The following is a 288,358-nucleotide window of genomic DNA, read 5'->3' on the forward strand; positions in this document are numbered from 1 at the left end:
ATATATACATGTGTATGTATGCTGGCAGGTATCCCATGCTGGCATCTTATTATATTGTGCTACTGCTACTACATGTATTATGCTTACCTAAATTGGTCAACATCATAATGATAATCCAATTAAAACACAATAATGAATTCCTTTAGCTGATCTTAACTACCGTAATCCTTTTCTGCATACGGAAAACACAGACATGTATGTATGGGTGTTGCTAAAACGTGGAACGGAAAACGGAACGGAATGGAAAATATCATCACGTTTATCCCTTAAAAAGGGTATAGACTGGCCAGAAACGATTTACTTTGTATCTTTTATTTATATCTAATGAATGATTATCAACATGTTGCTATCTTATTAATATTCATATGAATGTCTATCAATTATAGCATTGTATTCATTCGGCTTTAGTTGAGTACGAAACGGAAAAATCAAATGTATACGAATTGTGAAACATTAACATAATTAAACGAGCAAATTAGCTATAACTTTTTACTTATTTCTCTTATATGGTATTGCTGGCATATTAGCGTAACGTACGCAGTTAGTGAAAGCGTTTTATGCGTGTTTTGAGTATTTTTATATTATTTTCAAATATGATGTACATGTATATACTTACATCAAAATTGAATTTTCGGTGTTCTAGACGATCTTTTATCATACAGACGATACAGTATCATTGAGATGGAAGAAAAAAACTGTAGGACTGACGACATTAAAAAATTAAAATACAGTAAACATTAAAATACCCGGTAATTTGTGAAACTAGTAATTTATGAAACTAGTATTTTTAGCAATGCAATTTTGTTTACGTTTGCATTACAAAGCATGCAGTTGTTTATTCCAGCAGCTATATACATATGATCCGAATAGAGAGCTCTAGACGTTGCCTGGTTTGATTTTCCGATTATATATTGGGACTATAGTCTGTCGATCCCAAAATATTCATGCAGCACATTTGGACGATTTATAATGGAAAATGTTGACATCTTTTCTCCATTTGGAAGTCACTCAGAAGACCTTGCACAATTTTTCAACACCATCATCCGGGTCTGTTAAAATGCAAAACCCCGTAGACTTCTTTATTTTTAGCCGTGTATTTATACCAGCTGATAAGCTAGAGAGGACGTTTTAAAGAAAGAATAATGAGAATGTTTAATGCTTCTAAAAGAGAATCGCTTGAACCGAGGTATATATAAATATACAGCAAAAAGTGAATCGAGGATATTTTGGGACATAATATAGTGGTCAATGCATGTACTGTTAATTTTGAGGAAATAAATATTCTTGAATGAATAATCTAATATTGCTAATCTTTCAAAAAAAATTAAAAAGGTACATAAAGTATATCGTTTTAGCATACTTAACAAATCTATGAGGTAAATAACATTAGATAAGATTTTCCGTTTTCCTTCCGTTCCGTTTTCCGTTCCGCGTTTTAGCAACACCCATGTATGTATACACGTGAACCCATCTAATCGAAGAGCTGGGTAAAACTAGTACCCGCTAATGAGACATGCAAACCTGTGTTGTGTACGTAACTTCAGACAAAGATCAGTCATTTGTAACATGCATGTATTTTTATGACCTATTCTTCAAATCCACTTGCACTATTTTATTAGGTAAATAACAGCTTTAAGGTGGTGCAGGACACCTGCATATTGTGATGTACATGTATACTTCCTATTGAGATAAACAATAAAGTATGTTGACTATTGATTAAATATTTACCCCCCAAATAATGTTACTTATTAACATTGAAGCGCAATGGGTTAGAGCGTTTACATGTCTGTAAGAGCATTGGGGTCCAAGGTGTATTTTTGGTAATTTACGAATTTTCATGGGGAGGGGGGGTCTGGACCCCTCACTCCCACCCCTTCTCTAAATCTGTGCACACGATGATGTTCATGTAGGCACACAGAAGCAAATCTAAAACCGGCAACCGCCACGGGGAGGGGGCATAATTTAATTTTTAATTTTGTTTGTAATAATTATATAGACCATTATACTTCCTATGACATAAAATGTTAAGATTATTGATTAACTGAAAATTCACTGCAAACAGTTCTACCCCAAATTGCACATAAATTGCTGCTCATTTCACGATGTGTATTATCATATGGGCAGGGATCTCATCCTTCAGTTATGAAAATTATAATTTTTAAATGTATTACCGGAGTTTGCATGTAGCCTTCATTTTTAATTAAACTGGTATAAAACAGTGTTATTTAGGGGCAAACACATGGTGCGGGTATTACTGTCTAATGACAGCATCTAGTTTTGTGTTGAATTCAAAATAGAAAAATTAGTTTGAGTTGACTTTTTTCCCAAATCTTATAAAAAAAACCCTATCTGTCAGTTTGTATGAAATGTTTGATATTAAAAACTAAAATATATAAACAATTTTCACTAAATAACTGTTTGGATAATCTCTCTCCATTACCTATATTTTATTTTGGTGCAGATTATCCTTCCGTATTACGAACAGCTCTCGATGGGAAGTTTGACTCTCTGGGTTTGAGAGAAATGGAGGAGGATTTAATAAAAACTTTTAGTGACAAGAGTCTGAGCTCCACTTGGAGAGAAGGGACCATAAAATCCTCCTTCAATTATCTGCTTTTGGATTCTCGCGTCACCCAGGATCTACCAAACAGAGCGGATAATTTAGGTAACATTTTCAAGCATAAATTGACAACTTTAGATAGATTTGCAGACTTTCTATTTGTGGTATTTTTTTAAGTATTAATTTTAATTGAACTTCTTTGAAATATGAAACATTGATATGTATGTGAATAATTTTTCAGGGGAATTGGAAACATTTCAAAAATTTATCGGAGCGATTTTTTACATTGGTAAAGGGAAAAGGGCAAGACCCTATTCTCATCTCTTTGAAGCTTTAAATCACAAGCAAGGCAAGGTAATTACCAAGAAATTCTTGCTTTTTTATTTGATTTGTATACAAGCACAGTATTGATGTAAGAGATTTTCAAAATGATCACATATATTAAGCAAGAGATCAGTGAGGCGAATGGGTGTCTGAGTAAAGCACAACTCTACAAAGGATCAAAGTATTGGCAATTCATATAAAAACTACCGGTACTTTAACTGGTTCATTTATGGGAAGACATGCTTTTCTAAAGCAAAATTCACAGAGTGATCAAGCATTAAGTTAAAGGGTTGCTGTTACAGTATTTATAAATTTGATGATGTCACATTTCATATAAATAGGGTGGATGTTTTTTTGGCTATGAGAGAAAGCAAGTTAGATAAATGATATACCCTGTAAAGTTATATTTTGTACTGTTATCCTATTCTCTTGACACAATCTTGAATCAATAGGCGAGAAATCTTTTAAGGCATTGCTGCAATTGTCTACATAATGAATGAATTCTGTCTTAAGGATACATGTATCACTGATTAAATATTTGCAAAATTAGACAACATTTGTTTGTCTTTTTAAGTCAATTTGCTAAATACATGTACATTCACATATTACAATTTATCAATAACTTGATATGCCAGCAATCAATTGTTAATGCATGACAGACAAAATACAATAAAAAGGATTTTAGGAATAGGCCATTAAAGAAAAGTAATTGTAGACAATATGTATAAATTTATGTTTTTTTTTTAAAGGCAGGAAAAAAAGTGCAGCATATTATTGATATATGGAAGGATGGGTATGGAGTTGTCTCCCTTCATTGCTTCCAGAGTGTGATCCCAGTGGAGGCTTACACACGAGAAGCCTGTATGGTTGACGCCATTGGTAAATGATCTTGTACCCTCAGTTATTTGGCATTATTTGAGATACATTTAAGCTTACATAAAAGACATTTTCTGATTTGAAATTAAACTTGCCAAATAGATTTGGCAAAACACAAACAGTTCCTGCTTTTTTCTGTTGTGTGAATAACAGTAATAAGTCATTTTAATTCCTTAATGCCAAAATTTCACCATATGTTACAAAGTACCAGTTGGGAGGGTTTTAATTTCACACTTAAGGAAAATTGTACATTAATATGACAAAGAACCTCTTCAGAGTGTTAAAGAAAAAATAACTTTCACGATGGGTTAATTTTGTGATAAAAATATGGTAAATTACAAACGAAGTGAAATTAAACCCAAACTTAGGTATTTAATATTTAAAACAAGATTCCTACTTGCAGTAAATAGATTTTTTTAATTGATACTTGGTTTTCAGGAATAATACTAACTCTTTACTTTTAAATATTGTAGGTTTGCATAGATTAACCAATATCAAAAGAGGGGATGTTTATGGGCCAGCCACTTCATGGCAGATGAAGGATCGCCAAAGGTTTGGTGTTTATCTTCTGAAAAAGGCACTCCAAATATTTCTTGGGGAGGGAGAAAGACAGATATCTCCTGCAGACATCAAAAGATAGGAGTGATCTTTTAAATGGACGTGTTATTGGCTTGAAGAATGTGACGTTTTAAGATTTATGTTGAAAAGTGTGATGTGAATTATCAAATTGTTCAGAGGCAGCTACATGTACTTAAATTTTTTGTTAACAATTCTATTGAAGGTCAATTATAGTCTCAACAAATTATTTTGCCATTTTATATGTACATAAATATCAAATTGCGAATGGCAAACGTTCAATTTTATTACATACAATTTGCAACTGTCAGAAAATGAAACCAAGATTTTAAAATCTGTGATTTCTGGAAAACTTATGTGGATATCATAAATTCCTTACTTTTAATTAAAAATTAACTACTGTAACAGTATTACTGGAACAGCTAAAGTAGGGATTACAGATGTTAGCTGTAACCAGTTTCTCATTTGAAGAGATGGTATATTTCTGCTTTAAAGGTATTAATAGTTTTGTTGTGAAAAAAACCCTGAATTGTCAGTACATTTTAAGACAGTTTTATTTTACAGCCTTAGGATTTAAAACTAAACTGTTTCAAATGATTTGTAACTAGAAATTGATGTCAAAATTGAATCCAGTTAAGGTAGCTCTTTGCTGTATTCTTGGAGGAATTTGGTCAGTGCTTGTTTAATATTATTACTGTTTTATTTAACAAACTTTGTAACTTATATTTAGAATGAATCTCAAGGACAAAATTGCAGCATCTTGTAAGGAAAATTGTTGTAAAAAGTGCTTACTTGTCAGAATAATTGCAAAAAATAATATACAATAGTTAAAATTTTACATTTTGTAACAAGGAATCAGGTTCAGTATTTCATGCCATTCCCAATAACTGTTATAAGTTCAATCTATTGGCAGATACAAATACCCGGTAATATTGTAGCCTTTTTCATATAATAATGTAGATAACTATACCAACATTTGTCTTTTTTATTGCATTGTTTCATCAATATTTGTTGATTATATTATTTTCATAGATTTTGTTGAGTTTTGTTGAGTTGATCCATGAAATAAAAGATTAATTGAAGTGTACTTTCTGATGACACCTTGAAGCGATATTGTTCATTGACCACAAATTTACGTATTCTTGAAATTGTGATTTTCATTAAGTCCATGAAAATTGATGCCCGCGAATATTGATGAAACCAAAGTACCATCAATAAAATATGTTTCAATCTGCAAAAAAGAGATATCCTGTTTTCTAACTTCTTTTTTCATCTATAAAGGATTTCTGATATTGGATATCAATAGTGTTTAAATTGACCATTTGGTCAAAATAATGTACATTTATGTTTTCTTCTTTTCTCTGATGATTCAGGACAGTTTTACATTCCATTTGGTGTACATTTTAGACACAAATTTTTAACAGCTATTAATCTTACAATGTAATTAGGATTTAGCAAGTAAGATGAATTGTATGTTGGTTGTTGATTGTGGAATAAACTATGCAAGTCTTCTTTTCTAAACAGTATTAACAGTATGTGCTGACTATAGTACATCTTTGTCCATTGCTTTAAATGTATGTATGTTGGTTGCTGTACATTTTCATGTACCTGTCAGTGTTGTGGCTTTTGTTGCTTTGTCTTTCAATTAATGTTGTTTTATTTCTGTTTACAATTTTTGTTTTATTCTATAACTGTGTTTTAAAGTGTAAGAAGTTTACTTTTGTTTTATCATTTTGTTATAGATTTGTATCAAATCTAAACTTAGATATATGTGTTTTGAATTAAATACAGTATTTCAGAACTTTGTTTACTCCTTTTCTAACCTTAATAAAAAAAGTCTATAAAGTGATCCAATTTCAAAAGTTACCTTGTCTAAGTAGTCTATTGCCATTACTTTTATGTCATGAAATATACTGTTAGTTTGCATTTTAGTTACTGAATATTTTCAAGACATCCCCCCTTTTATGAAAAGGATTTTTTCAAAGGCATCGTGTAACTTTCTCCATAGCTGAGTGGATAAAGTGTCAGGCTTGTGATCTGTACATCCAGAGTTCGAATCATGCAGGGGCTTTTGTTGTTATTCACTATATTGAATTTTTAGATATTCATTTTTATCCCCAAACTGAAAAATTTTCACTTATTTGACATGTGCACAGTTTATTTATCATTATCATTATCTTTCATAATCAATTTTATACTGTTAATTAGAGAGACTTTCTCCAGGTGAATTATTCCATTGTAAGGTGATGCCTTGTCTTTGTGAACTCTCTTATTTTTGATAACATATGGGTAATTTTACTATCAATAAAAGGATTTCATTCAATAATGATGATGATATTAAGTACAGTCTATGATTGAGAACAAGAATCTAAAATGTTAGGTTTATTTTACAGATTTTATCTAAGGAACGTACCCATTATAAATCTATATCTACATACTGTATTTTTTGTTATATTGCTGATGTTTTAATTTGGCAGTCAATACTGAACTATCACAATTAACTATGCTTAACATAAGCTTTGACTATTTGTAAAGGAAACAAAATTAAAGTCAATCTTAATTCACATCTGCCTACACTACCCACTCTACAAACACTTTAAGTGTCAATTATTTTTATCATACACCCGAAACTAAGAGGCCCAGGAGCCAGATTGCTCAACTGAGCAACTACAGCCATAACCTCAGTCAAAACAGTTTTAGGGTATCAAATACAAAATATCTGGACAATTTAGTAGGGCTTGTATAAAAAGATATTCAAAATTCTCACATCATATTCTTATGTTGAATATTAAGCCTCTTATGATTCAGCTTTTGATTAAAAAAAAGAAGATTAAATTTTTTTTTCTCCAATTATTGCTTTGTAAAATTTGACCCAACCTACCTCCAGTAATCGTGATTTGAACAAACTCGAATCTTCACTAACTGAGGATGCTTCCACACAAGTTTCAGCTTTTCTGGCCAAATGGTGTCGAGATATTGAAATATTTTTTCCTATTAGTGCCTATGTAAGAATTTGATCCCCTAGGGTCCCTACGTACCACACTGGATCATGATTTAAATAAATTAAATATACACTACTTAAGGATGTTTCCAATTAAGTTTCAGATGTTCTGAATAAATGGTTTTAGAGAAATATTTTTGAAGATTTTTAATAATATCAAATTATCTCCCCTTAAAAATGGGCTTTATCCTTTATTTTATCAAAATGATAATTCCGACAGAGGACGCCTGATCTTTCAGCTCAGATGAGCTACAGACTTAGATGAACCCGTCGCTTACAATAACTTATACGTTGGAAATGATTGCTAGGGGTATCACATAGTTTCCTCCCACATTGCTGAAGAAAGCTCAACAGCAATCCTTTCATAATTAATTCTATAATGACAATAATATTAAGTTAATATCCTTCAACTACATGTTGTTATCATTGCAAACATTCAATTATAGAGTATCTTTCTGGTCGGCCCTAAAATTTTAGGTCTTATGTAAGATGATCACTAATCAACATTTTTTTAGCATCAAGTCTCATAGCAGGAATAAAATTCATTGTCTTTAAGGAATGAATTTACCCCTCACTTAATGATTTGTCATTTGAAGCAAACTACTATCTTATTTGATAAATCTTGTAAAATATTGTACCTGCTTAATATAATACGTTTTTAGAACTTTAGGATTTTTATGATTACTCAAATACATTATGGTAAATAAACATTTTAACAAAACTTTTTCTTCACAAGTTTTAATTAGAATGAATATATGAAGCTATAAAAAGAAACGAAAGAGGAGAAATTCAATAATTCTTTCAATAATTGTACACATAAATGCCTTTACGCGAAGTTATCAATTTTGTATAAATCAAAGATACAAGTTATTTAGCACACTAAATCTGGTCCTATGGTTTCACACAGTGCTGGTTCCTGGCTGGTCATCTAAACCAATCCGAGGCTTTGGACTGGAAGTCTTATTATCAGAACCGTTCAGCTCTATCAACTCCTCCTTATTTTCCTGTTGCATCTCATAATCCGATGTACTCTCACCAGTAAAAACCAGCTGGACATCTGGCGACATGGACGATTTCTGTGGATGAACTTTGTTGTGGCGGGACACCACCAATCCCTCAGATCTAGGACTCAGAGGTTTCTTCAATGGGTCAGTTGGAGTGATGACAGATGTTGCTTCATCTAAAATCCCTGGGACTGAGTCAGCCCACTTTTTGTTGCTCGGATTGACGTCATAATCAATAGGATGGACTTTGCTTGGTTTCTTGATTTCAGGAGTATTTGCTCTTGATGGCTTCATTAGGTCTGGTTTATTAACTGCTGGCAATACAGGGCTCTGGAATACAGGTTTGGCGGGGCCCATCTTCTTGTCCAGTTTTTGTTGCAGCTGATGCCTTGCCTTTTCTTTCTTTGTTTTCTTGGCAGCAGTTGAGGGTTGTTTCTTTGGTTTGTCTTCCCTGTTTTGACTTGCTTGTTTCCCTATGAAAGAACCTTGCACTGGTATGAGGGGATTGAAGTTGGATTTCAGGTGGTATTTGTTCACATTTTGTTCTTGTTCCACCCAACTGGGCCCAGCAGCCTGTAACAGGGAAAATATTATTTCAAAACAATTTACATTTGGTAAATTTACAACTGGTAGTGGACTGGATGCCCCAGCAGAGAGAAGAATTAGTAGGCAGACATTAAGACATCCTAAAATTGTAAAAATATTTTTTTCTGTCAAACAAGTGTCTAAGGGCACTTTCCATTAACGTTGCCTCCCCTGTGAAGTAATCGGAAAACGGAGACATTAATGGAATAGTTGGCAACCTCACAATGCTCCAACGAGGACGATAGCAGCTTATCTTGAAATTTGGTCCAGAAATTTAGGCTATTTAGCAGTTATATTGTATTTCAATGTAGTATGATGAATTGGATTTTGAGATATGCCGGGTTTTTGTAGAATATGATAACCTTGAAGCCATATTTTTCCTATTATATACTAGTAACTGGCAATGGTAAAATGTGTTGCCACAATTGCAAACCATCAACGGGCGTTCCAGCAATCGGCAACACCAGTAAATCAAGAAATGATGGTTTAATGGAAAGCACCCTAAGGCTGAATTAATTAATATAAAAAATAGAACTAATCACCGAAAACAGTACCTTAGAATCCTCTAATTCAATTTCAGGACCTTGTGAAATCATGTCTTCAGAAACCTGAAATTTTTAAACATCTTTGTTACATGAAGTTCAATAATTAAAATTCAGGGGAATACAGGTAATGTACATGTAACTAATCATAGAAGTTTGTACCTCAGAATCATCCAATTCAATTACAGGACCTTCAGAAATCATTTCTTTGAAAACCTGGAAAGTTTAAAAAAAATTAACATTAGTGTTACAAAACTTATTTCAAATCATCTTTAAAATTTTTTGTTCATAATTTTCAAACTGTTTTTATGAACTAGAATGATGTTACTTCATACCTGATCTTCTTGATTTTCTTTATCCTCTGAATATTAGAATTAAGAAAATACTTTAATAATATTTTATAACAATATCATTAATGAGGTAATGTTAGAAACACACTGGACACAGATAGGAATCTGAAACCTGAATCTATACTTACAATATATTACAATAGTTCATGTGATTACATCTGAAAACTTCAGTTGATGCACCTACCTTCATTTGACTTGTTTAAGCTGACTTGGGAGGCTAGAGTTGATTGCGAGCCAAGGAGTCTGCAAAGAAAACATACACTTGCATGATATATACAAACTTTGTGACTTAAAAATTGCTATTAAAGATCGTAAGCAGCTACCATATTTGTTGCAGAAAGTATGAAATGCACTGCCATTTAATACATATATTTGTACTCACGCTTTTTCATATGGTTCTTTTCTACAACAAAAAGAAATGAAAAAAAAATGATCAAATTATATATAGTATATATTTACAATATGTAAATATTATCTTAGGGTTTGCTAAACATTTATTTTGAACTTTCAACGAAAAGACTTCATTTGTTAATGACTGCAAATTACTCCTTGCACACCATTCAATTTTATCTCAAATCTTTCTATTTTTAGAATATATTGATCTACTGAAGAAGCTCTTTACAAAAATATATATGTTTTTTTAAATTTTAAAGCTAGAATTTTTAAATTTTTTCTTACCTGTATAACAGTTTATGATTTAACACATCATATCTTAAAAATCGAAGGTAAATATAATGCCTAATTTATTGACCACCCAGACTCCTTGAGAAAACAACACACAAATCATTCTTGTTATACTTTAATAACGTGGCTATATCTTATGGGAGTAAACCATTTTTTATCATCATTCATACTTTCATAGTCTTTTTGTGACTCCCAAGATTTTGTTTCGCCAACACATTATCTGACAATGAACCAATGACACCATACACAATATGTCCATATCTATCAAAGGCTTTTAATGAATTATAAAATAAATGCTGGTTTACCTTTTCTTAATCTTATTCACAACCGCAAAAACAATGAGAGCCACAACTGCTACCACCACCAACACCGCGATCAGAGCCACCATCCAGGGAAGGAGCTCACAGTTAGGCTGGTCCTGAGGGCAGGCACAGCGATAGTGGTTGATTTCATTGTAGCAGATCAGGGGTGCCATACAGGGATCACTTAGACATTCATTTATTTCCTCAATACAGTGTTTCCCTTGATAGCCTCCTTTACATTTACAGGCATAGTAGGCATCAAAGCTGTGTGTTCTGTGGGTGTCATAGCAAGGATAGATACCTGTGGCTGTTAAATTTGATACAACTTATAATTAGTAATAAGTAGTAAATTGCTAACAAGATTAACTGATACAATTTCAACTCAGCTATTTGATAAATGTACTTGAGATTTATATATAAGTCAAATACAATATCAAATCCACCAGATTTACCTGAGCATTTTCCTCCATTGTGACAAGGAGATTCCATAATTCCAAACTTGATAGTCACTGGCAAAGAAGTCCCATTCTTACTATCCATAAAGTATAGCTTTGCCGTGAAATTTCCAAATATGTTTACAGGTTGTGAGAACTCGATGACATAACTCAACCATGACAGCTGTTTTGCAGGATGCGGCAGAACTTGGGTAAAGTTATTTACACAAGAAAGATCATCCTGAAAAAAGGACAGTCTAATTAAAAGACAATAACTTTTTTTAACAATATGTTGGATAATACTGGTACAGTTAATCTATTTGTATTTCAATGCCTTATAAAGTTTTTATATGGTTTTGATAACCAATTGTTATGATACAATTTCTACAAACCTGACCACAGTCTCTGAAAAGTGAGGGAATTCCTCTGTCTTTATTTGATAAAGTCAGGTTCGCTACTGATGTCGCAGACAATTTGAAATACAAAGAGTCTGTCCCTTCCACATCATAGGCCCCAAGAATCGCTGTCCAAGGATTACTCCATGACTCAACATTGAAGTCATTTTTAGCTTCCAGCAAAACCTGGAATAGACCATGTGGCTTTGCAAAATCCTCTAAATTGGATATCAAATGATTATGAAACAAATAGTATGTTTAACGTAAACCAATGCCCCTTCTATCAATGAATAAATATGATAATGCAAGAGAGCGTGTATAATTTGCTGAAAAACCTCCAAAAACAATAATTGACCAGTATTCCCTATAAAGTATATCAAATAAGCCCGAATGATACTGTCATGCAGTGAGACATACAGTGATGGGTTCTGTGGGATCATCGTGCAGTATTGACTGCCCATTGTGGAAGAGGAAGATGAGAGGGGGGTCGTTGACAGGTTCTATGTTGACTGTGATCACATCAGTTGCGTTGGCAGGAGGAATATCTGGGTCTCTCTGCTCCTCATACATAGTGATATTAATATACTCTACTCCCGAGCAATCCTGACATGGAGTGTAGATCAAACTGAAGGCAAAAAGAAACAAGAGGCCCATGGGCCACATCGCTCACCTGAGGAACAACAGGTATGATAAAGTCAGCTTAATGGAGTCATAATACAATCTGGACAATGTACATTAATACATGTAGATCCTGTATAAATAAAATCCATTTTTCCCCCTTGGAACTCGGATAGCCCTGATTGCTGCCAATATTTACAAGAGCAGACTTTAATCACCGCTCCTGCACATATATAGGGACTCAACGTTACGCAGGCAGGGATGACCACACACCTACGCAACTCAACAGGTACCAACGTTAATGCAAGCAGAGATAACGCAAGCAGGGATGACCGCACACTTGCGCCAACAGCTCAACCTAACGCAGGCGCCGCAATCACCACCAATGCAATCAGGTATGACCGCACACTTGTATTAATGCGATACAGGGCAGAAATGACCACACATTCTGTATCGTTGGTTAGAAAAACACGAAGATTAGATAGACCAGGGATGTTAACACCCTCAATCTCTCCGTACCTGTTCAAGTTTAACCCCAAACAGTCGCTCGATACAAAGCAATAGACACTGTCCCTATATATGTGCCGGCCTAAAATAATTCATAGTATCTAAAAATTGGAAATCAAAAATAAACAAACTAATCCAGCCTAACCCAAAACTACTTATGCAAAACAACTTATATACATTGAATATTTATTATTGTATAAAAATAATCATCACAATAATTGGTTAACAGTGGATGCATTAATTAAAATAATCAAGAATCAATAAATCAAGGGCAATAACCCAAAACAGTAATACAAAAAGATTCTAATGAAAAAATAGCTGCCTGCTTCAATTTTATAGTCATATCACATGTTGAGTATTGCAGTTCTCAAAAAGATCCTTTACAATTGTTTATATATGGGATATTTTGCTACATCAAACTCTGAACCTTCTTGTGAGGCCGAAGAATTGTCCTGGAGCCAAAGTCTTAACAATTATAAAGAATCATCTTGCTGATTAGTTTCTGAGAAGAAGATTTTTAAAGATTTACTCTTTATTCCTATGTAAAACTTTAACACCCCCCCCCATATGTGGCCTCACCCTACCCCCAGGGGTCATGATTTTCACAACTTTGAATCTACACTACCTGAAGATACTTCCCACAAGTTTCAGCTTTCCTGGCTGATTAGTTTCTGAGAAGAAGATTTTTAAAGATTTACTCTATATATTCCTATGTAAAATTTTAACACCCCCCCCCAATGTGGCCTCACCCTACCCCTAGGGATCATGATTTTTACAACTTTGAATCTACACTACCTGAGGATGCTTCCACACAAGTTTCAGCTTTCCTGGCTGATTAGTTTCTGAGAAGAAGATTTTTAAAGATTTACTCTATATATTCCTTTGTAAAACTTCGACACTCCATTGTGGCCCCAACCTAACCCCAGGGGTCATGATTTTCACAACTTTGAATCTACACTACCTGAGGATGCTTCCACACAAGTTTCAGCTTTCCTGGCTGATTAGTTTCTGAGAAGAAGATTTTAAAACATTTACTCTATATATTCCTATGTAAAACTTCGACCCCCCACTGTAGCCCCACCCTACCCCTGGGGGTCATGATTTTCACAACTTTGAATCTACACTACCTGAGGATGCTTCCACACAAGTTTCAGCTTTCCTGGCTGATTAGTTTCTGAGAAGAAGATTTTTCAAGATTTACTCTATATATTCCTATGTAAAACTTTGACCCCCCCATTGTGGCCCCAACCTAACCCCAGGGGTCATGATTTTCACAACTTTGAATCTACACTACCTGAGGATGCTTCCACACAAGTTTCAGCTTTCCTGGCTGATTAGTTTCTGAGAAGAAGATTTTTAAAGATTTACTCTTTATATTCCTATGTAAAACTTCGACCCCCCATTGTGGCCCCACCCTACACCCGGGGGTCATGATTTTCACAACTTTGAATCTACACTACCTGACGATGCTTCCACACAAGTTTCAGCTTTCCTGGCTGTTTAGTTTCTGAGAAGAAGATTTTTAAACATTTACTCTATATATTCCTATGTAAAACTTCGACCCCCGTTTGTGGCCCCACCCTACCCCTGGGGGTCATGATTTTCACAACTTTGAATCTACACTACCTGAGGATGCTTCCACACAAGTTTCAGCTTTCCTGGCTGTTTAGTTTCTGAGAAGAAGATTTTTAAAGATTTACTCTATATATTCCTTTGTAAAACTTCGACCCCCCATTGTGGCCCCACCCTACCCCCGGGGGTCATGAATTTCACAACTTTGAATCTACACTACCTGAGGATGCTTCCACACAAGTTTCAGCTTTCCTGGCTTTCTGGTTCTTGAGAAGAAGATTTTTGAAAATTTCTCGAAATTTTTCATTAAATTCTAATTATCTCCCCTTGAAAACGGGTGTGACCCTTAATGTTCACAACTTTGAATCCCCTTTGCCTAAGGATGATTTGTGCCAAGTTTGGTTGAAATTGGCCTAGTAGTTCTTGAGAAGATGTTGAAAATGTGAAAAGTTTACGGACAGACGGACGGACGGACAGACGGACGGACAGACGGACGGACGGACGGACAGACGGACGACAGACAAAATGTGATCAGAATAGCTCACTTGAGCTTTCAGCTCAGGTGAGCTAAAAAAGAAAAGAAATAATTTGCTGAATGTAAACATTTTTCCAAAACAGTAAAATTTTCATTTTTTTTGTACAAAAAGTCTTGAATTGGGGCTACTTTTTGACTTAAAGGTACTTATTTTATGTTTGATACCAATGCATTTTTCAACATATATCTTTCCGACATTCCTGCCATCAGCACTGGGTAATGGAATTTAAACCAGTTGTAATTTTTGCACAATGAGATTAAATGAAACTTGCTAGTTCATGTGTTAATCATTATGTACTGTCGACATAGCACTTCAAACTAAGGAAAAAATGTCATAGAACAGATACGGTGTATGATATATTGTACATCATTATATTTTCAAGTTGAACAATGAAATCTGATTGGTTAAGATGCAGTTCATAATCTGTTCTATTAGCTTCAGCGTTAACAACACACTTGGCAACGGGTAACACAACAAATTGTTACATGCGCGTAAATTATGCACAAACGGTTAGCCATAGAGTTCACGTCAGCTAGCAGTAAAGTTTTCTTTAAAAAGTCATGTAAGACATTCATTATAATAAAATAAATAGTGCCTATTTGGGAGGGTAATAATTGAAATTAACACCCCTTGACAACCATTGTCAAGACAATGGTTTTCTGGGGGATGTCAATTTTAACTCTTACTCTTACAAACAGGCACTATTTATATAATTTCACATAATATTCTTGTCAAAAATAAGACTTATCATGCTTATGTGTCTACTCCCAATAAAAACTTACGATCCATTTGCTGACAAGGTAGCTTCACCTAGGTAGTAAGTTTTGTCAGCAAGTTTGAAAAGAATGGTGTCACCTTCTTCATCTGTTGCTGCCAATTGATACTTAAGTATTCCTATAAGGCAAAATTCAAGATCATTTTATCAATAACAAACCTTCAATGGAGTTTAACATAAAATACAGCATATACCTCAGTGTGCAATACAAAATTTCTCATATTATGAGAAAAATTCCTGCCAACCTGAGTCTTCTAGAATATGGACCTCTTTTTGACTGGTCAGTCGAGGAGGAGAGTTGTAAATGGATGCAGCTGTGTCTGCTAGAATAAACATTGTCTCCTTGCTGAAGTAAGATATTTCATGGCTGACAGATCTTCTCTTGCGTGATTCAGTGGACTTGGCTTCCATCTTATATGTACTGCATACCTTAAAGGTAAAGCCAAAAAATCAATCATTGCCAAAAATGAATTCACCTTATATTCTTATTCCCTTCATAGTCCTCATTATGCACATGTAATTCAATAAAAACATCGTATCTATTTCAAAGATACAAAATGTTGAAACCTTAAAACAGTCATGTTATTGATAATAACCAACAATACCATAAATTGTGATACAATAAAATAGTATTAAAGAGTAACACATAAGAAACCAGAAATACCTTAACTATCATTGTCTGTGAGACCGGATCATACACTTCTTGCTCCTCTGCACCCAGATGGGTACAGGTTTTGCTACTAATATCCCAATACTGCATATCTGGTGATAAATGTAAACATACATGTACGCTGCATAAAAATAAATTATCTACCATAACAAACAAAAGAATAAACCTTGAACACTAACTAGAATTCCAGTGAAGTAAGGTAGTCCTGTTTCCTGATGTCACTTTCCCTACAGTATCTGGGTAGGATATAGTAAGAGGGCCTGGTAGTTCAACATTTCCAAGAGGAACCAAGGAGAAAGAAAAGCCATTGCCATAGAACCTACAATACAGAGTTCGCAGGGATGTTTACAGTACATTGTGGTACACATGTTTACGAATGTATCAGTTTATACAATTTGATCTGGATTGTTAGTTGTACATATACTATAAGCACTTGCCTTCTATACAGAAGTCTTTGGACCATGTCCATTGATGTTGCTGGGTCTTGTATGTAGGGTACAAAGTTAGTGGAGGCATCAGAGCTGTAGGTGGCTGTCAAATCTGACTGTGTCAGCTTGGTCACAATTATTGACTGTCCATCTTCTAGACCTGTCACACACACAAAAATTGACAACAGCTTAGCAATATAGGTTAAGGAAAGTCAATAAAAATTGCAAGCAATTTTTTTTAATACATTTATCATATTGATATCTGTTTTTATAATATACACGGTCTCCACGTGTCATCAGATAACCAATTATTCTCATCCAAATTAACAGAAGGTTGGAAATATAATGATACGATTATTTTCCTGTGCCATCTTTATTTTCCTTACCACTAGGAGTTGTAATGTCCAATTCAGCAGCCGACCTTTTTCTTGTAGACAAAGCAAGCTTCTCTTTGATGGCTGTTCCATTTGTGGAGGTGGCTACCACAGATTGGCTATTAGTAATGACAACCACACCAAGACTCTTGTTGGTACATAACATTGCCTCATTGCACAAACGCATGGTCACAAACATTTGTTTGCCTACGGGCATTTTAAAGCCTTCACCTTTTGATGAATTGTCATGCATGGGATTCAGTTCTGATAATTTTCTCACTTCATTCCCATTAATCCACAGGGCTCCGTTTTTGATGGATGCAGAACCAGACATATTGTAGCCAACCCAAGTGCAAGGTAAGATGTCATCTGTGTTTTCTTCAGATCCAATACAGAGATCTAATACACAAAGTGGTATGAAATTAAGCTCAAGTCATTTCTAGACAGACATCTTTTAAATAAACCGCTGACAGTGCAACGATACAAGCGCTTAAATATGCACACAAACAAGGACATGTAAACATGCATGTTTGCACCCCTAAAATGTTACAGGAGGATGACTCTATACTGATCAATAACAAGCTGTAGGTACTTGTAACTGTTTACCATATCTATTGACTGAAGGGTCATCTGACTTTGTAAAGGTGAATCCTATAGTAGTGGGGTCATGTTGCTGCTTGGAATCCTTAGGGAATACCTCTTCAGTAAAGGGAATTGTTCCTGGAAGAGTGTTGTTTACTGAATCTACCTCTGGAGGTATTAACTTGACTACCACACCTACAAAAAAATATATTGACACTTTTGAATAACATCCTCTTGGAAACTATTCATCGGTTGTTTCCTGCAAGTAAACTTAACAAAATGTAAAAATACGAGAATTAACCTTTGGTGTCAGTGTATGTTGTTGTATGGCCTGCACCATTTGTACAGGTAATTGTTGTGTAATAAGTTTGGTCATGCTCCAGTATTCCTCCTAATTGGTCATTTATTCCGATCACATTCTGTCCTGTGGAAGTGAAATTCTGAATGTCAGTTGATCCTGGTGTTGTTCCAATGGCCCATGTGTATTCCTAACAGAACAAAAACTTTTTTATAGTACTAAATGTTTAACAGTTAATTAAAATTCAATTAGAGAAAAGCTGAATTTTAAATCCTTAATTTGAGAGAAGCGCACGAACTTACCACGATTCCGCTTTCTAGGTCATCACATTTCCAAACACATTTAATTGTGTCATTTGATTTCTGGTACTTAACAGGAGTGCTTTCCCCTTGTCCTACATCAAAATAGAAATCCCCTCCCATGATATCCATGTCGAATTCTGGAACAGTATCATCCACATAAAATCCGTTGGATGCAGCAACTGTAGAGTCACCTGATCCTGTTGTAGCTCTCACTAAATAAAACCATTTATCAAAACATTTTTATTGATAAATTGTGATTAGATAAGAAAAAAGTAATATGTTACAAAGGTAGCATAAAATAAAACAGAACTAAAATTTTTCTGCAATCGAATAACGATGTACCTATCATGTAATATGTAATAATCTCCTCTGATGGATGTCCTGTCTCATTATAGATTGTTCTCTTGGAGGGTAGGGTGATATTGGTTAGTGCAAAGATCTTCTGGACCGTGACTGTGGCACTGCAGTTGGTATCACAGCCATAGTGGGAACACACTCCATAACAAGGAATGCATGGGTGATCAATCTAAAATATGGGGAAAATAATTTTTTAGCATGAACGCATTCCAAGTTTGCAGTCAATCAAATAAAGATCGTTTCAAACGTAAAACTCACTGGTGTAAAGTCCACTGCATCCGGTGCAGAGGGAGATGTTCCTACAGCTGCCTCATACAGCATGATAGGATTGGAGTAAGCAATGAACTGTGGACCAGACCTACACAGTGAGCCTACAGCAGGAGGCATCTCCAAGCCAGACAGAGAGGCTCGGGCCGACCACACACTGTATTTGTCCTCATGTACTGGGATCTGATTATGCCTCTTATAGATGTGGAAAAACAACAGCGCATTGGTGGACATTTGTGGAACATCACAGATCTCACTGATGAAATCATCCTCAACAGTAACCAGCATACACCATTTTGTCTGCAAGTGAAAACAAAATCTATCAACTATCAGTATCTATCAATGAAAACATGATTCAGATAGAAGATCATAAGACTAAAAATGAAATTTCCCAATACCATGTAGATTGTAGGTCATTTTTTTTATAGATTTTTGGCAATCATATAATATGAAGCGCATGATTACATGCATAAAAATAAGAAATACAATTGCGGAAATAAACTCACCTGGTATACAGTATAGGGATTCAAAAGTAATGTCTTAGAACAATAAACAAACTCACAGATGTAGAATCTTCATTTTTCACCGCAAATTCAATCTTGTAGTTGTGAAAATCTTTGCTTGGATTAATCTTGATTTCCGCCATTAGCTTACTCATCCTCCTTGTGTTATTAAAATATCGACACCAAGACACTACAAAGGCACTCTCATTGGTTTGAGCGTTGGCTAAAATTGAATTTTTTGTAAAATGTACATATATTTAAAACCAATTCTTTCCTCTCAATATGCTGAGAAATTGCTCAAAACCAGAATAGAAAAGAAAGAATACCTGAATAGATTTGTATTCCACAGGAATCATAAGCCACGCTCTGAATGGTCTCGGGCTTGTCAATAACACTGGTGCCCTGTTCATCCACCACATCATAGGGAGGGTATGTGCTGTTAACTGGGGCCTGCGTGGTTGTGGTGGTTGTGGTGAAAGTCTCATTTAAAAAGTAGCCCTTGTTTTGTAGATAACTTGGGCAATCACAACCTTCACATGTCTATAACATCAAAATTTCAAAATTCAGTGAATTTCTCTACATGATGAATATTTGAAATTCGTTGAAATATTTTGAACACACATTTTAAAGCATTATTAAATGAATTGAAATAAAAAAATCAGATAAACTTATCACCATGCCCCTTTATAAAAGGTTTTTCAAACATTCATTTATGTGCAAAGGGTTCACATCAGTTGAACATAATAGTTTGACAGTCAGGTTTTCCACGTTCCAAATTTAAAGCAAATATTTTAAACTCCTCTAATGATGCATATTTTTAATAAGAGGTAATTTTCTGAAATTATATACAGTAAAACACGCTTATAACGAAGTCCCAGGGACGGGCAATTTAACTTCGTTATAAGCGTAATTCGTTATATCCGTCAAGTTTACAACATGAAATAGAGACTTGGGGAATGAAATTCACTGCGCTGTAAGCGTCAATTCATTATAAGCGTGTTCGCTATAACCGTGTTTTACTGTACTGTGGATTCATTTAAATTCGTGGGGAACAATTTCGGTAGATGGTTGGTTTTTTTTTTTGCTTATTTGTGGGGATGTAAATTCGTGGATACGTCTGTTTTAAGTTTCGGTTAGTAAATTCGTGGGGTAGGGCTCCTCAGGAATACCACGAAACCTGAGCCACCACGAATTCTAATGATTCCACAGTATTAAGGTACTTCACTACACCGAGACATACTTTTTAAGACACTACGTCACAAGATGGTGATTTAAATGTTTTGTTAAACTGTTTGTATCAATCGATTCAGATGTATATCGTCATAGCTCAGTGGTTAAAGTATCAGGCATGTGAACCGCAGGTCATGAGTTCGAATCCACCTGGGGCTTTTGTTTATGTTTACTGAATGAAATTTTTGAAAATATCATTTTTTAACTAAAATTGTACATTTTTTCGCCTATTTGACATATATACTTCTTATCCATCATGCTTTCTATCATAATCAAGTAATTTTCTGCTGATTTGAGAAACTTTTTCAAGGTGTAGTGAGGCACCTTAAACAAATATACCGTTATTGTCTGACTTACTGCTGGAATAGGATTGGTAAAACAGCAAACACAGTTCTCAAATTCTTTTTCCACTTCATATTTGTAAGTAGCAATGCCATTTTCAGGACCGTCCCAGAATAAAATTTCTGTCACAGCCTCTCCATCTTTATTGGCTGCTTTTAATCTTAACTAGAACATAAATTATTATAATCATCATAAACATGAACAAGTCGCCAACACAATACAACATTGTACAGGTATCAACATACAGAATACTGAAAATTCCTTATTTTTCACGAGTACTTTACTCAATGATTCTGGTATTTTGTATCAAATCGCGAGAATTTAAAATTGTGAGTATCATTTTTTGAGTGTTATAATTTTGTATAGTTAAAACATGTCTGAAAATTAAAAGCAAGATTTTAAAATCTTCGAGTGTTGGTCGTCACGATTTTACACTGATATTAATCCCTCCCGTTTAATTAGAAATCAACAGAATTGCATAGATAAAGGATAGTCTAATCCATCACATCAAGTTTTAATCATCAAGAGAAATTAAACTATTTTCCAAAGGATTTGCATACATTTCACTCTATATTTAAGATATAATTTATGTGCTTCAAATTTTTAAGCCTGCTTTTATACCTTGTAAACACCTCCATTGAATAGTTCTGCTTTTCGATACATAGCGCCAGCTCCCATAATGTCCTGGTTAGTTGCATCTTTGGTAAGTACCAGCTTGACATCGATTTTGTCTTCAATTGCTGCGGGTATGACATATTTCTCGTCATACTTGACTCTCCAGAATTCCCCCTCAGAATCTAGCATTCCAAGTCTGTTGAGGGTTCTCCACTGGGGGTCTTTGATGGGCACAATCTGATTAGGACACGTGTCAGCTTGAAGAGTAGGGTTTGGGAAATGTAAAAATGTACCTAAAATAGATCAAAATAAAAGAAAATGAAAACTCTGTTACCTGTGAATAGTACATTCTATTGTTTTGTGGTACAATGTATCTATTGTACATGTATATATTTATATGATTTTTTAATTCATAACACAGAAAATTAAAATCATCTAAGCAGGTTTACAGTAAACCATTTTATAGATAAAGTTGACTTGTAATTGATCAAACTGAATAAAATAATAATAATATATATATATTTTTTGCCATTACCTTGGACTTGATGTGGGTCACCAAACCACAAGACATCTTCCTGGAAGTCAGTTCCATCAACCACTACACCAGGAACAGGTTTAGTATCATCAATTAGGAATGGTGAAGACCGCACAATAATTGAACCCCCAGCACAATTTGTTACCCGCAGTTTGACAAAATATGGAACATTTTTCTGCATGTAAAAAAGGACATGATTTACATCAATTTATATCAACTGAAATGTCCAGACATGAATGCTTTTGGGTGGTAATTTTCATACATTTTTTTTTTTTTAACAATTTTTATACCTCTAAAATTTGATCCACAAACTGATAGAAGGAGTAGTTGCTGGAGAGTTTTATCCAGTCATTAACCAATGTTGTTTCGCTTCCTTCAAGACAGGATTCGTTTTTCCACAGAGATATTTCGTAGGAAGAAACACCAGACTCTGGGTCTGTAAAGCCCTCCCAGCTCACATTGACACTGCTGTTGTCCGTTGAATACGAAACAGGCTGCAAAAGGATCAACAATACATGTATGTTTGCCTACAGAACTGTGGATAGCAAGTTGCTTCTCAGGTGAATCCTCCATCTAAAACACTCTAGTAAATTATTTAAACCTACCATACTGTACCAAGGACCTGTCTTGATTTGGCCCTGCTTGGGATCTGTGACATCAACCAAGAATTCTGTGTATGTCATTGCACACTCACCAGATTTGTCTGTACCTGAATTTGAAATGAAACACGAAATAATCAAAAAAATTATTATGCATTTCAGATGCTATTCACATTTTAGAATCCAGTTTATCAAAATTAATGCTTCCTTACCAATAACCCACACATAGTATGTTTCTCCTTGCTCGAGCTTTAGTCCAGTCAGTTTTGTATAGGTATTTTTGCCTTGATTAGATACATCCAGAACAGAAAACAGATTTCTCCTGTCTTCATCACTCATACCATTACCAGCAACCTTATTTTCAGAAAAAGTATGATTAGACTGAGTTTAATTCAAGTATTCCTTAATTATGCCTTGTATGTTTTTTCTAGTTTATTTGGGGTGAGATGGAAATAATTATAATTGTTAATTCAATTTTAAAAATATCATTTATGTATATATAAATGAAAATGTGTATTTTTCTTGAATAAAAAAGTGCAAATTTTCTCATTTTAAATCAAACCCGATGACAGCTTGGCCATTTTTTAAATTTTTATTTCTGTAATTTCTTTGACCATTTGAAACCTTTTGGGTGTATTACAATTTATAATTTAGATACTGGTATTTGGAAATCAAATTTTTTTTACCAAAATATTTTCAGCTCCATATTTACAATGCACTAAATAACCACTTCAAAATCATCTTGTAATTTTGAAACAGACTCTTGAATCTTTTAACTAAGTTTCTGACTTTCCCCTCAAAAAAAAAAAAGGAAAAAGACAATCACAGTTAGACAGAATAAATGTGATTATTAACTGCCAAAATTCAGGGGTTGAAAATTAAGCATGGTAAAAATTATGAGTTAGCGGAATTTCATATTTTTTCCCGAATTTCTGGATGTTCTAAATGTCAATAATTAGTAAATATGTGCAAAAAAAGGTAGAGAAAAAACAAAATAAAAGGAGAAATGCGTACATATACCCCCCCCCCCCCCCCAAAAAAAAAAACCCCGAACATAATTTATAAACGATGCAAGTATTTTGAAGTTAACAATTTCTTTTTTTGACTAACTTTGCCCCATTAAAATGATGACATAGATAACTTACATATTCTTTACAGCTTGTATGATTTGCCTCAGTGTTATTAGAGACTGCAACATAGTACATGAGAATGTCCAGCCTGGATGTGAAACCTTCATACTGTACTTCTAGTTCTGAGAGAGAGTTCACACATGACCCTGGGCTGGTGATATTTCCAGCTGAAATATTACATTGTAATTTCCGAATAAAAATAGAAACGTTTCCTTATAAAATCCTATAAATGCTAGATTAAAGTTCTTAATCAACAATTAAAAATGATTCCACTGTATTTCAGACTCGAATACCTGCGACTCCACCATCATATCCCACATAGAACCCATTGGAGGTGACCAATGTTTTGGAGAAGGATTTGCTGATGGCATAGACAGAGAAATAATAAACAGCGACTCCTGGGGTTAGGTCCAGATCATAGAATGTGACAGAGGTGTTTGTTCCCACGTTGGTATATGGAACAACATTGTCTCTAGTTTTGTTGAAGCGCCTGTCAGTACCCAGAGCTACTAAGTAATAGGCCACCTGCTGACTCCTGTCCTGGGCTGCTATCTGATCCTTGTCTACCTGGAGTCCGGGGTTACCTGTTTGCATGGAAATTCAAACAATTATAATTAGTGCACTCAGATTCAAGGACCTATAATTGGAACATGCTTAAGTTTTTTTCTCTCACATACTGAAATAACTAGGTTCTTACAATTGTTTGAAAAAAAATCATAAAAGATACAATTGCATGATGAGGGATTGCTCAAAAACCTGTCTCCAGACTTTTAAATACCGGTACTCACCACTCTCAACATCTACTTGCACAATTGCATTGGGAGGCAGACCAAACCCATTCCAATTGGCATAGACTCTGGTTTTAGAGGATAAATAATTTAGGTCATATCCTTCAATGTCTCCATCATACACTTTACCAGGAAGAAGGGGAGTATTCTCAATGGTAACTCCAGTTGATCGTAGTGTATACTGGTATCCAATTGCATTTGTGATTCTCACATAATTTATATATGTCTCTTTGTTTTTCATTTGAAGGCCATCAATCAGTCCTGATGTTTTCACTACAAAAAATTTAACTTTATCTGTAAGTCATGTATGCAGGAATCATAAATCAGTTAAAATTATACAAAAAACAAGCTTGAATTACTCTCTACCTACTTTAATTTATAAACTACATACGAGTTCAAGGCATTTATACAATACATTTAATTCTTACATCCCATATCCAAGAAACTGGATATTTCCAGTCCATCCAATCTACGAATTGCCCACTCATACTTAACAGCCGGACAAGGATCTCCTGATACATCCCAACTGGTTTGTATAGTCGAAGGGTCAGTTTGGTAATCTCTGGATGAAAAAAAGTTTAGAAAATCAATTTTTGCTCCGTGTTTTATGCTAAAAGTTTTAATTTCCCCATTAAATGTTTATTCACTTGCATGGATTACATAAAAGAAAGAGTTCATAAAACATTTACACATCAATGTGTTCCCCATTGACCATGTCAATGACTCCGATATGTGACAGAGGTGGTCTCCCTTGACTAAGGTAAGATATGTATACACCATTTGTAGTTGACACGCTGGACAAACCTGCACCATTGACTCCCTTCACTGATACAAACACCTGAAAGATCAACATGTCATTTTACATTATATTTTCTGGCGAGAACAATATCAATTTTAATATTTTTGGATACTTTATTTATGCTTGAGGTGAGATTTTATTGATAAAGACTGACTTGTCTATATCCATCCAAGTTTAGCCGTGAGACTGTATGATGTTTACTGCTGGCAGGAACGCTGTAGAAGGCTCTAATCTGACCCCCTCCTGGAGATGTTCCAACAGCAATCTGATATCTGACAGTAATCAAAAGTTTGGGTTAAACAAAAGAATTTGTTTATCTGTTTGATTATGATCATTTTTTCATAAAGATTATTCATGTTCATGTATCTAAATGTATTATACATACTCTACAATCTGAGATTCTGGATCAGTGAATGGAATCCATGTCACAGACAGGGAAGTGAGTGACTCTGTACAGACAGCATCGAGAGTTTGGCACTCTGAAACATGATGTTAATATGTTTCTTGTAATATCAACGATAACCTTATGAATTTGATTCATCATATAGCTATGCAGTGAAAGAACCAACCTTCCTCTGTTGCACATATCTTGGCATTCATGGACACAGTATTGTCAGTACTAGAGGCATCAATCCTGTACACTGAGCTGAGGTCAACAACCATGCCTGCCTTAGGAGGTGTCAGATCTACACCCACTGCACCAGAGAAAGCATTGCTGGTCATGTCAACAGTGTTGATGGCAGTCACTGTCACATAATACTCCTCTCCATGGTCCATCTTCTTCCAGGCATCTAAAAAACAGATTCTAGTTGTTTTTAATTTTTTCTTTCTATAAATTACTGAGCTTAAATTTTTCTTTTACAGGCTGCCAATATAAAATCACATATAAATTTACCTTTAAGTGTAAATGTTTGAATATTTCCTGGAACAATGCCACCAGAGAAAACAGAGTCATCTCCCTTGGAAGTGCCCATCATAATGTGGAACTCTTTGATGGGCGATTCTGTGTCCACAAACCCAGTCCAAGTACATATGATTGGTACTGATTGCTGTCAGAATAGAATGATAACTATGAGGAAAACAATCTATCCTAGAGCAAAATTATTCATAAAGAAATCACTCAGTGTCTCTACCTGGATATATGATGGACAGGTTACATTTCCAGTTTTTGGTGGTGTTTTGTCAATGACTATTGTCCCTGTTGCTTTTTGAGTCACTAGTCCAACAGAGTTTTCTGCCCACACACTTATAATGTTGGGTTTCCCTGTATGTACATTCAATGATGTTATAAAAAAAAAATGTATTGTAAAAGCAGATCATATTATATATACTTATTTAAATATTACTTTTTTTGTTGATAACATTTATCAATAAAATTCAAATCTAGCGGAATCTTCATACCACTTAATGTTAGTATTTTTGAAACAAAAAAAATTAAATCCCCATGAAATCATATAAAATCATGAATGACACACTATATACATCCTTAAAAAATCACAACATACATAATTTGTTTAATTAAATAGACAAACATTTTTTGGGGATATTGAAAAATCTTAAATTTATGATACTACAGTACAGTAGCCTTATTGAATGTCATTACCTAAGACATCTGGTTCCACTTCATTGTTGCCTAGGTAGCTGGACAAAGTGGTTGAAATGTCCACCTCTTTCCTCTCACTTAGATTATCAGAGAATGGGAATGTTCCAACAGCATACCAAGCTCTGATCACTGCAGACTCTGAATCATTATAATGCCACATAGCCGAGAGAGCATCCTCAGTTGATTCATACACTAAACTGTCATCCGATATGTCCATCTCTTGTGCTGATTTTCCTGACAATCTGGCAGAAATGATTTATACATTGTACATACAGAAATCGAAAAGATATTTTACTATTATAAGGGTGGGCACTAACTAAAAATATCAAAAGAGCAGATATTAAAACCAATCAAAATCACCTGTCTATTTCAATAGTTGGAGAGGTTTGGTCTATTGTAAACCCATCGGAACTTGTCTGTAGTACATTTCCATTATTAGTAATTCCCCTCACAGTTGTGTAGTAGGTTCTTTCAGGTTTCAGAGGCAAATTAAGCTGAGCATATCCGGAACTTGTCAATCCTAAAAATAAGTTGGATTAACAAAAGGGTTTGGAATTGTGTGGAAGATTGGCATACTTAAAAGTTTCACATGGTAGATGAATGCAAAATTTGGAGTCATTACCTTTTCCAGCTGGATCCAGTTCCTCCAGATGAATGATATTGGCCTCTGTGAATGATAAGACATCCTCTCCATTTGGCTGTGTCCCTACGGCCATTTCAAACTGCATGACTCCATGCATGGTACTCTCAAATCCTGTAAACTGCATTGTGACTGTAGAAGTGTCCAGCTGGTAGTCTGTGTCTGACATAAAGTCTACAAGGGCTTTTTCACTGACAATCTTATCAATATTATCAGCACCATCCACTACCAATCCTGTTGATAGTAACAAGCATATTGTAAAACATGAAAGGATGGGAGGGGAAATAATTTACCTAAAAAGGGCCACTCATTTTTCTGTTAGTTATTTATTAGTTCTTGCAGATTATTTATTCAATTATGACACATTTTAGCAATAACTTGGCTTTTCTTGAATATTTGCTCTTTTCATTATTACCATGAGATCTTACTCGTTAAAGAACGACAGGCTAAAACAATTAGCATGCCCTAATGAGGTTTTCATGGAGACTTCCCATTCAGATAAATATAACAAATAAAACAAAAAATCATCCTACAAAAATCAACTCCCTAAAGTAGTTTTAATCCTTTGATTCATACTGCATCCACACATTGACGATATTGAATTGCTGTCAATGTTATTTTTACATGAATTGTAATTAAATTCAATACATAACAAATCATCTTTTCTATGCAAGAATTCAATAAAAGTAAATGATCTCACTCATACATTCATTAAACTAGGTTTTCTAAACTCACCAGCTTTGTCCTCCTCCATGACCATGATTGGTGTGGAAACACTAGGAGACTGACTGACAAGACCAGCTCCATTTTCAGCTTTCAGTGACAGGTAATAGACTGGCGTTTTAGAGGTTTGGTTGGTAACTTCTAAATTAAACCCTGTGATATACTGGGCACTCTCTGTTCCAACAGCTTTCCATGCCAAAACATCAGCAGTTCCTGAAATAGGATTAAAACTATTGCATCCTGAGGATATATTTTAGCAGCAAACTTTGAATAACTCTTGATTAATCGAAAGTATACAGTTATTGACTGCGTATGAAAACAACATTTGTCCATGGTCAGAATCGAAATTGTTAGACTAACTGAAATTAACATTTTTTGTGGGACATTTTGTTACTAAGAACAATGTGGAAGAATATTTTTAAGGGTTTAACAAAAACTGTTGCCTTACACGTTATTCTTTTCATTTCTAAAATTTATATGAAATCAAACACATGTTTAATAAGATGATGAAAAAAGTAAATATTTCATTAATATTATGACCAGTGTTACTCTAAAGTTCTTAATGGCTGTCTTCATTATCTGGTTTATTCAGAACCAGTCTTTTGACTTTCCCCCAATTAATAAAGTATAGATAATATTATAGATATTCAATAATGTACATACCTGGGGACGTTCCTACAGCCACCATGTAACCAGTAACACCCGACTCATGGTCCTGACAGAGCCAGGAGGCTTGAATGCCCTTCTTGTCAGACATCCACACATAACCATCCACTTTGTGTTCTTTGCCTGTTCCAGTCACTCCAACTCTTAACCACATTATCTAAATAATGATGAAATAAATGTTATAGCATCATTGACAAAATTAACTCAAACTAAAGCATTTATTAATAAATGCCTTATATGGGTATGACTAGAGATAGTTAATGCTGTCATATTTGATACAAAACAATTGATATTAAAATAAATTTTCTAGTCGTTATTTGCCGAAACAAAACTTACAAGTGGTGGCGATGTGTCAATGACAACTCCATTAGTCTCAAAAGCAGCCAAGAATCCTGCATGATTAACAGCCCCTACCCTCATGCTGTACCTAGCCCCTTCCTGGAGAGAGAGTCCTGTCCATGTGTAGCTGATCATAGAATTGCTGGTAAGGTTTAGCCAATGATTTTTAATAGCTGAAAGATATTAAGCGATTTTGATGTCACGTAAAGCCCTTGTTCACAATAACGATGTTTGATCAGATCCCACAAGCAAATACAAAATGTAATATAGGATGTTGTATATCAAAATTCTGTTAACAGTTAAAACTGCATTCTCCTATTTTCAACTGTATCAGTCATCTTCAGCATGAATAAAACATAACATAAAATGCATTAAAGTTGCTTTCCAGAAAGATACTTTACATTTAGCTAGTTTCAATTTAAATTTGAATGAAATGATTAAGTAATCTATAAATGTATTGATTAGAAGAGCCTCATATTTCAAAAACCAACCTGGATATTTCTGTCTTCTAGTGCCACCAGCAACTTCATAAATCTGAACTTTAAAGTGATCTACACCAGATTCTTTATCTGAGTATTTGAAGCTGACTGACAATTGGTCTGTAGCAGACTGAAGAAAAAATTGAACAATTTTGAATCATTATGAATTTTTAAAAATCACATACCAGTATTTACAAACCGAAGCACCATAATACCAAACGGATATTATACCTTTGAAAATTATCATTTAATAAACAGCTTACTTGAAATTCCTGATCCTTTGGCTGTAGACCATCCCTTAGGTAATGGAGATATGGAGGTGTGATGTCAACAACAAAGCTGTTGGTGTTGTTGATAATGGAGTTGAGAGCTTGGTTGGTGGTCCTTAAAGATGTATGGATTCTATCTCCGTGACTGTGGTGGAATTTTAACCATTTAACACCAATGGCTGTGCTTGGGAATGGGGTCCAGTCTAGAATGGCCTCAAAATCAAAGGTCATGTTTCTGGAAGTACATATTTATTTACATTTATATATACATGTAGCTTCACACAATATATACATGGGAATTATCTTTATTCTGTCTATGTTTGATGTGGTGAGTATGAATGAAAATCAACTCACTTGGCCCTGTACACTTTTACATCATAATGACTGATGTTTGACTCTGGGTCATAGTAATTCCTCCACTGAAGCTCCACCTTAGCCTGGCTTGTTGTAAACTGTAGGTCAGTAAAGTCATATGCAGATCCATCCACCACTTCTCCTGCCACTGGTTCAGTCAGGTCAACCAAAACTGTACATAAGTACACAAATATGTTACACAATTGTAAATTGAAATCTAAAATACTGGAAATTTTTACAGTAGACAATATTTTAAAATGGACAACTACTGGCGTGTGACCAGTTCTCGTCAATTACCACTTCTTGACAGTTCATTGTTAAGTCATATTTCGTATGTAAGTTTATGTGTTGATAAATTGACGTCACAATGCACTGGCGAGGAATGGTCCTTGGCAAGAATTAGTCGTATTCCAGTTATATATAATGCATACCTCCATCAGATACCAAGGAAACATTGAGCTGCTTGTGGGCACCATTGAATGCATACACTTTGGAGAAGTACTTTTGGTTGTGTATTAGATATTTGTCTGGTTCTAGTTCTACACAGGCATAGTGTGTTTTACTTGAGAACCGTGTCAAATTGGCCACATCTGTTGTATTAGGGGATGACCCCACACTAACCATGTACATAGCGATGCCTGATTGAGGGTCATAGAAGCCCTCCCAGTTACTGCAGATCTGCAAGAAATTTTAAAAATCGAGAATTCATCTTTTTGATGCAAGGTTTTGTACATTCTTACATGTACATATGGCTTGCAAATTTCTAAATCTGATTTTAAATTACTAAATAAATACAAATGCTATTGCACCTTGTCTGGATACATGGTATACTCTAGATCAACTTTAAAAATTTCTCCGTCATTCACTCTGCCAGACACTGGAGGAGATCTGTCTACTATGATAGGAGAATCAGCTATTCCAATTGTTCTTAGATCAACTGAAAATTGAAATATATTACAATACACAGTATGGTACCAGGTGTTAAATTTTTTAATACAGTGTTGATGTATTGGAATACAATGCTTGAAATCACATGTAATCTTTTGTATAAATTACTGGCTTTTAATGGTAAGGACTTTGTTAGTTGTTAAAAAATGAGTCTAGACATTATGTATCATACTTATCATAAATTGATTAAAATGAGTTTAATTCAATCAAAAAAGTGTATAAATAACCAGCACTTTAAACAAATTTTATTCATAAAAAATCATTACATATTTGTTTTTGCAAACTATTGCATGTTTTTTGTGTGCATAAATGGATGTTGGTAAATTTCAAATACTCATTACCATATTGTATTCTACATGGATAATGATTTGTGATTTTTTCAGAGAGAGAGAGAGAGAGAGAGAGAGAGAGAGAGAGAGAGAGAGAATTTTATGTGCAATACATATACATTGATCCATACCATTGTTGACAGCTTTGATTTTGATCCATACAGGGACTCCTTCTGTAAGTTTCTTCAGCATGGTGATGTTTGGATTAAAATCAATGGTGGTCCACATCATTTCATCACAATCCCTTCTTGTTCTTCCAAGACAGAGATCATTTCTAATCAGCCCTGAATCTGGATCCCTGTAATTTATTATGTTAATACATAAATACAATCATATACAAGTATAATCATTTGGTTAATTTATTACACATCTATTTTACCATCTCAACATCACCACAAAATACATACGATGAATTATGTGCCATGCTTAAATTGAATTGGTCTTCCTCATATCTAATGTTGTAAATTTCATAAACAAATGGAGGAGTGTTATCAACAATGTATGGAGTGGAGTGACAGAAACTAGTGGCTAGTGGACCTCCATATTCCACCTTGTTAATGGCTCGGACAGTGATGAAATAAGGCCCATCTGAAATTTGAAAAACTCTTTTCATTTATGGACGGCATACATGGTATATAAAATTTCAATTGTGGAAATGACAATCATGTACAAATATTATTTCAAGAGTAGCTATTTTTTAGCTAGAGAAAACTTTTAATGCAATTTTATTTTAGTTTTATTTTAATTAAGTAAACTAAAAAAATCCCTATCTAATAATGATTTTATAGTTATTGAATACCTGGCAGCACAGTGTAAGGGGGCTCCAATGGGGTCATCATAACACTATTTGTCCACTGGGACTCGTCAAATAGATGAGCGTGAGGATCATGGTGGGCCTTGATTTTTTCTTCACAAATCTTTTCTCCAGCTGTTACAGAATATCCCAGCAAGCCTGTTTCATTGTCATAGATTCCATCCCAGTTGGCTGTCAAGCAAGTTTTAAAACCCATATTTATCGAAACCTCTCTTTAAACATATATGCATATACAAGAAATACAGTTATATTCTAGATGTCAACATGTAAATTGGAGCCTTATGTTTTACCAGATATATATCTGTTGGCCCTAGTGTACTTCAAATCGGTTTTAAATTCATGTCCATTGTAGACAGTTTCTGATCCTTGTCCATCAATGATGACCCTATGGTTTTTCCTAGAGTGATCTACCCCAACACAATGTCTCTCCCAGTCTTTTCTTTCATTGGGAATGATATCCAGACAAGGTGATACCTCCATTATGTCACTGGTTATGTTTATTTGGTCTGGCATAATACAAAAATCAAAATAAGTGGAACAATATATAAAATGACATATTGTTAAAATTGCACACTAAGTACCAGGGGTAAAATCGATTGGCCTAACTAAATATCACTAAATTTCACGATCATTTTAATACCAACAGTTACCTAACAAAGATGTTAAAAAACACCACTTTAAATATATGTACATGCTTCATTTGGCTGTAAAAATATTCTTGCCAATAGAATTGTAAATAATTCTGTAATCACGTATATTCAAACAATATAAAATACTATATATATATAATATAATATTAATATAAATTTTAAAAATGTAAGATTGGATTGATTTTCCCACCTCGCATCTATTTATACTTACACATGGTTGGGTCAGGAGGTGTGAAGTCTGTAATGATGGTATTAGATGACAAAATGTTTTGAAATCCCAATGAGTTTCTCACTTTCACATTAAAGAAGAAAATCTTGTTATGGAGTAGTTTTAGACCCTTGAATTCAAATCCTCTGTTTGATCCGACACCAAGTTTTTCAAAATGAGTGAAAAGGCCATCCTACAAATGAAGAAACACATATTTTTCATTTCTTATAACAATTGTACACCAAATATATCTTAATTAAGTCAAGCCAACTTATTTACCTTAGACAATTTAAAATCATGTCCTTCTATTGCTTCCAGTAGCTCGCACTGACTACTACCAAAGTCATAGTTAAAGCTGAGGCACTTGGTGACAGGCATCTTGTTGCAGTAAGCAGCACACTGTCCCGGTGTAGATATTTCATCATACTTCTTAATCAAAATCCCTCTGCCTGTCAAGCGACCCGGTTTTCCAGATGAAAACACTTTCATCACATTTTCATTAAATGGATCATCACCTAAAATACACAAAATTAAAATTAATGATTTTTAAATGCACAAATTAAATTTCTCCAAGAAAAAGCTGAAAGAAATGTTGAAATGATTCCTTTTCAAGATTGTAAGAAAATAAACTAAAAACAATAAATATTTTATCGATTGTATGTAGTAATAATTATTACAAACCAACGTCATAATTGACAGTGTTTGCTGCTACACTGGTTTTGGTCCATCGAACAATTTGTTCCCCCCAAACATCTTTACCATATCCCACAGCCACAAATACTTCCTCTATGGGTGAGTCTTCATACACAGTCACTAATCCTTTCAACTCTCGGGAATTACTGGTTGATCTAAAGGCCTCCGACATCCTTCCCCCAGGAACAGTCATGTCAAATGTCTCTAACTTACAGGTAGCAGGCACACTCACACCAGCCTCATTGGCCACATGTACGGTATAGAACAATGGAACTCCAGAGGGACTGAGAACCTTATATGGAATCACATGCAATTACTGAAAAAAATCCTAACATTTTCTGAAGAATCTAATAAGGGCATGAATGAAATATACTAAAATTTTTATTGTGCACTAACCTCTGTTAAGGCAGTTGAAAATCCTCCTAATTCCTTCTTGTGGACAACATCTGAGCCTCCAGGAAAGGTTCCTACATCCAATTTTAAGATCACGTTACTGCGGTCATCCTCGGCATCTAGCCTCAGTCTGAACTCTGGCTCTGTATAATCACGTCCTGGGGACTGAACAACATCACAGACTCCTCCTATTCCTTGGGGCTGATTTTGCGTTCCTCTTGGCTATAAAATAAAATATAAACATGTTTTACTTAACAATCAAAACGGCACTTCTGTTTCATGAAGTTACTATTGTATGTTCTTAATGTTCAATTACCGGAATAATCTTAGGTGGTGTATTATCTTCCTCTGGTTTGTGAGAGTCTATCAGCTTTTTTTTAATTGTTGGTGCCTCATAATGCCAAATTTTCTTTTCAAAAAGAACTTTCTTTATAGTCACAAAGAAAAGATCGACTTCAAGTGTCACTTGTGCATACAAAGCAAGCTTAATTGGAGTAAGTCTCAAGTACATCTGCAAACTAAAGTAAAAATAGAAACAGATTTTGTGAATCATATTTGATTGTTAAGGTTATTTTCAAATAGAAAATGATTTTAATTTACTTTGTAACTTACTTGACATCTAATGGAAATTTGTTGAAAGTAATTTCTGCAGTAGTAGGGAATCCTGTGTCCATAATCTGGCCAACTAGTTTCAATTTTCCATACAAAAGAAAACCAATACCCATCTCGCCATATGCAGACACACCGCCATAGGGTTCTACTTTGACATAACCCTTCATTTCCATGATTTTAGCACCAACTGTAAACCTCACACCATAGTATGCATCAGAACCAAACCCTAAAAGGGCCATAAAGATACTGAATGAAATGCAGCGCTTTATCATATAAAATGACATGAACAACCGGTACATTCAAAATTATTCAACAGAAAAAACTGTAGTTTAAACTATGATATCTTTTCACTATCAAATAAATCGATCTTACTCGATTTGTTAACAGCAAATACCTCTGAACTGAGGCAAAATAGTAGATTCTTACCGAAAGTCATGGGTACAATTCCACCAATTAAGAAAAATTTATTCAAATGGAAAAAATTGATTGTTTGTCTTGGCAAACTGAAATCTCCTTCTAATTTAAAATCAAAGCTCTTAAATATGTTGGCTCCTTTTGTCAATACACTGTCCAAGAACTCGGAGTACTGGAAGAATAAAAGCAAAAATATTCAGTTGTTGCTAGATAAGTAATGTGTTGAAGAACATGAAGTTAAATGTACTTAAATGGTGGACAATTAATAATAATATCTCCTTTTTGAATCTTTTCAGTTTTGGTTGTGTCAATCGATATTTCAGAAAGTAGAAGTAGTTTAGCTCATCAAAGACAAAAAATGTACAGTAAAAACATACTAATGCTTTTGCTAGGTCAGCAATATTTTTCATGAGTTCAGCGACTTTAACAGGGTCAATGTTTTTCAGATCTAGTAATGACTCCAGGTCTCCGATTGTCATACAAGCCAGTTTCTTTCCAAGTAGCCTTGTGCCTTCTTTTGACAGACCATTTCCAACTACAAAAGCTTGCTTTACTCTGCCAACAATTTCAGATGCTGCCGAACCCAACATGTCACCTATTGCATCACCTATAATTAAAAAGTAAAATAAAGAATACAGCAAATTTTTTTAGTAAGGAACACAGTGAAATCTCGGATATAAGTTTTGTGGAGTCCCAACTATGTTAAAAATTTGTAGAGTTATAACGAACTCAGTCATAAAATAATTACAAATATAGCAAATTGACTTGGAATTCTGTAGATGAGAAAAAGAAAGAAATTTATTTATCTCTCAACAGGTTACTTTTTTTGTTTTGTTTTAAAAACTAACAATATCAACCGGCATAATTGTTTGGACAAATGTATTCCATTTAAAGCCTTCTTATTACAATTCCATTATTTTAGGTTTCGAAATAAGGTATTTTCGTTTCATGCCTCTATGAGTATACATGGTTAACCAATGGATCCCCCACCTTCTGCCATCAGTTTGTGTTATAAATAATTTACTTATGTGTTTGAATGCATAGTTTACCTTTTATAATATTCTGCTATACATATTATATATGTTGCAGTTGGTTTTAACCTATGTTTCTTACAGTTACAGTATTTTGATTATTGTTCTACTTGAATTATTGGTATGTACTAGAGATGATGTACATCAATGTTTATATGTTTTGATCAGGATATAATCATATTCTGATCAATATAATTTCAACACATTTGTGAGTTTGTTTGATGTGTAGGTAAGAGAATGAGGAGGCATAAAACATGTTTATGGAGAAGTCGTCACTATTCCTATCTTTACAAATTTGTTACATTGGTCATTAGAACTTCACTACAAGCGAGTTTTGACTGTACATTTAGGGTGATGATCTATTGAATGAATATAAATTTTAAAAAACATTGGGTCTTTTCGGGTATCTTAGTAATTAAGAAGGAATATAATAATAAGCCATTAATTAAAAGAAAAAAACCCCCAAAACAACTACCAAAAAATCCCCCAAAAAACAAAAAATAAAAGCAAAATCACTTAATGCTTAATTTACGCATTGATAGTATTCATTTCTACAAAAATTGTTAAAAATAAGTCGTTTAGGTTAAAGTTAACAAATTAAAAAAAAAATCAATTTTCCCCAAAATTGAATCATCAATCATCATACCTCCTTGCACAGTTACTGTAGTAGAAACTTCTCCAGCTGTATTAATGGTGAATGGATTGCTTGCTCCTAGGGCTTTGATGGCAGATTTCATTCCAGTTTTCACATCATTTCTGTCAAGTACCATACTCGCCAAGTTCTTAAGTTTTATTTCCTCCTGTAAACAATACCAATTTGAAATTTTCAGAAAACATTTGACTGAAAATTGTCGTAAGAGAACAAAAGATGTAAATGAAACACCATTCTCCAAATTATGACAGATTTTCATGCCAATAAAGAGTATCTGTTATAAGACCCCTTAATTAATTCTTAATAAATTTACCCTTTACGTAGACTAAATTTTTTTTTTTTAAAATATAGATGAGACTAAAGTTGCAGAATAAGAAAAATATTGTTAAATGCAACATATTAACATCTATATCTAATAAAATTGCTAAAATACTGCTTTACACACAACAATATATACATCTATTAACCTATATTTCACTCACATCATGGATCTGCACCATCTTCATAAATCTATCAATCTGTTCATTTGAGGCCTTTGTTTCTATTAGTGTTCTCAATCCATCTTTAAACCTTGTTGGATCAAGTCTGCAATTAAATTTTGAAATATGCAATATACTCCAAGTATTCCTATTATACAATGTATTATTATCTAACACACTAACTGCTCTTTGATAATGAAAAAGTACTCTATGTAAGATATTGATAAAATGGAGAACATTCCCTCATCAATATCTTACTGGTTAATGTCTATCATTCTCTTTTTACGTCTTCTAGATGTTCTACTTGGACAAGTGGTTGGTTTATGAATTCTGGAGCTGGAATCAAGTAGAGTATATTCCTCCATCCCATTTTCATTTGTTATTACGCCACCCACCATCAACTTGACCAAAACAGTGTAGCTTTGAAGATTATTTACTGTAGTGTAATTCAGCTGCAAACTTGGTGGATTCCCAACACTCTCTGAATACTCAATATCTAAAAAAATATACGACAGAAAAAAGCCTATTTTCACCAGCATTTAGCAGTTGGATACATAGAATAATTACCAGAATTTAGCATATGTTCTGAAGAAGTTTATACAACAATAAAATGTATCGATCTTACTGTCACTTAGTGAAGCTAATGATTTAACAATTTTCTTGGATTCGACGTGAAATTCTAGGTCTGTACAATCTAGTCTCAGTCTGAAGTTTACACTTCTGTTTCCCAAATAAAAAGCATTGTCAATGCAGCATTCGATTCCATCACAACCGGAAAGCAATGAACAGTGTTTTTTGGCATCGACAGGAACACCAACAACAGTATTGGGAGCACATGCTATGAAACAATATAGAAAAAACAATCTCTTTAATTTATAAACTCACAAAAGAATGTCCATTTGCAAAGGCAATAACTGTCTTAAATATCTTCATAAATAATAAAAGAAGTAGGATAAAATCTTTGATGTGTTTATTTACTATTGGATGTTGGATGAACACATTGGGTTTCCTTCCAAAAGTCATAGCTCACACCTGTCAAAGAGAAACATTGACAACTGAAAATACATTAAAAATTTTCTGAATAGAAAAAGGATGTCTAAATTACTTAAATATCTCCACAAATTCATCCAATAAACATTTACCTTGGAATGGCATGTTTTCATTCGAAGCATTACATTTTTGGTAGTGAAGAGGAAGGTCTTTAAAATCTAGCATAATTTCACAGTGCCCTTTCTTAAAACAAAGTTTCACTCCACCATCAACTTTAAACTTCTTCATTGGGCCAACAGGGGTAACATGATAGCTGAAATCAAAACATTTCAATCAAAAGAAGTAAAAAATAAACATCGTGTAGATTAACCAAGTTATGTTTTAATAACAGTTCGTAAACTGATAAAGTAAAACACTCCACTTACCCCCATCTGACAACTCCATGAATGCTTATTTCATCCTTTTTACCTATATTTTAACAATAAAGTAAAAGTTAAAAGTACATGTATACAAACAATTCTTTTTATCAGCTGAAATGTCTGGTGATAAAATATACCCCAATCTCGATTGAAAAGACTATATGAGGCCCTCAAGTTGTCTATAGCTCCGTCCATGTTGTAGCTACAGGTGTCAATATGAAGTTCCACCTGAGTGTGTCTCTGGACTGGTTGTATGTAAACACAACACTCAACTCGATCACATGATGATGGCACATGACAACGGACTTTGTCTGTGTTATTGATGCTGGTTAGTGTGTCATTAGGGAACATTGTGCACTCTGAATTTGAAAGATAAAAGTATTCATATTTACAAATATTTCCATATACATGAACATTTCTATGTTGAATAAGACCCACCCATTTTGGCCCCTCTCTAGTTTACAACATATATAACCTGAAAATTCTTTATGCTAGTTTGCTTTCATATAATTTTACAGTAGATGCTGGTCTTTTTCTTTCAAATGGAAGATTTTTAAAAATATTTGTACATTTTGATGTTGAAATTAGATTCCCCCTCCATGACCTTTGTGACCATGCACTGACAACTTTCTAACCATAAAATTAATAAACTTGATTTTTTTCAAGCTACTTTAGTTTACTTTAATATAAAAACACTTTCAGTCTCTTTCTTAAACACATCTTTTCTACATAAATTTCTCCCCATCGTGTGGTCCTCACTTGTTTGAGTTTAGGGCTTCCGGTTTGACCTTTGAACACTAAAGTTCTTATCAACTTCCAAATTATACCTTTTCATTTCTTTATTGTGTGCATCTCTTTCTAGTGTCTGACTTATACAGGTCACGAAAAAAGCAGACTTAAATACTTGATGCAAAAATCTTCATATATCTTACAACTTTACTTATTTACGGATGTGAACAGAACAAACAATATGCGTAAATATTTTACATGAAAAACAATGTCCATACCATTCAAAGAAAAAACCCATTAGAAATGAAAATATGTAAATGCTATCGATAAAAAGAAATACATGTAGCATTAATTTAAAGAGAATAGAATAATATGAAAATAAATTAAAAAACCCCCACAAAAAACATACCGTTGTTCCATCCATTAAAATCCACTGCTCCATACTTTGCATCTAATAAAGTGCACTTTTCTGGCTCTGACAAGAAATGGTCTAGTCCCAGTTGTAGCAGCAGTTCACTGGCTTGTGGGGGTCGTATGTTTTCTATGTGGTCAATGGAGTGGGACACCATCCAATCAACTAGAGAGAAATCTGCAAAAAAAAGAGGAAAAAAATTGATGTCACTCATTATCCTGTATTAGATTCATTTATTGATATCACTATATTAGACAGATTATATGAATTATAAAATATGTTTACTGGAGTTCAAATAATCATTTTCATATCGGCAGTCCTTCATTGAAAATGTTGTTTGATTGAAAATAACAAAACTTTGATCGCACTCCATTTCTTCATAACAAGCTGACACTTTCAGGTCAAAGAGGTATTGTCTGTTACGGGGATCCTTGGTAATTTTATACCTATAAAAAAATTATTTAATTAATCATACAATACAATCAAATTACTGCAGACGTGGTCATTATGACAAGTTGAAAATTTGACGATATTCATGAAAAGAGAATTGTTAATTTTGACAATAAATATTCAATTGTATCAATTGTAATTGGAAAGCAAATTAAAGAAAAAGTCAAGATGTATCTCTCTCTCTATCACACTGTGGCCATGTTGGGTGTGTTCTTTTAACTATGTAAATGAGAAACCATTGTTGACACATAACATACCATACAATAACACAGATTTGGCATTAAAGCAATCACGTTCTAGGTCTACATCTTTGAAAACGTTAACATTGAAAACGGCTATCGGGCAACTCCTCGAAAACATCATGAAATCTGACGGTAGTTTGAGTAAAATCATTTATTCGCTCACAAGATGTTTGATTTTTAGAAATTTTTCCTGATATTAAACATACTAATAATTAAGTCATTTGCTCCATTGCATTTTTATTTCACTGAACTAGATCAATTGCCAGAGGTGCAAAGAAGGTCAAGCATGTGATTATTAAGGTAAGCCAGAAAAATGAAAATGTTATAACGATTGTTTCTGGTATTGCACATTCATTTTAATTATCTTACATTCAAATGTGTCGCCAAGTACAACGAGATACAATACCTTCAGTATTATCATTTTAACAAAATATGATATCATTGTTGCTGAAATATGAAGTAATTTTGCTGTTGAATAGGAAGGGTAAATTGTATTTGCGATGTATAAAATGATTAGATGACTGAGAAGCGGAAATTTTAACGAGAAAATTGTCAATATAATCGGAATTTGTCAAAATTAAAACGTTTACAGTAGTAGGAATGTTAATATCTGAATAAAGTTGCCCTAACTTTTCACTTATATCACTTCCACATAAAAAGGATTTTATTTTTTGAGGGCCAAACCCTTTTGTATATTACTTTAAGAGAATGAAAAGGACATTTGGTCTGCTATTTTGCTGTCTAATTTTTGTCACTTGCCATCAACAGTATAAATTACTGTAGATGGCAAGTCAATCTGTGAGCCAAAGCTCAAAAGTGATACCCCCTGCCCATTAAAAAGACAATGTCGTCATTTAACACGAACTTGATGTATAATTGGTAGAAAAATGAATCCCACCACATGGCATACCTAAACAAAAAGTGCATTAAAATTTCAAGCATCTGCGATTTATAGTTGCTTAGAAAAATGTGACAGAAATTTGCTATGGACAAGGAAATTAAATTAGTATACCCTCTCCCAGAAGGTTTAATTATAATGGAATGGAATGTACATTTTAATACAAAACCAGTTACTTCGTTGACTTTAAATTGCTTACCTGACCTCAAAAATACCCTTCAACGAAAAAAGGTCTTCTCTGTCTGTTAACAAAAGCAGTTTAAATCATTAATTTTGTAATATTCATTAATGAATTAAAACAAATTAAATAGCGTATTTTTTATTGTTTAATTCTGTTCAAATATGTTATTTACCACACCAAAATTATTCAATATATGCATTAACTCACCATAGACAAAGTTGTGCAGGTATATAATTATTGGCATTCGTTCTATAGTCATTTTCAAGAAATTAGAGCACTCATTGAACTCTGCTGTTACTTGAAGAGCTCTGTTGTTCAGTTTCGAGATCTCCAAGCAGCAGGACACAGCACTGCATGATGCAGGATTGTAACAAGAAATTCCATCTGGTAGGACTGGCAAGCTTGAACTCATTGTGCACTCTATACAAATTGCAAGTGACTTATAGCAACCAAAATTAATCTTATGTTGAATACAAAATTACTGTCATTAGACTTTATATTGAGTTACGTTTATACAGTACCTGAGATCCATCCATTTATTGGTAAACTGCCATTGTAAAAGGAGTCTGATCTATTACAAGGCTCGTCATTAAACATGTTTGCAATTCCCCGTTCTTCAAGCAGCATATGTTCCAAATAGACTGGCAAAGGACTTGTTGTTCCATTGATTCCCTTTGACTCCAACCATGTTTTCAGGGAAAATCCTATCATAGTCACGTAATTTTAAAATTAACAAGAGGCCCATAGGCCACATCACTCACCTGAGGAACAAAAGGTATGATAAAATCAGCTTAATTGAGTAATAATACAAACTATCTGGAAAATGTAGTATAATACATGTAGATCCTATATAAATAAAAATACGTCCCCCCTGGATATTCTTATTTTTATCATTAGTGATTTTATAGTCAAATCACATGTTGAGCACTGCAGTTCTAAAAAAGATCCTAAACGATTGTTTATATATTAGATATAAACCTTCATCAAACTCTGAACCCCTTGTGCGGCCCAAGAATCGTCATGGGGCTAAAGTAATAATAATTTAAAAGAATCAGCAATATGTCAAAATGATTGCATATAAGTGAAGATGTAAAATGACATTTCAGCTTTTGTGAATATTTAAAATGTTTTCCTTTGTAAAATTGGATCCCCAATATGGCCCCACCCTATTACTTAACATTTTGATTTGAACACATTTGAATCTACACTACCTGAGGTTGCTTTCACTACATTTAAAGCTTTTCTAGGGATATGGTTTTCAGAAAAAAAAATTAAAGATTTTTTTCATTTATTCCTATATGAATTTTTGCCCCCCTCCAACGTTGTGACCCCGTCATACCCCTGGGGGTCCTAATTTGAGCAAACTTGAATCTACCCTACCAAAGGATACTTAGACACAACTTTTAGCTTTCCTGGCTGATTAGTTTCTGAGAAGAATATTTTTAAAGATTAACTCTATATATTCTTATGTAAAAAATCGATCCCCATTGAGCCCCCATTCTACTCGCTGGGGTCATGATTTTCACAACTTTGAATCTACATTACCTGAGGATGCTTCTACACAAGTTTCAGCCTATATGGCCAATTGGTTTCTGAGAGGAAGATTTTAAAGATTTATTCTATATATCCCTATGTAAAAAATTTGATCCCTAACTGTTGCCCTACCCTACCTTTGGGGACCATAATTTTCACAACTCAGTATCTACACTACCTGAGAATGCTTCCACACAAATTTAAGCTTTCCAGGCTGATTAGTTTCTCAGAAGATTTTTAAAGATTTACTCTTTATATTCTTTTGTAATATTCGACCACCCATAGTGGCCCAACCCTACCCCCGGGGATTATGATTTTCACAACTTTGAATTTGCAGTATCTGAGAATGCTTCCATTCAAGTGTCAGCTTTCCTGGCCACATGGTTCTTGAAAAGAAGATTTTTGAAAAGTTCTCAAAATTTTCAATAGTACCTAATTATCTGTACTTGAAAAAGGGCGTTGTCCTTAATTTTCACAACTTTGAATCCCCTTTGCCTAAGAATGCTTTGTGCCAAGTTTGAATGAAATTGGCTTAGTGGTTCTGGAGAAGATTCTGAAAATGTGAAAAGTCGACAGACAGACGGACAGACGGACGACAGACAAAATGTGATCAGAATAGCTCACTTGAGCTTTCAGCTCATACTCTAAAATGGCTGCAGCAGATTTTTTTTTATGAATGATCATGGCAACTAATATGGCCCTTAGAAGGCTTTATTAGACAGAGAGTAATGACCTTGAAGGTTTTGCGACCAGTCACAATCAGCTTTTGGTAGAGTTGCATGTTCCAGTACAGGAACACTGATCTCACAGCTCCCTCCGCTTTCAAAGCACACACTGACATCCAGGTCTATCAAGTATTTCTTCTGATAGGGAAGATCATAAAGCTCCAAACTTAAAAAATTATTGGAACTCGAAATTACACAATATCTACATCATACATCACGCATTTTTTTTTCTCAATGAAAACCATATATTCAATTTATTCTACCCTCTTTTAAAAAGATATGCATGTTCATATATTATAATAATACCATATTTAGAAGACATACATACTCTATTCTCAGCATGCCAACAAGACTAAACTTATGGACTCTGCCTAAAAGGATAAACAATCAAAGTAATAGAAGTACTTGATTTAATTTAGATGGATATTTTGGCATTTTAATAGTCAGAATTTCACTTACCAAATTCAAAAGAAAGCAAGTCAACTTCAATGTTGATTCTCTCCAGACTGACAGTCATTTTCTGAGAGCATGGGTCCAGTTTTATCTGGACACTCAGTGATCTACTAATAGTATCCACACTAATACAACAGTTGAGTAGATTGCAGGAGTAGTCAAGGTAACAAACCACAGGATCAGAGGTCAGGTTACTTAGATGAGAAACACCTAGACAAACTGAGGAAAAAAAGAGTCGTTCTGGATTATTTGTGACACCTTCTAGAATTATAACTCATACAGTTTAAGGATAATGAATTCTATAGACACTTACAACTATTCCAACCATCCTTTAGGTGTGAGTATATTTCATTGGAAGAAGAGCAAGATTCAGCCATCAGATAACGAGAAGCTTTTATTTCTCTCATGAGTTTGGTAGATTGATATTTGCTCAATGGAGGATCGAAGTCATTGTTTTTCATCCAAGCAGATCCAGAAAAATCTAAAAAAAAAAAAATAACATAAAAATGTTTATTTATATTCAAATAAGTAAGTAACTTTTATCTTCACATGAAATTTACATTCTTATAATTCCGTTTAATTGACCAAGCAGAAATATATTACTGGTATTCATAAACCCTTCGTTCCAATCACATGGCTGTTTTGGCAGCAGGACATTGTCAAATATAGTATGGTTGGCTTCACAAAAGTTACTTTCTGTACAGACACTTAGCTTCACAGTTGCTAGATAAACTTTTTCTTCTGGTAAATCTCGAATGTTGTATCTGTAAATGTTTTATGAATACACGTGTATTACTTTGCCACCTTAAAAAGGAAATATTCATAAGTTATAAATCAAACCAAAAAAAAAACCAGTGGCACATACATAATTTTCAAAATCCCAGCCAAAGAAAACACACCATCATGTCCTGAAATGCAAATTTGAACATCTGTATCAATTTCTGCAATTACTGGACCAGCTTATCTATAATCAAAGTACTGAAGTATTGAAAGCTCTTTTGGTCTGTCTTTATGCATATTGTGTAGTAAAGAAAATTCTCTCTCTCTCTCTCTCTCTCTCTCTCTCTCTCTCTCTCTCTCTTGCTTTTAATGTCGGCAAAGTAAGCGGCTATAAACCAAAAAAATCTGTCTGTCTAGTAGAAAAAAAATCAACAGTTGCTGCCTTGAATTTTGCAACAAGCGTTAAATATTCAATCCCCATTTCTTCAACGCGCAGCAAAGTAGTTCATGGAAATTCATGCGCATTGTTTGTGTCCAAAATGCATAGTCTTGTTTTTAAAACACGTTGTTAATAAGAAAACTAAACAAGAAAGACACTTTTTTCAATATTAAAAAACAACAACAAAATACCAACACTTGACAAAACGCGGCTCTTTGTGTAACTATTTGGTATAGCGGACGCTTTTAGTATGACGCTGTTTGGTTTTTTGTGCTATTTATAGTAACATTTGCGATTTGCCTGCCTACAGCCAGGACTCTGCTTTCAGCAGAGCCCGGCTAAAAACTGTGATCACATTTCCGCATTTTTATACACATGATCACAGAAATATTTCATAAACCAATACTTACCAAATGTATAGTGATCAAGTGACTTGTTAAATGTAAACTTTTCAATGCCAATAGTGAACAGATAATTGCAGGGATCTACAGAGAGATAAGCACTGAAGGACATGTTGAGGTCTGGGACATTGACACAGCAGTGAAATCCTGTACAAAGTGATGGAAGATAACAGGAAACCAGTGTGGCTGATCTGGCATCTAGAGTACGATTCATCAAATCCACATCCAACTGACACACTGAAAAAGTGTTATAAAATGTGCACATGTTGGTAAAACGTATCTTAACTAAAGGTTCATTATTAAAAAACAAAACTTAATCTAAAGCCATCAGGGACGGACAATTACCGAATTTTAGGTCTGCTATCAAAGAAGATGTGATAATTAGCATAAAAAGGCACAATCTCATTGATACTTATAGTAAACCACTTACTTTGTGATAAATAATAAGAGCTTAATGTGCTGTTGAGAACTCCTTCTGTAGAGTTTGTATAGTTCTGGCCAATCAAACTTTGGTCAAAGAACATGCCAACACCTCTCTTACATGGAATTGGATTCATATATTGTGCAATGTCCAAATATTCCAATAATAAATTTTTTGCCCATTCAGGAAACTGTACCAATGTTGGAACTTTTTCATCACTTTTCCATTTTGATAATGAAAAGCCTATAATTCCATAATCAAAAAACAATTAAAAATATTGAAAAACTTATTAAGGCAAAAATAATTCATCACTGACTAAAATTTATGCAAAGATTAAAAATGTACCTGTATTAACATCCCAAGGACATCTTCGTTTTGGCAGTAAAGTATTTTCGAAAATAGAAATCCTCCTTATACAGTCTTCATGCGCTTCAAAGCACAGACTGAGATTCATGTTGACAAGAAAAAACCGTTCTCCTTGGAAATTGTCTACTATGAAGCTATAAACATACGAGAATTAAAGAGATTTTCATTTGCCTTCATGAAATATTGTGAACTTTACACAGATAATTGTACAAATGATTGTGAATTATAACATTAACCCTATTGCAAAAGTTGTATACTGTGGTCTCATTAATACTCAAGGGTATCAATTTTCGTGGATAAAGTGAAAATCACAGTTTCAAGGATACGTAAATTTGTGGCCAATGACCATATCAATACAAAAAGTTAATAGAAATTGCATTTCAATGAATACTTAATTTCGACGATCATCTTAATAACGAAATACACGAAAATTGGTATTTAACAAATATTGATGAAACCACAGTACTACATGTATGCATATACATATTATCTTACTCTATTCTTACTACTCCAGCAAGCCAGTGCCTTTCTTTCTGACCTACAAAGAAAAGAGAAAAAATTACAACAATTAATATGTATTATATGAAAACTAAGCAAATCAATTATTGAAAATGTTTGCTGTACCCCATCTATAATGAGCAAGTGAAATATTCCTGTTGAATTTTCCTATACCAACTTGGAGTTCAGAAGTACAGGGATCTATGGTAAGGAAGATTTTTACATTTCTAGTCAGGTATTCTACCCCAACACAACACTCTATAGATGTGCAGTCCTCCTGAAGGTGACATACTGCTCCAGATATGTTTGGTTTAATCACCATCTTTGCACAAGCTGCAAATGTATTTAAAAAAATCAAGTCTTTGACTATTATGATGATTTTGGGTATCGAGACAAGGTAAAATTGAATAAATTTTAAACCTTTATCAGGGCACAAAAGCCCAAATTCATATATAGTCTCAGCAAGTCTTACATGATGTCCAGCCATTAACTGCATTTGAAGATTGACTACATGACTGGGAGAGTAAATACTGTGATATTGAAAGTTCATCCATCAGTTGAGACACTTTGTAGTCAGTCTGCATCAGGTCTGACACATTCCCAATACTATTATTTGCTAACCAGGTGGTCAGAGAGAAGTCTATAAAACAGAAGACAAAAATACATAAATCAATAATGGTTATGTTAAAAAAATTGTTCCATAACAATGCTAGTAGTTCTCAAAATGGCAAAGATAAATACACCTTTAATTAATAGAAAATGTCACTATACAAATTTGTTTTCCCTTGGACTGAAATGTCACACTTTCATTGGTTTAAACATAGCACGTGGTTGCCTCATATATCTCTATATTTGTTCTGTGAGGAATTATATTAGGCAATATGGCCGTCATTGGCCGACGCTTCGCTTACTCATTTCGACATTTCATAGTATTTAATACATAAACCGCATGCCCTAAGTTTTTAAAGTATTTGGAGTAGTTGCCCTTTAAAATTCTTTAAAATTAGAGTAGTTGCCCTTAGAATATTTACGTCACATTGTTTTGTCTAGAGCAGAACAAAATGGCAGCGACGAAATTTGCTCAAATCTCTGCAGAGAAAGGGAGAAAACATTTAAAATTGAAAAGCAACAAAACATTGTAAGTAAACATGAGTGAATCAAAGATTTTTAAAGAGTATTTGAAAGGTGAGATTGAGATGGAAAATTTTGAAGAGTTTAAATGAGTTAACTTGGACGAGATGTAGGAATATTGTACATGGCTTTACGTAGATCATCGCTATTTGTGAATAAATATGTCGCTTGATAGTCCTCGGGGAAAACAAAACACTTATTATGTTAGTTCCTGACTCACTACAGAAAATATATTGGGTTGATCCATCTCATAGACGGCTCGGCTCCGCCGCGCCATCTATGAGATAGATCAACACAATATATTTCCTTAGTGAGTCAGTAACTAACCTAATAAGTAATAATATTGGTATCTTTGCATTTCGTAGATAAATATTTACATTAAGTGTATACTTCCCCTTATGTTTGCATTGGAAATCTGGGACGTTCAATTTTCTATAAATACACTCTGCTAATCCATGCGCCATGAACACAGATAAAAACGTCATTACATGTTTTGGGTATATTTATTTTTGTAAGATTAAATGAAACTTTCAATCTTACATAACCAATTTGATATGTACTTTTGAAAAACTATTGTCTAGAGCAAAACAAATATATAATATATATAATATATATCTACTCCTTAGTAAAAAAGTTTTTTTATCCGCAAAGTTTCTGGCACATATTTTTTTGTCGCAAAAGCTAACAAAATAATATGTTAATATGGCTGTTCCATGTATGTTTCATATCCCTGACTAAGAGCACATTTAATGGCTTTAGAGCGGCGATACACAAATTTCATATAAATAGACATCAGTATGAAAATATAAATATAAGCATCGAATGCTTATTTTTGGATGTAAGCTAACACGCGATATGATAATTTGTCTGCACCACTTGGTTTGTCATAGGACCGACGACATTCAAAAATAAGCATTCAATGCTTAAAACAATCATTTTTCACTGTTGATTTTAATTATTATTTGCAAAGTGTACAAAAACGAAGCAATATTGCTTACTAGGGTCAACAAAACTTTGATTCCATGTGCACAATCCTTTTGGAAAAACTGCCCTGTTCAGAATTGTGTATGTGGTACCAGTGTCACACTGTGGTGGTCTTGTTTCGTAGCAGTCCATAGCTTCTAGTGACACCAAGTAAGATCTATCTTCAAACAAGTCTTCAATGGTGTATCTGAAAGTCACCATACAGTGAGTGCACTTGTATATTATATACGTTCTTCCGTGGTTAAAATAATTGCAACAATTCCTGCTGGACTAAAGGGGCCCTTCTTTAGCCAGATGATCTGCAAATTTACCAGTATCTAATATCCCTTACGATTTTTAAAGCGCTAACCATAGCGCTTTATTGTCGTTAGACTTCTACTTCAGGTGCATCGAATAACTGCCTCCTATGAGCAGAGGTTTACATAATTTAAACTGGTTAGGGAACCAGTTTTAGGAGTTTGTGCACATAACTGCACGGGCTAATGTGAATCTAATGTACGGGCTATTGTGAATTTAATGTACGGGGCTTACATACATCACTGCATGGGCGTCCACGCAATGATGCGGAAATATATAGTGCGTGTACAAAAGCTGAAATGTTACATACATGTACATATATCTGTTATATACATACTGAAGCTGAGCTATCGCTTTTCAGTACTATCAGTACTTTGATTTCCTCAAGATTTTACCTTCATGCTCCCTGTACAATACCCTTTCATGTAACCACATATATGTGAAATTAATATATAGTCATTAGTCATAACCACCCCCCTCCAGCAGCTTACCTGACTCTATATATTCCAAGCAAACTGAACTCCTCAGGTTCTCCTAGAAAGAAACACCCAATTCATATAAAAACTTCAAATTGAAATATTTCATCAAATTGAAATATCATACTTAAATAATAAATACCCAATCTTAAATCATGTAGTGCCTTTGTATAAAACACTTTTTCGATCTGAATAAAAAGGCTCTGGGAACAGTAGTCTATGCTGAAATGTACTTGATAATTTCTTCTTAACTCTGGAGATTTGACACAGCACTGCACACCATTACAAGTTGAGAGCATGACACATTTAACATCAGCATGCAGGTTAGGCAAATTCATGATCATTCCACAACCTAAGGAATGAAAGTTAGTTAATATTTATCAATAATTTGTACTTTGTAATTAAGAAAGTCAGAAAAATTGTCTTCTTCAAAAACACATTCGTTACCACTGGTCCATCCATTGGCAGCTGTAGTTGAATAGATACCAACAGATGTATTACACATTGGGTTATCTGTATAGCCAGCCAGGCCTGTTTCATCCATAAGTTGCAACAAATATTCATCTGGAATACTTAGTTTAGCAGTTGGAAGATGTCGATCCACTTTCCATGAAAACAGTGAGAATCCTTAAAAATAAATAGATTAAGTTTATTTAAAATCAAGTTGATTAAAGTCTCCTTTAAAGAGGGTGAACTCCTAATTTTATATATAGTAAAATCAATAATCCAATAGAAAAATGGATGCCCACAAAATATGCACCTTTGATATTGTAATCCATTGACCATTCACAGACATCTTTTGGTATCAAGGAATCTTTAAAGAGGACGTAGAGCACTGTGTCATTTCTACTGGACTCATAACTGTGGCTGATGTTCATGTTCAACAAGTATTTTCTATCATTGAAGAAGTTCACCAAAGAAAAGCTGTTGAAATAAAAAATTAAAACAAAAGCATAATAAATATTACCACAAATTTATTATCAGACGAAGTCTTTTTTTCATATACTAGTACATTTATTCACAAATTTAAGATCTATGTAAAAAATTACCTCAATTCATATATCCCATAGAAATCCATTTTCACCACTTCACCTAATAAATTGAGCATACATCATAATTGTGTTTGAAGAGATTGAAATTAAGCTTTAAATAAAAATATAATTCAATGAAATATACAGTCAGATATATATATATATATATATATATATATATATATATATATATATATATATATATATATATATATATATATCCAAATCACAAAAGTATTTTCTCAGTGTCCGGTAAAAATAAAATAAAAGAAAAAAAGCAACACTAACTGCAAAACAAATTATGTTTTGCAGTTAGTGTTGCTTTTTTTCTTTTATTATATATATATATATATATATATATATATATATATATATATATATATATATATATATATATATGAATGAATGACATACCCCATGTAAAATTGAGGAGACTGATGTTGAATTGCAGTTTTTCTATCTCCAACTTCAAGGTGAATTTACAAGGATCAATTTTGACTACCGTTTCTATGTTTCGTTTGAGTACTTTGTCTTCCACACAGCAAGAGGTGGTTGTACAAGTGTCAGACAAATAACAGTTGATGAGGTCTGAGTCTGTGAACTGACTGATCCCAGACACCTTTCCACATTCTGAATAAAAAATCATATTTCTTTATCATTTCAGTTTAATTTCGGATTGAAACAAAGTAGGTTTATATTTTCATTAACATTAGATATAAAAACACACCATCCTTCCAAAAATTCCTGTGGGGAAAATAGTTTCCTGCTTGTCTATGACAGGAATCTTTAAGATATTCGGGAATATCAAGAACTTCTTGCAGTAAAACAATGTCTGAGGCTTTCATCTCTGACTCTGTTATTTGGTTTTCTGCTTTCCATGTTGACAGTGAAAAATCTGCCATTATAAAATAAGATTCAAAATTAGTGAGTTGTACCCAGTATATTTGTTTGACGTACCTGCTAATTCATATGTATTTGCAGATTATAAGGAATATGTTTACGTCTTGCTATCAAAAATACTGTTTGAAAGGTTTCCTTTTGGTTGAGGAATAGCATACTTTTTTGTACAAAACCAGTAATCAAGCTGCAAGGTTTCTTTGGCAACAGAGAATTTTTTAACACCACAGTCTCTAACACACAGGGACCAGAGGATTCCAAACACAGACTGATATTTAGGCTCATTTGGTACTTCCGATCAACTTTCAGGTCATACACTTTATACCTTTAAAAGATATCAAACTTACACTATTTATCTTTAAAAATAAGTATACACTGTACTGTTCATCCACCAAATCAAATTTTTCAATTTGATAATATTTCAAGACAAGCAATAGCTGTTATGATTACATTTTCAAAACTATCATTTTCTATGTATAATTTGCTGGCATATAGTCGCATTGATTGCATTTTCATTAGGAAAAATGTGTTTTTAAGTGTAATTTTAAAAATAATTGAAAACTCACTGCATCCGAACAACATTGTTGAGGAAGAAACTGTGCTCTTTTCCTAAAACATTATATGCCGTCATTTATAAGAATATTCAAAATATAAATGAACTTACATACAGTATCAAAATCATTGATTTTATTGAAATAATTTTTACATGTATATTCATATAAAATCAGCTCTAATTTATAAATCCAAGGAGTTTTATTCTCACCAAATGTGAAGTCATAGAGTGAGATTTGATGAGCAAAGTTTTCAATCTCCAACAAAATCCTCTGGTTACAGGGATCTAGTTCTAGGAGCACGCTGATTGACCTGTTGAGTGGAGTGTGTGATGTCACACAGCATTTGACTGATGTACAGGTGGCAGGGATGTGACAAAGCAGGTCTGTGGGTAGATGTCTGGTCAGCACTGGTAGAGGACAGTCTGTAAAGTGAAGCAACACAACATTAGAACATGATACACACCACTGCACTCTCTGTCTTTCTCGTTCATATATTTAATCTAAATCTGGTTAAGCATGATTTTTCACACATTTTTGGTAAGAACATATTAGCAGTGATTAATTTTCATTTGTAATAAGTCTTGTTGCCTAGAGAAAAGAGAACACTGGTTAGTGAGAATACTTAAACATCCATCAGCAGCTTTTCCTCCTAATGTTTTAAATATCTATTGTATACATCTTTTGGTTCACAGTACAAACCTGCACTGAGCTACTTAAAACATCTTTTCAACAATATAAAATATTGTAAAATTTCATGTAAATAACAATTAAACATGTACTGTAGATTAAAACAGAGCTCCAGCTGAAAACTTGCCTTTTGTCCATCCGTGTGTATTATTTTGGTAAATGATATCAGTTTCCCTACATTGTTCCCCTTTCATATACTGTGCTATTCCCAAATCTTCAAGAAGTTCTAACTGACCATATTCTGGTAATGGCAACACTGATGAAAAACTGTGATCAGCTAACCAGCCAGACATTGAAAAACCTACAAAACAAAACAAAAAATCCAAAAGATATGAATATCAAACTAGGTATTGAGTTCCCTACATTGTTAATTTAAAATTTAAATGTTATGGATTGTAATGATCAGAAATTGTATAAATTTGAAGTAACTTACTTGGGATGACAAAGTCTGTACTCTTGAAGTCACAGACAGGTTTCGGAAACATAGTGTTTTGAACAATGTTTTCAGTTAGGGTACAATTGTCTGGTTCATAGCACACACTTATATTGACACTCATCATATAATGTGAGTCACTGACCAAGTCAAAGATGATGTAACTAAAAGAAAATTTACTCATTAGTACCACATATTACACATACACATCAATGATGGTAATAGAAAAAATATATTATGTATTTTTACCTAATTCTGTAGACTCCTTGAAGACTGAAATGCTTTTCTTCACCTTTAAATGTGTTTACATAGATTATATAATTACTTGTAATTATAATTCTCGAAAAAATAAATAAATATAGTTTTCAACTTTAATAATTTATGTTTTAATATCAAGAATTATAAAAATATCAAAATGTTTTATTACCAAATGTAAAGTCCAAGAGAAATGATTGTTGTTTTCTGTTCTCTATGCCTACTGAAAATTTTAAATGACAAGAATCTACACCAATGAACCAGCTGAATGTTGTATCCATTTCAGGATCTTCGGTACAACAGTTGATAGAGGCACAGCTGGCACCCACATAGCAGTAGGTCTTCTTCTTCATGTTGTAAGGTAGACTGCGTATTCTACATGCTAGAAATTCAAAAAGCACTTTAATGAGTAAATAAAATTGCAGAATGATCTTGTACATTTTATAAACAATAAGGTTTTATGGTATGTTCTAACTTGCAACTTCTTTTAAATAGGATCAGTGCACAATAGCTATAAATTGAGAAAAAATCTGTCACCATTGTGTTGATTCCAGCCATTGTATGTGGGCCAGTATGGGGAAACATTTCTTCTACACTTAGATGACTTGAGATATCCAGGCAGTTTTAAGGAGTCTTCTACTTTACCCTTCATATAGTTAGGTAAATTGGCACCATAACTGTAACTGTTGTTAATTTTCCATGATAAAAGGGAAAAACCTATTAAAAAAGGAATAGTTTAAAAATGTATCTGTGAAAGCTTAAACAAATTAGTCAGATATTTAACTCTTTCATTTATTTCCACATTCATAGTTATTTAGAGCGTGTAAAAAGCAACAATAATATTTGAATTGTCGACTGCATATATTAAGACATCTTCTGTGTAACATTAGGTGGTGTTGGCAACATAAAAATTCTCATTGTTCAGTTTGAAATAAGTGAAAAATCTCAAGACGGGGGTAAATATCATAAAATCGACCAACAATTATATAGCTATGATTAAATATAAAAATATGTTATCAAACCTGGTGGCAATAGCTGATCAAACTGGCATTTTCTTTTGGACACAAGGCTGTTGGCAAGTATTGTCTGATTAGCAATTTCACATGCTTTCGAACTCTCTGTACACAAGCTTACATTTACATTTAACACATATTTGTGTTCATGTTGGAGATTTTTTACATCAAAACTACAAGGAAATGTAACCAAAGTTAGAATATGATGACAACAATAATCATAATCTCAATCATGGAGAAAAAAAGTTTTTAAAATCTAGAACTTACTCCATGCGTACAACTCCTTGTAACCATACACTTTTTGTCATGGCTTAATGAAGAAAAAAATATCAAGTTGAAAATATATGAAACATTTGCAACTAAGCAATTTTTCATAGGCATTGTAAAATTTAACATACTCATGCAAATTTTGGATTTGCTATACATACATGTTGACAGCAATTTGTCTGTTTCAAGAGAGATTTCCTCAAATTTCCATTTATCAATTCCAAGCACTATTTTTGATGTGCAAGGGTCAATTTCTAGGTATGTATGGAAGCTTCTCCCCAAAACTGAGCTTGATATACAACACTCTACTCCTGAACAATAACTAGGAATATTGCAGGTAAAAGAGCTGGGGAGGATTGGCAATGCAAGGTTGTCTAAGCATTCTGAACAAAAAATCATCACATGAGCATACAATCATATATACGTATCTTAAAAACTTCACTGTAATTCAAAACATTTGAGAACTTTGTAAATTTCCTTTTTTTAAACTTGCCTGATGTCCAACCAGTGCTGTTTCCATGAACCCAAGATGTGTTACAGTCTGTATCCTTAAACTTTGACAGCTGTAAAACTTCCATTAGATCCTGCAGAGCACTTCCTGTCAGTGGAGTAGTGTTAGGATATCCATTTTCTGACAGCCAGGTACTGGTAGAGAACCCTTAAAACAAATCATACACATTTACAACACCTTGATTTATGGAATAACATATTTAATGATTATGTAATACTAGTTGAATATTTGTATGCAATTGTTTAAAAATATAACAGACATTAAGTCAAGAAAGGTAAAACCTGGCAGTAAAAGAACATATTACATCAATATGTTTGTAGCAATATATTAATTTCAAACAATACATCAAAAGAAATCTTACATGCATAATATACACATCACTTATACATGTATATCAACAAACTACACAGATTTTTTTCAATTTTACACACTCTGTGAACAATTGTCTCTTACCAGGTATTGTTTCTTCTGCTTTCCAGTTGCAGTAAGGTTGGGATCTGGACTTTGGTAATCTTGTATTCGAGAGAACTGTGTATTGTTCACAGTGTAAGGAACTCTCCCAGCAGGAGAGGACGGAGAAGCTGACTAGGTACATGTTGGCATTACTCAGGTCCTCAATTGTATATCTGTAGAAAACAGTTTGGGAAGGATATAAATATAACAAAATGAAAGAAAAAGTGAGCAAGCTCACATACGCCATGCTCCCATATTATTGGCAATCCTATAATGAAAGACAGAGTATGCAATAAACACACAAAATGATTTTATTTTAAAAGGGACATAACTCAATAAAAAATAATGACATCAAGACTTCCTGCACATCTATACTTCTGTCTTTATAAAACAACAACAAAATTTTAAATTCGAAAATGCAAAAATTCCCATAAAATTGTAAAATCGGAATTTTCTGGTACATATATGTAATATGCACATCCTAAATACCTACAAAGTTTAAACAAAATTCAGTCCAACAGTTTAAGGTACTTCACTACACCGAGACTTATACTTTTAAGACACTACGTCACAAGATGGCGATTTAAATGCTTTGTTAAACTGTTTGTATCAATCGTTTCAGGTGTTTATCGTCATAGCTTAGTGGTTAACGTATCAGGCTTAGGAACCGCAGGTAATGAGTTCGAATCCACCTGGGGTTTTTGTTTATGTTTACTGGATGAAATTTTTGAAAACATCATGTTTTATCTAAAATTGCACATTTTTTCGCCTATTTGACATATATACTTCTTATCCACCATGCTTTCTATCATAATCAAGTAATTTTCTGCTGATTTGAGAAACTATTTCACGGTGTAGTGAGGCACCTTAAGAGGAGCCGCGTTTACTAAACACAGGACAGAAGGACTGACACACTGACACAATGACTGACTGACGGACGGGTCAAAAACATATCCTTCGCACTTGCTGTGTGATGTATCTCTATGGAAATGGAGTACAAAATATAAATCCAAATTTATTTTCAATGATGTACATCATATTTACCTGAGATGATATATTCCACTCATAGTAAGCATTTCTTCCTTTCCTATGAAGAAATTTATTCAATTAAGAAAAGTAATGAATAGCATTTTAAATATTATTTTCTGGATTTCTAAAGATTTTTCAAAATACAAATACATGTATACAAATGTACTTTATAAAGTGAACGTATACTGTTTAAATCAAACAAATATTTAGTTCTACTTTGAAACTGAAAAATAACAGTCAAAGAACACACCCTTACCCCAGTTAGTGTATGCACTTGGCTGTATTTCTCTGACAAACTTGTCTATGCCTATCCTTATTTTGTCTTGACAGTAGTTTAGACTGAAGTGAATGGTCACATGTTTCAGCAAAGGTTCAGAATACAAACAGCACACCACATCCGAACAGGAGTCTCCCAGATTACAGGTGATAGCTCCTCGAATAACAGGAACATTGTTTGGGAGGGATACTGGGCAATCTTTTCAAAACAGAAAATAACAGAAATCATTCTAATTCTTTAAATTCCTGAATAAAATTCTCGGAAAAACTGTAAAATGTAGTGGTAAGTTGCATTTTTAAAAATCAAAACTAAAAAATGTATTTTTATAGATGCATATAAAACCCACCATTAGTCCATCCAGCTGAGGGGGAATTAAACACTCCTGATGACCTGTCACATACTTGTGAGGAGTTATACAAATATCCATGCATTCCCAATTCTTCCTCTAGTCTAGCTATGCTATAGTCTTCCATGACTGTGTACTTGTTTTTTGTTTTCCATGAATTAATTGTGAAATCTAAAAGAAAATTGAAAACAAGTCATCAAATGAGCAACGTATAGCCATTGTATTTTGTAGTGCACATATTTAGTTTTCTATAATATTCATTTCCAAATAACACCAGAGCTGAAAAAAGATATTTCTTCCTGCTTACTCTTTATTTCTGTTCCTATATTCCACTCACAGCTAGGTTTTGGTATAAGCGTATCATCAAGTACAGACACCTCTTCACAAGGCAGCCCATTCTCCATACAAACCATAAACTTTAGACTAATTCGCAAAGATTCTGCTCCTGGGAGGTCTACTATCTTAAACCTAAAATATTTCCAATAACATCATTAAATTAAGCTTGTCCATCAGAATACTACACAACTGTTATATCGAACACATGTCATTGGTAAAATTAAATGTTATCTTAGCATACCTGTTATAAATTAAATTTTTTATTTAATTGATCTATGTAAAAAAGAAACTGCAATTTAAATAATTTTCTTTCCCATAGTGCAGTAATGATAATTGGATTGATGTAAAGGCACAACATTCACCCTTAGTTATAAAAGGTATAAAAGGAATCATTATTTCCTCATTTCTCTATACCTTAGTCTATAGATTCCCTTCATCCAGTAGTCCTGCCACTCATTGAACTTAAAGTCATACATGGTGGTTGGCTGTACAACAAATCTATCAATCCCATATTGAATTGTCCATCGACATGAGTCAATTGATAAATAAAACTGGAGTGACTGTGGTTTTAGTTTGGTTACATCCATACAGCAGTTAATACTGGTACAACTGGATGTCATGTGGCAGGTTACATAGGAAGGTAATGATTTTAGTCCTGGGTTCAATGTTGAGGGACATTCTGAATCGGGATGTATACAAAACTTAATTAATACATAGAATAATATCTGACCATGTTAACCTTAAGGTGGTATGGGACATCTGTCGATATTATGTGGATTAAAGTACTATATAATTGAAAAACTTTCACCAGTTTAGAATTTTCAAATTTTACATAATTTAACCAAAAAGTAGCTTTTAAAAATATTTGAAAAGGTAGAAATTGGAAAACCCCCAGCGGGATTCGAACTCATGACTTACAGGTTCGTAGTAAACCCTCTAACCCACTGCGCTACGGAGTTAGGTGACCATTTTTGGAAAGAAACTACTTATATAATTACACTTTATTTTATTGTTTATTTCGATAAACAATACGTCATAACATGGAAGTGTCCCATACCACTTTAAGTCATGTTTAAAGAATGTTTTTCTTCTCAAGCATAAGTGGCTGCACTGAACTTTATAATCACCATTTTTCCATCCATTCAATGTAGGCAGGTAATGAGCATCTGATCTATTACAGGAAGGATGCAATATGTAGCTGGAAACACCCAGATAGTCGTTCAAATAAACAAAGTCTTTTTCAGTCAATTTGTTGGGAACGAGGCCATTTTCTCTAGTGTACTTTGACAAGGAGAATCCTTAAAAAAGATTTTTAAAAATTTAGTAATCTTAATGATACCTTATTTCTTATATCTTGTGATTCAGCACAAGTCTGTTAGTTTGACCACATAGAAAAAGTAGTGACCTACAATAGTACATTATTCATGCGCTACTTTGACCTCTTGACCCATAATGATTTTATGCAGGAATAACAGCGGATTGCGCAAACACTGTTATATACGAGAAAACATTTGCAAGTGTAAATATTTTTTTAACACTATCTACAAAAACATATACAGTATACAGCTGTACCTGGTTTTTCAAAGGAAAGCCTTCCTGTGCATTTTCTTTTTGTAATCATTGTATTTTGGAATACATCTGCTATAAACTGACAGGGTTTGTACCTCTCCCAACACAAGGATACTTTAAGGTCCATTAGAAACATACTTTCAGCTAAGAGGTCATAGACTTTGTAACTGAAATTAGAATGTGAAATTCAATAATCTCTTTCTTTCTCTATCTCTCTCTTGATAAGTTAAAACAAAACATACATGTAGTATACTTCAAAGATCATTTAAAGAAACAAAATAAATCTGTTTACAACATGTATCAAAAGCCAAATATCAATGATTAAAAAAATCGATTAGACTGTTAAAAAACCCATCATGAAATCGTGGAAATTCTTCAAAATGTACTTTCAAAATGTAACTTGAAAAAACCCTATATCAGGTATATCAATATCAGTCATAAATTTACATCGAGCAAAAATAAGTGGGATAAAAGTGAAAATATATCAATCAACTCACTCGATGCGTATTAATCCAAACAGGTAGTATTTCTGTTCTTCACCTTATGGAACAGATAGATCAACTTAAATCAAAGGTGTACTTAGTTTTGTTAATCTGACGATATGATCGATTTATTAAAACTGTATTTATACATTGACTCATTAGAAACTGTGACTTTCATCTACTTGTACTTGAATGAGTAATGTCATAATTTTCATAGTTTGATAAATTGTAAAGCAGATTCAACAAAACTTTTACTCAATATTTTGATTTAAAAACCCCCATCAAAGATATCAATCATACATTTGATAACATAATATATATTTTCTTTTTAAGTATTTCTTCTCTCATACCCCATGATAAATCTGTAAAAGGTATGATTGCTTGTAGATTTTCCACTCCTAAACTAAGTGTCCTGGTACAAGGATCGATATCCATGTTGACTTGGAATGTGGAGTTTGTTAATTCTGCTTCTACACAGCAAGTTACTTTGTTACAGTTAGTGTCCAGTTCACAGAACAGAGGGAAGGAGGACAAGGCAGACACATTGCTTTTGTCGACACACTCTGAAAATTAAGTAAAGTGCAAAAGAAAGTAAGAAGTTTGTTCAGTGACATCTAAGATGCAATCATAAACTTCTAAGTCCCCCTTTACATACACATGTACATATGTAAATATCCTTGTATGTTTCCAATAATTATAAAAAAAAAAGACAATACCATTGTTCCAGCCTGTAACATCAGCCGAGGATCTGATGGCTCCACATACTGAGTCAGACTTAAGGTAAGGCCTCACAGAGAGGCTCTCCAGGAGTTCATCGGACAGGAAACTTGGTAAAACTTTCATTTCTGTCGTTGATTTTTCATTCAACCATTGAGTAGTAGAAAAATCTGAATGACAAAAAGTATTCACAAATTTCTAATTTCCAAAATCATAATCACATTTACAAGTAACTGTATTCAGTGTTTCAAACTGCATTGCTTTTACCTTTAATTGAGAAAAGTTTATCCCAAGTTTTCTGAGACTTTGGCACGATGACATTATTGAGAATGGATATATTTACTACACATGGCCCTCCATCATCAAAACAAGCTTCAGCAGACATTGAGAGATCCAGAACATTCCCATCAATCAGGTCATTTACAACGTATCTAGTATAGACATATTTAATAACAAACAATTTTACAAGGTATACCAAATACAGTAATCACTTATGTTCATTGACAAAAAATACTTCTTTACATCCAAATCATCACTCACAAATATGCCATGCCATTTATGACAGGTTGGCAGTTTTTTAAAATCATCCCTATGAAATCAACTATGGCAAGAAATAAATAAAAATTACATGCCACTAACTTATGAATTTGTACCAAGATTTCTATAGAATCACCTGATTTTAAAAACGCCACCCAAACTCATGATGTATTCTTTTCCTGATACAAATCCACTAAAGTAATGCTTGCGATACATCTTCTCGACATGCACTCTTATCTTCTTATATGAATAATCAATGTTTATTCCAACTTCAAAAGTCCTGTTCAACAAGGGTATATTAACACAACATGTAATGTCTGCACAAGTTGATGATACAGTACAGAGAGCATCATTTCTGACTTTGTTAAGGGACTGCTGAACATCTAGAGGACAATCTGTAACAAAAATATCAAAACCATTTATATACTTTATCAGCAAGGCATATAATGCATATACAATTCCATTAGCCATATTTTCCAGCAATTTTTAATCTTTCAGGGTTGTTTTTAATAGTCACATGTATTCCATTTGGTGGCAGCATCAGCATAAGCAGAACCAGTTGGCGAGCAGGTTGGATAGAGCATGAAGGCAGCCACACTGAGGTGGGATAACAAGTTGTCCACGGCGCCACTCTCCATTGGTGTAATTACTGTCAGTCCTTCGCTTGTTTGCCAGTCATTCAGTGAAAAACCTGCATTAGTTGGCAATTATTTTTCTTTATAAACTTGCTAGAGCTATTTTGGCAAATTCGTATATTCTAATCATAAACTGTTAGCAAACGTTTATGTTAAAAATGTTACAATACCATTTGCTTAGCAATTTTCAACAATGGCAATCCTTTTTTTAATTATGTATAACTGAAAATTGATTTATGTTGAAGACAACATATAAATTTACCAGGAATTGTGAATGGAGCATCCCATTTGCAAACTTTCTTTGGAAGATAATAGTTCTTCAGTACGTCTACAGAGACATTACAGTTAGGAACCTGCAGAGCCTCCAAGCAAACATCTAGTCTCAAATTCATTATGAAATGCCCATCTGTGTACATATCAAATGCCTGGAACCTGTAGATTGTAAATAAATATATAATATATTGTAAACTTTTACTTATATTCCATAACAAAACATTTCACTTGCTGACTTACGTCATTCTGACGACACCAAAGAGCCAAACTTCTTCTTCTTGTCCCCATTCATACTCAAACAAGTTCTTTGAGAAGCTCAGTTGATCAATGCTCACCACCATTTGGAATGTACATGGATCTATCTCTAGCTTGGTGGAGAAGGTCGAGCTGATGGCAGGAACATCTACACAGCAGTGGATGCCAGAACAAGAACTGAGGAAGTGACAGGTGACCGGCTTACCTGACAAGGAGGGTAAAGGCTCCAACAACGTTTCATTGCAATCTGTAATGAACAAATCATACAGTGAAATATAAAAACAATCTCACGACCAAAATCCCACACAAAAGATCTTTCTATATTTTGCAAATATACAGAGAGAAAAAGTAAAAGGAAACATTTGAACATCTCTATTTCAATTGATCTTAAAAATAAGAAGGAAATTCAGTATTACATGTGCAAAGAGACGTATATATACTATACATATAACACATATTTCAATATCAGAGAAAAATCGCAATAAAAACTTTTTTCTCATAATATGTCACACATATGCGATCTTGACAATATGCTTTTTTTTTTTAAATGAATGTACTTTGCCAGTAATAGTTCCATTTTACTACAACAGTCTTTCAAAAGATCTGCTTTACCATTTTTCCAGTTGTCAGTGGCACCAATGAATGGATATTTTGAACTGCTACACCTCTGGTTGCCCTTGAACACAAACTGTGCCAAACCAAGATCTTGCATGAGCTGTGCAAGGTTATTTTCTGTCAACCCAGCAGTTGATATTCTCTTTCCAAGTCTCCAGATATGGTAAGAAAATTCTGTAAAAAAAAACCCAAAACCAAGTGCATTAATTAAGCTTTTCATTGATGTTTTGTAAGACTGTAATCACCAGATATGATAAGCTTAAGCAAATGTTTATGTAAACATACTATCATCCAGGAAATCAGTGGTCCAATCACATGGCTTTTTGGGAAGTTTAGTGTTTGTAAAGATTGGAATATCGACCATACACGTTTTAGCTGATTCAAAGCAAATCTGCAAGTTCAGATTTACCAAGAATTTACGTTCACTGGAAAGGTCATCGATGGTAAATCTGAAATAAAAATGTATTTTAAAAATTATGCATCACTCTAACTATACATGCATATTACATAAATTATATATTTTTAAAAAATCAGTTTGTCTGGTTTTTCCAATTAACCTTATATTTACTGACACAAATATCTAAATGAATGGAAATATCAAATTACCTTAGTCTCACAACTCCATTTACAACTATAGTTTGTTCTTCTCCAAATGAGTATGTGTGCAAACTCACATTGACAGAGAACTTCTCAAAGCCTACACTGAGTTTGTAATTACAGTGGTCCAGTATTAGCCAGGAGTTGATTGAGCGTCCCAGTAGAGCCAAATCAGAACAGCATCTCACTCCAGTACAAAATTCAAACAGGTGGCAAGTTGTGTTAGAGGCAATGGAGCTCAGGGACACATACTGATCACAGCCTACAAACAGGAAAATATGTCATACAAATTTGTCAATGCAAAGAAATATATTTTTTTGAATTTGAAATTTCATGTAATGCCATAAATAAAACTACACTTAATAAGGCATGAACCTTTGGTCATCTTGTGGTGTTCATGAAAAATGTACAAACCATTATTCCAGCCACTTTTACTGGGGTGGAAGGGTACTGTTTTCCTGTCACAGCTGGATTCTTCCATGTACTGAATGATGTCAAGGTCATGCAGCAATTCAGACACAGCATAGGATGGAAGCACAGTATCAATATTGTAACCTTTATTGTCCAACCAAATCTCTAGGGAGAAATCTTTAAAAAAAAAATGAAAAATTGATAGAAGACTGTTTCAATCTTCACAGTAATTGTGATTACAATACAATCAGAAAAATTAATATTAATTCACAAACCTTTTTTAACAAAATCCCTGGTCCAGTTACAAGTAGGCTTAGTAAGCTTATTTTCTTTAAGAACTTGAATATTTATTTCGCACGGTCCAGATGTCTCGAAACAGACTGTTAAATTAAGGTTCATACCGTAGGCAGTCACCAAGTCAGTTATCAAGTAGCTGGAATTATAAAGTATACGAATACAACATACAGAATGTGCTTCTACAATTACAAGTTTGAATTTTTCGAAGGGGTAGTTATATTATATTGGTAAAAATGTTCCATATAAAAAAAACCATAACTATATTTTGAATGTAATGCTTCTAAAATGTTCCCTTAAAAGAAAAAAAGCACTAGGCAGGTAATATTATAATTTGTGCACTCAGTCTCAGAAAGTATATGCCCATTAGCAAGAAGGCAAGGGGGAAATAAAAGTTCTCTGTGAAAACATGTGAAATTATTGATGAATGTCGAACTGTATTTTATGCAAATCGAAGATCAATATTTTTCAGTAAATGCATATAAAACATGTATCAATAGGCGTTTACGCTGGATTACAAAGGAGTCTCCCTGTATAATTTAAAACAATACGTTTTTGTATATTAATCTTCCCGTTTTACATATAAAAAGTTACCTTGTTTCTGAAAATATTTTTCATAATTCCTTAAAATACATACACGCATACCTAGCATTTTGATATCTAAATTGAAATTTGACTCACTCCATGTTAATCATTCCAAACAAAGAGACATGCTTCATCTCTCCAAACGTATATCCCAGAAGTTTGTGACTCCACTGGTACTTCTCTATGCCAACATTTATTTTACCATTACAAGCATCGATGTCAATAAAGGCATCCAGGTTTGTGTTGAGGACTTCTGGGTGCAGACAGCAATGAACACTGCTACATGTCCTAGATATTGCACATCTTGTGTGTGTCCCTAATGTGCTCAACCCTTTTGTTTCTTTCTCACATTCTATAAAATTATAAATTACCAGTATGACTCAAAAATAGGAAGTTTTGCATTAGCACAAAGTTTAAGAATTTTGGTTACCATGATTCCATCCTGAAGCATTGACTTCTTTGAATGGGAATTTCTTCCAGTCACATTTTTCTGATGTTGTCAGGAGATAGGGACCTACTCCAAGATCTTGGAACAGTTGTTTCACATAGTGAATGTCCATAGATGATCCCACACTAAGTCCATGTGTAGATTTCCATGTTTTCAAAGAAAATGCTACCAAAAGAATTGGGTAAGTATAATAAACAAAAACATATCAACATTCATTGAAAAAAATACACTCAACTTCATGGCATCATGCCAAATGAAGACAATAAATCGGGAAGAATATATCATGATTTTTGCAAAAACATATTTATAATTCAGGAAAATTAATTTAGTGTATATGCAAAAAGCAATTATGAAAATAATTTTTTGAATATACATTTAGTTGTGTATTTTATTTAAGCTTCATAATGTCTGAAGATATAATAATAAATATACATGTAAATGCATCTTACCTTTGTCTCTGAAGTCTTGATTTCGGTTGCACACTTCTTTAGGAAGAATTGTATTGACAAACACAGGTATAATGGAATGACAAGGCTGTCCTGATTCCAGACACACACTCATGTTCATATTCACCAAATATTCTCCACCTTCACCATTGTACACAAGGTCTGTTATTATAAAGCTGTTAGGAAAAATGAATTAATAGACAATTATACAGCTGACAAAATAGCAGCTTAGTGTTTTTTGTAAGACTTTTGGTTTCATTTTCAAATTGATTTTTAAATATACATGTTAATCAAAGTTTATATCATAGTAATTCTGTTGCACTATTTTGCATCCTGAAACAATATCATGGTATTGTAGAACACTAATTTGGAACTTTAAAAATTGTATCATGGAATTGTACACTATTGTTTATTGTACTAAGCAGACAGAAAAAAATTACTCTATCTCAATGAATCCAAACAGATCAAACTTCTCCAGGTCCCCGTATCTGTAATTGTGCAGACTCCTGTTAAACTTGAGATTTTCTACGCCCACTCTGAGCTGATGGTCACAGGCACTAACTTCAATAAAGGCCTCCACAGACAGGCCTACACTGGGTACATCCATACAGCACCGAACTCCAGTACACGTCTTGTAAAGGACACAAGTGGCCAGATCTTTGTCAATGGTTGGTCTCTTGATAATGTCATCAAAATGACAATCTACCAAATTAATAAAATTAAGGAAGTTTACCTACATGAATAGTCAGAATGATTTAATTCATTTGCAACTTTTAAACTTCTTTTCATGTTAAAAACTGCTTTTATTGACAAATAATTTATCAATAGCATACTTTCAAGTTACAGTCGACAGAGACACATGTTTACAGTATCACACAAACCCGAGTTCCATCCATTAAAAGAGTTCCTGTAGATTCCCTTGTCTTTGTCACAGGACGGCACCTTTATGTATTTAGATATACCTAATGCTTCCAAAAGTTTAGGTAAATACAGACCATTTAATGATTCAGATGTTGGTATAGTTATGTTGTTGGCATTCAACCAAGATGCAAAAGAGAAACCTTGAAGATGAAGTCAAACATATACATGAACTTAGAAAGAGCAAATTCAGGTGACATGTCTTCCTTTGTGTTGGTATTTTAATAGTTATGTTATTTCATATTACAATTCATCAGCAATGTAAGTTTATACACCAATGCAAATTACAAATACCTGGGTTTGAGAATCCTGTGTACCATGCACACACTGGTTTAGTGACGAGATAATTCTGTAGTATTTTGTTTCTTATCTCACAGGATGGAGAGTCGCTGAAGCATACGGTCAGCGTAACATCCAACAGGTATTGCCTTTGTCCATTCAAATCTTTTATGAGATATCTATACCATAAAAATGTTATACATTAAATAAATAACATTAATAACTTTACTTTTATCATCAGACTCTAAAAGAAAGGAATCATTGTTTATCATCAAAAGCAAGCTTTTAATACATTACTCAATAGAGAAAACTTGGTCTATGCTGAATTTCTGAGGAACTCCGAATTTGAAATTGATAAGAGACAGTTCAAACTTGAACTTTTCAATCTCCACGTTCAAGGAAAGAGCACACGCATCCACACTGATTCGGTAGTTCAAAGTTCTCCCAACAATTGCCATGTCTGTACAACACTGGATGTCAGTACAAGATGAAGACACTCGACAGTTGGTGTTATTGGCCAGAGTAGTCAAAAATGGAGATATATTCTCTGTACAGCTGGTGTCTATATTTATCAAGGAAATACCTTTAAATAATTTTTTTTAGTTCTTGCATGTACAAAGAATTGAATACAAAATTTAGATACTAATTTTAGACTGTGCAAAAAATATTGGATACAGTATGCAGAGAACATCTTAAATATAAAAGTAAATTCTGTAATAACCTTACTTTTCTGATGTAAGACATGCTGTCTTGGAGAGTAGCTTTACCTGTTTGTTTCACTCATAAAAATAAATTTTAAAAGCCAATCTTCATACCAATTTCAAATCCTGATGACGTTGCCGAATAGTCACTTCTATTACAGGGTATACTGAGGAAGAATCCTTTCACTCCAAGAGTCTCTAGTAACTGTTCTGAGAATAGTGCTGGTAAAGTACTAACTGAAGCTGAAATTCCTTTATTCTTGAGGAAGCTTGTGAAGTCAAATCCTATAACAAACAAGTTGATAAAGTTTGACAAAGTTATCAAAATTATGGGTAGAGTATAAAAAACAAAAAACATAAATTTTCAGAAGAATAAAAACCAAAGTGTTTGTTTTATCTTAAGTAAGTGCTGATATTGAAGACTTAAAGAGTTATTAATATTATGGGTTGAGTATAAAAAATAAAAAAAAAATAGATTTTCAGAAGAATGATAACCAAATTATTTGTTTTATCTTAAATTAGTGCTGATATTGAAGACTTAAAATTGACCAACCAGGTATGGCAAAAGACTGGTTTTTAAAATCACAATCCAAAGTAGGAATTCTGGTATTTATCATGATGGGAAAATTCAGCATGCAGTCTCCATTAGTTTCAAAACAGGCACTAAAGTTGACACTTAACAGGTAAGCCTTCTCTGATGTGATATATTCAACTTTATATCTGCAGGTTAATTCGAGGAAAGTTTGTATTAGGCATCATATATTTCAACAACTCAACAACTTAATAAGCTGAAAACTAGATATCATGTATCTGCCTGGGTTGTTATTTTTTGCAATAATGTACTTTTTGCTTCTTTCATGATAATTTCATATCGCAAATACCAAGTATAAAATATACAAAAATTGTATCTGTATTATTTGTTATTTGAGAGATACTTTTTAAATCGCAAAATAACTGACACAAATTAAAACAAATGCATCAGAAGATGAAAACCATGACAATAACGACGACAGACAATAAACACATTTTGATCTGAAAAGCTCTTTTGAGCTTTGGCTCAGGTGAGCTAAAAAGTAAATCTTTTCCATTTTTGCAAAGTTTGCCACATGTGAAATAAAAGATAGATATATGGTATGCACTTCATACTCATAAGATGAAGATATAGGCTAAATAATCATTACTGAGAGAGTTGTCAAGTTTCAGCTTATTTCACATGCAAGCTAGATGTACTTACTCTACAGTGAAGACATTCTGTATCGACTGTCGTTGCCATTTGGAAAACTCAAATTCTGTGAGAAGGAACTCTATTTCTAATTTCTCTAATTTGATAAAGACTTTCCCTCTGCACCTGTCTACATTAGCTTCAGTTTGGACAGATGTTTTCAGCAAGTGGAGATCTGTGCAGCATTTCACAGAGGAGCAGGTACTAGATAGTTTACAAGATGTGTGAGCTGGTAGGGCTGGAACTGTGATACTTTCCTTGCACTCTAAATTGAAACACAAACATGTAGGATCTTTCTTTTCTTTAAGTGTGTCTATCCAACAGTGTTAATTTAAAAAAAAGCAACTTTCTAACCTTTGACATTCCAGTTCTGAATTCCTGAAGAAAGATCTTCTCTTTCACACATAGGGTCATTAAGATAACTGGATAGCTTTAGTTCTGACTTTAAAAGGTCAATTGCCCACTGCTGTAGAACTGGGCCATCAATTTTATCCTTCATCCAATTACTCAGAGAGAAACCTTTCATCAATTAAGCAGGGAAAATTGTAAGCTTTACTTATAAGTCACAAAGTACATTTTATTTCATATAAATGCATAGTTATTCACAATAGAAAGTGAAAGAGGTACATTGGTATATACCGGTAAAGCCAATGACTTTCAATCTTTTACCATTACATACATGTGTTACATTTAAGTTTTAAAATTCAGAGAATTTAAAACTATCTAAGATAACTTTTTTTCTTTTTAAAGTTGTTTTATAAATCCAGAAATATTTTGATAAGTTCTTCGCAAGTAGACAATACCTGGAATTGGAAGTTGTCCCAATTGTAGCTGACAGAGGGGTTTAGGTAATCTTAGTCCAGTCACAGCTGCAATATCTTGTTCACAATTTTGTCCTTTTGTATAACACAATTTAATTCTCAGATCAAGAACAAATTCACCACTCAGTTCCAACTCATCTATCATGTACCTAAAATATTATTTGTTGAAAGTTTATATTACATAAAACACCTTACTTTCATTTAAAGATAATGTAACTAATCAGCATTTTAAAAAATAGTCCTATGCGAGAATGTAATGCAACTCACTCTAATTCCAGCACTCCAAACAGTTTTGCAACTTCCTTTGTTCCCATTGTATAATCAAAGAGTGACATAGTAAAGGTAAATTTTTCCAGGGTAATAAGTATCTTTTCATCACAGGGATTGATTTCTATGGAGAATTGGTATGATGTTCCAGATATATGGTCCTGTAAACAACAGGTGATCCCCGTGCAGTTTGAGCTTATGTGACAATTCAAATTTTTGCTTACAGGGCTTGGTGGAGACACTGCACAATCTGTAATAGAAATAATCAAATTCATTTAAAAAATTAAACTAGCTTTTATTAAAAAAAAAAGAAAATTTCAAAATAAATTTCATATATTAAACAGAATGATATACAGTAACCAAACATTGTTATAGCATAATAGGTTCAACACTCCTCTGTTCAGATACTGAATATACAAATTTAAATATTTCAAAATTAAATCTAAATCATAAGTGAAATTAATGCAACAGAACAGTCACATAAATCACCTTAACAACAATTCTATAATGAATTTTACTCTGTGAGATTAACCTTCCTAAACAGAGGGTCAATGGACCTTTAAACATAATGGTAATGTATTAAACTATCATGCCAACCTAAATTGTTCTTTGTAGGTGCTGATCTTGAACAACCTACACCAACATAATCTTCTATGCCAATCTCCCTCCAAAGGAACTTGGTCTCTTCTGGGGTCAGAGTAGAGCCAAAGTTATTGAGAGCTTGCCAAGATGTCAGGTTAAAACCTAATAAATGCAAACAAACAAAAAGGTACTGGTGGATACTGGTTAATTTATCACAAATGACATGATAATTTTGTTACCAGCTCATTTATCATAAACAGGAGTATTTGTTAAAAGGAACAGATATAAATTTACTTGGATTAATGAAATCAAGCTTCATGCTGCATGGTTTCTTTGGAAGTAGAGTGTTTCGGAAAATTGCAATTGTGTACACACAGGCCGTTGGGTCTGATGATTCCAAACATACGCTCAAGTTCATGTTTAACAAATATTTTCTTTTTATAACCAAATTCTGGATGTTAAAACTGCAAATAAAAAAATCAGATATTTTTCAAAATCTGGTCATTTCATATCACTAGTTATCATATTTTTGTAAACTTTTACCTGGTATGATGAAAAAATAAAACTTGTTCACAATATAAATGGTTTTCTAACAAACACAAAAAAGCATTTCATATTACAAAAAAAGCATTATTCTTTGAGTTGAAGGCAAACATAATCTTACTCTATTCTAATAGCTCCCTGCAATGTAAAATGATCTGTTGTTCCAAAGTCATAGTCCATCAAAGTTAGATTGTACTGCATATTTTCTATATTGAGACTCATGATTGCTTCACAAGGATCCAGCAAGACTTGAATGTTGATAGTCCGTCTGCCCAAAAATCCGATTTCTGCACAACAGTCTATTCCTGTACACGACTTGGGTAACTGACAGACGACGGAACTAGGCAGGGGTAAGGGAGTCAATGCATCTAGACACTCTGTGGTAAATTCAAGGTGTTAAAAAATTAGTTCAAAATGTTTTAATTAAATTTTCAAAATGAAGGTAATGTTTCAAGGAAATATTTTGAATGAGTTGGAAAATGAAAGCATTGCCACAAACCACTTTTCCATCCATTGGTATTAGGATTGTACAATGTACTTCGTATGTCACACTGATCAGCTGTTTTAAGGAAATCCTGCATTCCCAATACTGAGTATAAAGCGGAGGCATCTGCTGTTGAGAGCACTGATCCAATGCTTAAACCTCTGTCCAACAACCAGGAGTTTCCAGAGAAATCTGGGAGCAGATAAAATAATTAAAACATTTATTTGGTGAAAAAGAATCGTCAATATAATTGTATAATTATATTGATAATTTTTGTTACGAATGTTATAAATTCTTTAATTTAAAATAAAAAAAAACATCAGAGAATGAAAAATTTCGAACTTTAGAGGAATTCACGACATAAAATGATGAATATAAATATACCATTTGGAAAGCCAGTACCCCATTCACACAAAGACTTGGGGAGTTTGAAGTTTGTAAGCAATTCAAGAGAATCTAAGATACATGGCCCAACTCCATAACAGATCCCAAGGCTAGCAGAAATTTTATAGGCTTTTTCTGCAGGAATTTCATCGATTTTAAACCTAAACACAAATTAAAAATTAATCATAAATGATTATAAAAAAAACCAAGTCTATGTATTAGATATAATACCTACCTTAACAAATTGATCATATAATTGATAACAAAAAACTTCATAATTCAATTTTATTACTAACAAAATCACAAAGTTTGTCACTATGAAATTGTTTGTCAAACAAAGACACTGATATGTTTAATGATCAATTATAATATTTAATATATACTTACTCAAATTGGATTACACTCATCAAGTATCGTTTTTCAGTGACTCCTGTTAACATGAAATCACTCATTATTAACATGAACAGTTTGACAATTGCATAGTCATCTTTAATTAGGAATATTCCCATTTTCTATATGCTGAATTTACAATCTTGAAACAAATAAGGGGAATTACCAAAGGAATAGTCATGAAGTTTTATTTGAATTTTCAGTTGTTCTACTTGGAAAGTCATGATATGGTTGCAGTCATCAAGTTCTACTCCTACAGTGAAATGTCTCCTTAATACTTTGTTTTCCTCGATACAGCAGGTAATTCCCGTACAGAAAGAGGGAACATTGCATCTGACAAAGGACGACAAGACAGGTAGAGTTGTGTTCAAATCCTTTTTACAATCTACAAAAAAAGGTAAAAGAAAAGAAAAATACAACAGAACAATTGTACATTCAGATGTATGAATGTATAAATAGTATGTGTCAAATTTGTAAGACAATTTTAACTTAAGGTACTGTAATCTGTAAACATACCATTTTTCCATCCCATACTGTTGGCTGGGCTAAATGTCTCTGATGTAAAAGAACAGGGATTGGTACTGAGATAAGAACTAATGCCAAGTTCATTCAACAGTGTGTTTTTGTTGACAAGGGAAAGAACTGACTCTGGATTAATTCCTTGATTATTGTACCAGGTATTCAAATCAAAATCTGGAAAAATGAATAAAAATAATAATGGTATATTTTGTATGGTAATAAACATGGTACCATTAAGATATGCTCGACAGTCTTGCATCGTGAAATAGTCTTACTTGGTGTGGAGAATCCAGCAGTCCAGTCACAGATTGATTTTGGCAGCAATGAGTTTTTGAATATATCAATGTTGACCAAACACTTAGAATCATCTGATGCTTCAAAACAAGCTTTCAAGGTCATAGAAACCTTGAATTGCCTCTCTACTGCCAAATCTTCAATTATGTAACTATAAAAAGATATTCTTATATTGAGTACTTTACATAAAGTGTATTTTGTTGTTCCTGTGCTAGAGAAATTTCAAAATTAAAGTCTATACAAAAGTTGTATGTATAAGCAGATCATTATCTTAATTTCAATAAACCAAGTCCTTTGATTCTCAACAAATATTTTTAATTAGGATGAAAAAATCAACATGAAAAAAGCAACTCATTACAATTTTTGTTTAATTTACACAATAACTGTTCTCACCACAGTGTAAACAGAAGGTATTTCCCCCACATCTCTTGATCTTTTTTTACAGCATGTGGTCAAGTTTATTAAATAAGACCATTGATAACATGAAAGTTGCCAAAATACCTACCATGATGTGCATGAAACATTATGTACACCTGATTGATTTGATACACATACTGTATATATAGGGTTTTCCCCATCCTATTTTACACTTGCAAAAGGTTTCGCCACTTTCGCCAAAGAAGGTGAAAGGGGAAAAAATAAAATGGGGGAGAATATTTCCATGAATATAGTAAATATGAATAATAAATAGCGTAATTGTAAAGAGTAGAGTGATGAAAATATTACACACGAAGAAACAAAAAAAAATTATATATCACAACCAGGACATGGCCTAAACTACTATCACAATTATTTCACATACTGTTTTGGTATAAAGCTCAACAACGAAATTACTCACTCGATTCGTATCACGCTGTTCAAATAGAATGAATTTTTTGTTCCTGAAAGAAAAGAAATTGTTTAGTACAATACAACATGGTAATTCTAAAGAATAAAACCCTTTAAAATTAAAATTAAAATCTGTACAAAAAACAAACACTTTATAAAATAAAACATGAGGTAGAAACGTAATCCAATGCAAACAAATACCAAAGGTCACATCCTTGAGGCTTAGATTAAATGACAGCTTCTCAATACCAACATCCAACCAATAATTGCAAGCATCCAGTGTGAGGTAAGCTTCAAATGATGTTTTCATGAATCTGATATCCACACAACAGCTTACTGAGGTACACGTGTCCTTTACCAAGCATGTGACTGAATCAGAGATTGGTGCCATTTCAACTTCCATCTGACAGTCTACAATAGAAACTAAGCCAATTACATTTTTTATTGCAAAAAGATAAACATCAATAATCTTATCAATTGTCACTTAATTCATATCTTGTAATCAGTAATGTTAACATAAAATTAACTTTACAAAATGAAGAAAAAGTATCTCTTCACCTTTCTTCCATCCATTATCAGAGGGGCTGTAGACTGGTCCAGATCGTTGACAAGGGACCTCCTGCTTGTACTTTGCAATACCCAATTGTTCAAGTAATTTTGCAGCATTCAGTTTGGAGAGTTGGGATCCGATAGCAGCACCAACACTGTTGTACCAATTTGTCAGGGAGAAATCTGATTGGAAAATTATAGTGCTCATTTCTGTACTCTAGATTTAAGTACATTATTTATAAAAACCTAATGATTTAGCATAAATAGAAATCATAATAAAGAATAAAGCAAACAACTTATGTGCCCTGTAGACGTTAAAAAAACCCCGAAATTCACATCTTTCATAATAGCAATTTTTAAATTTCCGATTTAAACAGAAAAATTAAATTTACATAAATCATCATACCTAATCATACAGTCACCTAGTATTTAGAATACAAACATTTACCGTAACGGTTATAATTTTCATTTAATGCTTCAATTATCTTTGCCGTTAATCATAAGTCATATTTAAATATAGAGTGAATTCGAATGTTGCAGAAACAACAAATTATGAAAAACAAATACAGTTAACATAACCTACTATATCAGATTATGTATTTTTGCTACAATGCTTTACCTTTAGGTTGAATGAAGCAACAAAAAATCATTCAATTGTTCAAGTAAATTCCTCAGGTTTTCTCCATAACTTAGTTAAATATTGTTATTCTTTTATCATTTTAAACTAATAGATTGTAAAAAACTATCGTGCCATCCAACCTGGTATAGTAAAGTTAAGGTTCCAGTTACATCCCGGCTTAGGTAATATATGTTTATCAAATAATGTTGACTCATAGAGACAAATGTTATCTTCCAAGCAGATCTTGATCTTTGCTGTTAATTCCAGGTTACTTCTATCAACATCATCTATCTTATATCTAAATAATAAAAACATAGTGTTAAAAGCAAGATGCCAATGGGTCACATCACTTACCTTAGCAAAACGTAAGGTTTGTATCCTTTTCTGAATTTAGGAAATATAGTATTTGGAAATTTCTTGACAAACTATTTAGAATCTACACATGTTTTGAACAAATTAAATATATACTATTTCAGAATGTTTTTATATTACTTTCTTAACATATTTGAGCATTGTAAGTTCTTTTAAAAGACAATTTTTAAAATATTTTTGTTCTTTTAATATTTTTCTATGTTGTTCTTTTCATTCTTCCAGGGATACCTTTTTTGATCTGGAGGCCACTGCTTGAATAATTTCCACCCATTTTTGACCCATTTTATAGACTTACAAGTAGGGTCAAATGATCAATAGATAAGAATTTACTCTATACAAGGAAGCTTAGTATTGGTATCGCTGGAACAGGGTTCTAGAAATAATTTTAAAAAAATCCTTTTTCACAATTCTCCGTGTTTGGTGGTACCCTTCATTTTATCAATTTAGAGTTCTTTTTACTGGTTCTAGAGAGGAAGTTAACCAGTTTACAGATAGATTAACAAACAATGGTACAGATGGACCAATAGCGATAAAAAAAAGCTCACAAAAAGTTTTGGTTCAAGTGAACTTAAAAATCTAAAATATTTCGATTGAGAGCACCGGGTTGTCCTTTACTTACTGTATCTGGATAATATCCATTAGGCTGAATTCGTCTTTAACACCTGTCACATAAATATTTACTGTATGCAATATCTGTATCTAAAGTGTACATTTTCATATATGAAAAAAATAATTCAATTAAATTTCAATAGTCATTTAAGTACTTAAATACAGAGGTTCTCATGCACTTTCCATTCTATTTCAAGATGCTCGTTAGTCCTTTTAAAATCTCATTATGAAAACTAAGTATATGTACTAGTTATTGGACAAATTATATCCATACCATACTGATAGGAGAACAGTGTTCTTTCGTAGACAAGAGTTTCTACTCCTACTCTTAGTGTCTGCATACAGAAGTCCAGATCAAGGAAGAAGTAAATTGTCTGTTGTAGAGGGTCATGTAAATCCAGACAGCACTCGACACCCGTACAATGACTCATGAGGTGACAACTGATTGGTAGGACGTCCGATATTTCTGTCATGTTACCAACATCCAGGGGACAATCTGCAAAAACAGTTTACATTCCAATGCTTTTCAAATGCATTCTGAATTTATGTTAATATTTATCATAAGCTACCTTCCTTTATTCAAACAACAAAGCTTTATTCTCATTACAATTCACTGACCTATTCTCCATCTATTTTGGTTTAGGGTCTGTGGATAATACTCTGCTGATTTCCTGTTACACTGCTGTTCCTTTGGCAGGAGGAAGTTGGTTATTCCTAGTTTTTCTTTTAACATGGAGAGATAAGTGTTGGATAAAAGAGAACCAGGAGTCAGGGACATGTTGCTGTACCACCCAGAGAGAGAAAATCCTGTACAATACAGTACAAAAACAGAAAAATGTACACAAAACAGTTACGTTAGGTTTGCTGATAGTTTATTTAATTGACTCAGTGGTTATCATTTTGAAAATAGATATCAATAAAAACACACCAGAATAATTGAATGACCAGTCACATCCAATCTTTGGCAAATACAAGTTTTTGGCAATGTCATAAGAAATCAAGCAAGGCTTTCCATGTTCCAGACAAACCTCTACTTTCATGTTAACGAGGTATTTGACTTCAAGCTCTTCAATTGTGTATCTGTTAATAACATCAAATGAAAGCATGAGTTTTTAAGATACTAACAGATTACAAGTAGCAATGTGCTTTGGATGCAGAACTAAATAGTTTTGCTCAGGAATGAAATAATCTTACTCTATTCTAACTACATCTTTCATCCAGAAACTGTTTGTTGCTCCTACAGAAAAAATATTATATGTATTACTATATATCATTGTGTAACAATAAAAAAAATTCAACATAGAAAAGATAATGATTATAAATTTGATGATCACACAAATAATATTTGGCAATATGGATTTTAAGGATAACTACCATATGAGTAATTCAGAAGACTGATCCTGGTCCTATACTCTTCAATCCCTAATTCCAAAGTTTTGTAGCAAGGGTCTAAGTCAATAAAGGCTTCAAAGTTTCTTCCAATACTTGACACAGCAAGACAGCAACGAATTTCTGTACATTTTGAAGAGATTGAGCACAGAATGGGCAATGCCAACAAACTTGTTTTCTGATAGGTGGAAGACTTGGAACAATCTACAATGGTTATTAAGTATAAATAAATAAAACTCCAAGCGAAACTGATCTATATTTCATTTAATTATAAATAATCAACTAAATAATAAGGTAATATTGCAATTACATGTACATGTGGTATAGACATTTGTATAAAATGGTATAAAATAGTATACATCTAAAATCAATTTAAACAACTACAGGCCTTTATTCTTTTTCCCAAGTTAAGCCATACCATCATTCCATCCTTGTATGGTGCTATTTCCATTCTGGATACTACACTGAATTTTCTTCAGGTAACCAGCAATGCCAAGGTACTCCATCAACTGGTCTGTGGCAAATGTTGTCAACTTGTCAGAGGTCAAACCCATTGAACTTTTCCAGCCATCAAGTGAAAAATCTGTAAGTTGAAAAGGAAATTTCACTTCTGCAGGTGATACATAAAAAAGAAATTTTATTTAAAAAATCATTTCCATATAATATTAACTTGTAAAGCTTGCTGTAAAGTCACAAATGTTCTTAGGAAGCCGTTGTTGATGGAATACAGGAATATCAAGCAGACACTGAGATTCTGAATCAAAGCAGACACTGAACTTCAGATCTATTAAATATTGATTCTCTGCTGTAAGATCCCATATCTTAAATCTGCAAAAAAGAGGATGCACATAAAAGATTTTAATAAAATATCCTAGCAAGGATAACATATGCAAAAGGTTAAGTGTTTACATACTTCATTCTGACAACATTGACCAATCTGACATCCTTTTCAATTCCAAACTCAAACTCTTTCAAGTAAATTTGAAACTGGAATTTATCGATTCCAAACTTCATTTGTAGATTGCAAGGGTCTATGTCAAGGTATACATGGAAATTGTGATGAATTGGAGCTGCTTCTATGCAACAGTCAACTCCTGTGCATGATCCTGCTATTGCACATCTCATACTGGATGGAAGTGAAGGTAAGAATCCAATGCCTTTGGGACAAGCTTCAATAAAAAAAAACAATACAAAAAGAGTCCTTTACCACATGAAATATTAATAACTACTGTATTTTTTTAAACCAAGAAATATTTTTCACTCTGCAAAAATATCATATAAACTGTTCATACTGTCTTTGATTCCATTGATGTTCGGGTTGTACTTCTGGTTTGAGAGAGAACATGGAGGATTGTTTAGATACTGTGGCAATCCTAGAGACTCTTTGAGTTCATCTAGCACCAGTCCTTTTATCTGATCGAATGCTGTCAATGCGTTTTCCTTCATGAAATTTCCCAGAGTAAACTCTAAAAATATGATTTAAATGAAACATGTATTTTTAAGATGAGATGTATTAAGTACCAACCATCAAAATTTTTCCGGTATGACATGCCTTTATACATGATATGCATATTGAATTTCATATATTCTTAGAAACACGTCACAATACCAAATTTCAGTTTGCTGAAGAGTACATTTCATATGAAATTTGTTTTTGATAAAAACTCTATATTTACCAGGGTTCATGAAACCATTGCCCCAACGACATATTTGCTTGGAAAGTTTGGCTTGATCAAGAATGTTGACATTGATCAGACAATCCCCTCCATCCTCAAGGCAAACAGCAAGGTCTACTGTCACTACATACACACCCTCACCAACATAGTCCCATATTGTGTATCTAAATACAATTTTTTTAAACTAATTATGAGAATGTCTTAGGTAGCTTAGAATGTTTGAAGATGAATATAAAACAGAGTCTGAAAAACAATTACTGTAAATGATAATATAGTTACCCGAATTTGATAACTCCTCTGATAACTATTTCTTTTCTCACCCCTGAAATTCAATTTTAAAAATGTTAAATAATTTCACGAGAAAGACATATCTGTACTTATTTAACATACTTGACCATTCACCATCCATGTGTGTATATATATATATATAGAAAACTTAAATGAATAAAAACACAAAGTCCGAGTAAAACATAAGCGCTTTCATTTTCATCTTCAGATGTTTTACAACTAACCAAGGTAACGCCGTTATTGTGACGTCATAATAACGTTAGCAAAGTCTCTGGTGTTGACGTCACAATTTTGGCGTATTTTTAAGCATATAACACATATCAATGAAATAAAAACAATGTAATTTAACACAAACATTGAAATGGTACACGGATGTTATAATAAACTGTTCAATTTAGGTTTATATATTCTTATAAAATGTTTTTCTTTTTCTCGTCTTTCAGAAGTATTACACTCGCACATTTTATAAAAAGGGAAAACAGTAAAAGATTTCTTTCCACATACGTCCAGATGTTCACTGAGTTTTATTTTACGATATTCCGGTGAATTAATATGTTGTTTGTGTATCCGGATTCGTTCCCGTAATGCATTTCCTGTTTCACCAATATAAAGTTCTCCACAACTAGAACATGTGATAACATAAATTAAATTTCTGGTTTGGCATGACATGTTATTGTTGATAGTGAACTCTTTTCCACTAAAGTTAAATTTTTGTCCTGTTTTGATATATGGGCAGGTACCACACCGCGGATCTTGGCATTTGGTTACTTTGTAATCTGTTTTTTCTGTGAAATTTGACTTGGTGAGAATTCTTCTTAGATTCTTTGGTTGTCTTTTACTGTTAATAAACTTCTGTTTTTCAAATATTTTAGAAAAGGTTTCATCCGTCTTCAAGACAGAGGTTACATCAACTGAAGCAGTTCCTGATGAAACGAAATTATCCAGAAAAAATTATCGATGACGCCATTGAGAAATGTAAAAAATTAGATAGAAAAGATTTACTTAATCCCATTCAACGGAACAAAACTCAATGCATAATCCCATTAGTAACAACATATAACCCAAGAAATCCAAACGTTACAAGTACAGTCAAACATCTTAACGAAGTCTTGAAGACGGATGAAACCTTTTCTAAAATATTTGAAAAACAGAAGTTTATTAACAGTAAAAGACAACCAAAGAATCTAAGAAGAATTCTCACCAAGTCAAATTTCACAGAAAAAACAGATTACAAAGTAACCAAATGCCAAGATCCGCGGTGTGGTACCTGCCCATATATCAAAACAGGACAAAAATTTAACTTTAGTGGAAAAGAGTTCACTATCAACAATAACATGTCATGCCAAACCAGAAATTTAATTTATGTTATCACATGTTCTAGTTGTGGAGAACTTTATATTGGTGAAACAGGAAATGCATTACGGGAACGAATCCGGATACACAAACAACATATTAATTCACCGGAATATCGTAAAATAAAACTCAGTGAACATCTGGACGTATGTGGAAAGAAATCTTTTACTGTTTTCCCTTTTTATAAAATGTGCGAGTGTAATACTTCTGAAAGACGAGAAAAAGAAAAACATTTTATAAGAATATATAAACCTAAATTGAACAGTTTATTATAACATCCGTGTACCATTTCAATGTTTGTGTTAAATTACATTGTTTTTATTTCATTGATATGTGTTATATGCTTAAAAATACGCCAAAATTGTGACGTCAACACCAGAGACTTTGCTAACGTTATTATGACGTCACAATAACGGCGTTACCTTGGTTAGTTGTAAAACATCTGAAGATGAAAATGAAAGCGCTTATGTTTTACTCGGACTTTGTGTTTTTATTCATTTAAGTTTTCTATATCTTATCCGACCACTGTGAATTTTTTCTGGATTTACCTATATATATATATATATATATATATATATATATATATATATATATATATATATATATATATTTACCAAACTCAAACATCTGTAGGGAAAGGGTTTCTGTTAGTTTCTCAATCCCGAATGTGATCTTCTGGTTACAGAAATCTATGTCTAGCACTACTTCAAAGGTCCTGCCTAGTTTTCCCACTTCTACACAACAGCTGACAGCTGTACATGACTCTTTGATGTTGCAGGCTGTCGTTCCTCTAATTTTAAACAATGACAGCTTTGTTGGGCACTCTACAAAGTGCATAAAAATTCATTATCATTGTAAAATGATTTTACCATTATCATTTGATTCCTGGTGTTTAACATCAACTGCATCACAAAATATTAGAGAACAAATCAAGTAAAACCGTAACCTTAGAAAACATAAAACGAACCTGATGACCATCCATTTTCTTGAAGCTGGTTAATGCTGTATGGTGGTTCTGATCGGGAACAAGACTTCTCTTTTATGAAGGAATCAATACCAAGAAGCTTAAACAAGGAATCAGACAAAGCTGTGGAGAGGCTTCCTTCTAGTGACAGTCCTTGCTCACTCATCCAGTTAGAAAGAGAAAATCCTAGTCAAAATAATACCCACACTTAATAGTAATACCTCAGAAATTGCAATTATTATTAAAAAAAACATTAGCAAGCACAAAATATATGCAACTCTGCCACATGCAATCAAAGCTTTGATGTATGTGTACATTTTGATAGCCAACACATTACCTTTAGATGAAAAATCCATTTTGAGGTCACAATTCAGAATAGGAATGAGAACTTCTTTGAATATTGGGACATCAAGCTCACATTTATTAGGCTCCAAACATACAGAAATGCCAAGATCAAGAACATACTTCCGGGAGACCTCTAATTGGCTTGCCTTGAATCTAATTTATCAAATATATCAAGAAGTAATAATCTTATGCATTATTAAAAACAAAAAGAAGCAACATTAAAATGTTCATCATGTCATGTCATGTGCAATACATTTTGTACTTACTTGATGAATATTATATTTACAATGTCTGTTTTGACTTCTTTGCCTGCAAAGAATTTGAAAAATTGAGGAACTGATACAATGATGATACAATAATTGAGAGCGCACTGCAAATGCCTGAAAACTCACAGTCATGTATAAACAAGAGGCCCATGGGCCACATCGCTCACCTGAGGAACAATGGGTATGATAAAATCAGCTTAATGAAGTCATAATACAAACAATCTGGACAATGTACAATAATACATGTAGATCCTGTAAAAATAAAATCCATTTTCCCCCCTGGATATTCTTATGTTTATGATTATTAGTCCCTTTTCTAACAGGATGATTTTATAGTCATATCACATGTTGAGTATTGCAGTCCTCAAAAAGATCCTTTACAATTGTTTATATATGGGATATTAAGCTACATCAAACTCTGAACCTTCTTGTGAGGCCGAAGAATTGTCCTGGAGCCAAAGTCTTAACAATTATAAAGAATCATCTGGCTGATTAGTTTCTGAGAAGAAGATTTTTAAAGATTTACTCTATATATTCCTTTGTAAAACTTTAACATCCCCCCCCCAATGTGGCCTCACCCTACCCCAAGGGATCATGATTTTCACAACTTTGAATCTACACTACCTGAGGATACTTCAACACAAGTTTCAGCTTTCCTGGCTGTTTAGTTTCTGAGAAGAAGATTTTTACAGATTTACTCTATATATTCCTATGTACAACTTCGACCCCCCATTGTGCCTCACCCTACCCCGAGGGATCATGAATTTCACAACTTTGAATCTACACTGCCTGAGGATGCTTCCACAAGAGTTTCAGCTTTCCTGGCTGATTAGTTTCTGAGAAGAAGATTTTCAAAGATTTACTCTATATATTCCTATGTAAAACTTCGACCCCCTATTGTGGCCCCACCCTACCCCTGGGGGTCATGAGTTTCACAACTTTGAATCTACACTACCTGAGGATGCTTCCACACAAGTTTCAGCTTTCCTGGCTGATTAGTTTCTGAGAAGAAGATTTTCAAAGATTTACTCTATATTTCTATGTAAAACTTTAACACCCCCCCCCCAATGTGGCCTCACCCTACCCCCAGGGATCATGATTTTCACAACGTTGAATCTGCACTACATGAGGATGCTTCCACATAAGTTTCAGCTTTCCTGGCTGATTAGTTTCTGAGAAGAAGATTTTTAAAGATTTACTCTATATATTCCTATGTAAAACTTCGACCACCCCATTGTGGCCCCACCCTACCCCCGGGGGTCATGATTTTCACAACTTTGAATCTACACTGCCTGAGGATGCTTCCACACAAGTTTCAGCTTTCCTGGCTTTCTGGTTCTGGAGAAGAAGATTTTTGAAAATTTCTCGAAATTTTTCATTAATTTCTAATTATCTCCCCTTGAAAACGAGTGTGGCCCTTAATTTTCACAACTTTGAATCCCCTTTGCCTAAGGATGATTTGTGCCAAGTTTGGTTGAAATTGGCCCAGTAGTTCTTGAGAAGATGTTGAAAATGTGAAAAGTTTACGGACAGACGGACAGACAGACAGACAGACGGACGACAGACAAAATGTGATCAGAATAGCTCACTTGAGCTTTCAGCTCAGGTGAGCTAAAAATGTGATATTTACCCCAAAAGGTGTTGAAGTCGAGAAGTCCATATGAGAATGTTTTCTTCTCGATGCCACCAGAGATGACATAATTACACCTGTCAAAGTGCAGGAAGAAGTGAAGTCTAAGGTTCAAAAGACTGAAGTCCACACAACAATCAATTCTGGTACAGTTATGTGTCAGAGCACACTTTACATTGTGGAATGGAATTGTTGGTGGCACAACCCAATTTAATGGACACTCTAAAATGTAAATATTTATTAAATTTTAAACGGCGTAATTTGCAAACTCACATGTAGATTATCAGTAAAGAAAGCAGATTTCATTCCAGTATTCATTTTTACCATTTTTCCATCCATTCACACTTGGGGAATACAAGTCATCATTTATATAGCAGGGTCTGTCCTGAAGAAATTTGTCCACACCTAGCTGTTGGATCAGCATTGTCTTGGCGCTGTCCTTTAAGTCCTCCAGTGAGGGTATCCCCATATTCTCCAACCAATTTGACATTGAAAAATCTATGATAAAAAATTACAGTAATTAGAGGTACACTGGACAAAAATATACTGGTGTATGAGTCCTGGAATAAAAACAAAAAAAAATTGGGCAAGTTTTAGAGAGCATCTGTGGACCAAAAATATAAGCATTTCTTGAACTGACTTTTTTTTTTATGCCAAAACAGTTGTTAAGATGGTATGGAACACCAGTCGATTAATGGATAAAAAGCATACTTTCACCCATTTCAAATTTTACAATATTTGACCATAGAACATGTTTTTAAAATTTTGGAAAGGTAAAAATCATAGACCCGACAGGATTCAAACTCATACAAATTCGTAATTAGCACTCTAATCCATTGTGCTACACTGTTAGGCAACAATTTTGGCAAAGAAAGCAATTCTAAAATCATACTTAATTTTATTTTTTATTTCGAAGGCAAGGACGTTACAATAACATTCATAGGCGATGTCCTCCGAAAAGTCCGCAAAAATTATTGTAACACAGCCCTTTCCTGGACATCTGAAGGCAGAAGAAAGGAAGGAAGACCCAAAATCATGGAAAAGAACAGTCGAGAGAGAGAGGGAAGTGGACGGAGATCCTGGACTGAGGGGGAGTTGCGGCTGCAGATAAAAGTAGATGGAGACGTTCTGTTGATGCCTTAAGTGTCACGAAGCGGATATTAATTTTTCAATATTTGAAAAAAAGTGTTCACATTGATTTTCATCAAAATTAGTATGAAGAGATTCAAATGAAACAAAGCTTATGTGATGAAATGCTGCTAGAACTTTGAAAAAATATCAATGACTGAATTACCTCAGTGATCAAGCTATTGAGTATAAAGAGAGCAATAAAATGTTTCCATCCAAAGATTCTCTAACTAATAACCTTTTGCTCAACAAATTGCTGAAGAGTTGACACCAATGAATCACTTTCATATTAAAAAAAAAATATTAAATCTTCAATTTAGGTCTACAGCTCAGTTCTAAGCGATTAGAGGTAACATTGTTCTGTACTTGATTAAAAGTTTTGCATACAAAACAACATGAAAAACCTCGTTATTATTGCTTTTTTATCTTTTGACAACAGTCTTGGTAATTTTGTTTTACATAAACAAGTCAGTTCAAGAAATGTGTACAAGATGGCTGGACATTAAATTATATTGGTCTCAAATCATTAACAAACTTACTGAAATCTCCTGTTATAAGTGCCCTTATAGAGGGTAGCTTTGTGTTGGTAAGCACTGGAATATTTATGGAACATTTGCCTCCATCCAAACACACCATTGCACGAGCATTAAAGACATATACATTTTCATCTGTTATTGGTTTAATGCTAAATCTGAAATTTTTTTTTTATTGAAAACAAATCATATAAAATGCAGCATTCCATAAAAAAAATCAATATTCAATTTCCAGAAAAAGCCCCCTTAAAACATTTTGATAGCCTTTATTCTTTTAAATACAAAATACATTTTACACTCAAATCCACATATATTTGATCTGCTTACAAGTACATGTAATATTGATGTCCAGATTCACAAAATCATGATGAGAATCAAAAATTCAAATACAACGAGGAAACACTTACGCAAATTTGATTAAACCTTCTGCGACAGAAACTATAATTTCATCTCCCCAAACGTAGTCAATTAATTTCATCTTTTTCTGCATGTTTTCAAAACCGAAACTGAGTTCCAATTTGTCCAGATCCAGATTCAGATACAGATGTAATCCCAGACCTAGACCTGGGATCTCAGCACAACACTCTATTCCAGTACAGTAGTCAGGGATATAGCAGGACATTGGATCAGGAATCTTGGATGGCAAAAATGCTATGGTTTTGGGACACGCTGAAGAAAAGAAATTATTTCTTCATGCAAGTTTAGGTTTCAAATGTCATCTTCCTTATTGCTTATTAAATTTTAGAACAAATTCATCTTTCTACGTATACATAATGAGGAATTAATTCAAATGTGTGGAAGGTCAATTTTTTCACTTGTTGGAATTTTTTTCTGTAATTTATTATGCATGTACTAATGCATAAATGTACATCTTAATATATAGATAAAGCCATTTCTGATTTTTAAAAAGTGCACTTATAATTTTTAAACTATAATTCTGATAACTGTAAGATGTTAAAATATTGAACTAAACATCAATTGCTAGCTGCTGCTTAGTTTTTAATAATTGGCTCTTTAAAAATGTAAAATAAAGCTTTTTTCTATCGCATTAATTGGAAAGTCAAGGATATAGAATCAACAATTATGAGTCTTACTATTGTGCATTCCCTCCACAGATGGACTGTAGGGTGATCGTGTTCTATCGCATTTAGTTTTCTGGAAGAAATTTGTCAGGTTCAGTTCTTCCAGCAGTAACATTTTTGCTCCTTCTCCCAATTGCTCTCCAATGTCCAAGGCTTTATCTTTCAACCATTCATTGATAGAAAAGTCTGAAATAATATGATGAACAATGTGAACAGAAGATGACAATGAATTTACATTTAATCAAATAAAAATAAATATATCTAAATAAGTAGTTCCTTTTTAATCAGATTAAATCTTTTATTTCATTTGTTGCCTTCCACAATTAATCGGTTCGTAATCTCACTGATTACTAAAAGCACTTATTTGTTCATGGGGTTGAGGAGATAGAATTAAAAAGTACATCTATGAATATGATTGTACTGTGTGTGTATCTATTTTGAAGTCATACTTTTGAAGTTGACTAGTGCTCTTTGATCACAGATAGGAACTTCTTGATTGTGAAGTAAATGCAACCCTTCATCACTTGGAATGCAATACTTCTTTCCATCTATAGGTAAGCAAATCATCACTTTTACATCCACAATAAAACCTTTGTTTTCCTCCATTTGGTCTATATTGTATCTAAAGAGAAGAACATTTTCGACTTAAAAACTTCAAAAATCCAGACAAGCATAATTATCAAAAATAGCAATATGCATTTCTCAATTTATAATTACTTACATGATTTCAATAGGTGCTGGATTCCCTGAGCCAAGTGTAAGGACTTTTTGCTTGCCTGTATGATTACCAATGATGATAAAATGCATTTAATTATTTTTTAACCAAACAATAGTCTTCAAAGCAATGTGAAGCTTTATTGTCATTATTCCACAGTCATGTAAATGCTTCTAACTAGTCAATAGATTCAATGGGACACTTACCAAATTCGTACTGCAGCAGACGTGTCTTCAACAAAGTACGCGTTCCAAATCCTATATCAATGGCAAAATCACAAGGGTCAATTTTAAACCAGAAAGGAATATTCTTGGTAATTCTGATATTTCCCAAGGGAATTGTAAATGTTAAATCTAAGCTGCAGTCAATTCCCCAACAATTTGGTGGCTGCACACATTTAACCATGTGTCGAATGGCTGCAGGCAGATACTTGTGGAAGTCAAAAGAAATTGGGCAATCTATAAATGAAATTCAACATAAATTTAAAAAAAATGGTATTTGATTCCATTGCATAAACGGTAACTCAAGTTCATTTTGATTACTAGAATAAAATTATTTGTTCATTAAGAAGTAATACTCATGAAATATCACATGATAAAAAAAATAAACTCAATAGGTTTGAGCTGCTAAAATGAGGTCTTAACCCAACTTACTAGAAGGCCCTGGTGGTAACTGCACCGGTCCAGATTTAAATACCATCTGAAATACAATACTTTTATGTAAAACATGCCTATGTTGATAACAAAATTTAAACTAGAACTGTCCTTGATGGTCTAATGCCCAAAAGCCAAACACTATTACTATAGGGGGAATAACTCATTTTTTTAAAATTTAAAATATGAACTTTGAGATTCCTGTTTTCAAAGTTTGCAATAGAAATAAATAACCCGCCTGTAATTGGTCAGAAATATAAAAATTAGCGTATTTGATCCATGATGGTCTCCTTTGGATTTTTACTATTCTGATAGTAAAGTGACCTTGACCTTGGTCAATGACCACGGATCAAGTAACAACACACTATCAGTCATTAGGCAATCAGGCACATGTATTAAACTCTGATATGTCTTCTTTTAAAAGTTACAGAACAAACATGAATTAAGAATATAAAAGACAGAGTGACAAATTGATATGGTGATTCCACTCTCCCTCCCCTTCAAAAGAAAATTAAGTAGCTTTTTTTAAGATTGTATGGTATAAAACATAAACAAAGAAATAACCAAGATAAGCAGATAAACAGACTAAAATTAATGCCCTAGCTCTTTTCGATATTCAACAAGACATAAATGACATTTAGAAAATTACCTAGACTGTCTAATCTCTTAATGTATAGTTCTCATTCAAACATTTAAAACGAGGGGTTGTTATATTATTTGAAGGTAAACATCCTCAATTATGCCAGTTGAAAGATGACTATTATACATGGGTTTTTTTTCAACATTGATGAAACATGGTTTATTATTTTAGATTGTAAACCTCAATTAAACTAACAATAAACAAAAATATACAATATTTAATTTCAGCTTACGTCCAGGTCAAATTTTTTCAACACCAATTCAAAGGCTTCCTCTGTCATCTTTCCTCCAATGGTTTGAAGCAGACCACTGAAAGTTCCTCCACCTTCAAACAGATATTTGTGTGTTGAATTCTTAAAATAATATCAATTCTTGCTTACTGAATATTATTGTATTTCTTTTATATTCTTTATAATACCTGGAAGAACAAACTCTCCACACAAAGGAATGGGTATTTTGATATTCTGCAAGAAGTACTCATCCAAGAAGCAATCTCCTGGACATATTTTCAGCCCAAAACTCAATATGAATACACCTTCTTCAACATTCCGATCAATTTTATACCTAGTAATAAAAGTATTTTGAATGAAAAATCAAGTATTACATGGTAACCCTTATAGTTTAACGTGGCCTTTCTTCAATTATTTTCTTTTATTTCCTCTAACTCCGCAATGTAAAGATTTCCACTACATACACCAGGCTTGGGGTAATGCTCAATGTAATGGTAATGCATTGCAATGCATTACATGTTTTCAAAGTAATGCTAGTAATGTGTAATGCCTCAAAATTAGCATTACAAGTAATGCTAATGTAATGCATTACTTTCCAAAATCTAGTGTAATGCTGGCATTACATGGCATTACTTTGCATTACTATGCATATTTTATGCATGTTCACTTTAAAAAATGTGATGAATAAATGAATAGTTGAAATTGAATTTGATTAAATTTATTTTTAAAGAAGAAAGAAATAATTCTAATTAAGAAAAAAATGTTTTAATTGTACATGTTTTATTAAAAAAGGTTTTTTAAAATTCATTTTTGAATTGTTTATATTACTAAAGATAACAGCACAATTTCATAACATTTTTAAGAGTGTTGTTATTAAGAGTTTTTAATCATTTAAACAATTTACTCCAATTAGTTTGCACTTCAATAAGAAATGTGTCAACAAAACACTATGCCCCCAGGATAATCTAAGTATCAAAACAATCTATTGTTATAAGAAGTGCTAAACACCCCAATCCCCTTCCATTCGCTATGTCACAATAGAATAGGAGACAGACATGCACCTTTAAAAGCAAAATGAATGCACTGTCCATCCATGATGAAAATCAATATCACTTCCAATATTATAACCCATTTGAAAATAATCTTACTTATTTTCTCTCTCTTTCTCTCTGTCTCTCTGTCTCTCTCTCTCTCTCTTGTATATTAATTACACTGTACACTACAGCCAACGCGGATCCTGTATTTTCCCGCGACACCGTGATGGTGTTTTAATCCTTTCCGCGATACACCGTCGCGGTATTGTCATCACGGTGATCGCGGGGCCACGATTTTACCGCGATGGTGTAAGACACCGTAACAGGCGTGTTATCTGTATTAGGGATTAAAGTAAGAAGGAGAAAGCAAGCGCTGTTTTAATTATTGTTCGAATTTAGAAATAAAAATTATTAGAAGAAAAATTCATTATTTTCTTTGAATTGATTTTAACAAAAACTTCTAGAAAACTATTGCTGCATGTATTTTGTTAATGTTGTTCAAGAGTTCCAATCATAGCAATGTATTACGCAAATCATGCATATACGTGTACTTGAAAATTAGTATTATTAGGGCCCCGCAAGGATTTGCGGGTGCCCTATAGTAATCACTCTGTCCGTCCGTCCTTCTGTCCGTCCGTCCGTCTGTCACTCTTCCGTCCACAAATTTTCTGTTGTTTTCTAATAACTTTTTTTATGGTAGCCCAATCAAGATCAAATTTGGTATGGTAGTTCAGTAGAGAGAAATACATCTTTTGATGCTAAGTGTGGTTCTCTATGTCTTTTGGTTTGGAGCTGGGGTGGTGGGGTAGATTCCTTAACTATGAATAAGAATGAATGGGCAAAGAGAGATAACTTCTGAGAATGTTACCAATGTATACTTGGAAGGCTGTGCAATATTTGTCCTTTGGGATTAATTAACCTTCCACAGGAAGAAAATCCTAAGCTTTATCTTTATCTGTCACATTGAGATTAATTACTGCACTGCCTGTGTCTGCAAAGGAACTTTGTTTTGAAGTTAAGGTCAATTTTGAATGATGTGTAGTATTGTGTACATTCTTTGAAATATGGATTTAAAATATAATATTCATACTTTATTTTGGTTAAAATACCGTACACAATGATTTATGATAATTTTATTGAATTCTAAAATCAAGATATATATTAAGATGTCCTTTTTCACTATTTTATTTTTTAATTATTTATTTTATTTTTTCTGCCTTAATGCTGTTAATTTTAACAGGTAATCAGATAATAACCACATTCTGTCATTTCTGAAAAAAAAATCTTATTGTAAATTTAGAAGAAAAGGATGAGAGAGCAGAACAATAACCCCCTGGGATTAATTATCTTGCCTGCTGCAGAAAATTTAGAGGCTTATCTCTATCTGTCATATGAAGATTAATGAACACCTTTGTATGCAACTGATGTTTGTTTTGAAGTTGAGGTCAACCCTGGGTGATACAATGTATTTGCATTCACTGAAGGCTTGCATTTTATAAAACACCTGTTCAAATCTTTTTTAAATTCACATTTAATTTAGTTTTTTTTTTATAAGACATGAGGTTATCCCTGTTTTATGCAGATACAAGGTTACCATTTAGAGTTTTTGGACATTCAGGAATTATCTTGAAATTTTAAAAATACAGTTGTTACTTATAATTTTCAATTTTTTTTTTAAATGTAATCAAATTAAACTCTCATTCCATGAGCTGCACCCTTATATTTTTACCCCTCAGTTTAACACTTGAATTGATGAATGAAAATTATGAGATCCTATATATTGCAGTTCTTTACATCTTATGCCGAGCATTTATTTTTCATCATTGTTAATATAAAGAGGATGGATTCAAAGTTTTTTTCACTTCTCTATATTAATTGTCATAGCGGGGCCCTTCCTGACTGGTCAGTTTTCTAGTTTTTTGCATATGATGAGTTGAAAATATGCCACAGATTTAAAGAAGACAAATATTCCGCGATGTACTATTATAAGGTTGCTAACGTAGACATCAATTCAACTTGTATGTTTTCCCCTCAATCTTACTCTTATTTAACTCATTAAATACTTTCCGGCCTCTTTCTCTCTCTCTCTCTCTCTCTCTCATTTTAAATTAATCAGATTATATGTACATTTAGGACGATCGGTGTTAATTATAGTCTAGGCAACGGTATGGTCAATCATGGAACAATTATCACCTTGCAGGACAAGTGTCACCTGAAGAAAATCCCGTAACACGGGTCCCGCGTCTAATGCCTTGAGCCATTTAAATGACAAAGTAGGTGTTAAAATTAGGTGACGCTTGCATATACCGGCCACTTCGGGGTATTGAGGGTAAAAAAACAACAGATTATGAATAACGGGACTGCAGTTTGACTTCCAGGGATCCAGGGTTTTGAGAGATCAAGAGAGTAGATTTACTTGGTAATATAAGGGGGTGGAGGATATGGACCGGAGACACACTTCGAGCAAGATAATGCTTAATTCAGACAGGTACATTGACAATCAGTCATCCCTGTGTTTACGGGTGTGTGTAACTGTAACATATCACTTCCTGACCATGACAGCACCCGTGCTCTAACCACGTGCCGTGAAGAATTTCATTGAATGCTGAGGATCTCCCTCCCCCCTCTCTCTCTCTCTCTCTCTCACTTCAAATAACTAATATTTTATGTGAACTGCTAAAGTAGTACATGTAGCCGTAACGGCATTCTGATTGAAATGCACATAATAGCACATGCTTTCGTAATGGGCGTTTTAAGAAATATCATACCATGGACGTATATATAAAAGCCCCTGATCATACGCGCCTTCTATCTTTACTGCATGAAGATAAAATAATGCCTGATTCAGACAGGTATATAGAAAATCACAAGTACGGCACAATTTATAGAAAAGCTATCCCTGTGTTTACGGGTATCCCTGTGTTTACGGGTGTGTATAACTATTACATAACACTTCCTGTCTGTGACAGCACCCGTGCTCTGACCACGTGCCGTGAGAAATCTTATCGAATATTGAGACAACTCTCTCTCTCTCTGTCTCTCTCTCTCTCCTAAATCAAAATATATAAAGTTCTAAGGAAATTGAAAATTAAAACTTTCTAAATTTTAACATGGCTAGAGAAATAAATAATATACCACATATTGCATAAAGAAGTTTCTTTTAAACTTACATGCAAATATGCACACAAACACACATCTTTGTTCATATGTTTCCCATTTGATTCATTCAAACAATCACATTTTTACCATTTTAAAAAGTACAAATACTAGATGTGTATATAAAATTTACTTTAGCTGTGTTCTCAATTACTCTCTCTATTCCTGATTAACCCTGATTATAGTCTGTTCGTTAATTGTATTTCAATTGAGTACAAAGTATATCATTAAAAGGTAATTTTATGGATGTATTTTGTAAACACTGTGTTATGAATACGCAGAATAATTTCCTTAAATTTAGATTGGAAAACAAATGTCCATTTGTTTGAAATTAAATTATTCTATCAAGAACATTTTGTTGTTTGAAAGAACGGACTATATACTTCTATTTAGCTGACCCCAAGTCATACTAATTGCTGCAGGTCACCCACCCTGACGGCAACCACCAAAATACTATACACACATACTGTATACGTAATGTTACGCAATTCACCTTCCTCTGTTGGTCAACTGACACTGCGAAATGTTAACATGTGAAGGATACCCCAGAATAAATAATCATTCTTATTTTTAAATTTCTGGTTTTGAACGACAAACATAAATATTGGGCGACCCACTGAACATCATACCTTTTTGTTAAATCAGATAGGAAAGTCAATTTTTAAATACACACAATTTTAACATTAACATTTTCGTAAACTGATTGAACTTTTTTTTTTTTTTAAACGTTTGATAAACAAGTTATACAACTTATATTGATATCTTTTGTTGGCACGGATGTAAGCGCGAGGGGATCACTTTAAAACATGTTATATCTACATGTATTTTGTTATTCATTAAATAAGTTCTTTGAATGTATTTAAGAGAAATGACCAAGTGCAAGGTATGTTTTAAAGGTAAGAATTAAATATGAAAGATTGTAAATGAAACGCTAATTAGTATCCCTTTCTCGAGGCGAAATAAGATATTTTTGTGAAGCGTTTATTACCGGGTATATAATTATCAATCAAATTCATTGATAACCAAGAATTGTCAGCAATGAATGTGCCAAGATTAATTTATATGTAACACCATCAAGTATACAAAATAGTATACGAAATTCTGTATTAGCATAATTACACGTTCCTTTTATTTCTCCCACTTTTTCAAATAATAATAAATTGTAACAATCAACTCTATATATAAAATAAAGGCATATGAATCAATATTCATTAATTCTCTCAATAATATTTCCCGTATGAGAAGAAATTGGGGGAGGTAACTCGCATTAAAAACATGACTAGATTTCACCTGGGACTGTTTTCACACTACCGCGATGGTGTGGTCAAGGTGAGAAGCTGTACCACGAGGATGCGCGGTTTTACCTGAGTTACCTGTGCTAAACCGCGATCAATTTCACACCACGAGGACTCGCGGTAAATGCGCAAACCGCGTTTCCATAGTGTACATTAGTTTGGACTGGTATGAAATACAAGTTTTATGTATTTAATCTATTATTGCACTTAATATATCCTAAGATAAAGATCGTCAAACAGTATTTTCCAGCCCAAGCTTTGACTGCTCCTGCATAACATTTATTTAGTATAGCCTGGAAGATGGATGCATTTAAAAGATGAACCCTTTGAAACTTCAACCATAAGTGCAACAGCAATCTTTTGTCTTAAAGTGTCCTCCGTAAAAAGCAATACGATTAAAATATATTAAGAAATATAACTGGGGAAAATCATCTGTTTATAAATTAATAAAATTAAGTGTCCAAAATTATACAGATTTGTGTAATCTGGGGATATATCTATATTTAGCTTTTAAAAACCGCAACATTATTTCATAAATTGTTTTTTGTTACGCATGTTATCCTGTGTCTCTATTTCATATCTGATATTGTATCATGCCAAATGTATATAAATATCATTTTACTTATGTAATATGTTGTTCATATAGCCACAATATGATTATATATTGAGCAAATAAAGAATGACTCTATTTTATTCATTGAATTTGAACCAGATACTGAGCATGAAGCTGTGGATATGTTAAAGAGTGTTGTATATTTGAAACATTTGCAAAAACTCTTTATTAGCTTTACTTTAAAAAAAAAAGTAATGGTAATGGTAATGCATTACTTTACTCATGTAATGGTAATGTAATGCATTACTTCAAGAAAATCAAGTAATGGTAATGGTAATTTAATGCCCAAATTCATGAAGTAATGGTAATGTAATGCATTACTTTGCAATGTAAATCGCCCCAAGCCTGACATACACTATAATTCCAAACTTACTTTTTTACGTTAAATGATATTTTTTCTATTTAAGGAATGAATTTAATTTTGACGTATGTTATACGATATAACATAACTTGGGACAGTTTACGCTATTTTATAAACCGCGAAATTCATTCCTTATAATTTAATATTTAAAACAAATCTAACTCTCCGTACCATTTTCATGCTTTTGTTTTAACCGTAAACGACATTTTGAACTACCCGCGCAGTAGTACAACATCCTTAGTAACAAGTGACCCAGATTAGAACGAAGCGAGGGGTGGCGGCCATATTTGAATTTGGTGTTTGGACGCTGGTTCGCGTCTTCACAGTTTAGTTCTCAAAGTTAAAGGTACAGTTGTCAAAAGTTGAATTAGACATCAAGTGTGAAAGTGTGGAGATTGCAGGGGCAGGCCTCTTGGGGTCCTTGATGAGCTGCTGCATGCGTCAAATTCATGTTAGGAGATCGACTCGGATATTAGGAGCGGTGTGTGAAATGCCCGAGCATGCTGAAAATGGATTGTTTGTACTTTGTCGCTTTACAGTAAGTACATGTACACCAAGAGTTTCGCTCATTTGTTTTCTCTGAGCCATCCAGATTGTAACTGTTAACAGAGGATTCATGTTTACAGTCATGATTTATATACCGACATCGATTATTTAACCTGTTAACAGTCTATAGTAATTAGGGGGGAACTAGCTCAATCAGATGGAAATCTGCTCGCCAAATGATTTTACGAAAAGAGGCATCAGAAGATTAAAACCAGGCCAAAATACCACCATAAACCTAGATAGCGTAAAAGTAGAGCGCTCTTAAAAGAGAGATTTGGGTGCAATTCCCATTCTGGGTTAAAATTTGGTGTTTTTACTATGATATAAAATTTACTGATATTTGTTTATTCATCCTTTTCATACCTTGAAAAAGATTCAACTCCCCCTCAAGTTTTGTGCTCCTTTTCGTAAAAATTCAATTCAATCCATTTGTGAGATATTTTCAAAATCATTTTTTATTTTTTCAATTTGGAAAGATTGAAGCATATTTTTTTTTTAATTTATAGTATGCAAATGAAAAGAGATAAACTTGGTCATATTCTATTTATTTACTATTATATACACATGCATGCAATTGTACATGTAAGGTTTACATGTAAAAAAAAAAAGTATTTCCGGATAGATGTTGTCAAGTGGGTGTGTCCCCATACCAAGGTATGTTATAAAATATAATATCCCTCCATCTGTATCAGCCAATGAAATGAGGCGTTACAACCAAAATTAAATTATTTGGATATATAGTTTCAATCGAAAATATGTACAATGACTTCATTAATTAAGGAGTCTCGACAGAGAATGTTTCAATCAAACGATTTCCTTAAATTTTTTTCAGTGAAAGGTCAGACATTTTCTATAGGATTATATAGAGAAAATGGGTTATCATTTTCAATTTCATATGTAAAAAAAACAAAAACAAGATATTCTTTTAATTTTCAGCGTATAACGTATAAGTAAACTTTTTGCCAATTAAAACGAAATTGAACAGATAGTTTTTATGCTATCCGCCCTCATATTTTGGTCCTATAAACGTGTCTTGCCAGTTATTTTACATATAGAGTTGTATAGGATTTTAGATAAATTTGTAATAGATAAAGAATACCTTTCTTCCTCTCACACGGAAAATGAAATGATCGCGCAAATTTTTTTTCTCGTAAATTAAAAGTTCATTTTTAAATTGACTCTGCAATAAAGAATGCACGACGTTTGTTTTTGGCAATTGTTACTTCACATAGGCGTCGGAACCGGGGGGGGGGGGGGGCTAGGGGGGGCTTAGCCCCCCCACCTTTTTTGGCAAAGTTATACCTAACCATTAGAAACATAGCATGATAGAGGGTTCAGCCCCCCCACTTTTTTTCGCAGGAAAGATTATCGTACCTAAGTAACCTTGAAAGATTGAGAAGTTAGATTCAGAAGCATACTAGCCCCCCCCCCCCCCCCCCCCCCCCCCGGATTAGGAATTTCATGATTTTGGGGAAAAAAAATTTGGGTAAGTATTTTTTTTTGTTGGAAGTATAGGCATACCCCCCCCCCCCCCCCCCGGATTAGGATTTCCATGAATTTCGGAATTACTTTTTTCTCAATATTTCTGAGGATTAGTCTAGCCCCCCCACTTTCAATTTGCTTCCGACGCCTATGCTTCAAAGTCTCAACTGACCTCATCGTAAGACGTGAATAACCTCGTGAATGACCTATGACGTGAATAAAGTCGATTTTGAAGAAGCAGTGGAATGATTAAAATAAATCTTAACATTATCCTTAGGATTCATTTTATTAAAAATATTTTTTTATGATTAGTAATTTATTTTAAATAAAAACGTTACATGATAACCTATATATCTAATCATTTTACTCTGTAATTGCGTTTTACTATAGTTTTGCGCATTACCACAGGGCGCGAAATTTCAAACCCGCGACCGACATTAATAGGCATTTTATTGCATTTTGGATGTTATCCAAACATTATTTTATAAATATTCTTAACTTCAAAAATAGCCTGGTACTTGACCCTGAATTTTTTGGGGCATCAACAGGTTTAAATGCAAAAAAGGAAGAATTTATTTACATGTATTAATTAAGGTCAAGATCTAGCAAATGATTCCAGAGTGTATTTTTGGTGCTAGAACCATTATTACGTCATAATTGATTTTAAGAATCTTTTCCCCGTACTTTACGGCTTTAAAGGAATAATGTAGACAATTTCTTGACATTCTGTGTTAAATCATGGGAAAAGTAATCCCGGTACATATATTGAATTTGACATCGTTTTAAAGAGAATGTCAAGAGCTTGTTTAATTCCGTTTTTTGGGGAGACTGTAAGCCTTGTAGATATATTTTATTTGTCCAAAATGGACAAAACTCCGAAAATTATTCCTCTATTCCTTCATATTTCATTGAAAATGACAGTTTAAAACGCGATTGATTTTTCATTGTGTTTACCAATCATTTTTAGCCCCGGAACACCCTGTCTAACAAAGCTAATGTTATGAAGCATCATCGAAAGAATTCATATCTTAAATTTTATAAACCTGTAACCACTTTTCATTTACTAGATCTCGACCTTAAGAAAAATTATCTAAAACTGAGGAACGTTGGGAGTGTTCTTAAAGATAAAATTTTGTTTGCATTTTTCTATTACTGTTTTTATAACTGCGGGCATATTGATTGATTATATATAAGGAGAGGACTAATATAGGCAACGCTCGTGTCAAATCCAGTTATGTTTTTTATGATGAAATATTAAACTAAATACTGATAAACACATAATGTATAATGCGAAGATTCAAGGATAAATGCTTAATATCATTGACATTTTTTTTGTTATGAACAATCCATTTTATTAATCACAGTACTTCATATTTTTCCTATTCGAACAAGTGGCTCATGAGCCAAATTTCTCATCTAAAAACAATGTCAAACAATAGAGCTACTGACACATCCCTTCTGATTTGAGGTTAAATTTCTTCAAAACAACTTCCATTCATTTTTTATTAAAGTTTCTTCAGAAGATTTTATTCTATTCAATCATTTCTTTGCAAAAGTTCTTTATATTTGAACCATGGTTTACGGTTAACAAAAAGACATTTAAGATTTTCAGTCAGAGCTAAGTTTATGGTTTATTATGTAAAAAAAAACATACATGTGCCTATATTATGCGCACAAATTAACAAAAATTACTTACTTCACAATAACATGATGTGAAATTTCTGCAGTTTCATCTTTTCCTAGAATACAGCCAGAAGCAAATAAATAAAGAAATAAATTATGAACACTTAATACTCAAGGAGATTACTGCTCATAAAAGCAACATACATACCGGTTCTTCTGTCATTACTATAAATCTTTTCAAATACAATATGCATAGCTTGATTGGATCAAGGAGTTATGTATCTTTGATATGAGCTTTTTTTTCCTGATTAGTGTAAAGTTTGGAGATCCAAATCATTTTTTTTCAAATATATATATTAATAGATAGATAGAATAAATCAACCAATATTAAATCCAGTGACTCAGTAGATAAAGTCAAAGTATTATTCTTAACAACTTCAAGAACAAGCATGTAATGTACACTCATTTCAACCACATAATCATCAAACAGAGTTCAACACTCAATTCAAACATACCCCATTCATAGCTGAGAAGCACTTTAGTGTATGAATAGCCTTCAAATGCAACATGGAAAACAAAGCTACAGGGATCTAATTCAATGTAAGCCCGTAACGTCTTGGTGTAGGTCTGTCCTAAAAGTGGTACGGTGATATCTGCCCAGGCATCCAGTCTCATACAGTCATCTTGTATAGCATAATACAAGATCTTTCCAAGTTCTCCCCCAATCTGATGCAGTGATAAATTTTTCCCAAGTAGTGTGCATGCTGAAAACAATGTTTGTAAGAATTACGAGTGCTGTTCGGAAATTATTGAGACATTTGCTCTAATTCCTTGAAAATAATAGTTAAACCCTTGAACTAGTACACCAAGACAAAATTTTAAAAGAGTATAAAAATTGTCTTGTCCAAAGCATCATTTGATCATCTCTAGTGAGCTGACAGACTTGCTTGTGTCCAATGACCCGGAGCAACCGCAAACTTATCGCAACGTCATTTTAAAGCGTCCTGTTACGCCTATACTTTATTTTAGTATCAACTTTAGGTCTACAGACACTTTGTAAGTAGAATTTTTAAGTTTTTAATTCGCCGAGTGTATGCGTGTATGTCTGCGCCGGGTACCCCAATGATTGACTAGTTTATGTACCATAAAAAACAAAATACTTAATATTTTTAAATATTACTTTATTAAATTATTAATTTCGGTTTGATCAATGTAAATGCCAATTTTCACTAATATCCGTAACTTACGAAAGGAAAATATTTGTGTTGTCTCAATAGTTTCCGAACAACTCACGTATACTGACATTAATTATGCAATTTAACGACCCTAAAAATACCTAATGAAAAAAATACATTGTACATACATAGGTCACTTTGCAGTAATCTAGAATTGAGAGTAGCTCGGTCTCCAGTCTGAGGTAAGTTTCTGGACATTAGAGCAGCCTTTATTTGTCCATCTGTCATTTTCTCTGGTCTAGGAGACGGTTCACTATCAAGCAGTATTTCCTAAATAACATTTTAAATGTAGAATATATACGCAAGCAGATGTTTGAAAAAGCAAGTGCGTCTGGAACTTAAAATATTTAAAGAAATTAATGAAAGAAATTAAATTCTGATTGAATTCCTTACCTTGGGAATATTCAGCAGCTTAAGAAATTCATTTATGAGTTCAGAAACGACTAATTTAGTGAGAGCTTTTCCTTGCTCTTTTATTCTTTTGACGAATGCTTCTTTATCAAACAACTTTGAAAAATCCACTGTAATAGTTTTGAGAAATATAGAGATAATGTAAAACCATAAGTACACAATTAACAAAAGTACAAATAACCGGTTTTGTTTAAGTAAGCTCACATAATTTTTTGTTCTATATTAGTACTTGATGGAAAAATATAAAATAATGCTACAAAATAGGCTCTGGTTCAACGATTGACACAATATAATATTTAATAATTGCATGACCACTTTTGAACCTTTACTTGCCACATACTGGTAGTTATATTCTTAGGTCAACCAGAAATGAAAGTATATGTATTACAATAGTTTGTAGAAAAGAAAGATTAAATTGTTCAAAACACCTCATCATTAATGATGTGATACCATCATATTAAATTTTTACGTTACATCAATGTTACTCGATCCTCTTTAAAGTAAAAGGACAGCTACACTGTATTTAAACTGACTGAACAAATATAAAAATATAAGTGGACGATTTTTAAACAAAAACTTCAATGCAGCAATATTAACTACCAGTAGACTAAATGTGAACCATTTGCTTAATAAAAACAGGAATCTTTGATTTAAATGTTAAAACTTTTTTCGCATGGTTCCATTCATATTGTCTACATCACCATATACATGTACATATATCTAGTAAAAAGTAAGTTCTTACATTTTGGCCAAATGATAGATCCATCAGGTTTACATGTGGGAATTGGAAGGATAGCATTGTCTAACAAATTTACAAAAAGAACACAGTCACTCATGTCTTCCTGACTACAAAATCCCACACCAAATGTTGCCAGTGTTGCCTCTTCTCCTTTAATGATACTGTATCTGTTGATGATAAAATTTTATAATGTGATGATTCTAACTTTCAGGTTCTATATATGTTATAAGTTCATCTGAAAGTACTGATGAAATCCTACCAAAGTCGAATAGTATATCACAAGATATTTCATTTTGTGATTTATTTCTCAGTTACTTACTTAACAACTACTTCTATGCCACCCATGAGGTCAATCTTAATTCCAGTTTTCAGCTCGTTTTCAAAACCTAGAAGAAAAACGTATTTAGTCCTAATTGAAATTTACTTTTTCATTCAGAGAATGGACTTGAAAAATTCATATCTGTTAAAAAAATTAAACTGACCATCGAAATTCAGACTGCCTGTGATCTTGATTGTGTAGTTGTACTTGTCGAATGCCATAACAAACTGCATTGGATTAGCACAAGGGTCAAGTCTAGCCCAAAACTTGAAGACTTTCAGAAACATTGCAAGTTTTACGTTAATGCAGCACTCCACTCCTAAGCAGTAGCTGTCAAATGTGCAGTAAATATTCCTTGGCATAGTAAAGGACATCAGAGGACAGCCTGCATTGAAGTACATTTCATAAGAAATGCAAAACACAATATTGTGTAACAGATGAAGTTAAGTTTTAGAAAAGATAATACATATGTAATACTACAAAATTTAACACTCTTGGACCACAGTCTATTTACATACTTTGTTCAAGCTCCAAAAGTCTTGCAAGCATTTCTTCTCTAGAGCCTGAAGCATCTTTTCCTCTTTCTATCAGTTCATTCATAAGCTGGTCTTCAGTCATCTCATGAGGGCTAACACACGGTTTGTTCTCTATAAGTTCCTACAAAGATTTTTTTTATAACATTGTTGTAATTACTTGATTTGAAGAAAATTTGAAGAAAATATAATTTCAAATAGAAATATTAAGTGATATATAAATTCAGATTCTAGCTGTACATGTACATAAGAACAAATATAATTATTTGATAATTATATAATAAATTATGGCGCAACATATTCATACCTTAATGGTTATCATCACTTTGGCCATTGCCTTTTTACTTTTGTCCATTCCAAGCTTATCCAAAAACTCAATAATTGTGCCAAACTTAAGTCGCCGGATGTTGAACTTTTGCAAAAATTTGTCAGCTGCTTTCAATAGTTTTGCAAAAAATCCTAGAAAAAATTCTTTCATCAGATTTTTATCTAGGTCTACCCTTCATCGTAAAAGTTAAATACAACAGGCATGCAATAAGTTTTAGCAAATCAATGTTATTGTTACTCTATTACTACTGACCTTTTTTTTCATTGGATGGAGCAACTGTTGTAGTAGTAGTAACTGGCTTGTTGTTCCCTACTAAGGCTGGACACATATCCTCTTGATCATCAATACCAAAGATGTCAGAATTTGGAGGTTGTGTTTGAACAGCATTGAACGTACTGTCTTGATCGTCTGTCAAAATATATCTTACCTTAAAGCTTTAATTCTTTTATAGAGGCTTGAATTGAATTATGTTAAATATGCACAAATGTAAACGATTTGACATGAATTTTAACAAAACAATCACATAATAAATATTTATAATTGTAAGAACCTTTAATATCGTCACTGAAGTCTGGGTCAAAAGAAGAAGGTAGCTCTGGTATTTCAGCAGCGAAATCCGTATTTTCCAGTTTAGGGTCATTATTTTCTGGTTGCTGACCACCTAACCCAACAATAAATCCTGCAGCGATTGTTTGATCCTAATACAATAAGACAAAAATGTTGATGTTGTAAAATGAAGCTAATAAAACACAACAGTAACATTCATGTAATGTGTAACCTTACGTGTGCAAATAATATTATCAAATAAACTACATGGAAACATGAAGACCTTGCTATATCTTAAAATAAACTTTTCCTAGAGAAAAAGAACTTTATTGTCACAAATATTTCTTGAAATCCCCAAAACTCTCGATAAAAATATTGAAGATGGCTAAACTGCATATTTATAATAACTGTCCCGTTTATCATTGGTAAAGTGCAAAAGAAAATAGCTCCAAATAAAAGTTTGTTTACAACGATGTTAAAGTCAAAAATAAAAACAAACGTGCTTAAAATATCTGTTCTTTGAAGAGAACTTTAATATCAAATACTTTTAATTATTATAAACTTTGCTATTTCACTAAATATCCTGGGGGTATTTTGTGCGATATTTGATTTTTTTTTTCACGTTTATCATCAATTTTTATTTCAAAACGAAAGGAAATACATAAAATATATTATATTATACAAAACTGGAAAAAATAAACATGATAAGCACAGATTACCAAAATGTCCACTCAATTCGCAATATGCAAATAACCACTTTTAATTGTTAGTAATTTTGTATTTATTTTCATCAGTGAAGAAACCATCCACACGAGTTATTCACGATAAAGTTTCCAAGTACATACCATTAGTACCAATTTGTAATCATCACATTCCTGCTTCCATTCAGGCATTGTTACAAGTTCAAATTCTAGATACTTTGTAGGGTCTATATAATCATCATCTTTATGAAAAGCGAGGTGTATGTGATTTTTACATATTGAATGCTTGGAGGTTCCAAGTTTTTGACCAGCCTGAAACTGAAATTAAACAGCATCTGTGTATGATGATACTTTTAATCATAAAAACATGAACTGCACAAATGATGAATTTAACAATACATATATCGTTATAGAAACTGATTCATGTTTATCAACATTATAGAAATCGATAACGTATATTCATTCTTACAGATCGTGGTTCCTCTTCTTCTATATTACTATTTGCCTCAATATTGGTGATGTATATGATGGTTCCCTTTAGCGAGCCTCCTTGTACAACCAATTTTACTGTGTCACTATCCTCTTTTGTGACTTCTCCGGCAAAAGGAGCAACAATCTATAATTGTTTGCATAACATTTAAAATGATGTAATGAAAATAATGTAAGGATACTATAAATACAAGTAGCAAATTTCTGAAGTTCGTTAATGAATAAAATGTGCACCTTTTTTTATCATTCTACAAGTACTATCGTGAACTGCGTTTTTTGTCAGTATTTGGACATCCTGAATTGTTGTATAGTATTTTGGCCTGCTTCTTTTTTTTTAAATGATAAAATCTTAAGAAACTGCAACTTTTAAACGAAGTAAAAATACATTAGATTACACATGATTTTGGCAAAATTAAATCTTCCTTTTGAATCATGTAGGCAGTTTTGATTTTGGCAGGAATACAAACTTATTAAGATTAACACTTTTTGTAGATGAAGATTAGTGAATTCAATCTGTTGTAATCATCAGAACAAATCTAATTAGTAAATATAAACGATTGTCAGCTAAGCAACAACAAAGTTATACAAAAGTATAAAGATAATACGGTTTTTTTTACATTAAGCATTATAATTTCACTAATGAACTAATTTACATGTACATGTACGTGCAGATCTCTGACTTTACCTGATTAAAATCAAGTTTTTGAATACAAAACCATTATAGAGTTAATGGATCAATAAATGTGGTTTGCTGTTCAACTTTTTTATAGCAGAAAAAATCGGTTCACACTAATGCTTCAAGTTGGAAAAACTTTTAATCAGAACCCACCAATAAACTATTTTCAAATTTTGATAAAGAAAGTTTTAAAAAATGAAATTGTGTAAAAAAATAATACAAAAATATTAATTTAAAAAATAAAACAAGAGGCCCACAAATAATATACCTACATTTAAAACTGTAAATATAAAAAAAACCTGCAACGTCATCACCAAAATCGTAAACTATAGAGGTGTGGTTTGTTTACATGAAAAATGGAACTGGGTCTTACAATCTGAGGTCGGTAAGCATGTAAGAGCGAAAGTCTGCAGCAATTAAGCAAAGCGTCATAATTGGTAAATACTGTTTGGTGAAATTTTATATTTAATGTTTTTACAGAGTGAGTTACGAAATAAGGTTTATCACTGATCATTCAAAAATTAAGAAGGTTTGCGCCGTAATTTGCAAGTTTTGTGTAGGTCTATGTTTATTGTCACATGCAAACCTTTAAAAGTAAGCGTGCCATAATTAGATTAAAGTTTTCTGTTAATTCAATGTCAGTATCTGTTGTGAATTCTTTGAAAATAATACTGCCACAAATAAAATTGATGCGTTAAAAATATTTGAATTCACTTTGCTGAAAAAATGTAAGTAGGAAACCGTTTCATGTTTAAAACATCTATGTACGAGACAGTGTATGTGACAAACGCTCGACGGTTTTTGAGACGAGGCGTACGATACCAGTTTCGGGCGTTCATGGTTCAAGATACATTGTACCAGGAAACTTTTCTCGCCCGAACATCGGCTTAAATTTGACTTAGGCTTTACATAAAATAATATCGTCACTCAACGCATAGCTGTACCGGCCATACTGAATACTTTCAAGTGAGATCGGCGATAAAACCATAAAGACGAGAAAAAGACACTGAACACAATTTTGTACCGTTTTTCCACTTTCTATAAGTATATCCACCCCGACATGTTTATAGTCTGTGTGTCCACTTCCAAGACGTGAAGGATATTCTCCACTTCCACTACACTGGTCATCTTTCTCTCGTCGTCTAACAGGGAAATCACCATGTGCTCTTGTTCCGAAAAGGGAATCTATAATTCCCCTTGCTGTTTCATATCTAAATATAAACATACATAGAGATAGTAAATTTTTAAAATGCATTTACGAATTATCATGATAATAAAACAAGAGGCCCATGGGCCACATCGCTAACTGAACAGCAGTTCACTGTATCACTAAAGTTTTTTTAAAAACTATTTTCCCAATATAACTCAAACATTGAACCCATATATATCATTGAAACATTGAACCCCTCTTGGGACCCCATTATTAGTTTAGGGTAACAATGTAACAATTTAAACAGTTTTAAATGTACTCTTTCTAAGAATGTTTGCATAGTAATTGTAGCATTGTAGTTCTTGAAGAGAACATTATTAAACATTTTCGCATATTTCAATGTAAAAGTTTGAACCCCTCTTGGGATCCCAAGTATTAGTCTTGGTGTCGCGATTTCAACAATTTATGATCTACATTATTTGAGGATTCTTGCATAGTAATGTCACAAATTGTAGCATTGTAGTTGATAAGAAGATTTTTCCCCTATAAATTTCTATGTCATACTTTAAACCCCTTTTTGGGCCCCGGTATTAGTCCGGTGGTCACTATTTTTACAATTTAAAATCTTCATTATTCGAGTATGTTTCCATAGTTATTTCAAAAACTGTAGCATTGTAGTTCCTGAGAAGAAGATTTTTAAACATTTCTATATTCTCAAATCAGATGAAGAACTGGCTCACGTTTAATTAAAATTCAAGTTTATTAATAACAATAGGCAACAAAAGAACCTAAAGAGGATACTGTGTTCATTTATAATCAAGAAATTTATAAACACCGTTACTAAATGTATAAGAAGCGACGTTTTAATATCTTTTAGGGTCTTCTCTTACATCAAAAATCAATATTTGATATTAAACAAGAGGCCCAGGGGCCACATCGCTCACCTGAGCAAAAATTGCCTTAATTCTGATCAAATTAGCATTACAGTATCAAAATATCTTGACAACTGAGTACAGTAGATCTTGCTAAAAAAAATTGAAAATCTGCCAATTTTTATCAACCTCTTATTTTTTGGTAAATACCAAGCCCCTTTTGTTGTTATACCTGTAAGAAGATTTGTCTCTATTCCTATATACCCCCCCCTCCCCCCATTTCATGGCCCCATTTTTCTCTTGGGAATCATGGTTTCATCAGACTTAAATCTGCATAACCTTTGCTTTCACACTAAGTACTGAGTTTTGAACCGAACACTTTCCCAGAATAGTTTTAAAGATTTTCTCTTCATATTCCTATGTAAAAATTCAAACCGCCATCACGGTCCCGCCCTACCACTAGGGGCTGTGATTTTGCAAACTTGAATTTACACTACCCGAGGATGCCTCTACACAAGTTTAAACCCTTTCTGGCCAAAAATTCTTTAAAAAGAAGATTTTTAAAGATTTTCTCTATATATTCCTAAGTAAAAGTTCATCCCCCATTGTGGCCTCACCCTACCCCTGGACTATTATTTAAACAAACTTGAATCTATACGATCTGGGGATGCTTCCACTCAAATTTGGGCTTTCCTGGCCTAATAATTTTGAGAAGAAGACTTTTAAAGATTTTCTCTATCTATAAAAATTCATCCCCCATTGTGACCCCGCCCTACCCCCAGGGACCATGATTTGAACAAACTTGAATCTACACTTCCTAAGGATGGTTACATGCCAATTTGAGATTTCTTTGCCAAATATTTTTGAGAAGAAGATTTTAAAAAGATTTTCTCAATATATTCCTATGTAAAACTTGATCTCCCAATTGTGGCCCCACCCTACCCCTGGGGATCATGATTTGAACAAACTTGAATCTACACTACCTGAGGATGCTTTCATTTCAATTTGAACTTTTCTGGCCTAATAGTTTTTGAGAAGATTTTTAAAGATTTTCTCTATATATTCTTATGTAAAACATGATCCCCCTATTGTGGCCCCACCCTACCCCCGGGAACCATGATTTGAACAAACTTGAATCTACACTATCTGAGGATGCTTCCACTCAAATTTGAGCTTTCCTGGCCTAATAGTTTTTGAGAAGACTTTGGCTCAGGTGAGCTAAAAAAGGTTAAGTTTACAATGCAATAAGTTGTTAAAGTCGGTTTCTGGAAGAAGAGACTTTGAACATTTTCTTAATAAAATTGAATTTTTTTTTAGTTTTTTAATCTTTAGTTTTTAAGATCTGTGTACAAACATAGAATTGTGAGCAAATCTCTGTATCTTGCTTATAATTCGAAGCTTAACACTCAAATATGGTTAGTAAATAGAAATTGTAAACAATTATATAAAACACAAGAAACATGCACTATAACAAATAAAGAACACAATTTATTTTTTCGAAATGAATCATATATACATGTATACATGTACATGTATATACCTACATATTTCCGACAGCGATATCAAACTCTATTTAAACTGAATAAACTCGAGAAAATGCCGAGCATCTCAACAATACCTATTGCATTAATATACCATTACGCAAAATATAATGCCGAATTACCGATAGAATGAATTGTATTTCAGTACTTTTTTTGATACATCAGATTTTGCTTAATTTGCGCAGGTAAACAGTTAACTGTTTGATTTACCGAAGTCTCTGTTTGATTTGATACGTAAAAATCACGAAATACAGACGATAGTTCCCAGGTTACAAAGCATAAATAATGAAAACGAAACGAAAATCAGAACAAGCTAACACCAACGTCATGTGTGAAAACTGTCAACGCATTGAAATATTTAGCCTCAATTTACTTCACAAAATCGGCACAAATACATTTTGCATGTTTCAAAACTCTCCCTTCATTCGCGAACTGTTGCACAACAAGCAAATTCATCATAGTCAGATCGACCCTTTTTCGTATAATGTCATGGCTGCTTTAAACAAAGAACCTCGTTTTAGATGTATGGAATACGAGTCTTGGTAAAATGGGTACGCAAACCTGGGCCGTGGCAAAATAAAAGCCGGGGCAGATCGGCAATCGTCAATTCCAAATACGCATTATTTTGCAGCAATATTTACAGCAAATACAAATATACTGGTCCATCAAATATCCTGAAATTTTAATGAGATTGGCAGATTAATAACTGCCAATCTTTTGTTTTGCCCAGGCCAAGTCTTGTCTACCCATTTTACCGAAAGCCGAATCCGAAGCTATTAAACTGATTGAAACACGCCTTTCCTTTATTATTATTTTCGTAATAACTCAGATTTGAAACATAATTAGACCTTAATTTTTGCAATTTATATTTTCCTTCCCATAAGGATAATTTATGCTAAACAACGTTGAATTGGAATCAGTAGTTCTTGAGAAGAAGATTTTTTAAAATGCAACCCCCCTTTTTTTTTTTACAGTTTTAAGGTTTTCTCCGCTTTGAATACAGATCTGACTTTTATTTCTGCAATTTATATTCGCCCTCCCATAAGGATGCTTTGTGCCAAATTTGGTTGAAATTGGATAAGCGGTTTTAGAGAAGAAGTTCAAAATGTAAAAAGTTTACAGACGGACAGACAGACGGACAGACGGACGGACGGACGGACGGACGACGGACAAAAAGTGATCAGAATAGCTCACTTGAGCTTTCAGCTCAGGTGAGCTAAAAACTTGAATCATTGATCTTAAAAAAAGTCATTCTTAATATAAAAAAATTATTTCTGATATCCGAAAATCTTTTTTTGATACACAAATTCGAATTATTGATATCAAAGAAAGATTTTCTGATATAAAGAATAAAGTTGATTTTTCGATTTCGATTTTTTTTATATTAGAAAATAAGACATACATAAAATAACTATAAACTTAATAAATGCACCCTGTCATGCAACTTTCGTACTGCGTTAATTATTGTATTTGAAACCTGTAGATACATTTTAAGAATGATAAAGTATGTCTAACTTTAAACCTTATTTCATTTTGGCAAGTTCGTCCACATATACAATCCTTTTTTTTCGAGTTGCTGTGAATATTTAGACAATCCTAAAAAAATGATGGGTTGCTTAATATATAGGAACTATAGAGGCTTAGTAATTCAATGCATAAGACCAGACATATTAAGAGCATTTATTTAATTCTTACATTAAATAAATATTTAAATTAAAATCAACAAAAATTGTAATGCACAAATTGGACTCTGTAGTTAAGTAATTAAATTTTTGGTTGAGGGAGCATTCATTAAATATTTGAAAGTTGTTAGCCATTTTATTTTAATTTCTGCTATTAAAATATTTAAATTTTGATATCCAAAAATCAGTTTGAATTTCTTATTAAAAAAAATCATTTTTGATACCAAAACAGAAATTTCTGATATAAGAAAAAAATTGATATCAGAAAATCAATGTTTAAATAACATGAAATGGATTATATTTTTTAAAAATTATTTTTGAGGTATTTTCTGATATCAGAAAATGATTTTTTGATATCAAAGATTCGAATTTGATATCAAAAAATCATTTTCTGATATCAAAAAATACCTTAAAAATTAAAAAAAATATAATGCAGCACTTGCCCGTTATTAATGCAAGGTATCTCTATTTTGGGGGGAAAACAATTCAAGATAAATTTGGATATGGCATGTTATTTCAAAAAATTAATATAAACTATTGTATGTGATGGTTGCAACTTGTTTTATATCGGCGAAACAGGGACTACAGTACAGGCAACGCGGATCCCGTATTGGCCCGCGTTACCGTCACGGTATTTTTATCGTTCCCGCGATACACCATCGCGGTTTTTGATCGCTGTATGGATTGCGACCGTGACGACACCGCGGTTTGTTCCCGTTTTGCACACATTTGAAAATTATGTATCGAAAAAATGTGTGCGAAACGGGAATTTGACCAGGTGAGATAATTGCTTAATTGCTATAGTCTATATCACAGTTCCTGTGAGGGCTATTGACAATGAAATAAATAAAACATATGTACTCCCAACTGATATTTACATCTATTTTATGTTACAATATGAATTGCATAAAAGCACATTTACATAACAATTGACCTGCATGTTTTTGAATTTAATTTCAAACATTCCTACAGTAATTTAGTCATGAACAATTTCATTAATATATTTAAACAAGAAAGATTATTGCAAACATGTTGTATATGAAATGCTTTCACGGAGTACCCCATCATCTTCACAACGTCTTGACCTGAGTGGAAATTTAAGACTAAAAATATCATTATCTTTATTTTATCAAATGAAAAAAAAATGATGATAGTTATTAGTTGTTAGACCTAAAACCCAACAAAATATCTGAATTCTTCTTGTTTTATCGTAAAGGCTCTGATGAATGAATGATAAAACACAGGTAAAAATCCAGGTAAAATCTTTGACTGAAAGCTAACTATAATTGCTATCACAACACAAATCACACCTATTGTTCTATATCCAATTATCAAATGTGTGCAAAACGGGAACACACCGACACCGCGACGGTGTGATTTACCGTTATTCCTGCTGCTGCTTGTTGTTGTTACTTTACCTGTACTGTACATTACAGGCAATGCAGGTCGCGTAAATCCACGTCAAATATGCCACTTCAGATTTAAGCATAACAGCTGCATTGTAAATAAATTGTGGTCCATATTATTATAAAGTTAATAAATTATATTTATAAAATAGAATTTCATGAAATCGGAAACTACTTTCGAATTACAACATAACATGATTATTATCTATTTTGTGATGTGTAAATAAGAACACATATCTTTGTATTTGACGTGCTTATTTCGGTTATTATTTCTATAAGTTGATAATCCTGTTTTTATAACAATCTTAAAATTAAATATTTTCATTAGATGAACTCGTATCAATGCAGAGCAATTTCATTTTCTCGTGACACGCATAGCGCCGTAAACTGTCAATACATGTCTATGTTTTAAATTGAGAAATGAACAAATGTCGGGAATCAACTAACAAATCTATTTTTCCATTCAATAATGAAATTATCATTCATATAATTGAGTTGGTGCTGCGTTAAAGCACATGGAATATAACGTGTTATCAGTATGCGTTTCCTGTGTATACATATAAAGTTTAAGTCACGATCATTTTCTGTGTATACATGTAGTGATTAACAAACTCAGGGTAGAAAACGACATGCCCTTGAGGGTTTTCACACCTATTCAAGACAAAAGAAAAATTCTATATCGCGTACGGCTTCGTCTAATTGCACAACACCTTACAGGAGAGAGAGAGAGAGAGAGAGAGAGAGAGAGAGAGAGAGAGAGAGAGAGGGGCGCGTTTAGGCGTAATTTAACGTACACTGATGTGAAATATACTAAATATATCCAATACTAAATATTCATAAAATTAGTATTCTAAAAAGAATATGGTACACTGTGATTAAATCCATCATGCAATTTCAGATTTGAGTCCACGTGCTGCACCTGTCAATCAAATCAGCCCGCTAGCTCTACCACGTGTTTCCTCCATGATAAAGTTTCGTTCTATTAGTTTTATTTTTAATCAAGAAAATTAGAAGTACGTTTAACAGTTAAGTTTATTTTACAATGTTCGTGGTGCATGATATGCTGTGTTTGGAAAGTTTAATTCGTTGTGTTTTTTCTCTATCTCTCATTTAGTTTATAATGGAGGTTTTTTACGGGAAGGAACATCTTCAACACGTTTATCGGTTATATAACGCAGTAAAATGATTCAATTATTTGATATAACTATTAGTAAACTTGTTTGATATGCATGTAGAATTCTTCTTGGTCAATCGTTACACAGATTATCTACCGGCCTCATTCCTGTGTATTCTGTGCGTTCAAGCGTAGAGTGATTTCCTGTCAATGCGACGGTTTCACACCTTTGTGTAAAACAATTAGGACTAAAGTCAAATGAAGTTAACTTCGATAGTCAAAAAGCGGTGGGGGGATGGGGGTAAGGTTACGATAACAGGAAACGGGTTTACATATTTGTAGTAGCTTTCAATAAAATTACATGTACATGCACACATAAAATGATATCAATACATTTACTGAAATGTTTAAATGTTTTTTTATCGGCATGAAATATCAGCAGCAAATCTTTCAAAACATTTTCTTAATTTCTTTGAAATGTGTAAGAACATAAGAACGGTTTAACAAAATTTCCTTCTAAAAAAAAAACAATATCTAGTTATTCTGTTAAAAGAGAGAGAGAGAGAGTTAGAGAGAGAGAGAGAGGGGCTCGGTCGCGACCTCCGTCACGGCGGGTAGCTGGTACACCATCACGACACCAAGACATGGGATACCCACAATATCTTTCGATTACATAATTTTATGCAACTCTGGGTATCTCTAAGGCTCCTTACTCTCTACTTGTTATAATTCAGTTCAGAGAGATACACGTTAATTTGATTTTTCGCATTACAATGAGGCGTATTCGAAGGTGGCAAAGAAGTTGATGAGAAAGGAGAGGCTGGTAGACACTCGGTCATACATGTACCTAAAGTAACGTAACACAAATTCACTAAAACATGAATTCACAAAAAATGTTCTTTACACGTAGAAGACCTTGTAAGAAATGAACGGAACGTGCTAAAAATACCGGGTTGGTAATTTTATAGGAAGCCCTAATTTTTAATCACTTGCTCATCATTAGTTGACACGCATGGACTTCAACAACAAACAATACAAATGTAGGCGGACCAATTAATTGTTAAGAAAACACAATCACACTGCGTACACATTTATAATTTTATTTGCAATTAAATCATTTCATGATAATTTTTAATTTAACGACCTTTTTAAAATATGATAATGGATTCGAAAATATTTTATTTGCAATTGCTCCACAAGAATTAAATTAAATACTTTTATAGTTTATTTAATAGCTATGAAATAAAAAAAAATAGTAAAAAAGACTCCAAGTATTTCGATTATAATCTCTGTCAAAATCTGGTTAAATATCGTCATTAAATATAAGGAATCATGCAATTTATTTGTCATTCGGGGAGATAACTCCCGCTTGTATACGATACTTTTCCATCGATAAATTTACCATGGCGGGGACAGGTAGATGATGAGTTTACCGTGATGGGAACGCGGTATACCTGTCTCACCTGGCCGATCACCTCGATGTGTTTATACCGTGACGGGGCGCGGGAAGCACGGGATCCGCGTTGCCTGTACTGTATATTAAGAGCAAGATTTCGTGTGCATACACGTCATATTAGAGACCCAAAAAATCGTAAAATAAAACTCAGTGAGCACATTGATTTATGTGGGCAATTCAAAGTATAACTGTCCTTTTTATTAACTTTTTATAGAAAATGCAACAGAAAGAAAAAAATATGTATTTTATTCAAATAGCCTCAACAGACTGCTCTTATTTAACTTTACATACTTACATTTGCAAATAAGCTTACGTATATGAACCTATAGAAAAGCGAAATTGTTCAATTCTGTGTGAACTTTTTAATGACTTCACAATATTTACCGCAAGCGCTTATCGCTAGCATTATTGTAAACATTAAAAGCACAGTTATTTTAATAATTTTAAGCGATTTTCCTTTTCCAAATCTCAATATAAGTAAAATGTAAATATACAGCAATGTAAACACGTTCATCTGGATAAGAACATTGTTGGTATGTGATCAAATCTTCTGAGAAGACCTTTATGCTTCACAGGATTTGACCAAATGACCGACAAAGTTCATATTCCGGTGAAAATTTTAAAATGGTAAGATGTTTACCGGTACATAAACTTGGTAAGTACGTGATCAAATCATCTGAGACGCGAGATTGTTAACATTAAAAACACGATTAACTTTATCATTCTCAAAGATTTATCTTTCTCATACATAAATATAAGTAATAAACAGCAATATTAAAAAGATCATATAGTAATATCATATAGCTATGAATTTCAATACATTCTATTTTGACTGTTCTTTTTAATTTCCCTTTTGAAAACGATGTAACTCTTCATTTCAATTAAGGTTAGATCTAGAGAATGAAATGTACCTACAGGTTTATGAAATGAAAGATATATATTCTTTCATTGATGCTTCATACACTGTAACAATATCTCTGTTTTATTGGATGTACATGTATATCGGTTCAATGGGGCATGGTCACGATTTTGGTTAAATTTATTCTATTTTTCTGTTTATATTGTTTACAATGCTTTAGCAATGCATTTTTATTGATCATTCCAAATATGAGTGTCAGTCATAGAGATATAAGCAAGATACAGAGCTTACAATTAATTGTTATGTTAATAAGGCTCGTTCCTTCTTTTTGCTTAAATTGGTTCAATATACCGGTAAAAAATCTTCTTTAAGCTGACTTCTTCGTTTTGAATATAAATGAACAATTCTTAGCGTTTATCACTTTCATTTTACATGCATGTCTAAACCTGGAATTTTCTTATCAACATTCAAAATGTAAACAAAAACTTTGTTTTCCCAAAGAATAATTGTGAGTTCTATATCTCGTTTATAACTCGACTACCGACACTCAAACTTTTGTTGACTTTTAAAGATTTCTTACTGAAGAATTGTTAACTTTTACAAGTTTTTATTTGTAGTCCATGAGCCACATCGCTCACATGAAAAACGTTAACAGTTCATTGTATCATTTTAATTAAGTTTTATAATATTTTCCAAATTTATTTCAAAGTTATACATTGAACCCCTCATAGGGCCCCATTATTAGTCTAGGATCACAATTTCAACAATTTAGACTCTACCTTATTTAAGAATGCTTACATAGCAATTGTAGCATTGTAGTTCTTGAGAATAAGATTTTAAAACATTTTTTCTATATATTTCTATGTAAAACTTTGAACATCTCTTGAGTTCCCAATGCAAGTATTAGTCCGTGGTTTACAATTTCAGCCATTCAAAATCTCCATTCCTTGAGAATGATGGCATAGCAATCTCAAAAGTTGTAGAATTGTAGTTCTTAAGAATATATTTCTAAAATTTACTTTAAATTTTTTCTAGCACCGTATGTTAAATTTTGAACCACTCTTGGGCCCAAGTATTAGTTCAGGGGTCACAGTTTGAACAATTTATAATATACATTATTTTAAGGGTACATGTAATTTTGCACTATTTCAGAAAATTCAACTGAAAACTCGATTGTACATGCCCCATTTACAATCACACTTACCCTTCTTTTAAGATATCATAGGCATCTTTAACAGACTTGATTATGTTGAAGACCTTTCCATATCTGTTAATAAATGTATCTGCCATTCCAATTAAACCACTAAACGGCTCCATTAGCTCTTTTTCAATTGTTTCTAATAAATTCACTGCCTCTTGTTTCATGCTTTGCTGAAAAAAATGTATGATGCATAAAATAAATATTTTATATTCTATTAACAAAAATAACAAGATTGATGATTTGTTAAAAGTGTAATAAATACAGTTGAGAATTTTCCCTTTGAGAACTTCTTCACAGCATCTTCTCCCTCTTCCAACTTTTCATGAACCCACTTTTGACCAGCTGTCTTCATACTATGAAATGCTTTGGTTGCTAAGTCAGTGTACTCAGATATAAGAGCTGCCACGTCAAACCAATACGGCTTGTCATCTGTTTAATGTAAAAAAATCAAATAAATATTTCATATAAAAACAAATTGCTGCACCAGCAGTAAGCTTTTATTATTTAATATTTACCAACAGAAATAAGTTATCAAAGTAACTCAAGGGATCTACGAATTGCATATTTTACTGTACCTGTATGGTCATATTTATCAAATACACACCCTAATAATACACGTACGCCTGAACCTCAAACCCGTGTCAATTTCACAATTTAAGGAGAGGACATCACAGACATGTTAACAATAAATTTTGTCAATATCCAATAACTATGAAAGTAAAGATAATATTAATTTTTATACATTTTTACTACAATGTATGTGTCCATATTGGCCCTATCCAAGACCCAGAGGTCTTGAAATTTACAAATTATGTAAATGGCTTCGCAGACATCACAATCATGCATCTAGATTTCCTTAAATATATATTGGAGTTAAAGTAGTCCGAGTATCGCACTACGTCATAATACGGATTTTACAATATTGGTTCGACTTTTACAAAGCGTTTTAGATACCCGGTATTGATTTTGCTCTACATTGCTGTTGTAAACAATGGAAATAATAAGCAATTAGAACGGTAATACATGTATTCTATGAGAGATAGAAATGATTAATGTTGAGAAACTCGATTCTGTTAAAGTTAAATGAAAAACGAAGTTTCTGATTAACCAGGATCTCAGGTATGCTTATATCTTCTTTGTTTTGATGCCCCCCCCCCGAAATTTTCTTTTTCTTTTACTAAAACCGGTTTAAATTTAGAGACAGAAGCTATTTCGAATTTAATCATTCGTCAATTAATTAATGTTTAAATGATATCTAACATTGTTGACAGATCTAGGCAGAAAACTGTAGCAAAATGTGATTTTTACGGATTTTTTTCGTCAGGGTCTACTTGGTTTAGAGCTTATAGCGTGAAAAGTAATCCGTCAACATATAATTTATTTTACCAAATCTTTTTTCTAAGATGTCAATCTATAGAATAAACACCATATATTTAAGTTTGAGTCCATAAAATAGTAAAAAAAATACCAAACGCGATACTAGCATTGCATTTTTTGTATTCTATTTTGATACATCAGGTCCATAAAGCGTACTTACTTACAAAAATTTGCGCAAAATTATTGATGAGATATGGCTTAAATAAATATTTATACTCTATTTTGTATGTTCAGTTCTAATATTCCCAAAATTGGTAATTATTTTTAGGAAAAACGGACGTCTGGCAAATTTCATAATTGTCAATAATTTTTGCAAGGGGGTACACCCGCCTGAGAGGTGATAACAAACAAACTAGCACGTAAACATGCATATTTTCTTTTGTATATGTATTGCTAGAATGTATATTTATCATTTAAAGCTAAGCTTTTAATGATTGAGCCCATTTAGTGCCGAGTATAGGACTACCTTAAAAAGGATATTTTCTAAGATATAATTTAGATTTAATGATATTTCATTCAGATTTAGTATTTAGTAAGATTTCAGAGCTTGACCCCCTGACTAAGGGGCAATTAATTTCGCAATTCGGGTAGAGATTTGGATAGAGAATTTATATTTTAAACATTATTTTGCTGTTTGTTTTTCCAAAATGTATATGGCAGAAGAGAGGGTATTTAACATTTTTAAATGCATGTTGACTAAATGGCCCAATTGACCCGCGCCTAAACTAACAAAGACCAAATACAATAGATCACATGAGTTGATATATACTTTCAATAATTAAGCACAATGCGATATATATTCGCTAAATACCATTTCTTAACAAAAAAAACCCGTTTTTTAAAACGCTAATTTCATATAATTCAATTCTAAGAAATTCATGGCCGCCTCGAATGAATGAGTGAGCCATACTTTTCTCTTTGGCTTAATGCATCGTTTAAAATTCCCGGATCAATGACGCATAAGCGACATTTTAGTACAATGTATTTTACCATGGAAATATGCAATACTTTCAAATATACTGCTAATGCTTTGTTGCATGCGCATTTTTATTGTGATATGCCAATATAAAAACACTATGCCTAGGAGCAACATTGCTCACCTGAGTCACATTGACCAACATTCTAATTACTTTGGAATCATCATTGTTAGCACGTTACCAATGTTCAAGGCTTTCGTTGGTCACCATTTTCTTATAAATTTACATCCCCACACATATTTTAATTTGTAAAAAATTTGACCCTCATGGTGGCTCAACCCTACCCCTGGGATCGTGATTTAAACAACTTTGAATATATACACCACCTGATGATGCTTCCACACACGTTTCAGGTTTCCTGACTGAATACTTTCAGAGAAGCTTTTTTAAAAAAAGATTTACGCTATATTTTACTATTTAAAAATTCGACCCCCATTGGGGCCCCACCCTACTCTCGAGGGTCATGATTTTCACAACTTTGAGTTTACACTATCGGAGGATTCTTCCACACAAGTGTTTGCTTTCCTGGCCAATTGGTTTCTGAGAAGATTTGTGAAAAGTTTTAAAAATATTTTAATAATTAATAATTATCTCCCCTTGAAAAAAGTGTATTCCTTAATGTTCACAACTTTGCATCTCCTTTTCTTAAGGACGCTTTGTACCAAATTGGTTGAAATTGGCCGAATGGTTTTTAAGACGATGTTGAAAATGTGAAAAGTTTACAGACAGACAAAATGTGACCAGAAAAGCTCACTTAAGGACGCTGGATCTTGTGATCAAAAGTCTTTAATTTTTTTCTAAAGTATTTTTTTAAAAACATACACACATATCTTAACCAATATCCAAAACAAGATTTTGGGGTCTATATGCTCCTTCCGGTGCTACAATGTATTTAATATGACCTTTATGCACTGAAAGTGCAAATTGCACATAAATCACTTTTCCATCTGAAATTTTTTATCGGAATAAACCATGGCATCAAACAAAAATCTATACTATTTTAAAAAAAAATAAAATCAAAGAAGATAGGGGGGGGGGGATAAGATAGCGCAAATGCCCATTTAGTTTAGTCGTAAAATTCAATTTTGAATTTATTTTTTTCAATTGAATCTATTCAAATATATTTTAATTCAAGCTTGCAAAGCACAATTCCTTACTATATTCAGTTTTTAATATATTTAACAAAAGATAAGAAAAAAATATTGCCTTAAATTTCTGTGGTATCGAACCCATAACATAATAACCCTAGATGTATAAGGTTATGTCGGGTGCTCTAAGCACTGAGCCATTTCGGACACAACAGAGTAGCGTGTTTTATATACTATGTGTTACTTTGGCCTTGAATTTACGGACTTGTATTATTTTTTAAAACGTTGAATTGTTGGGATACACAAATATATTTCTAATGTATAGTGGGTCAACCTTCCTCGTTTTTGTTGATTGAAATCGGTTTGTTTTCCATTAGACCTTATTTAGGCTATGAGAAAAATATGGAGCACAGACCCACTCTATATAAGAAAATGCATTGAAGTTCAAAAAATGACACTATTTGCAGGTTTTGATACGCATACGCCTGTTTGAGTCAACACATTCCCGGTATTGAACATACAAGTTAAATCATTGAATGTTAAATATATATTGTTTTAAATGATATTTTAAGAAATACCAGATTGATTTGATATTTTAATTTTTCAGTATCTTGTCCGACAGTGCATGAGCATTTTACACGCCTTATCCACCCATCTTCTTAACATAAGAAAAACATTTGCAATCTCTTTACCTTATTCATATTTTGACCTTTTTGCACTGATAAAATGCTATTCTTAGTAATTAGTGATTCAAAATGCAATAAAATTATTTAAAAGTCTCAACCTTTTTCTCAAATGATAATAGATTTGTCAGAAAAATCTTAAAAGGTAAGAAAATAAAACCAGCGCTTATCATCACCGCAATTAAAGGGGTTACTTAAAGAGAAGCTAGCTGGCTAGCTAGCTTTGTTTTATCTCTCATACGTTGTCTTAAAGCATCAGTGCTTGCGAAACTGAAGAAAAAAAATTATGGGTCTATGATGTAAACTTTGATATGGCATGAAATAAGCTAATTTTAGGCAAGAATTGGAGTTAATTTTTTCTTGACTTTTATGAAATATCAGTTTAATATGTTAATATATGTCAACATAAATATTAAAATATCGTTAAAATATGTGTTCCAAAACATCATGACAATATCCCAAATGCACAAACTATCTGTAATAAATATGTAATTTTCCCTTAACTATTTTATTCAATATAGTTTATTTGGCATTGCAAAAATTTTAATATACAAGTAGAATTAATATATGATGCATAATACAAGGCTAGAGGTGACACAAAATGGCTACCAACCCCCCTCCCCCGAGGAACGAACCGCTTTAACCTTTCGGCTCAGGTGAGCTACAAAGACTTTTGCATTCTGCGTTATTACATTTCTCATTCATCTCAATGTAGTAGGTTCCAACACAAGATGTAGGTAAATTCAATATAGTTTATCACATATTGTGTTGTTTTATGTCGCAACAATTCTACATTGATTGTATTGACATTACTGTTGCATATAGTAAACAAAACGAACCTCTTAGAAAGAAACAAGCATCTTGAATTTTGTCTTTCTGCTCAAGGACGATTTTCACTGCTTGATAAATCCTAATAAAAGAACATATTATATTGTTTCAGAAATACTGAAAACTTTATGTGGCAATGATAATTTTGTTGACCCTCTTTAACATAAAAATCATACAAACATACTTGAAAATACTTCCTCCAATTTTCAACAATGCTTCTTTGGGGTTTTTCAATAGTATTTTAAAGCCGTCAATAATATCTTTCACTGCATCAAACACTGCTTTTCCTTGTTGTGGAATGACAACTTTTATAGTTTGCTCAATTTCCTGTTAAAGATTATGAAAACCACACAAAAAATTAAAGAATTGCTTCATTTGGTACTTAAGGAAAGAGTCTTTTCTGGTTTTCGACTTTTCAAACGTAAATTTGATTAATTGTTCATTAAATCAAGATGAGAAGAAATTAAAATAATGTATGTTTCTTTCTTTTGGCATAGACAAAGTAATCAATGTTTAGAATCTAACGAGGACTATATCTTTGGCGGAATATTGGCGAAGGAAAATATCACAGGTTTCGCAATTTAGAATTGCTGCAGATTAATGAGTCTGTTTTAGCATTTTAAAAACAATATCATTAATGTTTGATTTTTTACTAATGTGAACTAATACTTATCTTTCAGAATATGTTTTCAAAATGTGATTTGCCTATCAAATTACATTTTTATAAGCTTTTTAAAGCGCCCATTCTATACATTGATTTGTGTGGAAAAAATTACTAAAAAAAAGTTTTTTTCTCTTATTAAATGGTCAATATATTAGCTCTTCTGTCAATTTCAATCTTTATATAAAGTCTTCATAATACGTAAAAATAAAAAATATATTAATATTGGAACCACAAAAAAATAATCAAAATTCTTCTAAATTTAAGAAAATTAGAGGCATTGCGGGCTAAGCAATATCAATTTTAGTATAAAAATTTATTACAATTTAGTAGTAAAAGCTGATAGACATTCTGATATTCTATCATTTCATTGAAGAATAGAATCTTTAAATCTTAAATCAAAGGCCTGAAGGGCCACAATGGCGTCGAGTTAAAGTTAATTTGAAGAGTAAAAACCTAAATCATTTTTTTAACAAGTGAAAAGCTGTCAATGTAACAGCAAACCGGGTTTTCTTTTTATATGCGAACTGTATCCATAATCCATGTCAACCCATATCCAGTAAAATGGTATGCAATATTTTGCTAAAAAAGACTTAGTTCAAAAGCTGGTATTTTTTTCAGAAATAATCAGAAATAAAAATCCTAGAAATATGCACACCTCTAATACATGTACAATTAATCTGCAAAAGAACAACTTCCTATCTTGAAAACTGTAGGAGGACTTATCCGTACAATGAGGTAACCCTATATGCAATATTTTGCTAAAAATTGACTAACTTCAAAGCTGGTATTTTTGTCACAAATTATCAGTAATCAAAATCCTAGTACTATGCACACCTTGATTAATGTATAATTGATCTGCAAAAGAAAAACTTCTTATCTTGAAAACTGTAGGAGAAGTTATCCGAACATTGAGGGTACACTATATGCAATATTTTGCCAAAAATTGACTAAATTCAAAAGCTGGTATTTTTTTCATAAATTATCAGTAACCAAAATCCTAGCACTATGCACACCTCTGATATAAGTATAACTGATCTGCCAAAGAAAAATTTCCTATCTTGAGAACTGTAGGAGGAGTTATCCGTACAATGAGGGTACCCTATATGCAATATTTTGCCAAAACATAACTAAGTTGAAAAGCTGGTATTTTTTTCATAAATTATCAAAAATCAAAATCCTAGCAATATGCATACCTCTGATATATGTTTAATTGATCTGCAAAAGAACAACTTTCTATCTTGAAAACTGTAGGAGGACTTATCCGTACAATGAGGGTACCCTATATGCAGTATTGTGACAAAAATGACAAAGTTCAAAAGCTGGTGTTTTTTTCATAAATTATCAGTAATCAATTTTCACTTAATACAAAAAAATACATTAGTCAACTTTAAAAAAAAAATAGAAAATGTTTTTATCACATAACTAATAAAATTACAATTCATTACAAATTTGCTCACCTAATTCTTAAAAAGTTTTGAATTTCAATTGAAAATTTAAGTTTATAGAAATATTTTAGAAGTTAATAATTGTTTAGATTTTTTTTCTCTATTCATATGGAAATAAATATTAAAATTCTGATTGTGTTTAATTCTATATATTGTATACTGCTGATAACCACTCTGTCTCTTATTATCAATTTCATCTAAAATTCACAAGGGTCCAAATGACACGGGCCGAAAAGATCAGGGGTAGATAAAAGAAAGCACCAATTCACGTTGTTTGCAAAGTGAAAGTAGTTCACTAGTTGGTTTAAAATAACTTTTGGTTGTAGATGTACTTATCGCTCGATTAGGAAGTTTTGTTTCTACAAGATCAAACATTTGTGCATTGTCAATTTTCGATATGGATACAAAATAATCTTTTTTGCAGGCTGGTACATTTCATAACAAAATTGAGTATGTAAGCCCAGCTATCGCATGTGTCTCGGTGCTAGTGTATTCATCCGCTGAAACCGAAACATATTGTTTTCAATCAAATGTGAACAATTTTAAAGACGGCAACCATTTCGAATCTGCAGACTTGTTTTGTTGACGTACAGTTCTGCTCGAAATTGAAGTATGTCATCTATTTTTCTTCAAACACATACGGAAACTTTGCACTCATTTGAGTTGTTTGGCTCCTAAAAATGTTGGCAACTTCCGGACGTACGATCCCTAGATGGCCATAAAAAATGTCTACATAACTGCAAAGAGCTACATTTATTTTTATCATCCTGAAAGTTGAGGAAAATGGTAGTGACCCTGACCTGACTTTATGCGAAAACAAAAAGGTCAAATTTTATTAAACTGATAGAATCATTGGGTAATATGATATGTTTGACTGTGTCGAAATTTCATGAATTTCTTATTATAAGAAGTATGTTTGATAACGAGAAGACTCCTTCCTTAACGAGGCCGAGTACAGAACGAGTACGCACGCTTTCGCGCAGCGTTTCATTTGTATTGTGACGTCATCTTTTTGCTTGGTTGACGCCATGGCGTGATAGTTTCAACTGCAGACATTCAGCGAAATTTGTTGAAAATGGCTCGTTTAATGCGTAAAATTAATGTTATATTGTGGAATAAACATAACTGTCTCGAAGTATAAGCAATATTTGGGCTCGGGTCGAAAACGTGAAGAGGGTTCAGCAGGCCTAACCCTCTGTCACGTTTTCTTAACTCGCCTAAATATAGCTGAATTCATATATTTCAAGACAGTAACCATGTATTTTATATTAATGACCCTTAATATGTGATGTTATATATTCTTTTATTACTTAAATATGTCTGAATGCTTTAATAATGCTATAAAGATCACCCTTTCCGCCTTTGTCAAATAAAAAAATTGCCATTATCTGACAAACCTGGGAAATTGGGCATACAAAAATGAACTTTGATAAGACCCCTGGAACAAACCAGGAGGTAAAAGGTTTTTTTTATTTGACCATTTGATGTCTTTTAGCAATAACTTTAATATGTAGAACAGAAAAAGAAATCCCTAGGGCAGAAGTTTAAAAAAATGTGCAAAATTGATACATTTCAAGCGTAATCCCATAGGGTCCTATGTTAAAGATTAACAAACTTTGAGATGACCCCCTAAACAAACGGTGTGGTAAATGTCTTATTTTTTAATCTTAAAATAATAATTATATCAGTAGAAATTCAGGTAAAAAATTTCATTAAAAAATCTAGGGCAGAACTAATTAGACCCGGCCTCGTTAAAATACACACTGGAATAAAGTACATAGAATATTGCTTTCAGAGAAGACATTTGAATATAAACCATTCACATTTCTGACCTTTTCTTTCGAACAACTAGTTCACATTTAACTTGGTAAAATTATCATTTTGAGAAGAGAATTGTAAATTGATAAAAAAAAAGAGAGTTAAATAGCCTTTCCAAAAGGAAAATATCACACAATATTGAAAATAGGGTACATGTCTTTAAAAATCTTCTTATCAAGTACCACTGTACCAGAAATGACAATATTTACAGCAGGGTTTGCATTATAAGGACTCTTGAAGAACTGAGCTTTACTGATAATTTTGCCTGATTATCTCACTTCCAGAATCACAATAAGAAACAAGAGGTCTAGAGGCCACATTGCTCACCTGATCAACAATAGTAACAATTTTACTGGTCAAATCTGCTGCAAGCTATCAAATGAAAATATCTGAACGAATTGAGTTGATCTTCTTTAGAAAGATTTTTTAATTATTCCAAATCTAAACATCAAGCTACTTTTTGGTCTGAAATTTTTAGACCCTCTATTGTAACAGAACAAGTTATAACAATAGTTTAAGCTTTTTTGAGCACATGGTTTTTTTTAAAGAATATTTTAAAAACCGTCTTCAAAACATGATTTGAACAACCTTAAATATCAGAGGTATATCTTACCTGAGGAGGCTTTTACAAAACTGACCAAATGGTCTTGATTACTCATCCCCCCCCCCCCCCCCCCATCAAAATTTGAACAAACTTAAACCTACCCTTCTTTAGGATGCCTCCATGCATGTACTTTTCTGGAAAATAGTATGTGATAAAAAATATATTTTTATTGCAGTAGCAAAACACGTATTGTAAATGTAGAAGCAAGTCTTGTCTCATCCAATATTTTGATGAATCTTCTTAATCTCCCAATCGAATGTGACTCGTTTCAATTTAACAAACTTGAATCCTCTTCACTTAAAGTTGCTTTGTTTTGTTGAAATAGGGCTGATATTTTTGGGGTAGAAGTTATGTGAAAATGTGAAAAGTTTACACATGGACAATGAGACGGATGCTCGACAAGTAATCAGAAAAGCTCACTCAAGCTTTCAGCTTTGGTAAGCTAAAACCTGACAGGCTCAACAAATATGCGATACCATTGACTTTAAGATTTATACAAAAAAAAAAACCAGCATGACCTTAAATATTAAGTAGGGGTCCGGAAGAAAAATCATATCCTTCCATGTTGACATTGATTTGCAAACTTTTTAATCAATTTTAAAGTTGACAACATATTTATAAACTTATCAAAATTCAATAGCTTGTATATTCTGAAAAATATCTTTCTATAAATATTATAAAATTGCTTAGGTTTGACAATTTCTGTATGTATATATAGTCTCCATTACTATGCAAGGAATGCCTCTGCAACAACTTTAATGGTATTTTGATATCTTTTACAACCATGTGCACATTTATAGCATGAAAATTGGTGACAAGCCATGTCGGAAGTCCTATATAAAATTTTGGTTTTTAAATAAAAATGATCTGAAAACACATTTCTAATTGTTGCTGCAGTCACAGCCAAGAGACATGTAGAATATACCACTTAAAACTGACATTACATAATATTCATTCTGTCAATGTTAATGTGATCAAACAGCCACCAAGTGGACAGAGCTAATAAAATATGTATAATGACTTGTGATACTAGTTTTTAAATTTAAAGAAGAAAAGTTACTTTTGGTAAATTGGCCTACTTTGTTAGCATTTCAAAGACCTGGACTTAAAGTCAGCTGCTATTTTTACAACATATTTTCTCTTTTCATTTTACATACATGAACAAATCCCATGACGTCGGTTTTGATGTCATTAAACAACTTGGTTACACGATGGACAAAGTTTATCACAGGCTGAAACTCTGCTGGTAAGTCTGCTGGATCAAAGCTCCCAATTTTTTTCATGGCAGATGATGTAATATTTCTCAGGTTCAATACCTTTTAAAAAAAAAGATCATTGCATCATCAATTATAAACAAAATTAAACTTTCAATATTTACATTAAGTGTAAATTCCCCCTTATGTTTGTACTGTAAACCTGAGACTTTCAATCTCCTATAAAAACATTTAAGCGCATGAACGCAAATACAAAGGTCATCACACGTTTTTAATATATTTTTTATTGTAAGATAAAATGAAACGTGCAAACTTACATGTTACCAATTTGATATGAACTGATGAAAAACATAATCGTTAAATCATGTCTATTCGTTTATACATTGTAAAAAAGGTTTTTCTCTACAAAGTTTCTGGCACTTTATTTTTAGTCGGAAAAAAACCTAAATAAAATGTTAATATGGCCCGCTGTTCCATGCATGTTTTATATTCCAGACTAAGAGCGTTCATTATGGCTTTAAAGCGACGACGCACATAATTTTTAGCATATCGTCGGTCCTATAACACACCAGGCTGTGCAGACAAATTATCATACTGCGCTAACACCCGATAATAAATTTGTCTGACGCCCCGGTGTGTTATAGGACCGACAAAATCCAAAATAAGAATTATATGCTAAAATGAAATTATAAAATTATTTCTTTTCAAGATTATTAAAAGGAACATTTTTTACTTTCATGATCAATTACAATTGGAAGCGTGATCAAATCCAATAAGGCTCGAAAGGCTTAAAGATACATGTAGATTTGATACCGTACCGACCATTATTGATTTTTTTTTTCAAAACCAAAGAATTATTCTTTCTTACTTACATGTATATTTGACCTTTTATTCAATTCTTGTACGTAAAATCTTGTACTGATATTTTTATCACGAAAACCCTGCCCGTGCCCAAAAAGCGTTATACTATTTTACACAAATATATTTTTCAAGTGACGAAGTAATGCAAAGCATTGACAAAGGACGCTGATGGTCTACATTTTAGCTACATTTATATGTCAATGATGAAATTATCAAAATATAGAACCAAAATTTGATTTGTTTACGTATCAGCGACAAAGACTATAAAAAAATTAATGTCAAGAAATCAAACACAAAAAAAAACAACTATCAGATCACAAACATCTGCTTTTTTAAAAGTACCTTTTGAGGTAAAGAAGAAATAGCTTTAATGAGCTCATCTATCACATCCTTAATGTTTAGTTTTCCTGAAATGATGTCCTTAAAGAGCTGAACTCCTTCCTTAATTCCCTCACTGATCTCCTTTAATTTTTTCGAGAAATTAGCTGCCAACTTAATCATTTTCTTCATGTCGTTTCCCTGAAATTGAATATTTCAAATCACTTTAAGAACTTTGTTTACTAAGGGTTTGAGTTCTCAAATTTGGATTGTTATAAAGTTAAATATTATACGTAAAATTTGTTGTAAACACAAAAAGTATTAATGAAATGAATTATTATTGATAAAACAATCAATATTTTTACTATATTATGGAATAAGGCTTAAACAAAATTAGGGTCCTAGCAAAACAGCGGAAATTCGGACTAATTTTTTTTTGAAATTCTGTTTTTCACTGAAATATCTTTGGCGGTACAAGGATATTATAAGTTAAGATTTTATTTGTTAGTCAACATAATTTTGCATATTTTCTGTTGGTTTTATCTCACTATTTCATTAAAGTAAACGTTTGGAACACACTACAAAAATATTGAAAAATGCTTAAAAACTATAAAAGTCACCATACCTCAAAGTGTTTAACATTGGACTTATATAAATTTATGCCAGCAGAATAAGGGCAATATAATTAGTTTGATATCATAAATGTTTTAGTATCATCATAATTTAATTTTTGTTAAATTGAATTAAAAATTGGTATGGATTTGAAAACTGATAGAGGAAATTTGAACTACAATATTTATGAAACTTTTCAATTAAACTTGAATGTTTTTTATCTATTTAGTGTCACTGTCATTCATAAAATGTATCTCATTTTCAAAAGGGTTCAGCCATTTGTATTAATTTTACAATTAAGAAAATCTGTCATATTGTAAAATATTAGGGATTTTTCTTGAATTTTCCAAAAATGTTTAATGACCATTAACTAAAAAATCAGGTCATTGACCTACTTTTTGAAATTGAAAAATAACACCACAATAAAATGTCTATTACAAGTAAAGATAGTTTTTCATTATCATGAGTGTTATTTAATTTTTCATTCTGAGTAAACGTAATCCTTAACGAGGCCGAGTACAGAACGAGTACGCACGCTTTCGCGCAGCGTTTCATTTGTATTGTGACGTCATCTTTTTGCTTTGTTGACGCCATGGCGTGGTAGTTTCAACTGTAGATATTCAGCGAAATTTGTTGAAAATAGCTCGTTTGATGCGTAAAATTGATATTACATTGTGAAATACACATAAATGTCTCGAAGTATAAGCTATATTTGGGCTCGGGTTGAAAACGTGAAGAGGGTTCAGCAAGCCTAGCCCTCTGTAACGTTTTCTTAACCCGCCTAAATATAGCTTAATTCATATATTTCAAGACAGTAACCAAGTATTTTATATTAATGACCCTTAATATGTGATGTTATATATTTATTTATTACTTAAATGACTCTGAATGTTTTAATGATACTATAAAGATCACCATTTCCGTCTTTGTCAAATAAAAAATAGCCATTTTCTGGCAAACTGGGAAATTGGGCATACAAAAAACAACTTTTATAAGACCCCTGGAACAAACCAGGCGGTTAAAGGGCTTTTTTATTTGACTATTTGTTGCCTTTAAGCAATAACTTTAATATGTAGAACAGAAAAAGAAATCCCTAGGGCAGAAGATTATAAAAAATGTAAGAAATGTGCAAAATTGATATATTTCAAGCAAAATCCCATAGGGTCCTATGTTAAAAATTAACAAACTTTGAGACGACCCCTTGAACAAACGGTGTGGTAAATGTCTTTTTTTTTTTTTATCATATAATAATAATTTTATCAGTAGAATTTCATGTAAAAAATTTCATTAAATCAAAGGCCGGAACGGCCACAAAGGCGTCGAGCTGACATTTTCTTTTATATGTATTTATAAAATGATATCAATAATTTGAATTTTTGTACTATTAGTCGTTTATCAAATAATGAATATTAGAATAAAAAAAGTAAATGAATTATGTTTTGTGTGCTTTAAAAACAAAAATCAGTATATTTCCTTATAAATTAGGTTCTGATGCGTTTATAATACAATAACTCATTATGGTTACAAAAAATCAAAGAAATTTCAAAGTTCAAAAATAAATTATATTTTCTTTCTGCTTTAAACAGTCTTTGAACAATTTTGGTTCATAATTTAAATACATTTACAGTGTGTCCCTAATTATAATAATAAAACATACTTTTTTTATATATTTCATTTCCCGTTTGAATCAAGATTACCTATGGTATGGTTGTTTACAAACAAATCCAAAACACGTGCTATTTAAAATGCTCGACCAAACCGACTGCATTATAGTGTATATTTATTGCAACAAAATCACTAGATACGTTTATCGCTTATATTCATTTTGGATGCCGTGCCCGATAACAAATAAATTTACATATCAAATTTTATTTCTATCGGGCACGGTCTCCAATTAAAATAAAAGCAATAATCACAAATAATATTTAGTGAATGTTTACACCTTATTGTATTCATTCGCCATTCTTGATTAGGCAAATTTATACTCATGCAATGAGTTGTCAATAACCAGGGAGGCAAAGTTGGATTTTTTGTACACAATGTAGTTAAATAAATGGAATAAAAATCTTGTAATACGTTTAATACTTTAAGGAACTTGTTTCCTGTGCGCATTTAAAAGGTGGTTGCCAATCCAGACGATCGCTATAAGGCTGCCGGGCATTAGCTCGACGCCTTAAAAATCTAGGGCAGAAAAAATTAGACCCGGCCTCGTTAAACACAAAATACACATGATTTGAATTTGAGTTTATGCTTTTATGTTTGATTTATCCATGGTATATCATAGTCCAGTCAATCTAGCTAAAAATAATATCCCAACCTCAAAGTAATTACAACAAAAGGTTTCTTTGCATAGTTCGGATCTACTGACATATCCTATTGATAATATGAAAAATCGACAGAAGTTCATTGGCTACTTTTTCCGCATTTTGGGGTTAAAGTGTTGGTTTTTGCATTGAAATGGCTGAAAACTGGAAAAGTTCATCCTTTTGACAAAAAATAGTTAAAAAAAGCTAAAATATATGATTATATCTATGGGTATTTATTATTAAGGTGGAATGTCCCTCTGATAAGAGAGATAACTTCTGTAGAAAATAATATCACTTTGTTTCTGTTAACTCACAATCACTAAGGCATGTTACAACAAGGGAGGTGGTGATGGGTCCCAAATTATGTTGGAAAGCGATACACTTATTTAAATTCAAATATAGATAAAGAAAATTTGAACGGAACGAACTGAACCCCAGGGTTCTTTTGAAGCAGGGGGCAAAAAATTAAAGAAAACTTTTACAAAATACTACAAGAAACGTATCATAATAATAAAGTATTTATGAGGCAATATCTACATGGCTATTCCTCTCCCTTTATCCCCCTCTCTATCCCCCCCACCCCCACCCCCACGATGGATTATTTTTTTAAAAATATAACTAAATTTTATGTACTAGTTCAGTGCATGTACAGTACATGTTTGATGTTTCAGACCAGAGAATATTTTTATTCCTCTATTTATAGTTCGTTCACAGTTCTGAATGAATTATAATTGGGAAAAATGTGACCAAGACAATTACAAATTCTAGTTATAATCGTTTGAAACTTTTACATTTAAAATGTTTAAAATTGAATAAGGCTTTTCTATTCTGAGTGAGCAGATATGGGAAAACAAAATTGAAAAAAACAAAAACAAACCAATATCATTTGATTCCAGACAATATATCCCTATATTGAGATCATACCAATTACTGGAAGATTATTCACATGATCTCCTTTTTGTGTTAAAACAAAATGCTCTGGTTTACATTTTTAGGATTCTTAAATATATGGATCCATTTACTATTATCTTATCCAAATTTAAAAACGGAAAACCTTTTCTGAAAATTTAGAAACTGTGGCAATTTACCATGCACTGTATGTTAAACATGCTTGTAAAACCTTCAATTGTCTATGATAAAGAAAGATAACTCTTGCTGATTGAAGCAATTTTTGTTGCAAACCTATACAACAATGTGCTATTCTGAACTAAAATGCAGCGCTTCAATATGTTTTGTAATATGAATTGAAAATGTATATAACTATATATTATTTTCATATACATTTCATATTTTTAATTTTATGCTGCGATGGTAAAGTTTAGCTTATTGTGATCACTATGTCTAGTTTTCTTCATATCATGATTAGAAACATTATCAATTTTTGAAAAATCTAGCAGCGCTTCATCACTTCAACTTTGTTTCATATGAATCGGTTGATATTGACTTTGATGAAAATCAATATGAATTTGTTTTAAAAAATATATGGCAAAATCAATAGCAGAGGGATATTACACCTTAAAGATACAGTACTTTTAAAACACCATTTTCAAAAATTAGGCTAAAAACTGCACTATTGTGATAAAATAGATAAAAACTGGAAATGAGTCATTTTTTATAGTCAGAAAAAACAAAGTCGATTTGAAAAAACAAAACTTTTTAGACAGTACATTACATCAGAATACAATGATATTCTTTACGTTTGTGTAAACATCTGAATATTGGGATAAATCCTTTTCTTAAAGAAAGAATGAGAAAAACTAAAATAAAAGAATGTCATTATTGCATCATTATTAAAATGCACTATTAAAAAACCCTCTATATATAAAAAATTAATATTGTATCACTTATCCATTGAAAGAAAAGAACCATATGGGGCTTTTTTTTTAAAGAAACAGTATCAAATCGGCAAATTAATAAATGAAAGGCTGCTTTGAAAAAAAAAATATGCAAAAATTTGCTTCAGATTCTTACAGTGTGTTATTTGACGCAATGTTTTATTTGACACAATGTGTAACGTTCTTAATTCCTTCATTGGAAAATGTGATATTCTATATTAATTTACAAAGGCATGCAAATTCAATCATTCTCTAAGCTAATATGTTTTATGTACAGTGCTACGGTTGTGGCGAACGAACCAAGAATTACACATACATTGCACCATTTTCAACGTAGTGTTATTTTGACAGTTATCAATATCATACATGTAACATCAAATAATATTTGAGAGAGAGAGAGAGAGAGAGAGAGAGAGAGAGAGAGATATTTTAAATTAAATTCCTGAGAAGGCGTCAAAAGAGTGAAGGAATTCACTGTAAGCAGAGAGAAAGTGTGTGTACATATCAAATGTTGTCATTGCTGATCATTTATTCATGAATTCCACACTATAAACATACACGTACCTACATTACTACTCCCGAGTCTTTTATTTCATTGAAATGCTTATCAATACTGTCAAAACTAGTTATATCAAACACAAATTCATCTGCTACATGGCGGTTATTTCCCTTTTGTGAACTCTTTTCCTTTAGGTGGCTCTAACGTTATGTAAATTTAATATATATTATACGCAAATTCGAAATCAATTTTAAGAGAAAAAAAACTAGCCGATCAATTTTTGTCGATGTTAAATATGTTGTTAAAGTAAAAACATAATTCAAATTCCAAAAAAATTTCTTTTGTTGCAATTAGTTTCACGTTAAACTTGAATTTGACTAGACTATATATATGTTGCATATCAGGTATAAGGTTGCTTTTGGAAGTTGATTTTAATCCACTTTCCTACGCAGTTACTCTGGCAAACCGGAAGTAAAACAGTGTTTGAACCTAAGCACAAATCATCAACGCTGACAAAACGTGTACTTGAAAATAATCGATAAATTCGATTTAGTGTAAATAGAAGCAATGTATTTCAAGGAAATTTATTTAGAAGTACATTAACAATAGTAAGATTTTAAATGGTACGAACAATTTAGATATTTTTGTAGTCGTGTGTATTCATACGCCAGAATTCGATTTCTACTGTGCCGTTTTGAATCAAGCACAGACTATCCAATCTAATGATAGAACCAGTACTGACGTAGACTACATCTTATTATCAATTGTTTGTTAAAAATTGCTTTGATACACTTCAAGAAAATATTTTGATTACCGTCAAATATATAACAAATGATAGATTTTAATGGCGTTAATTCTATCTTTGAATGTTACACAACGTGATTTATGTGACGTTTGCCGTTTTTCTAAAAAAAAAACCCGAGAATTCATACTGGAAAAAGAAATATGCTAATTTTTTAAATATAGCTAGAAAAATACTTGCCATGCGAAAAGAAAAACCCCGAGAATTCATATTAGATAAGATTGTGCTAATCAATCAAATAGAACTAAGAAACTACTTGACATGCGAAATAACATATCTTTATTATCAAAATAATATCAATAAAATAAACTCACTCCAGTACCTCTTTAATTTGATTTTTACTTATATCACGAATAATTAACATTTTAAGCAAAATGGTGATTTTTTATATTAAACGTTTCATTATAATAAACATTTTATGCAAAATGGTGATTTTTATATCAAAAGTTTCGTTATAAGATTTTTCATAACACAAACTTTTTTTTTAAATACCTGTAAAATGTTTATACTGTACTCTGCTCCTCCTTTAAAGCAGACTCTTGCCAAGAAAAATTCAATATTAGTACCAATAAAGCCAAGATGGACTCTTGCATATGCTTCATCATGAACTTTGACTTTGACATGGCCATGGGTAGGTGCTACGGGAAAAATATTGAGAATTCTACTCAAATCATGAACCAACAAACACAGAATTTAACTCTTCTTAAAGATATTAAAAAAACCCACTAACCAACAACTAAGTCAAGAAGATTCATCATGATGACACCAAATGATGCCCCAATACTTTTAGATCCTATCAGTTTCTGCCAATCTACACTTGGTGCTTCCAGTTTGAACTTCAATCCATCCCAAATGCTTCTTCTTGACCTGTGATGACCTTGTGATAGGTCCAACACATCAATGCCAGCATCGTATGGATCAATCATTGCTGTGCCATTTTCTGATGTTTCACTAAAACTAAATACCGACAAGATTAAGAAATACCACCTCAAATTCTACTCTAATTTCACGATGTATCGCTTTTTAATTGTGGGTGCATTGCTAATATGTTAACACATAAAACAAACTTCGATTCATCCAATGTAATAAACTAAACTTAAGAATATATATTTGATTCTAACCTGTTGAATGGTGCTATCATTTTGCCTTTGGGATGCCCCATGTATAATAGAGAAGCTTCATAGCGAACTGACTGGTCTTCATCAAACAAAGCAGCATACAGCAGAGTATCAGCAGCCTGAAACAAGGATACTCAATAACAACTGAAGAAATACTAGTTATAAAATTCTAGAACACGTAACAAAAGAGACTCAGAATTGTAACACAAGAAGGTACAACGTACATCTTATTTTATGATTATAGCTTCTAGATTATAATAGAAGTAACTAGTAACAAATATGTCAAAATTGCGCAAATACTGAAAGAAAAATCCACTATTAAATTACATGTTGATGCTCATATTTTCTGAGTGCATGGCATCCAGCTCTTTTTATCCACTGGGAATTTGTGCTGTTGATGTGGGAAATGATGTAGTCATACGACTCGTCCATTCTGGCATTCCCGAGAGTCTCCAGCAAAATGACTTTGTGATGGTCATAAGACTCTTTCTCTTTATCTGTCATCACTGCTCTCTTCTGTCTGTATTCATACGGGTCTACAAATATTCATACAATAAAAACAGAATTTCCCTCAACAAAACATGTTTTTTTATCTTTTCATCTTGTAAGAAACTTTGTGATTCATCTGAATCCAGACTGGTAAACAATGTTTGCATAGTCATACTCTTCTGCAAATATTCATACAATACAAACAGAATTTCCTTCAACAAAACCAATGCTTTTTTATCATTTCATCTTTCAAAATACCATGTGATTTATCTGAATCCAGACTGGTAAACAATGTTTGCATAGTCATACTCTTCTGCAAATATTCATACAACACAAGTGAATTTCCTTCATCAAAACAAATGCTGTTTGAACATTCCATCTTTCAAAATACCATGTGATTTATCTGAATCCAGACTGGTAAATAATGTTTGCATAGTCATACTCTTCTGCAAATATTCATACAATACAAACTGAATTTCCTTCATCAAAACAAATGCTGTTTGATCATTCCATCTTTCAAATACCTTGTGATTCGTGCGAATCCGGATTTATTTGGTAAATAATGTTTGCATGGTCATACTAAATCACATAATCATGGTCTACTATTTACGATTTTCCCTCACAAAAACATCTAGCTTGTAATACAGAATCATGAAGTGACATAAGATTTCATACAATCAGCATACAATCTGTTCATACATTGTGTACATGTACTTTTCTATATGTATGAACTTAACATTCATCCATTTTGATAACCATATTTAACTAACAATACAATAACTATGCAATATTTTGCACACCTACCATGTATGCCTAGTAAAGAATGTGCCCATTGTGTTGTCCTCTTTGCTCTAAGAATATTTCCCTCTTTTGCCAACTTGTGGCTAACAGCTCCAAGTGCCAGCATGCACCGACTGTGAGTATCCTTTACATAAAAACTTTCTGGAAACTTTTCTTTGTGAAAGACAGCATCTTCTATTACTTTTAGCAGAATCTGTAGAATTTAATTTTTACTTCTTAATTCACGTCATATGCCATGTATGCAAAGCACAGAACAACAAACCTAAACATTTAGATTATTCAAGCGTGTATCTTATAGTTGTGCTCCTGGTAACATTTGTACATGAAACTACCCACCCAAAAAACAAATAACAAAGAATGTTCAGAAAACAAGCCAGTTAAATATGAATAATAACTTCCTCTTGCGATTGAAATTTAAAGAAAGTTGCCTCGCATACAAGACACACTAGGCATGTATGTGTAATTCCCGGAATGCAACTTAAGACTGCTAATGAAATGTCTTATCAGTCATTAGTACCAAAGATTCATCTTGGTTTATTGCATTACTAAGTGTAAATGGCGAACAATTGTTATTATAAAGCTTAATATAAGGCTTAGCTGTATAGAAATCAATTACCAGAAAAATAAGATTTTTAACTAATACTTTGTATACATTAAATTACCTCATGAGGAGATCTGGATTTGGTTGCCAAATGTGTCAGGACTCTTTTGACTAATTCATGATTAGGATTTTCATTTAAAAAAATCTTTTCTGCCAATAGTTTGTCTGCTAGTTCTGTATTCAATGCACCAAACACATCGATCATATTTTCTTGAGCTCTTCTATTTACAGGAAAACTGTAAGGATATCATAATTATAAACAAAAAGTATCGAAAAAACTATTATAGCATACTTCCTTGGTATGTTATAGGACCGACGACATCCAAAAAGAGCATTCAATGCTTATATTTATCTTCATACTGATGTCTATTTGTATTAGATAATTTGTGTATCGTCGCTTTAACTCCATTAAATTCACTCTTAGTCAGGGATATGAAACAAACATAGAACAGCCATATTTATGTGTTCTTTAGTTTGCTTCTGTGATTTAAAATATAGTGTCAGAAACTTTGTCAAAAAATTGTTTTTATTGACAAATACATATGATTTAAAAATTATTTTCCATTTATACATATCAATTTGGTTATGTTAGTTTTAACATTTTATTTAATTCTACAATAATAATTATACTCATAACGCATGACGACGTTTATATTTGTGCTCCTGGCCAAGTGTATTTATAGGAAATTGAACGTCGCAGATTTCATATGCATACATAGGGGAAATATAAATATACACTGAATATATATATATATATATATATATATATATATATATATATATATATATATATATATATATATATATATATATATATATATATATACCGTTTAAGGCTTGGGGTAATGCTAAATGTAATGGTAATGCATATTACATGTTTTCAAAGTGATACTAGTAATGTGTAATGCCACATATTTAACAGTACAAGTAATGGTAATGCAATGCATTACTTTCCAAAATCTAGTGCAATGCTGGCATTACATTGCATTACTTTGCATTGCTATGCTTTTTATTATTGTTCATTTTCATAAAATTGTGATGAATTGAATTTTTTTAAAGAATTATAATTCTCGAGAAAAATATTTCGTTGTTGGATAAAAAAAATAAAAAATTGATTCTCAAATTGTCAATATAACTAGCTATAACAACACAATTTCATAACATTTTAAGAATGTTGTTATTTAGAATTTTATATCATTTTGAAAAGTTACTCCAATAAGTTGTGCAGTTAATGAATTCTTTACTTTGAAGAATATGTCAAGAACACACAATGCCCCAAAGATAATCTAAGTATCAAAACAATCTATTGTTTTAAGAGGTGCTAAGCACCCCAATCCTCACCCTTCTCTTGGCTGTGTTCCATAAGAATAGAGAACACACATACACCCTTATAAGCAAATAATATAAATTCTGGTTGTAACACGCTTTCTGATTGGCTAAAACATTATTTTATATTGTATAAAGAATGTTGCCTACGTCATAGTAAGACAAACGTCAAAAATGTATTAATCCGCCTGACGTAACGTTTGAATTTTGTACAATTTGGTGTCATTTTAAAGGTCAAATGACTGTTTTAATCTACAATTGATAGCAAAAATTAAATTATAGGCAATGAATGCAATATTTATTAGTTTTATACGATATAAAATGGTTTGGGGCAGTTTACAGGTTTTTTTTTAAACTGCTTCGCGCTTATCGTATATAACTAAAAAATATTGCATTCATTCTTTACTTAAGGACGTTGGATCCTGCGATCAAAAGTCTCTAAGTTTTTTTCTAAAGTATTTTTTAAATATCTACACACATATCTAATCCAAAATTCAAAACAAAATTTTGGGGTCTATATGCTCCTTTCGGTGCTACGGTGTATTTGATATGACCGTTCTGCACTGAGAATGCAAATTGCACATAAATCGCTTTTCCCTCTATAATTTTTTATCGAAATGAACCATGGTATCAAATACAAATTTACATTATTTAGAATTATCAAATTAAAATTATCATAATGAAAAAACTTGCAATTTTTTCACCTTATTGTTATTTTGACCTTTTTGCACTGAAAAAATACTATTTTTATTCATAAATGATTCAACATGCAATTAAATAATTTAAAAGTCTTAAACTTTTTCTCAAATTATTACAGACTTGTCAAAAGAAACTCAAATATTCAGAAAATAAAACCAAAAGTATGGGTCTATGATGTAAATTTTGAGATATGGCATGAAATAAGCTAATTTAAGGGGGAAATTGGAGTAGATTTTTTTTTACTTTTATGAAATATCACTTAAACATGCTAATATATGTCGATAGAAATATTGAAATATTGTTGAAAAATGTTCTTTAAAACAATACGAAGATATCCCAATGCATAAACTATCTGAAAATTTGGTCTGCACGGAAAATAAGAAAGCCAAAATTACGGTACTCTAAAACAACTGAGTTATGAAAAATGTTCATTTTCTTCTTAAAAACCTTCCGCCACAAAATATAGTCCCTTACTAAACTCTCTAAATATGGAATTTTTTCTTCACTATTTTATTCAATAGAGTTTATTTGGCATTGTAAAAAAGGAATTTACAAGTAGAATTCATATATGACACAGAATTTCCAGACTAGAGGTGACACAAAATGGCTACCCAAAATCAGAGGATCGAACCTCTTTAAGAGAATGCACTGTCCAGCCACGATCTCTGGGAGCATAAAACTTACTTCTAGTATTACATTGTATAACCCATTTGAAAATAATTCTCTCTCTCTCTCTCTCTCTCAATATACGTCTGGTTTAGAGTGATAGAAAATAGACTCATGTATTTTTCCTATTATTGCCTGGATACTTATATCTTAGATTTTCAAACCCGACGAGATGCAGGTAAAAGATGAAACCTTTGAAACTTTGATGATCATGAAGTGCAACAGCAATCTTTTATAAGTTAATAAATTTGAACCTGATAGTGAACATGTAAGTATGTTTAATCGTGTTTTATATATGAAACGTTTACCCCCCAAAAATGTCGGCTTTTAAACCTTTTTTTAAAGACTCATTGATTTTTCACAAAATAATGGTAATGGTAATGCATTACTTTACTCATGTAATGGTAATGCATTACATCAAGAAAATTAAGTAATGGCAATGGTGATTTAATTCCCAAATTCATGAAGTAATGGTAAGGTAATGCATTACTTTACAATGTCATTCGTCCCAAGCCTGCTATATATATTAGGGATGGCAATCAGTTACAGAATTGCTAATCGGTTAATCGCATGACGTTCCGACCGATTAACCGGTGAATCGTATCAGAAATTACTTTTTGAAAAATCTCTTTTTTTAATTTTCTTCTCTTATGAACATTAATTTTACGTGCAAAAAGACTCAAAGTACGTTAATTAGGTAGTATGGTCATGTTTAATGAGAAAATTTCATTTAAAGATCACAAGTAATGAATGAACATGAATTAAATATCATGGACAAATATTTTTCTAGAGTTATGCTGCATTGTCATTATCGTCATATTAATCAGTCCTTTCGTTTCGGTTTTTGTTCAAAAATATTATCTGATCCATAACGACAGATGATATTAATCGGTTTCAAAGTTTGTTAACAATGATGCCTGTCATAGAAAATATCCTTTCAGATGGCATTGATGTATCTAATAGAACAGCAAAATTTGAAAACATTACTTAATTTTAAGACCACCATTTGAGGGGATCAACGTTTTGCATTTCTTATTATTTAAACGTTCCACACTTAACTTTCCGATTCAATCAGCTTGTCTTGAAATGCTGTTAGAAAGTCAAACGATTGTTTAGCTTGACAACTTTTTTATAGGGGAGGGAGGCTGTTCTTCACTGATGGTCTAGAGTCGCGCGCATTAAATCAATATTAAACCATCCAGCAGAAACAGGAATGAAATTTTGAAACTGTCAGTATATATCCAATGCTCCATTCACTCGTAGTGCATTGTGTGGTCTATACAAAGACTTGTAAGATTTTGAGATTTCGAGAATGATGCATCATCATTTCTAGCATTATCATGTACAAAAACAACGAATTTCCCATCAAAACGGCGACAGAAAGAATATGTATAGTACCAAATAGCGATTTCATAATCATTCACGCATTATTAATAAAACAGTGGACAGCAATAAAAATTATTTCGACGTGTTTAAACAGTATTTAGCACCTTTAACTCCGTAACACATCCCTTTAATTAAGCTAGGAGGAAGCCAATACCCCCCCCCCCCCCCCCAATACCCCTAAATTAAAGCTCTTAGCGATGTTTGAAAATGTTAAATCATGAACGTTCATAGTTCTTGGTGTGTGTGTGTGTGTGTGTGTGTGTGTGTGTGTGTATATATATATATATATATATATATATATATATATATATATATATATATATATATATATATATATATATATATATATATATATATATATTTAAAGTACCTTGTGTCTAGCTGCTCAAAATAAAACTCGGCAATACTTTTAACTTCCCCCTCTGGTAGCATGGTCATTATATCCACAATATTACGGTAGCAGATGGCTAATGCATGAGACCCTAAAATAACAGCACATTTTACTATAATTGAAGCATGGTGTAAAAACAATTTATATGATCAATCAGACCAGATCAATGTTGAAGAACAGATGGTCATGAATGTAACTTAAAAAGGTAAACTTATACCTTCTGGAGGTTGATTTTCCATACAGGTCAAATTGCCTTCAATGTGTTCCTTTAATAAAGTTGTATTGATGCTTTTCCTTGATTTTGTCAACTTTAAGAATAAGAAATAGCAATCAGATAATGTATTTTGAGAGAATAATGCCTGCACAGTTGGGTAAAATTGAGTAAAGGTACAATCAACATGTGAAATAAAAGAAAGAACAAGTGACCAAGCTCACATATCCCATGCTCCAACATAACCTGACAATGCTGCACATATCAAAATGCGAATTACTCATGAAATACATTATATGTAAGGTTCATACATGTAAATTCTACTTCATCTCCTAACAGCTTATAAGATTTAGAATATTAGTCATAATGAATGTGTTCAAACAATGCGATTGAGTTTTTTAACACTGATTGAGTGTCACGTACGTATCATCTATAAGTAATTGCTGTCAAAAATAGTAACAATGGAGATACCCCAGTAAAAAAACTACATGCCATGCTGCCATGCTTGCGTGACCATCAAGCGAACGGGAAACTCAATATTTATGTGTTTGGCCAAACGATTAGTTCATTTTTTATTTATAATCAGATTAATAATCTTTTGAACATTGTTTTTTTTCAAAAGTTTATTTAATCATATGAAAAATAAAATTTGTGAAAATTGTGATTAGATATTTTTTGGTTAAAATGTGGTTTGTAACTTAGGTTTATTACAATAAAGAAATCAGTTTTTAAGCTACATCTTGTATCAGAGATCACAGAAGAAAAAAGGAAATCTAGCTTTCAATCGTGGGTCTGTTTTAATATCTAAATTGAACATTTTGATTTCCAAATCCACTGATACAAGTGAAATTTCTCTGAAAAATCACATCCTTGTTATATACTAGTATTCATAATTTGAATGTTTAAAATAAGAGCTGACAGTTAAACACATTAACAAAACAAAAACAAGAGGCCCATGGGCCACATCACTCATCTGAACAACAATAGGCATGATGAAATCAGCTTAATGAAGTCATAAAATAAGATATATGGACAAAGAAGTATAATACATGAAGATCCTGTTTAATTAAAAATCCATTTTCATCCTCGATATTCTTATGTTAATAATCATGTTGAGCATTGCAGCTCTCAAAAAGATCTTAAACAATTGTTTTTACTATACCTCTGTGAATATTTTGTATGTAAAATTACAACGAATAAACATGCTTTTCTATCTAACCGTGAACTAGTTTTCGTTCTATCTGCCTATGATGAATAGTAATCGAAACAATTCAGTGGCGGCATTCGATTTCCCTCCCTTTTTAACTCGGAACACATAGAGCGTAATCCTATCTTTGTTTATCATCAAGAAATTCTAAATCGCTGACAAAAAAAGTTTTATTTGGTAAAATAAAATACCTATTTACTGACTATTCTGACAATAGCAAGTTTATTGTCCCCCTCGACAGCAACTATTTCCTTCGGTTTCGCCTCGTGAAATACAATGTAGTTGCTGTCTTGGGGGACAATAAACTTGTTATCGTCCTCATAGCCAGTAAAACGGGATATAAAACATGGGATATAAACCTACATCAAACTCTGAACCCCTTGTAAGGCTGAAGAATTATCCAGAGGCCAAAATCTAAACAATTTTAAAGAATCAGCAATATTTCAAATGCTTCAGCCTCGCATATAAGTAAATCCATATATTATAACATTTAAGTTTTTGTAAATACTTAAAATGTTTTCCTGTGTAAAATTGGATCTCGAATGTGGCCCTCCCTACTCCTCCAGATTTTAATATTAAAGAATCTATTTAAGGTTGCTTTCACTAAAGTTACAGCTTTTCTAGGCAAACGTTTTTTTAGAGGAAGATTTTTAAGATTTTGTCTATATCTAAGTATATAACCCCCCCCCCCCCCCTGATGATCATGATTGGAACAAACGTAAATCTACCCTACCAGAGGATGCTTCCAAACAAGTTTCAGCTTTTCTGGCCAATTGATTTCTTCTGTGAAGAAGATCTTTAAAGATTTTTCTCTATAAATTCCTATGTAAAAATTTGGCCCCTCTCCCAATTGGGGCCCCACTGTACCCCTGTGGATCATTTTTTTCACAACTTAATATCTACACTACCTGAGGATGCATCTTTCCTGGCTGATTGGTTTAAAAAAAAAGAAGATTTAAATCTTAAAGATTAACTCTATTTATTCCTATGTTAAAATTCTACCCCTCCAGTGTGGCCACATCCTACACCAGGGGGTCATGGTTTTCACAACTATTATTCTACACTACCTGAGAATTCTTCCACACAAGTTTCAGTATTCCTGGCTGATTAGTTTCTGAGAAGATAACTTTTTAAGTTTTCATCTATATATTCTTATATAAAAATTCGACCCCTCATTATGGCCCCACCCTAACCCCGGGGGTCATGATTTTGATAATCTTGATTCTACACTACCTGAGGATGCTTCCACAAAGGTTTCAGCATTCCCCGCTGATAAGTTTCTGGGAAGAAGATTTTTAAAGTTTTAATCTATGTAAAATTTGATCCCTCAATGTGGCCCAAGCCTAACCCCGGAGGGTCATCATTTTCACAACTTTGATTTTGAACTACCTGAGGATGCTTCCACCTTAAGTTTTAGCTTTCCTGGCAAAAGGGTTCTTGAGAAGAAGATTTTTGAAAAATTTTCAAAACTTTTTTAATAACTCCTAATTATGTCCCCTAACAAAAGGGCGTGATCCCTTATTTTCACAAATTGAAATCCCCTATGCCTAAGAGTGATTTGTGCCAAGTTTGGTTAAAATTGGGCATGTGGTTCTGGAGGAGATGTGGAAAATGGGAAAAGTTTACAGACAGACAGACAGATGGACAGACGGACGACAGACAAAATGTGATCAGAAAAGCTCACTTGAGCTTTCAGTTCAGGTGAGCTAAACATAGGTACATGTAATCACAGTTACAAAGCTCACCAACACGAGGCATCAACTGTATGAGGCATCATCTTTATCATATTATATAAAAATCATAGTTAATAATAATCTTGGATATTCATGTATACTGTTTTGACACAATACTGTATATCATAAGTTTAAAAATTGTATGATAATCATATGTTCATTCCATACAGTATTATCAGATAAAATGTTTATCGATACAATAATATAAAATATGATATTGCATCATATGATACTTACAACATATATCATTTAATACAATATACATGTAATACTGTAATAAATAATGATGCAATATGATATTGTATTGTGTTATACATTATTGCATTTAATCACATAATACAATATCAAAATATCTAATATATAACACAATATAGTATTATATGATACCATATCATATCACATAATACATCACAATATTGTAACATATGATATTATATTGTATAATTCAGTATAATATTGTATTGTATCATATTTGATACATAATATGATATTGTATCATACAATATACAATATTACAGTTTATCATCTGATTGGCAATGTATCATATAATACAATCTCATAATATACAATATTATATTATAAAATATCGTATCATATCATACAATATTATATATTACATTATCATTATATATTTCATGCTATATAATAATATATTTTATAAATTAATATCATATTCTACAATATCGTATCATATGTTACGATATTATATATTATAAAATATCTTAACATATGATACAATATCATATATTGCAATATAATATGAAACAATACCATTCAATAAAATAATACATAATACAATATTATATAAAACAATATCGTATAATAATATACAATACTATAAATGCCAATATTATAATACAACGTCATTTATATTTGTACAAAAAATTGATTCAATATCATATCGTATTATATAACTTTTTACAATATAATGATATCATATTGTATCATATAAAACAATAGTGTATCATATCATAGTTTTCATGTTTTATCATTTAAAAACAAACATTTATCAAGATGGTTTGAGTGAGGTAGGATATTTTTTAGCATCTTAAGACCTTGATAATGGAGATCAGATCTGCATTTGAAGCTACCACTGCCATTCATTTATATTATAGTTAAATCAAATTATGCAAGCTATTATCTACATGTATAAAACATGTGACCTGTTCCAAAAAACAAACCTCATCCAGCACCTTAAAACTATGGCTCAGATTCAGCATTCAAGCCTGTCAGGTGCATCAATATCATAAGATGCATCATCCATGCAAGTTTGGTGACGTTAGGACAAGTAATAAGTAAGATATAATCATTAGAGGGCACCTGCTCTAAAAACTTAACCAGCTCTAAAAACCTTAACCTCCTCCAGCATACGAAACCTATAGCTCAGATTCAGCATTCAAGCCTGTCAAGCGCATTAGTATCATAAGTCAAGACACACCATCTTTGATATTGCTATCAAAGGGCACCTGCATCAAAAACTTTAACCTGCTCTAAAAACCTTAACCTTTTCCAGCATCTGAAATTCATGGCCCAAATTCAGCATCCAAGTCTTTCAAGTCCATAGGTATGTCCAGCTGCGTCATCCATGCAAGTTTGATGAAGACAAACAAGTAGTAACTTAGATACAGGACCTGCAACAAAAACTTTAACCAGGTCCGGACGCCGACGCTGGGGGTATATAATAAGCTCCCCTGACTTCGTCTCGGTGAGCTAAAAACTTATCACACATAAAATACACATAAAATACAACCAGTATTTTTGTAAATAAAAATTAGGTATTACATTTCCAACATGAATGGTTGTAGTCAACAGAAACTGGATTGGTTTTTCCCACTCCTTGGAATCTACATGTCTTGTCAAGAAATGCAACTTCCCCTGACTCACATATGACATTTCAGGCATCTCTAGATGAATGAGAATGACTTAGTTAAATAACAACATTAAATAAAACTTAGTAACAAAGTACATGCATAATGATGGAAGTCTGTAATAAACTTGAAAGATATATGTTGGTTATATTTTTAGATACAATTTTTCTCTGACAAATCGACTATCAGATTAAGTGGAACCCTCTGTATATCTATTACTTATAACTTCCAATTTTTCTTATTTTCATTCCAATTTTTTACATACTCCCAAAAAAGTGTGTGCGTGTGTGTGGGCAACTCCATAATTTCATTTTTACTATGTAAATTTAAGACAATTAGCTGCTGCAAGAAAAGTGGGGGGGGGGGGGGGGGGGGGGGGGGGGGGGGGGGCAGTCCCCCCCCCCCACCCCCCCCACCCCCCCCCCCCTGATGCTAAGCTATAATATACACTATCTGAGGATAATTGCAAAGGAGTCTCATAAATTGTAGCAATGTAGTTCTTGAGAGAAAGATTTTTTAAACATTTTCTTGATATATTGCTATGTTAAACTTTAAACTCCTCTTTGGGCTCAATATTTGTCCTGGGGTCATGGTTTGAGCAATTTAAAATCATTACTCTACATTACTATATACATATATATATATACATGTACAAGCTTTGGTGTCAATATTGGCATTTCAGGTGCAATTGTTCTTAAGAAGATTTTAAGTTACACACCCTATTTTCACTATTCCATCATAATCTCTCTTTTAAAAAGGATTTCACCCTTTATTTCTAACAATTTAAAATTGACTTCTCATAGGGATGCTTTGTACCAAGTCATCATCTGAGTTCTAGAGAAGAAGTAAAAAATATGAAAAGTTTATACATGCAGAGGGCGGACAGACAAATCGAGAACAATTAACGGACATCAGGGGATAAGAAAAGCTCACTTGAATCTTCAGTTTCTAATGGGATGGGAAAAATAATGACGGACCAGACGGAGAATTGAACCTGGGACCCCTGAATCTCTAGTAAGTGCTCTACCAACTGAGCTATCTGGTGCCGGTACATGAATCGGTCTGACTGTCACATTCCTCCCCAATTCAATGATCTTCACCCTCGAGATCACCCCAGACTCCTGGCAGGAGTTCACCTCTCAGTTTAAGGGGTTGGTCATGACACCGAACGTAACGAGATGGGAGAAAAATTGACAGACCAGACCGGGATTCGAACCCCGGCCCCCTGAATCTCTAGTCAGGTGCTCTACCAACTAAGCTATCTAGCGCCGGTAAATTAACTGGTCTGACCATCACTAATTTAAGTGTCAATTAAAAAATCAAAAAGATTATAAGTAAGTATCATACTGTATGGCAATTTTTCTCAAAGAAAAAAATAATTTCACACATTTTAAGCAACACTTACCCATATTACTGAATTCATTCACTGCTTTCACTCTTCTCATATTTGCATGAGGATCAAAACTGTTAAAACATTGAAATACACATCATTTGACCAAACAAGCCTACATACCAGTACATACATATCTATACAAAGTACATATTTTCATATAATTTTTAAAAAACATAGAGAAGAAAATAAAACCAATATCGTAATACAACCTAGCTTCTAGATATCAATAATTCAAAAAGAAAACTTTTTTTTAACATCGTTTTTGTCATATACAGTAATTTACAACTTTTTAACATATTTATATGGTGGAAAATGCAACAGTGTAAATATGACACTATGGTCCAAACATAGGTAATCATAGAATACTAAGCTCACCGAGACGGAGCATCACCCTTATGAGACATCACCTACATAAGACCACCTTTATCATTTTATATGAAAATCATATTTTATGATCTTGAATATTCATGGATTCTGTTTTGACAGAATATCGTATATCATCTGATAAAAATTTTTAGGATTATCATATGTTCATATGTTAATCAATACAATGATATAAAATTAAATATTGCATCATGTCATATTTATAATATAAATCATATAATACAATAAAATACCGTAATAAACAAAAATGAGATATGATATTGTAACGTATAATATGACATTGTATTGTGTTATACCTTATTGTATTTGATCACATAATACAATATCATTAAATATTATACAATATAGTATTATATTACAATATCATATTACATAATACATCATAACATTGAAACATGATATTATATTGTATAATATAGTATGATATTGTATTGAATGACACTAAAACATATTTGATACATTATATGATATCATATAATACGATATAATTTGATTCCAACATTGTATCTTATCAAATGATACAATATCATGTGATAAAGTAAAATATTATAAAATACATTATTATATTATACATATTGTATCATATGACACAATTATATATATCACAATATCATATAATACAATTTCATGTGATATGATAATATACGATAAAAACCAATATCATATCATACAATATCGTATGATACAATATTATATTATATTACAATATCATATAATACAATTTCATGTGATAATATCTATATTACTGAAACCAATATCATATTATACAATATTGTATGATACAATATTATAGAATATACAATATTGTATCATAGGATACAATATAATATTTTTATTATACGATATGATATGATATTGTATCATTTTTTTTTTATTTTATGTAATTGTATCATGTAATAAAATAATAAATTAAAAATACAATATAATATTATACAATATTGTATCATAATATACAATACTATACATAACAATATCATGATACAATATCATAAAAAAAAAAAATGATACAATATCATATCATATCGTATAACTTTTATAATATAACACATGATATCATTTTGTATCATATCAAACAATATTGTTTCATATCATACAAAACTATATCATAGAAATCATGTTATATCATTTATCAACAAACACATCTATCTATCGAGCTGGTTTGAGTGAGGTAGGAGATTTCTTTAGCATCCTTGATAATGGAGATCAGGCTCTGCATCTGAAGCAACCTCTGCATTTAATTTATGATAAAGTTAAATCAACTATGCAAGCTATCATCTATAAAACATGTGACCTGTTCCAAAAAACTAAACCTCATCCAGCATCCGAAACCTATGGCTCAGATTCAGCAATCAAGCCCATCAGGTGCATTGGTATCATAAGACGCATCATCCATGCAAGTTTGGTGAAGTTTGGACCAGTAATAACTAAGATATCATCATCAGAGGGCACTAGGTATTAAAACCTTAACTTCCTCCAGCATCCGCAACCTATGGCTCAGATTCAGCATCCATGCCTGTCAGGTGCATCTGTATCATAAGACACACCATCCATTCAAGTTTGGTGAAGTTAGGACCTGTAATAACTAAGATTTATTTTTTAGCATCCTTGATAATGGAGATCAAGCTCTGCATCTGAAGCTACCTCTGCAATTCATTCATATTACAGTTAAATCAACTATGCAAGTTTGAAATAGTACTATCATCTATTAAACATGTGACCTGTTCCTAAAAACTTAACTTTATCCAGCATCTGAGACCAGACTCAGCATTCAAGCCTGTCAGGTGCATCAGTATCATAAGACACACCATCCATGGAAGTCTGGTGAAGTAAGGACAAGTAATAACTAAGATATCATCATCAGAGGGCACCTGTTTCAAAAACTTTATTAAACCAGCTCTTAAAACCTTAACCTCCTCCAGCATCCGAAACCTATTCCTCAGATTCAGCATTCAAGCTTGTCAGGTGCATCAGTATCATAAGACGCACCATCCATACAAGTTTGGTGAAGTTAGGACCAGTAGTATCTTAGATATAATCATCAGAGGGCACCTGCAACAAAAACTTTAACCAGCTCTAAAAACCTTAACCTCTTCCAGCATCCGAAACCTATTGCTCAGATTCAGCATTCAAGCTTGTCAGGTGCATCAGTATCATAAGACGCATCATCCATACAAGTTTGGTGAAGTTAGGACCAGTAGTATCTTAGATATTGCTATCAATGGGCACCTGCAACAAAAACTTTAACCTGCTCCAAAAACCTTAACCTCCTCCAGCATCCGAAACCTATAGCTTAGATTCAGCACTCAAGCCTGTCTGGTGCATCAGTATCATAAGGCACACCATCCATGCAAGTTTGGTGAAGTACGGACCAGCAGTAACTTAGATATTGCTATCAAAGGGCACCTGCAACAAAAACTTAAACCTGGTCCAACAACCTTAAACTCCTCCAGCATCTAAAATTTAGGACCCAGATTCAGCATCCAAGTCTTTCAATTCCAAAAGTAGGTCCAGATGCATCATCCATGCAAGTTTGGTGAAGATAGGACAAGTAATAGCTTGGATACAGGACCTGCAACAAAAACTTTAACCAGGTCCGGACGCCGACGCCGACGCCGACGCCACCGCCGACGCCGACGCCGAGGGTATAGCATAAGCTCTCCTTGACTTCGTCTCGGTGAGCTAAAAATGTCAATGCTTTATTTCTCTGGTACAAAACATTGCTCAGTTTTCTTCTCTGATTGAAAAAAAAAAGTTGATTGTTTATGTTAAAAGTTAAAGAGTTATTTCCCCTTTCAAATAAAAGATTTGTTAATTTAAAAGACCAATGAACGATTTTTTGCACAAAAAACCCTCCAAATAATATGTGTATTTGTTAGAAATCTGCCTAACCTATTGTGCATCTTTGGGGATGTAAAATCTTCATCAATCAGTACGCTGTGAATTGTTCCCAAGTAGTCGTGAAAATGCAGTGTCTGCATGATAAAATCAGAAAGATTGATGCACACATATTTCATAGCATAATAAGGCAGCCAAAAGTATTATAAACTGTCAGGCTAAATAGTTTTGAATCTTTGTTTACATTGCACTAAATTAATTGAAGAAATGAATTTAAGTTAAACACAATTTCTGATTATAATTATTTTTATCATAGAACATATATTTTACATATTTATTGAGAGAACATTCAAACCATCAAAGTATATAGGCCTAGTATACATGTATATGTCAAAAAAAATTCAACCTTTGCATAAGATCCTGTAGCTTTTTCAACTGGGTGCCCATGCCTGATCTTGGTAAACTGCAAGCCATTTTTAGATGAGGAAACCAGGTATGTGGAATTATGTTCACCTTAAGAAAAAATCACAATTTTGATGATTTACATTGTTGATTTTGAAACAGCATGAAAAAATCACAAACTGTTAATTATTTACATTGATTAATTGTAATGCTAAAATAAATAATTTGAAAGGTTCTCTCAAACCTTCACTTCCATTCTCTGTAATATTGTAAATGAATCCACGGGTACTTGAAACTCCAGCCACCTAAAACAAAGTTAGAGATACGTTGGTTTTTGGGTTTTTTTTTAATTGTAGTACTTGTAATTTTAAAGTTCAGCAAAAGAAGCTCATTTCTATTCCATTATCAATCGGTTTATGTCTCACAGCTAGTACAATGTAAATATGAAATAGTATTTGCAAGGCTTGTGTAAACAACTATACCTCAATGTTTGAGAATAATATATTAATTTGCAATGTATGACCGGTACACAAATTCAAAGTTAAAATGACAAGCATGTCATGTTTTGTGACTTAAAATTTCATCTTTCTGTAAACACATGTATCATTATGTATTTATAGGGGTGAATATATGTTCTCTCATGGTATCTTAAATGGTGATATTAAAAAATGTTACTAAATTACATCTCCCTCTTCGTGAAGTCTCGATGCAAACAATGCAGCAAATCCTTTCTTTGTGGCAATAACATCTGAATCTTCACTTGACGGATGATACACATGCGTTATTTCCCCACGCCTTGATATTACAAAGGAAAACCTGAAAATCAGATAAACATTATGACGATTCATCATTAAATCTGCAGTCTCTTACTTATAACAACTAATATTCACTGGTTATCGACACTGTGCTTATCTTTTCCATTAATTGAAAAATTACTACGAATGTATGACGATTCAAAAGGGGTGAAAAAAGCTAAGCAGTGCGAATTAACATAATTAATGGTCAGTTTCATTATAAATGTACAGTAGCTGTACTACATGTTTAAAAGAGTGTTTATGACTGACATAAGCTGTTTTAACTATTAAACATGTCACAAATCTCTACCGTAGACCAAAATATTCCACTACTAACAAAACAAAAATTGAATTTCCCTCCTCAGCAGCAGATAGGAATCAGAATTTTTAGGATTTCGATCCCGAACTTACCACTTCGAGAAATCAAGTTCGCCACTTTTCAAATCTACAGATAAATGAAAATGTAAACACCGTTTTTAAATTGCATCGTACCTTATCAAATATTTGACACATAAACATGATAAGTAATCGTTGATTTATATTTGTTCATGCTATTTCTTTTATATTTGTTTATCAATTATAGGAAAACTCACATATAAAGGTCTACTCACCAGGGTCATTTTCGGGTGCAAGGTTAAATGTATGCACTTTAAGTAACAACTCTTGTCGATCGTGGCCATCATTCTGAATATTAGTGTAACTGACCTAAAAAGAGACAAAACCATAAGTACATTAATGAAGAAGTAAAATATTGAATCACAGTCAATTTACAGAATAGTTTGGAAAAAAAAAACTCGAGTTCAGCATGGTAAGTGCTTATCAATTAATGTCGAATAATCCGTAATAAATATAGATGTGGATATATTTATTTCATCAGTTACTTAATGGGTCTTGATCACGATACCTCGTAAAAAAAATAATTTTTTCAGGGCTCAATTTATGTAACGTCAGATGATTTTAAACTCGTTTTGCCTGGAACTATGGTGCAAAAATAATTGTTACCTTCAAACGTATAATAATAAATATCAACGGGGTAAACTTTATCGCAGAAACAAGTGCATCTGTTCGATATACATCTACTCCCATATTATTTTTATTTTCTATTATATTTTTTGAGAGAGTATACATATTTATATAACGCTATTGTTATCATCAGTAAAATGAGAATTTGTAGCGTTATATAAAGAATTATATAGATTCTCTCTCTCTCTCTCTCTCTCTCTCTCTCTCTCTCTCTCTCTCCAAAAAAAGAGGGTGGGGGCATGTTTACGTCTTATTTTAAAGACTTAATTCTTTTATTCGATTCAGCCAATGAACAATAAGTATTTTTGTCTTATTCTAAAGACTTGAATCTTTTGTTCGATTCAGCCAACGACCAAAAAAAATTGTCCATTTTTATTTTAAACTGTTGACATTGGCATTACTTGAAAAATTCAAGAGCCATATTATCATTTAAAGAAATAAGAAATAATCAGCGTTGTCAGGAGTTTTCAAGAGCTTTAAGCTGACTTAACCAAACATTCATTGGTCTCCGGATTGAATAAAAGCCTCCACTTATTATGAATTTTATACTTCCTTGTTGATAACAACTATCTGAAATCGAATCAACAATGGATTACTTTTCTGTACGCGCCACACAGGTACTCTTTATCAATCAAAAAATAACAAAGTGATTGATCCATATTGCCCTCAAAAGATCCAGAGACTTCTTTTAAGCCTAAATTAAATAGTTTTTTTTATATATATAGATTTATTTATTATGGCCTACTTTTATGGGTTCCAAGCAATGATAAGAGTTATATTTTATTACCGAGTGTATGCCATAAAAATGTCAATTTTGACGGAATGATTATCTGCAGTGTTTATCTTGACATTCATTGGCTAGAAGTGCATTTGATGTATTGGACATTTGTCTCAACGTTACTTATATACTCTGCCCAAAATGGAATTCAATGACAAATGAAATACACTTGCACATTAACCCACATTGATAAAAATACTCTGACATAAGCATTGCCAATTTTCTGAAATAGAAAAGAATAAACACTCTTCTTTATTGGTCAAAAAATCTTTAGATTAAACAATGAAGACTTGTTCACTGTGTTTGATTAAGAAACATTTTTTTCATTAATCAAGAGTTTTTTAAGGACTTAAGCTAACAGTCACATAGTGACGTTTCTTAACATCAAATACCCTGGTTTGGGTTAACGTAAATCAGTTTAAGTGAACAGTTTACTTTTTATTAAATCTATTTTTCGGTAAAGCCTGGAGGGGAGAGTAAATTTGATGATAGAACTTTTCATGTACATACATGTCTACCATTTTCCGTGTTTCTTTCTTTAACTTGCTCACACAATTTAATTCTTTTTTCGATTGCTATTTTGTCTCTCCTTTTATTTCTTTGTTTGTACATTCATTTCTGTGTAAATAAACACAAACTGTTGTACATTATTCAAAGATTTAAAAGATTTAGAATTAATATATACCGGCTTTGCTTTCTGAGTTACTGAACGAGCAATTACGTACATATAGCGAACTTCGCCAATATATAAATGATATACAGACATGTATTATTAGCGACAACTTCCCTGTCAAAAGCAGAACGTTTATTACGTTTGCCAAACGAATTGAAATTAGAATTCAAAAGTTTATATATAAAAAAATTATTTGAATCTTTTCTTTTTATGTTGTTCAAATATCATTGTATGTCATTCTAAATAGTTATGAAACGCGAAGATAGATCTATTGAAAACTTTTGAAAAATGTATAGTTAGAACTTTAGAAAACTTCTTAATGTCTCATTTTTCCTCGTGATTGTTATCTTTATCACATTCTGAGTATGAATTTTAATGATTGTTTATTTTTGAGTTACAGGTTTTGTTCTTTTATTCTTGATTTTAATTTGTTATATCTATAGTTATATGTTTGGAAACATGGATGGCAGTATCTGCTGCGTAGAAAATTTTGCACCTGGTATTAAGGTAAATCGAAAGAAAAAAGGTCAACACCTGAACAGACAAAACTAGGATTTTTATATATAAGCATTAAAAGATATAAATCCTCTCAGCACGACGTTAAGTCCTCTGTCTGTGATTCTATCAGACGTCATCGATAATAAAGTTTCTGGTCCTATGATGAGTCTATAAATAAAACTCTGGTAGTATGCAAATAAAGACTTCTTTCGCCTTTCGTCAAAGTTTAATCCCATCATTGAATCTGATAGAGCGTTGTGCGCTGTTGGAACAAACAACCACCATCCCTCTCTTGAAAAGTTATCTGCCTACATGTTGTCTAGCTACGTGTACAAAAAAGTTCTTCAAGGCCACCTGTTTATAGTACCATTCTTAGAATTTAAAATATAATTTCTTAATCTTGAATCAATATTGAACATGTTGAAAGAAGACAAAAATCAATAGAGCAGAATTTTGTTTGATTAATTTATATTCCCGGTTAGATTTATATACTGACAGAACAAACGTACCAGAATTCACACTTGAAGTATTGTGACGTAATTTGCAATAAATCATACATTCATGTATTTACCGTTCACTAAAATTCAGATAAGTAAAGGGATTAGAACAAGGACCAAATGACTCAATTGTACCTGATTTATTATCCTTGGGGATTTCTTGTTTACCATAAAAGTGAAAGATATTTGAATTCTCAATATGTTTTTTGAAGAAAAAAAATCCAAAAAACTAGGACCTTTGAAAAAACCCGATAAAGTCGAGGTAAAATCTTTTTTAAAGAAACTCATACTTTGAATCAAGTTTAAATAAATCAATCTTGTGAAGAAAGATAAACCTTTGATTCTGATAGACTGTAACTATTTGGAAGTCGGACATTAGTTCATGCTTACAATGAAGGTACATTTCTTAAAAGTTTTGATCAATCATGAAAAGTCAGCAAAAGGAAATATGAATGTTAGAAAAAATCTTAGCATACTTTTGTTTAAAATCCGAATGTGTTTATACAGCTACTGACACAACCCGAATCACGATCTAGCCAGTTCTTATTCAGATCTACTATGAAATCAATAAACAGTTAAAATGCCTTCCAAACCAATTCGTGTCTTCCACGTTGTTTAATTTTTTTAACATGCATGTATTCAGGTGTACTGTATGCATTTTAGAGATTTTTTTTCTTTTCTACGTATGCAAGTTATTGCTAAAGGGCATCAAATAGTCAAATAAAAAACCCTTTTACATGTTCCTCCTGGTTTGTTCCTGGGGTCTTATCAAAGTTGTATTTTGTATTCCCAATTTCCCAGGCTCGTCAGATAATGGCTATTTTTTAATTTGACAAAGGCGAAAATGGTGAACTTTATAGTATTTTTAAAACATTCAGACGTATTTAAGTAATAAATAAATATATAACATCTCATATTAAGGGTCAATGATATAAAATACATGGTTACTGTCTTGAAATACATGTATTAGGCTATAATATTATGCGGGGTAAGAAAACGTGACAGAGGGCTAGGCTTACTGAACCCTCTTTTCGTTTTCGACCCGAGTCCAAACATAGCTTATACTTCAAGACATTTATGTTATTTTACAATATCAATTTTACGCCTCGAACGAGCTATTTTCGACAAATTTCGCTGAATATCTGCAGTTGAATGTGTCAACCAAGCAAAATGCAAATGAAACACTGCGAAAAAACGCGCTTACTCGTTCATTTGAAAGTATGGATTTGTAAATGTGAAGCATTTAATTAATGCTGTTTTATTTTATTTTCATGAAATGATGAAAATATGTTCGAAAATGAAAGTTAGTTTGTTAATCTTCATGGAACTTTTTTTCATGCGTAAAGTTGTTGACGTCTTGCAGGAAATGTGGTGTGCGGCTCACAATTATATTTTTTACAGAAAAGATTGAGAAAGACGTGGTAAATCATGTGACAAAAAGAATCTCTCATGATTTGCATGAGGTTCGGGGATAGAAAACACACAACTAGATTGGATAAAAATTAAATACCATTGCAAGTAATGAGAGATTCTATATAATTATATATAATATTCTAAATAACCAACAACAAAAAATATGTTAACATGGTTATTTTCTTGAAATATAAGCTATATTTGGGCGATGGTAAGAAAACATGGCAGAGGGTGAGGCTTGTCGAGCCCTCTTCACGTTTTAAATTATAGGCCAAATATCGCTTAAATATATCAGGACAGTCATCATGTATTTTGTTCATCCTGCGACATAATATCACATTTTACGCCTCATTCGATCTTTTTTCGACAAATTTCGCAGCGTATCTGCAGTTAAAACCATGATGCCAAGGCGTAAACGAAGCAAAGAAGATGACGTCACTATAGCATTGAATCATGATTTTTTGAAGTACATATATATATACAGTCTCATAACTGCAGCGTTGTGTTCATACAAATTGATCAACGCACGTTAAAATAAATAAAACAGCATTAATTAATTAAGGTGCCACTTTTTATTTTGCCTCGGACTGAAATGTCTCACTTTCATTGGTTATACATGACACCTGACTGCCGGATATATCTCTGTCTGGTGAGAATTTAAATTTGGCATAATGGCCGACTTCATAATATAAATACTGTAGCTGCGTTCCGTAAGTTCTTAGAGCTGCATGGTCCGGTGTTTTTTTTTTGGCAATTAAAGTATCAAATAATTTTCGATACAAACCAATAAACTCTGAAATTTATAGACTTTCGCCTATTAGAATCGGTTTCTTTTCAAAGTTAAAAATATTCAAATTAATGAAAATATTTTCTTTATTCACTACAGGCGTTGAGAAGGTATTGAATATGTCAATTTTTTTTTACTGATAATTTATTATACCCTTTTATGTCGTTTGTTTTAATATCAAATTTTGTACCTCATTTTTTTTATTTATTGAAATATGGCCTAAGGGGGCATGGTCACGATTTTGGACAAAAATTATTTTTCCGATTTTAATGTTTACAAATGTTTCATCAAGCATTTTTAATAGACAACCAAATTTTGAGTTTTAAGCGAGTTACAGAGCTTACAATTCTTTGCTATGTAAACAAAACTTTTGTATACATTTTGAATGGTAAACTGAAAATTCCAGTTTTAGACCTAAAATTAATGTGTTAAACGTTAAAAACTGTTTATTGATACTTAAAATGAATAAGAAGATAGAAAATCTGCTTGAAAAAGATTTTAGTGATATATTGAACTTATGTAAATAAAAACAGGGCACGAGCCTTGTTTACATGACAAAGAGTTGTGAGCTTTGTATCTTGCTCACAACTCTACGACTGACTCTCAAACTTCACTTGATCATTAGAAATACATTCCTAAAGCATTGTAAATAATTAAAATATTAAAATTGAATTTGACCAAAATCGTGACCATGCCCCTTTAATTGACCGAGAAAAATACTGCAATGACTATTAAGTATAATACACTGTACATTTACATATACTTAGCATAACCATAAAAGCGTACACAAAATAAATTCGCATCAAGCAGCTTTAATTTCTACATCACTGTTTTAAAAAAGGTTTTCTGTTAGTAGGACCCATATGAGGATATGTATTCACTATTCGCTTATGTATCCTACACTATATTAAAAGTTGACTGTTGTTTTGAGATGTTGCACCGATCAAACGGTCAACATATTACACTCCGATCAATAAACATATTCCGGTATAAATTAACATCCGGTGAGTTTTTATCTCTTCCATTCCTTCAATTAATTTTCTATTTAAGGAATAAGGATTTCTAAGGTGATCAAATCCATTTAAACCCGAAGGCTGTAAAGATAGATTTGATCTCACCGTATTTGAACATTTCTTAATTTTCAAAGAATGATTCCTTAATATTTGTTGGGTTTTTTTTCTTTTTCGTATCCTACTTTCAAAGAGCCCCAACAGTACATTATTGGCGTCATTGATGAACTGTATCGGACTTACGTACGGTACAAAATCTATTCGTAGTTTTACCAAAGACAAAGACTATAGAAAATGTAAATATACATGTACCATAGTATACAGTGTGTTAAGATTTTGTGAAATTAAAACAACACGGTACCGCATGTAACTTGTTTACTCAAATTTATTTTAATACAATTTGCACGCATATGAGTTAATCGGCATTTAAACCTCTGTTTATACGCCGGCTGGAAATGTTTTCAAGTACATTTTTCATTTTTTTTTTAAATTTTATCATAAATGATTATCATGTTTATATTTTTAAATTATTTTTTATTTGAGATTGTTAACCAATAAAAGATCAATCTAATAATAAGAAACAAGATCAAAAGCAAGGATATGGTTTTCGATTCTTCCGTATTTGTAACTGTCTAAAATACATTTTTTTATGCATCACTAAATAGTTTTCATAAATGATATTCATATTTCTGAATTATTTCTCATTTTATAATGTTGACCATTGCGAATTGAAACTATGCAGTGGTGTCGGAAGCAAATTGAAAGGGGGAAGGGGGGCCTATTGTGACAATTGTGACAAGCAAAAAAGAAGGTTTCTGGTTATGGGTATGCATTACTTTGCAAAATAAGGGGGGGGGGGCTAAGCCCCACCCCTCCGGTTCCGACGTCTATCCTATGTAGTAGAAGCTACATAAAAACAACTGCTTTAATTAATTACACACATGCTTTTTGTTTCTTACTTCTAAGAAACTATAAAAAGCGCGTTTTTATGTAGAGTTGCTTACTTAACATGGATGATATAACAGTTGAACTTACAATTAGAATGCACATCAGTTTGCTCAGCTTTATATTTTGTGCAGTCGAAGATGCGATGTTACAACTTTTTGTTTTAGTTTTGTGAACGTTTTCAAATTTAACATTATCTGTAACGTTCATGATTTTTAAAAATTGTGATAGCATGACATGCATTAATCAGGTAAAATGCTCAAATGACACTTAACAACAGCATTTCAGTTATTTTAAGCTATGCATGAAATCGACATGGCTTGGGATTTTTTTTACTAAGACTTTACTATGATGGCATCAATAGCATCATATTTACGTAAGCAATTCAAATAGTTTTTTTTTGTTCTAAAAAACATTTCATCGAAGCCATTATATACTGTTAAATCCAGAAAAATCGGATATTGAAAAAAATATATATAACTTTAACTCATAGACTAAGTCTGATAGTCGACATCTTTTGAAATTCACAATTAAGCGACTGTTTACTATAGATTTCATATATTTGAGAAAAAAAATCCCGTTAGGTATACAAAAAATATGGTAAAACGTTTCAATTTTATACATCACCTAAAAATTCCATCATAAAATATCAAACACTAAAACATTTATTATTTATTTAGTAAACACTTCTTTCGTATCAGTTTTCCATTCTTAAATACAGTCACGAAATTGATTTCTCCTCTTGATAATTATAGTAAATATTAATTACTGTTTTTACGAAATCCTGCATATTTTGTGACTTGCAAGACTGTCCAACATCTCAAATGTTGGCCACTATTTTCCCTGAAACATTTAGTATCAATGTAGACGATCGCAACTCAATGTACCGTTCTATTCATATATTGAAATAAGAACAAGTCAGTTAATGACGAAAACAATACCTTTAACATGAATGTGATATATACATCTTTAAGACGGTTTAGAATTCGCAGGGATTTATTTATGGCTGTGCAATTACAAAATACCCGATCGCAATGCCAATCGAATGATCTTTTGATTTCAATACCAAATGCTTGAATTAAACAGATTCACCATCTTTCGAGCTGGTGTGAAAGCATCACACTAATCGGTATGGAAATAAATTGAATTGGGATTTAAAAAACCTCTTATAACGAAATAACAGTACTTTTATCCCGTAAAAGCATGTAAAAGCATAACTATAAACTTGGCCATATCACTCGCTTCTTTTTTAAATTTTCATTTTTTTCTATTTTTACGTACTGTACATTTATTTTTACAGTGCTCATCAAATGTTTGAAATAAATAAATAACTATAATTCTTTAGAAAATCCTTTATTATAACTTTCCCAAATGTATTCAATACTCGTATATTTTGAAATGATCAAATATTATCATTTAAGAAAATCTTTCTTACGTACGAAATTTTAATTTCTTACCTTCGCCTTAACGATGAACTTTCCCAGGTCTTTGACGGTGGAATGGCCCTCAAAACTGTATACGTACTCGTAGCCGGGTTTGAAGTCGATGAATCTCGACTGGACTTCCAAAGCTATTGGAAGAACCAGTAGAACTTTAAGATACCAAGAGTTTAGGGTGCCCATAGTTTGGGTCCCTTACCTGTCGTAGTGATTCTACCTTTGCTTCTAACTCTTAAAATGTATATCAGCTGGAATTTAAATATTCTTATCTGCGTCACAATCCCCTTGGGACTACTTTTACCAAGACTTAATACGCCCCTTTGAGCACTTTATTTAGGAGAAAAATTAAAGTATTAATTAATAATACATTGATAATAAAAATAATCAATATATTAAGTACTAATAAATATTGGGCTTAAACCGATTGAAATCATTATTTTATTAATCAAAAAAAAGTTCATAACATGACGTTAGCGGAAACATGCGTAAAGTACACTCTAAACATCGTAATGAAATTTAAATGGCAAGGTAGCCTATCACCACTGAGCAGTTCGAAGAGGATGTCCAACACCGCACTTCTTGTGTTTTTGGGGTTTCTTATACAAACAGCATGGCCCTGGTGGATTACTCCAAAACTACATGCAGGCCGGTATACACATTTTTATCAAAAACTATTTATGTTACAAATGTATTTTCAACGTTTCATCTAAAATTTCACGTATAGAGTAATGTTTTTCGGTATTCTGTGTTAAACAGTCCTAATGTTGAATCATATCCGGTCACGACGACAACAACTTACCACGTAAAATGTCACTTTTGGAAATGGGGAAGATGTACAAGAAAAAAGTATGTTATATTTTTTTTTCAATTTGCTAAATAATATTATTATTCGAAATTTATTTTACTGATTTTTAATTAAGTAATGTATGTGTGGTTTGAACCTGAGACAATATCTTTAAGAAATTTGAATATATGACAGGTGACTTTTTTCGTATTTTCTTCAGAGAAGTGGTAAAATATTATTTGAGATGCAAAGACGGATTTTCATCTGAACATGATTTTTCATATGGCTGCTCAAACGGTAATCATTTTTTCGGTAATTTTTTGAGAATGTTCGGCGCAAGTTTCTCGTCTGATAGATTCATTTAATCGTTTTTGAAGTAGATTGTATATTGATATGCACACATATATTCCAGCCATTTGCAATGGGTTAATAACCCAAACTGGTGCTTGCCGATCTAGCAGATATATCAAGAGATACAACAAAACAGTTCACATGCATGGAAAATGTTATAGTCCAGGATATTGCGATTGCAGCACTCCCGATACAAAACAAAACTATTTCTACGCAAAAGGCCCTTTTTGCAAAGGTTAGTGGATTATATATACATGTATATATATAATTGTTGTTTTGATGTACATGTAACCCGTAGTATCAGCCTGGGCGATTGGGATATATCGGACTTAGCCTGAAAAAATGCGGGCCGATACCAGTACCGAGAGCTAGATCAAGGTACGAGATCAAAACAACTGAGTAATGTTATATTTATTCATATCATATCAAAAACCAAAGATTTTATCAAAATCAAAATAAATTTCAAATAAGGAGTATATTTATTAAAAGGAAGCTTTTAATATTTACGTATTTTTTCGAATCAACTAAATTCATTCATTTCCAGTTCTTTAAAATTATATTTCGGCACTGTAAAAGTTGTCGTTTGATTTTTTATGGTTTTAAATACACAAACTTCTCTTCACTTTTTGTGGCCGTATGTTTAATTATTATCTCTCAATTTTCAGTATTAAACTAGACTTTGACCCGTGCTTGCACAAGTTGGCATTGTATATTACAATGTATGACGGGCATTAACGAAATAGATACATCAAATTTGCACACTATGTTGACATTCACAACTCTCGGAATTTTTCATATTACACGTACCGAGTTAGAGTTATCTCCCGTATTTTCTTTCATGAACAGAATATATAGCAAATTTTTAATGAAAATTTACACGTTTCTGTATTTTCGTTTCTCAGTTTATCCATCCAGATGTGATATTGTGGAAACATAAACTAAAGAGCATCCCGTGATTTAGCGTGAATGTAATGCGCACGCGCAAGATTGTAAAATCCGAAAGATTCAGACGATTTCTGTATTTTTTAAAAGAAATTTCGTTGATTACTAATTAGTGAAGCCTGATTGAGAAAAAATAAAAACAAATTGGTAATATCCAAGTACCAATGATGTTAAAAATATAGAAAACAAAAGACAGTACTCTTCCGATTTCTCGGTATTAAAGCCCAAAAATTCGAGTCTATTATTTTAATATAGTAGTATAGATAGAAATGTAACAACGTACATTATTATACAATTATTTAATCAAAGCTGCTTGGTCCGATTTATATCAAATTTAATGCATACTTTTAAACGATGGCTATGCTTAGTATATGTTTAATAATAGACATTGCAGTAGTTTTACCAGTCAATTATGCCAAATTTCAATGAAGAAAAATACGTACAAAATTTGCTAACAAAACAAACGACATTAAAAGGTACCTCGTTATTTCGCCTCATGTTAAATTTCACCCCTGACGACGAGACGGGTATAGTTGTATTACGAATTAAACATCGCTTTAAATAAAGGTCGAAACGATCAGACAAATTACAAATAAACTTGTGTACGTTTTGTTCGCTAATATTTCTAAAGTCTGCTTTCTTTACAATCGATGCATAGCATGCGGATTGAATAACCCCAATCATTCGGGGGACGAAACCAAGCGGTTTCCTTTTCTAAACATTCCCGTGATGCATTTTGGTGTGTTTTTTCGCTTGCCCAAAGAGAAATTATTTTTATTTACTTTGAATATTTCTAACTTTGAAAGGAGACTGATTCTGCTGGTGTAAATAGGAGAAAGTCCATAACTTTCTAAGATAAATGATTTGTATGAAGAATATTTTGATACTGTAATTACAAAAAAATTGGACCAAGCAGCTTTAATGCTTGAGCAGTAGATAGACCCGAATATTTTTCCCGAGGTGCAGGGAACAGCTCAGTATGATCTATTGCCCGAGGCCAACGGCCAATAGCAGTCATACTGAGCTGTTCCCTGCCCCATGGCAAAAAATCGGGTCTATTGCTTGTTCAGGCATTAAATAATTGTTTTATTACCTAATTCCGTTTTTAGTATTTTGTGTTTACAATTATGAATTAATGAAGGTTTTTATACCACAAGGATAACTTTTAAGAACAATAGTTAAATAAACATAATAAAGTTTCTTTTAATCTTGTAGCAATTTCACTTTTTCTAAAATACGTTGCCGGTGTTGTATAGCAGTTTTTCCCCCATAGTAGCTTCTCCCCCCGGAAAACCTACTATATAGTAGCCTTTCCCCCGGGGGGGGGGGGGGAAGCTACTATATAGTAGCTTTTCCCCCATAGTAGGGTTTCTCCCTCACGTTTTTGGTTCAGATTTTATAAAAAATACTTATGGAAACCCAGTAAGGATTAAAATCAATGTTTCTATACTCACAGGTTGTATATCTGCATTCACTGTACAGGTTAAGTTTCGTTTTGCCGATTTATTATTTTTATAAACAATGCCGAAAATTGAACATGTGTGTAATGGAATTATACGTAAAACTTAATTAATTTAGGTAATTAATTGAAAAAGTACTTGATTTTACAAAATATACACTTATATGCATAATTCTGTGTTCTGAATTTGTAAGTGAAAAATGTTTTGAGAATTTTTTGAAATAAATCTATCACTCCGTCTGTTTGTTTGTGCAAATTTTATCCAGGATAAACCTGTTTTAGATAAATTTTGTTTCCGATGTTTAAAATCCTATTATAATGAATATAGTGCATATTCTTAAGGGTCCCATGTCTCATAAACTAGAGATAACCATATCACCATATATTCAGAGTGGCAGTGGTTTACCACTTGTAGATGACTCTGAAAATTTAAGCCCTCAGGGTAGGGGCCATCGATGTTTCAGGGCCCGATGTTTAAAACCCAATTACAATGATTGAATAGTGTTAGTAGTATAGCACTAGTATATGACCCTGAAAATTTTAGCCTCCAGAGTAGGGGGCCCATGATGTTTCCGAGCCCGATGTTTTAAACCGAATTATAATGAATAGTGTATTTTTTAGGGCCATATATCTCAGAAACTTAAGTTGACAATATCACCATATTTTTACGGTCATTTAAAAGTAAAAACATCATTTGAAAATATACACTCACTCATATATTTCCTTATCAAAATGGTTAAAAATTACGTTAAATTCTGATTTTCTTTTTAAATTTTCGAACAAGAATATTAAAAAAGGTACGCGGGTAAATTCATTATTCTTCGAAATATTTAATAAATTCATTAGATGATTAATGATATGATAAAAAAATAAATCAATAAATTTTTATTCATAAAAGTAGCAAATGAGCAACCGAAAAAAAAAATGACCAACAAAAGCGCACTTGATATACAACTTATTTTACTTGCCAATTGATTAGAACAAGCTTATATAAAAAAATGAGTCAGTTCATCAAAAAATGTGTTTGTTTTAATTTTTAATTACCCTTTTTCGTTGTTCGAAGAAATAATAATGGTATACATTAATATCAAGTAAATCTTTATTGCAAAAATACGAAATAAATAGTATGGTAAGATTTTTAGGTTAGTGTATCTTTTTTATATGGCATCGTTCTCAAAATTGTATATGTATAAACCACGTTGCAAAATAAAAAGCGGAAAAATTAGCACGCAGTGAATGATAATATATACATAAGGTTAGTTCAGGCTACATTTCACATTTTCCAAAGGAACAAGCAAAGATATCGACTTTGTTCAGGTTGTAAAGTTTTATTTCTTTTTTAAAATTGTTTACATCATAAAACCTCGCGTTTCGTAAAAAAATGTGCTTAAAGACATGAATATGAATATGCGTGACTTTAAAACAAAATTGTAAATACTAACTTTACACATGCCTTTAATACATAATCAATTATAATACCCTTACCCATGATTTAGAACCCCATCAATCGAAGTAAAACATTTCAGTTTCTCATCATATCATTGCACTCTTTCTCTTGTTTGATATTTAGAAGTAGAAATATACGATTATATTTAAGATCGTCAATTCTAACGGTATTAATTTATTGTTATTCCCTTCTTCTACAAAATTAAGTCAAGATTGGTCAGTTAGTTTCCTGGGAGGAGTTTTTACAAAGATGATAATACATGGGAAAATTAGAGTTCCAAACCGGCATATTTTCACTCAAATGTATTCTGACGTGTTCTTTGAAAAATTGTCAGAACTGTAGATAAGCATCATTTAGATGAAAAAGATTAGAGGTATTCCGAAATCCGTGTAAAAGGTGTTCCAAAAAGGTGTAACGATGACACAGGAATGTTATGAAGGCGCGTGCCCTTGTTCATATCAGGAGAGAAAATTCCATGTTTTTTATTCTATGAATTAATAAGTGCCATAATTATCCTTTATTATGAGAAATTAATATCATATCAGTAATTGCAAATTATTGCCACGAATGGTCCGCCATAAACTTGACCGGAATGTAAAAAAGGGGGAACATCTACTATATAGTAGGTTTTCCGTGGGGGTAATCTGGCTATAAAACGGGGGAAAACCCACTATATAGTCAGCTTTCCGTGGGGGAAAAACTGCTATATAGCCATTTTTCCGGGGGGCAAAACTACTATATAGCCAGTTTTCAGGGGGGAAAGATGGCTAGGGGGAAAAGGCACTATATAACACCGGTCCAATTGAATCGCAGTCTATCGCAGTCTATTGACCGGCGGTCCAATAGATCACAGTCTATTGATCGGCGGTCTAATAGATCACAGTCTATTGATCGGCGGTCTAATAGATCGCAGTCTATTGACCGGCGGTCCAATAGATCGCAGTCTATTGACCGGCACAAACAGAATAGACGAAAATATTTAATTTGTAATAAAATAACAAAATCTCTTTGATTAGGTAATGAAATGAAGTAATATGTTTTCTATCGTTATTTCACTAATTTGACTTCATGAAAACACAGGTAATGTGAAACTTGAGATAGTAATGCTGCTCTTTAAGCCCCTTTCACAATTGGCGCACGAGCAAAAGCGTCAAAATATTCGTGTGACCGAAATAATCGCATTTGAAAAAAGTATTCGTACGAAATTCGCACGATCTAAACTTATGTGAACTTACACGATGTGAACTTATAATAAACGAACTATTTTGCGTCTATATGCGTCTATATGCGACTGTTGTACAGTGATAGCGACTGTTGAAAGATAATGCGATATGATCGCGGTAGAGACCAGGTGTTCGGACGATTGAACGTGCGCCAATGCGATTTGACGTGCAATCATGTGTTCCATGGTACGAATGCTTGTCCAAGTCAGAGGGGATACATGTATATATACAGCCCATTTCCGTGGCTCTTCAGTAGACATAGTTGAAAGCGAAAGAACATGCCGCCTAAGATCTAGAAGACACAGAGATTTATTATTATAACTTAATATGATTATTTTATTATATCTAATTGGTCTAGAAAGTCACGTGACAGGGCGATTCATAGAAATGGAAAAGCCAATATGAGCATACGATGTAGACAAATATGATTAAATCAAAAATATTTCATCATTATGATTCTCTTTATATCACAAAACCAACTTAACTATCTATGATTCGAAATTATGGAAGAAAAGTGAAACAGTAACATAGGAAATCAAACAATCACGACGTTATTACTATTAAAAAGTCAAACAATATCTGGAAATCAACGTATTTTGTATAATCATATCTTTTTCAGTATAATAAAACGTTTATTGTATTAATGTTCAGGGAATAATAATGAAGATTTATTCCCCCCAGAAAAACTAATTTCCCTCGGGCGAAGTTCTCGGGAAATATGGTTTTTCTTGGAGAAATAAGTCTTCATAATTCTCTCACTATCATGCAATAAATGAATATTGTTGAATTGTGGTCTGAATCAGAGATGCTTTTACAGGGTATATATATACTAGTGGCAAAGCATGGCAAATTGAGGCTGATAGGTCGTGCAATGATAGTAAAACATTGCAAGATTACATGATACAATAATCATGTTAAGTTATAATAATAAATTTTGCTGCATCTCTGTTTTTCTTGGGCAGCATGTTCTCTCGCTTTCAACTATGTCTACTGAAGAGCATCGGAAATGGGCGGTATATATATCCCCTCTGACTTGCACGAGCATTCGTACCATGGAACGCATGATCGCACGCCGAATCGCATTGATACACGTTCAATCGTCCGATCACCTAGTCTTTCCCGCGATCCTTTCGCATTATCTTTCAACAGTCGCTTTCATTGTACAACAGTCGCATGTAGACGCAAGATATATCGTTTATTATAAGATTTAATGCGTTCACATCGCACAAGGCTCGCTTAGATCGTGCGAATTTCGTACAAGTACTTTTTCAAATGCGATTATTCGGCAACAATGTACGATTCATATCTATTTTAATTCGGTCACACAAATATTATGTTGCTTCTGCTCGTGCGCCAATTGTGAAAGGGGCTTAACTGGGACAGAGAAATGTAAGCCCCTGATACAGCCCTAGCTTCCGGTTGTTGTCTCAAAACTTGTGTATCTGGATTGATACACTACTAAACATATGATAGTATTACTTAGTAGGTTTGTTACTGATTAGCTACGGAAAAACCTCTGATTGATCGGCAAAACAAGCCATCGATCAATCGAAATACTAGGATTTCCGTAGTTAATCAAAAACAAAGTTTACCGAATATTTGTTTTGTTTTCCGAAAACTATCAAGTTAGACATTTAATTTACACAATGTTCAAATATGAGGTCGATTAATTTCACAGACGGCGAAGCGAAGCCGAGCGGCTCGTCTATAAGGTTGATCAACTCGATGTATTGCGTAGTGAGCCTGTTATAAACCTAATAAATGCTTTGTTTTCCCGAGGACTATCTAGTAAGACTGTTCAATCTTACATTCTCCGTTTAAGAAAATCCTCGATGCACCCTTGCCTTGTTAACTTTCAATGTTTTGTTGCTATTTAATTTTTAAGCGTTTTTTATCTCTTCTCCACAACGGCTTGTGATAATCTTGCTCCAGACCCAACAAAGATACGTCGTTTCAAGGAGCACCTACTTAACTTATAGATCATTTCAAAGAATGGTTCCTTAATTAAATAGAATGCAGTTTATATATTATAGATTGTCCAATATTAATGTTTTATTCACCTTTTCGCGAATTTAAAAAAAAACACTTATCCCTGTCAATAAAGTAGTCTTTAGACTACATTAATACTAGTTTGTATAGACATTTCCTATATTTTATGTCCCGTTATCTATACATTTTTCATATATTACTTGTTTATGTACTAATTACGGCTATCAATGTGCTTTCTATAGACTCCCACCTATATTTCTTATGTTTGGCGCAATATTGTTGTATGACGTCACTTGCCAGACTGCATTCATATTGTGACGACATAGTATATGTTCTGCGTTGTATTGCTATAGACAATAAACACCGACTGATGAAGACCGGTAACACGGTCGAAATATTTTGAAACAGTGTTTTAACCCTTTCGCTGCCAACGTAAATGTTTGAATTGCCAAATATGTAACGTCACTGGTATATATGACGTTACAAAATTTATGACGTTATAATATAATGCGGGGCTTTTCGCGTCAAATCGACTTATTGACGTTAAGCGCACCTGTTTAACTCATCGTATTATAAATAAATTTTTTTTAAAATTACATTTAATAATAAATTAAAAGTTAATTTGAAATGAAAAACGCAAATGTTTATCTGATATATATGTACCTTTTCATTGGGTTTTGAAAATTTAACTTTGAAAAGAAAATATCGTTCAATCATTTTTTTTACCAAAGCATTTTTCTTGTACTTAATGATCATTCATCAAATTGTTCATATAAAGCCGTTTAACAAGAGCTTGGACTGTGAGCAATTTGACTCCAGTTTGATGAAGGCGGAATATACTCATAGTTATCTGATATGAATGCATTAAACGCAACGACACTTGTCAGACTAAATCTAGGGGTGCATATTTTATTTAATTAAACAGCGTCAACATTTGTAAGAAAAAACAAAAAAGAACTTTCTGATTTTGAAAGTCTATGAATCACGGCTGCTACATGTAATCGATCGCATGCATAACCAACGATTATGTACAGAAAACAAACGATATCTATTTCTGGTTGTGATTAAGCCACGAACATTTAATTTTACATACAAAGATGGTTAGTTGACTTGATGCAGGCAATTAATACAGATAGAAGAATGTATTACTATGGGGAATTCTTTTTCTATAATGTTATATACATGTAATATGCCCGAAGTTGATTTTTGTTCTGTAGCGAGGGTATAGTGCGAATATGATGTTACAATATCATGTTCACCGGAAGAAATTTGTATTTATTTCATTCTAACCTTAATTTGTATTGTTTATCATTATTTCTCAATAGCGAACAATATTGGACTTTTATTTATGTTTTATTTAGCTAAAAAAACGAGGTACGACAAATGACGTCAAGTTGATTATGCAAGCACTTTTTAAGTTATGAAAGAATTTAGATTATGCATGAGAATAAGAAAGAAAAGTTTCAATGATATATAAAAACGTGCGAATAAATAATGAGTTTTTCGCAGCGATTCAGATAAAATGGCTACCATTATTTGACAGCTTGTTTTGCTGAGCAAACTATAGTTCGTTACATCCCATCGAAAAACAAAGCACTTTTAAAATTGTAAAATGGCGCAAATAAATATTGTCATTGCGTGCTAATAGTTTTTTTTTCAATTATTAATACTGAGCAACTCGATCAAAAAAGTTATACACATGAAAATTATAACAGGATTGACGCAAGCTACAACAGCAATGAGTTGAATTAAATTTAAAATAAGAAACAATAACGATAGCATGAAAGTGGTGTTTAGTTTAGCTAATCATTTATACGTATATAATATACATGTACAGTAAGTACAATGTACATGTATACTACCCAACACTAAAACACCTTCGCAGTGAATGACAATAGTTACATATACAATGCATGATAAATCGATATAGCTACATGGAATTAATTACATGAAAAAAAAATTTTCGGAATGAAGAAGAAACTTTAGCAAATCGGATAAACAACTCGTACTTGACTTAAAGTTCAGTGATCTGTACACACGTACTTTTTGTTGTGATAAAGAAAAATATGGGTTTCGGCTTCCAAAATTATGTTTTTTAATGACTAAGTCCTATCCAAAATTTATGAGGCATATTTCTGTTAAGGCAAGTGATAATTTTTCCATATTCTAAAACATTAACAGCCCCCCCCCCCCCAAAAAAAAAAACCAACCAAACAAACAAACAAACAAAACAAGGTAAAATAACACTACATAAAAAGTAAAAGCTCTTTTTAAGAAATGCGTATTTTTAATTACGGGTAAAACTTCGTATAAATTGGCTTGAAGAATGATTTTAATTATTTATTTATGGATAAATATCAATTGAGGAGTACTGAGTATTATATCTAACGTGTACGATATTGGGCAAAAAATAATTTTCAACAAGTAAATGTCTAAATTATCGTATTCTTAAATATACATCTATTCTTATACAGGTACTTAACTAGTATATGAATTGCATTTAGAGATGTACTTGATTAATACCGAAATGGTTTTCAACCATAAACGCTATGAATAATACACAGTAATCTTTTACAGTCACCCATTCATCCTTGAAAATTGGATACTGTGGGCGTAGTCCCTTGGAAAAAATCAAGGTGTTCGTGATTGCATTGAATTTGATTTTCTTCGTATTATAAAATTGCCATGTACAAATTTTGATATTAATGAAACTCAATTTTTGTAAAGGACAGTAGGAATTTAATTATTCTTTCCATTCTAGAAATTGGATAAAAACATTTATTTACCCTAACATTAGTTCAATCGATCAAAAGTTAACCGACAATTACTGCACACAGTTCAGGTCGCATTTTCATAGCTCTGTACAAGAGAATTATGGAATTTTTTCCTGCAAATCTCAGCACTTTTAGTGGGTGCTCTTTATTGCCAAATTTAGTAATACTCTCACACAAAGAACGACGATAATAAAAATAAATCGATTAATTATTTTGGTGAAATACGGTTATGTATAATTTGGAATATTTTTCCAAACAAATATTTAAACCCTTCAAGCAGACACTATTATATTTGTAGATTTTTGATTTTAGAATGACAGTAAATCTTCATTCCGTAAAAGAATTTTGAGCCTAGTTTTAGGGTTATTCTATAAGTTAAAATTCATCTTTACAAAAGATAATCTGTGATTGTAAATATTTCGAGAGTGTAGGATTTAGGAGTGTAGGACTCGTGTCTTAAAAACGACTGAGTACATTGCGTGCACATGCATGCGCCTTTCTTTTATATTATCTTACTTTCAATAAGTTTTTCAGCTTTCAATAAGTTTTTCAGCCAATCAGACTATGATTTTTTCTATCACTTCTCACAGAGAATTTGTCAAGAGCCTCCAAGCTACACACAGTCCCTAAAGATTCAGCAGAGTTGCAAGCTTTTCATGATCCCATGTGTGGTTATATGCATTCATAAACGAGTAGCAAATTTCGAGTTTAAAATTTAATCTGCGACCGGATAACATCTCCTAGGCTACTCATTGACAAACACACTGAAGAGAGGAAAGTTTTTCCGCTATTCGAATTGATATAAATGGCGTTCATCGTAAAACTTGTGTACATGGAATTCATTTTAATCCAATTTTGCAATCGGTTGTGGTAGCGCCATGTCACTAATTTCTATCTCGGTAATTTTACATCCCTACGAAACTGGCAATCCCATTCAAACGGATATACTATAGTCTTTCCCTAGTTATTGCTTCCATCACTTTTTAATGATTTTTAATAAAAATACACATACCTGTGAAAGAAATACAGTTGAAATCGGTAAAAAGTAATATATCCAAGCTATCTTCCTGGAACAATTATCATTTTTCACTCATAAAAGTTCAAAGGAACGGAAACAAACTTACGGAGATTTATAATGGGAAATGTTTACATCTTTTCTCAATTCGGAAGTACTCGGGATACCTCGCGCAATTTTTCAGCGTTATCATCCGGGCTTATTAATGGTTAATGCAATGCAAAATCCCCGTAGACTTCCTATTTTTGGAAGTGTATTGAAACCTGAAGCGGTAGAGGGGGCGTTTCAAAACAGATAATCTGGACATTTTTCATATTAGTGGATGAACGTAGTTTGAGCACAAAGGTATTTATTATTATCGAAATATCAAGCAGAAAGTGGTGGAAGCAAAAACTCGGGACAGAGTTATAAATGTTCATATATTCTGTGACTAGTAAACGATATTAAGATTATTAATAGGGCGACTTTCCAAAAAAAAAAAATCAGAAGATAATATGTTGTTGAAATATTGCTCTAGATCTCTCAAGAGAGATAGAGAGAGTTAAGTATCGGATATAATCAATTTATGTTAACACGTACAGAATAGTCAAAATAATCTACCACCTAGAAAAACACTTGATTTAACTTGATCTCGATCCTGACACTAGTTGTCATGAGAACATTTAATCTTTAAGAATGATTTCAAAATTATGTATGCATTTTACGTTCCAGTTAATTAACTTTAAAGATTTTGAATTATTTTCTCAAGGAACCCGACATGAATGAAATTGATAAATGACTAAGTTCTAAAAATAAATACAATTTTACGTGTGATAATAATTGAATGGCAAATAGCTATTTGAAAAAAGGTTTTTAATTGTTTTAAAGGTGATAACAGATATAAGCACATGTAGATAAATATTTAAACAATAAAATGCTTTCTTTGGTGATTCATGCGGGATATGAAGGTGGCTACATTGCAGAAAGAATACATAATTTTTTATTGCAATGATCACTACCTTCATAACCCGCTTGAATCATCTACGAAAGCATTTAACTGTCTATATTTTACATCTTTCTTTTAAAAATAATATTAAATTGATTGTAAAAAGTAAGTAAAATCCACTATATTACAGTTAATGTACATCAATAAGTTAGCTAAAAGAAACGGTCAAATCGTTTCTCATGGGAATTTGAGTCTGACATCATCATGATAATTTCGTGCAGTCCGTGATTTCTCTTAGGTCGCTGTAGGTTTTGACCAATCCATAAACGGAGCGTGAATATTTAAAGTCCTGTCAGTTTCAGTCGATGAAGGCTCGACCAATCGATAAACGGGGCGCGTAGATTTCAGTCTGGCTGTTTCTATAGAGCTATGAATATACTATACGTTTCCGTAAGAAATAGAAGAAGGAATTATATACTCGGAAGGTGTAAATATGAAAATGAATGTTCAGGAAATTGTGACGCATGTAAACATTAGCATTACACTTAAAGATTGTATGTTGGTAAAAAATTGACAGGGATCAACTCATATAACATTTTCAAAACCATAATTTTTATCTGTGAAACAGAATATGATAGTATCATGCTAGAATTCTACTCTGACAAATTGTTTGGATCCCCATGTCACATAAAAATCACGGCTCACATTTTTTTGTTCATATTTTTTCCACTGTATTCGGCAAATACTTGTATGACAAATAACTATATTTTGAGATTTCTAGTTAGAAAATAGACGTAAATATTGTAATTAAGTGATAAGTGATATGCATTTTTCTGTGCTGTAAATTACATTTGTTTGGGTGGGCGGGGCATGACGACAAACAGCAGAATATACGAGCACGCACATGTAATTATGGCGTCACTTACGTAAAATGACGTCATTTTAAACCGCTTCGTGTGTCTATTTGTTTCATCAATTATTATTCTAACCTGATTTTCAGTGCAAACTATTTCATTTTTAAAGTAGTTGATCTTTATTTCATTTATTCAATACTGCTATGAGCAAGAACTCGTTCGTATCATAAACAAAGCATTCATGTAACATGGAATCATTTGTGTCGCAAATTTATTTTCCTAAAATATTACATGTAGGACATATGTACATATAATATTTTTTTATTGTTAATTTATGAAAAAATCATATATAATCCACAAAAATTGCATTATATAATATTTTAAATGTGCAAAACTTTCATTGCTGTTATCTTTAGAACCATAAAAGATGTATAAAATATCTTATGTTGAAATCGGCCCAAAATCGGCCCCGTGGCACTCTACGCAACTGTGTGATCGGCCCAAAATCGGCCCTGTGGCACAGAAGTGGTTAAAGTTTTATAATATGTTTTACGGTGTGACCGTTGGGGCGAGCACAGCATGTGAATTTTCATTATTCATAGTTTATAAGATTTGTTATAATTTATTTATTTATATGTAGAACAATAGTTTAATCTCAGATACAATGTTGATAAATAATAAAGATTTTAATATATAAATATACATTGCACTGCATCTCCTCTTTTAAAGTGATTGTGATTATGATTGATTGATTGATTTCCCCCTTTTTTTTTGCAGTAGGCATTTTTTCTTAAACTTACATATAAAACTTGACTCATCATAGAGCTCCCCCATGCTAAATTTTTTTTTCATTTTTGTCAATTTATACATAGAAAATCGACTTACCATGGATTTGCCCCTCCACTTAAAAAAAAATAATTAATGTTTAATTTTATTTTTAATTTACGCTTAAAAATATTTGTTTATCATGTTAAAAGAACATGGTGTTGTCCCCCCCCCCCCCCCCCCCCCGCATGTAATAATTGGAAGTGAAAATAAACAGAAACCATTGAACTGCTAAAGAGCTGAAGGATTAGAATTTTCATGATTTATTTTTCTTTTTGCTTGCAAAGATTTTTTGGATGAGGCTCCCATCAACCCACCCACCCCCTTTAAAAAAAGGCGCTGCTACGTATAACGTTACGTTTCAGGAAATTACCGTAATTATAGTGAATAAAATATTTGTGAGCATTCATCCAAATTAGTGCAATTTACAACTGTTTCCTGTATCTGAAGAAATGTCCTTATTCGTCAGCTGTTCTTTATCTTAGCCTTTGCAAGATTTTAAGAGGATTTTGGTCATTTCAGCAGATTTACAATAACTTCTATTAGAGTAATTTCCCCTTATCAGTGCTTATTGTGACGTCAAAGCTGACGTTGGTTAAGTGTCGTCTTACTCTTTAAAACTCCCCTGAGAAATAAAAGTATGCGAAGTATACTGTTTTATTTACTTAAAAAGCATGATGTTCTTAAAATTACACACATGCTTCTCAAAAGCTTTTCAAAGGGTTTACTTTGATTCTCGGGAGAACGTGATGTTGGAACGTGAGGTTGGAAACCATTGGTACTATGAATTGTGGGTCAAAATTTACTGACTCCGAAAAAATATATCGGATCAATGTGTGAACGTTTGTGACGTCACACGATTATTTTTGATTGAAAGTGTACTGAGGTGAACTTTAGAGGTAACATTGACTGTATGTCGCGTACATCGTTATTGTTTTTACTGTCTAAATTTGTCTTGCTGATTCTCGTGAGAGTGTGAAGTGATAAAAATTGCCATGATTACATGGAACTACTGGGACGATTAAAACGATGCATTACTGGTCCGATTTACTGACGCCAAAAAAATCCGTTGAATGAATGTGCAACTAGTCCGAATTTTCTATTCACACACGCCTTGCCGGTAGAGCTTGCTTCGCGCCGGCGAGCTGCGCTCGCTAATATGTTTTACGGTGTGACCGTTGGGGCGAGCGCAGAAGGAACCACACATCTGTCATCATTGTTAAATGCATCCCGTGGACCAAAAACCAAAAACCAAAAAACTTTGGCTTTGTCTCGAAAACTTTTACCACCGCAAGGAACCCGAAGTTATCAAACTGTTATTCCAGTTCCCAAAATCATGAAAATCCTAATCCGTGTGTGTGTGTGGGGGGGGGGGGGGACTTTTCGGTTTTAATTATTTTTTGTCACCTAACTAACGTATGCATATATGATTGGATCAATATGACAGTAAATTTAGAATATGGAACTTGCATGTGTATTTACTAAGCAAAAAAAAAATCATCTAAACAAAACTAATTAGCAAAAGAGTCACCGTTAACACTGATACTGAGTACTTCCTACACGTTACATCCAGTACAGATGCTGTATCGCGGGAAATTAAAATGCGAGATCATTGTGACGTCATACTTAACTTTCTTTAGCGCTCGACAGTTTTCGTATATTGTCGCACAAATTCGGGGAAGGAAATGACGTCATATGTCAGCAAAAGTCCAGATAGATACAGTTTTTTACGTAAGCATATGTGTTGTTTATTTAAAGTTTTTAAAAGGATTTTTGTACTGTTAAATGAAAATGATGTATGCGATTTAGAGGTAGGAATTTTCCTTAGAAACGCTTCCTGTTCCGCCATGTTGCTATGCACCGCAAAGGATCACTGGGATAGTAGAACGTTTTCACGCGGGTCCACGAAATTTTCTTTGAACAATGTGCAGATTTCAACTCGAATTTCCTCCGTTCGTACACGTTGTTTATGGACCTCACTACGCGAGCGGCTCTTCGCGCCGCCTCGCTGCGCTCGCTATTATACATATATTACATGGCTTCGAGGGCGACATACTAGAATATTTGCCCCGAGGTGACAGGTAAGCCCTGGACTGGCTGGAGTGTTATGTCGCCCGATGCCGAAGGCAGAGGGCGACATAACACTCCAGGGCTTTCCTGTCACCAAGGGACAAATATTCTGGTATTGTCGCCCGAGAAGACATGTAATATATGTTATATAACATTTTCAAAACAAATCAAACTCGGGTTATCAACATATTTATTTAATTCACAAGGCAGAGGCAAATGTTTTTAAAAAACTCACGCTTGAGTTTATCACTTTCGTCGTATTTGCCGAATTTTTTCATCAATTAAACAATCGAGTTCATTTGAATTTAGATTAACAAACCGCAGACGTTGGCCTGACATGTTTAAAATTCGCGGATCTGTTTACGTTTGCTTAGCAACTGGCTCGTTGAATTTCGAACCCGACGTAATTAATATGCAGAACTCTTGCACGCGATGGTGATATTACAGTTTTGGGAGGGCAATATTAATAGAATCATTCATTATTACGAGTGTGGGATAGTGAAATTCCACCTCGGGGACAAGATTCACTGTCTAGGACGAGGCTTTGCCGAGTCCTAGACCGTGAATCTTGGCCCCGAGGTGGAATTTCACTATCCCACACGAGTATATAATGAATGATTATTTTTCTCGCATTATATTAGCTTAAAAATGATGTTTGACAACTTTCTGTTATGACGTACAAAAGATTACTTTCGGTTTATCCCTCCGCGTGCTTCAAATAGTGCAAGTTAAATGAAAGCATACGACAGTTTTTTTCAATTAAAATATGAAAAATTGTAATTAATTATGCAACACAATTACTTAATGGATAATCTCAATGCATTATTTTGCATTTCCCTACAGCAGACAATGTTTGTTTACGTTTTAAAACAGCGTAGTAATACACAGTGTAAGACAGAAAAATCTCACACTGCTGTCTCACACCGGACAAACCGATCTCACACCGGTGACAATGCGAGAAAACTATTTCCTGTGAAATATAACTGTTTCCGGGAGGGCAATATAACTGTTTCCGGTGTGATTCAGCAATTTTCAGGCATAGTAATAAAATTATCTCATTTGTGACATAACGAGAAAACTTATTCAAAAATGGTATATATATATTTGTTATATTCAGTAGTATATTCTCACTATATAACTCTATATAGACGAATAGTCAATAATTGTACTATCAGCTCGACCGAAAAATATTGACCGGTCAATATTTTTTAGATATTGACTGGCTAGGAATAATATCTAGAGAACATTCCCTCTATTTCAAATAATCGCCTCTGATTTGTTGATTCGTAAACCGTGACGTAAATAATTCTTCGCGACTCCAAAACAAGGTGACGTCATAATAGACAGTCAGTCAAGGCAAGTAAACAACGAACACGCATTGCGACGGTTTGCTATCATAACGGATATAAGGATTTGCGAATTACTGTGAAGTAAAATCAGGTAGAACACCTGTCTGTTAATTCTTACGGTCGGCGGAATATCACAAGTGACCGTTTGATGCTGAGGATATTTTGGAAATGAACTTTGCACAAAATTGATTTCGTGAATTCTTTGTTGAGCTGAGAAAATTACGGCGATCTGGTTTTAATTAATTTCTTAAATTTTGGTTTGTTTCTTCATATAACAAAACAAATATTGACTGGGGTTGAGGGCAACATTGATTATATTAGCCCCCTTGGGACGAAAATATTGCCCTCCGCTTCGCGTCGGGCAATATTTCGTCCCTCGGGGGCTAATATAATCATTTTGCCCTCAACCCCAGTCAATATTTGTATAATATATATATATATATATATATATATATATATATATATATATATATATATATATATATATATATTATTTACCTATTGCTTAAACGCCAATTCATACTTACTTTTAAAATCATTTTTGCCTTTTGACATCCTGTACATGTATCTTTGGAAACGGCTTACCTGGTTATATCTTTAACCATTTCTGTGCCACAGGGCCTATTTGTCTACGTTAAGTGCCACGGGGCCTATTTGGGCCTATGGCAATTTGAAAAAATATACATTAAAATAAAAAAATATATTAAATATATTCAGGTTCTGTTTTTCATTATTGATTTTTTAAATTTGTATCAATATATATATCGTATGATCTATGTGTTTAGTGAAATACTGCTGATAACGTCGTGCAACGTAAAAAATGACATCATAATGATAACGTCACACAGCGCCAACTCGGTGTCTGCGTTTTACCATGGCTGGCGTATGGTTTTTGTGAATAGATCCCAATGAATTTTCCGTCATAACCGGAAAATAATATCTGTCCTAATGCACAACCTGGACCAAAGGAAATGCCCCCTCCCCCACAAGAGCAAAACCAATCTTACCTTTTCCTACTCTGCCATATAAACCTGGGGCTCGTTTAACATAGCTGACTTTTGACTCAAATCTTTAAGACCAAAAAATTTTCATAAGATCTCATCATAGCTCATAAAATTGTCATATCCTAATAGGATAATCTTAAAAACTGTCAAAATACAGGTCTTAAGTCCAACTTTAACATGTCGAGAGCGAATACTTTAGTCCACCACCGAAGGCCGAGTATAATTCGAGTGTGCGCGACTATTTACTTTCATGCTGCCGTTAGTGCTAATTAAAAAAATCAAATAAAACACATCGGTAATATCCATGCAGTTTTTTTTAAATTAAAACATAAATCGGGTAAAAAGCTACTGCAGACAGCATCGTTCTCTGGTATTGTATATTATGCAAGAAATCGAGAGAATATGAATCGCTTGAAGGAGACCGTGTGTCTTTTTTTTTAACTTAGAATTGAAATATTGACAGAGCACCAAAGGAAGCATGTACTTTATATATTTTTTTTTCATTCAGAGTTAATTAATGTACGGCAATATAAACTGCGATATGCCTAATAAGGAGGAATGGGGCACTGAAAAAATTACTTTGATATGATCCTAGCACAAAACTTTAGCCAGATTATCAACATTAAAAAAAATTCCATCTGGTGACATTTTTTACGGTAGTTTTCATGCATGTGAAAGAACAAAACTGAATCTTTGGACAGAAAAACTAAGAACTGCATGTAATGGTGATGCTTCTTCGACCGTGTTCGAGATCAAGACTTTAGTGCTCACCCCCCCCCCCCCACCCCCCGCGCGTGCGCTTTAAGTCCTAATGATACCTTTTTCGTATCTTCTGTTTCCTTCTTCAGAGCATTTCAAACAGAGACATTCTTTCTTGAAACTAAAGAATCTGGGGGAATAAGCCGTTGGAAATGCCCACGACCTTCTCATACCTCTAATAAGAAGTAATAAACGTAGGAGTTAACTGGGCATTTAAACGGTGGACAGTATTGTCCAAATGAAAATGTCCAAAAAGCCGTAAATGTGCTTAAATTTTATAGTATTTACATATACCTTAAACTTGCAAATTTGAAATGACAATCACGTACTCATTTAAAGACTTTAAATACAAAAATGTTTCTAAAAATATTTTATTTACTAATTTACCTCAGTCATCATATACAACCCCTGCAGGGGAGTCGACAAAGAGTATGGGTGAGCCGATTCCACCATTTGTAGTAGTCGATTTTTCCGCTTCGGAAACAGGAGGAATTTAGGTAACACCTTTTGTGGTATTTAAAACAAGTTTTTCCAAAAAAAAAATGAGTGGCGTCGGAATCAAATTGAAAGTGGGGGGGGGGGGGGGGTTAGACTTGTACAAAATATTGACAAGCAAAAAAAGGTCTTTGGTATGTATAAATTTGCCAAAAAAAGTTAACCCCCCCCCCGGGGTTCCGATGCCTATGATATATACCACACGGAAGACAGCGGTAGTCAAACCACTAACGTATAACAAGGGGACTTGTTATTCGTCACTGGTCATTGGTCCGAGTGGTCTATGTGTCTTCTGGTACAACTACTATGCTTTTTCTTTCACAACAAAATACGCATTTGTAATGTGATTTTCCTGTCGGTACAATTGGAAGTGAAATACATGCCTAGTTAATCGTTGAATTTTCATTAGGCGCACACTATACGTTTGACTTAGCTTGTATTCTGCATTTTGAGCACAATTACATGCTTTTGTCCAGCGTATGTCCTTGTTGTGTTAACAAGACTCTCAAGGATTAAGAGATGGAACGTTTTATCTTGTCATTTAATAGTTTCTTGCATGCACAACAACCATCTGTTTACAATATGAAATCGTGCGATCTTAAAGAGAATAACATACATTTCATATTTTATAAAAGTAGTAGAAAACGCATATCAAATAATTTCAAGTTATTATTAGCAAATTTTTATTTATTAAGAAAATAAAAGAAAAATACATTTTAACAATGTATATTATTAAGTATAAAAAGAAAATTACATTTTAATACAATGTAAACAAAAAGATAAACAAAATACCCAAAACGCGTACGATTCGAACACCCGCTTTTACAGTGACATTTGTTCAAAGAACTCCTCGCTTACCACTACACCACCGATTCTCTTGTTTAGAGGGTATAAGGGGGTGAAAGGACTATTCCTCACACCTCTTGGAAAATTCAAATTAATAAGATTACATAGCAAAATTCCCGAAATAGGCCTCAAACCCCCTCTCCAACCTTGGAAAACAAAATTATCCCTCGGACAACCCCTGGAAATGCTTTCTGGATCTGCGCATGCGGTTACAAACATACATTGTATCAATTTTCTCGCTTAATAAAGCAATAGCATACAATGTAATGAGAAATAAATATTGAACAGCGTTTTCATCACACAAATTTCCTTTACGTTAGCGAGAAGATTTTAATCACAAAAAAATTTATTAATGTATGTCATTTCTTCTTTAAACTCTCTATATATAAATCACTTGCGTCGGAAGCAAATTGAAATGGGGGGGGGGGGGGGGCTAGACTAATCCTCAGAAATGTTGACAAGCAAAAAAAAAAAAAAGCTAATTCCCAAAATCATGAAAATCCTAATCATTTCAAGGTAAATTTAGGAACAATTATGTTTTCTGCGAGAAAAAGTGTGTGTGTGTGTGTGTGGGGGGGGGGGGGGGGGGGCTGAACCCTCTATGATGCTATGTGCCTAATGGTTAGCGCCCCCCCCCCCCCCCCGACTCCGACGCCTATGTAAATAACATTACAGGTGGTGACTGTTGGAGAGTTTCATTTGTTCATGTTTTTTACACTGCAGTGCGATACATCAAACTTTCTAAAACACGGAACGCGGGGTGATTCGAAAATACCACCAAATGACTGTTCGAGTAAACTTGGACGGGCGGTTATGCTTGCTCCATTTCATAGAAGTTATTATTAAAACGAACAAGGAATTGCTTACCAATCAAGCACAGTCATTCGTTGTCTGTCTGTCTATCTAACACACATTAAAAATCAAATTCTTTTTTGCGAATTTCTTAAACTGCATCATAATAAACCTTTACAGCTGCAGCCAGCAATACCCGCCTCTTGACCACTAAAATATTTGCGTTATACTAATTAATTAGTTTTTGAAAATTATCAGCTATTAATGACAATGATTGTTACAAACATGTCGTATTAATGATGCATACAAGCTCTAAAATACGAAAGCCGAGAAGGATCATTCGAGATTCGAGATTCGAAATACGAGATTCGAGATTCGAAATTCGAGATTCAATATCTAAATTAACCAATCAAATCATGGATCTGAAACCTGTATCCTAGCAACATCAAACTGTTCTAAATAAAGATCATTCGTACATGCTCTTTCCTACAAATAAATGTCTTAATAGCTCTTATATAGTGGTTATAAAATGGTAAAATAAACATTGATGAATTAACCCCACACAGTATAAACAATTAAATTAAAAATAACACTGTTGGCTTTGCGAATCTAAGTGGTTTTGTTTGCCCTGTATGTATTTCCCCCGAACAATTTTAACCCGAAGTGTATTCGCCCCAACTGTGTAAAAATCGGCTCGCGAAGAAAGATCTGTTTAATCTAAATGTTTTAGCTATGAAACGAAACTCAATGAAATAATCGACATGTCAAAATATAGGTTATGATAAAGTTTTAAACCATAGAAGATATAATGATTTACAACCTCAAAGACAAAACCCAGATAAGAATAGTGTATTGTAGGGTATGGCAATGCCATTGTCGATATGAGAGAGAGAGAGAGAGACAGACAGACAGACAGACAGAGAGAGAGACAGACAGACAGACAGACACAGAGAGAGTTTTGTAATGTCAAATTCAGTTTAATTTAGAATTTGAAATTGATTTGATTTGTTACAAGCATATATAGACAATAATTAAGCCTCTAAAACGAGAAAAGAGAGGAGGTAGCTAGGGTAGGGCAGACCAACTAGCAAGCTTTAATTTCAACGGTGTTAGTGCACCTGTGATTTACATCGACTCTCTCTCTCTCTCTCTCTCTCTCTCTCTCTCTCTCTCTCTCTCTCTCTCTCTCTCTCTCTCTCTCTCTCATCACCTAGCATTTCCTTTTCCGTGAGGGGGTTTGGGGTATTTGTGATGTCTTACATTAGCTAGCGAAAATGATAAAAAAAAACATGAAATTTTCTTTGAATTGTGTGCGGATGTTGTACGCCAATAATCTGTTTTCAGTATATACATTTCAAGAGTGGGGGGGGGGGGGGGGGGGGGCTATATAGTCCTAATTTATTTGTCAGTTATTCTGTCCCCACTTTGTTTTCTCTTCGTTTTCCAGGTTTTTTTTATTTGGCTCGGCAAATAATATAAAACTTTCTGTGTAGCTCCATAACGATGCACTGTAGATAAATTATGAGTAGTTTTACTTTTGATAAACAGGTACATATCCGTACTTGAATTTTAATTAAGGTCTTCCGTTTCCAACGGAAGACCTTATTGTTTTTCTTAGGTTTCTTTTTCCCTATTATTATTATTATTTTTTTTTTTCTTACCGATTTTGTGCACGCGATTTCTCGGAAACGGCTCAACCGATTTACGTCAAATTTTCAGTTCTGATAGGTATTGATCTGAACCTTGTTGGAAATTTTTTTTGTTGATGACGTCACTTCCTGTCTCGAGATATCGTGGATTTATCAGTTTTTATAGGGGTATTTTGTACCGAGAACTCCTCTTTTACCATTGAAGATATGATGTTGAACTTTTCAGGGCTGATAGACGAAAGACTGAAATAGTGTCTAATGGTCATTAATCATCTTTATCTCAAAGAGCGCCGAAGCTCGCCCGAGCTTGAAAATTAAGATAAAAAAGGCGTCATGATTTTTCTTGGTTTTCTTTGAATATCTCTTTTCTTGGAAGCATTTTGTTAAAACATGTAGAACAAAAAAACTTAATTAAATCAAGAGCTTTCATTTGAGATCATGAAAAAGGGGCTGGCCCTTCAAATTAGGGGCTGAGGGGGCTCTAAAGTCTTTTAATGATAACTTTTTACCGTGAAATATTTTGTGATGCGTTATAGAAGCAATTATGTTTATTCTTAGGTTATTAACCTAATCATGGCAATCATTTACTCCTATGTTACGTAATTAGGGATTTTAAGGGGCCAGAAGTCCAAAACTTTGATGTTCTATATCTCAAAATTAAGAAACATTTGGATAAGCAATATTTAACAAAAGATGCTCAAAATATTGAGCTTAACAATCTGAAACCATAATTTCCTTGTTATGCGGTCCCTAAAAGGAGTTACGGGGTCGGCCCCTAAAACGACCCTCTCCCGATATCTCGAGAACGGTACAAAATTTGTAAACACCTTTTGAACAAAATGTGTTAGAATTGACAAGAGCTTTCATTTGAAATCATGAAAAAGGGGCTGGCCCTTCAAATAAGGGGCTGAAGGGGCTCTAAAGTCTTTTAATGATAACCTTTTACCGTGAAATATTTTGTGATGCGTTATTTAAGCAATTATGTTCATTCTTAGGTTTTTTACCTATACATGGCAATCATTTACACCTATGTTACGTAATTAGGGATTTTAAGGGGCCAAAAGTCCAAAACTTTGATGCTTAATATCTCAAAATGAAGAAACATTTGGATAAGCAATATTGAACAAAAGATGCTCAAATTATTGAGCTTAACAATAATCAACCATAATTTATTTGTTATGCAGTCCTTAAAGGGAGTTACAGGGTCGGCCCCTAAAACGACCCTCTCAAGTAATCTCGAGAACGGTACAAAATTTGTAATTACTTTTTGAACAAAAAGTGTTTGAATTGACAAGAGCTTTCATTTGAAATCATGAAAAAGGGGCTGGTCCTTCAAATAAGGGGCTGAGGGGGCTCTAAAGTCTTTTGATGATAACTTTTTACTGTGAAAGATTTTGTGATACGTTATAGAAGCAATTATGTTCATTCTAATGTTATTTACCTATACATGCCAATCATTTACTCCTATGTTACATTATTAGGGATTTTAAGGGGCCAGAAGTCTACAACTTTGATGCTCAATATCTCAAAATGGAGGAAAACTTTGGAAAGCAATATTGAACAAAAGATGCTCAAAATATTGAGCTTAACAATGTACAACCATATATTGTTTGTTATCTGGACCCTAAAAGGAGTTTTAGGACCGGATATCAAAACGATTTTTCCCAGATATCTCAAAAACGGTAACCAAATTTCTAAACACTTATTAGTGGTACACAAAACTACCTTTTGACTAGACTGAATGAAAAGGAGCTGATCCCTCAAATAAGGGACACCAAAGGGATAGATAGTCTTTCACCCATTACTCATAGATCCCGCCTCATTTTCCAGATCATTCCGTTGGTGGAGATCAAGCGTAAGGTCATTCCATATTCTAAAAATCGGACGGAAGACCTCCTCGTTGCTCGCAACGAGATCGTGTCTAGTTTGACTCTTATAATCGGATTTAATATTCCAATAATTATAGGGTAGGAAAGAGTAGACAGGACTTTTTTGCGCATATCCTACTGTACCATTCATTCAACACAGGTATTAGCACTCATCGAGTTCGACTTGCTTTCCTTTTCTTTCATCCACTGGATTTAAAGCTATTAATGTTTGAAAATATTTTGAAATTATGGCCTGATTATATATAAATTAGAGCTGCGCTGGAGCATATATTTACCCAAATGGACCAAAATATAACCAAATGAATCTAAAAATTTTGACAAAATTAGTTTTAAACGTACGACTCTTTTTCAATTCTAATCGGGTATGTCCTTTAGAAAAATCTTGAACCACACACATTTTAGCAAATAAAACGGCAATTGTTTCATTTTTTTAAGGGGAGGGAGGTGGTGCCGGTAAAGGACATGTATTGCTTGTGGCAGTTGTGCTATACTCTCATTTGTTATAATAGGTAATACTACATATTGATATAAAATGAAAGTTTCTGGACAATTACACTGTACATAGCTTCTATCACGCATTTTGACCCGTGCGATATTTTAAAACAATTTTCAAAGCATTTAATGTAATTCAACCGATCATTTTTTAAATTTAATTTTCTGGATCCCCGCCTGATACGTCCGCCTTCTAGAATTACATGTACTTCGACCATATGTACACATTAACTTAATCGGCTATGTTATGGGACGATAACATTTTTTTCAATGTTTTTGCAGGATATGTAACAAATAACAGCCTATTTGTGGGTTTTTGCACTGATTATTTGAGATAATTTGCCGCCATCTTTTATGCATTCCACACACCACTCACAGTTTCTTTATTTGGTGTTCTGTGTGTATGGCGACAAATTGGTAAATTTGCACCACTCACCCCTTGTAGCTTCATCCTGATTACATTTTATCTGGCTAAGTGTAATGTAGTAGTATATTAAATACACACATCTTTGTTTGCAGTGCTTATTTACATCTTTAGAGATTTACTTACAAAAAGAGTAAACATTTGTATGACTTATATGTAATTATTGTCAATTTTGGTGCGGTGGGGGGTAGGGGGGTAGGAAACTACAGAGAAACTTAACTTGGCTGTGAAACATATGCTTTTATTCTTTCTTGTTGATATATCAATGAATGAATTATAACAAAATATATGTACAACAATTAATTTTGAAATATTCATGCACAATCAAATAAAAGGTTTTACTGTTCTCTGCACAAGAAATCGGCAATGTGAACAAATTGGCACCCTATCATCCCTACCTTTAATTGTAGAGAGTAGGTATCCTTCTATATTGAAAACAATTCCAAAAGTAAGACTCATAATAAGTTGTTTACTGAGGAAAAGGAAAAAAATTGTATTTATTAATAATTCCGTATGATGTGATAATATCTCAATGATTTGTTCATAATCATAGTACTAGTGTATCACTGTATGCATACATAAAAACGATAAGTAATGCTTATATTTATTAGTGAAACAGGACAGATTATTTATATTTAGATTATTTAGATATATGTACTAATCTTCATGCGGGGATCTAGAAAGGAGGGGGTCAGGGGATCTGGACCCCCTCCTCGGGAAAATTGGAGCTTATTACATAGTAATTTTTTTAAAAATTGGCCTAGGACCCCATACAGCAAAAAATTAGCTACGCTTATGAAGTTCTCTACCATAACCGCATTTTTACACAAAAGGGGTGAATAAACCCGGGTTTTAAACTATTACTGGTGGTGAAATACCTTAGGGTTCAAACGCATCAGGTGGAAATGCACCAGGGCAAACAAAATCACTTAGATCCGCGAAGCACACTGCGTTATTACTAGTCTACTTAGATATTCTGTGTAAAAGTAAAGACAAATAATTATTTAGTTAGGTAGGGAGAAGTGAACATAGCATTTATTTGTATATAAGAGCATGTACGTATGATTTTTATTTAGAACAGTTTGATGTCGCTAGGATACATATTTTCAGATCCTTGATTTGATTGGTTAATTTAGATATTGAATCTCGAATTTCGAATCTCGAATCTCGTATTTCGAATCTCGTATTTCGAATCTCGAATGATCCTTCTCGGCTTTCGTACTAAAACAATGTAAGTTGGTTATATAAAATCGCTTTAAAACATTTGGTGTATTAATTTAAGAAGTATTTTATTCAAGTATATAGATACATTGAAATGGATTGAACAGCAGGCATAATGCCTATTCATGTTCTCTCCTGTAGTCAAGGTATAATATGCGTAATTATATAATTTTATATAAGATATATATACATACATGTATATAATGCAACTGAATTTTGTATAATAGATTAATATTATAAACAGCATTGGAAGGAGGTACAGTGCAAAAAAATAAACAAAACAAATAGCTTATGATAGAAAAATGAAAAAAAAAAAAAATGTTGGTTAATTGCTAAGGTTGAAAATAAAAAAGTATATGTAGTGTAGAGAAAAAATGAGAAAGAAAAGAAAAAACATGTAATAATAACAAAACAAAAATTGATAACAGAGTAAAAAAAAATGGAAAGTTTGGGGGGAGGGGGTGGGAGGGGGAGGGGGAGAACAAATAAGCAATAAAAAAAATGAAAAGAAGGGAGTGTAAGGAAAGTCAGTGGTACCCATTTTGATACATTTTTTATACAATGTGTACATTTTTACCTATTGACTTACTAAAATCTGTTTGTACTTTTTATGTAAAAATGAATTTTATCAAAAAATAGTAAGTTATTTTGAAATGTTAGTTCATCACTTCCAAAAAGTAGATTCTTAATTGTGATTGGTATGGAATTGTCGTTCATATAATCAAAAGAGATTTTCTTTGGGAGGCATATAATGGACAGTGTAAGAAATAATGTTTGGAGTCTTCCACTTCAAGGAAGCACTTCTGACATAGTGGAGAAGCAATAAGGTGGTGTGAGTAAAGGTCAGCATTTAAGTTACTACTGTTATTTATCAACTGACAACGCCAAATATTTTCTTATCTTTTGCCATGGTTAAATAGTTTATGCATATTCAGTTTTTTACTATTAATATTTTTGAGGCTGTTCTTAAATGCATGAAATTAGTTTTAGTGTTAAGAAGAATAGTTAACCCCTATTGGGCGAATCACAGTCATTAAGACATTATTAATACCAAAATTAAATCATTTAATACTAACATTACCCAACCCAAGTACTGATTGCTTGAAAAACTTCGAAAATGATATTTTTCAATGTTTATGGGGTGGTAAAGTGCATAGTGCATTAATATTAATGTAACATTTATAAGCTTTGAAAAATTAAAACAAATAAATCCAATGACAAACTTTATTGAATATGCAAGTTTAAGAACTGCTGTAAGGACCAGACTGCATACACAAGAGTTAAACATACCAAACTTACAAATAATAAAAGAATATGGACCTGTTATCCCTAATCATATCCTAATGTTTAATGATAATCGTAAAGGCTGCAAACTTATGTACAACTTATTATTAGATAAAAAGAGAGAAACATGTACATCTATACCAAAATGGAGAGAAAAGGGTCATAACTATGCACAAGAAACCTGGCACAAAATTTTTTAACTCCCCTTTAAATCTACACAAGAATCAAAACTACATTGGTTACAGTTCCAAATTCTTCATAGGATTGTTCTGACAAATAAATATCTTTTCAAAATAAAAAAAAAGCAGAGTCTATTGTATGTACTTTCTGTAAAAGAGATGAAGAGAGTATTTGGGCATTTATTCTATGAATGTACTATTATAAAATAATTATGGTCTGCTGTCGAAGACTGGATTTTGCGACAGTTTGATCTGTTAATAACATTTAATAAACAATCAGTTCTCTTTGGAAAATATAAAAATAGAGATATTTATAGATTTTTTTAACTTGTTAGTTCTTATTGTAAAGCAATATATTTTTTCTTGTAAATACAAAAGTAATACAAATCCAAATATACATGGATTAAAAAATGTTGTAATAGAAAGGGTCTTGACTGAAAAATATAGGCTAATGAAAAATTGTAGATATAAGGAGTATGAAAGCCATTGGCAAAAAATATGTGATAAGCTATAGCACTGTATTATATATAGTTAAATTGTCTTTTTATTGTGTCTCATCTCAATCTTGTTTTGAACTGTGATGTCCTTTTTTGTGTTTTATCCTTTTTTCCTCCCTTAAGTATCCCGGTAGAACAGGGATCTATCACATGATTATGGTTTAAGTTTTATATCCATATGTGAACAATGCCCCAAACCTTTCCCTTGCTCTCTCCCCTTTATTAACTCTCTCTCTCTCTCTCTCTCTCTCTCTCTCTCTCTCTCTCTCTCAAAATTTACTTTCACTACATAAGAACTGTATAATATAGAATAATCATATACTTAGAAGCTTTACAAGATAATTATATAAATACATGTACAAGATAAGTCATATATGTATGTATATATGTTGTGAAAGTGAAAAACTCAATAAAAAAGAAAGAAAAAAAGAATAGTTACCCTGTAGACTACCTAAAAAATACTGACTCCTGTTGAAAGGAGACCCTCGTTGAAACTTTATCAATTTTTAAGTGTCAACGTATGGGTAAGATTATCGCATACTAGCTATTTCATAGGATCAATAAGTTGAAATGATATGTATGGAACGCCATAACTGCCCATATAAGGTCAAATTCACATAATATTAATTGGTATTTCTGTTTATGCAATGGAAATATCATTATACATGTATGCAATGTTTTACGGTGCGACCATTGGGGCGAGCGCAGCATATGATCAAACGATGAATTATGATAATCCAATAAAAATAAAATTAACAACGTAAATAAATTTGATTGCAAAATAAATTAAAACAAACCTATTTTTTCAGTAAATTTACATAATTCATAGTTTATAAAATTTGTTATAATTTATTTATTTAGAAGTAGAACAGTAGTTTAATCTCAGATACAATGTTGTTGAATGATAAAGATTTTAATATACAAATATTCATTGCACTGTATCTCCTCTTTTAAAGTGGTTGTAACGTCAGTTCATCACCCTTTTTTTGCAGTAGACATTTTTTCTTAAACGTTCATATAAAACGTGACTCATCATAGGGCTCCCCCCATGTTAAAAAAAAAATAATGTTTCATTTTTTTTTTCAATTTACACATAGAAAATCGACTTATCATGGATTTGCCCCCTACACTAAATAAAAAAAAATTAATTGTTTTTTTTTTAATTTACGCTTAAAAATATTTGCTAATCATATTGAAAGAACATGGTGCCCCCCCCCCCCCCCCATGTAATAAATTGAAGTGAAAATTAATAAACCATTGAATTGCTAAACTGCCAAAGAGGTGTATGGATTAAAATGTTCATGATTCTCGCAAAGATATTTTGGATGAGGCTACCATCCACCCCCCCTCCCTTTTAAAAAAAAGGCGATGCTACGTGTACGTTTCAGGAAATTACCGTAATTATAGTGAATAAAATAAATGTGAGCATTCATCCAAATGAGTGCAATTCATAACTGTTTCTTGTATTTGAAGAAATGTCCTTATTCTTCAGCTGTTAATTAGCTTAGCCTTTGCAAGATTTTGAGAGGATTTCATTTCAGCAGATTTACAATAACTTCAGTTAGAGTAATTTCCCCTTATCAGTGCTTATTGTGACGTCAAAGCTGACGTTGGTTAAGTGTCGCCTGAATCTTTAAAACTCCCCTGAGAAATAAAAGAACGCGAAGTATACTGTTTTATTTACATGTACTTAAAAAGCATGATATTCTTAAAATTACACACATGCTTCTCAAAAGTTTTACTTTAATTCTCGCGAGAACGTGAGGTTGGAAACCATTGGTACTATGAATTGTGGGTCAAAATTTACTGACGCCGAAAAAATCTATCGGATCAATGTGTAAACCTTTGTGACGTCACTCGATTATTTCTGATTGAGAGTGTACTGAGGTGAACTTTAGAGGTAGCACTGGCTGTATGTCGTATACATCGATTTTGATTTTATTGTTTTGCTGATTCTCGTGAGAGTGTGAAGTGATAAAATTGCCATGATTACAGGGAACCACTGGGACGATTAAAACAATGCATTACTGGTCCGATTTACTGACGCCAAAAAAATCCGTTGAATGAATGTGCAACTAGTCCGAATTTTCTATTCACACACGCCTTGCCGGTAGAGCTCGCTTCGCTCCGGCGCTGCGCGCCGGCGAGCTACGCTCGCTAATATCATTATATGCAATGCTACAAGATTTTGAGAGGATTTCATTTCAGCAGATTTACAATAACTTCAGTTAGAGTAATTTCCCCTTATCAGTGCTTATTGTGACGTCAAAGCTGACGTTGGTTAAGTGTCGCCTGAATCTTTAAAACTCCCCTGAGAAATAAAAGAACGCGAAGTATACTGTTTTATTTACATGTACTTAAAAAGCATGATATTCTTAAAATTACACACATGCTTCTCAAAAGTTTTACTTTAATTCTCGCGAGAACGTGAGGTTGGAAACCATTGGTACTATGAATTGTGGGTCAAAATTTACTGACGCCGAAAAAATCTATCGGATCAATGTGTAAACCTTTGTGACGTCACTCGATTATTTCTGATTGAGAGTGTACTGAGGTGAACTTTAGAGGTAGCACTGGCTGTATGTCGTATACATCGATTTTGATTTTATTGTTTTGCTGATTCTCGTGAGAGTGTGAAGTGATAAAAATTGCCATGATTACAGGGAACCACTGGGACGATTAAAACAATGCATTACTGGTCCGATTTACTGACGCCAAAAAAATCCGTTGAATGAATGTGCAACTAGTCCGAATTTTCTATTCACACACGCCTTGCCGGTAGAGCTCGCTTCGCTCCGGCGCTGCGCGCCGGCGAGCTACGCTCGCTAATATCATTATATGCAATGCTAATATCATTATATGCAATGGTAATTTTTCTCTTTTTGCATGTCAAGATTTAGTTTGACTGAGACTACCCCCTTTCCCCCTCCCAATTTCAAAAAACGATGCAACGTGCCTTTCAACAAAGGCATAAGATAAATTGTCACATTATACAAAAGATTTATCATTGCTTGTAACGCTTAAACCACAATACATAAACTTAAGGTTTTACTTCCATACATATTGATTTTAACGCATCATGAAATCAGTACTGCGTATTATGAACTTACTATAGTCTGGTCCGGAATTTAAAATAAACCTCTAGAAATACGTTTTAAAGGCAAATAGATACTATTTGGTCCAGCATGTTTTTTTTCATAATTAAAGTATGCTGTTCATGAAAAATCTGCTGGCCTTCATGAAAATGACAGTAAGTAGGTCAAAATGGCGATTGAAAATTGTGGACAGCCAATCTTCAAAATGTTTCCTTAAAGTCTCTTCAATGGGGAAAAATAATGACAGACACTAATGAGTTGGTCCAGCATAGTGTTTTATCGTATCGAATGTGTGCTGTCTTAAAAATATGCTGGACTTCCACAAAAAGGGCTAATTAGGTCAAAATGGTAATTTATATGGCGGATAACAAATAATTGTTTTTTCTACCTTCATTTCTAAAATTTACAAAAAGCGTGAGACAAACAATGAATATTCGGTCCAAAAGAGTTTTTTAATCATAATTTAGGTGTGGTTGTCTTTCAAGAAAATAACATATCTAAAAAATGGCGATTTATAACTGTGAACATCCAGTTTTTAGAATTTGCATAAAACAATCAATTTAACTCAAACATAATTTTTTTTCATAATTAGGGTATACTGGGTTTGAAAATATATGCTGGATTTTACAAAAATGGCGTTAATAAGGTGAAAATGGCATTACAAATTGGCCAACAGCCAGATTTTATAATTCGCTCTTTACGCCGTTTAGAATGGTAAAATGTTTAAATATTATATTGTACAAATATGCACCTTGCAAAATATTGGAACACTTTAACGAACAATAAGCCCATGGTCCACATCGCTCACCAACAACAGTTCCTTGTCACATTCTTTTTCGTAGCATATGTTATTTCTATTTTAAACTTTGAACCCTTTTCTGGGGCCCCAGTATTTGTCCGTGGTTTATGGTTGGCTTTAACAATTTAGAATCTGCAGGTTGCACTACAGTATTAAATTTTACTATATATTCTTACCAAAATTGCACAACTGTACATACAGATTAAAAATTCAAAACGAACTTCACCAAGCTTGTAGCAAACATACTTTGTTTTGCGAAATGATATTACTTGTATATATTTTTTTACAAAAGTAATTTCGTGAAAAGTGTTTTAAAAACAATAAAATCATTTTCATATACATTTGTATTTTAACAGCTTGCCCAGATATCGACCACTGCCTAGAAAGCCAATGTACAGCACTAGGGAACAACAGATGCACCAAGTGCGATGGAGAGGTCCAATCACTTCCTTTCTGGGCTGCATACACAAGTAAACCAAGCAATGGTAAAAGTTGTCAAAGTAAGCAATATTATTCAGACTTACATTTAGTATAAATGTACAAACTTTAGATGATATCGGACGAATACGGTGTTGCGATTGGGCCTTTAGGGCAAAGATGCGAGAGTGCGAAGTTGCGAAGGCGAGGAGCGATACCACTATCGCTCTTAAAGGGGCATGGTCGGTCACGATTTTGGTCAAATTTTATTTTTCTGTTTTTATTATTTACAATGCTTTTGGAATGAATTTCTAATGATCAAATGAGTTTTGAGATTCAGTCATAGAGTTATAAGCAAGATACAGGGCTCACAACTCTTTGTCATTTCAACAAGGCTCGTGCCCTGTTTTTGTTTACATATGTTAAATATACCAGTAAAGTCTCTTTTTTTTCAAACTGATTTGTCTATCTTTTTGTTCATTTTAAGCATAAATAAACAATTCCTAACGTTTAACACATTATTTTTGGTCTAAAACTGAAATTTTCACTTCAACATTCAAAATGTAAACAAAGGCTTTGTTTACATAGCAAAGAATTATAAACTCTGTAACTCGCTTATAACTCAACAAATGACTCTCAAATTTCATCTCATATCAAAAATGACTTACTGAAGCATTGTAAACATTAAAATCGGAGAGATAATTAAAGACCAAAATCGTGACCATGCCCCTTTAAGCCAATGCAACTTCGCACTGTGGAGTATAAATTGATTAGGCATATAATGCCAGCACTGGTAAACATAATTTACATGTCACATAACACAGTAAAATATTAATAAAGATTCGTTGTAAGCGCTATGGCCTAGCGCATGCGTACTAATAACATCTGAGATATATCAGCAAACCTAGGGCGAGTACGGTGCCTGTATCAAATGCTATGTAATCGACCAAGACTTGCTAAATGCAATATAAAAGGCGAAGGCGAAAGTGTTAGTTTGTGATGACGAGAGTGCAAAGTTGCGAATAAGCGTTGCAGTATTGCTCCTTTGCCTTTGCACTCTTGCATTCACAACTACGCACTTCGCCTTTGCATCTTCGCACTATCGTTCCTTCGCCTTTGCAGCTTATTTCGCATTTTTACTCTCGCAATATCGCACTTTAGCATCTTCGCTTAAGGCGAAAGTGCAAAGGTTGAATTGGCCCCATCGGAACACCATAGACGAAAGATTTGTACGTGCATTTGTTTTGTCCCATAGTAATACGCTCAAAAGTTTTTACACAGTTTTTAGCACCTGTGATCCTCTGAAACTCCTTGTTTGTCCGATTTATAAATAAAACCATTTGCAGCACTTTGTCCGATACCAATATGGGTTTATTCTCAAAAACATTATTTTTAGTCAATCGAAGTTGATTAGGAACTAAAACACCAACAATAGCTGATTTTTATGGATAACACATGACAAGAAAGCGAACAGTTTTCATATGGCTTTGCGTACACCCTGTGACGTCACAGTTCGTCTCACGCTAAATTGGCTTGATAGAAAAAAAAGTCCAGTTGGGAAAAAGATTGACTGACATTGCTTGTACCCTTTAAATTTTAGTACAAATGATAAGTTCATAAGAGCCTGTTTAATAAGACTGTCATAAAATGATTGTTTCGTTTTTGGTTTTTTGTTTGTGGGGTTTTTTTTTGGGGGGGGGGGGGTCGGGTGGGGGGAATGTACAGTCGATCAAAACCATTTGATTTGGAAGAAATACGACTGATGCAGCTTTCCTCCCTTGCTTATCATGAACGTCAGTAATACCCAGGCGCCTTATAAAAGCCATTCAGTAATTACATATACATGCCATTTCGCAGTAGATTAAGGTGGCTCGACACATATATGCATAATTTGATTGATTAGATTTTATTCATAGATTAAAAAGATTTTGACTTAAAGAAATATTTCTTTAATTAAAAAATTAAAATTTTACCAGCAGTCTTCGGCATGTATTTATTCATAATTATATTACACATCAATTGGGAATAAGTATTAAGCTCTGAAAAACCTTGTTTGCCATCAAAACAGTTTTTCCCATTTCTGAAAAAAAAAAAAACAAAAAAAGCTTTTAAAATAATTGAAAGCCGGTATTGATCTCTGTTTTGTAGAATCGTATTTTATCAACCCATCAAATACAATTCTGGGGTGTCGAGGAACCTTAAAATAAAATTATACTACCTTAAATAACGTCTCATATTATTATACAATATTCAACTGCGGCAGCACATTTTTTCATTTGATAGCGTTTATATTTAGTTGAAAGAAAGAGTGTTTATTCAGTTTGATGTAAAAGTGGTTTTCGTCATTTATATATATATTATATATATATATATATATATATATATATATATATATATATATATATATATATATATATATATATATATATATATATATAAAGAGAGAGAGAGAGAGGTAGAGAGAGAGAGGGGGGATAGAGATAGAGAGTAAATCTTGAAAAATCGTATTTTAAAAACCAATGGGCCAAAAAAGCTAAATTTTGTGTGGAAGCATCCTCAGGTAGTTAGGAATCGATTAATTTATCCATATCCTGATCCCCCGGGTAGGGCGGAGTTACTATTGGGAGTGGAGGGTCAATTTTTTTCATAAGAATATACACCGTACAGAAAAAAAAATTTGAAACACTTTTCTACAAACACTTCGCCTAGAAAACTTGTAACTCAAGTGAAATCAATGTAGAATTAGGTTTGTTTAATCCATGATATCAAGGGGTAGGGTGAGTCAATAATAGGGTGTCGAATTTTGACATGGGAATATATTGAAGAAAATTTTCCCAGAAACCGATCTGGTAGAAAAAATGCAACTTGTGTCGAAGCATCATCGGGTTAAGTAGATTTAAGTTTGTTCACTTCACGATCCTCGGGGGTAGGGTGGCGTAACGATTGGTTGGAGAAATTTACATAGGAATATATCAAGATTAAATCTGTAGAAATCTTTTCAGAAACTGATCGGCCAGAAAAGCTGCAACTTGTGTGGAAGAACCCTTAGTGTAGATTCAAGTTTGCTCATTAATCTAGGGGGCAAAATGCAGGGTCAAATTTTTACATAGAATATGTATGTAAAGAAATATCTTTTAAAAACCCTCTTCTAAAATACCATTCTAGAAAACATGTAACTTTAGCGAAAACAACCCTAGTTAGTGTAAATCCAAGTTTGTTCAAGTCATGATCCCCAAGGGAAGGATGGGGCTATATTAATGGGGGAGTCGAATTTATACATACTTGTATATTATAGAGAAATATCGTTCAAAACATCCTTCCTAAAACACATAGAAAAGCCTTAACTTTTGTGAAAGGAACCTAAGATAGTGTAGATTCGAATTCGTCAAATTCATAATTGTCGGGGTAGGCACTGGGTGGGGGCCACATTGGGGAGTCAAATATTACAAAATTAATGAATTCAATTTTTTCCAAAAAATAAAATAATATAAAGAGTTACTTTGACATATTGTTGATTCTTTAAAATTGTTCAGACTTTGGCGCCTGGACAATTCTTGGGGCCCCACAAGGGTTTAAAAGTTGGATTTATAGGGTTATATCCAATATATAAACAGTTGTTTAAGTTCTTCTTGAGAACCGCACTCCACAGAATGTGATATGACTATAAAATCATCCTGTTACAAAACGCAACTTCATAATAAATATACATGTAAAAATATCTGGAGAAATTTTTTTAAAACTTTCAATACAGGATCTATTCCATTGGATTGTCTTGATATTTTTGTATATGACTCCATAAATCTGATAATGTTATGGCTATAGCTGCTCAAGTGAGCGATGTAGCCCATGTGTCTCTTTCGACTGATACGATGGTTTCATTAAAATCACAGTTTCAAGGATAAGTTAGGTCGTGGACAATAACTCTCTTACTTAAAAATGTTATTAAAAATTGCACTTTGTTGAATACATATTTAATTTCGTGGATCACCTCAACAACAAAATGCACGAAAATTAGTATTCAATGAATATTAATGAATCCCATTAATTGGTCTCATACCATAGGTAATGTATGTTACATTCTTATCTTACAAACGGAAATTATATTATTTTCCCCACATTTTCAACTGATATTTATTAAAATGTTAAATAAACTTTCTTTTTTCAACATCAACACGCACATTGAAAATAATCAACAAAAATCTGCAATAATTGAAATGAAATAACAGACATCGTTTCGACAAATTTTCACATACTAGTATCCTTTTTTATTTCTTTATGTTTTAATGTAATAGATGTTAGAAATAATGCATGATACTTTTAATATTATTAAACCATTCTCTGTTTTTTTTATATACTGCGAGTTAAGGAAAAACGTTTTATGAAGACGGTCATTTACATGTTACAAAATCTTACGGATTTAAGTGTTAATCAAACGTTTTAACTTAAACTGTTTGCGCCGATTGTAAAGATATTACAGTTATCATTATATACATGAACCCCCACTGCAAAAGATTAAATCTTTTTCAACCATTTTGATGAAGCCCACTAACATATGTTGATACTAAATTTTTAACAGATTGGATTGATATTCTATTATCTTGAATTTTAATGTCGCAATTTACCTGTTAAAATGCTTTGTGAAAGGTACATTATACACACTAAGGCCATTTTTATAATTTTTTATAAGCCAATGTAAGGCAATAATATAATAATACTTCCTGCAATCAGTAAAATTTTGCACATCCTATCGGTGGGTTTTTTTCACTGAAAGAGGCGTGTTCCTGGAGAGTAGACAGTACACGATGTTATCCCGGGAATTGTTCACAGGAACTTGCATCGAACTGTATATGTGCGGAAGGCTTCTCTGGACATCACTGCGAAAAAAGTACGTTTAGACTTGAACTTTTTTATCGATTACGTAATAGATTAACTAAATAGAACTTTGTGTTTTAACACTATATTTTCCGATAGTTAATATAATACAAGACTTATAATTAATAAATCACTGTTTTCATTTCAGTACAAACGTATGCGAAAGTCTTGAGTAGTATGTGTTCGCTAAGAAAAGGTCTCACTGGTGAAGTATTAGAAAATCCTGGTAGCCCAAGCGACGTAAACTCTACAGAAATCATCTGGACAAATGAAATTGGATGGGAAACAGCAGATACGATCTGGAACTCTCAATATAAAACAGAACAACCGCCCAACGTATCCTACGTTCATACTTTCCGAGTTGGAATAGTGCATGCGAAGACAATTTTAAAACACATTCGTGGAAAAGGTTAATTGTTTACAATACCGGACTCTAATTGATCTTTTCAAAACAATTGTTCATATAAACTTTTCAAAGTCGAATTTAATGTGTTAAGCAAAGAAAAATGTTAATATGAAAAATAAGTTGCTTTCATATTTTTTTTTTTACATTTGGGGTATTTTTTTCTGACTAGACGGAAGAGAAATTTTACTTGTTAAGAACTTTGACGATCCCTCGGAGAAAAATCCATGGCAAGGTCCTTTGGTCTGCAATCATACATTCCACCTTAAACCACAGCTGCCGTTTAGTCACAATGATACGTATGTATATATCGTAGATATTTTACAAAATCTCTTTTTTAAAGGGACCCAGACACGATATGAGATTTAAAAAAATTGTTTTTGATGTATAAAATGGCTAAATAGTGTATTTTGATTAGTTTAGATGTACCAAAATTTAAATGTTAGAAATCGAGTTAAAAGCGAGATTTTGCGGAAATAAGTTGTTGTCATTTTACAAAACTTGAGTTTTATATTTGTTTAAAAATAATGGAAAGTAAAAAAAATATGATTTCTTTCGTTTGAGGGACGAATTAGACAGAAATTCAATTTCTACTTCGTGTAATAATGAATTAATTGTCCGGAAATATAAGGTTTTCATTCGAATACCTGTTTGTGTCACTTGGTTCTTAAGAACCGGTTTATTAGCAAGACTTTATAAAGAATTGCTTAGGTGTTTAATACCAGTTTAGGACGACACGTATAGCGAAAATTCAAATTTTAAGAATTGTTTTATTGAAGTAAATAAATCAGGTGATTGAACTTTATGTCATAATTATGTATTTGTACTTTTAATATGCCAAATATTTAATAGCTGAAGAGTGTCGTTGCTAATTCCACTCAGTGTGTTGTTATTATTTTACTATTATTATAGCTTTCATTTGGAAAGTAATGAGTGGATTTGAAGGAGAGTTACCATTTCTTTAACAATGTCACTTGTGGCAAGATAACTGATTCAATGTGTTCAGAAATATAATTAACAACAGAAAGCAACATTTGATTGAAACTGATACCAATACAACATATATGTAAATAACAACAGGTTCAAAACAAATCATTCTAAATTCTATACTAGTATATAACTCGCTTGTAATTGAATGTTTGATTTTTAAATCTTGACAAGGCATTAAAACCTTTACTCTAGACATCTAAAATGAAACCAAAAATCAAAGTACTGAAGAACTGACGGGAGTTGATTTTGTCGATGTTTATTTATTTTAAAATCAATGATATGTTATTTTGCATGACAAGTACATGTATACGTAGTTTCTAATTTGAATTACGCATATTTTTATAATATGAATTTTTGAACTTTTTCGACTAGAATGTCGATTAACCTCCATATGAATCATGTTAAATAATATTTAAAGATAAAATTAATTCAATCAAACTATGTATCAGTGGTAGAAATATTTCTCGAAAATTGTATGGATCCAAGCAATTATTTTATATTGAACTCTAGTCTCGTTCAACCAAACGCTCGGCTGACACCGTAAATCTCCGACAAGGCTTTACGGAGACAGCCGAGCGTCGAGTTGAACGAGACTATATTGAACTCTGGCGTAGGAATACATACGACTACAAAAAATATTTAAATTGTTCGTACCATTTAAAATCTGACTATTTTTAAGGTATTTGTAAATAAGTTTCCTTAAAAAAATGCTTTAGCATACATTACATCGAATTCATCAATTATTTTCAAGAACTAAGTCTTGTCAGGAGCAATGATTTGTGCTGAGGTCCAAACACTGTTTCACTTTCGGTTTGTCCGAGTGACTGCATAGGAGATTAAAAATCAACTCCCAAAAACAAATTATGAAAAATTTCAGCTAAAATCGTGTCAAAGTCCCTTTAATGGGGCATTGTCACGATTTTGGTCAAATTTTATTTTTCTGTTTTTATTCTTTGCAATGCTTAAGGAATGCATTTCTTATGATTAAATGAAATTTGGGTGCCAGTCGTTGAGTTTTATGCAAGATACAGGGCTCACAATTCTTCGTCATGTAAACAAGGCTCGTGCCCTGTTTTGGTTTACATAGGTTCAATATACCAGTAAAAATCATTTTAAAGCTGATTTGTCTATCTTATTATTCATTTAAAGCATTAATAAACAGTTCCTAACGATTAACACATTTATTTTAGGTCTAAAACAAAATTTTCACTTCAACATTCGAAATGTAAACAAACGCTTTGTTTACATAGCGATGAATTGTAAGCTCTTTAACTCGCTTATAACTCATCAAATGACTCTCAAATTTTGGTTGCCAATTAAAAATGCCTTACTGAAGCATTGTAAACATTAAAATCGAAAAAATGATTTTTGACCAAAATCGTGACCATGCCCCTTTAAATTAAGATTTAATTTTGTATTAGCGTTTACATATATTTCTACAATTGAAGGTTGATATACTCAATTGAAGCCGCTGTTGGAGGATATGTGGAAATAATTGATAGGGAAAAAAATAAAACCATCAAATACGACTACGTCGGAACTACAAAAATACTTTCTTATTTCTACCGATGGGACGTTGAGAAACCTTACCACTGTATTGCAAGCAAAAATATATCTTCATCTTGTCCACAGTATCTGACCGTCCCAGATCTTACAGAAAACGTATGTATTCCATAAAGTTCATTTTATATGCCTTATCAATCCAAGAAAAGGTACAAAAAGTTTGAAAAATTTTCGAAGACGGGGGGGGGGGGGGGTTTAAGAGGAAATAAGTACGAAGTACTAACACGCATGAGGTACCGTTGGGGCGAGCGCAGCATTTAATACACCCAAAGAGATGGACATTCTGGAGATGAACTTTCAAAAGAGAGGAATTTTATGCAAATCAAGGACATGGGACTAGAACAGTTATTTTTCTGACGTACATCAATAAAAGGGAAGGGGTATTGATATGTGTATATTCAGTATATCAACTTATTATGAGGGAACTTTGTTTTTAAAATTGAAACCAATATGCCAAAGATATATATATATATCACCTTCTTGATCTAATGAAAGGAAGAAATAACAAAAAAAGGTGCTTGTGGTAGCAGTGATGTTGAAAAACGTGTGGTTGGTAATTTTCACTAAGGTTCTAATGTATTTCCAGAATGGAGTCGAGGAAGGCAGTGTGTTTCAAATGCACTCATCTGCATTTTATACAAGTAACTCAATTTAAAAAAAAATTCTGGATTGGACTTCAGGAGATGTAGATTTCATTTTAAAAAATGGATATGAGCTGTATCAGCACGTTTGTCAGTATGCTACACATGTTTATTTAAATCCAAATCTTCCAAATCATTTTTGTTTTAGAAACACATTGCTATGATGCTTTCTCGGGCAATATAAGTGAATCATTTGTGGAAAATGGTCCTTTACTGTCCCTAGAGTCGGCTATATCTGTTTTACTGAATCGTCTCGAACAGGTATCTTTATTTGTAATTTATTCTTAGCCAGCTGGAAAATTTCTAACTTATGGGTCAATGTTAAAGCACAGTTCTTTGAAATTCTTTTTATTCTATTGTCCATTATTTAGGCAGGACCCCTTGAGATGGTGACCATCTCAATGTTGTCTAGTTATTAATGTACATTGTACAACTACAAACATAGTACTGAAATTTAATTTAAGCATGAGTACTTTCAGTACTTTGATTGATTTGAAGCATCTCTATGGTAAGAGAAATCTACATTGTGAAACTCATGGCTCTACCACCCCCAAGGGGCCACAGGAGGGACAACATAAGCAAAATAAGCCAAATTTTCAAAATTGTCACGACCGTAGCACAATGGAGGCAAATGCCTCACATTTGAAACGAGACCAATTTTGTAAGAAATTTTTTCTTGTCTGAGTTGTGAGGACAAATTTACAGTTATGAAAAAATTTTAAATTATAGATTATATATAATATCTTAAAGATGACAACATAATGTTCAGTCTTGATATATGTTTCACCCACCTACTCTCATATCTACCTAAAACCGTCTATCTGCTATCCTCCCCATAACTACCTAAATTTAACGAATCTGTTCTCTGAAGAACAGAGCAAGATGTTGAAATCCAATCTGTGTTTTCGAGGCTCCAAAGCCCACAAAGTGCAACATTTAAGCATTTATGAGATAACCACAAAAGACAAGAAAACCCTTTTACAATACACAGAAAGAAGACAATAGTACCTCTCCCAAGAACTAAAAATGTATCTTTCCATTTTCTACAAAAGTTTGTACAAGTACAGCACTGACCAAAAAGAAATAATAGGAGTCCGACGGGATCAAACACTTCAATCACAGTAGTCACAAATGGGAATTAAAATATGCCAGTACATGTAGTAGTTTTATTGACATGAATCCTTACAGGACAGACACAGAGAGGAATGTTTTAGATGCACAAACTTACATATACAAGCAGGCTGATCTCAGACTTTCAAAAAGTTGAAGTTATCGTGGTAACCTTCACATATAAGAAAAATCAGCTGTTTCTTCTATTTCATTACGTGATTTAGTTTAAAAAAAAACAAGTCAAATGCTTTTTTGTTGGCGTTTTATACGGACAATGTACATGCAGTTAGCTAGCATTGCAGAAATAATATTTTCTGCAATGTGTTAGCTACATTTACACCCGCACGAAAGACCAAAAAAAACCAAAGCATTTTATTGTTGTTGTTTTTTTTAAAATTCTTTATTTATGTTTGTACTCGAGGTTATTCTTAAATATATGGATATGATGTCCATGGGACCCTGTATCAAAATTGTAAAATTCATAGCCCCTGGATTAGGGGTTCATGTTCTAGGGTGGGGCCGATTTGGCCATACAGAAAAAGTATTAAATCTTAGAAAATATCCTTCTAAACTCCCAAATAAATTTGAATAAAACAAAATGCATTATTATTATGTCCACAACAGCATAGCGGAAAGTGTAGGGCCAGTTCATAATAGGGCAGATTACTTCGATGACAACCTTGGTTTTAGATATGCAAATAAATATGCCTACACGTTTTTAAATTACATACTTTTTATATCCCGGCAGATTGGTAGTGAACTTCAGTAATTTGTGAACCATAAACAAATTTGTTAACAACTCTACGTCTACATGAATAAATGGTGTAGAGTAGGCTATGCATAAAACAGGAAATTTTAATGCAGATGGGGGGTTAGTTGACAGTCTTTATCTTAACATTCTTAAAATTCTTATTTGGGAGAGTGATAAAAATTATAGTGAAATTTAACCGAAAGAAAAAAATTAAAAAAGAGATACGACGAACTATATACCCACTCCTTGGTTTAAAGAAGAATAAAAAAAAGACTGGGTATATCATAATATACACGTAGTGATATTTATCAGTGTTATTTTTTCATAACCTACAAAATCGTTGGTTTCTAGGTACAATGTATATTGTTCCATCTACTTTTCTTATTGGCAGTTTATGATTGCTTGTTCTATATCTAAGTAATGTAGTAATATTATTCATAAAAGCACTAAAGTTTATGTAATTTCTAGGTACAAAAATATTATTGGTAAACAAATTATAGATCAATCCTCTACTATAGATGCGTTACAATAAGAGACCCATATTTATTTATAAAAGACAACAGCTAAACACCAACTGGCGTTTTTGGTCATTGCTTATTTATTAAAATTGAACATGTATTTTAATAACCGATCTGCCACCCAATTGGTGACCAGGTATATGGCTACACAATAAATCAATCAATCAATCAATCATCACATCAACAATCAATTGTTCAATCAATAAATTTAAATCAATCACAATCATGATAACTGTTGATTTTTATTTTAATATTTTAAATATCAAAAAATAAACGGTGCACATGATGTTAAAAGTTCAAAAGGGGATTTTAAAGTTTTAGCTTGTACTGAGAAAGTAAAAGACATTTTGGAATAAATTGAGTTAACAGGCATTACTTAGAGTAGCTGAGCGTATACTTAACCAACTCATTATTGATCGATGGTACTCTAGTTGTCAGATAGTATGGATTCACAACTGAAACTTTGTCTAATGATCCGGCATCGTGGAAGAAGTTGATGAAAAAGGATGCCGAACCTGATATCGATTGCGAACACCCAACCCGATGGTTTAGCTAAAGCTAAAGCTAATCCGATCCTTATTAGGATCATGACTAAGGATAAGGTTGCTGTTGCTTGCATAAATGAATTTATCCTTTGACCCATTAAAGTTTGCTTAACAACATTTAAAATCCATTTTTCATTTTCTACATTATGCATCAACCAGACATAGCTTAAATAACGCTTTCATGTAAAATATTCTGTACACATTCAGCCCCTTTGAAGTTCTATAATTGTTGTGTTTTGTTAGGCTATGTGAGAAGTTGTACAACATATATGACAATTTTGATTCTTGACCTTTCAACAATCTTATCCAAAATCTCAATATTCTCATTTTTACATACACACACAATTTAATGGATATCTAGCTAGTTCACCATGGATTATAAAAGTTGTGGATATATCTTAAGACTAAGTACAAGTTTACAAAGTTTAAGATGCAATCTCTCACTGATATATAAATTTTCAAAACCCCACAACTCAAAACCATGTAGTAAAATTGGAACAATCATTTTATCAAACATATCAAGTTGACAATCAAACGATGTATTTTATTCTCTTGACTTCTTATTTATCGTGTACATAATTCTGGTAGCTCTTGTCATAACATATTTTCTGGTACTGTGGAAAGAACCTGTTCTTGAAAATATAAATCCTAAATATTTAAATCGTTGACAATTTCTATTTCGTTACCATTCTAAAGAAATGATACATTTGAGGTTTGTCTGCCTTTACCAAACATTATGATTTTAGTTATCTCAGTCTCGCTTCTCATACCTCCACGGTCGGTTTCGCTTAGATTACCTTCCAGAGGTTCCGATGATAATTAAATTTGCACTGACAATTTTCTTTGAAAAGATAACTACGACCGAGGACCTCTTAAATAATATGTTAGTATCTGATCATGTTGTAATAAATGGCTAACTTAGAGCCAGATTTAAGATACTTTAGCATTACCAAGTTCGATGAGGGATAATATTAAACCAATGAAACGAACAAAAATTAACAATCAGTAAAAGATACAATGCAAATAAAAGTTTATGCAATACAAATGAATTAGTTTACAATAAAAATAAAATAGGTATTTTACATAACAAACAGAATTAATACAAATGAATTATACAATACAGATGAAATTTATACAATGCAATGGAAAGTTATATAATACAAATGAAAATGATACTATGCAAATGGAAAATTTAAAAAATACAAATGAAATTATAAATTTATACAATGAAAATGAAAATTAAAATACACACACACACACACACACACACACACACACACACACACACACACATATATATATATATATATATATATATATATATATATATATATATATATATATATATATATATATATATATATATATATATATATTACATACTTAGTAATAAATACAGGTGTTTTACAAATGTGAAACAGATGACATCACAAAACTCGTATCGGCCTCCGGGGCTGATACAGGTTATCAGCCCTAGGTATCACACCCCTTGCAGAACTCCTCTGCCTTTTCGTTTCGGCATTTGTGCATGTTTACAGACGATAAAATAAAACATTTGTTACAGTCGACATTTTTTAAGTGCAGTTGAAAACTTCAAATGCTAGTAAATATTTTATAGAAGTTAGTTTTAAAAACTGAGGAAATTCCGGTTCTGTAACTACATGTTTGGTAAAACAACATATTTTTATTTAATACATGTACAGACTACTTCCAAATGATATTTAAAATCAATTTGTTCAAGTTGATATATATATATATATATATATATATATATATATATATATATATATATATATATATATATATATATATATATATTCAGATTTCACAGGAAAAGAAATAAAAATATTACTCATTTATATCTTTAAAGATTTCAATCCAGATGACATGGGGAGGATGGAATGATGATCTTTCTGGAATATGGAAGTTTGAATATGATGTTCATGAAATAGAAGGAAGCCCTCTGAAGGAAAAACCACGCTTTGCCGAAGGAACTATTTTCTTAAACACAAGTGTTGTACGCTAAATTACAGTTTTAAAATAAACTTAATATATTTCTACATTATCTATTTAAAATATGAAGTTTACATTTGATTTTAATTGTTCTGTTTATTTTAGAATACAATAAGATTCAAAGAACCAGGCTTGTATGCGATTCACTTCATCGCTTTTGATAAAGCAAAGAACTACAAAACGTCACGAAAATTAGTACTCTATGATAATTTGTCTGTTGTATCTTTCTTACCAACAAAAGTTACCCGAATTGACACTGCTTCTGCTGCTACAAACTATACTTGGGTACATGAAGATACTAATATTATTTTGGCAAAATGGACAGATCGTTTTAGAAACGAGGAGCATGAATCCCACAGATGGCTTGAAGCTGTGTCACCTGTAGAGGGTATAGAAGATATTTATGATGACCATCATGGAAAACGGACAATAGATAAAGTCCCGAATGTTCATGGTATGTCATTGGTGTAATGCATTTTCTTATTAGAGTCTTTTCCATAGAAGAAGAACACAAGTGTCATTAAATTAGTAATTTTTCAAATTTGTTTTTAATAGGTTGTGTGGATTTTTTGGTGTCGTATATAGTAAGAGATGGTACTTCCATGAAGGATAACAGGACATTTGAGTCGGTTCGGAATATCGAAGACCAATCTGAGTACTTGAACTTGGTTTGGTCTGATGGAGACAGGGCAGACATAACTGTTCGGGCTGTAGATATATTTGATAAAACATTGGATGAAACTGTAACAATATACAAGGATGCCACACCCCCAGTAATAGAGAACTTATGGTTAACAAGAGGAGACAGGTTGAACATAAGCGTACACAGCTTAGAGGATTTTGCTGAAATGACGTAAATACAAGATTGCATCAATATGTTCTCTTAAACTAAGTTCTACTATTCATTATGATACGTTCTCGTATAGAAATCGTTCATTCATATCTAACTTTTAAACAAAAGGTCCATGGGGTCACATCGCTCACCTGAGCAACAATGACTTTATATGAGCGTTAAAAGGATATTGTGCATTTGGCCCCTCGGTAGAATGACTAAAGAATAATGGATTTCTTCCTCAACTACTAACTAGTTATTGTATTTTTAAAAAATGTATTATTATAGTTATTGTATTTTTTTTAAATCCTTTAAATGTGAAGAATAAAATTATACCTCAATTCACTCAATTCCTCAAATTAAAAATATTCAAAAATTGAATCTATAGGTCTTCCCCATTATAAGCGAATGTTGTTTACCTGGCGTAAACTTGTGTGACTTTTATAGCCTTACTCACTTGATTGATGAATACACTAGAATGAAAAATGTTGTCATGTGACATGTTAAAGAGCTATTATAATCAATGTACTAAGGCCAATCCATTATTTTAATTTTTATTAAAAAAAACAACATGGCTACAAAACAGGATAATTTTCCGTTGTAATATTTTCTTAGGAATAGTGATAATGCCGTTATCCCCGTAACAAAATGTGTCAGAACTATGAAAACTGTTTTAACCGTGTCTTTTTTATTTACTCGTGTCTAAAAAACCTTCAAAATTAATGTAGATTTTTAACATGGTATTTCCTATTAAGAATAGCTTACTTGAGCTTTAAGCTCAGATGAGCTTAAGAACAAAACAGAAATGAAAAACACCAATATATGTGCTTTAAATGAATAGATCAAAATCTTTTTATTGTAGAATCGAATGGATTGCATACGATTTACACAGTGGCTTAAAAAGCATTTATTGGAAACTGCTTGACAACTATACGGGCGAAGATATTATACATGGACACGAGGATATTCCTTCACAAGGTGGAGCAAAAGTGGGTATAACTCTTCATTACCTTTTTTGTTTTACTAATTTTACTTTACTTAGTACTATCTATATCATTCTGTTACAGTGGAATGTTAAATGTAGTTTTGTGTAATAACAAATGCTAAAAAAAATGCAAAGAGTTTTGTTCACTAAGTATCAAATAAAAGTATTTGAAAAAAAATCAAACATTATTAATGATAAATTTCAAAAACTATCATTTTGCATTAAAAAAATAGAATCTGTCGGACTGCCAACAAAAATACAGCGTATACAGCCGAGGACCAAACTGTTATGAAACAAACCACTGGGGTGCTTACCATCAACATTTTCAAGTTCATCCTCGAATCAAAGCGCATGGTGGTTTATTACAAGGGAAGGATCATGGGCTGCATGACTCGGACTACTTTCTTGAAGTAAAAACAGTCAATAATGCTTTATTAACCACTACAGTTAGAAAGAAGGTAATGACATCTATTGTTTGAAAAATTTCATGCTGTATTTATACATGTACCCAGAATGAAAAAATAATATGAAAATAAGGCATTAGGAAAAAGATTTTATAAAGTCATAAGCAATATGTAACAATTGTAAAATAATTGATTTAGACAAGTACGTTTGTCCCAAGAATTAGATGAAATAACTTTCAAGCTTAAATATCACTAGAACTTGAATTTTTATTGCCTTTTTCTTCTAGAATAACAAATTAATGAAAAATGATAGTAAGTTTTGAAATATGTAATAAATCTCATTCATAAATTGATTTAAAAAATGAACTTAAAATACAATTTGTGTAGATAACAATAGATACATCGCCTCCTCACACCGGAATAGTCCAAGACGGTATGAGAGGTACACCGGAGCTAGATTTCCAACAGAGTACAACTTTACATGTTCACTGGGATGGGTTTTTTGATAGGGAAAGTGGAGTTTTGTTTTATCAATATGCAATTCAGAAAAAACAAATGCGACCTTCTGATTTTCAATTGGACAATGGAACACTGGTAATATCAATCCTAGTCAAGTAATTAAACCAAATCTTTAAAAAATTTTTTTTTAGTTAAAAAAATAAGTGTTATTTGCTTTCAAGCTCATAGAGACATATTCAACAGATGTAATGCACACAGTTAAATCAGAAGGAACGTTTTACGCATGCGTGGTTGCCTACAATAGAGCACTAGAACCATCCAAGCCAGTTTGTTCTGATGGAGTAACAGTCACGTCAAACGTTCCGAAAGTAAAAGAAGTTGCAATTTCTGGAGCATTTGTGAAAGGAGGCTTGATAACAGACGTAACGAAATCTTCATTCTGGGTTCTAGATCAAAACAGATATAGAACATTGATAAAGAATCCTACCCCAGACTGTTTGTGAGTGTAGTATTTTTATTGAGATTGTGTTTGCATGTCGCATTTTATATCAAATTCCAAAAGTATAACGTACCCTTCACATATGATTTGCGTATTTCTGTGTTTTGTAGAACTAAGGCTACAATTGTGTCTGAACTCGATATTTTCCCAGTACTGTATCACCAGAATGGTTCCGTTGTTGACGTCATGGGAAACATCTTTTGTTCAAACACATCTGGATCACCAAGTGTATTAAGTCCAGTTCTTGCAAAGGCTTCACACGTATGTTGGAGACTGAATATCAACTGTATACAAGGGTTTTTTCGCCCCTCAACATTTGCAAACAAATTCGCTTCGTCTTGAATTCACCCAGACACAGCTAGCTTTGTTTATTGAGATACTAGTAATTAAGACATTAGAGTTCGTCTAGTCTTAAATTCGCCCGCTGACAACAAGGACGAATAAGGCGAAAATTAAACGGGGGATATTTCCCTGTATACAATATGCATTAGACATACAATTATTTAAATTATACTAGAAACAGATATTACATGTAGTAATGATAAAAGCTAAGCAAATTAATTACTTAATCTATTGTGGGTTATTTTTCAGATTACCATGACTTGGTCTTCTGATAACGTCAGCGTTCATGATTACGAAGTAGGACTTGCTTCAACGTCTAATAATTCCGCTCCAGACATTATGGGATTCAGAAGTACCAAGCAACATCGAAAGATTCACATCATGCACACAGACTTACCAGAGGGGACCCCTTTTTTTATAGTCATTAAGTCTATCAGCAAAGCAAATGTTGAAGGACTCCAGGTGAGGCAAATGACGATCATATTTTCGTGATCTAGATCTCATATTTCAAAAATAATTTCCCTTATTTTTATTAACACTAACGCTTGAAATTGGTGAAGTTGCAAGAAAATCAACCATTTGGTTCTTTTAAGGAGCTTTCTCAAAATTCATGTACATTAATTAAAGAAACATAAAAAAATCATTTTTTGCACTAAGAAAAGATTAGAAAATACATTAGGGAATTCCCTGAAATTGTAATAAGTGATTAGTAATATTATTTTCTACCTTATTTATAAAATTTATTAAATTCTTCTGTCCTTTTTTAGTTGGGTCATTTCATAATTCACCACGTTTTGCTCTTTTGTTGGCCCTCGAGTATTACAAATGTAGAGTGGTTAAATGGATTTATTCGAAAATGAAAAGAAGTAATCTTCACGTTCTAATACAGCGCCTCATTTTATCATAACGCCATAAAAGCACAATATCAACGCTTACCTACAACACAACGGAAAATCGTTTAAAAAATAATTTTTCCTTAAAAAAATCTAAACATATTTATCAGTATTTTGTATATTGTGTTCAATTTATCATACCGTTTCATAAAAGGTATAAATACTTTGTGTTTTACTAAAATGCGCAAAAAAACATGCACAATGAAAGTTTGCCTCCTAAAAACATAATCTTACATATGATTAAACATTTCAGTTTATTGGCCCTTGTTATGTAGACGTGACGGGACCAATTTTTACTCCCCCTATCAACGTTTATCATTCAAATGGACACCTGTTAGCTCTTTGGAGTAAAGATGCATTTGAGGATTCAGAAGACCCATTTTCTTTAACATACGAATATGCACTTGGTAAGAAAATGTACCTTTTTGTGAAATCATATATGTTTATGTAAAACTAGATATGATATTCCGCGCAAGCGCGGGAATTACAATTTACACATTTATATGAAAAAATATTAATATGTTGAACCATATTTTTTTTCATTGTTGTATATAATGTGTCCGAATTTTGATTAATTGCTTTCTTAACATAATTTTTAAAATACGAATGAAAAACTAATTGCCTGGCTTGATATTTAGAGGAACAGACAGGGGTGAAAAATCTAAACTGCAATTGATGTTGTATACATACATACGTGGCCTTAATACTTTTTTGGCAGTTACTTTTTTGAAGTAACTTTTCAAAATTTTATTTCAAAACAGTGAGAAGGTATTTAGTGCGTCGTATCTTTAAAATTTTGTTCTTCAAAATTTTGATTTTAATTTTTATCACTGTCCCAAATATGAATTTCAGATAAAAGATATATAAAAGATATATACTTATTCAACTTCAACGTTTAATGCAATACACAATCTGTTCATTGTTTACAAATCAATGTCTAAGGTTTACTACCAATTTGTCGCGGTGTAGGAATGAATGGTTTTTTTAAAACCGCAAATGTAGGCATACTTATTTGCATATTTTAAACCAAAGTTATTAGATCCAAAGTACGTTTATCTGCCCCATGGTTGACTCTCCGTACACTTTCCGCCATGAAGTTATTTAGTCAACCCCGTTCTTGGGGCACTCCGTTCTGAAAAGTTTTTTTCACCAAAACAAAAATCGCTTTAAATTATTACATTTTATTCATAAACATTTTTGTATTAACCATAGATGTCCGATCCTAGGTACCTTCCCGCGATGCATGATGAACTCGTCCTGTCGCCATGACGTTAATTAGTCAACCTGCGTTTTTATATACCCCGTTCTAGAAAGTTCGATTCCATTCTCTCACCAGATGTCGTGCTTCGCAAGCGTTCTATCCAACAAAACTAAAATCGCGCATTCAAGAAACGAATTGGCTCATTTTATTTGTTCAACATTTGTCAAATCTTAACTTCTATGTACACTCTAAATAAGTTCCTTGTAAATATATTCTTATTTTACGTAATCATTGAATATTATTTTATTGCAAGTTTATATTTTGATGCAAACTACCCATGACTTGGATCCGCCAAAGCGTGTCCACCTTCTTACTCTTATTTTTGCTATTTCGGGCTTCTTTATCGAAAATGAAAGTAGTTTTTTTTTTTATTAATTTCACAATAATTACTTCTCAGTTAAAATTCAAATACAGCTTATCATCTTACAAGTGTTGAAATATCAAAGGTGTAAGCAGTTACTTTGGTGCAGGCATTTTGTAGTTTATTTGCAAAATGTCTTAATTTATAAGTATAGACTATGTATAAGGAATAAATAAATTGATTACATAGATGTAAAAGAGTCAAGTAAATCATTGTGATGTAGATTCATTTAAAATACAAATCTGCAGGCAGTACAGCGAAACATATAAAAGGCAAAAGTCTATTTGCATTTCAAAATTTTGGATGAAAACATTTAAGGAAGTCAATCTATAATTGTGGTGAATTTAACAACTTTGATTGATATGAACTATATTGAATATCTCTTAAATTATTATGAGGCCGACATAAACCAAACTCGGGAATATGTATGCAGTCGAATAAATGAACTTTTTGGCTTTGTAACTTTTTTAAAGAGTTGTCTGCCTCTTGCAAAAATTTTAAAAAATCAATTATTAAAAATATGTGCGGTACATAATGAATTTTTTTTAGCATTATCAAAGGAAAGGAAAGCTTTTGCAACTTTTTACCAAGAGATTTGTGAGAAAAATATTTGTACTAAAAAGATATATTTAAAAATTTTCCATAGACTTCCTATAGACTTCAATGTTAACTTCAAGATGGGTTAAATTTGTTAATAATCAAATTTTTTTTTAAATTTCAAAGAATGAATCTTTATTATTAAATAAACCCCTTAAAACCACACCAAGATTTTAGTAATCAAACTTGCAGTTCATTAGATATGGAACATGATAGTTGTGGATGGACAACCTAAGTGTAAATCTGTCCTGTAAATAACCAAATGGCTTATGCTTAGAGTAGAATCACAGGCAAGATCAATCACATTATTTTCATACATTATATTAAAGGACATCATCCTAAAGGAGAAGAGGTTCATGGCTATACTCGGATGAGAAGTGGTGACGCTTGTAAACAGACCCAGCCTCCCACCTGTACAGCAATAAATATATCCATGGTAGAATGGGGCCTACACGGAAATCATACCTATTACGTGACAATTAAAGCGGAAAACGTAGCGGGTTTAACAACATATGGGGTGTCAGAACCATACGTACACAATGTACAACTTCCTGCCAAAGGAATCGTCATGGATACAAATGTATGAATTCTTTTTGGTGTATATGATGATTTATACTTTAAGGGGGATGTGCGGCCATCTTGTACATTTGAGGATAAGAATGTAAACATTTCTGGTTTCTTTCTGCCCGAAACTGACAAAAACTTATGCCAAAAGATACAAAAGCAATAAATATGAAGTCCCCCATGTCATTTTGTTTGAAAAAGTGCATACTTTTTCAAACAAAATGACATGGAGGACTTCAAGTACAAGTACAGGACAATGCCTTTTTAATCTCTTAGAACAGATGTCGAACTGCGCAGCTTCAGACATTTTTTGAAGATTTTAAAATCTGAAAAAGTATGAAGGGTGCATTGGTGTCCTCTCTATAACCATTTGTTGAGAAAAAGGTCTAAGCTTGCTTATTTAAGTTGAAACTTTATCTCAATGTAGGGTACCATATTCTTAAAATGGGCCTCAATTCCCACAAGGTATATTTGTCTGTGTCTATGGAAGTACACTGAAAATATATTTTCATTGAAATATAATGTATACTTTTTTATTTTAAAACAATTCCTTTTTTTAGACCCCTACCCTACTTCTTAAAAGAATTTACTTTAATTTATACTTATAGAACTGAAAAAAAAACACCATCAAACAAACATGGGACAGGTATAGAGATGTATATTAAATTCAACACGGATTGTTTTGAATTGACATTTTGTTTTAGAATATAACGTCAGTGTGTCTCCATAGACACAGGAGTTCAAAGTATAGAATTGATGAATGAATAGAATTTTTTCGTGTTCTAAAAATAGATTTAAAAAAATTGTCGACTGATAAAAAAAGGGGACCCTATTTTGAAGCAAAGTTACAACATAAATGTGCAGGATTTCTGAACAAATGGTTATAGAGAGGACATCAATGAACCCCCTTCATATTTTTCAGATTTTTAAATCTTCAAAATAAGTCTGTAGCTGCGCAGTTCGACAGCTGTTTTAAGTGAATTTAAATGGATTGTCCTGTTCTTGTATGCATATTTTGCATATAAACAACATGTAAAATCTCATATTCATTGCTTTTGTACATGTATATCTTGGCAACAGTTTAGGTCAGTTTTGTGCAGAAACAAGCCATTTCAAGAAATGTTTACATTCTTGTCCTCAAATATACAAGATGTCCGCACACCCCCCTTAAACTCCTGTAAGTATTAACCGTGCAACATATATTTTCTTTTTGTAGTCAGATGGGTTTAAGCAGTTTGTGGTAAGTTATCTTTAAATAGAAATACATGAGATTTGATCTATTTGATCTACATGTATAATTGAAATGGGAAGGGAATGAGATATTTTTTTTAAAAGTACTGTTTATAAAGTAGTAATGAGAGGTATCTGGCAATTTCTAAAAATAGGTTACTATTTACAATATATGCATGCATGATTACGAAACATCTTTTTCAGACCAGTTGACAGTTTCACATATAGCTTTTTATTTCTGTTAAGGATATAGAGGATATAGACTTCACGACCTCTACATCTAGCCTATCTGCTCACTGGACCGGATTCTTCCACGTCTATCTTGACGTAGACTTCAAGTTCCGAGCTGGTTCAACGCCAGGTGGTGGCGATGTTTTCCCACAAACTGATGTTGGTAGAAATCAAACGTACACAGCGAAAGGACTTACATTAGAAAACTTTAAGGTTATATGAAAAACAATAGACAAAAACAACAACAAACAGAACAGCTAAATAAACTTTATCAAATCAAACGGAAAATTTTATTTTAAATACGATGTTTTTTAAATCAACAAATTGACGAGTGATTCTTAAGATACAAAATATACGATTTTCATGTTTCAATAGTGTAAGAAAAAAATGGTGCCGTGCTTTAAAATGCATTTCATGTCTACAGACGTATTATGTGACAATAACTGCTGTGTCGTCTGCTGGAAATGTAGAAGTTACCTCTGATGGCGTCACCGTCGTTACAGAAAATTCGCCTCTGAGTGATGTATTTGTTTTCGATGGAGAACCATGTAGTTTTAAAGGTAACGATTTCATTTTTGTTTAATAACAATAGATGACAGTTGACAATGAATTACTCCTGTTACATCTTATAGTATTTCTTATTGCAGGTGATGAAAATGTGACTTTTAGTCATCATGAAACGGTAGGAAATGTTTTATTTTGGCTTGCCCTAGGCAACTATTAAAAATAATTAAGATGCTTGCATATGTTTAACAAGCCTGTAATTTTCACAGGATCATCGGCTGAAGTGCATGGAGGATATTGATTACCAGTCATCAATCGATACTCTAGAAGCCTACTGGAAAATACCATCTGCTCTTCAAAAGGTTGCTCCAGATATGCATATATCTATTGAGGAACATTTTGCACACAACAGTTAGTAAATGTTTCAATGAATAGTTTGCCAACATGTAGTTAACAAAGCTATCTAATTTTATATGCAAAATTCGTAATAATGCAATAAAGAAAGATACTTGTAAATGTAGACAAGTGGACCACATTTAAGGATTTCTACTACAACCATGGCCATCAAGAAGTCAGGTTTACAAATCTTGTGCTGGATCCAGGAATAAAATACCGTTTTGTGGTGAAGTTATGTGCTAAACACATCTGTTATGAGCCGCAGTACAGTGATGGAGTAAGAATTCTGGCTAACCCTCCAACCACCGGAAACATTGAAGTTCAACATCTTAACACATCTGGGGGACAAGAACAGGTCAATCACTCATGTTCATTATCTATAGACCCTTTATTCTGTTTTTTTCGTGTCTTTTGTTCTTTGTTTTATTAATGATTTTGAATTTTGACATGTTTACAAATCAATGTTTCATAAAAGTACTGTGGAATCATTTTTATTCGTTGGGATCAATTTCATGGGTTGCCAACATATTTCTTGTTAATGGGGCAACGGTTACCCACGAAAGCCACGAACACTGGTTCCCTACGGAAAATAATGATTCTACGGTATTCAATGGAAAAAAGTCGTCAATAATCATTTTCTGTGTAGCTCCGTGTAAAAATGGACTTGTTTTTCGACCCCGATGTTCCTGATTTTAACCTGAAATACAATGTTGTGGACAAGTACGAATGGGCCATAACTGACCAATCCAAAATTGGGCGAACACACACTATATGGCGGGAACTGACCAATTACACACTGTCTGTTTCAAAAACCGAGGTATTTTAACAGCCAAGTTATTTTCATAATAAAGACGATATTGATATGGTTTTACATATGATATGAAAATGGCTGTATTGAATGATGACACATGCCTAAATTTGTTATGTTTTACAATACTTGATTTAACTCTTGATTTCAGATATCGTTTATACTTGAATTGAACGGACAATTTGATTTTTCAAAATGTAGAGGATTAGCCATAAGGGGCTTTAACAAGATGAAGCTTTATTCTACAGTGTACTCACATGTAAGAGATTGTGAGGCATTTGATCCTGTATTAATTATACCAAAGACTGTTATTGACGCCGTTGGAACACCTGATCCAGATCGAGGTTAATTTTAAATTAATGTTTGTTTTTGAAGTCTTTCTTCTCATGAACATTTTGCATTATAGCATCATTGATAAGATTTAAGATTTTAACTGTATGAACACTTTTGTGTCATACTACATTTGTAATGATAACATTAATATTGCAGATGGGTACGGAGAACCAGTTATCCTAGAAACCAATGCACACTGGTCTCAACCAGATGCAGACTATACACCTAACATGAATTATATATCTGCTGTGTGGCCTAAACTGCGTTACAAATCGTACAAAGTTGCTGTACTAAACGCAAAGAGTGTGGATGTCACAACATACTATCTTCCTACCAATACATTGTCACTCAGGGATCCCTGTAGTCATCCTGATGCTATCAAATGCTCTTCTACAGGTTTGCACAATGGATACGCCATATACTGATATAGACTGACAAGTTATACTTTAATATTACTAAATTCGGCATAATTTGTTTCAGACAATGAATTTATCAACGTCAAGTTTGAGCCTGGAGAACTTGAACATGGTCAACGATACATTGTATGTATCCATACGGAACACACTGAAATTGTGTATGAGGAGTGGACACAAGTTTTACCGGAACTTAACGAGTGTAGTGACGGTGTTGTGGTAGATCTTACTCCTCCTCTAGCTGGCAAAGTATGGATTGGAAGTAGACAAGGATTAGAATTTCAGGTCACTCAATATTTTTTATATATCAAAACTTGATTTCTACAATGTTCTCATAATGTAAACTTGCCTGATATTCTTTTAGTTTTAATAAATAAAACATTTTGTTATGTATCGAACTATAAATATAATAGGTCAAAAAATAAAATGCGTTAAGTGAATGCCGTATATATTTTTAGGAACGGCAAGTAGCAAATAAAAAACGACAACGTTGCGGCCTTAACATTTTTTTTCATTATACTTCTTTTTACAATTTATTGATGTACAAAAGTGTGGATCCTTGAAAAATCAAAACGCTTATTATGTTTTTAATAACTGTCTGTAGAAAGAAGGCAAATTGAATGCTTAGCTCTGCTTTGATTTTTATGGACTTTAACAACCCGATATATTTCCATAGACAGTCAGTGACAAACTTTATTATTTTTTATTTACGTAATAGTAAATAGATTACTAATTATTCTATGTGTTAATAACAGTTCATGTTCATAAACAACACTTTCCTCCTTTGAGTTTCTCTCATAAAGGAGTCAATGTAACTGGGAAAAGGCTGTAGTCACTGCCTGTTTATGTTTCTGGAACCCTATGGAATGTGAAATAAAATTAGCTTTCCTTTTGCAGACATCTACATCTGTTCTATACGTTAACTGGGAAACTTTTCAAGATGTTGAAGAGTTTCAGACCATTTCACATGCATCAGGAATCCAGAACTACCAACTTGGAATTGGTAAGATATTTTTTTAAAGAAAACCACTCATGGAAAAGACAGACAGGTAGATACATAATATATACAATTATGTTGTTTTTTTCTGTTGAATATTAGGAACATCTGTTGATGGTAATGATGTCGTTGCTTTCTTTGACGTTGGTGTCGTCAACCACAAGGTTTTAAATGGAACTGCCTTGGTAAATGGTCGCACCTATTATGCCACAGTTATAGGTAAATAAAAAAGGTTATCCAATCTATTCTAACAGAAAAGCACATTTTTGATTATTTAGTTACTAGTACACATTGATATAATTTGATAACATAAATGTTTTTGTATTGAAGCTATGGATTATGCAAATAGAACAACAATAAAATCATCGCCACCAGTCCTAATTGACAATACCCCTCCAGTGAAAACTGATAACCCGGTGACAATATCCGGTAGACACATCACCTCCGATACCGAAATTGAAGCATGGTAATTATTAACAAGCATTTTACCTGCATGTCAAAACAGCTGTGTAATCAGGGGTTTTAACTGACAATGCATTTTTGTTGCTTTTCTTGGTAGTTGGAAGAACGTTTTCTATGACGCCGAAAGTGAAATAAATTACTATGAATGGTCCATTGGCTCTGAATCCGGCTATGATGACATCAAGAATTTTACACGTGTTGAAACAGAATGTGGCGAAAATAATGAACTTGAACGGCTTCACTTCAAAGAAGGACATGCGTATTATATATCAGTAAAGGTAAACTTATACTCATAAATTTACATTCAGGGTATATTTCGTCTTGTTTGCATTGGAAATCTGCGACGTTCAATTTTAATTTTTTCTGAGTACCTTTTGCTAATTCATGCGCCATGAGCTCAAATATATATATCTATGTCTTCACGTGTTCTGAGTATATTTAATTATTTTTGTAAGATTAAATGAAATTTTCAATTTTACTTAACCAATTTGATATGCACTTTTGAAAAATAATCATTAAATTATATCTACTCCTTAAAAAAGATTTTCTCTACGACGTTTCTGACACTATATTTTTAGTCGCGGAAGCGAACTATTTAACATGTTAATATGGCTGTTCCATGTATGTTTCATATCCCTGGCTAAGAGCGTATATGATATGGCTTTACATCGACAATACATACAAATAGTATGAATATAGATATAAGCATTGAATGCTTATTTTTGGATTCTGTCGGTCCTGTAACACACCAAGCGGTGCAGACAAATTAAAACCGCGCGTTAGCGTTACCACATTAGCACGGTATCCAATTTGTTTGCACACGTGGTGTTTCATAAACATAAATTACAGATTGGCAACTGATCTAAATCTCGCGATCCCTATTGTAAAGTATTCCTAGTTTAAATCTTTCTAATAAACAATTATACCGAAATATAAACAGCTAAACTCTATTACCAAAACATTCAAAATATTATGTTTTCATGAGTTTATGACTTATAAACAATTTTAAGAGAGCAGTTTTAGGAGGCAGTTGGCTACCCGTCATTCGAGATTTCGTCGATGTTCTATAGCTTGCCAATGCATTTTCTATATATTAATATTATTTTTCAATTTATTGCTTCAAAAACGTCTAAAACCTATGCACATTTTCATAAAAACAATATACTTTTCGTTTAAGATCATTAACTCAGTTTACTTATGAGTAGTTCTCAAAGTAAGGTTGGTCCCGTTTATCAACAACAAAACACGCTAATGGCGGAGATGCCAATCTCTGTTATTTATGTCTTGGTGTGTTACAGGACCGACGACATCCAAAAAAAAGGATTCAATGCTTAAGCATTCTATTTTACTGTATATGATGATTATAACGAAGCACTCAGTCTGATATTAGCGTATGAATATTCAAGGCATACAACAAAGCTGGGCTTGTTTCTTTGGCAACCTCATGGGCCTTCAGCGTTGATTTTACTCCTCCTCTACAAGGACATGTTTTCGATCTTCAACCAAACGGAACCAGTCGACTTGACATAGATTTTCAAACCGATATGACAGCTTTACTTGTTTTTTGGGAAGGGTTTTTTGATCCTCATTCGGCAGTTAAGGAATATATAATAAGTGTAGGGACTTGTCCAGAGTGCGGTGATGTTATAGAAGAACAGTCCGTAGGAATGACTAATGGTATTTAAATCAACATTTGAGATCTTTTTGTCCAGTAAATTAAAATAAATTTTAGTAACATTTATACGTTTTTCAATCTCCTCTACAAATCATTGATTATCTGACAGACTAAAACAGAAAGTCATTTTGTAATTTTTGACTTTTCAGTTACCGAAAGAAAACTAATATTTTAGATACATTCTTGATATAGTTATAAGCGTAAAGATCGTTGAATTGTCTGTAGATCTAACAAATTTACGAGATGTTGGCTTTTCGGTCAAAAGAGGACTGAACAAAGCATTTCATACTAACAAAATTTAACGCCCATGGCTTGAATCATAAAGTATTTACTACATAACGCAAACGATAATGATTAGTTTCTGTTGGATAAAAATTGATAATTTGTTTACATCTTTTTTTTTGTTTTTTAGAAATTAAGATCGATTATGTTCATTTTGGACCTGGGATAATATACTATACAACAGTCATGGCATGTAACACGGCAGATTACTGTACCATAGCAACATCAGATGGTGTTATCATGGACAACAGTCCACCTAGCATAGGCATTGTTATCGACGGTACAACCATAGAAGATATCGAGTATCAGTCAATAAGGTTGTCTTAGGTTTTCTATTTTTTGTTTATTTCAAGTGTATTTTATGAGTCAAATTTAAAAATTATTGTTTATGTCTAATTTACTCTTTTGTCAGAAACTTCATCGACGCAAGATGGCTTGGCTTTAATGATCCACAATCGGGACTCGCTCGATTTGTTTGGTGGGCAGGTACAACACCAGGGGGGAAGGAAGTTATGGCAGAGCGAGAAGTTCATGTTACTGAAATGGCTACAGCGCTAAACATAAAACCTGAGATGCCAATCGGAAAAAGAATTTATGTTACTGTCAGGGCTTTTAACAGAGCAGGTAAATTGGAACTTTATTGAAAACAGAAATGGGAAATAACCTATATGTACTTCTCTAAGTTGCTTGATTATTATTGATTGTTGATTACCATTGAACCACATATCTTAACGAAGCTTACTTCCAAAACCTTTATATTATATATCATCATTCTCTTTAATGAGTTTTTAATTGTTTAATCAATGTGGCACAAACTTTTCTATTTGCGTAAACTTTGAATTGTTTTGATTAAATCTGAAATAAAGTTATGCAGCTTCATGGAAGTTTATAGTATTTTTTCGTTTTAACAGAAAGTGGCTGATACAACCAGTTTTAAATGTAACTGTAGTTTCACAAATACTTTATACAAATTGAGTAAAAAGCTTTGAACAATTGTAGCAGTTCTCCTGAGATTCATACCTGTAGCTTTATATTATTCTGATAAAAAAGTGTCAAGAACAATAGAAAGAACAAGGAAAAGGCGTCAAAATACCGAAAGAACATTGCATGTTACAACAATTTACATCAATTTGATTTTTAAGGATTGTTCAGTGATGCATCGTCAAACGGATTCATCATAGACGACAGCCCTCCGGTCATATCTAGGGGACCAGTGTTTTCTAAAGACATTGGTATTGACGGTAAAATCCAGTTCTACAGAACTCTGATGAAGGTGGAATGGGATGTCAGTGATAAGGATTCGTTCATAGAAAAGCAGTACATATCCTTAAGGGCACATATTGGTGGTGATTTTGATCTTCCGTCAGCACAGGTAACATATTTTACAACAGTGAATACCGTTATTCGGTTTGGAACTGAAAATAGTTTCTTAAAGACTTATGCATTTATATGTGTACATGTATACTTAGAGAATAGAAGTTTTGAAAATGATATCATTTTAACACTTTAGGTAAATGGGATAGCAAGAGATTTTGTGCTCAGCGGACTTTCTTTGCACGATGGTGTAACCTATTACATTACTGTTATATCCTGTAATGGAGCCAAAATATGTACGTCGAGTTCATCTCCTGGGATTTTGGTTGACACAACTCCCCCAAACAGAGGCAAGCATTAAGAAAAATACCATTTCCTCCTCGTAAAACTTTGTATGATCAAAGTAACGTAAATTTATTAATCAGTAGACATCTTTCTACGATAACTCTCGAAATATTACATAAATCAAATATCCTTAAAAAAGACATCATACTTCTTTTTTTTTAAATTTGATATTGAAGCGACCACACATTTATAAAACACTAGAATGCTCGGCAGTTAAGTCCTCATGAGAAAACTCTAATGGGAAACTTTGGAAATAATCCACTTTTGACTCATATTGCTATCAATATGTTGAATTGATAATTACGTATGCTGTCGTCGTTGGTTTTGTTAAAAAAGAAATGAAAGTAATTTTTAATTCATATTCAAATTAAAATAAAACACTTTTACAGGAATGTTTGCAATAAAGACCGATCATGCAGCAGACCTTAGTCGCCATGTAGATGGATCGATGACGTGGTCAAAGTATGCCGTAAATTTGGCGTGGCTCGGATTTGCAGACATTCATTCAGAAGTGAATCACTACTTTGTCAATGTAGGATCCAAGTACATGGGTGCAGATCTGAATTCAGTGCGTCATTTTTTTACGAAATGTTTCGTTAAATACATGTATCTGTTCTTATATATATATATATATATATATATATATATATATATATATATATATATATATATATATATATATATATATATATATATATTGATCAATTTTAACTGTAAACTACTATTATATGAAAAATGGTTCGATAAAATCACAAAATTAGCTAAAAATATATGTATTTAACAAAGTCTCTATAAAGAATACTTTCTTGGTAGGAACCTGGTGTACCTCAAAGAGTGAATCATTCAATAACAGGAAAAGACAGGGATGAAGGAAAGGTTCAAATGTACAGAATGAAAACAATTAAGTTAGACGGAGAAATAAAGCATGTGTTTATCACCGTGTGGGCAGTAAATAAGGTAAATCTTACTATAAGAAGTACATAAATTAACCATTTTATACCATACTTTGGTGTGGTTTCTATTGTTGTAAATGTAGGATATCTGGGCTACGTTCACTATTTTAGCAGATATACCCTAGCTGCAAGGTCGTACATTTTTATACAGAGGCCCGTTTCACAAAGCTATCTTATGACAAATATCTGTCTTAAGACCAAAATTTGTCATAAGTTTTTATCATAGCTGTTTCACAAAATAATGTTTTGCACTTATTTTAATTATATAGACCTACCAGTAGTTGATAAAATTTATTTCAGTTGAATTCATGTAGATTTATTTTCTTCACTGGTTTGTTTTTATTGTTCTTATCAAAAGAAAGTACAAAAACGTAAGGTACATTATAAAGTTTCCAGTAATGTTATTGAATATATATTTATACTACGGATTTCGAAAATAAATTCTTTACTTTACAATTTACTGATTGAATTTTATGCAATCGCTCCTATAATAATTATCTTAAGATTTTCTTAAGATAAGTTAAAGTTATGACAGTTTTGTGAAACAGCTATGTCATATCTTATGATAATCATAAGTCAAATCTTATGACAATCTTAAGACATGTCTTATGATAAATCTTATGACAGCTTTGTGAAACGGGCCCCAGGTTTTTTAACGGACTGCTAGTTTAGCAGCTACGGCTCTGATATAAAGTTGGAAATATTTAACTAAAGACTTAATACATCAACAAAATTTATTAATTTCCAGCGGAAATACACGTTAGAATTCATAATAAATTATACAAAATATCACTAAATAAAATAAATTTCAGGTTTGTTACAAAGTGATAAATAAGTAGCAGCAATGTAGGGTACGAATGTCTACACAAGGCTAGCTTATCGTTCAACAGCGTACATGTAGCTGCTACAAAAACCTACGTAGCAGCTATGATCTTGAAAGCAAGCCTGAACATATACACTTTTTTTAAAACTCAGCCCAATATCTCAGATAAAAACTTCATCCGAGTTGTTTACTAGCATAAAATTGTCCATTGTAAGAGATTCCTTCAGATCAAAACTGCCCAAATAAAATACGTATAACTGACAACGTTCTTTGACAGATACTTGTTCACAATCTTACTTTAAGCATAAGGCAAGACAATATCGTGAATGGTTTAGACCAAAAGATTGTATTTCCATATTCTCCTCCAAATGTGCGAAAAAGTTAAGAAACACATGCAATAAGAAATCCGGGTATCATATATTTAAAAAATATTTAAAGAAACCCAATCACATGATAAAAACGCAATTTGATAATGAATTTGTTTTGTGGACGGAGTTGAATAGCTAAATTAGATTTGACGATAGCCGATTTCGCGACGTACATTTTCGCTTATGTTAATTTATCTATCTATCTATCTATCTATCTATCTATCTATCTATCTATCTGTCTATCTATCTATGTCAAAAAATGATTAAAATTATATTATTGGTATTTTTTTTAAAAAAGTAGATATCATCATTAATTAAATTAAATTTTAAGTTCAGAAGCATTGCACTACTTGGTGTTTTTAAACATAAAATTGATGTTGAATTCTTTGAAGCAAGTATCGGTACTAGAAGTCGGAAAATGAATAAATGAGAAATATTAAATATAACAACAAACAGTCAAATCATCTCTATGAATTAAAAAATAGAATACTCCTAATTAAGATTTGCCAATTTTGGGGATAAAAAGTCGTTTGATAATATGTAGAATAAAGTGTAATGTTAGAGAAAACAAATTCGCAGCATACTGTACGTATTCTAGTGCAGTTACGATATGATGAATAGTGGTTAACAATTGTACAAGTAAATTACCAAATATAACATTGACGATTTATTGTGCACAAATACCGGATGGGCGTGGCTATAATGAAAGTCACTCCACTCTTACGACGCCCATCAGGTAGCTGCATAAAACCAACAATATTATAACTACTACTGATTGCACATCATGTTTAAAGTGTAATGTATTTTTTTATACCTTAAAGGCTGGTCTATCTAGCTCTTTGATCCATTCTCAATTCCTAAAAGTACCGGGTGGTACGCTGTTTCTAGTCAGAAGATGTAGAGCAACATCTTGTGAAGGACACTGTGTGTGTGCTCCCCAAGACCAAGTCTGTCATATAAATGGATCCTCTTGCAACGATGTCTCAAAACGTAAGAGCTTTAGTATTGGAGTACCTGTGTATTGATTATATCAACATACTCCCTGTGAGTTCAAAATTTAATAAATTTTATTTGCCTTATTATCAGATAACACAAACAACTTACTGCAAGTTTTGGATGTGATGGATGGTGACGTGGACATTGCATACACGCCAAGTGATACCTTACTGCAAGGGAAATGGAAAATAGTACACAGACAAGGACAACCTCCACTTTGGTAGCTAATGATTCGATAAAAGCATTGTATTTAGTTATTTTCAACAAATTGAACGGATTATTTTTTTCACGTTTTCTGAAATGAAAAAAATAAATTTATTGTTACGCCTTATGAATGCTAAAAAAGTGGTCGGCCCGTGTTCGTCTCTCTGAGTAATGGCACATTCAATTTGATCTTATTGCACTGAAAATGCAGTTTTGCTGTATTGATATTTATTGCCATTATATATTACAAAGCAGGATAATTACATAAGATATTGTTTCAAATATGATCAGATTGAATATTTTGATTAAGAAAAAATATCTTCATAAAGCTGCGTATATTTTATGACCTGTTTTACTTCAAACTGACTCCTTTATTTTTTAAATAGTAATAGTTAGATTTGAAATAAAATTTTTCTGTATATCATCTTTTTAATAAATTTAATGCAGTTTGATTACTTATGTTTTCAGTATGTAATTGGCATAATAAAACATCATAGTCAGTGATGCAGCTATTTAAAAAAGGACTTCAAATGTATAATTCTTGCGAAATTTGGCTTATAGAATACCAGAGTTTATTATATATTTGCACGGTTTATTGCTGAATGACAATTAGATTGTTTACTATTGATTTTACATGTAATACAAAGCACACATATTATGTTGTTTGAACCATACGTTGAAAGTTTGCTTGCATAAATGATTATTGTGAATACATTTTCAAAGAATCATAATTTTGAACTTTAAAAAAAATCCCTTCCACCCAAAAATATAGTTCCAGATAAAACTTACATGTTTTTTATCAATTTTAGATTAATTTTCTTTATAAATGTTTTGTAATTATTTAGTAAAAATCATTTGATCTGTGCTAAATAAATAAATGCTTTCATACTTATTTTGAAAAAAAATTATTATGAGCGCAGTGAACTTGAAAGGTGACGAGTGAAATACCTAAGAAATATTTTTCTTGTCCTATCAAGGTACCAGTGGAGCGTCGGATTGACAAGCAACGATGTACCAACCGGAATTTTTCACAAAGAGTTAGAACGGGTTTGGCACGATGCTGGTCAAAACAATTTTATTGTATTTTCAGTTAAACCAGGCATGTTATGTTTTCATGCATTTTATATGTTTTTGCATTTAACTTTTTATTATGTTACACGCTGTTATTTGTAATGCATGTTTTATATCCTTATAGGATTTCATTTGCACGCAGACATCAAATATTCCGTGTTTGTGAGAGTATGGTATAGTGATGATACTTATGCGATATTTAAATCGGATGGAGTTGTCATAGTAACACAAAGACCATCGGTAACAAATATCCTCGGAAGCTCGGTAATAGTTTTTTGACATGTATTGATATTTTTTTATTAAGTCTTAAAATTCTTTAAAATTAATTTGTAGTTTTATTAAAAAATAATTCAATGTTCTTGAAAATTATTAAATATAGGTTACAGAAAGAATGATGAACAGTCCCCTTAAAGATCAGGACTTTATCATGGAGGATGTGTCATTTATGGTTGACTGGAAAAATAAGTTTATTGATGCAGATGAATGCATAAAGTCGTTTCACGTTTATATTAGCACATATCCAGGAGGTAACACATTCTTTAGATTAAGTTTGTTTTTGAAGATAAAATATATCTCCACTTTGAAGAATGAAAAACCAAATATTGTGATTTTTCTGTTATCATTAACTGTGAATACCGTGTTTCTGGCTTGATTTTCGTGCTAATAGCCTCGGATTATTTTTAGGTCTTTAAAATTTAACACAACTTTTCTTTGTCGTTAAAATAAATTTATGCATTTAACAATATATTTTGTAACATTAAAAAGTTCGTTAAAACAGACATATATCCTCTGATACAAACGACCCCGAGATGTTATAATCTTCTTATCTACATTTTTATAAAGCACTACGCCTTGCTATATAAAAAATATTTAAATGCCTCATGCGTTTTCATATGATCAAAAATTGATTATCAACATAATCATGATATGAATAAAAAAAAATCCAAACTTCAGCAAATACTTCATTTCATTATCGGAGAATGGAATTAAAATTATATTATACATAAAAACAATTCATTGTATCAAGAGAATACAAAACTATCAATTAAATACAGAAAACCGGTACTTCCTTTGTCACAATATTTTTTCTCAAAAACTTTACCGAGGAAGTTTACGTTGATTTGAAAGAGTAACCTCTCCTTGAAAACCAGAAATACAAATAAAATAGGTAAATTTATATGATAAACTCTTGCAATTTTATTTATAATTTTTATAAATATAAGACTATCAACACCATCTTGGCCATATATTGTAAACTAAATAATGAAAAAAAGAGACTTGATAATAAAATTTTCTTTTTCCCAATTTTCGAAAATAACAATGAAACATGGGTGTTAAGGTATCAAAAGTCGATTTTTTGTTAAGTTTGTGTTTTAATAATGAACCTGTATTACACAACTGTCAGTTCTGTGAGCCGATGCAGTCCTCAAATCATCATATATGATGTTTAATATGCTTTGAAAACTTATGGAATTGATATAATTGAACAACAAGAACAACAAACATACGTAAAAATCCAAATTCGCTATATCATGTTCTTTTTAATCAAATATGACTGGATGGTTGTAACTAAACTTCAAATGACTCACTAGCATTCGCGTAATTCAGGTTATAAAATTAGGTAAATTACGTGTATTGAATTTTGCAAATGCAGTTTAATGAACGCCATTTGTGTAATTCTCACATTTTTTTTCTTTTGCATACTGTCAAATTATTTAAACATAAATACATGTTAAATGACAATATTAAATTTTTAATGCTTGTAAAATTAATCAAATTCTATTGTATATCGCTACATATTTCTTGAAATAAAAAATATATGTTGTGGGGTTTTTAACCGTATAACATGCATCTACCGATTTAATATGCTTAATTATCTTTTATCACTAAATAGTAAATCTGGATATGTGATATCAATAATTCATAGTGATATCACCTGTTTAAATTGATTAGGTGATTTCACACACATGTATTTAATTCAAATAGGTGATATAACCTCTTCGAATAGGTGATATCATCTAATTGAATAGGTGACATCTTCTTTTCAAACCGAATATGTGGTATCACTTATTCTAATTGGTCATATCCTTTCAAATTAAATCTGAAATAATATCTGCTCCCTCTACAGATGAGTTGTTGTCGATTAATCTTAAACTTTATAACCTTGTCTTCCAATAAACATCGTCATTATCAAAGCGGCGAACAGTTCTTTGAATGTTGTTTGAATGTTGATATAAACGCGGCATCCCTTGCCTCGGCGGCCGCCATATGTCTAAAATAACCATTCATTCTTTAACGAAGTAATAATAGCATTAATTCGAAAAGATGATATCAACAATTCAAATCACTGAGGTAAATTAAAGCAACTATTCGAATAAGTGACATCACTTACTTAAAATGAAAACTATAAGATGATTTCACCCATATCGAATTGGTGATATCTGACCTTTTTTAATAGTTAAATCGCCTATTCGAATTGATAATATCGCTAAATGACAATACTAAAACGGCGCATCATATTTTCAGGGCATGATGTTTGGGACAATGAAAAGGATTTAGGCAATACGGAAATGTCGGTTAGGGTGCGGAGAATCTCCCTCGCTCCTGATGTGAAGTATTTTAGCAATGTTATTGCTTATGGTTTCTCTGGTATCCACCACACCGAATTTTCTGACGGATTTAAGACGGACAACAGTAAACCATCTGCAGGCGTCATTTATGATGGAATAGGTAAAAAGCAAATAGTATGTGGGTCAAAGAATAAAAGAATTAGTTTACTAAATACTGAAAGTGCCAATAGTTTTATATTTTGGTTTTACGTAGGTTTGCATGATTTGGAATATCAAAATACATCAAAAGTTGTGGCAGCAAAGTGGCATGGATTTACGGATACAGGCTCTGGGATTGTTAAGTACTATTGGTGTGTAGGAAAATCGCCAGTAGTAAGCGAAGAATATTCAAATACTGAGTGTAGTATTCACGACTGGATGAATGTAGGAATGCACACAACGATATCACGAAAGACGTTTGCCAATATATCTTTAGGTATGGATTTATATATCTCTTTCTCTCTTACATACAATCACTCACGAGTACACACATTTTGACGCACGAATGATTTTATATTACAGGAGATGTTCTATATAGCAAGGTATATGCCATAGACAACGTAAATCGTAAGTCGGACATTGTTGTCTCTAATGGAGTAGCAGTGGAAACAACGCCACCACAGCCTCAGTATCTCTTCCATGTGGATGAAAACCTTGCAGAAAATCCCTCTTTTGAAGATTCCATAAAAACTCTATCGATGGACAATATCAACAAGACAAATATTTGTTCGCTAGTATCGGACTTTCATCCTGAAAAATGGAATCTAGCAACAGGTAGTTGTGCAGCAGTGGTTTCTTCTGCGAAGAACATGGCGAGAAATGGAGGATCGTTTTTGATCTTAAAAGGGAGTATTAAACAAATAATCAATAATCTAATTATTGGTGAACTTTATCGTGTAAATTTTTACACAAGCCACTTAATGATTTCTGCCTCTAGATTGTCAAACAAAGAAGGATTCATAAGTATAGGGAAAACAAAACATGTATTTTTGTTGTATACAAAGGCCTATCGTCATGATGAACATGGAAAATCGAAAACAAGAGATCTAGTGTCATGGCATAGACACACATTTTATTTCATAGCAAGAAATATTTCAGCAGAGTTGTCAGTGGGAAGCACTGATGATAAGACAGGTCTTTTTATTGATGATTTGTCACTTCAAATGGTAGAAAGAAATCAAGTGAATAAAACAGGTGGTCAGCATATTAATGCCCATGTGGTATATCTTCACGAATGGGGATCTATCCACGGAGCTTGGAGTTTTGTTGAAGATGTGAGTGCCATCAAAGAGTACAAATGGGCAATAGGTAAGGTATTATTTTTAAAGTAATTTGAATGAAATGATAATTTAGTGGTATTTCAGAATTAAAGTAAAATACTAAACTGATTAAATTTTCAAATTCATATTTATATGAGAATTCAATTGGCGCCAAATATTTATATTATAAGTACATATTTTTTTTATTTTAATCAAAGTAGTCAGTGGATGTGAATTTAATGAATGTTCTTGGTAGGCTACACCAAAGGAGGTACACAAATTCAAGGCTTTCAAAGTGTTGGACTCAACAACTTTGCCTATAACGCCAATGTCACCTTAGTCCACAATACATTTGTTCACATCACAGCTATTGCTTCCAATGTGGTGGGTTTACAAGGAATTTCTTATTCTGAACCAGTGCTGGTTGACCTCACACCACCGGACATTGTTAACGTTTATGATGGTGATCTTTCAAGTAAGCTGTATTATCAATATATTGTATTTATTATTTATATGTTTGTGAAGTTGGATTAGATTCTGCAATTTATCGATGTTGTTCCAAATATTTCGTTTTCAGATGAAGACCAGGAGGCCTGGACGGATAATGAAGTATCTGTCAATTTTGAAGCTGTTGATAACGAATCTGGCATTGATCACTGTGAATGGGCCATAGGTATGTTCTGTTTTCACAGCTCGCCAAAATTCATATTTGTCTTACTATTTCACAATTTAACATGTGTTTGCCTATTTACACTAAGGATACCAACCACAAGGAATAGAACTGCAGAGTTTCATTAGAATATCAGAAGGAAAAGGATACCAAGATTTTGACTACAGTCGTTTAGAAAACAAGACCATCTTCTCGTCCATCCGCTGTCATAATAAGGCAGGACTAACAAGCACAAAGTCATCGAATGGAGTCAAAATCTCCAATCGTCCTCCCTCCGTCAGACATGCTACTGTAGAAGTTGTTCCTCTATCTGTAACCGAGTACGCTGGGAGGGATCACTTCCAAAGCATGACCAGCAACCTCAGGATCCAGTGGAGCGGGTTTGAAGACTTTGTTGGCATTGAGCAATATAAGGTACGGTTAAACTATGATCGATATTATGGTAAATTTCATTAGTTCCACTTAAAATCCATATTTCTGTTGTCAGTATCAGCTATCAATAGATTTATTATCACCTTCATTTTCTGTGTATAAGTTTACATTTGCTTGCAGATTCTATTTCATGGCAAAAATAACAAGATGGAAGAAAAAATGTCTTTCCCAGTTGGCCAAGATATTTTAAGTGCAAGCTTCACTCATATGAAAATGAATGAAGGGCTGAAAAATATAACAGTTCAAGCCATAGGAAAGCTACTCATTGTCAGCGACACGGTTCCGTATAACATAACAATTTCCAAAACATTACCCAAGAAAGACCGTAAGAATTACTTTTTAGCTCACCTAAACTGAAGGTTTGAGTGGGCTTTTTTGATCACCTGTTGCCCGTTGTCCGTCCGTCCGTCTGTCTGCCTGTCCGTCTGTTTGTAAACGTTTCATATTTTTGATTTCTTCTCTATATAGCACAGGGCCAAAGAGAACTTGATACACAACATCCTTATGGGAAGTGGATTCTACACTGTAAATTGTTAGAATAAAGGGCAAAACCCTCTTTTAAAGGGAGATAATAACAAAACGGTGCAAATGGGGTGTGTTCTTAAAAAATCTTCTTCTCAAGAACTACTGCACAAGAAATACCAATATTTGTATCAAAGTTTGTATACATAGTAAAAATTCTAAATTGTTAAAATTGTAACCCCAGACTAGTACTGAGGCACCAAGAGGAGTTCGAAGAAATAGAAAGTTATAGGAAAAATGTTTAAAAATCTTCTCCTCAAGAACTGCAATGCTACAATTTGTGAAATTACTTTGCAGCATCCTCAGATAATGTAGATTCTAAATTGTGAAAATCATGACCCCTGAAGAAGAGGGATTCAAGGTTTTGCATAGAAACATATAGAAAAATGTTTAAAATTTTTCTTCTTCTCCAGAACTGCAATGCTACAGTTTGTAAAATTACTATGCAAATATCTTCAAATAATGTAGATTCTAAATTATAAATATCGTCTGACCCCCAGGACTAATAATGGTGCCCGAAAAGGGGTTCAAAGTTTAACATAGAAATATGTAGAGAAAATGTTTTATAGTCTGTCCCAAGATATTTTTGCTGCACATTTGGACGATTTTTAATAAAAATACACATACATGTACCTGTGAAAGAAGTGCAGTCGAAATCGATAAGAGGGAAAACTTCCAAGATAACTTCATTCAAACATTATCATATTTTCCCTGTTTAAAATTCACAGGAACAAAAACAGATTTCCTACGGAGATTCATAATGGGGAATGTTGACATCTTTTCTCCATTCGGAAGTCACTCAGAATACCTCGCACAAATTTTCAACGTTATCACCCGGGCTTAATTATGGCTGATGCAATGCAAAATCCCCGTAGACTTTCTATTTTTAGCCGTGTATTTTAACCTGACAAGCTAGAGGGGGCGTTTCAAAAGGGAAATCTTGGGATTTTTTTTTCATACTATTGAATGAACATCGTCTGAATTAAGAGGTATTTATAAATATCGAATAATATAAGAAAATATGCGGCAAAAATATCTTGGGACAGACAGAAAATGAAATAAAATGATACAACGAACTGGGGTTTTTCAGGTGAGCGATGTGGCCCATGGATCACTTGTTTACTTTTACCTCTAATAATAAAGATTTTTAAAACATGCATGGATATTTTCACAAATAAAGTTTACTATTACTTTTGCTATTTCAGCCAATGTTAAATTATCAGTAGCCTGGAATTCTGGGAAGAAGGAGTTCACGGTTACCTGGGAAAACATTTTCTCGTCTCCTCTGCCTTTGTACTATGAAGTCTCAGCAGGGACGGTGGAGGGAGGGGCTGACATCCTACAGTGGCAGGAGACCACATCCACACGGACAGTCTTTGTTCTTCCTCCCTCCGTCATAAACTGGTCCGGCCTCCATGTTCACGTATTTGTGAGAGCCATTACTGTAGGAGGAACCCATAGTGATATCAAAGGTTACATCCAGCTTCCGAAATGACAGAAGTTTACAACGTTTGAGATTTGTGGGTCTTCATGATAATATATGCTTTATTAGTGTATATAATCTTATTTTAATAGCTGTTTTCTAATTTTAGTGCAAATCCTATAATAGATAACATTGTACATTTAAGAATTGTTTCCTAAAATGTTTTTTGTAAAGTGTTATAAACTTCCGTCCAGATATCCGACCTCTAAATATGTAAATCCTGTTTGCAATAAAATATTACTTTCTGATTACTCAATTTTGCGTTACATTTTTTTTTCTGTAACGGGCGCATTTATTACATTTTATATTACACCTTCCTTTAAATCTTTCTTAAATAATCATATTTACACCGATTAAAAAAACACTTTTAAAAAATTGTTAAAAGTACATGTATAAACAATAATAAAGTTATATCGATGGAAAAACCACTGCTTCATCAGATTTAAATTCTTAAGAAGAAGACATCGTTGAGATGGTGACCATCTCAAAGAGATCGGCTTTGTCAAAAGGACTTTGTGGTGTAAGATGTAAGAATTATTTTAAGGAGTAATGAATCATTCTTTGTGTATTATGAGCTGATAAAATTCGGTCGGGTGATAAAGTCCAATAAAGCCCGAAAGGCTTATGATAGATTTGATTACGCCCCGATCGTATTTGAACCTCATAATATTCAAAGAATGATTCCCTATTGCTTATATTTTATATAATTTTCAGCAGTTGTGCGATTGAATATTAAAATAGTCATGGATGAAATGTATTGGACTACACATTTCAAAAATGATTTATAGTGTTATCATAGACAAAGACTCTAGAAAAATGTTAATATACATGTATACAGATATGCCTTTTTTATTGTGTTCTTTGTGGTTAGAAGACTGCATCCTCTACCTGTGGGCACTTTATGGATGAAGTTTGAATCCAACTTTACAAAAGACAGAAAATATGCTCTGGCAAAGGAGAGTGGGCTAGGAAATGGAGACTTTAAGGTGTTTTCAGAGCAGTATGCATTACTGAGTGGTGGGGAAAATATGCATTTTTTACTCTTATTAATTCTGCCAACAGGAATAAAGAAGATGGGTGAATAAGGCGTGTAAAATGCCCATACATGGTCGGACAAGCTATTGAAAAATTAAAATATCAATAAATCTTATATTTAAAAAAAAAATAATTTAAACAATATATATTTAACATATCATTGATTTTAAACCTATAAATATGTTCAATACTTGGAATATGTTGACTCAAACAGGCGTATACGTATCAAAACCTGCAAATAGTGTCATTTTTTAGAACTTTAAGGCATTTTTTTATAGAGTGGGTCTGGGCTCCATATTTTTCTCATAGTATAATTAAGGTCTAATGGAAAACAAACCTATTTCAATCAACAAAACCGTGGAGAGATATACATTAAAAATAATATTTTGTAACCCAACAATTGAACGTTTTGAAAAAATAATGCAAGTCCGTAAATTCGTAGCCAAAGTGACACATAATATTTAAAGGGCCTACTTTGTTGTGTCTGAAATGGTCCAGTGGTTAGAGTACCTGACATAAGCTAACCTTATAAATTTAGGGTTTTTATGGTATGGGTTCGATACTACCAAATTTTTAGGCAATATTTTTTTCTTATTTTTTGTTAAATATATTAAAAACTGAATATAGTTAGAAATTGTGCTTTGGCAAACTCGTATTGTAATATATTTGAATAGATTTAATTGGGAAAAAATAAATTCAAAATTGTATTTCACGACTAAACCGCAATGGGCATTTGCGCCATCTTATTCCCTCATCTTCTTTGTAAAAAATAACGAGTTTTTGCCCTAAACAAATAAGATGCAAGTTTGTTTTCATTTTTATTAACGACATAGAAGAAATGATTAAGAAATAACAGACGAGTGCTTGCAAAAAATTAGTTTGTTGAACAAATGTGTGGTACAAATAATGTACATAATTTGTAAAAATACTCTTTTATAACGGTAGACTAGTGTTAAACTGTTTTACAATTAAAATTTTGCAGACTTCGTGACTGATAATAATACAGTTATATGTAAATGCATAACAATAATATAACAAATAAGTACATTTTTTAAGAATAGATTGCAAGAAATCCAGCACAACCATATGTTATCACATGTAAGTTACTATTACAATAAATTCTTATATAAAATAGAGTTATTTTTAAGCCATTTCATGAAAGAAATGTTTTTCTTACAGATGAAAGTTGGAAGTAAGAATGAACATATATGAAATTTATACTTAAGTTTTCATCTAAAAACATAAACAAGAAATTTAAACAATTCAACTTTTAGACCAAAATTTGAGAGTAAAGAATGGACAGACTCAAAAAACATTTCAAATGTTGATATTTAACTTAGCTTACTAAAGTTATGGCTTGTACTTTTTAAGTTTGAATTAATACATGTATCATCATATCTCAGGGGTCAGTGTACCTGGCTTGTGAACAGTAAATCCCATTCTCAAATCCACCTGAAGATTTTGTTCATATTTTCTAAAATAAATTTTGAAAATCATGTCTTTAATTTATAAATAAAAAAGCTTATTTTTGCCTATTTAATGTATATACAAACATGTACTGTGTATGCCTATGCTCCATGGTATCGTTCATAATCAAGTCAATTTCTGCAGATTTGAGAAAGAAATTCAAGTGCTATCAATTAAGCCACTTTGCAACAAATTCAAAATCAAAAGAGAAAATCCTTAAAATTCTGAAACAAATTAAAAGTAACTTATTTTAGTCATGGACAAATTAACATCAGAAAAAACATATTGTATGAAGACAGGAATCAAGTGCATTCTCCGATTAACAGAGGAAAATGTATATTCCATTGTCACTACTATCACAGTCACCAAATTGATTGAAAAGCTTGCATCCATTTCTCTATAATTTTAATTCATTGATCTTCTTTAATTAAATATATACTCAGTGATCATGCATTCTCAAGTCATGCATTGTACTGAACAATTCACACAATATGAACATGGATTTTTTTTTCTTTCAAAAAACGTGCAATAACAACATACATGATAATAGAATTATAACCTTATAAAAAAAAGAAAGAAAACATTGCATGTAACTTTACATGATGATCTTGAATGAAGAATAAAATACATTTATTCAAATACATGAGGATTTAATCAAATATACATGATATGGAAGGTCATTTTCAATTTTTCAATTCTGAAAAGATAATTAACCCAGATTTCATTTTTGTCAACATACAATATGTATATAATTTAAGGGGAAGCAAAAAAATATTTCTTTTCAATATTTTGAAATTACCTAGCTACATATAATTCAATCAATGTATTGATTTAACAGGTTTTTTCAGATCTATAAGGGTAACATTACATGTATAGGTATTTTCATAGGTGAACAAAAACTAGCTGCAATACTTAACATGTAACATATACAATCATGGTTACAACACAAAGATTGCAATAACCTGTCATGGGAAAGACTGAGACAGTTGATTGTTAAGTTAAATATCACATGATTCTGAATTGAATGTGTAAAAATAACTGCATAACCCTTTTAAAAGTATAATCACAGGCAAAGCAAATACAAGTGATTCAATCAAAAAATTTATAATTGCAAAAATTTCAACTCACGGCGAGTGAAACATGATTTAAGAGCTCACAGCAAACTGTGTGTGAGCACTCCCTTAGGCATGGACTTGCGAGATTTACTGGACTTGATTGAGCTTATGGACTTGCTACTCTTGCTACTGTCTGGCCGTTTCTTCCTTGGTGAAAACCATGGACTGTTCGTCCTTGTGGTCTTGTCCTTTTCTGACCGAAAAGTAGCATCGCCAGGAGAATTATTGGACTTATCTTCCTCTTCATCTCGATAGTTTGCAGAGGGTTTTGTTATACCCCGGGTTATAAAAAGACTTAGTATGCTATTGAAATGATCGGGTGCTTCCATCATTACCATATGACCGGTTTCCTCAACTATCTCCAGTTGGCAATTCACAATAATCTATCAAAATAAATCGACATTACATATTATTTATACAAAACAAAAACAGGACCATTTACAAGACTTAATTACATAAGCTCATGAAAAACCAACATTTCTGGGTTGAGTTAAAACATATTTGTTCATATATTTACAGTCTCATGAAATGTTCAGAAATGCAAAAATTTGTCATGAAACCAATAAATTTTCAACTTTCTTATATTTCTCAGTATTCCTGACCAATATACTGAGTTAATTAAAACATAAAAAAAATTATGAAAAATTTGCATTTATAAATTGATTTCAATTGAGTCTTTAAGGTTTTGAGGCTTATTGCTGACCTTGTTCATAGCTTCCTCCTCTGCCAGAGAAACAAATTTATCATGCCTGCCCCAGATAAGCAAGGTGGGCATGCTTATACAACTGTGATACAAATCATCTCCATCTAGCCACCATTGTCCATTCATGATATAATCCAGCACATATGAGGGGATGTCAAAGGCTTTCTCTTTATCCACTGACAGTTTAGGGTTGTTGTAGAAAGCACCTCTAGAGAGACAAGGAGACATTAAAGCTATAACCTCTTTAAAGGATAATATGGTATATATTAAAATTGAATTTAATTGCAATTAATCTTTAGGTATAAACATGTACAATGGTTCTCACCTTGTGAATAGACAAGTTATGCATGGCTTCATACATGCTAACATGCACAGGGGCAAGGAGAAAACGCCAGGCTGTGGGGCCAGAGGAACAGGCCCTCCACCACTGACCAAAATCAGTTTGGTCACACGTTTTGCTCTCTGTCTGGCTAATACTGTGGCAAAAGCACATCTAAACAAAAATATATGTATTTTTAAGTCTTAAAAAGAAATGAGCTTTATCCTTAAAGCAGAAATATTATCTTTGATACAGGACTAGATTTATTTGATATATATAGCCATGTAAAACTCTACATATTAATACATGTACAATGAATTTCCTTATAAGTCTTAAATCAATCATAAAAAAAACTTAATTAATACATGTAATGTGCATCTAAAAAAGACAAGGATCAAATTATATTATGCAGTCTTTACATTAATTTAATCATGCATGGTTGAATAGCAAGTAAATTCATGGTTGACAGGTTTATATACATGTACCACAAATATCATTACCTATGCTTACCCATATGAATGGCCTATGATAATATTGCTTCTTTTACAATACATATCAAACATCGCCTCCATGTCACGTAAAATCTCCTTAAAGTGGTAGCTCTTTTTATTATCAGGTGCATAACTTAAACCATGCCCGATCATATCAGGACAAACTATTTCATATCCTAACCCGGCAAAGTAGTCCATCTGTGGCTTCCATATGTCAGAAGAACCTCCTACTCCATGGATAAAAAATAACACAACTCCAGGATCCGGCTTAGCAGGATTATTTTTAATTGTTCCTGTTTCAACATTTTTAACAGATTCAGAAATGGCACTTTTTAAAGATCGAGAAGTGGCAAGAGATAATTTGTCTTTTTCTTCAATTTCCGACATAAAACCATCTTCATTGCCCCTTGGATTCATGGAAACCTCTACATTTGAGGATGATGTAATAGTCTCCCCTCCAACAGAACTTCTTGAGTGTGAAGGTCTAGAAGGATCTGTGTCATAGGTTAAATTTGCAGTGAATGATGATGGACGACTTGAAATGTTTTTTTCTTCCGGACTCTTTGCCATATGAGGGTGGTTTGTTTCAATGTGCTCATTTGTGGGGCCAGCTTTATCAGATTTCCTTGGAATCTTCTTACTAGCATCAGATCTGAGTCTTCCATTATGTGAAATATTATGATTTCTTAGAAACAACTGGAAAAAAAATTAAAAGTCATTTAGTACATACTGATACATGTATATTTGTAAATAGTACAGTTAATGTTAATTTTTATTTTTTTTCATTAATATTGCATTTTAATGTATGAATTTGTTCTATTATCATATTAGCATTTATGCAATGTATATATATATCTAAGCATACCTGAAGTTCCTCCTCTAGAGCACTGTCCCTTGGTCTAGCATTTAAATGTTGAATTCTTAAATGTCTTTTAGGTCTGATTTCAATGATACCATTATTGCTATCACTTCCTGGGCCTATTTTCCTTGACCTTCCATTTCGACAGCAACTGCTCATTGCTATGCATTCTGCTTTTCTCCAACTGTAAAAAGATTGACATTTGCTGCTTAAAATTGTGTGACATGTGGTGAATTTTTATGTGTTAAAGTGATCACTCTGCTTTCATTTTACTGTGATTTTTATTAAACAAGTCAATTTTGGCATATTATATTTACAATATAAAATCATTAAAAACCAAGTTATTCCATACAACAAAAACTGATACAAAAATCCCAAATTCATAAATATTGTGATTTTTTTCTGTTTCTGTCCGCGGGGGGGGGGGGGGGGGGGGGGGGGGGGGGGGTCCAGGAACACTCTGAACTGTTTTCATTTGTGATGAACAAAGATAATGCAAATTTTGTACAGATATATATGGAATAAATTTTGTGTGTGAGTCAGACCAGCTCATCCCTAGCACCAGATAGCTCAATTTGAAGAATACCTGACTAGAGATGGATAAACAGATAAAGGGAGCATGGGTTTAAAACCCTGGCTGGTCTGTCATTATTTCTCCTATTACTTTACATTTGGAGCCATGACAAATCCCTAGAACTGACTCCCATACCGTCACATGTGTATTTTGACTAGACGCTGAGCATAAGAATTATTAACAGGTTCCAAAGATAAAAAAAAATCATCATGATTTAGTCTAAAATTTAGGAATAAATTCATCGTCACTTCTTCAAATATGAGGACCAGTTCGAACTGACAGTCAGCTGTTACCACAAGAAAAATTATTTTTTAAACAAAATGACACAATTACCTCGATTTAAGGAGGAGATGGATGAAAAGTGTCTGCAACCAAGGAAAACAAAAAAACCGGAACTTACTTTCCTTTAAAACACAAAGCCGTACTTGGGATATTCGTAATTATATCATCATCAGTTAGGATGAATATTTTCATTCCTTTGGGATTTCAAACAATTTCTCATTGTTGGTTAGGTGTTATGGTTTTTTTTTCAGCAAAATCCATCAGTATTCTATAAGAATTATATAATGAAAGTCATGTCGAATAATTTAAAGTACGATTCAAAACTGACCGGACCTCTTCAGAGAAAATGCTGGCGATACCCCTTTTTCAAAGTGCAAGGTAAATATTCTCATTGTTTTATGAAAATTTTTACTTTTATAACTTATTTTCATTGATGAATTAGTATGACAGGTAATATAGTATCCCAGGAATAATCATTTACCTGCAACTTGGCTGTTAGGCTAGTTATTGACTGCCTTACTGTAGTTTGAATTTCCTATTCAGTTGCGCTCAAGATTGTAGCAGTTACCTGACAGCTAGGTGTTATATATATATATATATATATATATATATATATATATATATATATATATATATATATATATATATATATATATATATATATATATATATATATATTGAATGTACTAACATCAATTTCCCAGCTGTGATGTCACATATCATTGAATCATTTAATTAATGCGCAAAGTGTTGACTAATGAGATTTTGGTTTTCGTAGCGGTTTTTCTTCTTCTGTTTAGGACAATTGCATCTAGTTAATAGGCAAAGAAAGGAATGATGTTTTTGAATTTCATAGCGAGAAAATGTACATACCAGGGTATGTGTACCGTATTTCTTAATTTATTGAAGCCTTTGGGATGCACATACAGGTAACTCGAACTCTGATCGCTTGAAATTTTTGATAGCTGGAAGTGAGTGTCCTGTCCCAATTTCTTTCCCTACATAACTAAGCAAATTTACTCTTGATTTCTTGAACTCTTGATCTCTTGATCCCTTGATCCCTCGAAGTCAAATTGCAGTCCTGTTATTCATGTTTATTTTTACTCTCACTACATCAAAGTGGTTGTATATATGCAAGCATTACCTTATTATCACCTATACTTGGTCATTTTTATGGCTCCGGCGTTAGTCGCTTGACCAGTGTAAGGGGATGTTTATTTAGGCGACACTTGTCCTGCAATGTGATAATTGATTGCTTGATTTACTGATCATACCGTTGCCTAATCTATAATCAATATCAACCGTCTTATGATAATTAGGAGATGTAGTGAAAATGAAAAAAAAAAAATTATGAGATAAAACGATAATTTTGAGCCAAAATCAAAGCTTAATGAATTTATGAATTTTTATCCTCAGAAATTATGCATACACGTATCGGCATCATTGTCATTATAATGATTATTGCTTAAAGTCACCAGTTCTAACAGATTGTGGTAAACCCATACAGTTATCAAGTTTATGACAAGACGTCTCGCAGTCTAATATTTAGTACTCATGGTACTTAAAAATTTGATCATAATAAGATGAATAAAATAAAAAAACTATCATCACTTAAAAATTATCCAATATTTGTTTCTATTTAGTTCTTAAAACATCATCTGTATGTTCAACATGGGGGGGGGGGGGGCGCTTGTTAAAGCACATGCGTAAGGTTAACACTAAAGTAGATGGCTGAATATCAACACCCAGTAAGACTAAATTTAAAACCAGTTGGTCAACTCAGAAAATTTCGAACTCTTAAAAACTCAAACTCTTGATACCTCAAAGTTTTTCCTGGGTCCCTTGGACTTTGAGCCATCGAGAGTCACCTGTATAATGAAGCCATGCATCCTGAGCAATATTAGTGCATATTTTACTTAGGGTGCACGTCAAAACGAATAACTGTTAGTCACATCAAAAGAGCCCATCTTTCTGTACTTCAGTACTGTGATTGTTATAGACTTAATAAAGCTGCTAAAGTAATGGAAATTGTTGCTCAGGTAAGCAATGTGGCCCCTAGGCCTTTTCATAATGGGAAGAGATTTAGCCAAACTGTTATTTTCATTACAAAAATCAGCACAAATAAAAGGAGATTTGAACAAGTTTTTAACATTATAATTTTCCTAGGATATATATTCTTGTTCTCAAATTTTTGGGGGCATGGGCTGGGATGGATGAGTGGTGGTTTACTTTTCATTTGCAAATGCAAAAATTTGTATTTCAATAATAATGTACTTAAAATTTTTTATTATTCTACCAATGCTCATGTATAAAAAATGTATTTTTTAATTGCAGAATTGTTCTTTCAACATGCAGAAAAGCTGTGTTTGGCATCCAGAATCGAACTATAATGAAACAGGGAACTATCAATACAACCCATTGTCGAAACTTACAGTCATTATCCACATCCAGCATGTTTGGAAACCCTCAGAGTGATGCATACTCGTGTCCGAGGCGCAGCAGTTTACTGAATGTACCATCCAGTGCTAACCTAAAGCAGGTGCGATACCTCAAACAACCCGTGAATCCTAACAAGAAAATAAGATACCCGTACTACAGGTACAGATTCAGTGCCTGGAAGAGAATTCACAAGTTTGGATTAGAAGCCAGATTGTCCAGCGTGTCACAGAAAAAAATCTTGTGGAGAAGGTTAATCAAAGGCAGGCCATATTTAACTGTGTGCGATAGAATTCTGGATCATAGTAATCGAACTGTACCTAACAGAGAGAAGCCCCAATTACGGAAACTGGGCAAGAAAACTAACTTTCCTATCTATTCTTACAAACCGCCTTTGTTTAAATTTAGAGGTGACTGAATAAAAATTATCAATCTTACCGCTCCGCCATTTCTTTTTAGCTTAGACTAAAACATGCCATAAAATCAGAACTGGGATGGTTATGATATAAACATATACTTCTCATGAACCACTGCTTCATATATGCCAATTTTTATGAAGACTTGTCAAAACAGGTTTCATTCTATAATTATTTAAAATCATTACTTCCAGTCTAACAATTTGTTCCTTTGATGTATGAAAGAGTTTAAATCAATATTTATATTAATATCAATATTAATAGTTTGGATCAATATAATATTAAAAATTAGAACCCCTCAAGAGGTGATGGGGGTTCGAAGTTTAATATAGGAGGACATACCTGGAAGTGCTGATTTTAAAAAAACAAAAAACAAACTCTTCTTCTAGCAGACCTATAACAAGACAGAAGTGTTTTTGATATGCAAGAATATTGATAATCAGTCATTTAAATTGTACACCCAGGACCAATTGCATGTGTGCATTAGTACTATGTTCATCATAGGATGATTTAATACCGGCATTATAGTTCAATATGTATGAATGAATCAAAGGTCTTTTTTTTTACATAAGGAAACATAGCTACATGTACTATAATTACTATAGGACCTGCTCTGAATACTTTTTTCTGGTTTACTTATCTTTGGGTCCGGAAAATCTGAAGCATGACTGACATTACAAATGTCTGTCCACAGATGATATAACTCTGCAATTTTGGTTTCATAGGGAATACGAGTTTCTGAGACTTGTTTCAAATTTTTTATCTGCTCCTGAAACCTACTGTATTCATTTACCAAAAGATATCTAATAATCTAAACAGCATCTAAACAGTACTTTGAATCCATTCAACTATAGTCTATATAGGCCACAAATTTATACTTATTACAAGACATGAACATTTGTTGCAGACTCCTGAATATACTGTTTCAGCTCCACATAATTTGTCTAGCTGAGCTAAAATGACTCCCAATTCCCTCTTCAAAGATGAAAAAAAAATTGTACCCCCCCCCCCCCCCAAAAAAAAAAAAAAGATTATACTGAATACACACAAAGCTGAACTTGACTTATAATTAGGCACCAGCACTTGCACTTCTGAAGCTCATATGGTACGTCATGAAGTATATTCCTTACATTGTCTTGGATTTTACACTTTTTTCCTTCTTTAATCTGCATTTCCTCTTTGTAAAATACATCAGCCTCATTCTGTGATGTTACTTTACTCCTGGCTTAAAATAAGTGCATAGATAATTGCAATGCAAGATGCATGTGCACACAGGTGAGACCTGTACAGCAAAATTATTTGGACTGTTTAGTGAGCAGCTTGAGAAAGAGAAATATGGGAATAATGCCTTTCCCAAGTTGTGTTCAGGTTAACACTCTATCGATCAGTCTATGTGTGATTCAGGGAACACTATGAGAATAACCTCAGTAATTACAACAAACATTTAATATATGTAATTTTGATATTCTATTTATTTACAATCATGATAACTCATGTAACAAATAACACAATTATTTATAAAGCAATATCATAACACAATATTACATGTTACAATGATATAAAAGAATGGTTTAAGTCCCCTCATTCAAATATAATGGTGCATGTATTTTTAATGTGTCACAGACACAAAGCATTTCTCTACAAGTTCTTTAACATATATGGACTTTGCCTTTGATATCTCTGTCTTAAATACCGATTGAAAAAAAAAACTGCCTTTAATTTAAAAGTCATCAGGCATAATTATACTGAATGTTGTAAAGAGATGTTGTGATTAGTGGCTTAAAATTGATACATGTGTCAAGATCATGTCTTATAATTTTGCTTATACAATGGTATATATACCATATACAAGGTTATTTTCGCCCCTCTACACTTGCGAACAGTTTCACCTTGTCTTGAATTCACCTAGACAGTTTCTTTAGAAAGATTTGATTTGAAACAATGAACTTCGCCCATGAGTATTCAATCTAAATTTGCAAGATGACAATAAAGGCAAAAGGAGCGAAAATAAAACGGGGGCGAATCTTTCCCTGTATACAGTATGCAAATTCCTTTGTGAAGAAAAAAATCTAAAAAGAATTTACAACAAAATATTGAGCACAGCTGATCAAGAAAACTTTTATATATGCACATAAAAAGCAGAGAAACAGGGTTGTAATGCCATGAATAAAATAAAAATATATCTATTTTATGTGAGCAAAGGTCTTGTTGCGTTTTGTTGTGGATTAAAGGTATTGGTATTTATTAATAAATACATCACCAGAAAATGTCTACTTAATTTTATCAACTACGATCTTTTTGTATTATCATATCTTAGAGAACAAGTACCCTGTTGACACTTACATACATGTACATAAGCTTGAACTAGATTGGCATATATTGCCTCAATTCTTGAGGCAATATTTAGAATATCAATTTTTACATATTGATACATAGTACGTTATACTTGTACTTGCAATTGCATGCATGGGTAATTGATGATGACTGTGTGACCTGTTAACAACTGTTTTGAATATAGCAGAAATGATTATCATATAAGATGACTGCATAAAAATCACATTGTTCACTAGTACAAATTTTCAATATCACAATTCACAACAAATAGTATATGTATTTATAAAAGAACCTGTTATATCATATCCCGTTTGAATTCATACTACTCCTTAAAACAGCCTTCCTCACTTTGTTCATCAAATGCGGGACTTCTATACCTTACTTTTATTTACTTTGACACAAATTGAGCTCTTAAAAATAGCCAATTCATAGTCAATTTCTTTGAAACTTTTGTGTTGACATTCAAAGCATTTAACAAATGTCTTACAAAAGCACACGTACTATACGCCACTATATGGGAAGATACATTTACATTTCAATATTCCAATATTTCAGAGTTCTCTGATAATAATCTCTTCTGTACAAGAAATGGATGCTGCACTGATTTCTCTTCTATGCAGGCCATTTGTAAACTTTATGTAGTATCTGAATTGTTACTTTCTGTTTCTGTATTCTGCTTTGCACTTTCACCTGTTCCATCGTACTTCTTTAGATGAATCTAAAAAGAAATCACACAAAAGAAAATATACTGAAGGCATTCTACTTCTTTTCATAGTAAATGATTCTTTTAAATCAATTTAAAGACATTGATTAAATAACTGGGTTTTTTTTAAGAGAGAGAATTTAATTGTGTTTAATTTATTCTATTTGTAAGACATGAAAAAATATCTAAAATTGAAACATATCTTCTATTCATAAAATATTCTTAAATGGTACATATACAGTAATTCTCTTCTTGAATTGAAATGAAATTAAATACATGTACTAGCAGATAAGCAATCTGGTATCAAGTTCTATATGAACTATTTTAACAATTTGCCATGTAAAGTACCACTGGTAGATATCAACATTTTTCATACAAATTCAATATCTGTACATTGCTACATGTAAATGTGTAATAACTGTATACAGGGTAATTTTCACCCCATGTAATTTTCTCCTTTCTACACTTGGAAAGAGTTTTGCCCCTTTTTGAATTTGCCCAGACACAGTTGTGTTTAAAGGGAGATAATTTGAGACATCCGAATTCGCCAAGGCTTATGTTTGCCCGCTGACAACGAGGGCAAAAATGGCTAAAATAAAATGGGGGCGAATATTTCCTTGTATACAGTAAATAAGAAAGTACCAATAAAATTTGTTTACCTGAATGAATATATTAACTTCCGCACTCCTACTCAGATATGGAAAGTTTCCACCTGACTTAAGATGAGCACGCTTGGCATCTGGGTAACATTTATACATTTCTTCTCTTACAGCATAAGACAATGCACAATCATCAAATACCTACAAACAAACCACATACATGTATGTGAAAAGTATGATTATCGTATAAAGAACAAAAATCCTGGTGGCGCATGATCAGTGTTCTAAAAAGCTATTACATGAATAAATCTCACTTTAAAAAACTTTTAATTAACATTGTATTGTTAACTTAGTTAACATCAATCTAAAGATACATGTACACAAACATACATTAATATGGAATACATGTATTTATAATATAAACTTTAAATTACTTACATCCATAATGGTCACATCTACTCCTTGGAGCTTTTGAGGTTCAACATAACAGTTCATACAATTTAGGGTTAACCTTGAGGCTAGTTCAGACTGACTCAAGCCATCAAGCTACAATAAAAAACCAAATTAGATTACACATTGAAATTTTCTTTAAGAAAAAAAAAACAGCATGTTAAAAAGTTCATCATGATATGAACTTGGTCAGTCACATGATCAAGTCCTGTGAAGCCCAAAAGGCTTCTTAAATTATTATGGTCTGATCGTGTACAAACCAAGTTCATATCACAAAGAACTTTTTAAAATTGCTGTTCATTATTTATATTTACATTCAAAAAAGGCAAATCCTTTGAAATTCATAACATGTGTTTTATGTTTGCAATAATGCAACCAAAAAAGGTTAATTAAGCTAAAGCGCATGTGGTGGTCATTGTGATATCTCTAAAAAGTTCACACAGAATTGAACGTTTTTGTTATTCTATAGGTTCATATATGGAACCATATTTGCAGATGTATTATGATTAATTCGTAATTGAATCTTGAGTTAACTTAAACAAAATGTAATATAAAGATATATCTTTTAAACTAAATGATGCTACTGAGGCCAATGAAAATATAATTACTCTTTCAACTAGAAAATCGATGGAGTCACAGATATCACTGTCGTTGAAGCCTCTATCAAAATTTCCCATCACCATTTTCTTGAGAACCAAAGCTGGCATCATCCAAAACCTAGTGAAAAAAAATTGAAAAGATTATGAACACTTTGAGTTTACATCTCTGTTAACAAACATTCATTTATTTCAGTACCAATTTTTTTTCTCAATTTTTGTATCATGCATTTAGAAAATGCTCTCTCTCTCTCTCTTTCTCTCTCTCTCTCTCTCTCTCTCTCTCTCTCTCTTACGTTGGAGCTGAATTTGTTTGATTGAAAATGGTTGTGTCATAGAAGGCATTGCACAAAATAAGGGAGACAACTCTTGGAGACCGATGTGTATACTCTGCAAACTTCTGGGCAAGAAATCCCCCTAATGAAGTTCCAAATATATGAATCTGAAAAAAAAAAGATATTTTATTTTCATTATTATCTAAATTTCACTAAACTTTTACAAAGAAAAGAAAATCTGAAATATGTAACACAATCATTGCTGAAGTACATGTGTACTTAGACTTGGCACTACAAAATATTAGGGAGTTATGACACCTCCAAATTCATTGTGATCAATTTGTTAAAAGGTAGGGAAAAACAAGTAGGTAGGATGCTTTTTCTACAAATGTTTAAGTTACCTTGTCTAGTTGCAAATGGTCTAAAAGTTTTCTGAACCCTTCACAAAACTCCCTCATTGTCCAGTACACTGGGTACTCAACCTACAAAAACATAACAAAGTATACATACTATCATTAACATATTAAGTACATGTATAACAAAAGTTGCTGAATCAACATACTGTAAATTCCTAATAAAACACAATAAATGTTCCGCGTTCGCGATTTAATATTCTCGCGATTTGATACAAAACAGCGGGATCGCGGAATTAAGTACTCATGTAATATAAGGAATTTACAGTATTAAGTACATGTATAAAAAAAGTTGCATGATTCAGCAATCATTTATATAATCAAGAACCAATAAAATTAAATAACTATAGTTAACTTTAAACAAATGTAACCCTTACAGATATAACCCTAAATCCAACAGCTGAAAGTGCCAGAACTTGTTTATAGAAGACATCAGCTGTTCCACTGGCTGGGGGGAAGCAAACCAAAGGACACTTGACTTGTTTGGGCCCAGCGTCATATAACTTCCATTCCTTACTTTCATCATCATCAACAATATACTGAAAGAATTTAATCTTTGATAAAACTACTGCAGAATAGGAACAACATTGAACCTTGTTTGATTCGATCGATCAATTTCTGGAATGCATTTTTTTAATTTGTGCAAAGAGATATAATGGCTTCTTGTGTATACTTACAGTTTTCAGAGGCACTGAGCTACGAAAACTTTGGTACTCTTGCGAGTTGGCAATTGTGGATTCTGTCATTTTGAACTTTGGATGGGACAAGTTTTATTCAACATATTTTTCCTGGAATGTTACAATACATCATGTTATACACATGTTTGCTTCTTGAAAGTATATATAATCATGAGAAATGCAACATGATGTTATACGAATCAAATGCAACAGATGAAGACCAATTTCCGATATGTTATTATACTCTATCTGTAACAAGATAACCTCAATTCACATTTTGCTTATTAACTCAATATTTATAAACACCTCTGAGTTCAAACTAAGTTTATTCAAAAGTTCATGTTTGGAAGAATTCAAAGATTTTTCTTTTGAAGCTCCTGCTCTAGTTTTTCAGGTTTCAATACATGGCTAAAAAATATGACCTCTTCAGAAATTCTGAAATGCAACAGACATTGAAAATACCCGAATGGTAAAAGTTGAGAAAAAAAATGAGCAAGGTATTCCAGAGACATCCGAATAAGAAAATTTGTCAACATATCCCATTATACATTGAAAATATCCATAAGAAATATGTTTTCAATCATGTTAATTCTTTTCTCAAGTGAAAAATGATAATGTGTCAAAAAAGATATCTTGGATATCATTAATTTTAAGTACTTCTTTCACAGGTACTGTAGATTCCTAATTAAACACGAGAAATTCATTTTCGCTTAAAATCGCGAGCAGCAACCCTCCCAGATTTTTAAATCTCGCTTTTAATTTTTTGACAGTTTTGAACTAAAGGAAATGTTAAAAAAAAAAATTGGTGATCACGATTTCATATTCTCGCGATTTGACACAAAACAGCAGAATCGCGAAATTAAGTACTCGCGTAAAATAAGGAATTTACAGTATGTATTTTTATTAAAGATAGTCCAAAAGTGACAATACAATAACTTAAGATGGATTTTAATTGGAGATCAAACAAAATATCTGTAAATCTACAATCATTATAGTATCAATAAAGTCACATTATTTGTGTCTATTGATCTGTATTTTGCAATGAAATCTATATTTCTATTCGTGTATTTTATCCCATATTGGTCTATTCTATCCCATTTTGGCAATTTCACATTAACCTATAAGAACCACAAAGGCTTGTGTAGAAAAAAACATCGTTAAAAAGTGTGTTTCTCGAAGGAAAGATATGTTATTTTTCCTCCGAGGTACATTGTACCCACTTTTTTAACGATGCTTTTTTTTCCCTACAAAAGCCCCTGTGATAAGAACGACATCTTGTAAACAATAATAAAAATGCGACTACTTCCTTGTCTTTTGTTATGTTATTTGAAATGTAAGCATTTCTTTTATCTATGCATATGCAAAGAAACAAATACATGCAATAACACAAGTAGCATACAATATATATATACCGATATACATCGTAATTGTTAATTCCTCGTTCTTAGAACTTACCAAACGTCACCCACACAGGACTGTCACATGATCTTGGCTCTCGAACCCGATCTATTATCACAAAACGAAGCGTCTTTGGGACTGAGACATTAGTAACCATAGATACTGCTGCCAAGTATCCATACCCGCCACAAATCGAATCGATTTGAGCAAATCTTTGAAAAAAGCCTTATTTTCTTGCCTTTGCTGACCAGAAGTCTCTTGAGAATCACACCAAAAATCGTCTGTTATTCGTACAACTGAACAATCAACAAATCAAGCCAACATCATCAATAATTTGAGAATCTTGAATATTCAACAAAGTGGATATGCCACAACACGTTCCAAAGAAGCCGCTTATCATGATAGCTGCGAGAGAAAGAGGTAAATTTAAGATTATTTTCCTTTTATATCTATGCACAATTGAACTTCATCATAATTTCATTTTGTCTGTTTACTTTAGTTCTATAAAAAAATTCTGAACATTTGTCACTGATTTTTAGAATCTTAAGCATTGCATACATCGGTTTTTCTAAGTCAAAATATGAAATAATCTAGCTTTGACTATGTTTACCGATGAAACTGTCAATGTTTTCCTCTGTTGACCAGATCTAAATCTCTTTGACTTTATTAAGGATCAGTATATACAATTGATACCAGTTAATCGCAATTCGTTTCGACCGATTGACCGGTTACTCGTATCAGCTCAAAATACATAAATTTAGTCTTCGGTAGCCAAGAGTTTGGAGTAGAAAGAATAGCAAACCCATGGTTTGTGAAGATGAACAAATTTTTTGTAAAGTACGCGGTTTTGTTTTTTTGTTTTTGTTTTTTTTTTTACTTTCATCCATGCCATAGAAATACAAATGTTTACAAGAAATAATATCATATAGCAATATTATTTGTCATAATGATATTCAGACTAAAATCTAAAACAGCTGTGAAATAATTTCCATTTCCACTATATCGTATCGTAGTCATTTCATTTTATCAAATGAACAGAAGCAAATTAAAAGTGGTCATCTGACATCAAAGCTCTATGACAAATTTCTTGTTATCATCATTTATGATCGTACATGTAATGTACATTATGTGTAAATTTATATAGACATGAGTATTTGCTGTCTGTAACAAAATAAAATCAATGTCCTATTAAATAACAAAATGTAAGACACATACATAAAGAAGTATTACTATAAATAAAAATTGTAAAAATACTTAACGGCGATTATTGATAATCAAATAGAAGCTTAAAAGGGTAGGGAATCGACATATTGATTTAATAGTCATTATCAATATTATTTATAAATAATAATTAACATCCGCTTACCAATTTTCCTTTCTGATCTCAGCCTTGGCTGTCTCCAGTTTAACTTGATCAAAATCTTGTAAAACATAAAATGTGTTAAACAAGCTACAATAAGTAACGTTTTTACATCTCTAAAATCAATTGGTCGTTACCGTTACGTATAAAACTTTGCCTCATATTGGTACAGTAGTTGGCCATAAATGAGTTCGCAAAATGGCCGACGTTTACGTAGGTCTCGTCATCAGCTGAATTTTTTGGACCAAATATTTATAACAACAAAGTAAAAAGGACTTAGCAGACATATATGTTACTGTGTATTATATCCTTGGGAGTGAAATAATCATAGAATTTTCTAGGTTTAGCGATGTACAGGCTTTGTATTGAATAAAACGGGAGACTACTCGAAATGTAAACTACAACTCTTCCTAGGTCACAAAAAATTTGGGTTTCATTTTTTGACCTTTGTACTTGTGTAATCAATATTTTAACTATGGTTTAATGATATTAATGTCTGAACGTTATGTATGCCCAAAATTGCGTTGATATTGTGTTCCTTTACGATTTAATTGGACATAGAATTCGTGTTATCTTTTTTTAGACAAACTATCGGCGATTTGTAAAGTGCCGAACAACGACCTGTGAGAAGCAGTCTGATTACGGTTTTATTCAACACCATAGACTCTGATCTTGCAGTAAATCAAGCTTTTCAGTTCTTAAAAGCACGTTTTCTGTTATTATTTGGGACTCTAAAACGGCATTCGGTCATCTAGCGGTGCCCTTTTTCAACAACTTTTACTTCGAGTTACAATTTTAGCCTTACTCCGATCTTTAGTATTTAAAACTTTACCTCACAGTTTTTGCTGTATATTCCGATCATCCTTCCAGTTTAAGACATTAAAAATCCAACATCTGACATCTGTATGACGATTTGTTTCTGCCTTCCCCTATTTTTTCTCCGGTTGGGTGCCATGTCGGTTTGCAGACGATAATTGTTTACCAAAGGGAGATAACTCAAAAAATAACATCGGCGAAAGCAGTAAAAAGTAAAAAAGTCGGAGAATCACCGGACGATTTTTTGATTCTGGTTATCGTAGAAAATAGGCTTTATTTTATTTTTTAAATCTACCTTACAGAAAAAAAGTATGTTACGGCGGCCATTTTGCGAACTCATTTGGTAGCTAAACACAGTTTCGTATAAAATCCAGGGGGTTTTTCTCTGAGGAAAAGCATGATGGGTAGGGATTTTCCTGCTATTTTTATGCGGTATACATGAAAATCAAATTTTTAAACTCTCAGTTGCATAATATAGTGAATTATCTTTCGAATACATGAAAAAAGTATGTAGAAAAATTTTAAAAATTAATTTTGTGAGACTCTAAAATAAAGGGCGGTAACTCCAAAAACATCCCGATTTTACACATGCAGAATTTCAAGAATTTTTTAGCGGGTAACATAGCTCTTTAAAAAGCTGGCGAATGTACCCTGAAAATACTATGAAATGATGCCTAAGGACTTGTTCTTGAAAATGTACAGAAATAAAAATGGCTGATTTGGTTGCATTCTGCTTTTAGGGGGAGCCTAAAATGCATGGGTGTACTGCATTTTGAGGCATCCTTTTGTCTATTTTCCGCATGTTTTGAGTGCCAGAAAAATTCTAGCATTAAGTTACATGTGCATTATTTTTAAATATTTACAAAATTCACGATTTTATCTTTCTATTGATATATAAATATATATGTAACATATTTTAACAATTTAATTTTATAGGGGTCAGTTTTGCTTGCCCCTCATCAGAAAACGTCCTTATAACGTTACATATAAAACTGTGTTTTGCACCCTTTATGGCACGCGACTGGAAGAAATTTCCATGAACGTGTTCAATAAATTAGGAACATGAGTTATTCCCCCTATATTGGAAATCTTTTATTCAATTTATCACGTGACCAAATCCCTTACAAGCGTCTTTGTGACTGAGACTAATAACCATAGATACTGCTGTCAAGTATCGATACCCGCCACAAATCGAATCGATTTGAGCAAACCTTGGAAAAAAACCCTCATATCTTGCTTTTGCTGACTAGAGCTCTTTTGATTACCACAACAGAAATCGCATTTTATACGCACGACCAAACAATCAACCGAACAATCTATTGGAATCAATAATTTGAGAATCTTCATTCTTTAATCTTCAACAAACAATCGTGGATATGCCACAAGAAGTCTTAAAGAAGCCGCAAATCACGATAGCTGCGAGAGAAAGAGGTAGGCCTTAGGTCATTGTCCCGTTGTTAAGGTACACCATCTTTCTGGTTATATATATATTTCGTTTTAAATAAATATTCAATCGATTTTTTTCCAATGATAGCTGGAGAAACCGTTATGATTATCTACAGTACTTGAAATTATTTTCCAAATAGTCACTTAGTTTGAAATGTATGCTAAGTCATCTTTTATACTGATAAAACATTTAGATGCACGTAGCATCGATTTTGAAGGGGACAGTCAGACTCGTAAAAAAATTCTGATAAGTGTAATATTCTTTTATATAGAAACGTGAAAATCCTACTGCCCCACTCGGGGAGGGGGGGGGGGGCAGAGCATAAGCGTATCTGTACATACCACTTTTTTATATAGTCATTTTAAAACTGCTTGGTCCGATTTTATATCGAATTTTGCGAACGCCTTTAACCGATAGTTATGCTAAGTATGTGCACATGTAAAATAAAAGACCCATGACACTTTTTCTCGCAGGATATTAAATTTTGTTATGTACAGTATATTAGCCAGTTAGAAATGCAATATCTGTGACTTTGTCTGTTGATTTTCAAGTTAGTTTTAACTTTAAATTCAATCCATAATCAACAATATACAATATTATTAAGGTGAATAAATATGTCGATGTAGATAAGTGGTCATACTCGTGACATTTTTTTTTAATCAATTAATCGCAATAAGACGTGTATACGCATCCATGATATAATTACATTGCATATATCCTTGTTGTCATGTACGCGGTGTTAATAAACCCACTCTCCAAACGCTGAACAGTATTGCACAACAAAGGGTAATCGATTAAAGGTCTCTTCCTTAAAGCTCTTTACCTTAAACATCAAGGTAAAAACCAGAGTGCCTACGAATGTAGAGCTTTGTCAGCTCTTTCTAAATCCGGATCTAGTGACGTGTACCGGGGTATATAAACCTCCGTTTTTTCCAGAGCAAATCGGAACCGACCGTGTCGACTCGCCTGCTGCCGTCCACACAAACTCCATTTAATATGGAGGTGGATTGGAAGTGGGTCCTTTCACACGGGAAAAAAATTTCACCACTGATTTGACATGCATACTTCGTAACCTCCCTGGATTTCAATCTAGGGTCTGTTCCCGGTTCTTGGGCCCTTGCCGCAGCGACCCCGCCGTCACTTTGCAGTGCTTGGGGTTGGCGAGGAACACCCAGGGACCACAGGACAGCCCATTTTTGCGGACGTTTTGGTCTAATGCGCCGTGATTTGAGTTGTTTCTGTGGTTCTGGGTATAGTCAACATTGTCCTCATAGACGGGTAGGTATTGAGCAATATAATGGTCATTTTGTGAAATGTGTAATATTTATTCAGTAAGATTTTCCGCGCGAAGGTATGTATAAATATAAAGAAGGGGTGCTATTTTGCAAGAAAATGGTACTCGTATAGTATAAAGCAATATGTTTAGCATTGGAATTAGTATTAAGACTACAAGGTACAGGTATGTATTAAACAGAAGGGATACTTTTATGACGTAAGTAAGCTAATGATACTAGTGTGTAAATACAAAGAGGCTGGGCAATGGACGCACAAGGAAGGTAGCTATTTTTTTTTCCATTGATTGAAACAGGAGGTTACGAAGGAATGCATTGGGTCAGTGTTTGAATTTTGTTCCCCTGTGATTCGCGGCAGATCGCTGAGAACCAAATGTATTGTTTACTCTTTGTTGTCAAGGATGTGGCGTGTCTGTTTGACAGTAAACCTTTAAATATAGATTTGGTTCTCAATGCTTCTGTATAAAGAATCGGCTGCTTATTATGAATAAAACATGTCTGTACACTTTTCTGTGTTTGTTTTCATTTGTATTAGAGACAGGATTATTAATGAATCGTAGCAAATTATATAATCCATAATATTATAATTCGGATTAAAGGTTATTTAACATGTTGATACAGCTATGTTCGACAGAAAATTGGACTTGAGTCAAACGTTCAATCAGCATAATCCACAGCATGCACGAACCAGTGTTGAATGTTGATTCACTCAAGCAACCCTGCAGACTTTGTCCCTCTGTAATCTATTCTGACCCGCGTTAGAGCCCAATTTAAACATAGTTCATGTCACACTGAGATACTAATGTGGATGAAAGTACATCATCATCAAAATTTAACCACTCGAGATCGCTGGTTTAAAAATAAAACTTGACCATATAGTGTATTTTTAAATATTCTTAAAAGCTGATTGCGCTACAAAGTTAGACATTTAGAAAAAAAAATGTTCAAGATTATACATGTATCATAATATATTTATAATACATACAATCTACATATTTATAGTACGTTACAACATGGAGGTGTCACTTAAATAATCATTGAACTAACAATCAATATCAATAATATATAAGATATCAATAATCAATATCATCATCCCGCTTCAGTGTATACTCAAATTATTTATTTTCTTATTTATAAAAATCTCAGATGACGGGATATTCGTGATCATTTTGAGTGCCGTTTTACAACGAGAAGAGGTAGCTGCAGAACTGCATGTAGCTCAACGGGAAATTTCCCATGGAGCTATAGTTCTCCAGCTAAAAATATGCTTCACATATATAACAACTGAGGGTCAGGGTTAGACCGCAACTGGGCTTAAACCCGAACTAATTCCTTGGAGTACTCATTGGAAATAAATATTATTCTTTTATTATATGATTAAAGCGATACTTTGGATCGACATGTTGAAAAATGCCAATTTTTACAGTTTTCAGCAGGGGATATTAATACAAAAAGGCCTTGGATTTGTGGAAGATTTTTGTAATGTGTTTCTATACAAACAGTTATGAACATTTTTCAAATATCAGTAAAATGATCCAAATGCTAAAATATTGTTATTTTGCTGTTGGATGTTTTCTGTGGTCACTAGGAGTCATTTACTACGTGACATTGTTCATGTAGTTTTTACATGACATTGAGTACATGTAAAAATATGGTAAACCTTTTAAAAACAGAAAATACGTTATTTTGATGATGTGATCTTGAAATTGATATTCTTGCATATAAGTCGTTGACACATTTTAAAAACAGCGGGTTACTAGAGATTCTGCATACATGTGAAATTTGTGTAGTATGTACCAGGAATCGTGTTTACAATCGTGAAACAATTTAGACTCTTCTGTTTCTCTACAGGGCCTGGCCCCGGCCGCTATCGCCTGCCCTCTACCGTAGGCTGTGAGGCCCACGACTGCACCAGACAGGTGCAGCCAGCCTACTCCTTCGGGAGGCTGGAAGGACGAGGTAAGGCTTTTGTCATCAAAACGTTTTCACAAGAGCATTCCGTCTTGAAATGGGAACATTTTATACTGAAGAATAATAAGTATAAAGAGCTCCTATTGAATCGGTATTAATTTGACTTCCTTATTAAAGTCCACTTCAAGGACTGGAGTCCTGGCCCTGCCTACTATATTGATCCTAGGATCACCCGTACTGGGATGGATGGTACCCCTGAGTACTCTTTGCTGGCCAGACAGAAGGATCTCAGTAAGGTTTTTTTTCTTATACACGAAACCGCACAAAATTATAAAGTACATGTATAATTGTTGTTGTTGGTGTGTTGATTTGTATATCTGTTCACAATGTTGTTCTATTTTTTCACAGACACCTTCAAAGTCCCCTCCCCCGGACTTTACTCTCCAGAGAAAGTCCACCCCCAGGGGGAGCGCCATGCCCCTCAGTACTCCATCAGTGCCAGAACCAAGATGAGGCGCATTGACCCGAACCCGGCCCCCAATCAGTACACACTGCCGCCCATCATAGGGAGCAAGCAGCCCAACAAGCCGGCCGCCCCCGCCTACGTCATGACCAATCGCACTGAGGTACTCTATTCAGACCGAAAATGTCTTACCAGTACAACTGTTTTTTACTATATATAGTTATATAATTTTTGATATCTCAAATAACATTTTTAATTATTTTATGCATGCCATATTTGAAGGAAATATACGAAATCCTACAGTTACGTTTATGAATTTTGTGAAATTTTATGGAAATTACGGTATTCTTTAGGGGGTTGTTGTTCAGTAACACTTCTTACAAAGTCTAATCTACTTGGTGAAGCTCTCTTTGCTGCAGTACTTTGAAATTAGAAATTAAAACCCTGGATCCAGAACTTTTTTCAATGGTTCTATTTGAACTTAAAAGTGTATGTGTTTGAGGAGGGGGGGTGGTTACTGAAATGTTTTTATATGAAAGTTGTTAATGCACTGTGAATTAATTTCAGTTCATTGAATAAGCAGGATGTAGCATCAGTTTTATAATTTGTATACTTTATTTACAACCATTTGAATTATGCAGGAAAAAAGGTAAGTGTACACACACATTTTGCATGTTTTTATGGCTTTCATTTGTGCATGGCATTTAAGTTTCTCAAACTTATCAAGCACTTTTTCAGAAATTCTTACATCGAAAACGCATGAGCATCTTTTTTATTTTCCGACTAATTATGTATTCATGTATTGTAGCATAAATTGTTACATGCTATTGTACTATGTACTAGTTAGATTTCCCTTTGGCATTAACATAAAACACATTACACATGCATATGTTGATAAACGCACACGTATTCAAAATCCAATTTTGCTTTCCATTCGCCTCTAATACAAGTTTTTGAAATATAGAATAAATAATTTATAAAGAGCTAATCATTTTCTTCATTGCATCGATAATTTAATGAATTGAGTGATCAGTCTTTCCTTTTACAAGAACAGAATTTGCTTGTTGCTTATATGTACTGAGTTTATAAAACAAAGCTCCTATTGATTTTTAGATTGGTAGTTACTTGGAGGATCTGTGCAAAACTCCAGGCCCTGGCAAGTACAATGCTACCCACCCCAATGTGAACAAGAACATGGCGCCCCTGTACTCCATCAGGAGCAGAAGCTATGCCCCAGGAGACACCACCAAAAAGCCTGGCCCCGGCGCTCACAGCCCGGAGAAGGTGGTCATCAGTCGCGTCCAGCCCCCCAAGTACTCCCTGGGGATCCGGCACTCCGAGTTCACCTGCCCACTCATTGCCGAGGGATAGATCCACCCTTCTGTGGTGGCTTGCCTGCAAAACTTGGAAAACGACCATGGATTTTTTTTTTATGTTAAATATATTTTTAATGTAAGATTGAAATTTTGTATATGTTTTAATATGACTTTTGTAGAAGTTTAACTGAGAATGTTTTATTAAAAATTGTAAAGTTTATACATCGCACATCATAATTGATGTTGTCCATAGAAGGATTTTATATTTGAATAAACATGCATAGTTTTGACACTTGTTCATTTTCCCTTCAAAAAATGACAGCTCTTTGGTATATGTCTCAAACCAAGATAAAAAGAGCACTTGTAACAATGTACAATGCATGTGACTTTGTAAAAAGTACAATAGCGTTCAGTTTACAAAGTATGATCAACCCTATCTGCAAGGTGAAGACAAACTACTAGTAAATCTACAATGACCAAAACTTTGTTAACCAGGGCATCTTTGACAGAAGACATCCAACCTATATTGGACTTTTAAAAACTTCTGAACTATTAATTAAGTTGAAACCATTAATCACATGTAGATTATTTCTGTTGGCAAAATGATAGCCCATGTAATGTGAAGGATGATTAACCTGCCTATTTAGGATATGCTACCAGAATTTCCATTCTATGTTGTGACTTTGTCCTTAAACACAACTACTGTAATGTATCCATTTAAAGACAAGCATATAATTAAGAATACATACGAATTTATCATTACAGATTCCATCAAGCATTTATAATGAGTACAGACAATGTAAAGACAAATGATGAGATTTTATGTGCAATATTTTTACTGAAATGACCATACAAATGTACAAAAATAAATTCCTCTATTGGAAGGAATGTTCTATAACACATATGTACAAATACATGTGGATGATAGTTTATTTTGAAGACATCCTATAGTGTGCTTCTTCAAATTGTTCTGGTACATTAAACATATTTCGGATAAGGCATCAGCAGGAAGTCACTGCAGAATGCATTTTTTAACATAATATTATTTTTCCTATAGTCCTCATAAAAATAATACATTTGATAGTATACAATGATAGAGGTGTTCAGAATTTGATTCTATACATGCATGTTCCAACATTTATAATTTCTTCTGCATTCATTTTATTAAGGTTTACATTTTCATCCATAATGTTTATAACTTTCCATGTATATCACACAGCTAATATATATAGTATACAATTCAAAAGCAAATAAAGTTTAAAGTCAGTTAACTACTACAGGCATTTATTCACTGAATTAAAACAAAAATTAATGAGAGTTGCTGTAGATATTATTTATAAACATCTATAACTTAATATAAACAAACAGTCTAGAAGTTTTCGAAGTGGTGATTGAAAGTGGCGCCCTCCTGCTTGTTGAGGTTGGTACAAGCTCCATCCAGGTTGTTGGTCATGTTAGGTGGGCCGCAGCTAAAAACTCCAAAGGTACGCACCTGTTGCAAAAAAAAAACAACCCAGATTTTAGAATGAATCAAGGGAGTGAAAGAATTAAATGAAATGAGGGAGTGAGAAACATGTGAATAATGCATTTTTTTAAAGTATAGCATTCAAATAATAAATTAAAGGCAAAACATAAGTTGCATACATTAGGATGTTCACTTCTGACTGATTTCAAGAAATCCTGGAAGTTGGGTCGACCAAAATGGGTAACAGCACTTAGACCAGTGAATAAACTTTTCCCTGCCACTTTCTGGAAATGTCTCTCACAAATGTACTAGAAACAGATAAAAGCATGATATTAAGAACAAAATCATTCCATTAAATATACTTATGACAGTCACAAACAAGTTTAAAACAAGAGAGAAAAAATACTGGTTTATTAAAATTGTGAAATTTGAAAAAAGAAAAGAAAATGAATATTCTTACCAACATGGTGGTTCGTAAATCAAATTTCTCCTTGAATTGAGTGACAAATATATGAGTATCCATGAACTGATTGCTGTCCACATTCTCCACCTCGCGGATGATATCCGTCATCCACTCAAACTGCTTCTGAGTACGCGTCACCCACAAAAAGTACACCTAAACATGCATGGAGAAGTTGATCAAGTTTTTGTGTAATGTTATTGTAATATATGTGAACAATTAAACACCACATCTCCTAGAATATAATAACAAACAAAATAGTATATTCTAGTACAATGTTAATTGCTGATTTTTATTTCAATAATAACAGAAACCTTAGCATATAGCAGAATAATTAACATGAAATCTGCGTTCAATTCTTTAACAACAGAGGACAAGGGAAATACCGGTAAGCTTAATTGGCATGTATTAACAATATCTTCACTTATACTTTCCAAAAAGATAACCTCTGTCTACAATGTCATTTTATTTTCCAAAACATTAATATTTACCATTCTTTTAAAGTTGAAAAATACACAAACAAGATAAAAAACATTGTTTTATACAGTAATTTCAAATTTAAAAAATTCCCATATACCTTCTTGCATGGGAATCTGAGGTCGGCAATCTTGGATTTGTGGACGATGTCTTTTAAGATGGAAGCAAATGGAGTGACCCCAATACCTCCGCCCACCAATATGGCCACTTCATACCTGTACCAATCCTGGTGCCCCTCTCCATAGGGTCCATCAACGTAGACCTACATGTCAAAGTCACCAAGAGATTCATCCAACAATAACTCATGTACACAATATTGAAAATACATCATTTATGATAGTCTACCATCATAGTTTATAAATTCATGTTCCCCTTTTTAACTTCAGATTATGCATGTCATTTGATCATTTATTTTCATTCCAAATCAAGTAACCCATGGCCAATCAAATATGTACTGTATTTCAGGTACTTAAGATTTTCCATGAGATAAGACTTCTTATTCAAAGAGTTGTATGTTACCATATCCCTAACTCAAGCTTAGGGATAAAAAACAAGAGTTGGATAATGAAAGTCATTTTCCTTCACATATCAATAGGGTAATTGTAGCAAAAATATACACAACTTACACTTGGATAAGCCAATTTTCCCTCCAGGTTGTCTGGGTCGTATAGATTTCTGAGATTGTAGGTCCAGGGCCCCACTGCTCGGATGTGAAGGCTGAGGTATTCCTCGTGGGGGGCAGAGCTGATGGTGAAGGGGTGGTACTCATTCTCCCCTAGCTCAAGACATGCAATTCTAACCCACTGTCCAGATTTATAGTCAAATGTTGTTGGTCTCTGGAAAACTAAAGCTGTAACATCTGAAAAAATAAATGAAGAAAACAAATGACTCTTATGGTTACAATTCTAAGATTACATTACGCAAAATTTAAAAAAAAATTTCTTTGCAACCTCACAAAATAATATTTGCACACACTGGAAAAAAAATTTGCAATAAGGTGTTTTTTGGCTAGATTAATACATGTACATCAATTAATTAAATTCTAAATTAATTTTTCACTGACAACATTATATAAATAGTGCCTGTTTGGGAGGGTAACAGTTGAAATTGACACCCCGAGAAAACCATTGTCAACCGACGCGAAGCGGAGGTTGACAATGGTTTTCGAGGGGTGTCAATTTCAACTGTTATCCTCCCAAACAGGCACTATTTATTTTGTTATACTGAATGTCAATTTTAAAATTTTTAAGAAAATTTTACTGCTTTTATATAGGAATAACGTGAATTCTACAGCGAACCGTACGCGCATAATTTTCGCGCATGTAACATTTTTTTATATTACCCGTTGCCAAGTGCGTTGCTAACGCTGAGGGTAATAGTAAATATTATTAACTGCGTCTTAACCAATCAGATTTCAGTATTTAACATGAAAGTATAACAAAACAGAATAAAATTTACAGGTATTAAACAGTAGAATTTTTAAATACAGGAGTATAAATTTCCTGATTTTCTTTCAGGTTACTTTTGCTGAGTTTTCACTGATTTTGAAATTCTGAGTAAACTGTAGAGAAAACGTGAAAAACTCACCAGAGGGAAGTAACTCTGCCTTCACCACTCTACACTCAATCTTCTTTCGGCTGAGACTGATCAGCTTGTCAATGATGTAGATAACGAGTGGTCCAATCAGGTAGGTGTGTGTGATAGGGGCCTGCACCAGCCGCCCCAGACCATGCATGATCATAAAGATGTACAGGAAGATGTACAGATTGTGGGTGTTCCAGAAAGCATTGAAGGCGTTCCGGCGGGCGTACGGGGTGGCAAAAACATACATGACGATCACAATTAGGGTCAGGAGTATTCCAGTAACACCTGCAATATTGCACCAAATAATTAGTTTATCTCTGAGATTATCTGAGAAGGAAGCAAGGAATTAATAGTAAGAATCTATTTAAGCAACACAAATTTATTCCAAGTACAAATTGTTCTCAATCATCTCATGCAATCTCTTATTGTAAAAGATAAGTAAGGAAGATTAACAGGTATCTGGTTACTTTACCAGTGATTGTGGTGTAGGTCCAGTAATGGAATGATGCTAGAATATGTGTTCTACAAACAAGATAATTAACTCATTACTGAATATTCAATGGAATGATGCTAGAATATGTGTTCTACTAACAAGATAATTAAATCATTACTGAATATTCAAAAAAAAGTTTTTGATAGACTTGCCTGGGATTTTACACATTGTGATTACAAAATAAGACTTACGCTCTGAAATATTCCATGAAGTAGCAGTTAGCATCTCCCGAAGTTTGGGTTGAGATGTGATAGAGATTGATCCCATGGCCAATCACATGAATAACTGAAAATGAAAATGAAATTATACCTTGAATCAGTATATCAACAGGACGGTGCAAGAGAGGCAAATCAAAGACATTTGTTTTTTTTAAATCTCATCTAAATGATAATTACATGTGGATAGTAAGGCCTGGTATGCAATAAACTTGTGAAATGCATGCATGGAGTCCCATGGAAAGAAGCGGTGCAGGAAAGTTTCTCTGAAGAACGTGATCATATTGCGGCTCATTGTTATCAACAGCGCGCAGTAGGTGAACATCATGGCACTAGCAGCTCCTCGAGTGACTGTTACTCCATATCCGGCGATTCGCCTCAGTCCAGCATGTTCACGCTCGAAGGAGTAGTCTTTAACATTAAAATAGTAAAACTGACTTTATGTGCATTAATAAATGACTATAAAATTTTTGACAAAATAAGTTAAAAAAAAAAAAAAAAAAAGGTACATGGAAAAAACAAAGTATAGTCCGTTTTAAAATGAAATCATCACTAAAATGATGATGTCTATCTTCTATAAACGCTTTCACAATGATCTGATGATGGTTTTAATGATTGGTTTATCTGTTACCTCTTGTGAAAAGGTATGACTGTTCATATTAAGGAAATACGTACAGAAAGCTCTTTCCAGGAAAATTCCGATTAGAACCAGGGTGAAGAGGGTTCCCCAGAAGATCTCCAGTCTGTTCGATGAGATATAGCTGGTGATTTCATACATCTTCTGTGCGAATGGTGTTTTGGGATATTCCTGTTGATGGGTAGTCACACGAACGACACTCTGCTGTCTCTGGAAACCTTTCTTTTTTGCACCTTTCCTACAAAGAAATATCAAATTACAATCATTTAATAACAAAATTGTAATATTGGTACGGTATAGGCAAAATACAGGTACACATAATATACGAAAACAAATCAATTTAGTTCAACAGATTCATTAAAGAATGCTTAGAGAGAGAATGATGAAACTGAATTCTTTACCGGGGTTAGAATGCACTCCCCCCTGAAACAACTTACTGAGTGTAGTTCTTCATGATGGTGGCCCTTTTTGATCGGATTGTTGTGGTGTTGGCTACAGTCTTTACTGGTTGTCCAATATCTCCAATAGCTGTGTTTAATTAGAAAAGAAAAAATCTAAACTTATATATAAAAGTTAAGTTTCTGACAGCTGCCCTGTGATAAGAAAGAAATCATAGTTTTCTATGCTGGTTACAGGAAAATTTGTTGTGTAAAAACATATTGAATCTCATTGTCTGCATGCTTCCTAACACTGAATAATTCAGTTATACAGGAACAAAACACAATAAAATATAAGAAAAGGAATTAGGTAAAAAGCTTACAAAACTATTATAACCATTTCCATAACTAGTTTGCCTATTACTTAATACATGTATTACCAATAAACTGCTGGATTTCAACAATTTTCAAATGAATTATATTAATCCCCTATTTTACCATTCTACCAAACTGTACATGTACTTACCGTCCAGATTAAGGGTGGCCTTTTGCAAAGTTCCAGCGTATTCATCAGAGGCAAAAATCTTTTTGAAGTCCTCAAAGGTGATGTCTGAGCCATAGCTGATATTGGCGGCCTTGTACATGGAGGTCACCAGCTCCTCCATCTTTTTGTCATCGAGGGTTGAATCTGACAAGTCCAACAGGGATCTGGAAAGTTGTGTGTGTTAATTTTATCAAAAATTTACGTAGTTGATGCATCTATTATTGGGCAAAATTGTGAATGAACATGGGCTAGTATTCTTCATTTGATTTAGACAGTGCTATTGTTTTTTCACATGTATCTTTGGAGAAGGTGCAAATATCAATTTCCAAAGGTCTAAACATGTTTTTCCAAAGATTTAAATGTCCATGGACCTTTTATCTCCCTACGAAATCATTACAAACACAGCTTTCTAATTAAAGTAGCCTGAGAAGTAACAGTTACAATGTATCTCATATATCCATGTATTATACATCATAATTATGCTAATATCAGGCAACAATTAGATTTGTTGTTCTGAATTATACTTTTAACACCATTAAAGATTGCGACATACTACATGTATTTCAGCAAAAAAGAAAGAATCTTGATCTAATCTTTACAGGTCCATCTTGATATTTCCAAATGGGATGTGAATTACTGTGGTTTCATTAATATTCAAGGGTATCAATTTTCGTGGATAAAGTGAAAATCAGTTTTAAGGATACGTAAATTCGTGGCCAATGACCCTATCAATACAAGATGTTATTGGAAATTGCACTTCAATGAACACTTAATTTCGTGGATCAACTTAATAACGAAATCCACGAAAATTGGTATTCAACGAATATTGATGAAACCACAGTAGTTCATTTTGATCTATTGTGTAAAATGGAAAATATATTGAACAAACAACCATTCAAAAAGACTTAGATCATAATTCTTACTTGATCATGTTAGCAAAGTCTTTCTTGGACAGTCTTCCTCTTCGTTGAATATCATACATGCTAAAGATCAGATGAATTTTGCTTTCAGCATCCTCTGTAATCAGTTTAATATCAAAATGTTAAAAATAAAAACATTTTAATGAGACCAATTGAGGTCATGCAATCATTTCATATCCCAGTATTAAAATCAATTGTTTCTATCAATTCATACTAAAAGAGATCTTCTTAACTCTAGGTTTTACATCAAAGCAATCACATAACGTAATTTTTTTACATAATGACTACCATACCTCATACAAGACAAACTTGAGTCTTTTGTTATATAGTTACGTTCTTAGAAACGGCATAAGTTAATTTCTTATCAACAATGTTTTAACCAATCATATTCTCATATTAAAAAAATGTGGTCAATGACTTGAAAAAACGATAAATATAAAATACTATAAAATATTTATAATTACTTAAGAGGGTAAATTTTAATGATTTTTTTATAAAAAGTATGTCAAAATGAATTACGTGAGGAAAGGACAACAAAGAAGTCAAGGAATTCTCGAAAACTGACGAATCCACTCCTGTCTGAATCTACCAACAAGAACATGTTGCGAACAAAGATGGAAGTTGGCTTTAGTCCAAGAGCCTCTGCAAACTCGGTACGTGTCAGTTGTATTTCCGCAATCTTTTTGGCAGTATCATGATCCAAATTTTCTAGATCCAATTCTTTGCTAGTCTTGTCTTTGAATGCCTGTTGGAAAGAAAATGTTAACTATTGAAAATTGACATTCAAAGTACATATATGTATTGATTTATATAATCATAAATATCAAATAATTTCTTTTCACAAGATGCTGAGAATCAGATTTTTTTCTGTCAACATTAGCCCTGACACAACTTAATTACATCTAGAAAAACTCAAATTGTTTAGCCCTGCATTTAGACCTTTTGTATAAAATACCCTAGAAAAGGAAGGGGAGAACATTCCTTTTCTCTTTTTTAATGGTAACAATATATTTCTTTGTGAATCAACCACTGCACGCAAAATGCCTCATATCAACATTTCAGCATTCTAAAGTATGAATTAACCTTGTTTGAAATAACATCCTGCAAACCAACTTTTATTTACGACGTTATTTCTCTATCTATACTTCCAATAAACTAGTTCGAAAAAACGAATTTTCAAGACATACATATCCAGACACGTCTTGTTATAACAACAATACGATTTAATACAACTGGTTTGTGGCAAGAAAAATTCTTGACTACAAGGCCCTCAGGAACCCCGTGAAATTTTCTCACACGCGAATAAAAGTTGGTTAACAGTAGCATCAATTTTCGTAAGTAAACATGAACCACAAAACAGGATGGTATTCCTTGATTTTAATGAAACACATTCCTCACAATAGGGGTTGCCAAACTCTTGTAAAAAATTTACCTGCAAGCATATAACTCTAAAGAATTTGTCCAACAACTTCTGTCTATCTTCCTTGGTGGATGCATTGTTAAGTATAAGCTCAGCCTTGCCAAAATTGTTTGTAGAAAAACTGGCTCCAATTCCTTCCGCAAAATTCTTTAACTTTGATGAAAACTGGGATTTTCTTTCAACATCAGCAAATTTCAAAACCTATAAAATTTCAAGTTCATGAAATACTGATAAAAATGATCAGTCATATCAAATCTAATAGGTACATGTATTAAGTCTGACTTACATTTCGGTAAACTCCGAGAGAAAAAACAACATTGTTTTTTAACAATTTTCAAAGCTTGTACCTAACGACGTTTTCGAAATCAAATTAATGACTAACTAAAGAATCAGACAAAATAAACATAATTGAGTAGCATAAAGTTGAGTATATATATCTGACCAAATCAATTTCTCCTTCAGCTCTGACAGATAAAAGAGGTCGGTCATCAGCATTCCAGAGGCGTATACTCTTTCCTTGGCTGGACTGTTTAGGTCGAAGGTCAATCATACGCAGGGGTTTACCTCGTCTGTCATTCACATGCAATTTTTTCCTCTGACTGTCAAATTTGATGACTACATTTCTCTCTCCTTCTTTCTTCCCAACCCATTCAACCACTGTTAATAAAGCATTTGGTTAATTAGAGATTCTAACAACATAAAACTGAGCATCCAAGTCTTTTAAAAAACAAGAAACATAACAAATGTGTTGAGAGACCAAACCACTTTTTATTTTGGAACTGAATTCCAGAATATTTCCAAAGACTTTTCTTGAACTACCGGTAATATTAATGAATTTTAAGGTAAAACAAGGGTGACAGTTCTTCAAAATGAAATTTTAATTAATTCAGTTATATGAACATCCAATTAATTGTAACACCAAGCAAATATCACAGTTTGAACATATGCATAATTAATTCAAGTTTTTTTATGTTATCTTATATATTACTTCATTATTAAACAATCATATCCTCACCATTGAAGGTATTGGGATCGGTCGATTTGTCAGTACGGGCCCTCTTTTTCCTGGCCTCCATCATTTTCTTCCGTCTTTGTCTGGCCATCAGAAGCATCACTCCAATAGTGGCTGAAAATCAAAGCACAAACATTGGTAATCACAGATTTAATACAAAGCTCACTGAGACGAGCATGCATCTTTTAGTAGCACTTGATTTCATCACAGAATTACCTGGCACTACCAAGCCAATCCAAATAAAGGTAAATGGAAAAGAAATGTGGCTGTCCATCCCAAAAAAGTAGTCAAAAGTCTGCCAGGCGGTGCAGTTCTCAATGAGCGGCAGAGCACCTGTAGCATTGCTGGTACGAATAACTTGTGGAGGAACACCTGGGTCCAACTGAGCAGGTTGCTCACAGGGGTCATCTGTTCAAATAATCAAAACATATACAGGTCATCCTCAACAGTTATACATGTATAACTGCTTTTCATCTCTTGAAATCAAATTGAATAAATGAAATGCTTGGAAATTAATTTTTGGCCACCTGTAATGGACTTGCTCCACAGAGCTTATTACTGTAGATTCCTTATTTTATGCAAGTACTTTAATCCGCTATTCAACAGTTTTGCATCAAATCGCAAGAATATAAAATCGCGAACGCTGAATTTTTTATCATGATCCCAAAAAATTTACATCTCTCTAAAAAATTAAAGCAAGATTTTAAAATCTGTAAGATGTTCTTCTCGCGATTTTACGCGGATATTAATTCCTCGTGTTTAATTAGGAATTTACAGTAAACTATAAAATATCAACCCAACTGTTTACTTCTTCATGTATATGCGCTTAAGGGGGGAAAGGTGGGGGGGGGGGGGGGATTTAGTAAACTTTTTGAACAAAAGATCAAACTTACCAGTTCCTCTGTGTACAAAAGGGTCTGCCTGAATATCTGCATTGTTGATGTCAACCAGATTTCCGTTGGAATCTCGCTGTCCTTCCACTCTTAGGTTGGTGACTTTCGACAAAATGTATCCCAATGTAATCTCATTGTTGATGAAATCTATCTCTGTCTGGTTGAAGATCCTATACAGATAATGGGGGGGAAAGAAATCCAATCAATTTCAACTTACACATCCAAAAAAATTTATCATTTTCATAAAATTAGATACATACTACTTTTCAAGCTTTATATTAATGTTTAATCCATTTTGGAATGACTTACTTGTTATTGATGTTTTCATACCAAAACCGATCGCCATCTCGGATTCTGCAGAACTGTTCCACCATGATGATTCGGAACAAGTCTCCTGGACCATCTTCCGTTGTCTCCATCAGTCCCCCAGCAAACAAATCCACATCTTCTGGTGATGTCCCGTTGAGTCCAGAACCTTGGTACAGAAGTCGCAGAGCTTCAATTGCCTGAAAGAATCAGATCACATATCAAATGCATTACCGACTGAAACCAAATGTTCAAATTTCTATTCCGAAGAAGTAGAAGCATGCCAAGTAAGTTGATATTTATGCCGTAAACCATAATTTGTATATAAACAAGGGCACCATGAAGTGAAGCATCCCCTCGCAACATAAAATATTGTTGGAGGAAAATCCATTATATAGGCATACACAATTTAGTAGATCAATTTTTTTCTATAAATCAGGGCATGGAGGAGGGGTTACATTTTACATTTAGGTGGTTGTATAGTTCCCCCTACTCCTGGTAAAAACACTCAATATATGCTTTTAAGGAATTAAGCTTCATTTAGCGACACACATCAAGCATTAAATCTGATGATTCGTGTAAGCAAATCTATGAAATACAATGTAGCTGAAAATTTAGCGATCTGTAGAAAAATTCATCTAGGCATGTCGTATGTAAACCAAAAAATTCAAATAGATCAAGTTACAGATCTGCAGTTAATAATACGAACTGCATTCTTGGTGATATATGTTGGCAATATTTGAAAAAATCTCTTCGGAATATTGGACCAGAGTCACTCTTTTATATAGTAATTTTGGAAATATTGCCTGAAATTCTGCTCCTTGTTTAGATGCAATTGGAATAAACTTAATTAATTTCCTGCCCGCTTCAACTTTTCACTTTGGAATCCTTCAAACATCCAATTACCAAAACACGATTTTCTTTCCTTTACAAGGTCTAAATCCAACAAAATAGCGATCAAATTGTTGATTTAAAATTTTACTTTCACTTAGTTTGCCTAGTTTATCAAAAGTGTCCATTGTCAATCGTACATAAAATTAATGATGTTTTAATGTTATTTTTTCTTCAAAAATATTTTTTTAAATATTTAACTAATTGACTTGATCAATAGGGTTCATCCTTTTACTATGCAAAAGAAGTGTGCAAAGTTTGAGAAACATTTGTGAGAGGGTTTTCTTTGAATTTTGCCCTTAAGCTGAATTATACCCCTTTCTCAATAAGTTTTTTGAGGGGATAACAAGTAAATAGTCAAAATGTATTCCATCACTAAAAAAAGTTTCAGCTTCTAGGGTTTAAAACTATACTAGCAAGGAGAAGGCTAATACCCTCATAGTGTCATTATTCTGTGTATTAATTTCCTTCCAGCTGTTAAGGCGAGGTAGGCCAAATGTTTCCCTGATGGTCTGATAATCTGTCAGTCCGTGATCTCTTGCCCGCTGGATGTTCAATGCAGCCAAATCTCGTCTGGAAAATTCCAAGGGACCAAACACTTGACCTGCAAGGAACAGTATTAAAAACCAATTGAAACCATTAATTGATAAAACTTATGGTAATCAATTCCCTAATGGAGATCGAATTTAAGGACAAACAGTCTATAACTTATACAGAGGACAACTTTAGCATTTTATTTTAGCATTTTAATATTTGTAAAATATTAATAATAAGCCATTGCCAATTCACTATTTTTGTAACTTTTTTACATTAATTGCTAATAATATATTAGTGTAATATATATAATAGTGTAAATATGTTAAAAGGTATTGTCCGGAATAAAGCTGCATGAGTCCCGCTATATCAGCAAATATGTTTGTATAAGTTTATTGAATGTTTTATGTACATTTGATGTTTATGTACAATCTTCATGTTGCCCCTTGATATCCCTTAATTGATAAATAAAGAAATGCCCAATAGATAAATAAAACAAACGGTGAACTTGCTGGTTTTCATTTCAAAATAAATACCAGTACATTAAACCTAAATGCAGATGATTAAACAGCAGAATTACCTCAATCTACCTGGTACTCAGTAATGGGTTTAAACTACTGGGCTTAATCAGATTAATTCATTCTTCTTCACAATAAATCATCAACATCTAAGTCTTTAGGAATATCAGATAGTGAAAATTTGTGTCTTATTTTCTCAGTAACTCCTGACCTGCTAAATCTTCCACCATGATGTGGTCCTCTTTCTCCCCCAGGGTTGAGGCTAAGCCTCTGTATAAGGCATCTAAATCATCCTCCACTGCCTCCTGGTCATCAAAACACACAGTGTCAAATATTTTGAATAAGTTACTTCATTGTAACCATAGCAAACAATTTTTGGCCAGCACACACATTTATAAAAAAAAAATATCATTAGAATAAATCAGAATTTTTTAAAATAATTTTCTTTAATTAGTGCTTTACAAATACCAATACAATTTCTGCTTTTGACTTTTGTCTATTCCAGTCTTGGATATTGACAATAGACAATGTTTTTACCAATCTTCTATAATACCGGGTAAATATCATAATTCAAACTGGAATTCAATTCTGTCATTATATCATCAACTAATTGATCGATCACTCAGTCAACTGTATTCACTTATCAAAAGAATATAAAACATTTACCTGTGAGTTCCAGTAAGCATTGCAAAGTCTCAATCCATGTGTCTGCTGCACAGGGGGATTAGGTAGCCTTAGATTGGTTGGGAACCAATTACAATTATCTTGAAGGCCACCAGCACCTTTCCGGCCTCTATTCAAACAAAATCAATGTATATGTACTTCGCACTTTCATTAGGCACAGCCAAAAAATATCTTGTCTCCCTGATTTACCTACTAGGAAGATGTTAATCTCAAGAAATTTTCAAGATGAAACTCTTTTAAAACATGAAGAATGATAAAAAGTGAAAATAAGTTTCCTATGACCTACCAGGACTTGTGAATAAAGATACTGTGCTTGAGAAAATTTTTAACATTTTCCGGAATATATTTCTACGTTGAACCCCTCTTGAAGCCCCAGTATTGGCCCAAGGGTCATGCTTTTAATAATTTAGAATCTTCAGTATACCTTTAAGCCTAGGTGTAAATACTTAATATTGGTGTTTCTGGTGCAGTGGTTCTTGAGAAGATTTTCAAGACTCACACCCTGTTATCAATGTTTCATTATTACCTCCCCTTTGAAAAGGTTTAAATAAACCCTTTATTTTAAAAATGATGAATCCCTTTCCCATAAGGATGCTTTGTACTAAGTTCATTTAAATTTGGCCCACTGATTCTAGAGATGAATCATTCAATCCATTCAATTGAATCAATCATTCATTCTACAGATGAATGGATGAACATATGATGGACAACAGGTGATCAAAAATGGTAACTTGAACCATTGGTTCAGGTGAGCTAATAAAAACAAACCCTCTCAGATGGGGATAAATTTATCAACTGACATGACACTTTCCCTTATGCCCTTCAAGATTATGCAAACAAACTCTGACAAAAATGCTTGGATTATTTTACCTGTCCTATATATGGGTATATGGGTAGTACAGGTACATGAATTATTTTTTTTTTTGAAACCAGAGAGAGTTTTCAATTTAGAAATAAAATACAAATTTTATAAACCTTACTGGGACATCAAGTTGGTTGGGTGTCAAATCCAAAGCCAGAATCTCATTTGAAAAATTATTACCCTTTTCATAATAGCATTTTCACACAATGTGACTGCCTTCAAAACTATTTACTTTATTTTTTTTATTCTATAGTCTACCTATAACATATACTGTATACTGGGTTAGTTTCGCCTTGTGTAATTTTTGCCCCTCTACACTTGCAAACAGTTTAGCCCCATCTTGAATTGGCCCAGACACAGTTGGATACTTGCTTAAAAAAAGATAATTTGAGACATTGGAATTTGCCCAGTCTTCATATGGCACACTGACGAGGGCAAAAGGGGGAAAAATAAAACGGGGGGCGAATATTTCCCTGTATACAGTATCTGGACTTGTTATGTATTGAAGGACCAATGATGATTCTCTATATACCTTCTCCATAGGCCAGGAGTGACTAGGGTGTGTCCATATCTCATGGCAGCTGTCTGAAACTCTGCTGTTATACCAGGATGAATGTTTGGATTGTAAACTGTAAAAAATAAAAAAAAATATTGAAAAGCTAACCAACCTTCTTTACTTTAGTGTTTCCACTGCAGAGGCCCAAAAGCCTTAATAGTCACCGACATTTTCAATGATCCACAGAATGCCAATTCAAATCTGACATGAATTCATAAAGCATTTGGTTGCCATATTAGTTTTATCACTCTTCGTCAGCCACTGGGGTATTTATACCAGTCGAGAAAGTTATGGTCGGAACTTGCTTTCCAATCGAGGCATTCATGTTGTACAGACTTCTAAATGCATGAACTACACATTGTAGCAATATGTTTTTAAAAAAAAAAAAAGAATAAAGGAAACTACAATTAATGAAAGATAAAAGGTTTATTCTTTGAATTTCCAAGGTATCCGCATTATTTTGCATAAATATATGGTGAGCAGCCTTACAGTGCATGTACATCGAACACTTATGTTGTTCATACAGAGTGCATAGCATCAAAATCTTCTTGTAGCCCTGCGCTGCTGCCGCACTTCATCCTACACAGTAGATAACTGATAGTAACAACGCAACATCATTTACAATGATCCAGGATTTTTTAAATATGTGTGCCTGGTTTTCATTCTTTTTGGTTACATATTTCATTGAATATTCCTTACCAGTTCAATGGTTTTCATATTATTTTTGTTGAAAATGTTTTTTCTACAAATACTTTTGTCCAGTGTAAAATGTTCGGATGAATGGAATACCTGAATGCAAAGAAGCATGAATAGTGCTCTCCACATTATATAGGATATGTGAAGCTATAGGATCATAACGATAGAACTCAACGACTTATATTAATATAACGAAAGTCATATATTAAAGGGAAGTACTGCTTAGATATGAAATAATAATGTCAGCTTTAATAATCATTAATTTTAGGAATATAAACTCTGAAATGTCAGACTCAAAATAGTCTTAAGTCACTTTCTCCCTTTCTCAGGATTCCCTTAAGTTATCAATATAGTATCATGTCACTATAACCATTCTAATTTTCTGATCTCCTGGTATTCATTTAAAAAATATTTACATCTACCAAGTATTACTTCCTCTAATTGTTATGGAAACTTAAAGATAATTTAATTCATAGCTCTATAGAAACAGCCAGACTGAAATCTAGACACCCCGTTTATCGATTGGTCAAAATCTACAGTGGCTGAAACTGACAAGATACTGACAGGAGTGAAATAAGTATCTAAAATCAGAATTAATAAAAAAAAAAAATTAATGCAAACTACGACTTCTTTTAGACCAAAAGTCATTATTCCTTTAAACTGACAAGAAACTGACAGGAGTGAAATAAGTTTTAAGCAGAATAAAAAAAAAAAATAATGCAAACTACCACTTCTTTTAGACCAAAAGTCATTATTCCTTTGACTTCATCGCTTACCATATTCGCCACAGGTTGGCCTTCTAGGGTCGTTTGTTTTGGGGTCTCTGATTGGGTAAAATCTGCTGTCATCAGATACAGATGTAAAATTTTCTGCAGTTAGAATCCACCGAGGCAACCAATCATACATCACTATTTTCTGTTGAAATCAAATGTGCAATGTTATTTATCTTCATGAAATACTGAATAAATAATTTTAGACGATTTTAGTTTCATGTCTGTTGCCATGTAAAATCCCCGTAAATTTTTTATTATTAGCCTGTATTGAACCCTGACAAGCTACAGGGGGCATTACAAAACAGAAATCTTGGGATTTTTTAAAACTATTTAATGAACATCGTTCGAGACCTGAGGTATTTATGAATATTAAATAATTTAAGAAAATGTGATGCATAAATATCTTGGGACAGGGTATAATATATGTACTCAAAAACTGTTTCTCAATCTTGATATATTTCATATCAAAGTTAAGGATCAGATATCTGAAACTAAAAAATACATTAAGACTATATCAATATTGTTGTTAAATACTAATGTGTATAGTTATTGTCAAAAACAAATTTTTCCAATTTATGAATAAACTAATAATTTTTTTTTCAATAGAAAACTTCAATTCTATAATAAGACTAAGATTTATTGCAATACATATTGATATACTTATAAGGCTATACTGTGGTTTCATCAATATTTGTTGAATACCAATTTTCGTTGATTTCGTTGTTAAGTTGATCCATGAAATTTAATGTCCATTGAAGTGTAATTTCTATTAACATTTTCTATTGATAGGGTCATTGGCCACGAATTTCCGTATCCTTGAAACTGTGATTTTAACTTTATCCACGAAAATTGATACCCTTGAAAATTAATGAAACCACAGTATCGCCCCAACATGAACCCTATCTTCACCATTTTTTCTTTCTGTTTAATTTTATAAAGTTTCCAATTTTTTTTTTTATCTACCTATTCATATACATATCACCCACAAATACAAGCACACTCAGAATTTTTGAACAATAGTTGCAAACCAGACAAAAAGTGATATGAAAAGCTCACTTGACACCTTTTTCGCCTCATTGAGCTAAAACTGAATTAGGAAATCAATTTTATCCATAAAAGGAAAACTGGAACTTCATTAAATGGACCAACCTGGTGACTAGCTACCACCCATTTTCTAGCATAGTTGAATATTTGCTCATCATATTTTTCCAGATCGCTCTCTTGAATGTTTTTCATCTTAATGTATTCCTCTGCCCAGTAATTATGCCATCGGAACCACAATACTCCAAAGGACAGGAGAAAGGGGTTCTCCATAGCTCGGGGGTTTCCAAATCCTGAATAATAATAGCAGATTGCATCAGAATTTGCGACAAAATCATGATAATATATTTAAACTATACCACTGAATAAGTATAAAAAAGGATAGATGGTATCGGAAGGAACAAAAGGACCTCTGGTCTTTCAAAGTATGCTTTGAGTCAACTCACTCCAAAATCTGGCCACTGGAAGGAGTCTTCTCTCTCTGGTATTCTCACGGGGATTGGGAGGGTTGGCAAAGGGCAGACGGATATCATTGATGGCTGGAAGACTGTCCCGTACACCTTTAGAGGGATCAAGGACAAGAAGTTTCCCTCCCCGAAATTCCCTGATGGCATCAGTCCAAGTCCTGGCTGGTCCATACATTAGTTGCCCATCAAGATATGGGGTAATCTCATTCAGCTGTTTTTATTTTTAATTAAAAGTAAAACAATTTTTTTTTTTTTTTTATTATTTATTTTTCATTGAGTAATTTATTCTCTTTGCATAATAGTCATAAGAATGAAGCATTAGAACTCCGCATACAATTCATATATGAATGTTGTGTGTACAATGTTTTACCTGTTGTCGTGGATTGCTAGGAGACTGCCCAGTTCTTTGGTCAAATCTTGACCTTGGAAAAGGCATGAAAACCGTGTCCGTGGCCGAGTTGAATGCCTCGCTGTTCCTGTAGAGGGTGTTGTTTTTAGGGACCGGAATGTTCTCGTATTCTCTGGGACACCCTGGGCGCTGGGAGTCCATGATCTCTTCCACAACTTGTTGTCCTGTAGAATACCAAACAGTAATGAGATGTACATGTTCTAAACATGAAAATAATGAAAGGATAGCTACATGTACAAATATTACCGAACCAATGGCCGCTTTATTTTTCTATACCACCATTAACAGAACAGTCCAAGAGAAACTAATATACTACAGATAGTAAATAACTGGTCTGGAGATGACACTCTGGTCATAGGCAACCTAGGAGCTTCTGATGTAGAATATGTATAAAGATTTAAGTATGGCACATGTACTGCCACATTCCTACTTGCACCAGTCAGTGCCAGGGTTTACCCTTTAGTTCATTACAGGACGGTTTTGTGAATATGCCTAGCTGCGGAAACCCTGAATTTGTTTTCATAAGTGCCTGATGTGCTCCCAACAACTATAATGTAGTGGGGGTTTTTTTTTTTGCTATATTAATCCATTCAGTGCTCCAAAGGACTAAAACTGTCATATTTGCCATCAGAAATCTGAATAGAAACTGAATGAAATCAGCATTTTCCCCACAGCTAGAATTAATGTTTCTATTCATTATACAGTGGAATCATTAAAATTTGTGGGGGCCAATTTTTGGTGGATTGTTTCAGGAATTGATAAATTAGAGTTATAAAGTCATATTTCCGTTCATGGGGACGTAATTTCATGAATTATTTTATACCAACAAAAGAAACCATGATTTTATAACTCTTATTTATTAAACAAATCATGGAGGATGTTAATTCATGGATGAGAGGTACCCACGAATTCCACAAAAATTAAGCCACCATGAAATTTAATGATTCCACAGTGCACTGCATTCGTGAGATTATACAGGGCATGACTTTTTTTCTATGGTAGTACATGTATTAATAATTTAACTTTTAAAATGTACATGTTTTCAATATTTCTGACACTGCAATAAAAAAAAATATAAGAAGATCATAGGTTTGACTCTTTTTTTCTCCACAAACTTAAACTTGATAGTTTAATACAATAAGAGCCGCTCTTGCTTGTCTACATCAGTGAACATCTTACCAAAGTACACCTGCATGGCTGTTCTCCCCCTGGCTGAGCCCAGTGATGCAGCTACGTTGGATCTGTGGGCCCTCTCACTGATGTCAAAGGGGTTTGGTCGGTTCTGACCCGCCATCGTGTACACTCCATCAGCATAGGCTGGGGGGCTCTTCCGCAATAAAACCGTGTCTGAGAGAGGTATTGAAACAATTTTTATTGGTAATACTATTAGAGTGCAAATGCAATATTGTATATAGCTGTCCTCAATACTGTAAGTTTTCATTTACAATAGATAGGTCTACTCTGACCTATATACTTGTTTTCTATGATATCGTGGGTTCTATGGTATCGCGGTATTCCTACTTTAGTATAGTAACGCGCGCTGAAATTGACATTTGACGCCGGGATAATTTTAGACATAGTAAACGGAGACACGCTGAATATCACTGAGGTATATGATAGAGGAAACGCACAATAACATTAGTTTCTGGAAATATTTCCGTATCGATAGATTTTTCGACAAAATGATTTAACTACCACGATATCATAGGACGGGCTCATACAAGGACTTTAAGTTGCAACAATATTATTCAAACATTGTTGAGATGTAATGAATCAACAATTAAACCAGTTGTATTAGATAAACTTTGTTCTGGAAGTATGAATGAGGCTCCATACCCCAACCCCTGAAAACTCTTATCAAAAATTACAAAGTAAAATACACCACCCTACCCCCCCCCCCCCCCCCCCAACCGCCCGGCAAACAAAATTGTATTTCTTGTACCCACCTGAAAATTCACAAATTTCTTCTCTGTGATCTTTACTGTGCATGTACTCTCAACTCAAAATGGGTGAGGGTCATATTATAACTGTATATCGGCCGTGGTTTGCGATATGTTTGCGTGTATGTATTTCAGTCTGGGGGAAAAGTTGAAAAAGCTTACTTGATGTTGTACTCACCAACTGCCCCCCAATCAGGGTGTAACAGGTTGTTGAAGTAGCCATCCAGTGGGTGCAGCTCGGGACTCTCCTCCTCTATCTCCTCCTGGCAGTCTGTAAAAATAAGAGACCTGATACTGGTCAGAGAAAATTTCAAAATAAATCTGTCTCAGCTGAGGACAGCCACAAAGTTGAACAAAATGGCGCCAATACCGTATGAAGGGAGGTAACTCCCATTCACTAACGTTAATAGCAGCAATAAAATAGCCCTCTCCGATTTTTTATATCCGACCCCCCCCCCCCCCCCCCCAAAAAAAAATCGGGAGAGGACTACATTATTCAGTTATTGCAGCTATAGCTCCCGGTCTGAAAAAATTCGGATATGAACCTGATTCACTGATATACCAGAGACATATTTCTGAATATATATACTTATTTTTTTTATTTTTTTTTTTTTGTGGGGAAGGGGGAAGGGGGGTCGAAAAAAGTTTACACGACCGACAAGGTGTCTGAGAAATAACAGCTTAATTCATAATCTGTTGACTTTGGGGCAGACTTTAAGATCAAAATTGATAAACAGCTGATAAATATGAAATGTCGGATTTATAAGTGTCAGAATATTACCGTATTTCTTTATCAAAAGTGCCAATGAAATCTGCACTAATTAAACGTTAACATCATACAAAAAATTGCTCAAGAGCAACTTAACTGAATGTTCACTTTATGGCCATACTTGTCACCCCCCCCCCCCCCCAATAAAATAAAATAATGAATAAACAGACTTATCCCTTTTCCATAATTTCTCTGCTGAAAGTCAAGTTGTAGAGAAGAATTTTCTTTATTTGCATCAATTTTTACAGTTTTTATCCAAAATTTCTGGCGCCGGAGGGGTGGGAGTCATGAATTTCACATGAAATGTTAAGGTTTTACTAAAAGCTAAATGTATTTGGTATAAGCTGTCCCTTCCTTCCCCGTATTTAAAAAAGAAAAAAAAACAAGGGTATATTCTGACTGCATGCCGCCAATTGACCTCGCATTTAAGTGACAGCCTATGTACACGTTTTAGAACGCGGCTCACAACATGGTTTATTGACATCACCATGTTGGCATACAGAAAAAATGAAATTAAATGACAGACAAAAGAAAATTATAACATAAAGGCTACAGCATGCAAGACAGTTTTATATAATACTTCATAGTCCATGGAACTGTTTTCTCTGCATAAAACATTTATCCAAGTAGATACATAGATACAGCATTGTTAGCTGGGATCTTTCATGCTTGTTCAAGGTAAACTTTCAATAATCTTGCAACTTGTATTCGTTCGTGGAAATAAAAGATGAATGAATGAATGAACTGTTCAAAGATCATATCATCTTTAAATATTAAAATGATTATTTCAATTTTTTTTTCGTTGTTAGCTTAAGCATTTTTTATTAGAGTAGCCTACATATTAGCCCCGTTTTTGTTATACTTCCTCGTTAGCTCTCTTTAAGAGACTGAAGGTGTGCCCTTTCGTTTGAAAAAGGGAAATCTTTTACTCAAGGAGATGTATGCTTATTTTTGTGGTTTGCCCATCGGTTTAAAGTTTACAATCCAGACGACTTTTACAAGTTGAAAATTAATACAGCTCACGTTAGCTACAGCTAAGGGTTCGGTTAAGCTACAAAGGAAGGGTTCCAGGGCTTAAGATTCAGTCATTTTTGTGATTCGTTCATCAGCCGTGCACTTTTTTGGTCATGCATTGATAATTATAAATTGTCATGACCTTCAGTCAACGTCCTTTCGGTTATAATTAAGTCGACCATTGAGGAAACACTTGCATATTACATGTAACAGTACATGTAGCTATAGATAGTATTCCGTGCTGTGTGAATTTTGACAACGATGCAACACCCTTGCCAATAGGACAGTCTAGAACTAAAACTAAGTTAAATAGTAGTCACCGGTGTTGTGATATTTATTATGCAGTCCTTCCCCCAAGCCCTCGTCACGATCCTCCCAATATCAAATGCTAATTATTACGTAACAACTGGCACTGCTTTGTGAAGACGGTGCATTGTGCACGAGTCCACTTTGTCGTGTCTTATTTCATTTTAGTGTTCCATTTGGTGCATGGTGGGGTATTTATTTACATAGTGTGTATTCTACGTTTGAAGCATTTGTCAATTGGAATTTCTGTACATTTGACACTGTGATCGACACTCGTAATGAACTACGCCACTGCTTATCTATAGAACTAAGTACTCGTTTCATCCTCTCTGGCTCTTCCTCTTATAAGACGTTATAAATGATGTTTGGCAAGAAAAAAAATCTGATATACTGACACTGACATCCCTTAATTATTTAATGGCTTCAAGTGCTCATTGTACGTGTCTACACACACGATTGTTCTCTGGAAATCGTCAACAATATTTGAATAAACTTTCTGAAATCGAACTGGTAAAAAACCGGTATAGAGTCCGAAGTCCGTGCTTCCCATTGCACCGAGTGTGATTATGAAATCAATGGTAATCAGTTACTAAGCCCCACCCGACATCTAAGTCAGCTGAACAATTGGACAAGATTAAAAAAAAATCATGTGAAATTGAAAAATTGTTTTCGAAATCAAAATAATTCTTATCATATTTTGTATTCAATTCAGTAAACTTGTAAGAAATAAGTTTCTGAAAATCATAGCGCAGTACTAGTATTACTAAAACCGATTTGGTTTGACTTTTCCGATCGCGTCGCGTTCAACTTTTTCAGCTACGTCATACATAAACAATACCTGCACCTTAACCACAACTTTTTTTATTGGTGGATTCAGCTTATCGCTGATTGGCTGCTGGTTAACTAAGACTAAATTATGCACGGACAGAACAACAACATATCAGAGAATGAAAAATTCACATGGGTACTCGTGACTGTCGAAATTGGGCTATTTTTCGAAAGTGTACACTTGTGATAAAACAATACATACGGTACATAACATATATAGCTGTAGCTCTGTGTATAAATTTTGGGTTAGAAAATATAAAGCGACAGTGCATACAATACTTACATGTACAAAAAAACTTTACGGCAATAAATTGCCGCGTATAAAAATAACACTATTTTTTAAAAATATTTACATCATACCATACCACATTTTGTGCAAATAATCCATTTAAATAATTCTTCATTTAGTTTACTACTGTTAATAATTGTAGCTTTACCCGCCCCGAAACTTTCTCCTATTAAACAACCTTTAACCGTACTCGGAAAGCGGATCAAGAACTGTATTTTTTATGTATGTAAACAAACCAGTGTTCATGTATGGAGCGGGTGATTGGGGGTTCAGAGACCACAGGGGCTTGGTTGTTGGATAGTGAATTTCCTAATTATTTGTTCCCGAGGAAAAAATTGATTAAAGTTGGTAATCTTATGTGTATTTCTGTGTATTGCAATGAATAAATTCACTGAACCCCCCAGTTTCAGTCATGTTAAAAAAGTGTATTCAATGTACATTTTAAAAAAGTACTTTTTTTTATGTACATTGAATACACTTTTTTTAACATGACTGAAACGGGGGGTTTCAGTGAATTTGTTTATTGCAATACACAGAAATACACATAAGATTACCAATTTTAATCATTTTTTTCTTCGGGAACAAATAATTAGGAAATTCACTATCCAACAACCAAGCCCCTGTGCTCTGGCATTGCATAAGCGTATACTAATAACTCGGCCTAAAAATAGGAGTTACCCAATCATATAGTTTTCACACCGGCGGCGTGTATAATTTATGCATGACGTAGCTGACAGAAATGATCGTGACGCTATAGGAAAAGTCAAACCAAATCGGTTTTGATAATATTTCCGTAAAATTGTTTCTTATCCAAATTTCATAAACTTTTTTGCGATTTTTGTGAAATAGTTTATAGAAAAGCTTTCACGATTTGAATATATCGTATGCGTTGAATGCAGTACTAATTAAGTTTAAAAGAACGTTTTCTCCCACTTCCATTTATCAAAGAAAAAATAAAAGAATATTTGATGAAAATTGAAGGAAAGGGGGAAACAAAAACCAACCAAACACTTAATTGATCGAAGCGATCACGTTTCCGCGTAGATCCATTTTGTGAACTAATTGTTCTGTGTGTGTGTACAATCTTTTGAACTTTAATGGATAATGGAACACTTTGATCTACATGTATATATGTATGAACTTGTGTACTGATGTATATATATGAGTTATAAAAAATAAGACACTTCCTGTAAAACGTTATCGCTTTCACGTCTAAGCCATTCAAAATGATGTTAGATATTATATATTATGAACGTCTCTTTACGTGAAACATTCCGTACTCTCTATTAATGCTTTTGGGTTAACCCACTTTATATCATTTTGTCAAAAAGATTCTTTGAATCGTTGTAAAACAAATTACTGGAAGAAATGAAATCAGAAAAATATTTACAAATCATTCAGAATTTGATAGGTTTCATTATATTCTAGAATGTACAAACACTTGCATGAGAGCAAGTCCAGATATAAAATAAGTTTAACGTTGCTCACTTCCTATATGTACCGATAATCCAATTAAAAAATTTTCAAAAAAGTTTCGATGATCATCATATTATCTAGTAACTACTTTCAAATGTAAGCGATTTCCATAAGTATAATATACAAAAGATTGTTTTTCCTTAGGTGGGAGTTGAGAATTCTCATTTCAATTTCACAAATAGCATACTGCACATATAGTGCTCAATTAAATATATTTACATACATGTATATACAACTACATATACAGTGACACCCCCTTTCTTATCAGATTAGTACTGTTACGCAATTTTGTCAGAGTCGTAACTTGCAAATAGTAAACGACGATTAACTCTTTTTTCTCACTTGCAATAAAATCCTTCCTTCCACTGGTCCCATCGGAAACACTTTCAAGAAGGCCTATAGACTACATGTTTGTACAAGCAGGGACGTAAGCTTGAGTTTCCGAAATCTATTGAGTAAGCGCCATAATGAGTTGAGACAATGTCATCCGGTGTGACAGAAGAGAGGATAC

At 32.9% G+C, this 288,358-nt stretch overlaps 7 protein-coding genes across 8 annotated transcripts in view; 4 read left to right on the forward strand and 3 right to left on the reverse strand.

Annotated features, from left to right (window-relative positions):
* The window catches only part of LOC128178076 (ankyrin repeat and LEM domain-containing protein 1-like), an 11,445-nt gene extending 6,708 nt beyond the window's left edge, over positions 1-4,737 (forward strand). The window contains exons 7-10 of the mRNA XM_052845073.1: positions 2,462-2,665; positions 2,802-2,914; positions 3,634-3,763; positions 4,234-4,737. Of these exons, the coding sequence (XP_052701033.1) occupies positions 2,462-2,665; positions 2,802-2,914; positions 3,634-3,763; positions 4,234-4,400 (614 nt within the window). The 3' untranslated portion in view covers positions 4,401-4,737. The remainder of the gene's footprint in view (positions 1-2,461; positions 2,666-2,801; positions 2,915-3,633; positions 3,764-4,233) is intronic.
* Positions 4,738-8,059: 3,322 nt separating this feature from the next.
* On the reverse strand, positions 8,060-162,595 carry LOC128178078 (uncharacterized). Its single transcript, XM_052845075.1, has 218 exons — positions 162,431-162,595; positions 153,961-154,054; positions 153,761-153,794; positions 153,239-153,371; positions 152,800-152,860; positions 152,560-152,666; positions 152,208-152,290; positions 148,947-149,005; positions 147,456-147,577; positions 142,740-142,830; positions 142,502-142,613; positions 138,116-138,290; positions 137,457-137,646; positions 136,491-136,699; positions 136,167-136,282; positions 135,776-136,002; positions 135,538-135,683; positions 129,016-129,192; positions 127,756-127,914; positions 122,252-122,394; positions 122,079-122,149; positions 117,377-117,543; positions 117,118-117,284; positions 106,858-107,044; positions 105,138-105,284; positions 104,813-104,986; positions 103,972-104,119; positions 103,674-103,829; positions 103,401-103,552; positions 103,079-103,217; positions 102,724-102,945; positions 102,561-102,627; positions 102,245-102,408; positions 101,485-101,612; positions 101,220-101,361; positions 100,372-100,620; positions 99,930-99,972; positions 89,935-90,080; positions 89,750-89,841; positions 88,878-88,923; positions 88,431-88,682; positions 88,231-88,285; positions 87,959-88,131; positions 87,522-87,695; positions 86,835-87,096; positions 86,434-86,585; positions 85,091-85,264; positions 84,767-84,988; positions 83,137-83,179; positions 82,863-83,023; positions 82,529-82,711; positions 82,176-82,385; positions 80,200-80,242; positions 79,921-80,084; positions 79,537-79,710; positions 79,158-79,413; positions 78,915-79,072; positions 78,663-78,827; positions 78,227-78,448; positions 78,050-78,089; positions 77,784-77,935; positions 77,474-77,662; positions 77,130-77,351; positions 76,866-76,908; positions 76,015-76,172; positions 75,265-75,438; positions 74,908-75,117; positions 74,717-74,759; positions 73,860-74,029; positions 73,582-73,758; positions 73,232-73,450; positions 73,063-73,105; positions 72,676-72,836; positions 72,307-72,483; positions 71,929-72,184; positions 71,559-71,728; positions 71,280-71,426; positions 70,683-70,932; positions 70,398-70,564; positions 69,949-70,113; positions 69,607-69,859; positions 68,926-69,092; positions 68,487-68,657; positions 67,969-68,233; positions 67,687-67,850; positions 67,356-67,535; positions 66,915-67,176; positions 66,478-66,650; positions 66,011-66,193; positions 65,677-65,932; positions 64,977-65,134; positions 64,705-64,878; positions 64,300-64,552; positions 63,979-64,142; positions 63,691-63,867; positions 63,064-63,325; positions 62,813-62,982; positions 62,433-62,606; positions 62,052-62,310; positions 61,646-61,809; positions 61,378-61,548; positions 61,012-61,224; positions 60,677-60,719; positions 60,183-60,346; positions 59,738-59,908; positions 59,025-59,289; positions 58,582-58,742; positions 58,275-58,445; positions 57,908-58,126; positions 57,667-57,709; positions 56,623-56,795; positions 56,152-56,316; positions 55,820-56,041; positions 55,659-55,701; positions 55,401-55,564; positions 54,916-55,095; positions 54,551-54,760; positions 54,373-54,415; positions 54,124-54,287; positions 53,818-53,991; positions 53,213-53,425; positions 53,016-53,058; positions 52,611-52,774; positions 52,280-52,447; positions 51,967-52,182; positions 51,571-51,613; positions 51,282-51,445; positions 50,969-51,148; positions 50,664-50,873; positions 50,537-50,579; positions 49,763-49,935; positions 48,106-48,273; positions 47,760-47,966; positions 47,631-47,673; positions 47,115-47,269; positions 46,779-47,012; positions 46,358-46,585; positions 45,654-45,696; positions 45,392-45,552; positions 45,102-45,269; positions 44,791-45,007; positions 44,664-44,702; positions 44,344-44,501; positions 42,599-42,781; positions 42,285-42,497; positions 42,096-42,138; positions 40,592-40,752; positions 40,304-40,483; positions 39,303-39,524; positions 39,172-39,214; positions 38,899-39,059; positions 38,735-38,788; positions 38,382-38,594; positions 38,015-38,252; positions 37,760-37,862; positions 37,272-37,425; positions 35,972-36,201; positions 35,607-35,766; positions 35,181-35,406; positions 34,885-35,086; positions 34,572-34,790; positions 34,164-34,467; positions 33,762-33,997; positions 33,486-33,675; positions 32,915-33,130; positions 32,610-32,795; positions 32,218-32,398; positions 31,942-32,108; positions 31,343-31,470; positions 30,965-31,211; positions 30,534-30,705; positions 30,174-30,414; positions 29,923-30,040; positions 29,429-29,604; positions 29,090-29,249; positions 28,439-28,639; positions 27,686-27,937; positions 27,424-27,583; positions 27,064-27,305; positions 26,594-26,724; positions 26,356-26,509; positions 26,030-26,251; positions 25,846-25,939; positions 25,615-25,732; positions 25,351-25,499; positions 25,090-25,223; positions 24,662-24,934; positions 24,167-24,457; positions 23,889-24,040; positions 22,956-23,097; positions 22,750-22,853; positions 22,435-22,638; positions 22,145-22,319; positions 21,616-21,902; positions 21,010-21,159; positions 19,749-19,962; positions 19,482-19,645; positions 18,911-19,219; positions 18,638-18,821; positions 18,296-18,507; positions 17,997-18,183; positions 17,720-17,890; positions 17,126-17,512; positions 16,749-16,899; positions 16,491-16,630; positions 16,306-16,403; positions 15,887-16,070; positions 15,649-15,760; positions 12,051-12,258; positions 11,631-11,819; positions 11,257-11,479; positions 10,808-11,111; positions 10,201-10,221; positions 10,003-10,061; positions 9,804-9,829; positions 9,631-9,684; positions 9,481-9,534; positions 8,060-8,914 (listed from the first exon to the last, which is right to left on the reverse strand). Exons 1-218 carry the CDS (start codon positions 162,593-162,595, stop codon positions 8,237-8,239), a joined length of 36,303 nt encoding a protein of 12,100 aa, XP_052701035.1. The 3' UTR covers positions 8,060-8,236.
* Positions 162,596-200,073: 37,478 nt separating this feature from the next.
* Positions 200,074-237,500, forward strand: LOC128176835 (uncharacterized). Its single transcript, XM_052843382.1, has 47 exons — positions 200,074-200,091; positions 201,035-201,146; positions 201,282-201,542; positions 209,993-210,121; positions 210,223-210,520; positions 211,362-211,488; positions 211,718-211,942; positions 212,276-212,482; positions 212,569-212,846; positions 212,957-213,107; positions 213,438-213,650; positions 214,335-214,488; positions 216,630-216,880; positions 218,081-218,104; positions 218,341-218,538; positions 218,750-218,885; positions 218,973-219,007; positions 219,099-219,240; positions 219,351-219,580; positions 219,872-220,042; positions 220,185-220,377; positions 220,523-220,762; positions 220,847-221,064; positions 221,677-221,782; positions 221,879-221,995; positions 222,107-222,242; positions 222,336-222,516; positions 223,645-223,915; positions 224,326-224,512; positions 224,608-224,819; positions 225,338-225,567; positions 225,706-225,859; positions 226,244-226,422; positions 226,668-226,811; positions 228,820-228,988; positions 229,085-229,214; positions 230,176-230,297; positions 230,394-230,533; positions 230,649-230,796; positions 232,796-232,999; positions 233,093-233,314; positions 233,401-234,186; positions 234,394-234,612; positions 234,715-234,810; positions 234,896-235,221; positions 235,360-235,564; positions 236,967-237,500. Exons 1-47 carry the CDS (start codon positions 200,074-200,076, stop codon positions 237,254-237,256), a joined length of 8,985 nt encoding a protein of 2,994 aa, XP_052699342.1. The 3' UTR covers positions 237,257-237,500.
* A 1,590-nt stretch (positions 237,501-239,090) lies between these two features.
* Positions 239,091-254,513, reverse strand: LOC128176836 (uncharacterized). The gene is made up of 15 exons (XM_052843383.1): positions 254,444-254,513; positions 252,989-253,099; positions 252,689-252,850; positions 252,300-252,380; positions 251,920-252,065; positions 251,636-251,744; positions 251,016-251,123; positions 250,638-250,778; positions 249,933-249,993; positions 244,141-244,231; positions 243,240-243,417; positions 242,394-243,070; positions 241,890-242,057; positions 241,565-241,772; positions 239,091-241,244 (listed from the first exon to the last, which is right to left on the reverse strand). The coding sequence occupies exons 2-15, from the start codon at positions 253,055-253,057 to the stop codon at positions 240,900-240,902; spliced, it is 2,544 nt and encodes an 847-aa protein (XP_052699343.1). The 5' UTR covers positions 253,058-253,099; positions 254,444-254,513; the 3' UTR covers positions 239,091-240,899.
* Positions 244,384-246,962, forward strand: LOC128176694 (uncharacterized). The gene is made up of 2 exons (XM_052843193.1): positions 244,384-244,467; positions 246,424-246,962. The coding sequence occupies exons 1-2, from the start codon at positions 244,436-244,438 to the stop codon at positions 246,941-246,943; spliced, it is 552 nt and encodes a 183-aa protein (XP_052699153.1). The 5' UTR covers positions 244,384-244,435; the 3' UTR covers positions 246,944-246,962.
* A 41-nt stretch (positions 254,514-254,554) lies between the features above and the next one.
* Positions 254,555-264,054, forward strand: LOC128176037 (outer dense fiber protein 3-like). Of its 2 annotated transcripts, none has more exons than XM_052842047.1 (5): positions 254,555-254,806; positions 261,153-261,260; positions 261,390-261,503; positions 261,621-261,838; positions 262,789-264,054. In XM_052842047.1, exons 1-5 carry the CDS (start codon positions 254,752-254,754, stop codon positions 263,044-263,046), a joined length of 753 nt encoding a protein of 250 aa, XP_052698007.1. In that variant the 5' UTR covers positions 254,555-254,751; the 3' UTR covers positions 263,047-264,054. The 2 variants fall into 2 exon arrangements, with proteins under 2 accessions (XP_052698007.1, XP_052698008.1); XM_052842048.1 differs by lacking the exon at positions 254,555-254,806 and adding an exon at positions 257,759-257,993.
* LOC128176036 (dual oxidase 2-like) overlaps positions 263,805-288,358 on the reverse strand; it is a 25,429-nt gene continuing 875 nt past the window's right edge. Inside the window, exons 2-31 of the mRNA XM_052842046.1 lie at positions 283,344-283,436; positions 282,405-282,572; positions 281,187-281,389; positions 280,796-281,027; positions 280,458-280,642; positions 279,312-279,450; positions 277,816-277,912; positions 276,404-276,530; positions 275,949-276,042; positions 275,120-275,289; positions 273,798-273,994; positions 273,489-273,658; positions 272,812-273,003; positions 272,599-272,709; positions 272,026-272,240; positions 271,596-271,784; positions 270,683-270,908; positions 270,167-270,260; positions 269,226-269,407; positions 268,760-268,850; positions 268,361-268,560; positions 267,866-268,096; positions 267,662-267,755; positions 267,450-267,499; positions 266,981-267,262; positions 266,020-266,252; positions 265,494-265,655; positions 264,917-265,072; positions 264,636-264,764; positions 263,805-264,483 (exon numbers count right to left, since the gene is read on the reverse strand). Coding sequence (XP_052698006.1) covers positions 264,361-264,483; positions 264,636-264,764; positions 264,917-265,072; positions 265,494-265,655; positions 266,020-266,252; positions 266,981-267,262; positions 267,450-267,499; positions 267,662-267,755; positions 267,866-268,096; positions 268,361-268,560; positions 268,760-268,850; positions 269,226-269,407; positions 270,167-270,260; positions 270,683-270,908; positions 271,596-271,784; positions 272,026-272,240; positions 272,599-272,709; positions 272,812-273,003; positions 273,489-273,658; positions 273,798-273,994; positions 275,120-275,289; positions 275,949-276,042; positions 276,404-276,530; positions 277,816-277,912; positions 279,312-279,450; positions 280,458-280,642; positions 280,796-281,027; positions 281,187-281,389; positions 282,405-282,572; positions 283,344-283,436 — 4,835 coding nt within the window. The 3' untranslated portion in view covers positions 263,805-264,360. The remainder of the gene's footprint in view (positions 264,484-264,635; positions 264,765-264,916; positions 265,073-265,493; positions 265,656-266,019; positions 266,253-266,980; positions 267,263-267,449; positions 267,500-267,661; positions 267,756-267,865; positions 268,097-268,360; positions 268,561-268,759; positions 268,851-269,225; positions 269,408-270,166; positions 270,261-270,682; positions 270,909-271,595; positions 271,785-272,025; positions 272,241-272,598; positions 272,710-272,811; positions 273,004-273,488; positions 273,659-273,797; positions 273,995-275,119; positions 275,290-275,948; positions 276,043-276,403; positions 276,531-277,815; positions 277,913-279,311; positions 279,451-280,457; positions 280,643-280,795; positions 281,028-281,186; positions 281,390-282,404; positions 282,573-283,343; positions 283,437-288,358) is intronic.

The sequence above is a fragment of the Crassostrea angulata genome, chromosome 3 (genome assembly GCF_025612915.1).
Source record: "Crassostrea angulata isolate pt1a10 chromosome 3, ASM2561291v2, whole genome shotgun sequence".
NCBI classification, from domain to species: domain Eukaryota; kingdom Metazoa; phylum Mollusca; class Bivalvia; order Ostreida; family Ostreidae; genus Magallana; species Magallana angulata.

Bases quoted from the DNA above. Each gene is read 5' to 3' on its own strand.
- LOC128178078 (XM_052845075.1), bottom strand. From the start codon at position 162,595: ATGGGCACCCTAAACTCTTGGTATCTTAAAGTTCTACTGGTTCTTCCA. The intron at 70,933-71,279 runs GTTGGCATGATA...TTTCTATTACAG, and splicing joins ACCTACAAAGAACAATTTAG to ATTGTGCAGTGTCTCCACCA. The intron at 65,135-65,676 runs GTGAGTCAAATT...TTATAATTCCAG, and splicing joins TTTGGAATGATTAACATGGA to CTACTTGATAACTGACTTGG.
- LOC128176835 (XM_052843382.1), top strand. The intron at 222,517-223,644 runs GTAAACTTATAC...TGAATATTCAAG, and splicing joins CGTATTATATATCAGTAAAG to GCATACAACAAAGCTGGGCT. The intron at 230,797-232,795 runs GTAACACATTCT...TCATATTTTCAG, and splicing joins TATTAGCACATATCCAGGAG to GGCATGATGTTTGGGACAAT.
- LOC128176694 (XM_052843193.1), top strand. From the start codon at position 244,436: ATGCTGGCGATACCCCTTTTTCAAAGTGCAAG. The intron at 244,468-246,423 runs GTAAATATTCTC...TTTTAATTGCAG, and splicing joins CCCCTTTTTCAAAGTGCAAG to AATTGTTCTTTCAACATGCA.
- LOC128176836 (XM_052843383.1), bottom strand. From the start codon at position 253,057: ATGACAGAATCCACAATTGCCAACTCGCAAGAGTACCAAAGTTTTCGT. The intron at 252,066-252,299 runs GTAACTTAAACA...TTTTTTTTTCAG, and splicing joins ACCATTTGCAACTAGACAAG to ATTCATATATTTGGAACTTC. The intron at 251,124-251,635 runs GTAATTATATTT...TTTTTATTGTAG, and splicing joins TCGATTTTCTAGTTGAAAGA to CTTGATGGCTTGAGTCAGTC.
- LOC128176037 (XM_052842047.1), top strand. From the start codon at position 254,752: ATGCCACAACACGTTCCAAAGAAGCCGCTTATCATGATAGCTGCGAGA. The intron at 254,807-261,152 runs GTAAATTTAAGA...GTTTCTCTACAG, and splicing joins GATAGCTGCGAGAGAAAGAG to GGCCTGGCCCCGGCCGCTAT. The intron at 261,504-261,620 runs GTAAGGTTTTTT...ATTTTTTCACAG, and splicing joins GGCCAGACAGAAGGATCTCA to ACACCTTCAAAGTCCCCTCC.